We start from the raw sequence: 280608 nt of genomic DNA on the forward strand, positions 1-280608 counted from the left end.
CAGCAGCAGCAGCCACCAAACAACAGCAACAAAATAACAAACAATAACAAAATATCTAACTGAATTTGTGCCATGCCAGCACAGTTCATAAATGTATGCTGCTCTTGCACACATACACACATACGTACTAGTATGTGTGTGAGGGTGTGGTTGCATCCTTTTTGTGACTCATATCTATATAAACAAGAGAATGAAAGATGTGGCTATCTACGAAGATTTAATACCCTCATCTCGACAGCTACGATAAGCCCATAAGATAACAAGCATTCTAAGCTAACTACAAATGATGAACTTTTAAATACCCTAGCTTAATTTGAAGCAGAAATTCAAGTAAAATCAGTAATTTTATATATTATATGTATAAATGATGAAAACTATTACTATTACGTAAAATGTATATCAATTTCGTTTTTTAATATAATAGATTTAATGATTTATATATTTTTCATTATGATTTAAAAATACTCAAATATTTTTTAAGAAGATTATTCAATAAAAATATTTTGTTTTTAAGTTATATTAATGACATGCATTTTATTATTTTCCTTTTAAAATGAGACAATTGTTTAAAGTCAATTTAATAATGAATTAATTAAAAATATCAATTCTTAATTACATTTTATTTGATTAATGGTTTGGATGTTGATAATATCTATTCTCATTTAAATTGTAAAATTCTTTTAAAGAAATTAATGAAAAAGTCAGACAAATTAAGGCCTTTCAAAATTTTCTATGATATTCTAACCAATTGATCTAATAATTTATTAGAAATTATTCCCTTTTATTCTATTACTGTATTTAAAATATCGGAACTCACCAAGTTTCCTCGCCATTCTTAATAGGTATCTTCTCGTCGTTCATGCTTTAATCTCCAGCTCTGGAGTAGATTCATTTTGCGGATTTATGATGAAGATGCTTTTAAAATGTTTTGGCTGTGCTGTGCGTTCGGTTGCGTTGCGTTGCGCTCTGGTGTACCGATGTCACCTTGGATTTGGGCCAAGGGGTTTCTATTCTTCTTTTTTTTTTTGGTTGCGTGTGTTTCTATATTTTCTGTATTTTCTTTTTCTTTGGCGAGTGTACTCCAGAGTAGCCGCAAAAACCCCCAAAAACGAAAACTGCGCTGAAATCTAATTTGTGGCTCTTGCCAGCCCATGTCGAGCTGTCTCAGGGGCGTGCCGAGAGCACGACTAAAGTCAAAATGGGTTTTAGCGAACGATTTGTGGCCAGATCGCAACCCAAAGCCAAAGCCGTAGTTCTCCATGTAGTTCTTGTTGTAGTCCGAGTCCATTGCAAATACTAGTGAACTACTAGAAAGCGGTAGTCCTTCCACACACACACACACACGCACACACACCGACACATCCTTACCTCCAGAGGGTTCAATTCGCTACCAGTTTTCCGGAACGTTGCTCCAGTCCAAGTTGATTGTCCAGCATGTTGTAGTTGTTGCTGTTGTTGTTGCTTTTTTTGTTGATACTGCTGTTATTGTTGTTGTTGGTGGTGTTGGTATTTGGAAAAGCGGATTATGACCCTGATCTGGTCAGGTGCGTGCCGCCCACGTGTGCTGCTGTCCTGTAGCTTAAGTTTCACTTTAGCAACTGCATGCCAATGCCAGCTGTGTCACCTCACCCCAATTTTGCTGCCCCCTCTGGGCTCCACAAACTGTACGTGCGTTTGCAGTTGGTTCGATGCTGTGTTTGCTAACTTTGTGGTTGCTCCTGTTATTGGTTTATGTGCCGCATGTGGCTGTCGACTCGGTATGTCATTAATATCATTTTTTTTAAAACTTTTTTTTCGTATCTGCATTGGCCAAATTTTCTTCACACGAAATATTGCTGCGTGTCTCTAACGCAAATATTTAACTAATCACTATTATCGATTATCGATTGGATAAAAGCTAACAGCATTCGCGATAACTTACTTTGGTCATTTCGAGCTAAATCACTGCTATCGATTATCGAATTGATCATAATAAACGATAATAGCACTTGCGATAACACTTAATAGTGCTGGTAATAACAAACCACTAAGCCTAATTCTTATTGTTTTCCAACACTAAGAGCAGAACAACCGGAGTACTTCATTCATCCATTTTGTCTTTATGCGCTGTTTCTAATAATTGAGCAAACCGCAAAAATCAAAACAAACGGCAGCTAAACACATCGTTGTGTAGGCGGTTCGGTGCCTCGAGGGGGCGTGGCTGCCTTTTCAGTAACTCCACTTGCCTTATCTGATTAATGCGGTTCAGGCGTAACAAAGGCGACGACAGCACAAAGTAAAAGTGGCGAGAAGGCAAAGCCAGGCAAGCAAGCAAGCGAGAGTGAGACAGCGAATGAAACGAAGACGCAGACATGCGAAAGAAAATGTCTACCTTGTCTTTGCTGGTAATTGTGTGCATGAGTTATACACATTTACGTACTTATGTATGTGTTTGTATGTGTGAGCATAATATAATATGCACAATGAAAAGAAGCGCGTACGGCTCAAGCAGCTGTAAGAACTAATTAAAATTACATTACAGTGTTGAAAACTGACTTTTATAATTCACAATAATGTCTACATCCAAGAATAAAAAGAGAAACACAAAGAAAATTTTGTACGTTGCTTCGTTTTTGTATTCTTTAGCTTCATATATGTAAATCATATTTCACAACAGTTGGAAACGATTTACAAATGGTGTACTTTCTTACAGGTTTAACGATCTTATATTAACCGATTTGAAAGCAACTCTTGACAATTAAGAGTTATTAAACAACAAAAATATATGAATTAAACAAAATATATTGATTTCCGTTAGAAGAAAACTTGATGGAAACCGTTTAATTTGAACACTTGTTTTAAGGTGTGGCCACAAGCTAAATTTCTTAAATGTTCATTTTAATACTGAGGAAATATACCAAAAAGACAAAATCCACGTTGATGGTCACCTTCTTACACGTTCTTCGGTAAACTGTATAATTCAAATCTGGTACACAAGCAGTGTTGCCAGTTTAGCAATTTTATGGCTAGTTCTAGCCATTTTGAAAGGCCGAATGCTAGAAAAATTAAGAAATTGCTACTAGCTATAAATCTAGCTACTTTAAAATAAACATCAGCTATTTTTGGCAATTTTCTCGAACCCGTGATTTTGGTCTGTGAAAATTACCAGTTACAGCGAAAATACTCTAAGTGACTTGAGTGAAAATACTTATCGAACAGTGATTTCTACTTTTGACCATCACTGCTTTGTGTGTTTCATCTCTAGTTTGTGGTGTACATTAAGTGACGCAAAAAAAGTGATGCAAAAATGCCTAAAGTGCTTTATACGCAAAAGTTTCGCGATGCTTGGATGCAGGCTAGTGAGTTCTAGGCCTGGATCCGGAAGGATGAGACGGATTTGTCAAAAGCTTACTGTAGCTACTGCAAATGCAGTATTAAAGCGAAAATATTCGAAGTAAATTGCCTTTACTTATTGTTTTTGAAGCCGATATTAGTGGAAATGCAGCGCTTAACAAAAATTTTCAAAGCAGAAATTCAAATGCTACAAAACTTTTGAAAGATTTAATAGCAACAATCAAATCGTTGAAGGCTTTAATTATACCACCAAGCTGTGATATCGACATTTTGAAATTTGATTTCAAATGTATGGTTGAAACTAATCTAAGCTTGGGGTATGACTTTGAAAAAAAAATTAAGTCCTTACAACTTCAGGAGCAGATCGAAGTTGAAATTCGAACGAAGTGTGCGAATTTCGTTGTGGAGTTGGGCCAACAGCTAAGAGCCAGGTAAGTTAGGTATTTATGATATTGACGTCCGAGATATTAACGATTTTGTTTTAATTTTAGATTGCCGGAGAACTTCGAAACGCTGGAAAAAATAAATGTTTTTTCTGTTGATAGGATTTTGAGAGCTCAAAAAGAAAAAATTGAAGATTTCTTAAAGCAGCTCAATGTGGAAAATATAAGCGATATCCTAACGCAATACGGAAAGATCCATTTATTTGACTGGGAGACACTGTCAAATTTTGGGCAGAAGTGCTGAGCTTTAGGGACTCAGGTGACAACAACCCGTTCAAGTCCTTAGCGCTGTTTGCTATAAGACTACTCTGTTTGCCTTGGTCAAATGCTGAGGTAGAGCGTGTGTTCAGTCAAATGAACATAGTAAAAAGTAACCTCAGAAACAGGTTACATATAAAAACACTAAATTCAATTTTAAAAATAAGGTATTTCCATTTACTTAAGTTTTTAAAGCAGCATTATTAATATTCCTCTTTATAGATACGGCCTGCGCAGAAATGGAAAATGCTGCCACGATTATGAAGTGCCAACGAAATTTTTAAAAATGATGGCCGAAAATGAAAAATATAACAATGAAGACAGTGAAGATGTAGATTTAATAAAATCATTATTGGACATTTAAATTAAAATTCAATTTTTTGGTTATTTTGGGGTTATTTGGTTATTTTTTGGGGTAACAAAATGTTAGCCATTTTTTCAGCCATTTTTACAAACAAATTTGCTATTTTCAGCTAGTTTTTTTCGAAAATCTGGCATTATTTTTTGTTCAAGACCTGGCAACACTGTACACAAGGTGAGTTATTATAAATTAATTTAATATTAAAAAATTGTATATTATTTTCAACTAAGCTGACATCTTAATATCATAAATAATATAATATATCCTTAATGGTCGCAACTTGATTGAAACGATTTTAGTTGTACTGGCGCACTCTGGTTTTTATTTAAGTAACTCAAATTTAAATGAGATAAGCAGGTGTCGACGTTTCTTGCTTAGCGAAGACATAACTTAACGAAAGGATTTTAACATTTTTGGCTCCACACGTAACAGAATGGCTTTATGTGACACAATTACCTCACAGAAACTGAGGAAATGCTCAATTCCATATTAATATATATAAAGTAAATTTGCAAAAATTGTTGATAATATTGTGATAACCGAAATTAATTTATTTGTATGGAATATTTTACGATTTACACGAACGATAAGCATTTCAAATGGCCGCTTAGCAGTGCCATTTTGAGTTGAAAAGCGAGTTAGCAGCGCCGAATGTTAGCTTAACAGAGACATTTTCTGTTCCCATGTTAAGAGTTGGCCAACTGTAATATTGTTATTGTAGAATTTCTTGTTGAAGCGTGCGGTCGGTCGTGCGGTTCAAGAAGTTGATGGAATAAAAAAAAGTTGAAACACAAGAAAATATTTCGAAAAAAAATGTGTGTGCACTAAATTCGTAAATGTGCCAATAAAACATAACAAGAAACACAAGTAATTTATAAAACGCGCTCAAAGCCATTTTGGATACTTTTTTCGATCGTTAAGTTTATTTTTTGCCGCACTTCGGACTCGAAAAACCAGAAGCTGAAATATTTTTTAAATTGTTTTAATTAAGCAAACGAATAAACAGCATTTCAATTTTCAAATTGCACTAATTTCTGTGTGTGTGTGTGTGTGTGACTTGTAAGTGAAGAAGAAGCAGCAATAAAAACACCACCACCAGCAGCAAAAACAACAACATCATCAACTACAGAAATCCAACAACCAAAAGCAACAACAATAAAGTGATCGTCGTATGGCGCGTCGTGCGCGAGAGTTTCAGCCTGTTTGTGTGTGACTTGTGCGTGTAAATGTGTGTGTTGGAATGGAATGCAGTTATGAAAAAATAAATAAATAATTGAGAGCGCGCGCCCGCGCCTTGCTAGCTGCCTCTCTCTCTCTTTCGCTAACTCGCTCTCTCTCGCTGTCTGTGCATCGCCCTGGCTCGCTTCCTCTCTCGCTTATCGTCGTATATCGCGTCCGTGGAATTATGTTGTTGTTGTACTATTCGCTTGTAGTACATTGCACAAGAGAAGACAAAGCAAAATAGCATAAACAAGAGAAACCGATACGTAAAATACTGCAAAAAAAAAAACGCGCGCGCCAAGTGACTGACAACGTTTGTTTTGTGTGTTTTTTTTTGTTCCCAAAATGTCGAATCAACAACAACAACAACAGCAGCAGCAACAACAACAGCAACAGCAGCAAACGAGACATCCACCGCAAATACATCATCATCATCTGCAGCATCACTTTCATCATCAGCATGGACAGCACAGCGAATTCCCATTGCCGGATGGTTGGGATATTGCCAGGGATTTTGATGGCAAGACCTACTACATAGATCATATCAACAAAAAGACCACATGGCTGGATCCCCGAGATCGGTAAGTGTGCACTATATATATAAAACACAAACATACTATAAAATACTATACATACATCTTATGGCGAGAAGGCCTGAAAGGCAAAAAGAGAGAGAGGGAGAGAAAAAACCCATATAAATTCCAACTCAACTCCAACCGGAAAGAAAAGGTGCGTCGTGCATCTGCCTGCGTCTGTGTGTGTGTGCAATGGAATGCGGGAAGAAGAAGCAGCAGCAGCAGCGGCAACGAAGGCAGCTGCAGCCGCAAAACGGGAGACAACAATAAAAGCAAAATAAATTACATATTTTAACAGGGGCAGCAAAACAAAATACAAAACAACAGCAACAGCAACTACAACAAAAACTTTAAGTATGTAAACATTCCAATGCGATGATTAAGACTCCAAGTATAACTGAACCAAGCAAACGAACTGAAACTGAGCAACGGCAACAGCAACAGCAACAAACAAAAACTCAAATGTAAAACAACAACAACAAATGTACAGCAAAGCGAACGGCACAAGAGAGGGAGAGAGAGAGCGAGAGACCCACACAGACAACATGGCAAAGGGGGAAGGGGCAATGAAATGGTGGTGGGGGCCAAGCTGAGAGAGCAAAAGTTAAATAAAGCTCAGCAAATGATCTGCAAAAAAAAAAAAAATGAAAAAAAAAAACAAAAAAACGTACAACTCAAAAATTTAAGGCGAGCAAACTAAAAACCTCTCATACGTAATGTGTACACACACATACAATGGCAGCGCTAATAGAGAGATAGAGAGACGACAGACAGACGCACACATACAAGCAAACAGCGAGAGAGGCAGTGCAAGAGAGAGGGAGAGCAAAGCGAGCTGCAATTGGTTGGAAAGGGGATCGCAGGGCAAGTGCGGCGGCGTCCACATCAGGCCATGTATCGCATAGATACATTTTAGTTTGCCCCACGAGCGTTTTGCCGTCGTCGATGTCGATGTCGACGTCGACGTCGTCGTTGTCGTTTCGCCTCGACGTTCGCTCACATATTTCTGCCGCTGCCGCTGTTGTTGTTATTTTATTTTTTCCTCGTTTTGTTGGCTCGCCTTCTCTCTCGCTCGCTCTCTCACGCTGTCTATCTTTTTACCATAAACAATTGCAAATGTATGTAGGAATTTTGCAGTTTCGAAATAATTGATTTCTCAAATTCTTCTGTTGTATCTACACACATACATTCAGACACAGATGTTCGGGTGTGTGTGTGTGTGTGTGTGCGCTTCACGCTTTCAATTAACACAAACATTCCCTTTGTTTGTTTCAAATTGCATGGACATTGTTCAAAATGTTTCACTGAATTAAACAAACTGAAAGCGTTGAGGAATTTCGTTCGTTCGCTCGATCGTTCGTTTTTGCTTGGAAATAAAACGAAACATCTGCGCATTTGTTAGGGTTATGCATCAACTAGATTTTGTATACACACAGCTTCAGCTTCAGATACAGATACATTTGGGAAGGCCAAGATACATTATGGCTAAGTAAACAACAAGCAACGAGAGTCCTTGAACGCGTCAATCTGTAAATGCCATTTACAGATCTCCAACATCATCCGCAAGATAGATCGAGTCCTTGAAGATACATAAGTCTACAATCACTGATCTACAGCAACTAGCTCTTTACCTCTCTCCTCCCGCCCTCCCCCTCTCATACTTCTGCCACCCACTGATCTATTATAAACTTTTTGGTTATATTTATTGGCATTTTGAAAACGTACGATGGTCGAGAGTTCGTTTCGCATTAAGCACATATTTTTCGACCAGCAAGCACACAATTATTTGGTAGTACATCTCGCTCTCTCGCTTTTTGGCCATATCTCTATCACAGTATCGCTTTCTCGCTCTCGCTCTCACTCCCGCTCCCGCTCTCCGGCTGTTATTGAATTTTAAAAATTGCTGCCGGTAGCGCGCAAAAATTCCAATAAGCCATAAATAAATTTCTACCATGAGGCGAGGCGAGGCGAGTCGAGTTGAGGCGAAGCGAGCCAGGCCTCGGGCTCTTTTTGGGGGTCTCTCGACGACGCGACGCATTTGGAAGCGAACAAATATTTCAGCAGATACTACAACAACAACAACCACAGCAAGAAATCAAGGCCGAACCCTGCATACTCTTTACAGCGCCATTACAGCACTGCTCTCTAATTATCATATCAGAAATTGCCAAGTTAGCCAAACGCATCGCCAAAGTTAAGATACTTTTGTGAGAGAGTGTTTGTGTTGGATGGCATGCTGCTTATGTTTCGAGTATTTCACTTGTCTGTACAACTTTTCGACGGGCGTTATTTTGTTTTGTTTTTATTATGTGTTTTTTTTTCGTTTCTTTCTTTTATTTTGTTGAAGCTTGGCGTTGCTGTTGGCCATGCTAACAGCGATTTTGGCCAGTTTTTATTGTTGTTTTTTTTTCGCCAATTGTTTGCCATAACCCAGCGACACAGTGGAATTTTTTTTGTTGTTTAGTCTGAAGTCTGAAGTTTCAGACGCATACATAAGTCTGATATGATGAAAATAAACTGTTAAGCGTCAAGAGTTGACGATCTTTGTGTGCGTGTGTTTGTTTGTTTTTTTTTGGTGACAGTTTCTCGATTCATCCATCGATCAATGTGAAAAGCATAAATAATTATGCATATTCGATCGAATGCTGCGATCACAAGCAACTTCTAGCTCACATTTTGCGCAGCTCGAAAGATGGATGCCAAAGCCATCATCATCCACATATTGTAATCAGAGCCATTGTAACTACTACAGCTACCATAACAGCTACCGGTTGTGATATAGCTGGCAACAACTCTAACATCAGCTCACGGCTCACGGCTCACAGCAACTCGAACTCGTTTGTTTTACATAAAAATCGTTGTCGAGTCGAGTTGAGTCGAGTCGAGTTGAGTTGAGCCGCCAAAATGGGCCTAGCGAAAGCGCGGCCATTGCTGTGATAAGTCGAACACAGTGGCGCCAACGGCGGGGGCCGATCTCAAACCGATCCGATCTCTAACAGCCATTCCATCCAATCTCTGCCCGCCGACCGAGTCAATTATCTGATCGATATGCGTATCTGTAGCTCGTTATGAGGCGCTGTTCTAATTCTCTGTCTCAATGCGAGAGGCATTTCTTCAACGTATCCGTTGCCAATTGGCAATTGCATAAAACCCGCTAAATGCTAATGTTATATGCGCTATATACACGATAAATACATATAGATATATATATATATGCATGCGTGCCATTATACATTAGATGTGGCTGATTTTTTTTCTCCACTTTTTTTTTGCCAAAGCAGAAACAGTAAAATTTGCATAAAATTCAATTTGGCTGCTGCGAGAGATGCCAACGAATGTATAGACATACTTAAGATTTACACACATCTATACACACACACACACACTCGCACACACACACAAACACACAGGCAATGCAACTTGGAAAGCTGCAAAACGGCATTTTTCATTTAATAAATTGCACAAGGCAAATGCAACAACAACTACAACAACAACAGCACAACAAAATCAAGAAAAAGTAAAACTATCTTTTGCAACGTCGAATCTCAGATACACTTGAAAACTATTTGCAAATGCAATGCAGATTGATGAGGTATTCAGAAATCAGCATAAATATTGCATTCGTTGCTTGTTAAGGAATTAAACTAATGATCGTGAAGATTGCAAATAATAAATATGTGTCTGCTGCATAAACTATAATCTAAATGCCAGTTGTACTTAAGAGAGCTTCACTGTAGCACATTGCAGATATGCAGCAGCAGCCTGCATTGCATTTGTGCAACAAGTATTTCCACTTAACAACAGCAACACACAAGAAAAAGCTGCTGTTGCTGTTGCTGCTGGAGTTGCAGTTGCAGTTGCTGTGGCTGTTGCTGGTTTCGTCCAGGCCGTGATTACAATTTGATTACGCGCATGAATGCAACGCGACGACGACGACGACGTCGCCAGCAGCAACATTTTCTAGTTTGCAGCGGCCCAAAGCGTCAAAAAATATTTTCTTTGCACTTGCTGGCAACAGCAGCAGCCACAGCAGCAACAGCAGCAACGGCAGCGACACTTCACAGCGTAAGACCCGATGCCACCACATACATGGATACATTATGTATCTGGCAGATACATAAGCGCTGTTCGCTGCTCGCTGCTGCGCTGGTCGCACTGCATGTTTTGCCCATTTTAGCGGCTGTTTTTCCACATCCACATTGCCAGTTGCAAGTTGCTAGTTGCAAACTGTGAGCTGCAAGTTGCCAACAAGAAAAAAATACAAAAAAAAACTGCGATCTCAGTTTTGCGATCTGTGTGAGTTTTTCCTGTCAACTCTCTCGCACTTGTGCTGCTGCCAACTACTTTTCGACTTCTTCTTACCCTCCAACTTCAACTGCAACTTCGACTGCAATCAACACTTGTGATTTTTATCAAGCATAATGATTTCCTTTTCAACATGTGCTAATTAAGAGAGCGCAGAGCCCTTGAATAGCCAACAAACACACAACAATCTAGCCTATTGCTCGATCTCAACTGAACTGCACTGAACTGAACTGAAAATACCTTATTCCCTATATCGATTTATAATAATTCAGCTGTCATTGCCGCAGCTGGGCAATTTTTCACTCGCCCAACTGCAAAACTGCAAACGTGAGCAGAAAATTAAGTTTGGGGCCCCCTTCGTCAACAGCAACAACATATGGGGCCGACGTCGTCGTCTCCTATATCTTCTATATAGTAGCTCCAACTTGAGAGCTTGACTGTAGTAAACTTTGTTTCTCGCCCTCTCTCTCTCTCTGAATTCTGTTGTGGATTTGGATTTCGAGCTGACTTTGAATGCGCGTTCCGCAGGCGTTTTGTTTTTTGTTGTTGTTGTTCATTCTTGCTCGTTTTTTGTGCTCGTCTGCATTGCTGATCGGCGACGTTTTGGGTCGCCATCGCCATCGCCATGTGCTGAGCTGGCTCTTGAGTGATCGTGATATATGCGTTGCCGCAGCCTGCAAAGGTAGCAATTTTCCATGCATGCAATGGAAAATAATAAACCAAACAAAAATGAAATGAAACGAAACAAGCTCAGGAATGTGCATACTCAAGATAAATTGCTGTGAGATACTTTTCGCATTGTTTATACCCCGTTGCTATGCCATTTCTGAAGCGGAAGGAGACAGACAGGCCCAAAAAAATGCAACGATCGACTTCGAATTACATGCATAACTGTATTCACTGTATCTCGTGTTGATCTGCTTAAGCATTTCCTGATTTCGTAATCCAAAACGTAAGTGAACTCATTACAGCAGCGCGATCCTTTGACCCAACCCAAAAAGAAATAAATATATATACGAGTATAGTATAGTATAGTAATAATGAAAACCAAACCCATGCCACATACCATGGCATACAACGACGATACGATACGATGCCTGGCAACCCGGGTTGCTGCCATACCATGACATACCATGCCACAATTGGCATGTGTGCCATGTGTTGCAGCTGCTTGGTATGCTATTGCCTTGTTGGTCGTTGCTCGCTGTTGTTGGTTGTTGCCGTGGCTAGCGGCTATATTCGAGTTGGAGAGTCCCTGTTTGGCATCTGCATTCCAATCGCTGGCAATTAATTGCCCTAATCAGGCACACACACACACACACACACACTGCGATGTTACGTTTGGCAATCAGCTGTTCTCGAACAAAACACTTTATGAGCATCTCCCCAAAGACAGCAAAAGCAGGAAGAAGAGCAAAACTTCGGCTTAAAGTCATTCCCAGTCTGGTATCTTTTGCTGTTGTTGCTCTTCAACTCCCGCCCTTGTTTGTGTGTGTGTGTGTGTGTGTGTGTGTGTGTGTGTGTGTGTGTGTGTGTGTGTGTGTGTGTGTCTCCGTTGTCTCGTTGGCTTCTTTTGTTGCCTGCACGAAACTTGTATTATTTTTCAGTAGCACTTTCCGAATGCCATTTGAGTGCGCATAACATATTCTTAAGTCTCGCAGCAACCTCAAGATCGTGGAGCAGACAACAACAGCAACAACAACAACAGCAGCAGCAGGCTTATGGCCGCTGCGCACGCGTGTTTGTGTATTTGTATCTGTATCTTTTTGGATGCATGCACCGAATGGCTGCATAATTAACGTGACTCTGAAGAGGACACGCGGCTGTCGCTGCTGTGGTGGGATGTGGGGGGAGGAGAAAGGGGGGAGCAGAACTTTACCACGAAGTATCTGCATCGCCATCAGCAGCAGCAGCAGCATCTGCATCTGTAACTGTGCATCTGTTATGTAGGTGCTTGAGAGTTGTGCCTGCTGCCTGCTACTCAATAAAAAGCGCTGTGGAATTTTCATGTTGCTTTTTGTGCTCATGTTTTGTTGTCGAATTTATGGCCTAATGAAGTGATAAGGCAAACCAGACAGAGGTCGTCTCTCGGCTGCATTCCCCAAATGCCACAACAAGTATTCGTCTCTGTGTGTGTGTGTATCTGTGCGTAGTTGTTGTATCTTTAGCTTTGGCAATGCATTGGCTGCTGTCAAAATGTTTTGCACTGAGCGCATAATTCATTTTGTGTCCGATCTTCTTGTTCTCGTTGTTGATTCGATTCAACTTTTTTTTTTTGGTTGCATTCCACAGATACTTAAGCTGGAATTTATTGGTTTGTGGGTCAGCATTGCAACACTTTCGGCGCAAACTGCGCCATGCTCATGCTTTGCTTTTTTTTCTTTCGTTTTTTGTTTTGTCGGTGCAAAGTTGAGAAAAGTGCAATCACATTTGAACGTTGCATAGAATTCGCGACGTGCCACAACCGACAACGACAACGACGACAGCTTCACATACACTATATATGTATGTGTGTATCTGTAGATACATAGATACACTCTCGGCATTAGCTATAGCTATGGCAACAGATACAGATACAGATGCACGGCACTCAAGTGAAGCACATAGAATGCCATGCAATGGGGAGATGTTGTTGGCATGGCATAGCGTGAGTGGAATGGAGTGTGCGAGGAGGGGAGCGGAGGGGAGGGAACGTGGAGGGGAAATGCATGCATGAAATGGCCAAGAAACCGGCTTCGGTTCTCTTCTGGCAGTCATCGTCTTAGAAGACAAGCAAGCTGCTGCAGCCAACAGAATAAGGAATAAAAAATGAAAAAGAAAAAAAAAATGTTGATTAAACTGCTTAAATGCGCAAAGCTGACATTCATGTCAAAGCAACTCTGTTGCATCTCTGATGCCTGCCCCCTCTCTTGAGCAGTCTCTTTTTCTCAGTTGCAGCTTGCAGAATATAAACATACATACATACATAAATAAGAACATTTTATAGCCGTTTGGAATGTTTGCCAAATACAAAAGGCAGTAACAACGACAGCAACAAAAAGCTGGGCGTAGCGTAGTATGGCAGCAACAACAACAACAACAACAGCAGCAGCAGCAGAAATAGTTGTAAGTTGGCATTTAAGGCAATGCGCGCATTGCTTCAATAAATGCATCCACATACAAATGCACACAGATACACACACACACACACACACACACAGATAGAGGCACACAAATTGCATTCAATTGGTGCCGCGTTTGCAGCGAGTTCACTGCAACTTTGAAATATTTTCCAACAACAGCAGTTGCTGCCAATGTTGCTGCTGCCGTTGTTGTTGTTGCTGTTGTTGTTGTTGGTGGTGGGCTTGCCTCAAGCAGCTTGCTGCGCACACTCTTTGTCTCTGTCTCCTCAATCTCATGGATGCCGTTCCCGCTCCCACTGCTGTGCGATTGCTAGTTGCGATACCCTGTAAGACATAGATAGAGGCTATGCTCGAACTGAGAAATAAGTTGACAACATTTGAGGCAGCTCTAGCTAAAGATACAACACTGAAAAGTATCTTTTCTGCTGCTCTCGAGTATTTATAGGGTATCTGCGCTGTGTGAGCCACCCGATTGCTGCATTCTTGGCTGTTCTGCTTTCCGCGCTCCTTCGCACACTCGCCAGCTCTCGACGTCGTCGTTGTTGTTGTTGTTGTTGTTGCTGTTGCTGTTGTCGTTTCATAGCGTAAATAGCAAAGTTGCTCGTACAATTTTAGAAGAACTTGTCAAAACCGCATTCCTGAGTCGCTGCCGCTGCGCAGTCGACAGCTAGCGTGTGTGTGTATGTGTGTGTGTGTGTGTGCGGCAGCAAGAATCTGTGTGAGTTGCTTTGCTGGAGGCAAGAGTCGCTGCTGCTGCCGTTGACGTTGCCGTTGCCGTTGCTAGTTGCTGGTTGCTGTTGCATTTTTGTTGCTGTTGTGCTGCAACTGCAACGAGTTATAGTTATTTATGCATGTTTGTGCGTTTGTTTATTTGTTTGCTTTGGAGTAAATGATCGCGTACACACACACATACACGCACATTCAGATACATAGATACACACACGCATATAAAGCGAGTACATCTGCTGTTTTGAAATATGCATGTACTTTGTGTCATTTGTCGTGCATTTTTGCTCGATCAACAGCAACAACAGCAACAGCATGAATATCTCAATCGAAAATGTATCTGATAGATGCGTAATTAAAGTCCCTCGCAGCTGCTTTATGCAATGCAGTTCAATCGCATATTTTCGCTTATTTCTGATTTGCTTTCAGTTATATACATATATTCACATTTTAGCTACTGTGCTTAGCGCTTTGTATTCGCATAACGCAAATCAATTTGCTATACTCTGCATTCCTTAGACTGCCACGAGCGTTGACCATAAAATTGGAAATCTTTCACGTTCTCTGTGTGTGTGCGTGAGTGTGTGTGTGCGGGGGAAAAGATAAACAAAGCAACAGCGAAAAATGGAAAACAATCATTTTGGAATTTTTGGTATTTGGGGATTTTTGAATTCTGTTTGGATTTGGGTTTTGGGTTTTGTTTCGATCACATTTTTATATAGAAATTATTGAAGAGAAGAATAAAGCCAACAGCAACGAACAAAATACAAAAACAAAACGCTGCTGATATCAAAATGCATGCATAATTTATTTATTTATGACCTGGCGTTAAAAATAACAGCGCACAAATATTTTGCATACAACAACGACAACAACAAGAACAACAACAACAGCGGCAGCGAAACTTAAACAAAACATTTTTGTTATTTATAAACAAAAGACACGTAAAATAAAAGCAACAAAAGCAACAAATAACAGAAACAGAAATGTTAATTGGCCCATTTGACATGCGGCATTTAAAGCAAAAACAAAAAACAACAAGAATTTATTATTTATTTTGTTTTATTTTTATTTTTGCCTTTTGGTCAGCAGCTTTCATTCTTCGTCTTCTGCTGTGTGTTTTTGTAGTTGTCGAAAAGTATTTTCATGCCTCTTTGCTGTTGTTTGGCATGTAAAGCAAAATGTCAAGACACATGTACAAAAATATATGTGTAAAATATATATTTAATGAATAAATATTTGAAATAATTTTGGCCGTGATGCGAATAGCCAAACTGTCTACAAAGTGTGCGAAATAAAAATCACAGAAAGAAAAACAAAACGAAAACAATATTTGTGAAATGCTTTTTTGGTCGTGCTGAGAATTTCCAAACTGTCTGCAGCAGAAATCTCGCTTGTGTCTATAAATAATCTTAATATTCTATGCGAACACCCGAACCCATCGCTCGATGTTCATTTCATTTCTAAATACACTTTGCTTTCGTATTCTCGTGTATTCAGAAATGCACTTTAATCTATTATTTTCGAAATTATTGCTCAAAAATACCGAACGCTATTTCAAATATGTATTGAATTATTTTCGTTGGCCATAAATTATGAAATTGAAAAATTTCACAATAAGAAAATATTTGGAAACACACACACACACACATACAGAGCAATTCACAAACGAATAAATAAATAAAGCAAAAAAAAAAATATGTGTGTATATTTTCAGCTGCGTATAAAAATGATTCCAATGAAATTTTCACTTGCTTCCCTTTTGGAATTTCACTGCAAAAATATATTTTGCTAAGAAATTTTTGTCAGACACGGCGTTACCCATGGCCGGATTCTCAGCAAAAAGTAACGCTTGCTTCCAGCTAAATTCTCAGCGTATGCAACAAGCTGTCTTCAGTACATTGTATGTACATGTGTGTGTATGTAAAGCGTACTTTAATAGTTCCCCCAGTTATACGCTCGACCTTATGCAAGGAATGCGCCCCCAGTTGAACTTAAAGCGTTCGTCATATTTACAATGCAACTTCCCTTTTCACAGCGCACTTTCCCATTATGCCGAGCATATTCTATCAGATGCAGATGCAGATACAGATATATATGTATATCTGTGTGTGTGTATGCACATATGTAAAAATATACATCTTATAACAAATTTCTGCTGTCGACTGCTGTCTGAGGCTTTGACGTCGCGTCGTCGTCGTCGTCGTCAATTCGCGTTTCGCATTCGCATTCACGTTTTTCAGTCGGATTTTTCGCCTTATTATTATTTCAATATGCGACATACATAAGTACACACATACAGATGTGTGTGTGTAGCAGATATATATATACTCGTATATATCCGAGTATCTGAGAGTATCTACGTATGTGCACATGCGCGTTGCTCACTGCTCACTGCTCGCTACTCGCGCTCGGCGCACAGTCGCTTGGTTGCTCTGGTATGTGAAGGTCGCAACAGTTGTTTTGTTAATGACAGAGTACAACGACGACTACAACAACGACGACGTCGACGACGACGACGGCGACGTTGCGATGGCAATGACGATGGGACAACTTGGGTGCGAGGGGAGGTGGCAAGGAGGCGCACGATCGCGCCTACTAATCTCATGTTATTGCACTGGCCAGCAGCAGCATATCATTTACTGCACTCTTTGAGTACTCAAAAGTATCTATTGCCTGCTGAAGAGAGAGAACAGCCTCCGATGTTTAAGTATGGCATAGCTTGGCAGCTACTTTAAGAATTCCGGGAATCGGCTAATGTCACCAGCCAGCAGAAGAAGAAACTGCACAGGTGGACACTTTGCAATCCAAGAAGTTCAAAGCAAACTTTGCACTTGTTTGTTTTGTTTTTGTTTTGGATTTTTTTAAATTTGCTCTTGACAACGTTGTCAAGGTTTCTTTGTTTTCTTTTTTTTTTTTGTAGAGCAATCACACACACGTAGCATTTAGCAGGAATTTTTTGTGTGAAATATTTATTCGAGTAGATGTAGATCTCTGTCGTCTTTTTTTTGGCGTGTTCCATGTGGGCGTCTCTCGAACAAAACACACACGAAAATGTTTCCGAGTTGTCGTGTCGAATTTAAAGCTTTTATAATGCGCATACCACGAATTTTTGTTGACGTACCGAATACCGTTTGCATATTTCCCCCAAAAATGAACAGCAACAGCGAAAAAATACTAGATGAGAAGCGACCGAAAATGAAAGAAATGCGAAGCGAGAAAACCAATTTCGTATGCTTGTTACAGTAAAATATTGGCATACAGACGATCGATCTCTCAAACACACACATTCTTCTCCTCAGATGCTTGCCAATTAGCATATGTATGGGGGCATTCAGAGCCCAGAACCCAGAACCCCGAATATCATATGCATATATACTTGTAGATACAAATAAATGTATCTGAAAAGACGTCAAACGCTCATCGATCAATGGCAGCAACGATGAAGGCATTAAAGTTCGCCCGCATAACTTGCCAGCACCAAATACCCTGCGAAAACGTTCAACAAAATGAAGGGTAGATAGTTTTTTGTATTTGAATGTGAGCATCTACGATTCGTGCTGTTTACTAATTCTGTAGAATTTCGCCGGGCAATTCTCATAGATCTTGATTTTCTCTATTCTTTGGCAGTTTTTGGAATTTCAAACAGTGCCCGCTGAAAGTAAACAAGCGCTTTTCCAAAAATCTACACGCGCGCACCGAACGAAAAAAAAAAAAATGCCCGTCAACAAGTCATAAAATATCATAAATTTCAATTTAAGTTTATTTTGCCTTTTGCATTGAGCCACCGAACAGGGGACGACGGGGAGGAGAGGATCGTACTCCAAGTGGGCGTTTTTGTTGTCTCGTGTGTGTGTGATTGTGTGTATAAATTCTATGAATTTTTTAATAGTTCATTTGTATGCAGTTGGCATTGCGCATGGCGCAAAAATTTATTTCAATTGTTCACTTTGGAATTTATGGTAGACATTTTGTGATTTCGAAATGAGCGCTAAAAGCTGAAGAGCCAGCACAGCCACAAGCGGTAATTTGGCTCTTATGACTTCGAGTTCGACTTTGACTTCGTCTTCACTATTCGACAATAGCTTGAATTGGGTCTTCCACAGCTCCCAACTCGTTGCCGTGACTAATGTCATCGGCCCACGCCATGCAAATGGCCCCCGAGCTTCATTCAGAGTCTCGGATACTTTTTGGGCGGAGGTCGAACTCTGTTTCACATCCATACACACATATTTCAATGGCCGATCTTTAACGCTGTAATTGACACCCACTTACGAAACTAAGATATCGAGACTCGGGAAAGAAAGGCGACGTACACATATTTATTTCATAGACGGTTGACATACAAAAAAACAAAACCCTCTCTCTCTCTCTCTCCCTGTCTCCTCTCACTCGTTGGGTTTATTCTGTTGGACGAAGAAAAAAATTGTGAAATACCTTTCATAGATAATGAACAGCCAGAAAAAAATGCCTTGGGCTTATCTCGAATAGCGTCTGGAGACATGGAAACAATAAAAAATGAAAAGAGAAAAATATTTTTTATAAAACTTTGACGCTTACGCAGTTCATTGACTTTGGCTGTGAAATTATTTAAAATGCACATAGAGCCGGGCCATAAAATGCATTTAATAAGCTCCACACCAAATTGCCGGAGTGTTGTTTAGTGTTTCCGTTTTTATCAGTCAAATTTCCCCCCGTCCAAACCCTTCCGTCCGTCAGTCTCTATACATAACTCCCCTCGTGCTTGGAAAATTATGAAAACTGCGCCGGAAGGAAGTTGAAGTGTGATATAGTCATGGGAGGGGGAACGAAGACGGGAAATGCAGTTAATATCTTTTTAATTTGCCACAGCCCCAGGCCCCCAACGAATAAAGCAACACAAAGGGGAAGAGAGAAAGATCAACAGAGCTTTAACCATCGCAGAAATACGAGTACTATTTCAATGTGAACGACACTTGAAATAAGTTAAAAAATCATAAGGCAATCATATTTTTTTATTTTTACACATCAACACGAACTCCGTCGACAACGACGACGACGACGACAACAACTCATGGCGATAAGATAAAACGACGTACGACCTTTATAGCTTAATTTGATTAAGCTCTTAAATATTTGTGAACGATGTCTGATAAGAGGAAGCAAGCAAGCAAAGCAACTAACCAACCGACGACAGAAATATGTGATAATAATACAAAACAATTGTACTTTTTTCTTATATATATTTAATCAACAAATGAAAAAAAGTATTATTTCTGGTTATGCTTCAACTGAAAAAAAGCAACTCTTATTTATTCTATATTCTATTTAAAAGCGACAGCAAACTTTATGTGGGTCAGCGAGCAGAAGATAATCAACTACTTTGAAAAATTTTATATTTTTATCTTGTATCTACAAGTGTGATAAGTTGGAAAAAAGAGTTACGTATCTTACATCTTAAAAGTAATGCAGCATTTCCTTACTTCTAAGCACTTCCTATACCCTACATGACATGACACGACGATCATAACGTAAAACACACACACACACGCATATTGAAGGCGAGTAGAATCGAATCTGAGACAATTGCGTCAACTGTTTGTTTATTGACTCGAACTTATAAATACATGTAGGTATGTCAAGGTGATGTGATGATTGCCTGATAAATTGCCTCTAATGTTTATGTAGATATGAGAAAAATGTGGCTTGATTTTTTCATTTATTTTATTTTATTTTTGCTTTTTGCATAAATAACTCAGGTTGTTGCTGGGGTTCTGAGCTTAGCCAAAGGCAGAGGCCAAGTGGGCCATGCGATTGGGTTTATACGTATATTTTGAAATTGTATTTTTATATAAACCGGAAATCGTTGGCTTTGTCGCGTTCTAAGAGTGGAAGACCGTGTGTTGATTATCTCAGTTCCGTTAAAAACAAAACAAGCGTAGAAATAGAGTAAACAATTAGAGCAGAACTTGACAGCCATCGTCGCAGAGACTACGTGATTTGGATTGGATGAGCTTGGCCACTCTTGGCCAAAGCGATTTATGGAATTTTTTAAAACCGGCCTAAACAAATTCTATGGTTCTTGATTGAATTTGAATTGCTAAATGATCAGCCGGCTCCACAATGAATACAATGAATGGTGCCCGGTCGATCAAATTGAAATTCTTCAACTGAATTAATGATAGACTTTTAAAATTGGATAGATGAAAGAAAAACAGAACTTGAAGACGTTGTTTTTGTCACAAGGTTGCCGAAAAAAACAAAAGTTCGCTTGGACTTCGACTGTAAGAGAGAAGAATGTGTGCTGGGCGAGAAACTGAAGCTGGCTTCGAAAATTTACCATTTACATATTGTATCTAAAAATAAACCCAAAGTCAGCTATCAAAATATGTACGAAAAAGATTCCCCGCAAGCCAAGAAACACACGAAAGAAGAAACACATTTTATGATTGGCAATTAGCATAAAACGCGTCGTAAACAGTTAAATAATATTGTTTATACAAATGTATCTATGCTTGCCTAGATCTGTAGCTGTATCTGTATCTGTATCTATGCATCTGTATCTGTATCTGCATATATGTATCTATATAGAAATGTGTATCTGTGTGCATTTCATTTAAGTGCTGCCTAATGACAACTTCGACGTTGCGACGCGACGCGTCGCGTTGTCGTCACCATCAATGGCCACATTTAACGTTTATTTTGTTTTTTTTCGAGAGAGATATGTACAACAACATCCATGTCTATGCCGCACTCTCGACGGTGTCGCTGCTGCTGATGTTGTTGTTGTTGTCGCTATTGTGACAACGAAATTCATGCTGAAATATTTTTTCTTTTTTTTTTTTGTTTTTGGCCCAAAACAGGTTTTTGGGCCTCTTTTTTGTATTAAAGCGCGAATTTATTACAGCGTCGGCATCGGGCCATAAATATTTTGTTTACAATTTTTGTAATTTATGCAGATTTCTTGACCGCTCTTACAGTATGCATATAAAATACGAGTAAAACGCCACGTTTATTGTGGCCAATCAGTTAGTCAGTTAGCCAGTTGACCAGTTCGCCAGTCAGCCATTTAGCCATTCAGCCAGTTAGCCAGTTGACCAGTTAGTTAAGCCAACAACTGGTCGCTCGGTCGTTCATTCGCTCATTGTGCCTCCATCAGCAATAGCTATAGCCATGGCATGGCATGAAAGGAAGCCCTATCTATTACTTGATGTCACACCCACACACCCCAAAGTGTGTGTGTATTCATTGATTTTTGATTTGCCCTGAGGTCAAAGTGAGTCAAGTCGAATCTCTTCGAGACACTAATGGAAAACCATAAAAATTTGCATACGCTTTTCTTCTGGAGCTGATTAAAACAGGCAACAAGAAGGCAGCCAACGATCGTTTATTACCAGCTGCGCGATTGCCACACTTGACACCTGTTCAAACTTCCGCGTCAATAATAATAATTGTAATTATCGTGTAGGGACTTGCGACTGCTCCAGAAATAGAAGCAGCTTCGATCTGATCCTAAAAGTACGTATAAAAATAACATCCGATGTATTGTTTCATTGCAATTTCGTTAGAAACAGCAACCATAGATATCCACTTGCAAAACTCAGTACTGAGTACTGAGTATTGAGTACATAATAGTGGTATTGTATGTGATGATGTCTCAGTTGGGTTGCGCGATCATTATTTATTATTTACACAATAAGTTCGAATGCAAATAAACAAAGACGAATCGTAATTCAAGCAGATAGCAACTGTGCCATTGCCTAACGTTCTCTCTAACGCTAACGCTAACGCTGGAAAAGCCAATGAAAATAAATACAAAACTTGTTGATTTCAAATTATGAATCCCCGTTACAGTTTCCCCTCCGTCTCTCACTCTCTATCGCTCAGTTGCTGCCCCTCTATTTCAGTCAGTATTTTTTTTTTTCTTCATCACCTTCTGCACCTTTTGTTGACATCAAAGTTATGTTCTGTCTTCAGTCGCTGCCTTTTGCTCGATCGCGCTGTTCGATCGTTTTCTATGTCAAAACGTACGAACAACTCGGACTTGGAACTGTCTGAGATTGGGATTGGGACATGTCTTTAGCTACGTTTTCTGTTTATTTATTACAGCTGCAGCGCTCTTATTGTTGTTGTTGTTGCTGTTGTTGTTGTGCCATTTTCCGCTGTCTTACTCGATATTATTGCTTTTATCTAAACAACAAAAAGCCGTTGTTGTATAGAGTACTATATGGGTCTTCAAGTGCAATTCGTGTATGGTCTTTGTTTCCAGCCAAACATACGATTACTTCTGCTCTAAGCAAATCGATCCATAATAATAAAAAGAAACGAAAGAAAAGAAAAAAAAGCACATCCAATTCAAACGTTGTGCTATCGGCAAAAGCCTAAGCAATCGCTTGTGTCCCTGACCAAGTGCACGTCGTCCCCCCGAGACGCGTCATAACTGCCTTTTAATGAATTGAATCAATTATACACGCTCGATAATTATAATGTTAGCAGTCGTAGAAGTAGTTGTTAAACCCATTGTTCAAATCAGCCGATACTCTGATTGCTTAGTCAGCAATACAAATGCTCTACTCTTTGTTTACACAATGGTGATCTTCGAGCATTGACGATCGATATGTAAACGTTAATCGTTTCCAGCATATTCCAGCTAAATTAGTACAATTCAAAATTACCCCGAAGAGATACGTAAACGAGTACGATACTATATACTCTATATACTTATTTGATCATATCTCTCTTGAGCTGCAGCAGCTTCTGCGGCAAGTTTATTCTTGGAAAATTCCCATTGAATGCGCAACTGTCGGACAGTTGAGCCACCATAGATACACACACTTGTGTATATCTATATGTGAGGAAGAGTTGTGCTAGTGTATGTGTGTGTGTGTGGCGATATCTGGCGCATATGGCGAACATTTTATTATCGTAGCGGGCAGCCTTTGCGTTGCTGCTTTTTAATGGCCGCGCGAATTCCATAGCAATGATTAATTAACAAATCATATAAATATGCCAGCCTTAAGGAAAACAAAAATATTTTTTCAATTGAAGCACATTATCTGTGTGGATTGGAGGGGAAGTTTAAGTGTGTGCGTGTTGGTGTGAGTATACTTCGAATTCGAGCAATTAATTTATGAAGATTAGTAATTATCATTGGAATGCGAAAATGTTGTTGTCTACGCTGCGTTGCGCTGATATTGAAATTGAATTTCGCAAACAAATAACTGGTCAAAATATGAAGTAAAAATGCTTAGCCGCTGCGACGACAACAGCAGCAGCAACAGCAATGACAACGTCATCGTCATTAGCTCTTTTTATTTTTATTTTTGTGTGGTTTTTGTTTTTTGCCGCACCAGGCAAATGCGACCTCGATAAGATTAGACATACTATATAGTATGGCATATGGGCTATGTCGTATGCCGTGTGTCGTATGGCACATTCCATTGCTGCATGGCAAATATTTGAGAGTCTAAGAAATGTTTTTCTTATTTTCGTTGTTAGCCTTGTTGTTGTTGTTGTTGCTGTTTTTGCTCAGGTTTTACCGAAAAAATGCACACAGGAAATACCAGACAAAGCTGTTGCTAATCTTATCGAATGGGCTCAGAGAAACGCTTCCAATTAGTTGGCGTGGGAACAGTTGGCCACATACGATAAACAGGTTACGATACATCTAAGATAGGGCAAGAAACAACAACAACAGCAACGATAGAAAAGAGCCAAATCTTCTCGACGGAAATTCATTAGCGATTTGTTGTCTCTATGCAAACAAGCTGATAAGCCAACAAGATACTTTGCTAACCTGCAAACAGTGCTAACCTATGTTATGTTTCTCTCTTTCTCTTACAGATACACAAAGCCACAATCTTTTGAGGACTGTGTGGGCGATGAACTGCCCGTGGGCTGGGAGGAGGCATACGACTCGAATATTGGTCGCTACTATATCAATCACATTGCGCAGAGCACACAGCTCGAGGATCCGCGCCAGGAGTGGAAGAGTGTCCAGGAGCAGATGCTCAGCGATTATTTGTCCGCGGCACAGGATCAGCTGGAGAACAAGCGCGAGATGTTTGATGTCAAACAGCAGCGTCTGCTTCTGGCACAGGAAGAATACAATCACCTAAATAAACTGGCAGCAAGTCGCAGCAGCTGTAAGTATTTGTAGTATTATCGTAAAGTCTGTTAATTACTGCTTTCTGTGGAACAGCGGTGATAAGAGATTTATCGCAATCATTTCGAGTATGCGTCGTAAACACTTCGCTTAACAACTGTCCAATCTCCGTATCTTTGCAGTGTGCTCGTCGTCCAGCTCCATGAGCCGACACGATCCTGAACTGTTGCGCGCCGATCTGATGCTGGCCCGTGAACGCGTGCGCCAACTCAAACAGGAGCTGACCCACATTACCAATGATATCTCGTACACACAGCGAGGCATGAACACACTCTACTCCGTGGGCGAGAAGATCAATGCACGCCAGAATGGTTGCTACGATATTGCCGAGGTGCAGGCGATACGCGAGGAGATGCTCAAGGTGCACAAGTCCCTTGTCTCCGGCGAGAAGGTGCGTGAGGAACTCATGCGCAGCCTCGTGCAAATCAAGAACGAGCTGAGCCGACAGCAGATCAACGAAGAGAACGCCGATCTGCTGAATGCAGCGTCGCCCTTCGATCGTGTCTGTGTCGCCAGCCAAACGGATCTGTGCGGAGCCGGAGAACATTTGAATGGCGGTGCCCGTTTCGCCGAGATGGCCAAGACGAAGCTACAGTATGCGGAGTGGCGTAAGCATATCAAGAAACTGCAGCAACAGCTGGCGGATCATGTAGAACGCATAGAGCCCGGTCAGCTGGAGTCCGACAAGGATCGCATACTGCTCATACAGGAGAAGGAGAAGCTGCTGAACGATTTGAATAGCATTTCACTAAAGTCGCGCAGTCTGGAGGAGAAGCAGGTCATCCAGCAAACACGCCACAAGCTCGAGGAGGACCTCAAGGAGGCCTACGAGGCCACCAACACATGCATTGCGAATCGTCTGCGCTTCCACGAAGAGAAGCAACATCTGCTCGACAAACTGCAGGAAGCACTCAAGTCCACCAAACTGCTGGAGGAGCGCCTCAAGTCATTCTCCTCGGAGAGCACGTTCTCGATTAGCAGCGGCAGCAGCCTCGGATCGCTATCGACCGCCAGCAGCAAGAGCGCCCTCAGCTTTACGGACATTTACATTGATCCCTTCGCCGTGGACTCCCCCATCGATGTGATCGATCTGCAGCGACGATCGCAGCGTCTATTCCAGCAACATCAGCGGCTGCCACCCGTGCATCCCGCCCTGCCACAGCAACACCAACAGCAGCAGCAACAACAACAACAGCAGCAGCAGCTGCAGCAGCAACAGTCAGCCTCTGAGGTGTCGCTGTCGCCGCGCAGCAGCTTGTCCATGGAAACGCCGCCCGCCTCGCCGATGAAATACAATGCGAATGCCGATCAGACGGGCACAAACACACATGTCCTCAAGGAGGAACCAACCTATGCCAATGCACTACCCGCTTTACCCACGCTACCCGCACCACCCGCTTATGCAGCTCCCCCCGCGGTTCCGGGATCTGTTGTACGAGCCCATCCCTATGATCTGGACTCTACCGTGCTGGACTGCATGATGCTCGAGGCGAAACTGCAGAAGCTCAACATGAGCTCGCCCCTCAATCTGAATGCGCCGCTCTCGCCCATACACGAGAAGCCTTCGCTGCTGGATCTGCCACAAGAGATGCTCAGTCGTTCCTCGTCCACCTCGAATACGCGTTCGGTTTCGGCAGCTGTCAGCAATGAGTCTGTAGCCGGCGATTCCGGTGTCTTTGAGGCATCGCGTGCTCATCTGCCGCGCAAGGAATTGGCTCAAGTGCAAATTGGCCTGAAGTACATGAAACCCGAAGGCGTACTCGTCGTGTCCCTGGAGCGTGCCAACAACTTGTCGACCTTGTGGACCGCCACCACAGACAACTCGCAAGTGTAAGTGTTGCAACCTTAAGTAGTTGCTTATTGAAACGTTTGCTAACTTCCCTCTTTCTTCTACAGTTATCTGCGCGCCGCTTTGCTGCCCAATTCATTGACCTCCATTCGCACCAAGGCGTTGGGTGACTTCCAGAAGCCCGTGTTCAATGACACCTTCGCAGTGCCCATTTCGTTGGACAAACTGCTCACCAAGAGCCTGCAGGTCACCGTGGTCAGCATGACCGGCCAGAAGGAGGAGATAATCGTAAGTAGTTCTTCGCTCTTTTCCTCTTGTCTGGGATTAATGAAAGTTTTATTTCCTTTGCAGGGCACTGTGCAAATCAGCATGGCCGAGTTCAATCCAGAAGACTCCACTCTTAAGTGGTACAACGTGCTCAGCTCCAAGTTCATGCCCAGCTTTGAGCCGCTGGATTTGCCCTCCACAAGCGCAGCAGCTGCTGCCGCCGCTGTTGCTGTCGCGGCTGCCGCCAACAGCAACAACAACAGAGAGGAATCTTCGGATGAGTCAACCATAACATCCTCACAAACCTCAACGCTAACACGCAATCAAGCGCCACCATTGGAACTGCAGGCGCAAATTGCCGAGGAGCTGCCCGAGCATGTGCGCCTCAATGAGCAACAATGCAGTGACGATGATGATGATGACGATGAGGAGGAAGATGAACAGCAACTGGTCAGCACCATTGGCCTAACGCATTGTGAGTATCCAAGTAATTTTTAGTCAATAGAACTATCAACTAAATTGTCTTCAAATGTATCTATAGCAAGCTGCATGCTGGATGCCTACCTAGAGAACATGAAGCAAGAGTACGCCGATAAGGAAACGAACACGGATTGCGCGTTCCCACCGGAGAAATTGCGCAGCCAGTCGCAACTGTTGGACGACAGACCCGTGAAGCGGTCGCAGACGTTCACACCATCGGCGGCGATTAGCAAGAATCGCTACAACTGCCGTCTCAATCGCAGTGATTCCGACTCGGCCATGCACTTTGGTGTCACACCACACACCTTCCATCGCGGCGCTGTTGAGCGGCGTTCGCTGCGCTTCCATCCCAAGGCAACCAAGTCAGTCACAAGTAAGTGAACTCAACTCTTTCTCTCACTAATTGATTTTAATAAAATCTGACGTTTTTTATTACAGAATTGCATCATACTCACATACCGCGCACCAGCTTAGATTTGGAGCTGGATCTGCAGGCGCAGCACAGCAAGCTCTTCTTCCTCAACGATCAAATCTCCAAGCTGCAGAACCTTAAGGAAGTGTAAGTATACAAAATCAATAGTCAAACGTAAGAATGAATCTCTAATATAGTTATTTATTGTTGCTTATAGACTTCAGAAGGCCTGCGACAACAAGGATCCGCTTATTGCTGCCTGGGCTATTGAGAATGAGGAGTTCCAACGTTTGGTGGCACGCGCCGATCCCGCTAAGTGCCCCGAGGAGCGCCAGCTGCAGAAGCTGCTAATGAAGACCGCCAAAGAAATCCATAAACTACGCAAAACCAAGGTGCCTAAAGGCTGCCCAGATTTGGTGTCATTCAAGTAAGTACACCGCAAAAATTCAAGCCAAACTCTACATGCTAATTGTTATGGTTTTTTTTCTTGCAGAGAGAAAATCTCTTTCTTTACACGCAAGGGCTTTTCAGTGCCAGAATTGCCCAGCGAATTCATGCTACCCGACGCAGATGCTATCGAAGAGGAGGAGGAAGAGGATGATGATGAGGACAACGTGGCCGAAACAGCCATTGCCATTAACACGGCTTTGGTGGCCAGCAGCAACAGGAATAAGAATCTCAGTGACCACCACCATCGAGTAACATCAAGCGGCGCCGCTGCCAAACTGGCTGCCACAACAACCACGCCAGCAATCGCCGCAGCCGTAGCCCCAGCTGCCGCTGCGTCCACTGTGCCAACGCCAAAGGCTGACGCCAATACAGAACAGCAGCGCTACGACTATGTCGTCGATCGCAATTATGGCGTGGAGGTGTAGTCCCTGTTCTGCTGGCAACGCCTTCCCACCTAAGCTGTACATATTTGTAATTATTATTTTCTGGTATTTATTTTCATTAAGCGACAAGTATTTATGTGTATAAAAGATGAGAAACTAGGTAGACGAAACTGATGTAACAAAAATCTGTGCCTTATAGAGAAAGTTGAACAGTTGGAACGAAGCCAACGAATGCAACAAAAGCAAAAACAATAATACTAGTAATGATATGAATACTTTTAGAGCGTATAACTTAGAACTCACTTATATTATATATAGTATTATCATATAAATAGATCCATAGTCAATTAATACTAATTGACCCCACAACTGAGAAATGAATTGTCTAAAACTTCCGCACCAACCCCGACCCGCCCCGCTCACACTCTGAAAAAAAACCCAAGAACAACGCGCACATTGCGCGTTCTAAACTGTCAAATTCATATTGAAACCAACTGTATTCTTAAGACTTGAGCAAATTATACGAATGTAGAGGAATATTTTTTATATGCATATAGAAGATACCGTTTATCTTAGTGTAGTTCAAAGAAGTAACAAAACTATAACAAAATATATTTATTAAATGTGTACTGATGCACGAGTGCATGTTACTCCAATCTGTTTAATTAGTTTAATTAGCTTGCGTTTTTGTTAAGCTCAAAACGAATTCTATTAATTTTTTTTATAAAAAAAAACCTACAAAATACACAAAAAAAAAAAGAAATGTAAAATGAAATGAACATGAGCGTCTACCATATTAGTTAAACTCATATGCCGAATAGGTATATGTCATTGCTAAGAAAGCTCACAAACAAATACTGAGTAGCAAACACTTTGTTATGTTTTACCGAGCGAGCCTGTTGAAATTGTTAAACTATTGCCCTGGGAGCTATGAATTTGAAGAAATGAAAACAAAATGTTAACTCTTAAGATTGTAACTCTAGATTTAGTTTTAGTTTCTGCCTTCTCAGCTCTTTTTAAGCATCGCTGTTGATTTGTTAACACTAACCGCGTCCCCCCGCTCCACCCAACTCAGTAATAGTATAACAGAAAGAGAAACCCCACATATTTTTTATATATATACATATACTATATACGATAGGAATTTAGATGTAATAAATTATATGAATGAGAACATGTATATTGTAATTGTGCAATAAACAACAACAAAATTCTACTGACATAACTGAAAATTGCTATTTGTTTTTTATTTTATAAAATTTTGAACAGCGAAAAATAAAGGCCGCTGCTAATACATAGAATTGCAACTAAGCGAATTCATTTCGCAGTCAAGAGAAGAGTAACTACCTGAGTACACCCAACTACCGCTAGTCAATCATCGGCAGATTTACACTGCATCATAATGGTATTTGGCACTTGACACAGCACTATGGGGCATTTTCCATTTTAGCTGGCATTTAATATTACGAGTAAACCATAAGAGATTTTTTACTGCAGTTTTTGGTATTATGTTACTATATTCCCATAGAAAAATCATCCACAAAAATCTGAAAAAATTGAATACTACGGACACCTGTGGAGTTAGCATTATAAAATTTTTACACCAATATGTACTTACGTTTCAGAATTCGACACGCCCATTACCATTTTTCACCGCCCCTTCCGCCCGCTAAATTTCGAAGAAATTGTATATTTTGAGAAATTTTAGAGAAGAAGACCCCATTCGTGGGAGACATAATATAAATCCTAGCCCGGATTTGCTAGGATCAAAAACATGGAAGTTATTCGCAAAGCATTGCTTCAGACGGCCCTTCTCTCTATTTCCTACAGAGCACAAATCGGTGTTGGAAAACGTGAGGTTATCTGAAAAAAAAATGGGAATTGCGCCAATTGTACAGAAAAATGCAGAAAAAGACATTTATTGACGGATTAAGAATTGATAACACTACAACATACAGTTGAAGTTATTGCTCACTTATGCTAACTTCATTTTCGAAATCCTTTAGAAAGTTGAAAATTGTTCTTCATACTTTGAGGGTGCAACAAGGGGCTTTTTACGAAAACAAGTAATATCTCGGGCATATCCTTCCGAATTTTCAAAGCACACATAGGATCGCAAGGACGAACTCTATCGATCAAGATCAACAAAATGTGTGGTCATCTAAGATCTCAACATTTGTTATTTTTGTCAGTCAGTCTGGTCTGTCCGCGATGTCCGCCATATCCGCCATGTCCGCCATGTCCGCTATGTCCGCCATGTCCGCTATGTCCGCCATGTCCGCCATGTCCGCTATGTCCGCCATGTCCGCTATTTCCGCTATGTCCGCCATGTCCGCTATGTCCGCTATGTCCGCTATGTCCGCTATGTCCGCTATGTCCGCTATGTCCGCCATGTCCGCTATGCCCGCTATGTCCGCCATGTCCGCTATGTCCGCTCTGTCCGCTGTGTCCGCTCTGTCCGCTATGTCCGCTATGCTCGCTGTGTCTGTCTTGTCTGAATCTGAGTTGTGGAGTTAGTATTATCAAATTTTTACACCAATATGTACTTACGTTTCAGAACTCGACACGCCCATTACAATTTTTCCCCGCCCCTTCCGCCCTCAAAATTTTTAAAAATTTGTATATTTTGAGCAATTTTAGAGAAAAAGACCTCATTCTTGGTAGACATAATATAAATCCTAGCCCGGATGTGCTAGGATCAAAAACATGGAAGTTATTCACAAAACATTGCTTCAAACGGCCCTTCTCTCTATTTCCTACAGAGCACAAATCGGTGTTGGAAAACGTGAGGCTATCTGAAAAAAATGGAAATTGCGCCAATTGTGCAGAAAAATGCAAAAAAGACAACAACACTACAACATGCAGTGGAAGTTATTGCTCACTTATGCTGACCTCATTTTCAAAATCTTTCCAAAGTTGAAATTTGTTCTTCATACTTTGAGGGTGCAACAAGGGCGTTTTTTCGAAAACAAGCAATATCTCGGGCATATCCTTCCGAATTTTCAAGGCACACTTAGGCACGGTTGCCATTCCAAAAAAATTTGTTGTACCAAAATGTGGAGCAAAAATTTACCAAACATTTTTCACGAAAGATTTTTGGTATTTCACAAATTGTGAATCACAAATTGTGATTTACAAATTGTGATTTACAATATATAACTGTTTACGTAGTGATGGACCTTACATTGGCATACATATTTTTTTAATTGACACGATACATCGCAAATCGACTGTATGCGATATTTTCCAGTGCTAGTCGTGGTACAATTTTTAACTGAAACAAAATTTGTGTATGGTGGAACAGAGCCATTTGTTAAAATAATATGGTGTGAACATAAAATTTTATGAAAAATTTAAATACTAGACCAGGCATATTGAAAATGTACCAAAATGAAAAAAAGTGATCCAATGTACCAACGCATAAAAAATGTACCCGTTTTGGTACATTTGTACTAAAAGTGGCAACCGTGCCCATAGTGCACAGTAACATGCGTGTATACTCTTTCAATAGTGGTAGTAATAACAGCCATCCTGAAACTATGCAACATTTTATAATGAAGCAGCAGCGCCATCTAACGCAAGGTAGAAGAGTTTAGAGAAACACAAATCGACCAAAAGTTTGCTATAAATAAATTGTTTTAAAAAACCATTGTCAACTAACACATTCCTTAAGACAAAACTAAAAAATAATACCGTCAGTATACGACTAAGTTGACTCGACCTTAAGTTGATGCCATTATCTTTGTACTGATTTATTGTTCATTTCTAAGATTTCGCTATATAAATTAAAGTTAGTTTTTTGTACTTTAACATAAACTTTATTCACATAAAAAATAAATAATTATTACATTTGACATGTAGCTTTGCACAAGCTTTGCATAAAATCGCAACGGCCGCCCATATTCATATTTTGCGTAGTTTCTTCGCCTTCTTCAGCTGTCCTCTGGTGTTTGTGTATGTTTATCAATATGCTTATGCCTTAAGGTGCGTATTTACAGAGATGTTGCAGGAAGGCTTAATTAAGTGGCAGAAGTTACAATATAGAACGCCTGACATCCGGCCGGACAGGATTGGTTGAGAGAGTTGAGTGCTGGTGATGTGGTATGGTGGATGTGCATAGATATTTTTGGGAGTTGAGGATGTTGTTGGATACTGGCTCAGAAGATGGTGGAGTTTGGTGCTTAGTAGTTGGCTGTGGTTGGTGGTGCAGTTGCGGTTGTTGGTGCTCAAAAGGCGCCATTGAAGTGCAGATTTTGTGATGCAAATTGCGGTATGCCATGGTTGAGAGCTAAAACTTTACTAATTACTTTCAATTCTTCAAAATTTCTTAAACTGTTAAATTGACTTAAATGATTAGTGGGTCTAGTTAGTCTATGGTTTGCATTACCTGAGCTTACGCTGTTCGCACCCGTTGCTGCCTTTGAGGATGTTGTCTGCTGCAACAGTTGCTGCTGTTGTTGCTGTTGCTGCTGCTGCTGCTGCTGTTGATATTGCTGCGCATTTTGCTGCAATCGGCTGCTTAGCTGAGGCGTCAAATGCTGTCTATAGAAATTTTGATTATCCAGAGTGTTTTGTTGGCTGACAATGGTGGTGGCAAATGAGTTGCTTGGATGGATCTCAACATTGGCATTATTCAGGCCAAAGTTTCCAGTGCCCGATTCTTGACGAAACAGACGCGATCGATGCTGTTGCTGCTGCTGTTGTTGTTGCTGTTGCTCTTGCTGGCGCTGATAGAGCGCATTAGTAACATAGCTAGGCAAAAGCAATTGTTGCTGCTGCTGTGGTTGCTGTTGCTGTTGATGTTGCTGCTGAAATTGTTGGTAATTATTTTGGGGCAGGGCTTGCAAGAGCGACGCCTCCGCGGGCGCAAAGTTGAACTGATTGTTGTTACTGCTGCCGCTGGCAATGCTATTGGTATTTTGTGCATTGCTGACAGCGTTTTCCGCTGTTTTTTGTTGCAAATTTTGCTGCAAATTTTGGAAAATTTGTTGCACTGCATTCGTTGGTGTTGGCAATTTCTGATAGTTGTTGTTGTTGTTGTTGTTGTTATTGTTATTCGTGTTGCCATTAACGTTGTGTAGGGCAAATTTATGAGCCGAAACGGCATCCCGCTGCGGCAATTGCTGCTCAATTGGATATGTGGGATAGATAATGGTCTTTGTGTGTGTACTGGGTATAAATTCGACTGAAGGTCTGATCGAATAACCCGGCGAAGGAGGCTGCAACGTTTGTATTGCCTCCAGTGATGCATGCTGCAATTGTTGCTGTTGCTGCTGTTGCTGTTGCTGAATTTGTTGAAGCGACTGTTGCTGCTGCTGCTGCTGGAGTGGCTGCAACGTGCTCGATTGTGCAAGTGGCGAGGCTTGGTAACGACTTTGACTCTGCTCCTCCAGCAGCTGCAGTTGTCGCAAGATCAATGCCTGTTGCTGCTGTGCCTGCAACTTCAACTGGTAGATCTGCTGTTCCAATGCCCGCTGTCGCTCAATAATGTAGTTATTCACGCTAGGCGGCGCCTGCACAGTCAGACTAGGACTCTGCAGTGGCTCCTGGCAAAACGAAAGATTAATTGCTTGTCATACATTCAACAGTTGGCTTACCTTGATGTAGTTGTTCGTTGTGCTGCTGCTGCTGATGAATGCCGGTGTTGTGGAGTAGCTGGCATGGCTGATGCTCGTCTGCGTGGTGCTGGTTGTGCTGGTGGGACTCTGCGTGGTAAGTGGTGGTGCCGACAACTCTGACTCCAACACATTCAGCTTGGTGATGGTGGGTCCAACATGGGGCAAAGGCAGTGCTAGCTGTTGTTGCTGGAAACTGTGCTCGCCCTGCAAAAGTGGGCGAAACTTCTGTGCTGTGCCACGTTCATCGAGATCCACAGTGAAAGCGGTAACCAGTGGAGCCTCTTGTATGCGTATGTCCTGCTTGTCAACCAGCTCAATGTTCTCGCCATCCTCGTTGTGAGTGGGACGTGGCGTGGTTGTCGTTGTGGTTGTTGTTGTCGTCGTGGTGCGACGTCTTGTGGTGCGTGGACGCGCCGTTGTGGTCGTTGTTGTTGTGCTTGTTGTTGTTGGCGTTGCTGTTGTCGTCGCCTTCTTGACATTACGTATCTCGAACTTGATCTCGTTGCTGCCATCGTGAGCGATCTCATTGCTGCCCAACGAGCTGTCCACACTTCGTGTCAGTTGTCGCGAATCTGGTCCTGAACTTGCGTCTGCTTTTGACTCGAGATTGAGTGCGGCATCAGCTGCATTCTGCTTACGTACAGTTGTTGTCTTCTTCCACAGCTTGGAGCGATCAATAAATGAGGAGAGCAATTGCTCCTGTGCGTTGCGCTCATCGAAAGTTGCAGTATAGAATTGCACAGTGGGCACCACAGTCTCTGCGGCGTTTGTGCTCTCCTCCAAGATCTCTTCGCGCTCGCGGTGCGAGGGCTGCGTGGTGCTCTTTATCGGAGCAACAGTGCTCACTAGTTCGTCTGGCTCTTCGCCAGCATTTGCTGAATTGGCCTCTTCTCGCTCCAGCTTATCGATGGCTCGCAGCAGTGCTTGACGTACCGAAAAGTCCAGCTTCTGTATTGCCTCACGTGGTATAATCTCATTGCTTTCGGTGCTGACATTCTCTGCACCTGCTGTGGCTGCCTCATCCTCGGCGGTTGCTAATTGGAGCATGAGTGCCGCCAACAGCAGTGCCACCAACAACGCCCAGGGCAGCGTGTTGAAACATCTCTGTGAATGGGAGAGAAGAAGGTAGAGCGTAGAGTTAATATCAAAACAAACATTAGGCCTTTAATAATTAGCATTAAAACTGATGACGTTGCTTGTAATTGAGGTGCTTGCCTTGCCTGATGATGACTAAATAATCCTCAACCTCTCCTCTTATCATATGAATGTATGTGGCATGCAGTTGCCCGCAGCACGGAAGACTGCGTAGTTCAAGCCTCATTTGAGATAATGGCAAGAGATGCCCCAGGTTATTTTACAACAGCCCTGAGAGGCAGTAAATAGAGCGAGACTTGAATAATCTCTCAATCTTTGAAGCTTTGCTCTGCTTATTAAAACAGGTAGCACTAATTGTTGCTAAATGTTGTTTGCTGTGCCAAGTAGACTTTTGAGACAGCTGAAGAGGGTTCAAAAAGGCAAACACGAATTAAAAGCAAATGCATAGTAGGAAATCAAAATTGAGAGTGGATCGAGGTATTGATAAATACATAATTTGTCTTTTGATAAATGGCAAATCAAAAAGATAATTTGGCTTATATAACTGAAACAAATTCATTCTACTTATAAAGTTTGTTCAAGTATATAAAGTTTGTAGCTAAAAGCACTTTCATTTAAAATGATTTCCACATTGCCTTAAATTCAACTGATTGCTTTTGTATTTAAAAACTCTGCTTAGTTTACCATCTATGTATGACCCCAACTAATCTTAAAGGCAACACCAAAGTTGCTGGCCCACGTTCAATGAAATGCTTTACTCTGTGGCTGCAATGTATGGTATGGTAATGCTTAGGATCGGTAATCTGTGCATGTTCATCTTTCCGGCATTTGAAAAGACGGCAAATCATAACGCATTATGCCTTGTAACCTGCCAACTGGAGAGCGTGGTTTGTTGCTATTACTTTGTGGAATGTGCGATGTTGTATGCTGAATACTGAATGCTGAATATTGCGTTGCTTTTTTGCACAATTTGCGATTTTCAACAGCTTGACGATTGATTTCAGTCCCTGGCTCTGACTACAAGTCCAATTGCAACCCGAACTCTGTCTGAAAAGTCTGCGGCTTGGTATTTTTTTTATAAATTGGCTGGCAACGCTTGTTTGGCTGTTGCTGAAAGTTTAGTCTAATTGTTGGCTCAACAAGTGGTGCTGTGATCCACAGCAATCATGGCCAGGCCAAAGCAAACTTATCTGGCCACCTGTTGTACTCGACGCCGAGCCTTTGCATTAGCCTGGTTTAAACACATTTAGCATTGAGGTTGCAGCACAGGATTTTGAAGTCACGTTTCTGCCACTTGGCACTCTGCCTATTTTTTTTGGTTTTGTACAATTGTTGCCCGATTTGGTTGCGCATTCATTTCGATTTAAGAGCACTCAAATTATTTAGTCAACAATGCGGAATGAAATGCCAAAATTAGCTCGTTATACTTGCATTGAACTGGTTACGAATGCAGATTATCCTTAATAGGATCTGGCTTATGAGCTGCGACTTTTTAGACATTATGTGAAACTCTCCAATTATTTTATTATCAGCTTGTTAACAATTTAGAGTGCAGATCCTAAATAGGATCTGGCTTATGAGCAGTATGTAAAACTATTTATATATTATTTAATCAGCTTGTCAACAATTTCCATCGCAGATTATCCTTAATAGGATCTGGCCTATGAGCTGTGACTCTTTGTACGGTATGTAAAACTATCCATTCATTAAATCATCAGCTCGTCAACAATTTGCTCTGCCTGATTAGACTCAACTTTCTATCTATTGTGTTGTACATTGCTTTAAACGAGATGCCTGCCAGCATCCACTGCAATATCAATCAAATTTCAAATTTCAACATGACTTTGCCATTTACACACAATAGCTGTTTCATCTAAAGCACACAATAATAACAATAATTTTCCAGATTTTAACGAAAGTGTTTGTACCTTTCGCTCCTCCCCCAAATCAAAGCTCAAACGCAGCGCAAGGCTAAGGTTCAAGTTCTGCAAAAGGCCAAAAAGAGGAGAAAACTTGAAAGCCAAACAACTGCCCTCAAAGTTATGCCAACCACGATGGAGATACAATATTGCATGGGAAATAAATATTACTCGTTGTTTTACTACTTGCCGCTCTGCCACAAATTTATTACCATCTTTCAGCCGGTTGTTTGATTCGCCTTTTTTTCATTTGTTTTCGTTTTTCTTCTTTTTTTTGCGCGCGCGTTGTTGGTCAAATAAAAAGCCGCAAAATCAATAGTTTCACTATGGAAATCATCGCTGGCCACAAGTCTCAAGTCTATCCAGTCATTCAGTTGCCTGACTGTTGCCTCTTCTTCGCTAATCAAGTTACCTGCTTGACTTGGCTTTATGTTGCCTGACCAGCCCAGCCCATCCCATGGCAGCCCAACAACTTGCATGTCTCTAACTCAAAAATGGTAATCATCATAAATTGTAATGCTCATGTTGAGCCAGTGGGAAATCTAACGGCTATATTACGTCTTAAACTTAAACGTGTGGGCTATCCCCAAAGTAAGAGAGTATTTTCTTTGCCATATTTTCATTAGCTGTTTTTTCAACAGTGGAAATATTTGAAATGCTTGCGGAAGCATAACGTTTATAAAGGCCTATATTTCCTCTTCATTTGCCCAACTCATTGGATATGAGTTGAAAAACCAAAGTTCAGAGAAAAATAATAAACTGCTGAAGACAACAATAATCATTAAAGTTAGATCACATCAATATAAAGTTATAAAAAAAAATTTACGACATTTGCAGTGCAAATAAAAAATCATATTTATGCTTTCCCAAATCAAATCAACGAGATTATCTCATTTTTTGAATGTTTTTAATACCATTCGCGTGCTGCACTAACATTCAACTATTGAATAAAATGCTCAATAAATTTTTTTGTATAATTACTCTTCATTTATAAGAGTTCCGCAAGCGGTGCCACAAGAGCAGCGGCAACTTGTGGCAAAGTGTAATAATGAATTAACAATAGAGCGAACGTCAATAAATTAGCAATAAATCAATGATTCAATTCACAAAAGCTCAGTTGTCTATATTGTTTTATTGTTCATTATGTGGGTTGAAGTTGTTGTTGCTGTTTTTTGTGTGTTTTTTCGCATTTTACACTTTATAAACTCAAGCGGCGAAAGAAGCTAACATTAAAGCCAAAAAAAAAGCGGTGAATGAGTGAAAAGTACGTCTCTTGGCTTACATAACAGCAACTTGGCCAAATTGAAACTTCACTTTCTGTAGGTCCCATTCATGTGTACAACTGACGACTGGGTTACCCAGTTCCATTCAAAAACAAAAACAACAACAACAAAAATATGGCACATCATACAGAGACGTTCAAAAATATCTTATGTGGCAGTAATTCGAACTGACTTGCAGGGGGGAATCTTACGCTTTGGACTCTCGCTGATTAATTTCACGCCTGCTGATCGCCACTCGACGTCTATCGCCATCTCGCATTTTGCATTTGAACAGCTGCATATTGTATTCATATTGCATTTATGCACCTTTTGCATTTTGGGCACGATTGCTAAAGCCTGGACACTGTCCAGAGGCATCCACAATCCGCAATCTGCAATCTGCAATCCACGCACTATTAAGCAGCTGCCGCCATGCCAGCTGGAGCTGGGATATCTCTCTGTGAAGTAACAGAAACCAAACCGGCTGGCTCAATAGCTTGGTGTGAGCTATAAGCTGTTTATCTGGTAACGCAATCTTCGACCAATAGCGAATGCCCAATTGGCAGATGTCTCTTTTGCAAATTTGTTGCCTATGTTTATGTTTTATGTAGGCCAGCATAAATATTAATATTCGTCTTATTTTGTAAGCGTCGTTAAATCAATGTCATAAAATGCAACCAAATAGCCATAAAAATTGCCATAAACAGCAATCATGCGACTTGTACACACCCAATAATGCGATTTTAATAATTTTAATCTAATAAATTGCTAAATACATCAAACGTATGTATTATACGTTCTCTACTTTGATTTCCTGCCAGTTCGATGTTGATATCGATTGTCGGTTGCTCAATAAATTTGTTACAGTATTTTATGAGCATTTAACTGCCTTTGTTGCTACCATGTTTTGTTTGTCGAAACCAAAGCGCAGCCCAATAAAATGCCACATAATGGAGTGTGTGTGCGTGTGTGCGCACCTGTCCCCACCCATAGTAGTATCTATAACAAGCTCAGGGGGATTTGCATAATTTCACACTAAAAAACTGAAGCTGAGACGAGGTTGATGCGCCCCTTTCCACTTCCTCTGTTGTGAGCAATCTTTCGGGCCTAAGATCATAGTTGTTTTGACATGCATTCGAGCTTTTGATTGGCGTTGATGTGCGATCGATGTGTGTGTGTGTGCATGTATTGGGTAATCGGTTTATCGATATGCGATCTATTCATATTCATTGCTTGTTACAATTCATTTAGCATCCATTATGCTGCCTTCATTTGCATATTTATGTGCATTTAATTGAGTTTTGGTTTCGTTTTGCTCAGATTCGAATGGATCGATGCATGGCTATGGCTTTATGACTCTGCTCGTATTGTTTTTATGTTAAGTACCTAACAAGATGATAGACAAAGCAGCGCTTTTGTTAATTGGACAGAGGTCAGTTTTTGGGTTGTTGATAGACCGATAACGAGCTGAAGTTCAAGTTGAACCTTGTCACATTTGACATGTTTTTAACAAATTGAATATGAATAATCTGCACAACAAGTGGATTGATAATGCTTTAATCAAATTTGCTCATCGATAACGCTGGCCATAAAAACTGGAAATTTGATAGTGAAAATCTCCAAAATCATAACCTGCCTCAACGATTGGCCAACGCGAATTTTATGCTATTTATTTATCCGCACAGCATTTCATAATCATAATGAAATAAAAAGAAAAATAGAAATAATAGAAATACTAAAAAAAAAAATCATACAAAATTACCAATGGGCGCGTATTACAATAAATTTTCAAAGAGAGAAAAAACACACACAAACAAGTTGTGTTTGCTTTTTGTTGTTGCGTTTGAATATTTTTTTTCTTGGTTTTTTTTTGCGCCGGGCAAAACTCGCGTAATGGGCTGCCCATTGTTTGCACATCTTCGAGGAGGCCGTTGGATGATCAACAGTTGGAGGAGGCAAATCTTTTCTTTCATTTCTCTATCGCTATCGCTGTCGTTGTCGCTGTTGTAGTTGCTGTTGTTGTTGTTGTTGTTAAAGTTTTTTGTTTTTGCTATTTGCTGTTTGCTGTTTGCATCTAATGACGCGCTGAGGTAAAAATGCAATGTCAATGGCACTCGGCATCCAGTACTGAGTACTCGGCACATGGGCAATTTCGGTTTCACTTTTATCGACGCTAAAGCATCTGGCTGAAGCAGCAGCAGCAGCCGTCGCAGTCGCTGTCGCAGTCACAGCCGCAGCGGCGGCAGATGAAGATGATCGAGTCGACGTCATTTGCCCACCTAAAGTGGTAACTGCTTTTGCTGATGTTGCTGTTGTTTTTTTTTTTTGCCCGGCTGCTGCGTTTTTTCATCTTTGGCTGCTGTCACTGCCACTGCCACTGCTGCCGATGCTGATGCTTTGCTTTGTTTTGCTATATTGTTGCATATTATTATGTATTATGTAAAATCGCTTACATTGTGTGTGCAACGCGGCAGCGACGTCGTGTGCCACTTAAGTTTATTTTGAACGTGTACTTTTGTAGATCTTGGACTTGCTGTTGACCTTTCGGCAATAGTAATGGCCCGCTCGAAAAGCCATCAAAACGTTTAGCGTTATATGAAAGGGTCAGCCAAAACAAAAGACTTAGGCAACGAACTTGCCACCAAATCCTCCATTGTTGCGTGCTCACAATTATTATGCACTGTACTTATTCAAGATTTATTTACGCGCACTGTCAAATACATTTCAACAAGTACAATTCAAGCTACAAAGCTGCAACTTTACCGCAAACAATATGGATATGGATGACTTCAGCCTTTGTATTAGGTGTCGCACTCATATTCGAAGCTGAAGTCGAAGCTGGTGTCGATGTCGATGTCGGTGACGAAGCATGCGCTGTTGTCTCATTATGATTTATGTGCTCTCGACATGTTTGTGTGGAAAAGCGACCTTTTTAGTATGGTAAATTGTTATTTTGACAGTTGCACAATATCGTGCAAAAGCCTGTGCATGGATACAGATCTATGGACACGATACTCTCTCGTACTCAGAGCATGATTGTGCGGGCGTTTCTTAGTTGGCTTAGCTCGTCGTGAATTCAAAACCGAGTACCTTGTGAATGAATGAACTGATCGTGAGTGTGGTGCATGGGGGGCTTTTACTTTTGTTTCATTTCAATTAACATATTTTTTTTTTTTGTTTATAAATGTTTGCAAGCAAATAATCGTATGCGCTTCAATGATGATGATATCTTATTATTCAATCACGAATACGAATTCGAATACACTTGCACCACGAGTACAACCAAGTGTAAAGGGCAATTGCAATTGGTTTGTTTGATGTAGCGACAAATCTCTGGACAGTAGTTTGCTTTGGCAAATGATTTATGTTGCAGATTGCTAGTTTTGGCTGGGAGAAATCTCTCTCGCCAAGGAAGTTTGCCAAATGCAAATGGCAAACAAAAAAGCAGTAAAGAAACCAAAAGACAGGCACATAATCAATTTTAAGCATTGTCAAACTGCAATTATGCAATGGTGAAAAGTGAAATTTTTATTGCATGTCAACAACAACAGCAGCAGCAGCAACAGCAGGCAAACAACAGATGCACACACATCTTTGCGACTCTTTGCGTTTTGGGACGTCTTCACTGATGACTTGCCGCCTTGTCAGTCGTGGCCAGCCGGATGACTACTCAGTTGGTCAGAGTCGCAGTGGAAAAGCCCAGTGCCAACTCTCAACTTTGCAACAGGTCGAGAAGACAGCAAGTCTTGCATAAGACGAAATTGGATACACCAAAGTCAGTCGCATGCGGGATTGGCATGACATTGTAACGATAATGAAAGTGTCAAATCAAAGAACCAGAAACCAGATATGCAACCTTCACAACATACTAGTTACTTAATTCGGCAAAACTTGATTGGTGCGTAAACTGCTTCATTTATTTTAATGGCAAGCAAATTACCATTCACTAGCCATAACAACAACAACATCTCTTATTAATCTGATTCGGATTTATATCCATTTAGCCCTGAGATCAAATTGAATCTAGTGCGTTTTATGATCCTAATCAGCGTAGAGATCGAAATGCATCTGTGATCCAAATGAATCTCATATGTCACTAATTGAATTGTTTTATGGTCGCTACGAAACGAAATCATTAAAAAGCCATTACATAAATGACTATCCATAACATGATTTGCCAAAAAAAAAAACAGAAAACACTAAACATAACATCTAAATATGCATATGTATGATCGATCGATTGATAGACAGTTCATCAAAACTCCCACATTCTTCGGCAGCATGACTTTCAAGGTGCCAAATTTGGGCTTTGCTGAATACGAAAATTTTGCTAATTGATTAACTTTTATTTCTTTTCTTTTGTAAAAATTTAATTAGCAAACATCATGTAGACGAGCCTCAAACAACTTTCCAGCGATAATAAAACTTTCTATAGCATAAAGCTAGTCAGTAAATGGTTGAGTTTTGAGGGGAATTATTCTCCACTTAGTTGTTTCATCATAAGCACTTACCACAGACATATTTCCTGCTATAATCCAACTGGTTCCTAGAGGTGCCTTACACAATCGCTGTTGTTATCTCAATCAAAAACAAATCAAATGCAAATTAGCTGCTAATGTTGCACAGTTTCATTTATGGTCAGAAATAATCATTTATTTCGTCGTTTTTATTTTTGGTTTTTAGAGCCAAATGCGATTTAACGATTGTTCCCCGTTGCACTTTATTGGCGGTGTGTTAATTTCGATTAATTGCAAAATTTCGAATCGTTTTTTTCAAATTAGCGCACAGTTCACACCACCAAGCTATCAACCGCCGGTCGATAGGTCGATTATTAGATGTATCTCTCGCGTTTGTTTTTTATTTCTTTTTGCTTTTTGCTTTTTGTTTGTTTTGTTTTTTGAATTGTATTTGTTTTGGGTGGTTTCTGGGAGGGAGTTGAAGGCGGTCTCAATGCGATCGCTGGCGCGAACACAAGTAACTGAAAAACTGAACCAAACCGTCTGAACGCTCGCTGCAGACTGAAACTGAAGCGCAAGCGTTCAATTTTTGAGGTTTCCCTCGGCTGCCCCAACGGACCAGACCAGGCTGAAGATGCTGCCGCAATGTTGCCGCAGCGTTGGCGTCGCCGCTCGCTGCTCACGGCTTGCTGTCGACGTCGACGTTAGCATCAATGTTGCCAACTGTTGATCACGGTTGTGGCTCTAGCTTTGACTGTTGGCTGTTGGCTGCTGGCGTCGGCCTAATGAATGAAAGCTGCGTTATTTGCAGACATTTGTTGTTGTTGTTATTGTTGCCGTCTTTGTTTTTGTTATTGTTGATGTCTGTTTGTCTGCTTACAATACAAGTGGCCCTTATGGGCTTTTTGAACTTGGCTTTTGAAGTGCAACTATTGCGAATTAAATGCACAGCGACCCAAAATGATGCAATACTATATTACGATTAATTCTACCATGAACTGTTATTCAATTAAGCTTTTCATTTGCATCTTATGCGTGTCTCATTTTGACAACTTGACAGACGTCGCGTCATTTTGGGCACTTTCCAATTCCAATTCGCATTTGGTTTTGTTTTATGACGCTTTCAAGTTATTTAACAAACCAACGAGCGAGCATCTTCAGTTTCGCGTGGCAATGGCAACGGCAACTGGTTTTGGCCATGCCACAATCCTTGCCTGCAGCGGTCGCTAAAATCTTAATGAGCCACAGCCATAGCCACAACCACAACCGCACAACACAACTCAACATAGCCACAGTCGCAGTCTCTAGTCGCATAGACAGTCGAAGCTCTGCGCAGCCAAAAGGCCAGGGGGAACACGCGCCACAGATCTACCTTGATCTGCCACGCTGTCTGTGTCCAGGCTTCAACTTCCGCCTGGCTTCGTTCGTTCGGCTGTCTTCTTGCATTTTCGAACCACTTCGCGGTTAAAATTTGCTCATTTCTTTCAAATTAACGCCATTTGTGCATGCAAATTAGCTTAGCTTTCGAGTACGCACAATGTCCATAGCTGATTTCCGTTTGTTTGCTATTTCCGCTCGACTTCGACTTCGACCTCAATTTTGTTTGCTTTCTCAGATAATTGCTTACTTCAAAACTGCATTGATGAGCGATCATCATTCATTCAGCATTGATCATCGATTGATCGACGCACTAAGAAACTCAGTAAAAACGCACTGAATATCGCATGCTCTATGCGTTGTATAGTTGTAAACATTGCCAAGACAGCTATTACCAATGCATATTTGATTTAAACAGCCGCAAAGCTGTGAAGCATTTACTTGCCTGACATGTGCAGCTCTTCCGCAGTCGACCCCGCCAGGCAGAGGCAGCGACTGACTTTAGAGTCGGTGAAAAGCGTCGACAAGTTACCACATAGTGTTGCAGTTGCCGGCAGACAGCCTCAGCCACATAATATTATTTCGTATTTTCGTATTTGCAAAATGTATTGTAAAGGCGCAGCCTGCGCCCAAAAAAAGCTAAGCATCCAAGACGAGGCAAAAACACCATTATGCCCCTCGACCAGTCAACTAAACCTGCTTTCTTCGGCGTGACTTTTGATATTTAAACATTGCAGAGACGCCTCTTTCAATGCCTTGCTGTGTGCTGTGAACCCGCTTGCACCCTTTTTCCGTTTGGCAAACGTGTCGTATACGTATCGTGTATGCGTTTCTCTCCTGCTTCATGGCAAATTTTTCAATTTGACTTTTGGCCAAAAGAGGTAAGCGGATAAACGAGCTTTTGGCATTTTGTTCATTGAACAAATTTTGATTGTGCCAAATGCCTGATCAGAATCGCCAGGTGATGCACATGACTGCAAACTGTGTGCAACTCGAAATTTTTGGCTACCAGTTTGGCAGCATTTGCAATTACCTTTGATAATTTCTTAATGAAATTTTGTGGTTTGCAGTTTTGTTACATTTTGTATGAGTTTAAAGTGAACTCATTATCTGCCTGCGAAATCATGTCAATTAGCTGTGGTTTCTTTTCATAACTGGCAACTCATTTGCTACATCTAAATTTAGTTTTATCCTATTAAATTTGCCACGCCCTGTAATAACCACTTCCGTTTAGCCGAAACGAGACACGTGTATGCGCATAATCGACTCATCAAACTCAACTCTCAATCACAGTCGCAGTATTATGACATGACCCTGTCCAAACGCCTCAACCAGTCACTCACTCAGGCAGTCGGTGAGGCAGACATTTATGTTTATTAGTGGCAAATTAAACAAGAGATCAAGACAAGACTGGTTGGTAGACTTGGGTCAATAAAATGGCACACCAAAAATAAGAAAAACGAATAGCGAAAACAATTGAGAAATTTGTTAAATATATATGAAGTGTATAGATATAAATATAAATATGATATGCAGGTTCGATGTGCATAAAATATAATCGTACGTGAGACAAAGGCCTTTGTGTGCCACGAGTATAAAATAAACATGTCAATAAGAGCGCCAAGCAATAATTTAAAATGCAAATAGAGAAAGAAATAGCAATGGATTCATTGATCTACCCGTTTAAGGTGTGAAATATAGATGGATTGGCCCAGAGGAACATACACCGATCCACACAACAACAGCAACAACTCACAAACATTTGCCAACGCACTTTTTGGTGGCTCATTTGCATTTGCGTATTGGATTTTGGGTTTGCGTTCATCTTTGGAGGTCATCATAATGATCAGATAGATAGACGCATAGACATTTGATACGGATCTTCAGCTACGGTTTGGAAGCTATCGCTGCCAGAGGTTTGTTTTTTTTTTGGGCTTAGGGTTTCGCTTTCAGTTGCTTTGGCAGCGAGCATCAGCGAACGAAATGAGTTTTTAAATAAGCCAAATCAATCATTTGACTGCCGCCTAATTGTGCGTCATACTGCGGTCACACCCGCAAGGGCAGATTGGAGATTGAGATTGACTTTTGATGCCCTCCCTCCTTCCTCATTGTCTTCTTGTTAGGGCTACTGACATTAGGTAGGCATTGTCTGACCACATGCATGAACTACTGCACCATCCATTGAGCGTCCATTGTGTGCAGCTTAATGTCATGCCCAGACATTTTTCTTCATTTCGCTGTCATTTCTCAAGCCGCCTCTGCGCACACTAAAAATTTTTGAAATACCCAAAGAGGGCGCCCGTTGCATAGGGCACTTGGATTTTGATTGAATGACCAAAACACAGAGACAAAAGCTTAATTCACTTACACTCATTAAGAAATTGCAGCAATCTTTTTGACAACTTTCTAGAGAGCGAGAACTTATCGATTGTGCAAATCGAATCAATTAATTGAAATCCAATAATTTCAATTTATTTACACGCATTTATCTTACGCTGACACCTGAAATAATAATAATCAGGCATATAACAAGCAGTCCATAAACAACAAAATGCTAAGTGGTATCCATTAATTATATGGACGCTGCCCAGCCCAGACCATCCCAGTCTAGCCACGAAATTGACCTGTTTGGTTTTATATAACAAAGTGTCGATATAGCTGGGGCTAATAAAATCATAAATCTTGTCCATAATTTCGCCTCTACGCTGTCTGTTGCAATCACTTTGCGCACTTTGCTGCACATAATTAAAAACGACAAAAGAGATAGAAAACAAATTTATTTTGTTTTCTTTAACGTTTGGATGATTAACATTTTGTTGGTCCAATCTTTAGTGGGTGATGACTGCATCGAGGCATAGAACGCCCACGTGTGACTGCGTGTGAAAACTCTTAAGCCAGAAACAAAAGGTTTACGCTAACGTTTCCTTGCCTTACCTGGGTATATTTATGCTAAGCCGATCTATTGTTATGCTGGCACATCATTTGTCATATATTGTTGGCAGTTCGCAGTCAACTGGCTGATGGACAAGGCCGAGACAGGCTGAGCAATGGATGACAGATTGTTGGGGAATATCGTTTATCGTTTGCTTTTATTAGCTTTGAAAATACACATTGTGAAAACTCTCTACGCATACACACAAATATTTATAAAAATCCATACACTACCATATCAAAATATTAAAACTAAAACACACATATAGATTAACTCTGCTAATCATATTCGATCAAAAAAAGTGCTCTTTAAAGCTGGCTATTGGCGAGATGATTGTCGATGACCACCTGGATAATTCGCATGCAGTCGCGTTGCCTGGCAATTGTATTATCGATCAGCTGCTCGATAAACTGGCTTGCCTTTATGTTTGTGTTGGGCGGAATGTCCTGTGTGCAGCTGATGTATTTATTAAAAATCTCCGTGTTAAGCGATGTGGCCAAATAGCGTTCACTCTCGTCCTGCTGCAACAGTTTATTGAGCACCTGGGCAGCGGATAGCAGTTGTTCCTTGGTTTTGTGATATGCTCGCAGCTCTTGCAAGCTGCCATAATCCGCACTATTCAACTGCACTGACCTATTGCCATCAATGTCCACAGTGCCATCTCCGCCACCGCCAACGCCTCCGCTCTTAATTGCTTTTTTTGTGAGCAACTGGCGTATGTGATATTTGCGTTCCGTCACGAAATTACCCAGCAAATAGCCTGGAAAGCAAAACAAATGACTCATTAGTTCAGTCATCTATACAACGTCGTATAGTATATCCTTGGACCCAGAATCTCTCACCTGAGACGAGCATGAAAAAGCCAATTGTCAAGAGCAGCGAGGCGCAGGTGCGCTTTGATACAAATTCGTGATAGTCACGGCTGCTGTTGGCCCTCACAGCCGTCTCATAGCTGAGTACTTGATGCATATTGAGTTCTCTTTTCTTTTGGTTTTTGTGTGTGTTATTTATGATTTAAATATAACTTGAATTTGTTGAACTTGTTGATGGCATTCTTTGCTGTGGAACATTTTATTGATTCAATTGTACTTTATGTCAAGTCACATTCCAACTTTAATTCTACACTACACAACTGCAAAGAGAAACGAAATTATGGTATTTGCATACATTAAAATTAATCCTAAATATCCATCACTTATGTGCTGTGTTTTATCCCACACCCTATTGAGGAATTTTAATATAATTTCGTGCAAAATTTCTACAGGCGCATATTTGCTGTGAAATATTTGACAGACCCTCTCAATAGACATTTAGTGAATTATGGTAAAATTATAATTTCAGCTAGTTGAAGGGTCACCCACGCACTCTCGTAAATGTGAGTTAGGCGAGGGAAAGATGGCAATAAATATTGGCACGTATTTACCGGTTTGATGGCTTAACGTAATACAACTTCAATAAAAATAAATTGGAAAACAAGTGTGCAAGAAAGGCGTGCGGTGCGTATGTGTAATATGAATATTTTAGGTGAAGCAACTAAAATGAAAAGAAAATTAATAAATAATTGTTCATCATGACTTAACAGTGCGATAAATATTTTAAACGTCATTCAAAGAAGAATATTAATATAACCAAGGGCATGCGTATGTGCAATATACAATATGTAAATATTTTAAGCGCCACTCACAGAAGAATGTTAATATCCTTAAAGTAGATTTGTAAACAAACTCAAAACTTTCACTTTCGCACAAGTTAAGCTATTTCGCATTCTTAGGAATGCAAATGCCGTAAATGTTTGCTTTTTTCTCGTTTGTACTATATAGCTCGATGCTCTTCGTTATATGTATATATTACAGAAATAATGTTCTCACTTAATAAATCACATCACATATAAATTAAGCTTAAGAATTAAATTAAAATGGCTTGCGAAACTTTTACTGTTCGTTTATTGCCGTGCGCTTATTATCCTTCGGTTCGGTTTGGTGTGTTCGCCTGGCCACCAAGTTGTGCACTGAGCGTCGCATCGAGCCTGGCATCGGCTTTAATAGTCGACAACGACCCCGAGTGAAATGGTGGTGAGTTTCTCGTTGGAGTGCTCCTGTATAGAGTTGCATTTGTGGGTGGGCCAATGGGCATACTTTTCCCTATTGCCTACGTTTGGGTCAAGTTGAAAAGCGACTTGTGTCGATGTGTCGTTTAAAAATAGAATAGCCGCAATAATTTCATGATTAACGGACATTTTAACTTTAACACACTTCTGTTTGAAGTCGTGTTGATTTACATGCAGTTGGCAAATAGCAAAGGCGCGCTTTAGTTTTCCGGTGTTAATCCTCAGCCGGACTTACTTCAAGAATATCATATGAAACCCGGACATAGCAATCTGATTAGTTAATTCTCTCTACATGTATATTTGTGTATATTGCTTTGATGTTGTCGCTTGTTCGTTTGGTACTTAAGACACCTCAGTTAATTAAGAAAGTCACGCAACTGAGGAAATAATTACAGCCATGTAAATTGTATGAATTGCATTGACTCACATAACATCGAAAAATGATAAAATTATTAAACATAGTTGATAGCGTGATAAGTTGCATTGTTGTATCTTAAGTCAAAGTCAATAATAGTAAAAAATCTTCGCATTTAACATCTTATTAAACATCGCTCATACGCAGCATTGGCTCATATAAAAACGAAAAAAGCCAAGACTATTAGGAAAGACTGTGCGATAAGTCGCATTGTTGTATTATAAGCCAAAGTCAATAATAACATATTTACTTCCGTAGCAAAAACCTCTTTGCTTTTAGCAACTGTTTAAACACACATTGCTCATACGCAGCATGGGCGCATACAAAAACGAAAAAGTCGAAAGTAGCTTCATGCTAGCAATTGTAATGGTTGCTGTATTCGTTTGCCAGCAGTGGAGTCAGTGAAAGTGCAACTTGCGCTGAGAAGCAGCAAAACGTCCTCTTCTTGTCAAGGGCTGACAGATACATTTCGCTCGCTTACAAGTGCCTGCTGAAGCGAAAGCCGTGGCAACTTGAGCTACGACCGGGAGCTGGAGCTGTAGCTGGAGCTGTAGCTGGGATGGTATCCTTGTGGAGGCCAATGTTTCATTAAGTGTAACAGCTTTTACCACGCTCTATGCGCACTGCACACGCAAATGGCCACCTAAGGGGGAGCAACATAGCTGGATACGAGTGCGGACTACTCTTGTACTCTTGCATGCGACTCTTGCGAGTTGTTTGCCGTGCAACAACTGTGCACACGTTGAATACGATAAGCAAGGCATCCAACTACCTGTGCCAGCAACTAGTTTGGCCACACATAGTTTAGAACTTTAGTAGTGCGCTCTTAAGCATTGACATGAATTCCTCGTGTGTGTAAATACAAAACTGAACATTTTTCTGGTAGATATATTAATGGCACAAACTTTGCACTCAAGTGTGCGATTGCACTTATTATACTCCAACTTACTTCAACAAATATGCACACTAATTAATTCGCATTTAATTAATTCGCATTCGCCCACATTGCACTCACACTCGCTCTCGTACTTCGCATTCGTAACTTTAATTTCAAAATTCCTTTTCGAACTGAGCGCAGAAATGTCATGCGAAGTGCATTGCACTCTGCACTCCACAACTTGAACACGTACGACGCCATTTTTGCTGCCACCCACGGAACATGTATGTGTGTGTGTGTGAAGCACACTCCGATACATATATATCCATATCAAAGGATGCCCCTTACCGTGTCCCATTCCTGGGAGCAGCGCATTAATTTCCAAGTGCATTGACATAGAAACACGCACTGCGGACGCACAAAAGTAGGCAACGTGCAACATGCACTGCACTCAACAATTGCAACGTGCAACAATTGTTGTTGCTTGTTTATTGTTTTCCATTGGACTTATATAATATAATTTCTATATAGTAAATACTACTTGCATAGTTTGAAAACTTTGAGAGTTTGACCCCACTCTCTATTATTCTGCCAATTATTGCGTGCGACTTGTTGCTGGCATTAATTAAATTCATTTACACAACTTAATTATTACTCTTGCTCTCACAACACTTCCCAGTATCTCCATAAGAAATGAGGGCTTTAAGCTTTAGAGCTGCACGATAGCTTTCAACAAAAGCTTTTCTCTTGTCGCAACTGTCATACGCACAAGCTTGGTAGTCAACTCTAACAACTGTTATACAAGCATAATACGATACAATACGATAGCTTAGCAATACCTCAACATCTTTTCAACTTTTTGAATATTACTGTTCCCATGGTAAACTATTCAATATACAATATATGAATGTGTGATCATATCTATAAAGTGTAAATAAAAGGTTTTACATTTTTTAATGCATCAATTATAACATTTTACAAAAATTTCAATTTATAATTATAATATATCTAAAAAATCAAATTTCCATTTAAAAAGCACGCCTCTTAATTTTGAGTCCAAAATAGGCAATGTTTTTTTGCAAGTATTTAAATACAAAACGATGTGTGTTTAGGCTTAGTCTTATAATGAAATAACAAATTTACAAGTAAGAAATCTACAATTGCTCGACTGCAAAATACCCGTAGCCCATTTTATGAGGTAGAAAAAATAGTTTTGAAATACTCAATAAATTGACTAAGAATATATATATATATATATATATATATATATATATATATATATATATATATATATATATATATAAATTAAGCTTTTTTATGATTTTTAATTTTGTGAAAAAAAATCTTGAAATGGTTATCATTTAAGAAACGAAATAGAATTATTAATAAAAGTTGAATACTTCCTTCTTTATTTAATGCTGCTTCGTCTTCATTTGCTCGCTAAGCTTTTTTGGCTTTGTAGTTGGCATCGATTGTTCAGATATAGTCGTATGCGCATATCACATTTTAGTGAACGAGTCGCCGTAGTTTTCTAGGGCTTCCCAAATCGAAATTCGAACATAATTTGTCTCACATTTTTGCATTGTTTCCTTGCATTCTTCACGTGTGCTGCGAGTACGAGCCACATATGGATTTGTTCTATTCGCTTTCTTTTACAATCAGAGAACTGAAGTCAATTGGCGATTAGCATAGGGCCCTGAGGCGCCCATTGACTTGTTTTGCATACGCATTGACCGACTTTTCGCCCAGACACTAATGTAATTAGCGGCATATACCATGTCGTACTGGCCATTTGCCCAGCAGTTCAACGTGGCTAATTGGAGACTAAACATCGTGCAACACCAAGGAATACAGTGAAAAACAAAAGCAAATTAAAGGATTAAGTGCATAGTCCTGTGCCAAATTTGGTGCAAGGATATTCGGTGCAGTGCAGTGATACATAAATGAAATGTGAACACATTCAAATTTACTATCGATTGCTTTGATTTAGTGCTGCCAACAAAAGCCTCACCATGACGGAAACAGATGCCGAGAAGGCGATTGGCTCTCGCCTCGATTATGATCTGATGATGGCCGAGGAGTATATGCTCAGTGATGTGGAGAAGAACTTCATCTTATCCTGCGAACGTGGTGATTTGCCGGGTGTGAAAAAGTCAGTATTGTTTTGGAACTGATGTCTTCAGGCAATGTCCTTGCAGTACAGTGTAATTCGTCTGCATTTTAGGATTCTTGAGGAATACAATGATACACCCTCCGACAAGTTCAACATCAACTGCACGGATCCCATGAATCGCTCAGCGCTCATTTCGGCCATTGAGAATGAGAACTTTGACTTGATGATCATATTGTTGGAGAACAATATCGAAGTGGGTGATGCTCTATTGCATGCCATATCTGAGGAGTATGTGGAAGCTGTAGAGGAGCTATTGCAATGGGAGGAAACACATCACAAGGAAGGCGAGCCATATGTGAGTTAAGCAAAAGTTTATAAGAACTTTCACTGACTAAATTTACGAACAGAGCTGGGAATCGGTGGATCGCTCGAAGTCCACATTCACTATTGACATAACGCCATTGATTCTGGCTGCACATCGCAACAATTATGAGATACTTAAGATCCTGTTGGACCGTGGTGCAACGCTGCCCATGCCGCACGATGTCAAGTAATTGCAAGCTGAAAGTATAACATAAAAATAGTTTAATTTCTATTTTATTCAAGGTGCGGTTGTGATGAGTGTGTGACATCGCAGACCACAGACTCACTGCGACATTCTCAGTCACGTATCAATGCCTATCGAGCTCTCTCAGCCAGTTCACTAATTGCTCTCAGTTCACGTGACCCAGTGCTGACCGCTTTTCAACTGTCTTGGGAACTGAAGCGTCTGCAGGCCATGGAGTCGGAGTTTCGTGCAGAATACACGGTTGGTCTGCGAACATAATTATTGAAGGAATTTGTTAAAGTAATCAATTTTGTTCGACTCGATTAGGAAATGCGACAAGCTGTGCAAGATTTTGTCACGTCACTTTTGGATCATGCACGCACCTCCATGGAGTTGGAGGTGATGCTTAACTTCAATCATGAGCCATCACATGAGATTTGGTGCCCCGGCCAGCGACAAACGTTGGAGCGTCTTAAACTAGCCATTCGCTACAAACAGAAGACGGTAAATTATTTTATCAATTTTATAAATAATAATATCTATATTTATAATTTTATATTCAACTTTTTAAATTCATTCTGTTTCACCTTCTTTCATACCGCAGTTTGTGGCACATCCAAATGTGCAACAACTTTTGGCTGCCATTTGGTACGAAGGCTTGCCTGGCTTTCGACGCAAACAATCCTCGCAGCAGCTCATGGATGTCATCAAACTAGGCTGCAGCTTTCCCATTTACAGTTTAAAGTACATTCTAGCTCCAGAGTCAGATGGTGCCAAGTTCATGCGCAAACCGTTCGTCAAGTTTATCACACACTCCTGTTCCTATATGTTCTTTCTAAGTGAGTCACAAATATCATAAGTAAATAAATCTTAACTAATAAGTATATTTCCTTATCAGTGTTATTGGGTGCTGCTTCGTTGCGTGTGGTGCAAATTACATTTGAATTGCTGGCTTTTCCTTGGATGTTGACCATGTTGGATGATTGGCGGAAACACGAACGCGGCTCACTACCAGGACCCATTGAGTTGGCCATAATTATGTACATATGCGCTTTAATATTTGAGGAACTCAAGTCTTTATACGCCGATGGTTTATTCGAGTACATCATGGATCTTTGGAACATTGTGGATTACATATCGAATATGTTCTATGTTACTTGGATACTCTGTCGAGCCACCGCTTGGGTTATAGTGCATGTAAATATAAGTCTTTGAGTTGTTAAGACTTTTATTTAATTTTTTTTTTTGCCTTTAGCGCGATCTGTGGTTCAGAGGAATCGATCCGTATTTTCCACGTGAGCATTGGCATCCCTTTGATCCCATGTTGCTATCGGAAGGTGCCTTTGCTGCCGGCATGGTCTTCTCCTACCTGAAGCTGGTGCACATCTTCTCAATCAATCCGCATTTGGGACCGCTGCAAGTTTCATTGGGTCGCATGATCATCGATATTATAAAGTTCTTCTTTATCTACACGTTGGTGTTATTTGCCTTTGGCTGCGGCTTGAATCAATTGCTCTGGTATTATGCAGAGTTGGAGAAGAACAAATGTTATCACTTGCATCCCGATGTGGCGGACTTTGATGACCAGGAAAAGGCCTGCACCATTTGGCGTCGTTTCTCCAAGTAAATTCGCTTTAATTCATCTCTATTATTATTAACTCTTCGTGTCTTTCAGTTTGTTTGAGACCTCGCAATCGCTATTTTGGGCCTCTTTTGGTCTGGTGGACTTAGTGTCCTTCGATTTGGCTGGCATCAAAAGCTTCACCCGCTTCTGGGCGTTGCTGATGTTCGGATCGTATTCCGTAATCAATATTATTGTGTTGCTCAACATGTTGATTGCCATGATGTCGAATTCGTATCAAATCATTTCGGAACGCGCCGACACCGAATGGAAATTCGCACGCTCACAGCTTTGGATGAGTTACTTTGAGGATGGTGGCACCATTCCGCCACCCTTCAATCTCTGCCCCAATATGAAAATGTTGCGCAAAACTCTTGGCCGCAAGCGACCATCTCGCACCAAGAGTTTCATGGTAGGTGTATTGAGAATGTAGCCCAACCCCCAAGAGTTGACAATGTCAAACAATCAAGAGCAAATCCTTTTTGTAAATCAGTTTCAATAAATCTCCTGTGGCTAGCTTTGCGTCAATGCTTATTCTCACAACCCCTCACTCCCCTCTTCTATCTCTCTCCGTAGCGCAAGTCAATGGAGAAGGCACAGACGCTGCATGACAAAGTGATGAAGCTGCTAGTGAGACGCTATGTTACCGCCGAGCAACGACGCCGTGACGATTACGGCATCACCGAGGATGATATCATTGAGGTGCGCCAGGACATCAGTTCCCTGCGTTTCGAACTGCTGGAGATTTTTACCAATAACAGCTGGGATGTGCCCGACATTGAGAAGAAGACTCATGGTAAGCAATATCTCCCAAAACAAACATGTTGCTAAGCCAATCAATGAACTCTCCTCACAGCCGCTGCCCGCACCACCAAGGGCAAGGTAATGGAACGTCGTATATTGAAGGACTTCCAGATCGGCTTTGTAGAGAATCTGAAGCAGGAAATGAATGAAAGCGAAAGTGGACGCGATATATTCTCATCACTGGCCAAGGTCATTGGCAGAAAGAAGACTCAAAAGGGGTAAGAGAAATACTTGTTAAACAAATCTATCTATAACTAATTATTTTATTTTGCAGTGACAAGGACTGGAATGCAATTGCCAGGAAGAACACATTCACTGCCGATCCGATTGGTTCGAAGCGTTCTTCAATGCAGCGTCACAGCCAGCGTAGCTTGAGGCGCAAGATCATCGAACAGGCGAACGAAGGTCTACAAATGGATCAGAACCAACTGATAGGTAAAGTTTGAAGTTCGATCATAAATGCATTCGATCATTAACATCTTTCTTTCTTAAACGTAGAATTCAATCCGAACTTGGGCGATGTAACGCGAGCTACCCGAGTTGCCTACGTCAAATTCATGCGCAAGAAGATGGCAGCCGATGAAGTCTCACTGGGCGACGACGAGGACAAACCCAAGGACGAAGAGCCGAAAAAGCCGGAAACTACTGGAGTAGGCCTTTCTATAACTCAACTCTATTCATCACTAATTCATTTACTTTATGATACTTACAGTCGAAAAAAGCAGCTACTGGTGCAGGTGGTGGAGCTTCTATGTTGGCAGCAGCTGCTATTCGCGCTTCTGTTAAGAACGTTGATGAGAAATCCGGCGAAGGTGGTAAAAAAGATGAAAAGAAACCCGGTGATGATAAGGAAAAAGATAAGGACAAAGATAAGGATAAGGATAAGAAAACTACAGATGATAAAAAACCAACTGATGCTAAGAAATCAACAGATGACAAAAAACCAACGGAGGCTAATAAACCGAATGGAAAGCCTCAACAACCACAGCAGCAGCAACAACAACAGCCTGGTGGCGGTGCTAAGCCAGCTGAACAAAAACCAATGCCGCCCGCCAATAAGCCACCAACTACTTCAGCAAATGGCGCTAAATCCAACGGTGAACAGAAACCCGGCGATGCTGGTAAGCCCAATGCACCTGCACCGCCCAGCAAGCCCACAGATGCTAAGCCTGCAGCGCCCAAGCCAAGCGAAACCGCTAAGCCAGAAGCAGCTGCTAAGAAGGAGGAGGCAGCCAAAAGCGAGGCGGCAAAGCCACCAGCAGCAGCTGGAGCAGCGGCCAAGAGTGCAGCACCCTCAGCACCCACCGATGCCAAGCCGGACACCACAACGAAAGCAACAGCCACCACAACGCCCAACGGCACCAAGGCGGCCAATGAAACTAAGAGTGGAGCGAGTCAGCCAGCCAAGCCGGATGATAAGAAGAATGGACAAGAGCAGAAGGCAAGCGATGATAAGAAAGAGAAGGACGGCAAGGACAGTGGCAATGGCAAGCCGGGCGAGACCAAGCCCAAGGAAGACGGCAGCAAGCCAGCCGATGGCAAGCAGCCAAGTGATGCCAAAAAAGATGACAAAAAGGATGACAAAAAAGATGAGGACAAGAAGCCAGGCGATGATAAGAAACCAGCTGCGGCACCACTCAAACCAGCCATCAAGGTGGGTCAAAGCAGTGCTGCGGCGGGTGGTGAAAGAGGAAAATCCACAGTCACGGGCCGCATGATCTCGGGCTGGCTGTAGATCCAGATCAGGCCAAAGATAATTTATGCATAGATTTTATAGTAGATCAACTGATGTAATTAAATGAATTTTGTGTGAACAATAAAAGCGAATGTTAAACAGACAGAAAATCTATTTACTAATTAGATTACAATAATAATAAGAAAAGGACACTGAATTTCCTACATATCGAGCATGAACTTCTTATTTTAACGGTAAAAATAGTCGTATTTAAACTCTTTATTCATTTAGCTTATCCATCGCAAATGAATTGATTTATTATTTGCATTGCATTTCCCTTTTAGCCATTTGTTGTCTTTGCCTTCGCCTTTGCAACAAGAGCCTGACTCCAGCAACATATTGCCACCCACAGGTAGTTGCTCGTTGCCAGCGGCAACAAGTGTTGCTTTGTTGCCAACATTTTTGGTGTTTTGGTGCATATAAAAGGACAAGACTCCTGGCAAGTATCAAGCATTACACCAACTTTCGTTCTGCAGTAAACAACAAGCAGCAGCTGGGAATTTAAATTTTACTTCCGTTTACTTTCAAATATTGTCAGAGACATGAAGTCGTTCTCGTGTGCTATTAATATTGCCTACACAATTCTTTTGTTGGTTTTACTCACAAAATTCGGTAACGCAGGTGAGTTTAAAAATACTGTTAAAGAAAAGCGAAATGATTTGTAAAGCTCAGCGATTTTACCCCGGGGCATTTAATCCCAAGTGATAAATCTCAGTACAGCTGAAATCACTACCTGGAGAATTGTAAACCATTTTCACAATTTATTTTCATTACCATGGCTAAGCAAAAATGTAACTTCAATTTGTTTAATTTATTTACCACTTGTGGCAAATGTAGCAGCGAGTGATGAGAAGTTTTTTTTGCACAATGGGAAGCTCTTGAATAAATAATTATATTGAAAATATAATTGCTTACTTAAATTGGGATATTTTAATTTAAATTTTATATTATAAATAAAGTAAGATAGTAATTTAAATTATTTCAAAGAAAATTTAAAATCACTTTTTCTTTTTTTTTACAATTTTACAAATTTTATTAAAAAATAAAGCCTTCTTTAAACCCTCCGGAACAGAACAAGACAACAACAAGATTCGACGTGGAGCCAACATGGGACTTTACACATTTCCTCGTGTAGGACGCAGCGATCCCAGCTTGGCCAGCAATCTGCACGATGCTGGCGAAGCATTAGCTTTCGAAAGCATCTATGGTCTAAACGAAGCCTCCTCTGAGGATTTCGATGGTATGAGCACTAAACAATTTTCTTTAGTTAGTTATAATACAAAAATGATTATTTTTAATATAGCAGACTATCAGAAACGTGGCGGTTTTGTGTCATTTCCTCACATGGGTCGCAACGAGGCCGAAATCAGAAAATTGGCGCATCTTCTGGCTTTGCAGCAGGCTCTGGACAAGCGCACCGGACCGAGTGCATCTTCTGGTTTGTGGTTTGGGCCACGACTAGGCAAACGTAGCGTTGATGCCAAGGATTATGCCGCTGCTGCCAAAAGTCAAAAGGAAATCTTTTAAATGATTAACACACTCGCACTCAAGAACTCTGTTAGGAACACGATCCGAGACCAACAAAGGAAACGCACTTGTATCTAATAACTTTTGCCTTTAAAGGAATTTTAATATTTTACTCGCATTATAATGATTTTAAGAGATCAACTTACAACAAAAAGAATATTTTAAAGGGAACATAATAATACTAATACATGGGCTGGTAAGGACTTTCATTGAGGTGCAGTGAAAGACTTTTAATACAAAAATGTAAATCTAATCTCTCCGGAACGCTTCAAAAATATGTAAATACTTCAATTGTTATACTATATTTATGACGCTGCTGCAAAAAGTTAAATAAAATGAAATACAAAACACGGTTCAACTGCAAAGCATTGCTACTTGGAATTTATTTCACAATGAATCTCAGTTATATTCTTGTACAATGAGAGTTAATAGCAAAAAGTATCTAAATATTGTGAAATGCTAATTCTAATGCTAATGAAGTCGAAAAAGATTATCGTGATATGCAGTTGATTGTAGATTAATCCTCCTGCGTCTTGAACTTGCGCAGTTCACTCTGAATGGCCTCAATCAGAGGCGCTGCTGATGCTGCCGACGACGCCTTTCGTTCACGTCCCGGCGTCGTGGCCGTCGAGCTGGCTAAGGCACCTCTTGAGATCTCCAAGATGGTGTCGTGTTGCTGAAAGTTTCCCGCACTCAACGGACGCACCAGCGGGGAATGCGAGCCGTGCATGCTGCTGCCCCAGGCGCTGTATGTTGGTGACGGCGGTTGCGTGGATTGCGCTGACTTCGGTGTCTTCTCCGGCTGTGCGGTGGCCGGGCGATCAGCTGTATTGTACGCCTTGGGAGGATAGCTGTAAGTAAATACATTTTATTTAGATACATTGTGATTTACTTTTGTTTAAAGTATCTCACCTGGGCAGTCCGGCGGAGGAGCCGCGATGCTCGCGCTTTGTGGTGCGTCGCTTGTTGGTAAAGTCACGCGAGGGCAATGGCATGGGTAGATCGTCCTGGCTGGCATACATCTGGATGGCGCCCTCGAGCAGACCCTCGTAATGGTTGCGTATGGCTGAGGCATCGTGCATGGGACTGGGGCTAAACTCAGCATAGCTCCGGGCCTCTGCGGAAGATTGTTGGAGGAAGTGAAGAGTTGACTTTTGGTAAATGTTTGTTTAGCTGGCAGCAAGTTGATTTTTGGTTCTATCTGGTTCTATCTAATTACAGTTTACATTTTACATTTTACAGTTTACAGTTGCAACTTTACAATGCTAGTTTATAGTTTACAGTTTACGGTTTTTGAGTTAGTTGTGTGCATGCAATCTCAAGGACTACCAGTTGCCAGTTAGTAACGTGATCGTTCCCCAATTTGAACATCATTATCATCATCATTATCATCACCCGCCTCACCCTGGTTGTCAGCGCTGCCCAAACGTTTCTTATGCCGCTCCCAGACAATGGGTCCCACAATGCCCGGATCGGGATTATCGCTGTGCGAAGCGGAACGCACATTCCGTATGGGAGGCGGCGCCTTGGGACTGGGAAAACTGGCTATCGTTGCTATGGTGCTCTCTCGACTGCCCAGCGATTTGTGCGACTTTAGCGAACGCGTCGAGCTCTGCGGCGCTGACGCCTGCGGTGCCACAGCATTTACGTTATCGTAGTAGGTGACGAAGACCGGGTCGAGTACACGATTCAACGGTTCCGGCAATGTGCTCTTGGGAAAGGCCCGCACCGATGCCATGGACAGAAATGAGCCCACGCTGGCGGTATCCGAACTCTTCTCCGATGGCTGTACACCGCGCGAACGCACAACTTCCTTGTTGATGGCCTGAGGTGATGCCACAATATCGTCCTCAGGGAACTCTTTGTCAGTGAATACTGTCTGCTGCTGCAGAAGCTTGTTGCGATGATAGTTATTGTGCGGATTGTAGGCCTCGTTGCGCTGGAAGTTTTCGTAGCTGCGACGACTGGTTGCCGGCGAATTGCCTTCCTCCGTTGAGGAGTTGCTCTGTGCTAGAGAGCCCTGAACTGGGCTAGTCTCTAGTGAACCGACGCGATTCTCATTTAGATAGCGACGCTTAGACTTGTGCCGCGACTTGTCGTTCTTCTTCTTAGACACCACAGAAGCATAGATAGTATCGTCGTGACCGCCCTCAGCACGATCGTACTGATGACGCCGTCGCTTATGACCATCAAAGAGCCTGGCTGCCTTGTCGTCGAGTATGCGCTGCACATCGGCACTGGGCGGATTGATGGGACAGTAAACCGAGGAATCCGATGTGTTGTCTGTGGATGAAATAGAATCACGACGAACTCGCACATTATGTGTGTGTGTCTCAGCCGGTGGAGCTGGGAAACTGATGCGTGGCTGCCGCTCATACGAGAAGTTCTGCACGCCCACGTCCCGAGACCGATTGGTGCTCTGATCAGCGCCATTGCCAGCGGAGCCACCAACAGCGCTGTCCAGTAAGGTGCCTCGTGAGCTGGGACGCATTGATTGACCCTCAGACAGCAACTCATTGCGTGAAGATGTTCTACAATATGAATATTGATTAATTTCTATTTTTTTACCCTCAACCTAAAAAGTACTATTTAAAATTCAATTAGTAACGAGCTTTAAAATTGTAAAAAACATAAAAAATAAATCTAAAAATTACAAATTCCCAATACTACAATGAAAAATCAACAAATGGAAACATTAAGTTCATAGGATCTTCAATGCCTCACCTATTGACCTCACTCAGCTCTTGTTGACGAGCACGCGTGCGTCCCAGCAGCAGAATTGCAACCAAGAGCAGCATAAGCAATAAGATGGCCAAGGAACTGATTACCACTAGAGCCACATTATTTTTCACAGAATTGAAGAAGCCAGCTTGACTGCTGCGTGGCACAGGCGCCAAGGCCGTTGCTGTCGGTTCCCTTATATATGCTGGTTATAGAAAAGTTTGTTAATTTATCTCTCTTAATCAAGACTTTAACTCACGTTCTGATTTCATATAGATGGCCTTCCCCAAAGTACCAACGGCCTCGGCTTCAGTAACCAGCTCCATATCCTTGGCAGCCGTGGTGGCCAAAACAGGACGTCCATTCACGAGCACCGTGTAGATGATTTCAGTCTGATTGGCCACGGGGCGTTCGTTGCTGTTGGCAGGTTTGACAGTTGATAAGTATTGAAAATATAACTTTCTATTTCTATAGTTTGTTAGTCTTACAATTTGAGGTTAACATAAGAGTATGCGTCGCTTGCATCGACTTCGTTATTAGCGGAGTTGTTCCACTTTTGCACATCAGACTCGCTGATTTGCGTGATGTTGTGTATGACAACTCGAACTCGTTCCTCCCTATAGATTGTTTGCTGTAGTTGTTCCCGTTCCCGTTTCTGTTCCCGTTCCTGTTGCTGTTGTTGACTTAACAACGCTTCACGCATTTCCTGCAACTTCTCCGACTTGCCATTCTGTTGTATAAGTTCCCAGGGGATAAGCGTAACATATGCGCTATAGTCTATGGACTCGCTGCTCGTGCCTGTTGTTGTCGTCGATGTTGTTGTCGTCGGCGGTGTGTTGGAGCTACTTAGCAACTCGCCCGACTCGTCCCAGTGACTCTCCCATTCAGGTCTGTCCCCTGCCTTCCAAACTGTTTTGATTTGGTGCTCACTATCCACATCCATATCCAGTATTTCGACATCGTCGCTTGGCCAAGAGGTCGTTGTTGCTGGGCGGGATGTGGAAGTAGTTGGCGTGGCTGGTTGGCGACGTTCTCGTGGCGTGTATACCGATACGCCCGCAATTTGCTGTGCCCCATTTATGCCCAGGTGGCGTGTTTGTTGTCTGCAATATTCAATTGGTTTAGCAGAGGAAACTTCACTTGGAAAAATATCTCACCTGGTGAATGCTAAACGATAGAGTCGTGCCAACTTCTCTTCGAGCATGGGATTATCCTTGGCGGTATAGAAACCAGACATGACTGTGAGAAGCCAATATCGCCGATCGGTTGAGGAGTAATTGAGAGGCGGCATTCCTGGCGCACCTAAATCCCAATTACCGCCACCATCGTCAGGCTGGCAGTCTAGACAAATTGGTATCTCGATTTCCTAAAAGATTTCAATCTTAGCAAACATTATTGTATATATTCCTAGCAACACTTACATTATTGCCATCTACATAAACGGTGGCAACGACAGTTTCGGTCTTAACTATCACATCCTTGCCCTTGCTAATGCCCGTATGCACCTTCTTCAAATAATCGGGAGGGCCATCACCCGAACCTGTCCAAAAGAAATCCTCCAAATGCACCTCATCTTTAACTTCCGGGTAATTATCATCCAAGTCATCATCTGCGAATTGCGTGTTAAGTCAAGTTATCGGTTATTTCTTCATTCTCAATTGTTTATTTGCAATTTTGTGGCTTGTTATTTTGGAGTTTCTTGAACCTTTATGATGTTACTATAGCAATTTCATTCGCAATGGGTGCAAGAAACTTTTTAGACAGTTCCGGACATTGTATGTTCAGGAATACACAATATTATTTGGGTTAACACAACAGTTAATAATGTTAACTAGCATTTATTACCCATTCGTTAACTTTTTGACTGTACAGATATATATTTTTAATAAGAATCCTACAGTATATATTACATTAGTAAAATAAATTGTAGAGTATCTGTAAATCAACTACTTCTAATGTATTATTTGCTAGTGTTCAATTTATCGACAAATCGTGAACACTGGTTACCTACCCAACGTAGTCAGCACTTGTAGCGATGGCTTGAAACCTATTCGTTTGCATTATGTTTATATTCCTTATTTTAATGTCGTATTTGGAGTTTGTTTGATCAATTGCAAGTGACTGCAACAGCTGCCAACAAATTATGCTAAGTGTTCCTTGCCGAACCCTTTCTCTCTTTCTCTTCTATTATATACATTTAACAACAGTGAATGCTTTAAAGTAGCCTCATCATAATGATGGTTTGGCCTCAATGATGATGACCGGGAACCAACAATTCTAACATTACTCAGCTAGACAACAATAATTTTATCGATTAGCACCCAAAAAAAAAAAAAAGAACTACATACACAAAATAAAAGTAACACCCGTGTCAAAGTTGACCAATTTGTGTGCGTGTTGGCGGGGCAATTAACTTGAACGCATAACATATTTGTGCACCTGTTTGGATTTGCCAGAACAGCAATTGTTTTCTTGCAATTACTCGTAAATGATGTATATTGATTGTCCCAAATTTTGATTTTGTTGGCCAAATTATCTGCTATTCGAGTAATGGCCAAGGCACTGACGCATAAATCCAAAGGTCAAATCACTTGTACTAACCAGAACACAAAAGACTGAGGGTCAGTTTACACAGTGACCACAACTAAAAATATTTTTGAACAATTCGAATGCAGCATGACTATTAGTATTCATCACTGAGTGTTTTCATTTCGAAACAGAATTTCACTGGCTTGTTGCTCAACTTACCGTGACTTAATTGTATCAATGGTTGTTCAACCAGTTCCCCTGCTCTTCCCAAACACTTGTGTAGAATGTCCAAAAACAGTAAAATTGACACAGCACTTAATAGTTTTGCTTTCATTTTTATTTTCAATTATTAACTTTGAATTTTCATTGATTGTAAACATTTAAAACGTTTTCACTGTTATCAAACGTAGCACATATATTGTTAAGCAATATTTTTTGTTGTATAATATTATTTTATATTATAATTCATTTTAGAATAATCAGCCCGAGTGACAATGTCGCTGCAGCGCGTTCTCGCATCGTTGAAAGTTGCCCGGGAACTGAGCGCTACATTCTAATCCAAACTTAGGGGCGTACTCAGGTTGTGGCCTGGTCTGCTCTAGTCTGGTGGTTGTTGTTACATGTACAGAATATATGTACATATGCCCTATTGATGTTGACGTTTGTTTGCTTACTCACGGCTCTCTGTTTGGGTCGCTTTGTGTCTGGTCAGTTACCTGTGGCAACAATCAAACAATCAAATTGCGCGCCAAGCAAGCTTGCATCTAATAAACAATACAATGTTTCCACTTCCAACGCTTTTTGTTGGCTTTTCACACACAAGCGCATACAAACTGCCGCTAGCTTGGGCTTTTGTTTTTCCCTCATTGTGTCGGGATTAGCTTTTTAGACCAACCATAAAAGTATGACGAGTTTTGAGCCCGTGTTTCCCCCAAGCTCGGTGCGCTAACATTTGAACTTTGCGGGCATTCATCAAAAAGCTCTTTGTGCTTGCAGGCAAACTCTGTTTGCTATGCCACTCAATGTTTAAATTATGATTTATACTTTGAAAATTAAGATCTAAAATTTTGAATATTTTAAAGTTCAAATTTGTATAAATTATATTTTCTTATTTATTTGTTTTACTGTTTTACTGTTTAAAACTGTGTCAAATTTTAAACTTTGTGTGTGGACTAAAAAGCTATTCGTTTCACATTCAAAGTCTGGTTGATGCCACACTCGAAGGTCAGTTACGAAGAGGTGCACAGCAACAAAGTTGCTAACTTGAAATCCGGATTTCAGCTTATTAAAAATCCCCGAATTATAGCAAGCCGTAACCTTGAAATAACTTCGGTTTAGCATAAGTCTAATAATATTTTTAATGCTGGACATTAATCAATCCGCATATAACTTAACAAATGAAATACATATTTTGCTTTGGGCTGTTCTCACTTAATTAAGGTTCCTTTATCTACATTCATAAATTTATATTATATTTTGACTTGAAGTTCATTTTAAATGAAGTATTTATAAAAAGTTGATAATTGTTACAGCGAATGTCGTAAAGTACATTCTTGCACAATTACAAACAACAATAAAATCTTTATTTAAATTAAAAAAAACTTGTAGTTCTGGTTGTCTCATTCATAAAAGTACCTGATGTTCTTTCCTACTATGTGTAGTCATTGCTAATAGTTGGTTTTTTTCATTAATCAGTAGCTGCATTTCATTTCGTGCAGATAGCTAATCTGTCATCTCCAATGCATTTAAATATTCATGCATCATAATTTACGTGACTAAAAATTAATTTAATATGTCAAGATTCCTAATTATGATAATTAACATGCAGAAAATTCGTTGGTTAGCATTTGAACAAACAAATTCGATAATGTCGTAAACATTTTTGGCATTCGATGATTGGCTAAAACAATTCTGCAAATAGAATTGGTGTTAAGCAAACATCAAGTTTTGTAATTCTTAAGAATTTTAAAGGTCAAACAAAATTACGCAACATTCAGAAACTTGTCTTTCCAGATGACCACATGATAATGAAACGCACCAACTTGATCTTGAGAAAACACCAAACAAAACTAATCTTATGGCCAAGGTTCATTTCATTTCATCAAACCAGTTTAAAACGTACTATGTTATTACTAATAATAAATGTATTCTACAAATGGATATTGTCATTAATTCTTTTAATTTTACGTATATACATGTTTCTATCTGTCTTTCTTAACCAGCCAAAGATTTCAGATTTCCACCCGAAAGCTTGCGGTTCTTAATCATATAACGTGGCTTGTAACCATCCTTGTCAGCCGTGTACATGGTAATGGTCTCGGTATCAGTTTTCTCATCGTAGGTAGTGTACGAACCCATCACGACCAAGTGTTCTTCGGGTGTATCGGGATTCATGATAACACCGATTTCCTCCCGACTACTGCCATTGGGATCCTCCGATCTGATAGATGAAAAATGTAAATATAAGAAAATTGCTAAAAACGAATAAGATTTATTTTTACATACTTAAAACGATAACCTTCTTTGGTGGGCTCCTGGCTATAAAATTCGTTCATAAGTTTTGGAAAGAACCAGTCCAATGGGCTACCTGAGCAGCTGGAGGCCAGGAAAACCACAAGGGCGGTGAAAAGAATCTGTGAATGTGATGAGAAATAACGTATAAAGTAACTTGTATAAAGACAAGGCGTTTGATATATAAATAACACCCGTTGCTTAATTGGCATTCAATTGTCAGTTTGAAATTGCTAAGATCGCAGCTGCAACAGCTGAAGTGCTTAACATTTTAATCACTGTTATTCCATAAGAATGTTTACATTTCCAATACGATTCGATTTCACTTGCAAAATCTTCTCGCTCTTCGTCCTTGTGATTGTTGAGTACTCACCAACTTTGCAGCAGACATGTTGTTTCGAGCTGAACTTGCCAATCGACACTGACTTGGAAGCATCTCTCGATTCACCAGCAGAGATCTGCATAGAATTTTAAAACTAGGCGGCGACTGCGACTGTGACGACCAACCATAGCAACGCCGTATACTTCATAATTTTTAAATTTATTTTAGCTACTATTAAGTCAAACCGGTCCCACATCAGAGGCAGCCACAATGTTGTGACTAGTGTAGCCAAGTTGAGCTTAAGGTGCTTCGCATTGTTTTCTTCTTGTTTGAGAGTCACTCGATGAGCGCCAAATTAATTAATGACGAATGGGCTACCACCTTCGGCTAATAATCGTTACGAGGGTGGAATTGTAAATTATAATATGCCGAAATGCATGAGCTGCTCTGGGGCTACAAGAGGAGTGGACTAATTACAATAAATGTCGGCCATCAAGATCTGTATGCTGGAAAATGACATCTACAGTGCTTTGATGCAATATTCGGCATTAAAGTTTGTGACTTTCAAAACTCAAATGCTTACATTTGCAATTAAGATTGAAGTTAACTTGAAAAAGATTCAGATGACGGTTCGCATGCAGTTTGATATTCAACACATTTGTTGTTGTAATCGGGCCTTTTATATACTATTATTGTATATTCATTATGCATATTATATTGTATAATACCCTCGTAATTTTCTGCTTTAGTTAGAGATTATCGCAAACCTGTGTTCAATTTAGCATATTGAATCCGTGTTAAATAAATCATAAGCTGTTTTTTGTTCTATTTTTGATTGATTTTGGAACTGGACCTATTTTTTTTGTGAATTCGTCGAATGGTTTGACAACTTGTTTTTTATTGCATTATGCTATCATTATATAATTGTTACTTGACCTTGTCGCATGGTTATATCATCGACAAATGGAAATTTCGTTTTTTTTCTGAGAAGATAAAACAACTTTTTCCTCGAAAGCCCGTTATGCTATGACTGATTTTATTAATAAAAAAATTTAATTCAAATACATGTGCTAAACACATTCTCAATAGCTTAAATAATCATTAATGTACGCAAGAGTTCCTATCAGGTTCAGCAACTTGTACAAATGAAAAGTGAAGTCAGCTTTATTGTGCGCCATAAAAGTGTAGAATCTAATTATTTTATAATTTACCTATGATTTTGGATATTTTACCCATATATTAAGTTTCGATGTGTACATAACAATTAAGATAACAACATGGCACTGGAAGTATACTTTGAATTTGTGCAGTACTTGCCACTAAATATTGCATACTGTGCTGCATAAGCCAAAATTTATCTTTATACGAAATATTTGAAATGAGCAGCACAATACAAATACTCAAACAATTTTGAGCTGTCAAAAAAAAAAATATTCACAAGTTAGATAACGATACCTGAAACTCTTCTTTAAGCAAAGTAAAACAAATTAACATCAAAATCTAATACAAATGATAACTTGAAATTTAATTGGAATTAAAGATTTAATTCTTACCATTTTACATATAAATGTTTGTAATAATTTTTTCATGACTACAATTATTTTTTTGTAATAAATTAAAAATTTAACTTGTATATCCTCATTAATTACCAAACACAACTTTTTATGACAGGCACTGAAATCAATAAGTCAATAATAGAAGTTGCTACCTTTGCATACTTTTAGGGATGTTCACATAAATTTGATATTTATTTGTATTGCATACTTTTAGGCAACAGTTCTATGTTTTGCCAATTTAAAAACTTACTCATTGACCCTTGAACCTTGAAAGCGCTAAATTAAATGATGCATTCAATACATTAATTTTATTAAAAGAACAATAAAAATTCTAATTATATGAATTGTGATAAAATACAATGATATTCATGTCCAAAACAAAACCACGCTCTTAAGTTGATAATCCGTTAGTCGAGAGGCACGTTTCATTGCGAACGTTTAATTATAAAAGAGCTAAGATTGAGCTATGGAACAACATACTAATATAAACCAGGACAGACAAAGGCATTTAATTGGTGTACTATTGGCAATAGTAGTATGTCTTGACAGCTCCTCTATTGTCCAAGCAGCTGCAACTGATGACACTCAGGATATGGTTTCGATGCAAGCGAAATGCAATTGCTCGATTACCATGGCTTGCAGTTGCTGTGAAAGTGCTGTGGTAAACGCCATGGATATAACAAAGTCAGGTAAAACGTAAACACAATCCAGAAGTTGGCAAATAATTTGCTGCTTTTGTTTTCCTCCATTTTAGTTTGTGTGACATTCAAAATCGATCTTATTGGACTCTCTGTGGATGTCACCATCAGTTTGGACGGCGATGCAGTGAGTCAATTTACACTCGACACCAAATCGCCACCCAGCTTATGCCTGCCAGTGATATCGGACTTAACATCACTGACTGTGTGCCTCAAGATGACCATGAATTTGGCCAGTGCAACGAGCCTTAGCATTTGCCCAAATTTCTATAGCAACTACGATGCCAATCAAATCCTTGCTTATAATTTTCCCTGCATAAATGTTGGTATGGATGGTATCAGTTTTTCGTAGATTGAAAGCTGAAATTCCAAAGTTTAAATAAACACAAATGCAAATGCTTCGTTTGGATTGTTTATTTTCGCTTCTCGTTAGACATATTGTTTTGTATGCAGTTGCAGCAAAGCCAAGGAGAGTTATAGCGCAGGTTGTTTAGTGACAGCTCTATGTACAAGTAGTGCAGTTCTTATCTTAAGTCTACATCAACTTTATAGTCAATAATAATTATTGTTAGCATTAGAGTTAAGAGTTAGGATTAAAGTTATATATGTATGTCTCTAGGCTGTGGTCGGAGATACGATATAAGAGAATAGAGAAAAAGATGATGAAACAGAAAAGAGATAAAGAGAGAGAGACTTTCACTGTAATTTTGTTGATATCGTAAAGCAGAATATATTTAAAGCATAAAGTGTACATTTCATAGATAATATGCAGTGTTAAATGTAGCTGAACCCATCGTGCCTAATAATGAAAAGAAATCAAAACCCCAAAGTAGCCCCCAAAAATAGTAGCAGCGGGGCCAACAGAAAAACAAAATTTACAATAAACTTACAACTGAAGATCACACAAAGGACTGCTAAACTTAAAGGCTACACGGCTTACGACTAAGTAAGTAGCATATGCATATATGCATAGTTTAAATAGATATAGATTATCCCTAATCGATTGTCGACTGTCGATCATCGAGGATCGATCAAATATCGATTATTGTATATCAATTATCGTATATCGTTTACGTAAACTATCTAGGGATGGTGCATGCCACACTTCGTTTCTTCCTTTGCCCACAAAAACAACGTTCGTGATCCGACTAACTTCCAACGCCCTTGCCAAGTGCTGTACTCCAATTCCAATTCCAGTTCCAAATCCAACATTAGCTCCATCGCTTAATGCTCAAATGCTGCCCAACGATGTCGTCGTCGACTCTGGCGACATCGTTGATGGCGGCGGTGGCGGCGGCGGCACATCGCTCACAATCGCCTTGCACATGACCATCCTGACTCCGGCGAGGAAGTCGGTTAGGTAACATCATGTGGGTCGTGGTGGTGCCGCCGCCTTTCGCGCTGTGCACATCAATGCGGCAGGTGGTGGTGGCGGCGGTGCACTCCGCATCCTTGGCACCGGCTTCATATCCAGTTTCAATTGTTGCTGCTGCTGCTGTTGCTGTAGCGGCAACTTTGGCTGCGTCGTGATGACCTTTGGTATTGTGCCGAGACGCTTTGCCTTGGCCTGCATTACAAGATCCGCTTCGGCGCCACCTTCGGAGCTGACCGAATCATATGACGAAGGCGTGGGTGAATGTCGTCTATTGCCCTGCTCATCCAATTCACCCTCTTCATCGTCCTCCTCATCGTCCTGCTCCTCGATCATCGTGCGAAACTCCTGTATGGAGTCATTTAGCGCCCACAATTGTGACAGCAATGAGAGATCCAATTGACGCAAACCGTACTGTAAAGTAAATAAAGTATATACATATTTATTAGTACAGAGCAAAGCAAAAACGTCAGACATAATTAATATGCAACATGTACAATATTCTTGACGTGGCCACCAACGCGCGCGCTCTAATGCTCTCTGCTCCATGCAACTTTCAAAACCCAAGGCAAGCCAAAGCGACCCAACCAAATAACTGGCTCTAACTGACTCACTGACTTACTGCAGCTATACCTATAGCTACAGCTATTGCTTTAGCCATAGCTTTTGTTGTCGTTGTTGTAGTGTTTTACATTGCATTGATTGACAGCGCCACACAAGCAACTAAGGCTGACTCGAGTCGAAGACTGAAAGACTGCCTATATCGAGGCACACCCACAGAGAGCCATAGAAAGGTTTGACGTTAAACTGCTATAGACGTAGAATCCGTAGTAGGCACAGAGACCTGCGCTTTCCTCATCAAGTTTGACGCCAATAGAAATGATACTATGAAAATACTTTCTAATAATGCTATTTGTAATGCCCAAAGTTTCCTTAATTATGGAATTTCTAGCTTTTATTCATGTAAATTTAATGTGTTTATAGGAAAACTAATTGTACTCATTTAGATTAACTGCTATAAATGTAATTATTATTATTACAAAAAAGTTGAAAGTAGCTTTTCTTAACGACATGCCTTGATGGTTTTCTAGTCCTACAACTTCTTACTATGATTTGTATACTCTTTTTTATAATATTATTTTGTAATGTAATTATTTTTATCAATAATATTAAATCTTTATTATTGCTAAACCTTTTTAAAAAGAGTATTGCCGCATTTTATAGCCAATCACTTTTGCTGCTTTGAATTTTCTATTCTTTTTGCATTTCGCCGTTGCATATTTATGCCTTGACAGCGTTCATCAATCTGCCGGCTGCTATCATGGCTTGACATTTAACAGTTCAGCGGCCCGTCAAGATGACGTGACGCACAGTGTGTGTGTGTTGGTTGAGGGGGATACATGGGGGTTTTAACCTAGCTTGTCTCCTGGCCGCATAAAGCGGCCGTCGTACATTCGCAAACCGCATTTATGGCATTAAGTAACTTGACAAGAGTTCGCGGCGCGTTTGATAGCGCCAGACAGTTGGCGTTAACCCAAAACAGCAGCCACGTCTCTGAGATACCAGTTCAGCTCCAGCTCCAGCTGCAGCTTGAACGATCCATCTAAGCATATAGCCAGCCACAGATACCGAGAGAGTCCGTATGCATATTGCCTTGGCCTGCATTTCGTGGGCTTGAGCTTGAGCTCGGCAGTCGTAGTCGTAGTCGGAGTCGCAGTTGAGCTGAGTTGAGCTGACAACAAGATGCTTGTGGTCAAAATGAAAGTTCCCCCGGTTCGCTGTCGAGTCGGAAGGAAAAATCTCATTTGTCAATTAATATCGCCGCATAATATCTTGTGTGCGCAAAAAGAAAAGCAGCACAACTTTCTGCATCGCTGCCATATAGCGCCCGCCATTAAGTAAATCCGCTCAACGGCGGCAAAAAATAAAAAACAGACATACAAAACTAAACCCGCTCAAACGTTCACCCCCAACCACCGATTTGTAGATGGCGAGGATTGTGGATTGTGGATTACAGATCGCCGCCCCGCCCACTCACACACTCTTTAGCAAGGGGATCGATGCCAGCAGCATCAACGTCTCGACGTCTCTGGCTGGCAATCTGATAGCCATGAACTGTTTTTTGCCATTGCCACAGCTGCCAACTGGCCAACTGCTTAGCCTGTCACAGAGCATTTAATCCTGACATATCCACCCCACGCATTAGCCTTTGCCGTGCTTTTCTCATCATTATTATTTCCCCATAATACATATTAACAGCAGTAACAATGCTGCATGCAAATGCAATTTGATTAGCCTTATTTTTGCATATTTCAGCAGGTCAGCCAGTTTGCATTTGCACAGTTTCAATTGGCACAAAACACACACACACTCTCCCACACTCACAACGTATTTAGCTGCAGCTCATGTATGTTAATTAACGCTTAATTGGCATTAGACACAGAGGCGACAAGTGGAGCAGGTTTGGCGATTGCATTGCCACCCACGAATGCCACGTGTAGTAGCATCCTCCAATGGCACAGTTTACACACCCACAAGAAAATCGAATACGTATACGTAATTCTCTTTAGTATTGTATGGAAAATGGTTGATAGATATTTCCGCATTACTTTTTGCCCACACACATTGCCAAATCGAAGGCAAATCCATGGGCAAATATAGAGCTCTTACTATGCAATCAAATGCAGCGAGAACAAAGTTGAGAAGCAATATTGGAAAAGTCGCCGAGACCACGCCCCAATCGAGCGTGGTAAATCTGTTTGCGGAAGACAAACAGTCGCCGGGGCTTAAGTTGTAGCGCGGTCGAAACGAAGTTCTGTGGCTTCGCGGCGCGATATGAAATATGTATTGTGAAATCGCAAAACAAAACCACAATAAGAACATCGAAAAGCACGCTCAAGGTACGGTTATGGCACGGTATTACAACAAGCTGATATTGTTTGTGCCGATTTAGTTGTAGATTGAACTTTGTGCCCACCTGGCGTATGCGTAACACTCAATCTTGCATCATTTTGCTCAATGTCAGTGGAAGCAGCGTAATGCATCTTTTTCTCTTTCTCTCTCTCTGTCTATTTTGTAATTAACAAAACACTCAACTGGTTTGCTTATAAGTTTGCCTAATTAGCGTCATCTTTTTGTCCGACATTGAAGCAAAAAAAAAACGGTGACGGGGGCATGCAACTCGCCTCGCATGGCCTTGCTGTCAACGACTTGCAATCTGTTTAGTTGAATAACAGAGATTGCGAATACAATTATTTCGCCCACATACTGAGTACTTACTTGATTGTCGATCTTTAAATATAGAAATTATTGATACTAAAAGCGTCGATTCTATTACTTTCCCCTCTCCTCTCATGAACTTGGCAACTACTCGTATTACAATCACAGTTTTCAAATGCTATAAGTTATGTGAAATCTTAGCATTGATTTACAGTTTTACAGTTCGAGCAGCGCTCGTTGAAACCTTTAGAGGATGTGTCACAGTTATTTATATACAACAAGCATACAATACTCGTCGTCGTAGTGCTTAAGTCAGCACCATGAACTTCACGGATGGAAAGGCATAAGTATTAGATCGTAAATTGCAAGTCATTTGCCTGGAGAGACTGAGAGAATGAGACAACAACAACCACAACAACAATCATAGTGCCCCGCCTGTGCCACAAAAATCGCATTAATGAGTTTTTAAAGCGACTGTTCTTGAAGTTTTTTTCTATTTATTTCTTTTTTTCTAGTTTTTTTACTTTATATGCACGCCAAAAGGCAGGTGGCTTATGGCATGTGGCATAAGGCACGAGGCAGCAAAAGCTGCAGGGCTTTGCTGCGTTGATTACTCGCGGCAATCAGTGGCAGCAGCAACAGCAGCAGCAGACAACAAATTGCCAAGAGAGTAATTAAGCCCAGCATATGGCGACATTAGCCTCTAAAGAACTGAAGAACTTTCGCTGGAGTGTCATAAAAGTGCAATCGATAATGTTGAAAATTTAATTAGCCCCAAGCCAACAAATGCGTAGAACAACAGAACGGAATAGTATTATAGTTGTATATTGTATTGTTATGAACATTAGTTGTGACAATGCGACGATGCGACGAGAGAAGCCCTTAAAGTACCATACGTGTGTCTCATGTATGCAAAGACAACGGCAATAAACCAGTGGCACACACATGCGGGCCATAGTTGTTGTTGCATGCATGCATTATGCATGCGTCTATCTTTAGCAACAGTGCAACAGCAGCAGAAGCAGCAACAGTGGCAGCAGCAGTTGTTGTACGTTGTAGTGTAGTGGAGAATGCTGGGAGGGATGCCTTGGGGCGTCGGCTGCACTTCAAACATTTGTGCGTTGTGTGTTGCAACGTGAACTTTGGTGACCGCTGAGAATGCGCGCTGCAAATGCGGAAGCGCCTCCCCAGAGATAAGCTGGCCAAAAAGTTCTACTCACAACATTCACTTTAACAGCTGTTGTTGGTTGTCGCTATTGTATGCGTCTTTGCTTTAACTTAATTTTGCCAACTTTGTTGTCGATTTTTGAGGCAGCCAACACGACGACAACTTTTTGGCATTTGCATTGCAGGCTGACGACAAGACAACACAACACAACAACGACAAGGCAGTCACGCCTTTCAACTTTAGCGCCAAAGTTATAAAGATACACTACGAGAGATGCAGCTACAGATACACGAGTCAGTTCGTTGGCGACATTTTGACGTGCCCAGAACATTGTCAACAGTGGAATTTTTGTTTGCACACTTGGCGCCCTCCCTGTATGGGAAAACAAAGTGTAACGAGTTGTGTTACTACGAGTATATTTAGACACGTTGCATATTTATTGCTATTCACTCTCCAGCTTTTTGCATTTCACGCCATTCATTGGCCATTCATTTCCCAGCCCAAAACCAAAACCAAACTCCACTCCACTGCGACTCAACTCGGCACGTACGTTCCGATAAAATGTCAACGATACTTGCATTCACATCCCTATAGACCGTTCATCTAACGGGCTCATAAAGTGGCTAAGGTATATACATATGTACATACATAGTAGACAGCTCTCTCATGCTACTTAGCTGCCAATAGACGATGCATTGGTATGTCTAAAGCCACTCACAAATCGGATTGAATCCGTTTGAAGCGCATATACAATTCATTTTATATGCAAAGCGTCCCTTTTGTGAGGCGCCATTTAGACGCATTCGAACTAACTTGTATCTTGTGTCTATAATATCGATAGTTTTATTATATCGTTGTCGTCTTAGCTTGCCTTTCATCTCTAATGTGCAGCTTTCAAATCTCGTTGCCTAGTGGCATTAAAACACACATATTCCCCAAAAAATGCAAGCAGCATCTCCCAACGAGTTTCAAATCCACACGCAGCTGCCACTGGAACTACAACATAAAAGTCGCTTGGCCAAAACGGTAGCCAAAAACTGCTACACAGCCATAAATAAAACGGTCTATACAACTTTTTCTCGAGTTGTTTAGTTTTTTTTTTTTTCTTTTTTTAGTTTTGTGTCTGCTTTTTTTTTTGCCTGCAATGCAAAATTACGCAACATTTCTGTGTCTGATTCCGCACTGATTGATAAGCCAAACAAACAAACAAAACAAAACAAAAACAAGGCAGACAGCGAGAGTCAAACAAAATATACGAAAAGAGAAAAAAAAATGCCGAAACTAAACAATTTCAATAGTCAACACGCTGCAGTTTTTAGGAACTGCAGCAGCGGGCTCAACTCAACGCACAGCTAATTAAAATATCTAGCTGCTTGGGGTGTTGATAGTTTTCCAGCAGTAAACAGATTTTAAAAGAGTGCGAACATTTCAAGAGTTTGCTATATGGCTATATAAAGACCATTAAATGTTGTACTACAGTAATTAAATAATACCAAATGACACAAACAGAAGTGAGAAATATTTTTGGGTTGCATTCCATAGAGGCAGCAAAATAAAAGTAATTTTTTGTAGCTGGAAATAATCAATAAAATACATACTTGTAAGCAACAATCAAAGTTAGTAAAACGCTAGAATATACTAAATATATACTAACACCTTTCGCTGCAATCAAAGTTAGTGGAAAGCTAAAATATACTAAATATATACTAAATGCATAAAGCAAATAATAATACGAATATACCAAATAAATATACCACATCCTTTCGCTGATATCAAAGTTTTGGAAAAGCTTAAATATACTGATTACATATTAAATACATAAACCAAATATATATACCAAATTTATTCGCCTAAAGTCTTTTATTAAAACTCCTTTAGAAAAGAAGTAAGATCACGTAATTTGTGTGCTGTCTCATATATAAAGCTATTTGTCCAGTGCGTGTATGTGATTTATCTAATGGATTGTTTAGTGTTGTACTCGCAGTTGCAAACGGTAAATTTCAGTTGCAAAATATTTGCAAACTGTTTTAGCTTTGGGTTGTACCCCACTCACTAAAGCTGAAGTCGCAGTCGGAGTCGAAGCCGAGGGCAAATTAAGTGCTGTGCTGTGGGTATGTTAATCTATAGACTTGACTCGTGTACGTTGTATGTAAGGCCCCCATCATGTGAGCAGCAATTGATGTTGTTGTTACTGTGACTGTTGCTGTTGCTGTTGTTGCATGCCCCCATTTGGCATTTGCCATTTTCTAATTGCACAAATGCGCCCCAGAAGCGCTAGCGCGACCCAAACTAACAAACAACTGCAGCTAAAAGACAATCGCATCTTACGTTTTTGGGAGCTCGAAATGGGGGTGAAGGTGGAGGTGGAAGTGGAAGTGGAAGTTTTGCTGTTGCAGATCGTGAAGATTAAGGAGGCATCCACGGCTGCGTCGCATGTGAGCGCTAATTTTTGTAATTTGTGTGCAACTGTCAACGCAAGCCAAGCCACGGGCTGGAACTGCAGCTGAAGCTGAAGTCGAAGCTGAGACTGAAGCTGAGGCTGAGGCTGAAGCCGAAGCCTGTGCACTCGTAGTCAAAGTCGAACTTTCACTTGGAGGTAATGGCAGGCTGAATGGATGGATGCAGCAGCAAGCAGCTCCTTTTGCAAGTCCAATGAGAGTCTGTTTTGACTCTGTTTTGATTGCAAGCTCAGCGAATGTTTATTTGTTTGTTTATTGGCCCGAGCAACATTTAATTTCAGTCGATTGAAAACGTAATCGCCTTCCTCTCCCCCGTCTGCTTGCTTGTCCACCAAATCTGTAGAGTACTCGTATTGTGTCCACTTTGCATGTCACGGAGCTGTTTGGCTTGTGCATTGCATTTGTCAGCTTCCCATGTGCTATAAATTTGTATTAATTTTTTATGGCAGTTTTACGTGCCAAGACACGCTTTCATCTCGATCCGCAACAGACACTCTCATACACACACACACACACAAACATTTAGATTATCATTTATGCACTTATATATAATATATTTATATACATTTCATTTTATTTTATTTATTTGTATTTGATGTGCTTGGACTGTGTGACACACCTCATAAACGTGGCTCGTTGTTGCAGCCAATTGTCGGCAGCACCCGCACAGCACACAATTTGCATATTATAACCATAATATATATTACTATATAAGCTCATTGCGCCATGACGTTTATTTCGATATGTTTTTTAGCCCCCCAAAACGGAACTTGGCTTCAGTGAATCGCACATAATTAGCCACGGCGCGTTGTCCGTGGCAAGTGGAGCCCCCAAAAAGAAGGGGGACCTATTGTTGATATCCCTCGAGTCTGTATGCTTTTCTATTAGCCAACTGAACCTTCGCTTAACACCATTCTATTGTTGTTGTTGTAGTTGTTGCCACAACAGCATAAAATGTGTATCGCAAGGTTTTAAACTTTAAGCACAACTGTTGCAAAAAGCTAAAAGGCCAATATTAAAACTGTGTAGAATCGACGGCTGGCATTGCTGGCATTTAGCCAGATCAAATAATGGGCAGAAAGCATTGATAAATCTGGCAATACAATAAAGTAACATTTAAAGAAATAACTGCTCGAACATAACCGTTGCCAATCGCAGCAGGTTGCCGGCTTTTTGTTTACACTGTACTACAAAAAAAATGTATGTGTATTACAGATACAAAAGAGCAAGGCAAACAAACAATCAGGGGCGTAGTCAACAAACATAAACGGATAAGAAAAAATATTACTTTCAATATTAAAGTGTGTTTCGGTTTTAATTGCGAATATATTCCATATTGCAATTACATCATAATTAGATGTTCTTGAAGATTATATGGTAAGACACGCTTCTGGGCAATCTGTCTGCGCTGCTCTCGAAAGTTATTGTAGCGTTTCGAATGGCGGCAAATAAAATGAAAATGATGTTTTAAGTGTTTATTTGTTTTTATGTTAAGCAGCAAATAAAAAGAGATACCAAAGAAAAAGAAGAGCGAAACGAATTTAAAAGTGAATTTCACACTCAGCTGCACAAGAAGTTGGCTAAGTTGCCTAAGTTGCGATGCATTAGCCAGACATTACGAGCTTGAATATAACCAAAAACTAAAAATACAAAACAAGCAACAAGCAACCAAATGACTGCTGGCTGAATGCTGAATGTAAGCCAAGATAGCAGCAATCAGTCGTCGTCAGTTGCAACCTGTTTCCTGGCAGCAACAACATTTTGTTTTTATTTCTTATTTTTTTTTTTTTTGCTGTTGCCTCAATTAGCGTCGCCTCCAACACTTGTCGCGCAATTATTAAAAAACTTATTGAGCGTAAAATGATATAACCACAATGCAGTGACAATTTACTACAACGACAAGAAGTACAACTGAGATCGAGGCAGACTGACTACTTGCACATTTCTCAAGCAATTTACACAAGACTTTCGCTTTCATTTGCTGTTGCCTCTTTTGTTGTTGCTGTCAAGAGCTTCCTGTGTGAAAGGGCAGGAATGCCACATTCTACGCACACACTCACACACATGCAACAATCTCAATCTCAAATGTGTGTGTGTCTTATGTGGCTAATTCTGTACAGAGCTGAAAGAACTTCCCCATTTGGCTGGCAAGCTGGCTGGCTGGCAATTCCTCATTCTGCAAAGGGCATTTACATTAATCCGTTTTATTTATAGACAAGAACTTCTATAGTTTATTTTTGCAGGTGCCTCGCACAGCCAGACAGTCAGCGACTGGGCGCCCGCATTGATCATTAGCGCGGCTTCCATGACAACCAACAACAGCCAACACCATCCACATGCAACACAGACAGCAAATACAAACAACTGCAATCGCAGTTGTTAAAGCTGATTCAATCCCATTGAATCCACCCGCTGCTGCTGCTGTGGCCAGACTTTTGATTCAGACTCGCGGCCAATGTCGCAATGTCAGTGTCCAATTCATATTGTTATTAATTATGCATGCCACCAACAACAACACCAGCAACAACAAACAACGGCTGTGGCAACAACTGAAACTCGCCTGCTCCCCAAAAAGTTTGCGACCATGTGATATAATCGCAGCCGGACTTGAACCGAGACTGACATTGGTTCCATTCGCTGATTTTTGCATGATGCATGCCACACAATGTTGCGCGTTAAAGGTGGCGTTGACCCCAGACGCAAAGAGAAGAATCGTGAATGAGTAACGCCACCGGAAGGTGAATTTTTGAAAGAAAGGTGTACAGCAAGTACACATAAATGACGGCATCACTTCGAAAAAATACTTGAACCGTGGCAGAGAAGAGCGAAGAAAGAAAAAAAAGAAGCAAAGAACCATAGAACCTCACAGCGGAAGCCAGAGAAACAGCAACGGAAGCGGCGAAAGAACAAAAATATTTAATAAAAATGTAAACTTATAGCAACATATAAACACTTTAACAACTTATCGAGAAATGTTCTTTAATGACCAACAAATAGCATAGCAGCAAAAGAAACAAGAAAAATACATAACATAATTCTTAGAAATAATAGTCTGTGACAATAGAGCATTAATTTCATGTTATTAAATCAATAAGCAAGTAATGTCTCTTATGCAATCCATTAAATTTCACATTTAATATGCAGTTAACAACGGTTTCAGCCGGACAACGAAGAAAATCTCATTCGGAAAATCAAATGCAATTTACATGGTCTAAAGGGAAAGCTGAACCTCAAAACTTGTTAATTTTGAACATCCACAATTTGAGCAATAAACACAAATTAGCGATGCATTCAAATTAATATTCTACATGATTGTCATGTGGCAACTGCGGTTCACCAAAGTTTCTCTTCTCAGTAGTTGTTGTGCGAAATGTTGTAGAAAAAGAAACAATAGATAGAGAGACGCTCGTTGTTTGGAATATATGGCCTAGGGAGAAAATTAAAGAAAACTGCAAGAAATGAAATGAAAGAACGTCCGCGAGAGGCAGCAAAAAGCAGCAACAAAAAGCCAACGCGTTCAAGGCCGTTTTATGAAAGCCATAAAAAATCATTTCATGCCTTGATGCATTTCTTCTACTGGCCCTGGGTTTGGTTTGGGGTCTGTTCGTTAGTTGTTGCTTGGCTAATGCGATGCCAGCTGCTGCTGCTGTTTTTTGTTGTTCATAAATTTAATTTGCAGCCGCAAGACAGTGAAGGTAGTAGCAACACAACAACAAAAAATAACAGAGAGCACCAAAGACGCACCGCGCTCTGCACTGCCATAAAGCCAACTTATAAATTAGTTGGCTCAATTCGCCGACAACTCTAGCTTAATGGCTGCGCATGCGCTGATTAGTTTTTACTCCTGATTTTCTCCTATTGTTGCCAGCTGGATGGCAGTTAACTCTGTTTTTTTTTTCTTTAATGCATTACACCAATGTTTATTGCTTAATCTACATCGGTGCACACATTAAGCGACAACAAAAGGCAGCGAAGGCAATAATTGGGTGCAATCCGGATTGGTAATTGTGGAGTCAAGAAGCTCTTGACAGGCCCCTTATTATGATGGAATGCATGTGGTTCTCCCCTTAAAGGCCCAAGCCAATCCCATTAAAACTGGCCAGATTAAAGCGAAAGCTCATCGCTTAGGCCTAGAAATCAATTAGAGCTACAAAATAATAAAATTGTTGATGAGCATTAAAAAATCTCCAACAATATTTGCATGCCAAGTTTTCAGGTTTCTCAGCACTTATTATCTTTGGTACAGAACTTCCGGCTGATCTTTTAATCAATATGTTTACTCAAAATGTATTCATTTATCATTTTGACATAACCTGAAGCTTGCATAATAATTTGTCTCAGGTATTTTTGTGTTTTGAAAGCTGATCTAATAATTTTAACAGCCTCACTGACCTTCAACAAATGTTTACTTTCAGTTTCACATAATTGAACTAGGTGAATGAAAACGACATAAGTAATAAAATAGCAAATGACAGATTGCAAAAAAAAAAAAAAAAAATATTGTAGTAAAAATAATAATGAGAAAAAACTATAAATAAATACGAGAGTATGCGAAGGGTATCAATTTCTTTGCGCTTTAACGTTACCGCTTGCTGGAATTGAATTGAACAATTGAAAGCCAAAGCGGCCAACTAACATAATTGCAGCACACACACACACACACACACACAGATGAATTGATTGGTATGTGTATGTGTGTGTGTGATACACACCCACCAACAGTTCACAGCTTGAATCGTTAATCATTCAACCGCAACATTTTGCAAAAACAAAGGAAAACTAACCCAAGCCAGGCGGCTGAGGCGGCGGCGCGTAATTGTAAGCCGAGTAAATTTAAATGTTTATCCATGAGCCACACCAACAGACTAACCCGCTGCTAATCGACACTCTTAACACTCTAACTCAATTCATAATTTTATAGTTGAGTCAATTAAATATTATTTACAGTTTTGTGCGAGCACAAAAAGAAAGCAAACTATGAACATTCCTCATTACAAATGCATAGCACCTCAAGTGTAGGGTATTCAACAAAGTGCTTGGGCAAAAACAATGACCAATTACTGTGTCATTGGGTGTGCAAGCGTTGGCGTTGGCGTTAGCGTTGTCCGGCCGCGGCGTTTGCCTTTAACTTCGAATTGACTTTGAGCGCGTGAAATTAGTTGGAACAGCAACAACAATAACAACAACAACTGGAGCGTAATTGGTAACAAGACACAGACACACACACACGAGCAGCGATTGTAATTTAATTGTATCGACCAACAGGTAACAGGCAACAGGTAAAAACGTTTAACTCGTTGTAATCGAGGGGTAACTTGGGATCTGCAAAATGGCAGCCCAGCCCACAGATGAGGAGGCCTGACCCAAAAAGCCCCCAAAAATCGAAATCGAAAACGAAAACAGAGCGACAAATGTACCACACAAAATAAAAAAATAAATGCTTATTGCACAACCGGCATGCAAATTGCCAAAATGGCTTAAATGCTTAATGTGCTAGTCGTTGTACTTGCCACAAACAAAATTGGCGCCCCAAAACGGAGCACAAAAAAGGCCAAAATCTATCGAGTATTGCTCGCTCTTTGTGTCAGAAGTCTAGATGTGTATTTGGAGCTTTACAAATGGAGCCAAATCGTGGCCGCTCCTTGCCTACACAAACACACATATATACACAAACAAACACACCACTGAACCACTAAAGTCGCGCCACAATTGTAGTTTTGTTTTAGTTTTACACCTACGCCTAAGCGAAAAAAAAGCATTAAACAGGTTCTTTTTTCGTTCGCAAAAGGTCGCCAAGGCATAGCACAAAATGTGAAAGGTTTGGCCAGCCAGTTTAGATTTGCCAAGCCTAACAGTTAGCAATTGGCTGCCGGGTGCTAGCTAGCAATGTGGATATACTAGCTAACGAATGTGTTACCAAGATTAAAAACAAGTTACAAGTTGCATTACAAATGTGAAATTATTACGCAAGCCGTAGACAAAATTTTAATTTATTTAATTGCTGCAGACGGCCAAATTGCAAATCAACTGTCAAGCGACAAAACAAACACAAACAAAAACACATACAACAATTATTATGATGAAGCTGAGGCTTGGTCAAGAGCAAGACATCAACCGAAACCAAAACTAAACGTTTGGCAACACACAAACAGGTGGCAGCCTCAAAAAAATTGAAAAAAAAAAAACGTGTCACAATTCCATGTGCGAATCGTGAGCATGATCGTGATCAGAGTATCAGCCACAAAATGCTGTGCATAAACTGGAAACCCAACAGAGTCTAACATGTGAACAATTTTAACTATTCGAACATAGAGAAGAAGAAAAAAAAACGGATGTCTTCAAGTAGTCGCTACAGATACAAATTGCCTTGACTGTCATACGCCATGAATCTTAAATCAGTTAAGATACTACCGCAAAAGATCTTATCTCGGCTAATTTCAGAATGTTTTCATGAATTTCTGAAATGGGTTCACAACTTATGCTTAATATTCATGGGATTATCTTAATGATCAGACAGATTCTGAATTGATTATGCCAGCTGCCGAGTGAAGTATCTCTCTCTCTCTCTCTCTCTCTCTCTTTTCACTGAATGTATCTTTGGTGTTGGATTTTCTCTCGTTGTCGGTTAAATTTCTATTTCGTTGTTGATGCATTGCAATTATAAAACTGACTTAAAACGACATTTGCTCATCAGAGTGATCCCCATGCTCGGGCTTCCCCTCTTCTATTTTCCCCCCTCTAACAACACCAAGTCAAATGAATACATTTGAATGAAGAGCCTATCGCCGAAATGAGCGTTGTGCTTGCGCTTTCAACTTTGACAAAGTGTTTGGCACCGTGGCTAAATGTCAGCGTCTCTTGCACTCTTCCTCTCTGGCCCTCATCATCCGCTTCTCCATTTCATCGGCCAGCGAAAAAAAAGCATTAAAGCCAAAGGCCGACACATTGCTTGGGGGCAATCTGACGGTGCTGAGGGGGGGCAAGCTGTTGTTGGCTTTTGAAATGCTAAGATAATTGCTTTGCCAATTTGACTTAATGAATTAAAGCTGCATTTACATTTCGCTTTGTTGACCCAACGCGCTGACCATTTGAATGCTTTATGGCCATTTATATCAGCTTAGATGGGCGACAATGTCAAAGTTTAGAGTTGGGGTGAGCTTATTTAATGCCCTGAAATATTCATGAACTTCGCGACCAAACCGAAAGTTGTTTTCACATTGTCGAGGGATTTACAATACTTTCTTTTCTACTCATTTACAATACGTAGAAGTGCACTCTTGTTCGCATTTACAATCACAAGTAAAAATGTGTGTGATAGACACACATTTTGCTGCAGCTGGTCAGAAAGACGATCACGTGCAAAAAACAGAATCGTATCTGGGTGGGGTCTCTCTTCAGTCTCTAACTGTCTATGCGCTGCCTGCCATCATCATCAGTCAAGTCGAAGTCGAAGTCAAACTCGAACTCAACCAAAAAAATTCGTAGAAAGCTGCGCCCAAAATGCAATATTGTTGTTAAGCATAATGTGAAAAATGAACTAACAAAAGATTCCAAGTACTCACACACACACACATACACAAAGGCGAGTATCTATGAAAAATGTGCAACCGAATTGTGAAGAATTTTCAACAGTCAATTTAATTTTATTTTGTGAAATTGCTATTGGAATTCAAGTGCCGACAGCCGGCACATATAAATACGAGTATTCATGCATATACACATACATACATAGTATATCTGAAATATATTTATTGAATTTATCATCAAATGTTGAACCCCTCAAATCATTTCCGTTGGGTTGTCGTCGTAGTATTTTCTCTTTGATTGTATGATAGAGCTGGCTGCCAGCAACGGGTAACAGAATTTCTTGGCTTCATTTCATATGCAAATGACGCGCCCCGAAAGTGTGGAGTAGCACAATACCAATACACAACGATGATCAAAAGAAGACTGTGGAAAAAACGCTGACGATGTAAGTCAAAATTTAAATACTCTGCTAATATCTAAAATAGTGAATTGTCCCAATTTGAGTCTGAGTTCAGTTACACCCAATATCAATTATAGTATTAAAAACTACACTGCTAATGGAAGTCTCTTTAACGAATATTAAAGTAATTGTAGTACCAAATATTATTCCCTATTTAAATATAATTCCGTATAGCAAAGAGATGAGCCAGAGTAACTAAGGCCTTCAGGCTATAGTACTAAATATAACCCAATTCACTTAGAGGGACTAAAGTTTGATTAAAGTTTTACCTATAATTCTACTTTGATTAACTTTAAATCTATTAATTTTAAAAATGAAAAATATCTCTGATTAAATTTAAATAGTTAAAAGTTTCCAATTTGTGGTCTTAGTCATATGAAAAAATTCATTTTCTACTGCGGCAGTTTCTATAATAATATAATCCTATAACTATAATCCTATCAACATCCACTAAAACTGGCTTTCTTAGAATTAAGTTTTCTGCATTTTTTTCTTACTTTCTTCAACAACTTGTGAAGCTTATAGAAAGATCTTGCTTTGGCTGCCTGAGTAATGCATGTTGTTTGGTTTTATCATAGAGTATACATTGATATTATATCCCCAATTGCAGGTGGGCAATCAACTTACCATTTCCTTTCGCAGCGTCGCTATCTGCGCGTCCAAAGTGCTGCCCGTTACATTGATTTTTGCAGGTGAGCTTGTCACAGTTGTTGTTGTTGTTGTTATTGCTGTTGCTTTCGTGTTGTTTTCCTTTTCATTTGCATTGGAAGTCACCGTTGTTGCTGTCGTTGTGTTTGCTGTTGTTGCTGTCGATGTTGCTGCTGCTGTCGATGTTGCTGTTGTGGCTTTTGTTGTTGCTGCTGTTGCTGCTGCTGCTGGTGTCGTTGTTGTTGTTGACTCTGCTAAAGCTGGCGCTGATTTATCGTTTGCATTCTCTTTAGATGTCTGCTTATCGATGTTGTTGTTGTTGTTATTACCGCTGATGCTGTTGGTGTTGTTGTTGTTTTTGTTATCACTAACTTTTTGGCTTGCTAATTTGTTGCCGCTCTCATTCTCCTTATTATTGTCATCGTTGTTGTTGTTGTTCTTGTTGCTGTTATTGTTGATGCTCTCCAGCTCCTGCTGTACTTCCACATCACTCAAGAGCCCCGAATCCGAGCCAAGCAACTTATTGAAGCCGCTCAAAGATTTAGGCAAAGGCGGCAGACCGCTTATCGACATTCCGCTGTTGAAAAAGATAAAACGCAAAAAAAGGAAATTAATAAAAAGTCAATCTCAAGGTAAACACACTTAACGATTAGAGCAGATCCTTGCATACCTACGCTTGCCACCCAAATAGCCATAGCCGTGCCAATAACTAATGACGGGCAAATCACCAAGATCACCATCATCATCAACATCATCATTATAATGAACTTCATCGCTATAACTAGCCTGATGCCCCACATCTTGCAAGACAAGTGGCAATGTGTCACTCAGGGTGTCATCATCATCATCATTGTCATTGCCATTGTCATTGTCATTATCATTGTAATCACTGCATGTGGTGGGCGTTTGGCCACGCCCCGTGGCCGCACACCATTCCTCATCGTGCTCGTCGAACAGAAAGAAGCCATCTTGATATTTTTGATACCATTTGGCCACATACTGCGCACTCGGGGCAAATGGCCCAAACGCACTGCGGCACTCCTCGAGTATCTGGCTGGGATAGAGGCGCCGTCGGAAGCCAAACAAGATGCACTGCTGCAGCTCGACGGGCGTTGGACCCGGTATCGGCGATAGGAACAGTTCGTCCAGATCTTCGGACATTCGAATTGCTGCTGTTGTTATTCGGCGTTTGCGTTTGAAACGACTTAAGACATTAGCTGTGAATTGCAGTAGCAGTTGGACACGTTTGTTGTAAAAGTCTATTTCAAAACATTAATTTTTTTTACACAAATCATACAAAATGAGTGAAAGCCAGTTTGCGAGAGCGTGAGACAAAGAAAGAGAATACTTTGAGATCATAATCAAAAAAACACAATAACGAGTAACACAAACAAAAAGAAAAGTAAAGTAAAGGAGCGTAGAACAATTTTTAGGTGTTAGCGCAAAGTGTGAAAATTGTTGTGGCCAAGAAGCGAATATTGCGGACCGGGCATTAATTCAAAACGATAAGCTGACAACAATGACATTTCAATCTCTGCTATTAGGCACAGTCAGATACACACATACACACAGAAAAAAAAAAAAACAACGAGACACTTAACTCGGCTTAGAAACCAGTAACCAAGGCCAGCAGCTATTTCTGAAGTAGATCTGCTGCCACTGGCAGGCGAAGCTGGTAAGCCACTTGCATATGGCCAGTTTTTGGGCTGGTTTTCAATTTGGAGAGGAAGCAGAGGGAAAAACTATATATTTCAAAATTCAATCACATGTGATACGCTATAGATACATATCTTGGTTGATATTAAATATATAGCATGGTAGTAGAATAACAACAACTTTATGTTGCATTGTCGCCGGTTGCATTCCACTTGAGAATGCCAACAAACAAGTCCGCAACAAGTTGCATCAAAGGCCATAAAGTCAGTCCGAGGCAAGAAATAACACACATATATACATTGTCAATGCACGAAACGTTTAGCTTGAGATACACTTTGATTGTTGCCACGCAGCCAGCTTTGAAACTGACCCAATTGCTGGGCCAAATGAAAATTGGCTGTTAGAACAGCGTTTAAGCACTTAAAGACAATCTCGTTTAACGGTAATCGCTGCCTTTATCGTTTTGTTCGTTTTGTTTTTTCATTGCATAGATCAGCTGCAAATTGGCGCTGCCAAAATAGACGCAGTTCGAGTTCAGTCAATATTTCATTGGCATCCAACAGCAGCAGCAGCAGCCACAATCCAATGTAATCATTTTTCGCCATCGCTTCAAGATTTATCGGTCACGGTGCGGCTTTAAATATTTGCTGCGGTTTTGCCGCTGACTAACCGAAACGCTTGGCTGCTTCTCGAGCCTCATTTGTGGCCAAGTTAAGACGTACTCGCAAACAGTGACAGCCGGACCATCCAGCCAACAGACCAACCAGCAATCCAGTGGCAGTCGATGGATACCATAGAGTCTATAAAAGTGCGAGGCGTGAGGCTTGAGGCCCAGACAAATGCATTATGTATTTAACTTGGCTAATTGCTTGCTACGCTGCGCTGTGTAATCAGTAAGCAGGTACGCTTTACCAATTGCTAATTTGTGTGAACAGCAGAGTATCTGAGTATTTGCGAAAGATACTTTGTATCTTTGTATACACACACAGTATAGGCCAGCATTTTTTTTCTTCTTCTTGGCTGGTTGAATGCCCGATTTCACCAGAAATACGCCGCGGCCACACAACAACAGCAGCGGCGATCTAAAGCTCTCTCACAATGCGATATTTATGTTAAAAATTCTGCAATACAGGAAGCAATAATCACAAAAGAGTTAAGAGCTGCCTGCGTTTATCTGCGTCTATTTATTTTTGTTCGATATTCTTGAACAGAAAACATTTATAATGACACTCTTGGCCATATAGAAACACACTTAAATATAAATAAAAAATATCTATATTTTCATATGTATTTATGTATTTTACGAACAGCTGCCAACAGCGGACATTCCTATCGAACAACGACGACGACAAGCTCAAACAGCGGGCCGGGTCCGCTTGACTTGAAGATCTGAAGACCTTTTTTGCAACTCGCCATCGCCATTAACTCATATAATAATCACCAACAAAAAAAAACATACAAAAAGCAACAAAAAAATTAAGTGCAAATACATATTTAGCACGTTCGAAGCGTTGAAAATAAAAAACAATAAACAAAATCAAAAACACAGCAAAATCAACGTTTTTTTGTAGTAAGTAAATGAAAAGGGCAAAAACAAGAAACGCAAAAAAACAGCCAACAAAATGGTAGTCAAATGAATAGTGTCTAATTTTTATTTTTTTTGTGAGTGCTGCACTAAACAGTGATCGATCACAGTGATTGACGATGTAAATACAATGTGATTTGTTTAATGAATTATACAACACACAGTTTGGCAATGATGAGATTGTGAAGGTAAAAGAGATGTGGCAACGATTTGAAGGTGTAATTACTTTGAAAGCAGCCTGCAATTGCCTCCATGACTATTTTAGTCTAAGATGTTAGTGTTACTGAAATTTGTCTCAACTGGTTTAGGCAATATATAGAGTAGTTTAAGAAAGATAACGTATCTAAATAAATATTTGAATTTATTTATATTTATTTAATGTAAGATATGGATTATTTCTGTATCTAACATTACAAATGACTAATTTATATATATATATGACTATTTATATATATTTAATGTAAGATAGAGATAATTTCTGTAACTAACATTATAAATGACTAACCAATATTAAAATTTAATTTCCCCTTTACGACTTAAAGTGCAGCCTTAACTTGTCAGGAGCTTCACAAGTGTACATAAGGTCATATATATAAAATATTGCGCATGTTCGCCGCCCTAGTCGCCTTGATTAGCAAAACCTGCTGTGCTCTGCATGAGATGCAAAACAATCTGCAGTTAATTTGGTAGCTGCTGCTCTCCGAGTAACTGAAATTTCACCGGCTCTTGGGACCATCGTCATCACCATCATCGTCATCATCAAGCATAGGTAAAGTGCACATAATTATGGTAAAAGCATTTTTCAGCTACATTTGCATTTGGCTTTGCTCTTGTTTAGCCCCAAAAACTGAAAAATGAAATATGTTTGGTACTACATGCAAGACTCCGCACTGCACTCTGTTATTAATTAAGCCAAAAATGAGAAAACATACCTTAAAAAAATACTCCTATATATGTAAGAGCAATTCGTATGTTGTTGTTGTTGTGGTTGGTTGGTTGGCAGGTTGTTGTTGTAATTATTTATGGTTTGTTCGACTGTCGGATTGCTTCATATACGATATATGCATATGGCAAGTTCATTAGCCCGACAATCGCATTGTAACTGAGCAAACACTACAACAAGCCACAAAAGTTTACTAAATACTATAGACTATATGCATATACAAGTTGAGTATTTATCTTGATTTATCTTATATATGTAATCAGTTTATAAACGCTCTATATGGCATTTCTTGGTTTCTAAATGAAGATTTTCTGCTTTGATATCACCTGTTGGCGAACGCTTTTATGGCAACGGTGACGCCTTTTCGCAGTTTGCAACCTACGCCATTATATTTTTAAATATTTTAATTAATTAGTTAAAGCATTCAGAAATGGCTTAACCAAAAGTGGGCTGAGCTGGACGGGACTCAACTCGACTTAACTTGGCTTCTCTTGTCTTGACTCGACTCGACTTGACTTGACTGTCTGATGAGTGCTTGTTGAGGCTAATTAAGCGTGGGTGTGGCTAAAAGGCAAACAAACACGAGCTTTGGCAAAATATGCATTTCAAAGAAGAAAGCAAATAAATATATGCATATAGAATATAGTTTCAACTTTCAGCTGGCATTTCCAACACATATGATGTCACTAAAAGTTTGGTTGAATATACATATATAGAGAGTGGAGCTGAATGTAAATATGCTTTGTGAAACTATTGCTTCTGCTAACCTAGACTACACAAGCAGTGCTTATTTCACTTTATCAATGTAATGTTGGGAAAGACGAGTTCCACTTTAAGTGCAATAGAATTATCCAAGCATCAACACTGATTTCACTCTTAGAATATTGCAAGGGCTGAAGCAAAAAATGTAAAGATTGAAACACAAAATGCTTTAGGCAATGTAAGATTTCCACGTGCAAGCGTAAGGTCAACACAAATAACTTTGGCTATGAGTATGTATGTATCACACAGATATATATATGTATATGTATATATAGCTCTCTATAGGTAGTATAAGCACATTCAAAAATAAACATTTGTATGTATGCGAGTGTGTGAGTTTGTGTACGTGAGTAGGCACAGCTTTCAATTGGTATTGTTGAATAAAAATGGTTTTGTTATTAATTAAGAAAAACACACACTGAAACTAAACGGCGGCGATAATTTTACAGATCTCTTCAATTCACAAATTGCACAGAACAACATTGTTTGCTATGTTCTTTGCCGCATTTTGAATCATAGCAACATTTTTATTGTTTTTGCTTTTCGCTTTTTTTTATATACAACATAATTATTTTTAATTGTTATGCAGCCTCGTTTTGTTTTTAGAACAGACACACACACACACGCACATACACGGCGAATTTAAAGTAAAAACATAAGGCAAGCTGCGTAAATTTGTTGTTTTCTTCTTTTTTATTTTGTATTTTGTTGAGGCTGCTCCTCTGACGCGTACTCACTAATTATTATTTTTACAAACAATATGGGAATTATAAACATATAATTTAGTTTTGTAATTCCGCTCGCCACACTGTGTTCACACACACTGTGTATAGTATTTTTTGTTTTGGCCTGTGGTATTGTGTGCCTCGGTCTGTGATAGCGCTGAGAAATTCGCGTGCTACTAAAAGTCAAACGTTGGCGACTTTTTGCCACGTTCAATATCTCATCCCCTGAGCGCGTCAGCGTCTCTCCAAGAGCGGAAGAAGAGATACAAAAGCCAAAAGCTACAAAAGGCGCACACAGACAGCTCTACAGATATCTACATACATTTCTATCTATCTATTTGTCTATCTATCACATGCAATACAGATGCAGAGCAAAGCACACTGCAAATGGAATGATGAGGCATCGGCATCGGCATCGGCGGCAGCAGAGTGAAAGAGATGGGAAAATTAGAAAACAAGACAAAGATAAAAATATATAAGAAATGCGTGTATTGATTTAATAAAAATAAAATAACAAACCGGGTGTATCATGTCATGCAGAAAACCATATCGAGTGGATGCAAAAAATTCCATTTCAAAATTCCATAACTAAGAGCGGAACATAAAATGCATTTAAGAAATATTTGCGGCCACTTTGCGTCACAATTTCTCTCAGAAAAGCACCCTGTATGGCATTTCCACAGCCGCCTTAGTTGCTATTAATAGAGATAATAACAAAATAACACGTTGTTTCTCCTATGTAGTACATCATATTTGCCTCCGCCCCAGAGAAGAAGCAAAAGGGTGAAACCTCTGCCCGAGAATTTCGGGCACAACGCGTTGCTCATTCAGAAAAATTTCAGAACATGATGACGGGCCGAGGCGACTGGGAGATGCCATCAAATTTGTTTTTTGGCCCCAAACAGCGTAAGAATAAAAACAAAAAATAACAACATATTCGACCATTACCCTTGCCCCGTGCGAGATCGAGAACTAAACTAAACTAAACGACGAATTGGGAGCGTCGATTGTCGGTTGTCGTCGTGTCGCATTTTAAAAATAAACTCGGAAAAACGCTCCACGCACCGTCAGAGACAAGTAAGTATGCACCACCACAGCAACAGCAACAGCAGCGCACCACCGAAAATAGTGCAGCAGGCAGCAGGCAACAGGCAATCGCGCAGGTGGCAAATGGGAGCATGAACGGGATGCGACTCAAAAGAATGCAACGATGACGACGTCGACAGCGGCGCCATTTTGCTGGCAGCGTCAACGTTGTCATAAATCTTGAAATGCCTTTTCAGAAGACACCAACTTGGGGCGATTTCTCGCAAAAAAAATAAAAAGACAAACTACGTGATCATAATATCAATAGTTGACCCACAAAACGAGAAGTTTACTTAATAAAGGTTTCAGTTTTTCTTCTTCTCACACATCATTTTTTTTTTTTTTGGCAAATAAATTTAATGGGGTCGGGTCGTTTTTGGGTTTATTGTGTGATCGACTTAAAGAACGCTGCCCGCATTGTTTTCGATTTGAATAAGAACGAGAGATTTTTTGCAAAAGAGACGATTTCTATTTGTACTAAACGAGGGCAGCAACCGACTACCGATAATCTTGTATACATTCTAAAAACGTTGTTAACCAAAAATCTTTACTGGGTTGGGTACGTACCTACAGGGTATGCGGGTACTATGTCATTGAAAATTCAAGTCTTTCAATGCCAACAGTGCTTGTGGCACTCTATAATGGGTCATAATTTTCCCATTGTCTTCGCAAAGTTATCAGCTATGTAGCGCTAATTAACTGAGAAGTCGCCTAATAATTGTTGGCCACAACGAACATATTTTTTTTGGTTTGTAGGTACATAATTTTCCGAAACCTTGCCCATAACAAAAGCCAAATGATGAGTGCGTTAAATGACGAAAACACAAAGTAAAAAAAAAAAACGCAACGAGAAAGACAATAACAATAACAAAAGCAAAGACGATAAACGACTGACAGAAAGAGGGTCAAGCTCAGTCGGTGTCTGGAATTGTATGCGCTTTCATAGCCATAAATAAAATGATATCAGTAGCTTTATATGCAGGGCCTCTCACGTTCAACGTTCAGCGTACAACGCCCCCACCTTTCTTTCTACACAATTCGAATCATTTTCGCTTTCATTTCAAACCGGGCAATGGGACTCAAACAGCGAACCACTTTTCGATCAACACACACACACAGGTTTCTTTGGGGTCTCTAAGTTTTGATCTGGTCATTTGTGAAATTTCTAAATAAATAAACTAAGTAATCATATGCAAATAAGACAAATAGAAACACAAGAAGAAGCAGTGGAAGCAGAAGAAACCAACCGATGAAGAAGTGTTGAATGGCCGAAAGCTAAGGCGATCCACGATCATCATTTCACGTAGTAGTACGTTGGCTCGGTTTGGTTACCCAAATAAATTTCGTTTAGTCTTGTGACCTGCGTTCCATACGATTAGTCTCGGGTTTCTCTTTCGAGTCTCAGTCGGAGTCGCAACGAAAAGCGAAATTTGATTTCGGTTTTCTGATTAGTAGAACCAACAAACAAGAGACTAACTTACTTTTTTTTCTTCTCGCTCTCGCTCTCGCTTTGCAAATAGCATTTCTGGGGTTTCTTAATTTATGCAGCTTGTCATCGCTGGGTTTTTAACGATGGGTCGATGCTTTTGGCTTAGAAACTACCTGGCATTGGTTACGACAGTTACTTTGCTTGTTGTTTCTTCTTTATTTGTTGTTGTATTTTGTATTTTGCCTTAGCTCTGACCATACAAAAGCGAAAGTCGTCTGGTAATATATCAAATATGTAAGGTGAATTATTTACGTTTATTTATGCATAGTTATTTTTAAAAATACAACACAAAAAATATAGAAAAAACACACAAACTCTCAGTTTAAAGTGAAGCAACAAAGAGAAATAGATTGATTCCAAAGTATTTGCGGATTTCCTTATAGACTTTGTTCTTTTAAGACTTTCAGTGCATATTGCCAAATGTGAAGTGCTTCAATCATGTTGGTTAATAATAACAACAGACGCGGCAGACGCAAGCAAGTGAAATTCCTCATTTGCATTGAGCAAACACACAAGACACAGCGAACACATGAGATAAAAGTCAATCCACTTGGCGGACCAGTGGCGAATGGTTGTGGAGCAGGAAACTTGAGCAATCCGCGCACTTGACTGCATAGTTTCGTTTTTCGTATCCATAAGATACAAATCAGCAGCAACTGCTATTTTTGGGCAATACACATACAACAAACTCAAAACTCATAAAGTTCAATTGCGCCAAAAACACTTGAGATACATACTACACTAAAAGCAATATAAAAGACCCCCCTTTCAACAAAAAAAAAAGAAGAAACAAACAAAAAAAAGAGGTAAAGCAAAAAGGTGAAACAAGTGCGCAAGATACAAACTTATAGACCCAATTGCTACTGGTCGTAAATTTGGTAAATTTGATTAGATTCCATGGATTGCGGGTTCAGTGAATGGTCAGTGTGTGAGATGCCAGGAATCTGTTGGCCACATGAGCAACCAAACCGGCTGTGAACGAGTGGAACAGCTGGAGCAAAGCCGGAATCTAAGTTGGCCAAAAAAAAACCAAAACAAAATTCAAAAATTTGAAATTTAAATTTGTATTTTTGGTGCAAAACTTAGCTCAAGTGCATTAAGTGGCGAATTGCTTCCGGTAGCTGGTCGCGTCTCGTGAATTGGTTCAGGTCCAGCCACAGCTTCGATTGGAGTCGAGTCGAGTTGAATCGCATCGAATCGAGTTGACTCGTGATTGTTGCAATGGTTCCAATGGCCCACACTTGAAGTGGTGGCCAAGTGGTTTTGTGGCTCGTCACAAGTCGCACAAGTCTGCGCATGTCGTAAGCGGCTTCAGTTTTCTTACAATTTTCTTTTCGCTTCATTTTGTTGTTTTTTTTTTTTTTTTTTGCTTTTTATTTGGGCAGCCTAACACACACGGCTAATGTTATAAATTAACGCAACACACACACAGCGCACAACAAGCAAAAATCGCACCAAAAACAACACAAATTGTATCGTCATGTGGGTTTATGTAAGCCACCCGGCCAACAAACCAACCATCCAACCATCTAGCCAGTTGGCCAGGTTAATAGACAGACACATTGGCAACCTACGCGCATGTGCGTCCAGATCCACATCCACTTCCAGGTCGCCTCAGTTGGCTCAGTCGAACACTGGACGCGATGTTGGCCAATTTTTCCGCATCTGTGGTTGTTTTGCTTTTGTTTGGCTTTCGGTTTTTTTTTCTGTTTGTTGTTTGTTTTTTCGTCACAAATTTACAGTTTCTATTATTTTTTCGCTTAGTTTTTCTCACGTCGATGAGTTTGCATAAAATTAGCACACATTTTGACTGAAAAGTCGATTAATTAGCCGCTAAGTTTAATACAGAAAGAAATAGGGAAGTTGTGGGCCAAATAAATTAATTATTCGCCTGTCCATAGCAATTTAAAGTGCGTTTAGTTTTCACCTTGTCTGAGTATGACAATCGATCGTATCATTGACCGTTACTCAGTCTCAGTCTCAGTCTCAAGATTTAGATTCTCTTTCAACAACAACAACTAAAAAATACCAATTCATTAAGACAAAATAGAAACTATAATAACTCTTGAGAAGGCAACAATAACATTTTAACGGGCTGTAGAACAATTTAAAATAACAATTCCGAGTTAAGCAGCCGCTGAATGACATTGAGACGAACTTTATTAACTTTAAGCACTCTCTAGGTCAAAATTTGTTCTTAAGAATGAAAATTGTAAGTTGGTACTGCATTTCACTAGGTTTTCAGAAAGATGTCGAAACTCTTCTTTTATTACAATAATTATTTTTGTTTGTAGAGTTCTTCACTCTTACCATCCTATATAAAGAAAGTTATATGGGCTCACACTTGACCCACAGCTAATACAAAGCCAAATATTTGTACAGCTGGAAAAGTTCAAGAGAACAGAGCAAAGTACCGTTGTGCACTGACATCTTGAAGAATCAAAAGTCTTTCGTTGCTGTTGTTGTTGTTGTTGTTGTTGTTGTTAACTCACACAATTCCCAAGCACAAAACATGGCCATAGGCCCAACCTCTCAGTCAGAGAAGAACAAAGCTTGGGCCCCATAAAACAGATCAACGAATCCGGCAGTTGGCTGTCACAGACCATCTAAGAGTTACAATCAGTTACAGTAAAGTGTCAAGATGCTCAGCAATTACGAGTATGATGATTATTAGAGGGACTTACAATACGGCGAGTACAACAATTCTTTCTCAGGCCTAGGTTTATGTTTTTTTTTTTTGGCCAAGAAGTAAGTGTTGACTTCTGTTTAAAGCACTTTGCTCACGCAGTCTGTAGATTGACGGAATGACTGACTAACTAACTAAATAACCAAGTGACAGACTGACTGACTGAGTGAATGACTAACTTTATAGTATAGACGACATAACCCATAACCGTAACCAGACATCGAGTTGAACACTCTGCGCACTTTGTGCTACTTAATGTGAAGTTGGGCTTTCGGCGCGTTCAACCTGCATTTGTGTCGCATCATCTAAAACTATTTGGTAGTAGCTCGAGCCCAGCACTTGTCAGCCAGACATTCAGTCAGTCAGTCAGTCACTCGCTCAGTTGTTCAGTTAAAGTCGCTTTGCCATACTTTAACGGTTCTCACACTCTCGGCAACCGAATCTGGCGTGTGTATCTTTGGCAGCGAGTGGCACTCATCATAATTACAACGCTACAACCTCACTCACTGGCTGGATGACTGACTGACTGACTGACTGACTGACTGACTGAGTGAATGAATGACAGCCACATGAGGCAAGCACAACAACGTCAACGTCTTTGCAGGTTTGGTTTTCAGTTCCACAGTTCCACCGAGCTTTTTGTGACTTACTCTAGTGTTTATAATTTATGATTGCTTTGCGTGATTTTTACATTTCTGTGTTATTAGTCTAAACTTGGCTTCAGCATCAGAAAAATACACAGACAATCTACGATCTACAATCGTGCCTATGCGACTATGTGTGCCTATGGAACACCTACGATTTGGGGCTCTGAACTCCGAACCAACCCACAGATTTGTCTGAGAATTGCACGTTGCTGCCAAATTGTGTTTGGTGTTTTGAATGCTCATTGAGTGCTCTCTGCGCTGGTCATTAAATCAATTCAATTCTGATTCATTAGTTCAATGTGTGTTGTGTGTGCTGTAATAAGCGCCACTCAAATGATCCCGCAGACTGTGGCAGACTGTGGGATTGTGGGATTCCAGCAAATCAATAAATTATATGCAATACTTTTGGCTGCTGCTGCTGCTGTTGTTCACATTGATATCTGATAAAGAGAGACGAACACACGAACCGCTAATCGTTGCTTTGCTTTTTGCTTTTGGCTTAACATAATTTAACTGTTTCAAATTAAGGCAACAAAATCTTAAAGGTCGATCTCGAATTTGTCAAAATGCGACGTTGCCTTGAAATGAGCTATGCGAGTAATTTAATGATTTCAAAATAAACTATGCTCAACTAGTTGTTGTTGTTGGTGCGTAAATAAATCGTGGCAATTATTTCCAGCTCTTCATCAATCATACGGACCAAATCAAATAAACAAACATACAAGCAAATCAAACAAACAAACAAATAGCAGAACAACCAACTGCTGACCAGCTGTCAACAAAATGTTTGACCTATTGCATTATGTTGTGCTTCGGTTGCTTCGGTTGCTTCGATTGTCACAGTTTGTTTAGGTTTGAAATATTGTTAGTTTAGTTTTAGATGCCTACTACCTACATACGTCTGCCCGCATGACGAGGGGAAACTCACTTCCGGTAATGTATTTGTGATGGATGGTTATGAGCCAAGAATTTCCATGAAAATCCATGAACAAATATGCAAATGATATCAGCGCATAAACATAGAGAAGCAAAATAAACCAACTGCAATTGGTTAAAGGCATTTTCGATTGCAGTTGGAGTTGCAGTTGCAGTTTCTTTGGCTGTTGCTGTTGCTGTTGCAATTCCCAGAAAATTATGCTCGGAAATTGAGAGTCTCTAGAGGCAGTTTTGCCTTTTGCAGCGTCGTCGTCGTTGTCGTCGCTATTACGACACAGTTTTCGTTTCGTTTTTAATAATCATTTGCAAATGTCTATTAGGCCGCCCCCTCCAGTGAAACTTCTCTCCATCTCTGTTGCGCATGCGCAGCGCATTTCAAAGGAAACAAATCGCATAAGCCAAACGAAACTGAAAATGCAGAGAAAAACAAACTGAAGGCATGCCAAGGCAATGGCCATGGAAATGGAAATGTTTTGCATCATGTAAATTAAGACTTTTAGCTCAAATTATAGCAAGCAAAAAGCGGGCATGGCTCCAGGGCGGGACGTGCCCAGTTTTTGTGTTTGTGGATTTCTTGTAAATCTCGAAACATATTTATTTTGATGAAGTTTTGAAAAGTAAAAGTACAGCTATAGAAATTGCCAAGATTGTTGGTGACAAAGTTAGTAGCTAGAATTTTATAAAGTTTTCTAAGAAAGCTGTAAGCTTATAAACAAAGAAACAATACTTTGTTCTATTCAAAGATGACAAATGTTAATGAGAGATACTCGTATTATTGTAATACTCTGCGATGCTGCTGCTGTGAGCATTACGGAAATGCTTTACAATTCTTGACAACGGACAACTGTTACTCAGTTATGCAATTAAATTAAAATAAAGTTGCAGTAACTGCAACAACTACAACTACAACTACAACTACAACTACGACACCGACAACACACAACAGCAGCAACAGCAGCAGCGGCAACAACAATGACAATAGCAATAACAGCAGGCAGCAGTCGACAGCAGAGTCGGGTGACCGCATTGCAGTTGCAGTTGTTGCAGTTGCGAGTGTTGCAATTGCTTTCGCTTTGATTGAATTTATTTTATAATCCACGATGCCAACTGCTTAGTCAACCTCACTGTGTGTGTAACTACACATTTATGCTTATAAGAAAACTGCATCTACAAGATGCAATTTCCAATTTGCATTTTTACCCACTGAGCAAGCGAACACACTAAGGAAACGACGCGTCCGACAAGCAACCGGCAACTCGGTATGTGTGAGTGAGAGAGAGAGAGAGATATATGATAAATTATATTATTGGCATAATAATATATTTACGAGGTATAACAGCAGCAGCAGCAGCAGCAGCGAGTTACATTTAAAAATCATTCGATTTCATATTTCAAAATGCGCATTAGCTGCTTCCTTCCATTTGAGCGATTTGCCGATAACAACAAATGCAAATACAACAACAACAAAGCACAACAACAACAAAACGAATGCAATAAAAAATTGCAAAAACAGACAAAAGAAAGAAATAAAGAAAAAGCAACAAACTGGCAAATTGCAATAAATAAATAGAAAACTGTGACTGCTCTGTACATAAAGTCCGTATGTAAGTCGTGTATTTTGTGCCTTTATCTCGTCTATGGATTTGCTTTGCAAATTGGATTATGTCTTATTGTGTTATTGTTATTATTGTTACTGTTGTTGTTGCTGTTGCTGTTGCTGCTGTGCCACATCCTCTCCAGTCACAGCAATAAAAATGTCGGGCGCATGCGTTGCTGCCATTCGTTTATAATTGCAGCTCGCAGCTCCACTGTGCACAGTGGTCGAACTCTAACGAAATGGCAGCAGGCAGCCCCTTTAATTATTTGCACGAATTTGGTTTGTTAATCGCCCCATTGACGTACGCCGCATCGATCGGCCTACAACCCAAGCAACACACACACACACACTTTCATAGATACATAAGTATCTTTCCATCCATCCATCTATCTAACTATCTGTAGCTGTAGCTGTGGTAAAAGTGCAATGAAAGCCAACAAAAGGCACTTCAATTAAGGGGGACGCAACGTAGCGATTGTCGACATCAACATCGACCGACTGTTAGATAAACAAAACTGCTCGCCAAATTACAGCATTGTTATCGGGGGCATACATAAATTTATGATTGAATTCACCATTTTCACGTTTGTTTTTGCCTTAATGGGCAAATGAAAAGCCGACTACAAACAAACATCGACGCAGAGAGAGAGAGAAAAAAGAAAGACAACCCATCAATTGCCAAATGAAATGAATTCAAGAAGAAAATGCATTGAACGAGTGTGTGAGAGTGCGAGTTTAAATGCCAATGACCGACATGAGTTGCACTTAGTCTAAAATGAAGAGCCCCCCAAATGAAAAGAGAAAACTAATGATAGAATTGCTCTGATCATCACATAGGGAAACTCTCTCTGTCTCTACTGAACTGATGCCAAAATAGAGAAACGATAACAATACTCATGTTCACTTTAACTACCAACTGATTTACTGTTCTAGCTTTAGTCAAAGTAACTAATTCATTGTTGTAAGCAGCTCAGCATCTGTGTCTGTTGCAATTATCTGAAACTGGTTTACTCATCATGCATACTCCGTATTGTACTTTCGGGCATATATAGACTGAAAATTACTTTATATAGTAGACTCATTACATTAAATCATGCCCCAAAAACCAAAAAGAAATACAAAAAGAAAAAAAAACTTGAGGCAGCATATCATTTAATCAAAAGCTCGTTAGTCTGCACACACAGTTTGCGCTTGAATTTTTAATGGCTTAATCAGTTTCTTTTATATACATATATAGATGTATGTATGTATGTATCTTTTTGGGGGTTGGGGAAGCAGCCACAAGGAAATTGCATCGGAAAGCCATACAAAAGAAGCACATAAAGAGTTTTTCCTCAAAACTTGTGGCCACACACTCACAAATTGATTTGGTATGTGAAGACGGATAATTGGTTTTCGAGCGGACTGCAGGGCTCTAGGAAAGTTTTCACGGCTTTTGCTGAGCGCATCAACCACATCGACGTAAGTTTCATTAACAAGTCAATTAGAGCGCCCCGTCGATAGCCAATTGGCATTTTTAATTAAGTACGACAAACCAAAAAAGAAAAAAAAAGAAACTTTACAATCTGTTTAAGCTCTAATCAAATTTCTGGCTTATAAAATTAAGAACTTTAACAATTCAGCAATTTCTCGAATTTCTCAATTCTCTAATCAGTCAGTTATTTAAATTGAGCACAAGTGTGTGAAATAGAAGTATAATATTACTCATCCAAATTACCAAAGCGTAAGTTGCAATTTTCTACAAGCTAGCTAGCTAGCTAGCGTGTAAATTGATCATCTGAGTTCTAAAAAAGATTTTCACAGCTTTCTCTCTACATGTCAATTTATATGAGCATGCTAAAAGCTTGATGCAACATAATTGCCAACACACCATTCATTGCTGTTTCTGTTTCTGTTTCTGCTTGGGAATACTCTATCGACTATGTAGTATTTGGCTCATTGGGGAGCACGTAAAACGTATGACTAATCAATGGCTCTGACAGAAAGACTCTCTGGGAGACGCTCTACGCTTGGGCGAGTTTCACAAGCTTCAAGAGACGCAGCGGAGTATATTCAGTATAGTATACAACGATGAGTATGAGAGCTTTTCGTATGACTCTTAACGAGTATACCGATTGTATTTGCATTTATATTGAATACTATAGTGGCACATGTATGCGAGTTTATATATATACATATATATCGTAGTTATGTGTGCGATCGCGCCAAATGCCAAACAATGTGAGTCACGATAATCAACGTTGAGCACACCGCAAACACGTCCACATATATATAGAGGGCTCAAAACACGAGGGTGGTGCTGTAAATACATATTAGGAAACTCCCCCGAAAGGCAAGTTCTCATAAAAAATAGACTCTCAAAAGGGATTAGCTTAAATGTGTTTTATTGGGACAATTTAGCTTAAAGATTTGTATAAGAAGTTCGATGCGATACAAAATTCTTAATTCCAACTGTGTGATAATTGATTTGAATTCTAAGAAAATCTATGTGATACAAAATTGTTAAGGCAAACTTTGTGATAATTGATACAATTTGGACAAAGGTGATAAAAATATTAGCAAACGATTACGGATTTAATAAACGTTCTACAAAGAGAACAGAATTTATTTTTATTTGAAGAGGATAATTTTGCTATTATATTTGTATTTAAAAATTCTGTGTAAATTCGAAGTGTTAAAGAATTGTTAATTTTGTTTGGGTGATTATAAAATTCATTTGGCATATGTGCTAAAAATATTAGCCGACAATTGAATATTTAATATTCATCTTTGAAAATTTCTATTTTAAGAAAGTAATTCTTATATTAAACAAATAAACACAAATTAGAATATGTGCTAAAAATATTAGCCAGCAATTTCGAATTAAAATGTTCATTGATAAAAATTTCAACAAACACAATAGACATACAATTTATTTTATTGAAATACTCAAATACTTCTTCAAACAAATTCGATGTGATACAAAAATTATGAATGCGAATTGTGTGCTAATTAAATCTGATTTTAAATATGTGCTAAAAATACAGAGAATTGAAAATTCATTATAAAGTCGTACAATTTCTACAAACAAAACAGTATTGAATTCTCAACATTTGAAAAATACTAAAAATACAATGTTGAAATAAAGAATGCATTTTAATAATCTTCATAATTGGAACAATCTGAATTCCTTGATCGTAATCATCACATAACTTTGATATTTAATTACACATTGAGCTGCCCTCGTGCATTAAAATACTCACATATTTATATGCGCAGTTATAATAACAACGCTTCGAATATCGTACAACGACTGTGGAAAACGAGTTTTGATTTGTTGAAATAAGCATTTACTTTATGAAAAATGCATACAACAAAATTATTTAAACACACAACAATATGCTCGGTACATGCTTATGAGACATAAGTAGACGTTGTTGTAAATATTGCAAGATGTTGCTGTTGCTATTTGTTGTTGCAGTTGCAGTTGTTGCAACTGCTGCAATCGAGCGTAATGCGCATACATGCAACGTGCCACAGCAACAACAAACACCTTCGAAATGGTGTCAGCAATAATTTATCAAAAAACAGAAACAGCAACAGCAACAAAAATGTACAAAAGCATAAATAAACCAGGCAAGCTGTTCAAACCGCATCTAACACTGAAGAGAACCCGAGTTAGCAGCAATTTGCATGAACAGCCAAAGACAAAACAATGGGCCAAGAGTACAGCATGTGGTGTATGTGTGTGAGAGTGTGTTTGTGTATCTGTGAGATACGAGATACAAGTGCTGTGCCCTGGGCATGTAAAGCGTGTCAGCAAAGCTCAGTGAAACTCGGCGAAATAATTGCGGTAAGCGCATAAATAAAATTACACATGTTGGGAATTTGCAAGCAGTTTTCGCCAGGCGACACACACTCACACCACAGTGGGAGTCAGCGACGCCACGCCCCGCCACATCCGGAGCATGCCCCTTACCCCTTAACAGGTAGCCGATAACCAGGCAGAGAGCTACCTGCGAATCTGCAGCGTATCTGTTGGTAGCATCTTCATATCTGTCAGATAACTGTCCTATCTTATCGCCGGCTCGTTCCCTTTGCAATGATGTTTATGGTTTTGGGCTGTGTGGTATTTTATTGATTTTTCCTACATCCGCTGATAATGCAAGTGGCAAAAACAATTTTACGACTCGTCGAGGGAGGCAGCAACGCGTTGCGGCTGTGGCTGCGTCTGTGGTACATAGAAAGGGTCTGTCAATGTCCCGCAACTAATTAAGGAAAATGATGTTGACAATGGGAATTACTCTCAGCGCGTCAGGACACGTGTGCCATTTAGCCCAAGATAGAGAGGGACACGAAAAAAAGGGAAGGTCCAGAGGGCAAAACCATTTTGCTGTCAACAAATGCAATGCCATTTGACATGAGTTCCAGGAACTAAGAACAATATAAATTGAGCAGGGTAACATCAAAATGCTGCCCGCCAGCAACGAATTTGTTTTCTGCATTTCAGGAATCGGATTTTTTCTAGCGAGTGTTTTTCAAAAGTCACGAATATTTCAATTGAATTCTTTTTGTACAAAAAGTTCCATAAAGTCAAGATTCACAGCAAATAATTTTAATACCTTAATATTTATATCGTAATACTTGGCACTTGGGATCAACTTGTTTCGAAACCTTTTCACGCGCTACTGCTTAGGGAAAATATACATTTTTCAATCCTGACTACAAAAGAAATGCCAACTGTTAAATCGCATGAATCACATTTGGAGTTCTGCAAATAGGTTTATCGTGTTCTTGACTAATGGAAAAATATTAATAGATCCACCATATGGTTACATTTATGTAATAAACCCAACCTCATCGAGAATTATGGCTTTATTTGCAAACATTATTTTTACAACTTTTAATGGCATTTAAAATGTGAAATATTTCAACTCCTCCTCATCATATAAGATTGCCTTTTTTGCCAGGTTCTAACCAATGATAATACTTAAGCGTATTAATATATCGTAATGCAAATCTATGTTTGCATTAGTTTCATCTTTAATTCAATTGTTGTTGAAAGTTAAAATACTTCATATGAAAATGCTCACATTAAGAGAGAAATCCAATAAAATAAATGTCATCATGTCATAAATGATCATTCATAATCACATTAATAGAACTTAATGTAGATCTGTCACATAGATTAATAAATATGATTCATTAAGTTAAGGAATTTAAAATGTATTCAATAATCTCTCCCATAATTCAACTTCTCATCTTTAGCACATTTCTGTGATTAACTTTATTGAGTTTACAGTTCTGACTAATGGAAATACTTAAGAATATTAATAGACCCATGTCAACAAGAATTATAGTTTCACTTTCAAATATTGTTAAAAGTTGTAGGGTGTGTAATTCCGTATTCTTTGCTAAAAATAAAACCCTTTATGTGGCACCTTATCTCATATGGTAAATAATACAATCGTCCCATAAAAACCCCACTTATTTGCATAGCTGACTCACCGCTTGACGTTGCGACAACGCTTCTCGTTCTCTGCCTCCTTGACACTATCCCAGCTATCGCCCACTCCCGACGATGACATATCATCGAGTCGCTCCTCATCCTCCATGCCCGAATCCTCGAGGCTAATGTGACAACTGGTCAACGTGACCTGTTTGCCATTATCGCCCACCTCGATCCAATCCGAAGTGCGAATGCGCTGCGATCTCTCCGTGCCATATGGCGATGAATCCGACGAGCAGCCCGAGGGACAACGTTTGCGTGGCGTCGAGTTGCCATTCAAATTGCTGGCATTCTCCTTGAGCGACTTGTTCACCGCATAGGTCAACGTATCCTCCTCATCGCCATCGGCATCCTCCACATTGTCGGCATCCACATCCTCCGTGTCGGCATCATCAATGGAGTTGTAACGTTGACGCGACAACGATTTACTAGGCGTCACCTTGGCCACGGACAACGAACGTGTGGTGGGCAACTGTTCCAGGGAACAGGAGCGATTGCGCATCGCCGCCAGCTCCGAGATGAGCAGCTCATGGAAGGTATGCTTCTTCTCTGGCGTATTGCCAGCACTCACAGAGCACTTGATGGGATTGGGATTGGGATTTGGATTGATATTGATACGCGTGCAATTTCCTGCTGCCTCGATGGTCACCTGTTCACGCTCTCGCTCCCTCACCCGCTCCCGTTCCCGCTCCATCTGCAAGCGTGTGTGCCGCTCCTGGGCCAATTCCTGCTCCAACAGTGCCTGATGCTGTATGGCACGCTCATGCTTCGTGATAATCGTGGTATCCGCTGCCGTTTGCTTCTGCGACTGACTGATGATGATCTCGGAGAACAAACGCTCCGCGGCATTCTTCAAATTGTTCTTAATCTCCACCGTTTTGCCGCTGAGAAAACTGCCATTGCCATTGCCAAACGACGAGCCCGATAGCGGACTGTCCAAGGTGGTCTTGGAGCGACGAAAGATGCTGGTTGCCGGCGTCGCTGGCGGTGCCACAAATGCGGCAGCCACATCGTCATCCATATCGAGTGTGGCCACCGGCATTTGAACGATTTTACGGGGCTTGGGCAACGGTTGTTTGGCCAAATGGAGACCGGCACGCTCGAAATCCACCTTGCCGAGACTGAGACGTGTCTCCTTCAAAGGTGTCGCGGTGTTGCTGCTGCTGCTGCTGCTGTGTGCAACAGCTGAATTGGCGCGATTAACGCTGACAACAGCATTCCCAGTGGATTCCCTGGGCTTGGCTGTGGGCACATCCGGCGCTTTGCGTAGCTTTAACGGTGGCTTCGGCGCCGTTGCTGGTGCGGCACTTGCGGCAGCTGTGGCAGTGGCACTGCCAACTAGCGCCATGGTGGGCGTTTGTGTTTGCGCCTGTTTCTTTTGCAGATTGAGTGAGGGCGACTTGTAGACCAAAGTGCGTCCCACAGCGCTTAGTTGGCTGACAAATGTGGGCTTCTTTTGTATGATTGGCGGTGAAGTTGACACGTTTGTTGTTGCTGGTGCTGTTGTTGCCGATACTGTTGTTGCAGCAGCAACTGTTGCTGTTGCTGTTTTGGGTCTGGGCGGCACTGGCGGACCCGGCCGCTTAACCGCAACCGTTGACTGCATTTCGATTGTGGCCATTATTGCTGCACGTTCTCACGCGGAGTTGAAAACCAGTATTTGTAGGTCACTTTGTTTTTTTTTCGCTTTGCTTTGCTGTTGCTGCCTGGGCAACTTGGCGACTCGTCGACTGCAACTTCGACTTCGACTGCAACTTCAACTGCTCCGCGTGTCTTTTTGGTATTGCGACGCGTTTATTTATTATTATTATTTAGCATAAAGGCGCAAATGGAAACTTGTTTTTCTCTTTGTTGTTGTTGCTAGTCGTTGCTCTTCGTGTTCTCAAGCAGCGGCTGCTGTTGCCGATGTTGCTGCTGTTGCTGGTTGCATTTTGACAGCACTGTTGCTGATCTATTTTGAATATAGGCCACGGCGGCGCACACTAACGGGCCTAGTTTGCTGATATTTGTTGCTGTTGTTGTTGTTGTTTTGCTTATTGGTTTATTGGCTTATTGAAAACTCGTTTTGCGTCGTTGTCGCTGCACTTTGGATTCTCTGAGTGAGTTTTTTTTTTTGTTTTTTGTAAGTGAAAGGGTTGCGGGTTTTTAGTAGATTCCCTATACTAAATTGCACACCTTGATTAGTTGATTTTCATTTCATTTCGTTTGGGGTTTTTTTATATTTGTTGATATTGTTTCGTTGCTTTCTGTAAATATGACGTTAATTAGCTGTTGTTGTTGCTGTCGCTGCTTTTTTGAAAGTGTTACAATAATTGTTGTGCTCAGTTGTTGTTGTTGTTGTTGCTTGCCTTTATCTTTGGCTTTGCACGATTTTTGTGCTTTGTTGCGGGCGTGTAAAAACACAGACATCATAATGAAGTTTCATGTTAGAAAGCTCAATTAAGCCAAAAGCCACATCAACAACATTAACAACAAAAAAAAAAACTAATAAAAATTCGACAACAATGCGCTCAGAATAAATTGAAGTTTAATGAAGCGTTTAGGCCGCAACAAATTTGTTGGAGAAAACTATTGAAAGATCATTTAAAAGCGATTTCAGAATGATTTTGATGTTCAAATCAATTCAAATTGGCTTCAGCGACTTTTTCCCACCGCGTTACGCCACTAAACCGTTATTTCTAACAAGAAAACATCAATTAATTATGTAAATGTAAATGTGCGCAGTTAAATTAAAGAAAATAACGTAAACAAATGATTTAGAATGGAAACTAGTTTTAATGATTTTTAAATGCATTTACAGACAACTAAAAACTGATCTGATCAAGGAAAATTTCTTTAAGTGTAGCAATGCAATTAGAACTGACTCGAATGAGGTCAGAGTTGTAGCAAAACACACAAAATGATAATTGATCGACGAGAATCGATAATCGATAAATAACGGTGAGCTTCAACACTTTTGCTCATTGCAGCTCAGCAACAACAACTTATATTGCATCTCTCTCTCTCACACATGCACATATACACAGTTATTCAAGCTCCTTGTTGTTGAGCACTTTAGGCTTGTGAATTTTTTCAATTGAATTTTGTTTAATTTAATTAAGTGCTGCACAGAGGCCAAAGAATTAACACCCACACACACATCCACAGAATAACGTTCAATGTGCAACACGCAGCACATTCAGCAGCTAGGCATGCAACACATTCAAAACCACACACAAAAGTGTTGTCTGCTTATTTTTGACCAACAAAATATTCTTGCTTCGAATTTTGTTATAAATATAAAAATACATAATTATGTAAAATGCATTTGGGTTACACTGGTATTTGTATTTCGTATTCATATGTGTGTGTTGCATTTGCAGTTGTCAACCAAAAAACACGAAAAACACCGAAACCGACACCGACGACACACAACACAACATCAACATGGGGCGAAGCGAACCGAGCGACCGTATGGAGCCGTCCGTTACGACGTTGCGCTTTGCACGAGAGCCAGAAATAAACTGAGAGCATGAAAGAGCTAAGCGCACCTTGCCTCAATCTCGGCGCAGTCTGTTTACATTTGAGTGTGTGTGTGTGCGAGTGACTGTTCGTGTGGGTGTGACTGTGTGCACGCCAACGATGTGCGCGTGACAAAAACAAATCAAACGTTTCGTGAGCGAGACACGTACTCTAACTCACTGAGAGCGGAGAAATTAATGAGTACATATATAGTGAACGGCTCTATTGCTAAATGCTTTCTGTTTATTTTAGTTGGTTACCCAAGTCTTAACTTAACTGACTTTGCCAGCACAAACTCAGATCGTGTCATGCACGAGTCGCCACGTTGCTCACGCCGCCAACGAGAGCTCATCACTCATGGCAGTCGCTCTCTTGCCCAGCATAACTGGTTCGCCTCTCTTAACACTTTAAGCTCGCTGTTACGAGATTCTGTTAGTTAACAGTTGCGTTATTTATGGCTTTGTTTTAACGTTAGAAGCTTTAACTTAAGCCTGTTTATCAGCGCAGTCTAATGGCAACATGTTTCTTTAATAGACATGTTAATATAAGACTAACCACTATGCTCTTTCGATGCGGCTTAAGAGAAGAACATGTTTAACATGCTGTCGCTCTCTTTTTTTGGTGGAGCATAAAGAGCAACTTGGCACATGGCCAAAAGTGCATTGATTGGCATTTGGAACGAGTCGCTGGGCAGGTGATGATGATGTTTGAGGGTCGTCGGCGTCGGCGTCTGGCTGCTGTGGTCTGGCTGGCATTGCAACAGCTGTTGTTGCCGCATAGTGGCACGCAACGGGAGACGCCCGCTCCACCCACAAACAGCTACAACAAAGTACGTAAATCTTTATTGATTGCATGTTGCAATTGTAGTTAGAATAGAATCACTAATCGTCTTTGGAGTGACTTTGCTGTCTGACTAAACAATTATTTAGCCGGCATTCATTCAACAAAAACATACCACCCCCTACTCTTCCTTTCTCCTCCTGCCATTGCTAATGGCCTGGTTAGTGGCATTGCAGACAGAATTGCAGTGAAGCACAAACGAAAGTCAAAACACTCACACACAGAGATAAAATACATAGACTAGCATACATATTTATGTGTATTACCAGCATACATATAAATCTTGCTCCCTTTTTTGGGGTTGCTACTTCAAATTACCGTATTTGTGTAGCTCGACTTTCGTAGGCAACCAGCGCCCAGAACCGCCCCCAAAGAAGAGGCGACATGCCTCTTTGTCCCAGGGAATCCCCCTTCTTCACACTTGCTATTCGCCACTCGAAATGATTTCCATGGCACTAAGGAAGTTGCCTCTTCCGGCCCCAAAAAAAAAAAAGAGAAATCGAGTGGGGTTCCCTACTGCGTTTTTCATTTCCTTGTTCTTCGACACTTTTTGTTGATTTTTTCTTTTGTTTTGTTGCATTTGGCGCAGCGAATTGTACATAATATATATCTGGAGTATATATGTATATTGCTGGATTTCTTGTCTGGCATTTTTGTCGCAGCCGGGAATTGGCAGACCACCAACTGCAATTACAACATGCACCATTTTGGAGAGAGAAAGCGCCCAATTGACAAAACACCCATTTCATTTTTTAAATCACACACAAAAGGATTATGGCTCAAACAAACACACACACACACAGACACACACGCTCCATACACGCGGCAGCTTCTTCTGCTTGAATGAGTTTTTTTTTTGTGCTGTACGCACCCCCAGGAAGCCCCAACAATGAAGGTTAAACTTACGCTAAATAGCTGTCGTCGCCAGGAGCACTTCTGCCTGACAGCCAGCCAGCCAGCCAGCGAGCCACTTCTAATCCTTAGCGCAGCTTGAAGTGCTTCCGCTTCTAACAGTTACAACATTCCGGGCGAGCATAAAATCAATAGAAACATTTAATGAAAATGGGGGAACCAAAGGGAAAAGGCTGCAGTCGAGTGTGCTCGACTCTAAGATATCCGCTAGCTTTAAAATTCCGCACGCAATGCGAAATTTTATGATGTGGAAAAGTGAAAGGGGAATATAGAGAGTTGTCATCAAATTTGCAGACAAGAACTATGTGTTTAGACAGACGAGCGATAGATGACCCTCTTCAGATTTTTTTACATTACGAAGGGAAGAAAAATTGTTTGGAATACTTAGAAATTTGTTAGAACAATCTTTAAATTAAAAAAAGTTTTACGAGTTCTTTAACTAACTGCAATAAATCTTTTCAAAATTGCATTTTCTAACAATTTTTTAAAGAGCTTGAGGAATTTGGAAAAAAAAGAAAACAAATTAATGAATTTCAAAGATTACATATGATAAAATGAATTAACGGATTTCTAAATGGTATTCCTCTAAAAATTTTTAAAAGAACTTCAGTAATAATTTAATGAGCCATGTCTATTGAAGTTTTTCGAAATTGTGGAAAACGTTTCACTCTCCATCTGTTATTCCGATTTCAAACTATTATTTTGTAGTTTGCTACCAAATTGTAATACCCTGCCACACTGTAAATAAATGGGTATAAAAAGAAAAGAGAAATGCTTAAAGTGCATTTGGCAGCCCTCAAGGGTTGCACATTTCTTTACTTTTACACAAAATATCATAATTATATTAAATAATTACCACAAGCTAATTATCATTAAGTATTTGTCACATACATGAGTGTGTGTGTGTGTTAGTCTGTTTAGTGTAGGTATGTGTGTGTGTGTATTTTATTTGTGAAGCTTTAAGTAATTGTAATTGGCATAATAATATTGAAAATATACATACAATACAATTGCTTGTTATAAAATTTAAATAAATTATTAACTAGAGCGATCACACACACACATACAAGAGCCCGTCACACACGCACACACATACACATACATCTGTCATTAGAAAATAATCAACATTAGAAAAACACTCGCGCTGGCCATATTAACAACAATTTGACATGATCATAGGACATACAATACAATACAATACAATAAAATACAAGATACAATACACAGAAGTTTGATACACATTACGACCTTAAGAGTTAAGCGAAATGTAGTTGGTTTAAAAACACAGACACATACATATGTATATAAATAAGCGTTAATGCTATCAATTAGTCAGTAATCCGTTATCCGTATAAAATACATACACATTTCTCATAAATACAGTACAAAAGAAACAATAAAAAAATAATAGTAGAAGAAACAAATCAAAAGTAGAGAAGCTGAAATTTTCCCACAATTATTTTTCTTATTTTTGCCACTACACACACACAATCATTGATCGCTATTTAATCCGCAATGGCCGTGTACGGCAGACTGCTGTGCTTCGGTTTCGTTTTGTTGATGAACACCTTGATGGCGCCATTGAAATCGGCACTAACCAGCACATAGCCACAACCCTTCTTATGCTGTTCGACCAACGGATCCGGCTGATTGTTTGGCAACTGCAAAAAGAATTCATCCATTAAATAATATATGATGAAGGAAAAAACTAGGCTAAGCTCACCTTATCGTTCGACACTTCATCTGGTTCCGGCTTGATAATGGCCTCCGGATGTGGCGCAAATATGGCACAGGTGACAGTTGCATTGTGTGCTTTAATGCCCTCCCAGAAATCACTGCGATCGCGACGCACCTGCAAAATAAAACCACAATTTGTTAAGTTCAATCATAATACAAATTAGAAATAGCTTTGCGTCACTCACCGAGCTCAGCTTGGAGTAGTCATGATTGGTTTTCCAGATGTAGATGCATTGATTCTCAGAGCCGGCAATAATATACTTGCCATCGTGACTAAACGAGCCCTTAATCTGCGACGACACATTCAAGTAGCCTTTGTATTTGCACGACAAATTCAAATCACGCAGATCATAAAGACGCACACGACTGTCATTCGAGGTAACCAGGATCTTGTCCTCGCCGGGCATCGGTTCAATGCCGCTTATTTTGCGACCAATGCGATTCTTGCCACGTGTGGAACGCACATGGATTTGTGTGTGATACTTCAGCTGGTCCGTGTTGTAGAAGATGCAGCGTCCATCGTAGCTGCCCACAACAGCAAATTGACCATTCTGACAGAAATTCGCAGCCGTTATAAGCTTCGTCTGGCCATCGACCTCATTCCACAGCGCCACCTTCTTGTCGGGAATATTCCACAGCCGTAGTTTGCCATCCAGACTGCCGCTTAGGAAGTAGCGATCATCGCGCGGATGGAAGGCAATCGCAGTGACGAAATCAATGTGCTGAAAGCAGCAGAGGCATTCCTTTCGGGAGATGTGCCACAGTCGCACGGTTTTGTCCATACTGCTGGACAGTATGAAATAGTTCTTCGACCAGCTCACGTCAAGCAGATCCGACGTGTGACCCACATACGTGCAGAAGGGTTTGGGCATAAAGGGGCCCGTGCACTTCTCGGCGGCGGTGGCCATGGCAATGGCCTCTTCGGCGGAATGCTGCGACACCAGCGACTCTTGTGATGGCGTGGGCGAAGACTTTTGATCGGCATTGTACTTGTTGCGCATGTCCTGCAAGAATTTAATTCAATTCAGGAAATGCAATACAAAGTTAAATCATATTTCAACTCACCTGGAAGTAAGGATAGGCATCCTTAAGTACCCAAATGCGCAACACTTTGTCCTGTCCAGCAGTCGCCAACAGTCGGCCACACGAACTGAATTTCATGCACCACACTGCGCTGGTGTCTTCGCCACTCAGATCCTGGACATGTTGCAGCTTCGTGAACTCATACGGACCCTTGTTGGAGGACGATGCTTTGATTTTGATATTCTGCTCAGGATTCATGGCATCCACAATGTCAGCAACATCTTCTTTGTGCCGTGCATGCGACACCTCCGATGCAATGGACTTGGCTTTGTCCACCGTTTTGCGCATTGTGCTGCCAAAGAAACGTTTAAGTCTCGCCGTCTTCTTCTTCAGGCGACTGCCATCCTCCGTTTCCAGTTCATCCTCATCAGGTGGCTGACCCTCAATGCTGGGCGGTATACCAATGACACTCTCCTCATCCGATTCCTTTTGTATGACCTCCAGGTGCGAGGTGAGCTTCAGTATATGCAACGAGAGCGGATTCCAGCCCTCAGGCACTGGCGGTGAACGCACTTCGGATAGCGGCATATTCTCGCCCGTATCCAGATTCTTGACCGGCACCTGCTCGAGTATCTCAAAGTCAGTCAACTGCTTGCCCGAATTGGTGCGTGTGCGCACATAAATGTTCATTTGTCGCAACACATCCTCATCCCCAGCGGACTTACGACGCTCCTTATCGTTCATGCCGCGATACAACGCCGTATAACTGAGAACAACAAATATAAATTGATTAATTTGTAATGCTTACAAAGCGCTTTTAGCTACATGAACTTTAGCGATATGCAACTAGCCAATACTCTAAGTATAAGTACAATAGTTTAACTAACTTGACGCACATCCGCCACGTTCTGTACATAATGAATAGATCGTAAGGACTGCTGGGAACAACTCTCATTTAAGGCTAAAGTTCATGTTTAGTGCAGCATATTTTGCTTACCGCGTGGCACTTCCCAAACTGTTGGAACCGCTGCCCGCAAGCTTGGGTCGACTAGCACTCTCCATGAGCATCTTTTCGATGCGCTCGATCTCGTCCTGCGACGGTCCTTGCGCCTTGTTGCTGGCCTCGTCGCGTGGCTTGACCACATAGCCACCCTGTATGGCCTTGAACAGATTGAGTCCCTGATTGGGATCAATGGAACTGTAAGTACATGCATTTATTAGTCATATTTCAATTATAGCAATAGTAAATTCATTGCCTACCTCACGCGACCTGGTGCCGAGTTGCTCTTGGCCGAGTTGGATGGACTTGGCTTCGAGTACACAGACGTCACACTGTTGCCCAGCGAATGCGATGGCTTCACTGACCGCACCTGCATCACCGTCGAGGAGGCATGACTGACGGCGGCAATTTGCGCCAACGACGATGGAGTCGTTGTGGTCGACGCCGAAGCCGACACGATTGTGCTGGTTGAGGAACATGTTAGCGTTATATTCGACGCCTTCGCGCTGACATCATTCAGTGAACTTTCAAACTGCTTGACAATATCGTCACGCAACTTTTGCTGCACATCACGCACACTTTTCACAGACCGCGTGTCGCTATCGGTGTCCTCGGCGTCGCCTGGCGGCAATCGCATGCCATCGTTCGTATTGAATTGCTCCGAGGAGCTGCTGCTCAGTTTGCGTGACTTCTTTTTGGTGCGAGGCGGCGCAACGGGGCCACTTGAGGTGATGGAATCTGTGGTCTTTGATTGCGTCAGCTTTGTGCTTGCTATCACATCCGGTTCCTGCAGCATTATGGTTGCACTATCGGCAGCCGTTATGCGTGCTGCAGTTACTCCAGCTGCAGCAGCACTCGCTGCACTCGAGGAGCTGGCGGCGTTCACAGCTTGTGTTTGTTGCTTGGCAGTTCCTGCTGCTATGGCGTTTGTTGTAGGCGCTGTCGTCGATGACGTCGAGGTTGTTGTTGTCGGTGGTGGCGTCTGACGTTGCAGTTGATGCTGCTGCTGTTGCGATTGCAGCTGCTGCTGTTGGGCATTCATTGAGGCCAGCGATTCACGATCAACGCTGATTGCTATGTGGATTGTAAAGTGAGAACAACATTCAAATGGTTTGCTCAGTTTTTCAAATACAAACACACACACACACACTCACCCGATGGATCGATGCTGCCCGCCAAGATGCGTCCCACGCGACCCAATGATGTCATGCTCTGAATGCTCATCGTATCGCTTTCAATCACCTTAAACGGATGTGTGGGTCGATTGGTAAAGACGCCATCCATCGAGCTGTTCTGTATGATGCAAGAGATGAGAGAACAAGACCAAGAACAAGAATTAGTAAATAAGAATTCATAAGCCAATTGCATGCTTGGCAGTCAGAGAGAAAAAAAGAGAGAGAGAAAGAAATGAAAAACAGACTATAGACAGACAAATAATTGCAAGTACAAAAAGTGAAACTAAAGCTTGTGTGTTACAGTTACAAAGTTAAGGGTGTGAGAGTGCGTGTGTCTGTGTGAGTATGCGAACGTGTGTGTAAGTAGATAAGTGTGTAAGCTAAATACATTGCTACATTGGATTGAGAAAAGAGAGATTTAGTACCTGAGAATCAGGTGTGAGTGTATTTCCTGGATTATCATCTTCATCATTTTGCATGCATTGACGCAGTTCTTGAAAGCGTTGTCTACCAGACTATTACGATTTTTTGTTTTTGGTTTTGTTTTATATACATACATATATATAATTATAAGTACAAACATTTGGGTTGAAGTTTTTTTTTTGTTTTAGACCGTATTCCATGTAAGTTTTACAATTCAATTATATTTATATAGTTTTTATCGTTGAATGTTACGAAATGAGCAGAAGAAGAGCACAAAATATGAAAATAAAGAGCAAACATGTTTACAAATAAATTAAAAATTGATTTCTGTTGTTGTAGCGCCTCTATCATAATCATCAACATCATCATCACAATCATAATCACAATCACATCAACAAATAATAAAAAGTAAACATCAACGAAGCGATCGAGAAGCGCTCTTATCATCAAAGTACTTGGAGAGGGATTCCCTATACGATAAGTGAAGTGTCATGAATGGAAAACGCAGTCGGAATGATCCCACAGTCAATTTCAGCTATTTATAGGTCAGCACTAGACCTTGACCAACAACGTTTACCACTCGTCTAGGTACAACCTATTTATTTTTATTTCATTTTTTACCGTAGTTCACTGATAATAAAGTCGCAAAGTAAATGCTGTTAACATTAATTGGAGCGGCGACTATCAAGAGAGATAGCTAAAGCGACATTTCGTTTTTCGTTTTTTTTCCGCGTAATCAGCGCAAGGCAACATAACATATAATAAATGAAATTCTATGAAAATACCAAAAAAATGTTATACAACAACAACGACAATGCTTAATTATCTTAATTCAACAATTGCAGGGGTTGAAATGAAATTTAATTGATTCGGTTGCCAGGGCACAGCAAACAGAATTTGAATCAGAATCTGTGTGAATCAGTAGATAGAATTTGAGGAATCTGAAGGCTGAATTGTTATTAGTTTTAATATGAATTGTACCCAAGTGCTTTCTTGTTAATATGGTGAAATAAATAAAAAGAATCTGAAATTTAGTGTCCCAAAATAGTATAGCAACAAGTGATAAAACAAAGTTGAATCAGCAGATACAATCTGACGAATCTGAAAGTTGAATATCTTTTGTCTAAAGCGCTATCATATTGTCACTGAATATAATAATATAATATAGATTATATTACAGTTAACATACTAAAATAAACAAAAATAAACTTAATTTTTGTGGTCCCAAAAATCAGAAGATAAAATCAACAAATATGTTATCTATAGAGCACTTTCCTAAAGTTACTACTTATTATATTAATTGTGTAATTGTTATTACAGTTAATATTGTAAAACAGGTGTCGCAACAAGTTTAAATTCGAATGGGAAACTAAATATTACATAAAAAGTCTTAATAGTTTTAGTTTCTTTGTTATGAGGGGCGCCACAGAAATCAGCAAACTATATAGATATAGCCACTCTTTAAACATAGATCAACCCTCGTCAAGCATAACACTGTATGTATATTATTATATAGTCTGACTGACCATTTGATGACTATCTACGAAACCTTTCACAATGTCGACAGAGGAGGGAGACAAAAAAAAACACAACACAGACATAAATTATAAAAACAAATAAAGCAAATGCTGTTGTGCTTTAGCTAATAGAGAAAACCATATGACTAAAACGTTAAATGACAAGGGGAAAGGGAAGGGGAAGTGGGAGGAATTAATTTGCTTTGTGTGTTTTTCGTTTTTATGTTTTTGGGACTCGCAGTGAAATCGGCACAAAGAAATTTGCATTGATTTTTTGCACAACAACAACAAAGCACTCGAGCAGAAAAGGGAAAACGGAAAACGTGCATTGAATGCTGGGGAACTATAATACAATATAATATAATAGATCTTAATAATTGTTAACAATCTCTCTGATGGGAGCGTGACGCTATATTATCGCTATAAACTCGAGAACTGAAATAAGAAAAAACACACAACAAAGTAAAGAGTGCATGCAAGCAATAATTCCAAATCAATCAAAAATCTATAAAAAGAACAATTTTCGTATTGAACGCAAAACGCAACCAGCAAAAAATTTAGTTTTTGTTGTCACTCCCCATTTGTCCGCCCCATAAACTTACCACGCCCTTCACTGGCTTCGGCTCCACAAAGACATGAGCGGGGGCGGTGCAGGAGGCATTGGAGGAGTCAACTACATCCTGTTGCTTGAGACGAGCGCCCAAACTGTTGGTGGGACTACGGGTGGCGGGGGTGTTGGCGCCAATGGGCGTCGCATCGCTGTCCGACGAGGCAGCCGCATTCACACGCACCGCTGGCTCCGGAAAAATGAATTCCTGTGCTGGCAATTTGTTGCGACTGCATTGAAAACAAATACAACATATAATAATCTAGTATACATTGGGGTGAGTCACAAGCTAGTTGAGGTAACTCTCCTCAACTCTCCACCTACCCAAGAGTTGAATGACGATTGTTGTTGGGTGTTGTGTCTTCGGCATCAAAAAATTCCTCTGAGCTATCCGAATCGGTTTCCAGTTTGCTCATTTTGTTATTGTTGTTGTTGTTGTGAATGTGTTGTGCGTGTGTGAATTACCTAATCTACTTTCCCACTCTCACTAACGACTATGCAAATTGACCAAATTATGTTTTCGTTTCGTTTTTTTTCTTTTTGCTTGCTTGCTTTGTATGCGTCTGTGTGTGTGTTTTGTTGTTGTCGAGCTGCAGGGCTGTGTCCCTGTTTTGTTGTTGCTGCTGTGTCTCCGCTGCTTGCTTGCGTTGTTAAACCAAACAGTAGTTGTGTTTCATCATATCCTGATGCTGCTGGAGCGCAACAAACTGGTCATTCAGCATTTTGCACACATTCGCGTGTGTGGGTGTGTGGTTTTTGTTTTAAATATATTAACTACACAATTTTAATAATTAATTTTGTTTTACGCCCCGACGACACAACGACAGAAGGCTACGTTTAGTTGCATTGACTACGCAACATTGCTCAACACTGCACACCTGGCAAAGCGATTCAGTGCTGCCAGCTGGTTGTTTTTTCGATAAATATCGAATATTTGGCACTCACAGTGCAGCGCAATATTTGGGCACTTATCGAGCTCCCGCCAAAAATCGGCAAGTGACCACAGTTGATTCAGTTTATTTATAACGCCAAATGGAAGCGGAGCTAAAACAACAATTTGATGAAATGGGCGTGGAGCCCACGGCTCCAGTGCTCGACAAATGCATGGAGCTGGCAATATCCTATAATGTGAACGATGCCACCGAATTCGTGGAGCAGTGGATGGCTTTCAGTTTGTCGCATCTGCAAGGCGATGAACCCACAGTTGCCAATCTTGGTGAATTTGAGCGCAAAGTGCTGCAAACGAGGCGTGAAAAAGGTGGCTCAAAGAAGCCAACTAAGTCTACAACAACGAGTTCCTTGGATACGAGCTCGTTGGCTAACTATGGCTTAATGGAGGAAGATGATCCGATGCTGAATGACTATGTGGATGAAAGTACAGCGTCCACACTGCCACACACACCCAAGGCAACCAAGAATCCGAGTCGCGCTTCGGCGCTCAAGGCTGGAGTACTCTTTAGCCCCGCTAGCTACTCGCCAAAAGCCACAAGGGAATCGCCAGCTGCTACATCCGCTGTAGAAGGAAAACCTGGAGACATCGTTGACTCCTTTGGTCATCCCAAGCTGATGGCCGCCTCCAGTTGGCAATCTCAAGTGCAGCACACTGTGCCGGTTCTACAGCTGCTGCGGCACAATGATGCACCACTGACCATGTCCAATCTGCGCTACATGAACGATCTGCTGCACGAGCGTTGTGACGATTTGCACGATCGCCTCGTCGACATTGGCCAGGCACTTGTCGAGAAGAAACTGGGCACCAAGGGCGCTGCCGAATGTAGCTGGTATCCACAAGATCGTCATACGCTGGACGCTCTGCACATGCTGCATGCAGTGGGCATGATTCACTCCGATGACGACGGACCATTGGATGCACATTCGGCGCTACTCGCCGTGCTGGACACGGAGGAAAAGTTGCTAGCTCTCAATTTCTCGCAGCTCAAGTCGGGCAGCATTTTCCCTGGGCAAGTGGTGCTCGCCAAGGGTTTCATACCACGCGGCGATACCTTTGTGGTCGAGGAGCTGCACACGGATCGCAAACTGACACCGCCACCACCTCTCAAAGTGGAACGCGAACTACAGTTCGTGGTGGCCGCCGGTCCCTACACAAACAGCACGGATATGTGCTACGAACGGTTACACGAACTACTCAACTATCTACGGGAACATCGTCCCGATGTGCTGCTCTTAACAGGTCCATTTGTGGAAGCAGAACATAAAGCTATCAATGAATTGGCTGAAACCTTTGACGCCTTCTTTGAGAAGATGATCGCAGGCATCATGGATGTAGTGGGCAGCAGCACAAGCGTGCTGTTAATCAGTAGTCAAAAGGATGCCATGGCTGCAGCAGTATATCCCACTCCTGCTTACACACTCCGCAAAACGTATCCCAATCTGCAACTGCTGGCAGATCCTTCACTCATCGATCTAGATGGCATTACGCTGGGCGTCAGTTCCACCGATGTGCTTGATCATCTGCTGAGCCACGAGTTTGCTGCCAATGCGGGAGAACGCATGCACCGGGCCATCAATCATCTGTTCCATCAGGGTTCGTTTTATCCGCTGTGCCCGCCAGGCGACGAGAACATGTCCTATGACTCCCAGTTGGCGGCAAAGTTTGCCCAACTCAAACAGTTGCCCAATGTCCTGATTCTTCCCAGCGATCAGCGGCATTTTATACGCATGGTCAGCGATTGCTTGGTCATCAATCCGGGTCGTTTAGTGGATAGCAAAGGTGGCACTTTTGCTCGCTTCCTGGTGACACCAACGGCGCCAACAGCGACAAAGGCACCCAATATGTTTAGCAGTGTCGCCTGTCAGATTCAGCGTATTTAAGTATTTTAATAAAAATATAAATTCCAAATCGATTTTTAAAGCGTTTATTCATTTTGTAGTTTTACAGCTAAACAGTAGGAAATGATTTCTAAACGTACTCGTATTATCTCTCTATATATATAGTCTAGGATGTAGGTGTATCTATGTGTGTGTGTGTGTGTGTGTGTTGTGGCTGTGTGTTGGTGTTTGTTTGTTGTCCAGCAGTTCGAACTCAATTCGAGATGCTCGCATAAAACTAAAAACTTTATTGTATATTTTCAACTATACAAAAAATACTGCATGAAACGTTTACAATAATATTATAATTAATAATAATAATAATCTAACCTTGCGCAAACTTTTCACAATTTGCGTTAAATAATTCCTGTTTGTTTTTCATTTATAATTATTTTAAATCATTTTCTTAATTTTTGTTTAAGTATCTGCGCGCCACGTTCCCGTTTAAGTTATTTACGCCCGCCCGCCCCATTTTTTGTGTGCTTCTATTTTGTGGGAGCTGTTCAACTGCGACGCTTAGTTGTTGGGCTCCTGCTTGTATTGTTATTGCCTATTGTTGACGCCCTCGGGATTGTGGAGGCCACCACCGCCAGGGCCACCGCCGCCCATGCTATGCTCCATATTCTTGACAATCACATAGTTGGTCATGTGATTGATGGCCTCGTCCTGCAGCCGTTCCGGCCAACGTTTCATATACGATTTGATAAAGTCACTAAACGTATCCACTTTGTCTGGCGTGCTCTTGTGTGTGTCCACAATGTTTTTCACAATATCCACGAATTTATCGTAGTCTTCGTGGGATTTTTTGATTTTATTATAGTTCGGCACACCGCCGTTTGTATTGCCCCCAGGGCCACCGCCAGCTCCACTGGCTCCCGCTGCATTCTGCATCTGCTGCTCCATATTGCTGTCGGCAAGACGCGCCGAGGCAGCGGCAGCCACGGCTGCCACCGCCGCTGAGGAGGCCATGAAATTATCGACATTGCCCGCATTAGGCGGCGGTTGGGAGTGGTCCATAAAGTGGCGATGCATGCCATACTCCGTTCTGTAAAAGAATCCGAGAATTGCAAAAAGGATCGTGGAAGAAAACGCACTTGCAACTCACTTGTAGAACCCCTCCGCGTTGTTGCTGTTAAACTCTTGTTGAGACATTGGATTTTTCCAAACTGGTGACTCGGATGTGGAAGGTAAACTGCTCGCATTCGAGGAGCTCGTCATGCGTTTATCTCTGAAAGGATATCAATTTGTTATTTACATTTTTATTTGATATATTCATTTGCTACTACTCACTTGTAACCTGTGTGTGCGGCCAAGCTCTTAAACACATCATCCACTTGACTGTAGAATTTCCACGTGCTGATTATGCCCGTTGTCTCGAATGTCTTTTGCTCCTGGCGATAACGCTGTGTCAGATTATTCACCTTAAAGTGTACTTCCAGAGCGGTAACGGGAACGCCAAGGCCCGTCAACTGCAATAAACACAATTAATCATTAATCAATTAGTATATAAACCATTTATATTCACTAAAATCATTTACTCATTAATATCAAATATTCATTTATTCTTTTTCATTATTCACTAATCTATCATTCAGCAAAGAATTATTATTTAATAAATTTGTTCACATATTTGAAAAATTAAAAAAAAAAATTGTATTCATTCAAAATCAAACTCTTTTTTCACACAAACATAAACATATTTTGTATAAAGAAATTCTTAATTATAATTATTATACCATTTATTTCTTTAGAATAATATAATGAAAGCATTAATTATTTCTAGCTCCAATTTATATTTCGATCTATGTATCATTACTTATTCCATAACTTTGATTCTTGATGTTCAATTTTTACAAAACTAATTTGAGATACAATTTAAGATAGTTTCAGTTCTGAATAGATACTCACTTGCTTTGCCATAGCCACATAAAGGTGTCCATTTCGTTTAATTGTGCGCAATTCATAGGCGCAGACTTTCCATAGTTTAATTAGCTCTAATACTCCACTATCCTCCCATTGTCGGCGCTTTTTGTTGAATTTTTCATACTAACAACAAATTGGGAGATTCACAGTTAATTTGGGGAATTCAAGAAAGAACCCATTATCTTTTTTGCATACTTACAGGCATTTCACATGGGTCTCATTCGCGACAAACGGTTGCCCAACAAAATTCGGCTGCCAATTGGAGTTGGACATGGAGCAAGCTAATCAGTATGGGAACATTATTGCACCTGGGCACCCGCACCTGTAATTTATTTATGTTTAATTAATTTAATCAGATTTTTTAAGTTATTGTCTAAATATTTGTATTCTTTTATCGATCTAGTTAACTTTTGTCAACTTCCATTTGCAATTATACCGATTTTTATTTACAGCTTGAATTAAATTTAGTCAAAAATAACTTCATTCTCAAATTATTATTAAATTCTCACAAAATTAGTTATATTAACTGATTGCAGGGTATTTGCCCGTCGAGCAAGCTTGCGTTCTGCGCTAACATATGTTTACTTTGGCAGAGGCCAAACAACAGTAGAATTCGCAAGGTTTACAGATTGTATGCAGAAAAAACTATTTAATCGATAAAAGCACTTAAAGGGAATTGCAAACAGCACCTGTTTGATTAATAATGAAATTAATATGCGCTTTAATTATCTAGTAACACACATACACAGCAACTGCGCTTGTGTATAATTTTTGCCGGGCGACAAATACAAATGCAATAAAGCGGCTTAGATTTACGCACACGTAAACAACATAATAGAGAGTGCGATATGCATGTGTATGTATTTATATTATCATTAAGCTGCAAATACACCGGCAAGCATAAACACTCACACACACGTACACTGAGGAGAGAGAACGACATACGCTAGTAAACAAAAAGGTGAATGCAAGGTGTAGGAAAAACAATGGAACGGCGATATGAAGCTAACACGACGGCGGCTAAAGTTGTACTGAAGCGGTATTTCAAGTATACAAAAGCTGCGACCAGAGCACAAATGAAGATGCTACAACAACAAGAGCGACGACAGCAACAGCAGCGACTGCGACGTCGACAGTCAAACCGCCGACGCGGTCGCTGCGCTACTTTGGCACTTGCTGCCCCTCAATTGATGATGGGGCCAACAGCAGCAACAACAACAACAACAATGTGCTGCGAGAGATGGTTACTTTTCTTGAATACACACACACGCGCATACAATATTTTTTCCCTTTGCGAGAAATGAAGATACACACTCACACACACACGCAAGTATGTACATACTTTTCCTTTTGCTATGCGATTACAGCAAATGCAATTTCGATACTCATATGGACACAAGCAGCAACATCAGCAGCTGGGCGCGCACAATTACAATCACAGAGTGACGAGCACTCACAACACCACAACAACCAAACACTCAACTTAATAATAAGTTAAATAATTTAATTTTAATTATCTTCTTGAAGAACACACACACTCGAAAAACGTAGTTAGCAGCTCAACTCGAGATATTTACCAACACTATAATGATGGCAAAACGTACACGACCATAATGACGTTGTTCGAGGGAGACAGCAGCAGCGCGCGCAACATGGTGTGAGCGGCACAGCTAGTATACTATTCATCCACCCAAGCGTTGCCAGCTAGTCGAAAAATGTGCAAGTACAATTCAAAAAGTGCGGAAAATGCAAATAAATAAAAGTCAAGTGCAAATTGTTCCTCGTATGTATGAAAAGGGGTGAGTGCAGAGTTTATTTATTATTAGTAAGTAACATAGGTATTTGTATATATTTGTAAAAAGTGCCTGCTTTGTAATGTTATCAAAAATATGGCGCAGCCACGCCCCCAACGAGCTTAAATGAGTAATGATTTTAGCTGAGGCAGCAGCGCTCTAGCTTGATTTCCAGGCTTGAACATGACCATGTAATTTATCTTAAGCGCGCCCGCCACTCGGCAACAACAACAAGACCCAACGGCAGCAACAGCAGCAGCGGCAGCAGCTCGTTAAGGCGAGCAAAGCAAACGCATTATCATCATCATCAACTGTGTGCGATTGTAGCAATTGTGTGCGTGTGTGTGCGAGTGTCAGCACTCTCTCCCCTCTCGCTCTAATGCGCAAGTGCTTTTGTTGGCGCGCGCACTCACACATACACAGAGACGCACATGCTGTACGGTCATCATCATTAGGTTGGCACACACAGTAAGAGCAGCGGCAACCCCCCAATACCTAAACACACACACACACACACTTGCACACTAAATGCGAACGTCATTAGCGTCGGCTAAATAACAAAAAATGATAATGTTGCTCTTTCACTGTCGTTCGTTGTCGTAGCCGTTGCCGGCGTCGTCATCAGCGTTGGTAATCATCATTATATTTTACATAGAATGAACTTTGTTGAGAACGCCCAACGCCCCCCCGCCTCCCGTCCGCCTTCGCTGCAACTTGAAAAGGTCAAACGCTGCGGCTTATTGAGTTTGTTCTGTTTTTATTGCACCATATTCGTTAGTCAGAGATAAGGCTAAACGGCGATCCCGGAATGTGCTGCTCGCCCCACTTGGCCACCAGATGATAATTGCCAGGATCTCGCACCTGGTACATGACACGAAAGATATTGCGGCCCAAATGCTTCACCACGATCTCCTCACTCGGCCCTTGAGGTCCCAGTATGGCCACAAACAACATATTGTTGCCCGCTGCACTGGCATCCACGGTGAACTCATTGCGCTCTAGAAGATTAATGTGGGTCAAGCCGAGGCCACGACTGTGCACTTGGCTGGCATCAGACTGAAAGACGGGCACTGCAATGGAAGGGATTACGTTAGGAATGTAAAAATAGACAATGTAATTTAATGTTAAAAGACGATTATTGCACTTAATTGCACATCCAACATAATTGCATACGCTAAAATAAATGCAAACCCAAAAAAAGTTTTTATTTTTATGTTATTTTGATATTAAAGTTAACTACATTTTTGTGTGTGTAAAACTTCGATGAGCATTACTGCCATTGTACTTCAAATGCTCATCTATCTTTTACATTAAAAATGTTGCAATTATCTGCAATGTGTAATTAAAATATAAATATTTTTGCACTATTATTTGAGAGTCGCAACGCTTGTACACAATTTTACTAGGCTGATAAGTACTGTAACTTAAAAGCTGTTTCAATAATAAATCTGATGATTCAAAAATAATGCAATTATCCGAAATGTGCAGTTATATGCAATGGAGTTTAATAAGAGCCTTTAGAATTCACACAAATTAATGCAATTTGTAAGATGTGCAATTATAGACATTAGTTACTTACTTGCTGAACTAGACGCAGCTGCTTCAGCGGCATCTTCAACTGGAGCTGCTCCCGCAATTGTCACTATAATGTAGGGAGACTTGGGCAGCGGCACCGAGTTGCATTTGATGTGCACTTTGTAGAGTCCCGCCTGGTTCAGTTGGCACTGCACCTGAAAGCGTTCCGGATCCAACTGTTCGAGATGCAGCGCAGCTCCATGCTGACCACTGGGATTCTCAAGACGCACATCAAAGTTGCCCTTGACGCCATTGCGTTTAATGATGAAGCTCACCATGGAGTTAATGCGCACAGCGCCGCTGGGCAAATGCAACAGCTGCACCTTGCCGGCATCGGTCAACTCGGGTGCAATGTAGACGTGTGGCGGCTCTGTGGGATATGCATCTGCAAAAGCAATGTTTACGGTGCTATAAATAGACGGGCAATAAATTGAATGCTCAGCTACTCTGACCCCAAATATTGAGTACAATATCAATTTTGGCGTTTGCATCGATATTTGGAATGAAAATTTGTTTTATTTATGTACATATTTTGACTTCCGACTCACCCGCGTCTGGTGTGCGTTGATATCGGCCAAAAATACAAACACTCTCCGGACTGTGGCCATCAGTAGCAACACCATCAGCTATGGAACGGTCCAGCAAATTTGTCGCGTTTGTATTTAAACGCATCTCCTGCGACACTTTAAACATGCCGCTTTCAACACAACAAACAACAAATCACTTAAAGACACTTAAAATGTTTTTCAAAGTATTTCCGTAAAAAAATCTATATTTCTTTTTCCTAAATTGCTGTAGCTGTCTGTGGACCGTGCTGTTTCTATTCCTTGGCCAGACTGAGTCTATGCTCTCCAAACATGGGGGCTTCTGTTCTCTTTTTTCAATAGAGCACAAAAAAACACTCTTTAAATTCTGAATTATGTACATAACATATGTAGATAAGGCAGCAATGGGCACATGCTCCACGATGAAAATGTTTATGATCTGCAGCTTCGATGGGCATCATGCCAAAACAACTACATAGCATTGAATAGAGAGCATTTTGTGAATACTCATGCAGGCATGTACATCACTTATTTGCAGGCACTGTAGATCGCATTGGATGCATACTGTCAATTATATTAATTAATTTAATTCGCTTGTGAAGGGGGTGGATGCCAGTCCTAAAAGAATTATTATTTTTATATGATTCTTTATTTGTTTCTATTTAAACTATTAGTATCTGTGACCCTTTTTAAATTAGTTTAATAGCGTTCTTATTATTGCAATAATTAACAAGTTAATTTATGTTCATTTAGAAAATAATAATTAATATTTTAATACCAATTTAACGATTATTTTTAAATAGATTTTATAAAATTTCAGAAACATAAAAAACAGTAAATCTATGTATTATCTTTTTTATATTATTGTATTTGATTTATTATAATAGTTAATTCAGTATATGTGAAGAATTATTAATATGAATTTGCAACTTTCATATATTTTTTATTTTTATATATAATATAAATATATAATATTTATATATATATTTTATAAATTATCATTTAAGTTTGTCTAACCTTCCAACTTACTTATGGACTTACAGTTTTATAATTCAAACCCATTCTGTATAATATTTGGAAATTTATTTTAATCTTCATAAAAAACAAGAACATTATTAAATCGCGATCGTAGATGCAATTAGCTTTTCAGAATTTGTTAATTTTTTTTATTTAGCCCTCACACTTAGAGGTCAGTCAGGATTTTTTGGAACCTCGGAAACTTCTAATACTAATTCTCTAATCTTACTGTCAATTTTCTAAAGAGATTAACGATCTACCGCATCTGTTGCATGCTGCATATTGCGGAAGTAAAATTTAAAATAATTATGATTAATTTAAAAGTACACACAAAATGTATGCCATACACTATATACGTGTATATAGAGCATCTAATTAAATGAGACTCAATTACTCGTCAATCAATTAATAATCCGTGTTCATGTGGCGCCTTTGATATCGTAGCCAATTTGTAAACAATGATACAAGCTTGGAAAGACCGTGATATCCGTGTTGCTCAGATGACCCAATTCATAGAGCAGGGCATAGATCTAAAAAGGAAATAAAAGAAGAAAATAAAACGTCGATTATGAGAGGTAAAAAAGGGATCTAAAATTTAGGAAAATATGGATGAGATAGGAAAATTATTTGTAAAATTATATTTCGAGAAAAATGCAACATATAATATAATATATAATAGTATTAACCCTACAGAAAACGAAAAAGTTTATGCAAAAACTTTTGTGGTTCTAGTTTTTCTAATCTCAGATATTGCGTTTTTGATCTAGTCTTAAACAGGAATATAACTTCCAAAATAATTATTCGATTGTACGAAACACTAAGAAATATTACCATCACATTGGTTTTTCGAATCTCTAGCTTTAAGATGACTATTCGATTGTAATTAAATTTCTAGAAATTAAAGAAAAAGAAAAAAAGAGAACTAAGGCGTATTAGTTAAATTTTCTTATCTACGAGTTGTACTTCTAAATAAAGACGGATAGAAAAAATCATCAACTTACGTTCTCGGTAATTTTCAAATTCTTGATGGCCTCGGAGCGCATCTGTTGCCAGGTGTGACGCAAACGTTCCTCCGCCTCCGAGACGAAGCCAGGAATCCAATTCTCCTTCAGTCGATACATATACTGACGATGCTTCTCGCGCACGGATCGCGGCTGGATGGGACGCTTTCGCTTGGTGCTCGCTAGAAGCATTTGCTCGGCCTTGGCACGCTTCTCCTCGATCTGCAGACGCATCTTGCGTGCGAGATCCTCACGTTTCTTGCTGGCTGCGGTCTCCTGGAAGATGGACACCTGATTGGATTGGGCATAGAACTTGCTGTAGTAGCTAATGCGACTGGCATCTTGTGGCGGCATGATCCTTCTGAAATTTCCCAGATGACTCTCCTCCCAAGCCACTTGCTGAGCCAATGAACCGGCTTCCGGCTTTGGAGCCGTTGCAACATTAGTTTCATTGGTCGGTGGTTTCGCTCCACCGGCAACTTGTCGCGGACGCAGCACGCTGTAATAAATGATGATGTGGTGATCATGGCAAAATGCATTAATTGCAGTTACTTGCCTATCGCCCTTCGACTTGAGCAGTCGCTGCTTAACACGCTTGCGATCCTCTCGGAGAATTTGCTTCTTGTCCGCCAGCACAGTGCTCACCAGCGTCAACGTGTCCCGAATGAGTGGACGCTTGACCTCTCGATCCACCTGCTCATTGGTATGAAAACTGGGCGAATGATTCACCTCGAGTATGTAAGGCTTTAGTTTCCAGTCCACCAAAATGTCAAAGCCCAAGATCTCGAAGCAAGCCTGAATTGTGTCATGACCCGGAAAACAGGCGTGATAATTATGCTTGAGCACTGGCCAAGCACTCAGCACTGTCTTAATGATGACATCGTCGACATTCGACCAGAACTCAGCCACATCATAGTTGTGTCTGGTCATCCAGTTGTTGATCGCACTCAACTTTCGCTTGCTGCCGCAATCATCGTTGTCACAGAGATCGTATTGCGAGTTGCGTTTGTTCACCGAATAGTTGGTCAGATGCATGTACAGATCGTTGGCATTGCCCGGCGTGGGCTCCACATACTTGTTGGTGGCAAAGCGTGCCAATCCCTCGTTGTACACATAGATTCGCAACGGATCCACCGAGGTGATCAATGTATAAACGCGCAAATCGAACTTGTAGCCATCGATGAGCAGCGGCTGTAAGCAAGGGGAAAAGGGAATTGACTAGTTAACAGGCTAAAGTCTAGTTTGATGGATTGTGAGCAACCCACTAAACGTTTTAGGAAATCTTATAGATTATGAGCTACATTTTCGATCTATAAATTTCATCCTAGATTTACTTTTTACTGATCATAATGAAATTTTCAGAATATGACTTAGGTATGTACCATATAATTGATGTATGTAGCAAAACTTTATTTAGTAGTTTTGAAACTGTTCTTACTAATGACATTTTCTATTAAGAATCAATGGTTAAAAAAATAACTATGAAATGTTGTCATAAAATGTAGAGTCTTCATCTCTTTTAGTCATTATTATTAGTGTTCATACTAATGATAAATAAAGAAGTTGATTGTTAAAGACATATGGTTACATCGCTGTTGAAACTAATCAACATATCTCGCTTAATGGGCTCTAAGTGGCCGCTAAGTGCAAAAACGTAAAGTACAGCCACTTAACTTTAATTTTTTGCTTTATTTTATTGTGTGGTCAAACAATGTGGATCATTAAATGAGCTTTAGAACTTTAGACAGTATGGCCGATAAGTGAAATATATGCTTACTCTGCATTATTTCCACTTAGTATTCAACTCTAATACTAAAATTAATTAAAAATAAATCGATGACTTACACGATAGACATACGTCTGGCAGATCAGACGTTCATTGGCTCCAATGGTCTTCAAATCGTTGGTCAACCAAATTCCGCGTCCCTGGGCACCCGAATCCGGCTTCAGGATGAAAGTGTGCTTGTGATTGAGAGCATAATGCATGGCATCGCCATAACTAAAATCAAGTTGAAAGTTATTCAAATCATTACAAGACATGGTACTTACTCTGCTGGCAGCATCCAAGTCTTGGGAAAGATCTTGTAATCATGTGGATATAGTTTGAGCATACGATTCAGATTACGTGAGAGCAAATCCTTACGACATATCTCAATCATGCCCGGAAAATGATTAATCTGCTGAAAGCGTTTCATGTTCTTGAAGAGCTCGACGCCGGGAAATGAATCGGACCACAGAATGTTCCACAATTTCGATTCCTTTACAAGCTTATAGCCAAGCAGTCTGGAGATGCGGCCAATCATGGCATAGCGTGAGTTGGATACACAAATGGTGCTCTTCGATTCACTATGGAATGACAATGGATTAATGAAAAAATTAATGATTAAAGATCAAATATCTTTTACACAAACAAAGGTTCAGCTGCGCGAGATGTGGTTGCATCCACGCGTCCTGAACATGCCACACGATAGCGACACTTATTCAACTCAATGTAACCATTAACCTCGGCACCATCGTTATCCTCATCGCTAGCTGGCTGCACGGGCTTAAATCCCTTCTCTCGGGTGCGTGGCGAAGTGTCCGTTTTCTTTTTGATCATCTTGGATTTGGCGGCGCCGCCTGCTGGAGATTTGCGACGTGATGTCGACGATAATGGTGGAGACCAAGCAGAGGCGGCGGCGACGGAGGCGGCATCCACATCATGATTACATTGCGACTCCGAGAGAGCCATCTCAACGCCACGCAGAGCCATAGTTCGTATGGTTCGTTCTTTTAGGATTTTCTCTTTTGAGAAATGGCGCAGTGTTTGTATTCGTTTGTAGAACTTGGAATTTTTTAGATTCATTGTACTTTTTTTTGCTTTTTCTTATCAGTTGGGGGAGACGAACAAAAAGTGAAATTGAACGGATCCTGTGTTCAATATAAAATGAATTTAATAACAAAATATATAGATTTATGCACGTTCGCTTTTAAAATTATTTTTATTTTAGGCTAGCACAAGTGACAGCAATGACGCTAGACTCAAAATCGTTTGCCAAATGACGAGCAATAACATTAAAAGTTATTCCTTATGCTTTAAAAATATGTATTGTATATTTTGTTCAACAATTGCTTAGACACTTATTTAACATAAACTTGTATAAAAATATAAATGGTACTATAATTTTTTGTTATTTTCTTGGAATGTTCAATCGAATGCTTTAAAGTGCGTGACAACTTCAGCCATTGAAGGTCGCTGCTGCACATTGAAAGCAGTGCACTTAAGCCCAAAATCGATGGCACACAGACATTTATCCAGTTCCTCGCCCATCGGCGTCACCAGATTCTTGTCAAATATATCGCTGCGAGTTGGATTCTCTGATGGATGACAGGTTTTCTTAATCGATTTCAGCAACAGTTGCTGATCCGCTTGATGTGTGCACTCGGCCATCAGGCGACCTGTGAACATTTCCAACAGCACAACGCCAAAACTATAAATGTCGACGCCGGTGCTGAGTTCCTTGGAACTCAGAAACTCTGGTGGCAAATAGATGCGAGTGCCAAACACTTTGTTCACTTTGGTCACATCGTTGATGAACTTGGGACCTTCACGTGCCAAGCCAAAGTCACCGATCTTGGGCTTCTCCTTGTCATCCAGTAGTATGTTGGCGGGCTTAATGTCGCCATGTATCAAAGGAATTACGCGTGCCTTGTGCAGAAAGTAGATTCCCCTATCAGGTAAGAAAAGAGTGAATTTACAAAGTTTTTTTTTTTATAAACCAGAAGACTTACTTGGCTGTGCCGAGAGCAATTAACAAACGCTGTTGCCACGTCAGCGGCGCTCGACGAGGCTTTGTGTGCTGCGCTCTTAGTCTGGAGTCCAGGGAACCGCCCGCCATCAGTTCATACACCAAACAGGGTTTCTCGCCATTGATGCTATAAGCGTAGATGGCCAGAATGTTGTCGTGTCGCAGAGTATTCAGGTACTTTAGCTCATTGTAGCTCTGCTGCAGATGGACTTTTGTTTTGTTGCTGTGCTTGTGCACGTAATTCATCACTTTAATGGCCATGAAGGAGTTCATTATTTCGCCCTTGTAGACTTCACCGAATCCACCGTTGCCCAGCTTATTCTCTGGATTCCAGTTGTCCGTTGCTGCCACCAATTCTGCGTAGTCAATTTGCAGCAGCGACTCAGCGGCACGTTGCACGCTACTCACGCGAATATCATCTGAAGATTCTAAATTGTTGTTCCGATTATGAGGAGCATCGATTGCTCCTGATTCGCTGGCATTGTTATTGGAGCGTGTATTAGGCACCTCTTGAGTATTCGGCACCCGATCCACAGTCTTCGCAATATACTTGTGTAGCTTCACGTCTACATAGTCTTTAATGATCAACATCGCACTGCGCAGTTTATTACTGGAAGGCATAAAATAAAACATTAAAAAGAAAGAATTTTACAACTTATGAAAATAGGCAAAAAATAAGAATTTGCTCTTCAATTAAATCGGAAGCTAACTATTTTTTGTACTAAACATAATAATCTTTCCAGTCTCTACTTAAAAAATTATTGCCACCACAACAAGTTGGTAGCAAGTTTGTGACTCACTTGTGGAAGAGCGCAAACAGACTGTGCATGTTTTGATTGTATTGTCCACCCCAGATGTTGAGGAATTCGTTGGCGGGTGACTGTCCTCGTTGTAGCTGTTTTTGTATGTAGTTCACATCTTGAGGATATAGTTTGACGAATGTCGCCAGCTGTTTCCACACGTCTAATGCATCCAGATGCTCACAAAGCTCTAGGCGCACACAAACTGGCAGCAGGGCAATGGGCAGAGGGTTTTCCGCCTCTCGTTTTGAACTAGTTGCTCCCGCTGCGCTCATCTTTTTGTCAATTTACTGCCAATTGCGATAAGTTTGCAAGTGAGCTTGCAGCAGCGAAATGTTTGGAATGTTGTGATCATCAAAACAGCACTTGTTTGCACGGGCAAAACCCAATTGGAACAACTGGAGATAATGGTGTCAGCGTTGCCAGATCGTTGATCGGTTAAAAAACTACGACGCCAGGGCTGAATAGCCTAACTGTTGCTAACAAATGCATCTAACAGTTTTAAGCGCACTGTAAAAAGATAGCTTACAGTTTGATGTGGCTTTTCCAAGAGCAATTGAAAAGCTTAATTATTAATATTACCCATTGTCCTGAAAGATTGCATCTCGGGTAATATGAGCAGCTCTATAATAAACTTTACAAACTTTTACTGAATAAAACTGAAATCCACGGCCAACAAAAATAATATGAATTGCAAGAATTTTTAGCTGCAACTACATATATATTTTCAGTTTCTTTTTAATTTTAGACATATTTCAATAGTTTTCAATGGATTTTTTTCTGAGTGATAACATTTAATAAATGCTGAATCCTTCATCTGTTTCCTCTGTCGGCTTATGATCGAAATTAGCGCATTTTGCTGCCTCGCCACCGCGAACTTTGACATTATAACAAACATTCTCGGTCTTTAACATGGACTGCCGCATGGTGGTAATCTTACGCCATAATTCACGAGCCCGTTGACAGTTCAAACTGATGTAGCTGCAAGTGAAAAGAATGATATAGATGAATCATTTAAATAACTAATGTACTTACCCGGTATAGAATTGTTGCAATGCCTTGCAGGTTTCCATGCAGGTCTCGGTGTCACCGCTACCCAAGGAGTTGATGCAGCGACGCATCAATTCGCCAGTTAAATCAGAAACTCCCAAAATATACTCGGTTGGATCAACGAAAAATTGAAATTTTTGAACGACTTTATCGCTGGATTCTTCAGTTGCTGCTTCTCCTTCCTGAGGTGGCGGTGTCTCATCTTGATACTGCATCACCGATTGCAAGTCAGTCCAGCTTGATATAGACTTTGACTGCTCACTGTCCTTGTCCTCGTTATTCAAATATTCCATGTAAGTATAGGCTTCAATAAACTCTTGCAATCCTGGCGAATATGCAGCCCGGAATTGATAGACATCCTGATCGCGTAGCTCTTGGGCAATGGCACGAAAGTTGACGTCGATGAGCTTGTTTAGGCGCTGCTTTGCCTCCTCCAGTACTTTGGGTTTGTTCTGCTTGCGAGAATCGATGGAATGCAAAAAGAATATAATGCGCTTCGATTCAATGGTAATGTCGCGACTGAGTTTCAAAATGCGTTCGTGTCGATCATGTTTGCCGTCCAATTCGGTGGCATAGTTGCGAAATGCTTGCACCACTGGATTTTGCTCGTCCAGCTGCACTTGACGCTTGCGGGGCGCATTATTATTGCGATATCCTTGCGCTTTCGGCATTGTTTATTTCTTTATTGTTGTGTATGCTATCAAAGAGCAAGATAAAATGCCGGCAATTTGCGTTGCCACACTATTCGATTGTGCCTCGAACAACAGTTAAACAGCTTATCGATAGACCTTGCAATTCATCGTTTTCCTGCATTAGTTTACTCGCCGCAATTTGGCAATGACACTTTTCTTTTGCTTATGTTTTATAATTTATTTACCTAATGCTGTGGTAATTTTTTAACCGAATGCTTAAAAACCGTTTATTTGTGTGCTTGTCGTTGCCACCCTATGTCGATAGTGCTTAGAACAACACCTCAGCAGGTTATCGATTAACGTTGCAGTACATCGATTATTATGGTTGATGAGTTTACCTAGTGCAATTTGGTCGTGGCAATTTCTACAAGTTTTCAAATTTATTTATTATTGATGTTTATTAGGTGCCATGCATGAGCCAGCAAGGAAGCCATCGGTGGCTACGGCCACCACAAGCACAGCGGAGAAACTTTGTTTTGACAAAAACGAGTTTATGAAGGTAAGTTGTCCAATTAGAAGCCAAGATTTTTTTTTATTGTTCCTTTCCTTTTATAGGAAAACTTCTCGGTGGATGAGTTTCTACACAAGAATCGCAATGCACCCAGTCTAGAGCTGTTGCGTGATAACCTAGGTCTCTATCTGAAGGGTCTACGCTCGGCCATGATTGATCTAATTAACGAGGATTACGCAGATTTTGTCAATTTGAGCGCTAATCTTGTTGGTCTCGATCAGTCCATTGAAACCATTCAACGACCGTTGGAACAATTTCGCAGCGAGATTGAGAGCATACACAGTCTGATTGAGGACAATGTGTTGGAGCTGCGTGCGGAACTAGAGCAAAAACGTCAATTACGCGAATGCCAACGCAGCCTACAAAGCCTCAAAAAAGTCTATGAGATCAGTGCCAAGCTGGAAAAGCTCATCGCTCTAAAGCTTGCAGGAGAACAGAGCCCACAGGCTGTTGACTTGGAACGTGCTGCTCTCGACTTGATACAGCTGAAATTTCATGAGAAACATTGTACCGCACATCTCAGTGAAGAGCATAAGGCGAAAATTCAGCAACTGGAGAACGATGTGCATCAGCATTTGCGACGCTTCTTTAACGAATCATTGCAACAGGCTCGCAACTCCACCGCAGAGCACTTGGAACGTTGTCTACGCATCTACATAACGCTGGATGCCTGCGGTCATGCTGAACGAGCGTTTCGCGAGGATGTTGTGGCACCATATATGAGCGGCATCATTGGAGAACAACAGTTGCAGAATTCGCCACAAGGATTGGCAGGAATTTACAGCAAAATACTGAACTTTATATCGCTGCATATGACGGATTTGTTGCGCCTTACGTTGTACTCGGATAAGCTGAATGGCTTCAATTTTGTTGTCAACAGCTACTGGGCTGATGTTGAGATGCGTTTGGAGTTACATATGAATTCCATATTTGCACCAGGAAACTCTGAAGTGTTCTACGTAAAGTACAAGTGTACAAGGGATTTCCTTGGCAAGATTGAAGAGTTGCTCACGAATAGCAACGAGGAAGCGGTGACTTTCTATCGCCAGCATAAGCAAACCAAGAGTTTTGAGGCTCGCTGGAATTTGCCCGTCTACTTTCAGATATGTTTTCAGGTAAATTCAATTTATTTATATCTATTTGCATTACAAATTTAGAAACTATTGTTTGAAATTGCAGGAAATTTCGGGCAAATTTGAGGCACAATTGGAGCCACTGCTTAAAGATGACACACTAAACGTCAGTCCAGCGTCTGGCGACTTTCAATTGAAGCCATTTAATTCTGCCAAAGAGGCATTGACTCGCTGCTGGGCCGATGGCATCTATTTGCCCGAAGTATTTCCCAAATTCTATAAGCTAAATCTGCAGATTGTCTTACGACTTTCGCGTTGGATAAGCGATGTCATTGCCGCCTCCAAATCTAGCCAGAGTTTCACTAAAGTCTACACAAGAAATCAACTGCTGATCTCTCTGCATGCTGATACCCGTAAATTGGAAGCCTATTTGCCAGAGCTGCAAAAGATCATTGTCCAGGCCGCACCGAAGACAAAGAACATCACGTTATTCAACAATGTGCTAAGCAAATCCATGGCTGATTTGGACGATACCCTTGCCCTGCACTTGAGCACCATACAGACGACTTTAAAAGACCTCTTGATCACAGAATGTGGCACAGAGAATGTGCGACAGGTCAATGACTTGCCACGTTTGTATCGTAAGACGAATCGTGAGGTGCCCACACGTAGTTCCGGGTACGTTGAGCAAATGCTACGACCTCTGAAATCGTTTGTGGCGCAGCACGAATCACAACTGGGAGCGTTGGTTGTAGAGCAGATACTCATCGAAGTTTGCAGTAACATTACCAAAGCGTAAGTTTGGGAAATCCTTAAAGATAACTTTGGTTAATGTATCTCTTATTGCAGCTACTTTAGTGTGGTCAGTGATGTGCTGACTTCGGTGCAGAAAACTGAAGAATCTTTGAGACGTTTGCGCAATCTGAAGAGTGGCTCCGCATCCAATGCACCGTCAAGCAACAGTTCAACTGCTGCTGTCTCGGATGATGACAAAATACGTCTGCAGTTGCGAGTAGATGTGACCGCCTGGACACAGGAGCTGTCCAAGCTTAACTTTCAGCCGACACAGATTGAAAAGCTGCCAGAGCTGTCGAAGATGGTTGAAGAGAGCATTAAGTCAAAGGATTAAATGCTTAATACCAATTTTATTATTGTTAATCGATTTCTACAAATTTCTCGTTAGGCACAATTAGTTTCATATAATGTAAAATATATATATATATATATATATCGTATATAAATGCATCAAATTTCACGTTCGGATTTTGTATTTTATCCCCGATGAGTGGTTTAATCGCTGTTCAGAAAAAGAGATAGAAGAGATTACACAGATCTGTTTAGTATATGACTGTCAATATTTGAAAGTGAAGGGAGCGCAAACTCTTAACGTATAATTTTGGTAAAACTCAAGCAAAATGCATGCTCAACAAATCGAATCAGATCATGTCACAGTTGCAAAGGTGTTTTCAATGTTCAGTGTTCGGTGTGGTTGCGTTAACGGTAGCAGGATAACAGAACTTGGAGCGGGGTAAGAAGTGCGGCTAATAAACTAAGCAAGCTTTTTGCTTTTGCAGCAGCTACATTACAATTTCAGCTCCTCAGTGTCGGGCAATTTGTTGAAGAACCATTGCAGATGCTCCTCGGTAACCTCAGCCAAAGTGGCTGGCTTCCACTTGGGGTCCTGATCCTTGTCAATGAGCAGAGCGCGCACTCCCTCCTTGAAGTCAGCACGTGGCTCCAGATGACGCACAGCCAAACGATACTCCATGATCAGACATTGGGCCAAGGACAACTGTGAGCCCAGCTCCAGTTGGCGATAGGTGACCTTCAGGGATGTGGGCGACATCTTACAAAGCATCTGTACACAGAGAAAATATAATAATCAAAACAATGATTAATTTATTAAATGAGGAAATTGTTCAATTTTTAAGACTTGAAAAATTCTTGTATGAATAATGGGAAATATTAGGTTATTTTTGTGATTCATTTCTTTCTAAACCCATTTCAAGGGTGAACAATTATCATTATAAACTCTTATCTGTTTAAATAGATACTGAGTTGATAAATGTATGATATTCGTTTGGTCTGAAAATTTTGAATTGTTCTCATTATGTCATATACAAATTTTATGTTTTTCAACAACGATAAATATGAATTCTAAGTAATTAAATAAATTTAGAAACTATATATATTAATTATAATCTAAAAATTATAATTTTCTTTTTTTATTTATCTTTAACTTTCGTGCTTTTAAAAAAGAATGAGTTTATTTTAATTTATATTGGTGTTAGGTCTTTTTCAAATACCTGATTTTTTTTTATGTAAAACAAGACCCAAAAGTAATCATTATTTTCGCTGTTATGTTTAAACAGATAAATGCCAAATCGTGTTTTGCATAGCACAATAAGGTGTTAATTGAAAGAAATCTCTCATGCCGTTGCGATTCAAATATTTATGCGTTTTTATCGCGTGTCCCGCGATTGACGCAGTCAATTAACAACCTAACAACATATGGATTTATTTATTTACTAACCTCAAGCGTTTTCTTTGCCCACTCGCTGCCGTCGTTCTTCAGATTCTCCAGAATGCCCTCCACCGAACTGGCCGCAAAATTCTTGTTGATCTGCTCCAGCACAGGCTGCAAGGAGAACGCCTTCTCTGGCTGCGTGTGGAATTTTTGCAGCAACTCAGGTACATCATCGGCATCGGGGCAATTAAGAAGCGCTGTTTCGAGCTCTGGAATCTTGGAGCTATCACAATAATGCGTGGCAATGCCCGAATGGAAGACATCAGCGCCACGCAGACGATAACCGGTCAAGCCCAGATAAAGTCCCAATTTTCCTTGGAGGCGTGGCAAGAAATACGAACCGCCCACATCGGGAAAGAGTCCAATAGCCGTCTCTGGCATGGCAAACAGGGTGCGATCCGTGGCCACACGATATTTACCATGGACGCTCAGTCCAACACCGCCGCCCATTGTGATTCCATCAATGATGGCAATGTAGGGTATCTTGTAGTTGCCAATCAGGGCATTTGTGGTGTACTCCTCGCGAAAGAAACTCTTCGATTCATCGGTGGGTCCAGCATCGACCAAGGCACGGACATCGCCGCCGGCACAGAATGCCTTGTCGCCGGTACCCTTGATGATCATCAGGGATTTGGACTTTTCGCATTTTTTCAAATGCTTATAAATTTTACGGACCATTTCCAGGTTAATGGCATTCAATGCCTTGGGGCGATTGATAATTATCATGCCCTTGTTGGAGGACTCGGTGGCCAGCACCGAGGATGAGGAAAGGCGCGTGGAATTGAAATTTGCCATTGTTTTTGTTTTTGTTGCTGCGCAACAAAGAAGAGGCAAGTGGCTGTAGGTTTGATGGCTGACCGTGTAGACGAACCTTTGAATTGGATTTTGCTATCATGGTTGTATAGTTTGGTTAATTGACGTTTTAATTATGTGTGTTCATTTGAATTATTTACCATTTTGATTCTTCGTTTTTTGGACTTCACTGTGGGGAGTTGCGCAATAACAAAAACAGTCGACACAGCGTTGCCACTTCATACACAGAGCCGACAGGGAATTTAAAATTTTTTATTACGTATTTCAAACCAGTTTGATAACTGTCCTGCTGCAACCGCAAACTAATTGTTATTGCACATTATTAATGGCAGTTGCGGCGGTTAAATAGTGTGCATCATCAGTTGGGTTGGTAATTCCAACATAGAGTTGCATTCCAAAGCGCAGCAAGCTGGCAACGCTGCGCCTAGCAACAGAACAATGCAATGGTACGAAATACGTTTACACGGTCCTGCTGATTGCGAACAGTTGATGAATTTTGTCTTTGGTGATTGAATTGTCAAGTATTTGGTGTTTCTTATTTTGTTTTGAAAGTATTAAAACACAATAGAATTTAATTCGTATTATTTAGTATATAAAAAATACAAAAATACGTTTAATTTCTAATTATCATGTAACTTGCACTTGTGTACACACCAATTTCGCATAAGAGCGACGCATGAACGTATGAATACGAATACAAACACGCAGAAAACTAAAGCTTAACTTTATCATTCTCATATTTTTAAACAAATAAACGGTGAGTAAATATCGATAATCAGCAAAAACGGCACAGACACAACAGCAACGAGCACCAAAATGCCCATGATCATGATTCAGTGGTGTCAGAGCCAGCAAAGCCAGCAAGTGGCCAACAGCACTCTGGGAATATTGCAATTGTTTGTTTGTTTTTGTTTTTCTTTTGTTGTGACTGTGCCATGCCCTTGTTTTTGAAATTCACGAAATTACGACGAACCAAGCGTCGTTGTCGACGCAATTTCTCCTCTTCCTCCTGCAAACAGATGAACTATGATGGACTGCTCTCCCAGCTGACCGAAGACAAGCTCGCCATATTCGAGACAAGCGGCGCTGCTGGCCACCACTTGGTAGATGGCGCTGTGCAGGATGGCGCCATCGAGGAGGAGCAGGCGGCACCAATACAAACCATACCACACCACACAGCAATCGCTGCTGCTGCTGCAGTTGCTGCGTCAGCAGGAAGTCAAAACGCCAAATTGGAGACGACACCTCAGCGTAAAATATCGACGTCATCACGTTTCATGAATGCGTTTAGTCAGCTTTATGGCGGCAGCAACAACAATAGTCACAGCAATTGCGGTCACGTGGAACAGCATAATGAGGATGCCGAGCTGGCAGCTAATCGCACGCCTACCAAGGGCATGGAATCGAAGCTGGTGGCCATGTGGCACAATGTCAAGTACGGCTGGAGCGGCAAAATGCGTCAGACGAGCTTCTCGAAAGAGCAGCCCGTTTGGCTGCTGGGTCGTTGTTATCATCGTCGTTTCACGCCACCCGTCAGCATGGAGAACTCCGTCACGGAGCTGCCAAGTGGCGCCGATGCAACGCCCGACAATGCAACATCAGCGTACGACAGTGAACAGGCAACGTCAACAACAACAACAACAGTACCATCGTCATCCTCTGCCTTGTATCCCACATTGAATCCGCAGCAAATCGATGAGATTGTGGTGCCCCAAGAACTCGGCATGGATGCTGCAGAGAATCAGCTGGCCGAGAGTCCATGGGAAGAGGGCATTGAGGGCTTTCGACGCGACTTTTACAGTCGCATTTGGATGACCTATCGTCGCGAGTTTCCCACAATGAATGGCTCCAATTATACATCGGATTGTGGCTGGGGTTGCATGCTGCGCAGCGGCCAAATGCTGTTGGCCCAAGGACTCATCTGTCACTTCCTTGGACGCAGTAAGTAGCTGACTATGTTTACAACACAATCTTTACTAAACTGTTACCGTAACTTTAACCAGGCTGGCGTTATGATTCGGATTCGCAGCTGCATTCGACGTATGAGGATAACATGCATAAGAAGATAATCAAATGGTTTGGCGACAGCTCCTCCAAAAGCAGCCCCTTCTCCATACACGCACTGGTGCGGCTGGGCGAGCAGCTGGGCAAGAAACCAGGCGACTGGTATGGTCCAGCCTCAGTTTCGTATCTGCTAAAGTGAGTACTGAAAACAGAGGAGATTGTGATAGATTTCTGAGATACTTTCTTTCGATTTACAGACACGCCTTAGAGCTGGCCGCTCAAGAGAATGCCGACTTTGACAATATATGCGTTTATGTGGCCAAGGATTGCACCAGTAAGCTAGCACCCTCAACTTATCTACAACAACTTCATATCCTCCCTTTCCTCAGTTTACATGCAAGACGTGGAGGAGCTATGCAGCATCCCAGAGCCAGTGCCCAAACCTAATGTGCCTTGGCAGCAATCGAAGCGTTGCAATAGCGCCAACAATAAACCGGATCAACAACAGCACTGGAAATCCTTGATTGTGTTAATACCATTGCGTCTTGGTACCGACAAATTGAATCCTGTTTATGCGCATTGTCTGAAACTTCTGCTGAGCACGGAGCATTGTCTGGGCATCATTGGTGGCAAGCCGAAGCATTCGTTGTATTTTGTGGGTTTCCAGGAGGATAAACTGATACATTTGGATCCGCATTACTGCCAGGAGATGGTGGATGTGAATCAGGAGACGTTCTCCATGCACTCGTTTCATTGCAAGTCGCCGCGCAAATTGAAATCGAGTAAAATGGATCCCAGTTGCTGCATTGGATTCTATTGTGCCACTAAAACTGATTTCGACAGTTTTGTGGAAAGCGTGCAATTGGTGAGTGCAGAAAATAATTGATTAAAGTCAATTTTTTTTATTAAAAATACTTTTTTTAGTACTTGCATCCTATGCGTTGTGCTTCGGGTGCTACAATGGACAAAACCAACTTGCCACAATGGCAGCAGCAGCAACAACAACAACAACAGATGCAGCAGCAACAGCAACCGCAGCAAGCTGATTGCATTGAAATGAATTATCCGCTATTTACTTTCTCTCGTGGTCGTTGCATGGATCATGCACGCGATGAAATGAGTGATTCACTCTACAAGCCACTTATAAAGCAAGTGGCAACATTGACTCAGGAACTAGAGGGTTCCACTTTGCCGCCACTGAACAGCTATGAGCATGATCCTGACGACAGCGAGAGTGAGGAATTTGTGCTGCTCTAATAGCCGCCACACATATACAAATATATAAGCCATGATTGCCCCGCCCATATTATAAATTGTCCTTCCCTTCCTTCAATTGACAGTCGCCGTTGCTGTGCAAACACTGTGTTATATATACTTTTATTTGTTCACTATATATTATTATTTGTAATTGTCATAGTTTAAGTTGTAACGCCGTTGCTCGCTCGCTAGCTCGCCCAAATCTAAACAGACGTGCATCTCAACATCAAAGACTTTTGTTATACATTTACGTACACATGCATATTGCGTATTTCATCATATTGTATTTGCATATTATTGCTTATCATTATTGTTATTAACATTGTGATTACCTTCCTTACAACAAAACGCAACCCTTTGTTCAATTTGTATTCAATTTATTTCGTTTTTGTCTTGTTTCGTGTTCCCCCTTTTGTGGATCGTCTGATTATGTATGTGTGTTTGTATATTCCTATATATATAGTTTATAAATAGTTTATGTAATTCTCGGTATTATTATTTTGTAGTAATGCGAATACTGTAATGGAATTGATTCGATTTCGATTCGGTGCCAGCATTGGTTCGCTGCTCTCGAAAGTATTTGTATTTTGTGAGTAGTTTTTATGTCTTAGATTAATTAACTTATGTTCTTCTCGCCTAGTTGGATCGATCATTATTTAGTTCTAATCTTAATTGTACATACCCTTGAATAAATAAATAAATATAAAATATATATTGCTTTGACTTAACTGCTAAAATGTGTGATGCATATGTAATTGTTTAAAAGTTATTCACAACTATGAATTTCGTCGATCAAAACAGATCGGTGTTAATTAGGAATGGTGTTACAGGTTTGTATTGGAAGTTGTAGGTGGGAAATTATAGTCAATTAGAAGTCAATAATAAGTTAAACTAACCTACGATATATTATAGTAAAAACTGGTTTACTAGACCGAACGATTATTGTTAATTAGGAATTGTTTTAGAGGTTTTTTTAATGGAAATTGTTGGCGGAAATCTTTATATTGCTTCAGTTTGGAGACTCATTTAAAAGATATTAATAAGTTAGACTAACCTATGATATATTCTTCGTTCAATGTTGCTTAGTTATAGCAAAAGTTTTGTGTTAATTAGGATTGGATTCGCAGGTTATTTATAGGACATTGTAGGTGGGAAATAATAGTAAATTCTTTTGTAGAGATAGTGTGAAAGATTTATGTGCTAATTGGGACATTGGACAGCAGTTTGAGGGGAGTTAAATTTCTATAATAAGTTGAACTAACCTATGATGTATTTTTAGCTAAAAGTTGCTTACGCTAATGACCAGATACTATAAATGATTTATATATTTATAGTAGATGCAGTATCTCTAAATTTGCTTTACTGTTCATTGATAGCTTCGCGCTCCATACGCTTCAACAGCTTACCCAGATTGTCCCTCGCAGTCGTCGATCGTACGGCATTAATACTGATAGCAGTTCTATATGAATCGATCGCCTCTTGAACTTTGTCCCAGCGATGGTAGAGCACACCTAGATTCGTGTGATATAGCATATTGTGTGGATCGAGCTCAATAACCTGTTTATACAGTGACTCCGCTTCGACGTAATGCTTCAGTTTGCCCAACACATTGGCTCGTATGAACATGATGCTGGGCTCATGCGGCAACTGCATCAGTCCCTGCTCAGAAAGACGCAGTGCATCCTCGTACATTGAGCGATTGTCTAACATCGTTAGAATATTGGCCCATGCCTTGGGTTGACGGGGATTCACGGCTACAGCATGCTGCCAATGATGCAGTGCCTCCGCATAACGCTGCTGCTCCAAATACAAATTGCCCATATTATAATAGCAGACTGCATAATCCGTGCGATACTTCAGCGCCTGTTTATAGCTGTCCAACGCTTCGGTGTACTTCTTCTGGGCCGACTGCACAATGCCCAGATTCATCCAGGCGACGGGAAACGCAGGATACGCTGCGAGTGCAGCACGTATAAACTTCTCGGCAGTCTGCAGTTGTCCATGCTCACGATACAGGTTTCCCAGATTCATAAGCGCCGATTCGTACTCCGGATAGAGCTCGATGGCTCGGTGATAGTGCTGAAAAGCTCTCGAACTGTTGCCCATATCGGTCGCCAGCCGAGCGATGTTGTAGTGCACTTTGGCATTGTTGGGACACACTTGTAGAGCTGAACTGAAGAGTTGTTCCTCGTTAAGCCAGTCGGCAGCACGCTGCCGGGTGCGCAGCATCAGTACAGCAAAGAGCAGCATGAGGAGTGCTTGGAGCAGATGCCGCCAATGTGCTTGATCTGCCATGTAGTTGTAGCAGTACAAGAAGCCATAGACGAACAGCAAGCAGAAGCCCATGGAGGGCACGTAGAGTGTGCGCTCCGCAATCACGAATCCCACACGAATGATGCCCGAGGCGGGAAGAAAGGGTATGACCATCAAGGCCAAGCCAATCATCAAGCCCGCAAGCCGGCGAAAGTTCATCAGTGAGACGAATATGAAGCTGTAGAATGCAATCACAGCCTGCAGTCGCATATCCCAAATGCTCGTGACTAGTTGGATACAGCCGAGTGCCCAATCGAAACACAACCATTGCGGGCATAGCATTAGCCAGAAATTCATCACATACAGATACTGCTGCGATAAGCCGCGCGTCAACAGCTGCTCACTATGCGCAATGGGATTGTCCACGGCTTTAAATTCGGGTGCCTCAAAGTTCTGCCACCAGAGACGCAGCACGATTAGTAGCCCAGTTCCAAATAAATAGACGAGGTAACGTAGGCGTGTGGTGATGATGCGTTGCTGCAGTTTCAGAGGCAGCATATAGGTCCCATTTTGAAAGTAATCCAGTGCGGCACAGGACAAAGGAATTGTTACTGCGGACTCCTTAAACAGCATTCCAATGGCAGTGAGGAGCAGTATGGAGATGATGGTGCTGCCGCCACGTTTATCTACGCTGGCCACCGTCAGCAGTAGACAAAGCAAATGGATGAGGCCGAACATGAGCTCCGCACGTCCGACGACGCCGGAAACGGCTTCAACATGAATTGGATGGGCGGCAAAGAGTGCTGCGGAAATGGTGGCCCAGCGTTCAATGTCAATGTCCTCGACGTACAGCGAGCGCACCAAACGCCACATCAGCAATGTGTTGACGCAGTGTAGCAACAGATTGAGGAACTTCATGTGAGAGGCGCCTAATCCCAGCAGAGCGTATTCATAGTGAAACATTAGCGTTGTCAGTGGACGAAAGGACTTATGGGAATCGGCACTTAGAAGCGGAGCACCCCAGAAGTCGTGACTAAATATTGCTGTCCAGTTGGTGGGCAGCGTATAAACATTTTTGTTCTTCACAATGGCCACCGTGTCATCGAAGACAAACTTGGCGCCGCTTAAACCGCCGTAGCCAAAGCAGATCAAACAAATTAATACTAATATGGACTGACAGACCAGACTGTGCAGCGCCGAGGTCTGGCGCAGATCTAGGTTCACCATATTATTGCACTTTCCACGGAATTTCAATTTATTTGCGGACGCTCTATCACTTTGTATACATTTTTCTGCCGATTTGAAGTCGAGGCGTTGACATTCACGTGTTTACGATATAGTCAGCTGTTGAAGTTAACAGTAACAATAACAACTGTGGTTGTATATAAAATAATATAATCAACACTCAGCTGTTGAAACTAACGATAACCAGCATCATGTAAATAGTTAATTATTGTTTCTCTTCCTACAAAGTAAGTTATCATTTACGGAGCGTCACAAAAATTTAAATTAAATTAGCTCCGATAACTTCAAACGACAATAAAAAATCAGATGTTGAAGTTAACGATAAGCGGAAATCTCTTGGTAAAAGCCAACTCTTATTGAAGATACCGATAGAGATGCATAAAACATACATTTTTGTGGAATTTCCTACTTTATTTTATTTAAAACTTTCAACCGATGACAAAGCCGATAACTTGAAACGTCTCTTAATCATTTATAAAGGCCATTCCCATGTTAGCGCTAAAATCAGCTGTTGAAGTAAGCTGCGAATGCAAATCGTAACAATAAACAGAGGGAGTGTTTTATAAAATGTCTGAGGAAATTGTTTTCGATTGCTTGCATGCAGAGATAGTGAACTATTGTCTAGACGCCAGCAAGGTAAGTGAACAGCAAAGTGGGTACAACTATTTAATGCGTCTTCCACACGCAGGATCAACATGATCTGGCCACGCTGGAGTACATTGGCTTCACTACAGGATATCGGCTGATTGAACGTCTCACAAGAGATGGCACACGCTTTAAGGACGAACTGGAGACCATGAAGTTCATCTGCACTGATTTCTGGACACTCATCTACAAAAAGCAGGTCGATAATTTGCGGACAAACAATCATGGCATGTATGTGGTGCAAGACAAAGCATTCCGGTTCCTAACACGCATCTCACCGGGCGCCAAGCAATTAGAACAGGCACCCAAATTTGTGGCCTTCACCTGTGGCCTGGTGCGTGGTGCTCTTAGCAATCTGGGCATCAATAGCACCGTCACCGCGGAGGTGCAAACAATTCCCGCTTGCAGATTTCACATCGAGGTCAATAGGAATTAATATTATTATTATGATTAATTATTACAATTAAATTACACGTATAGCTATAGTTTATGGTAATTTTTTGTACAATGCAACTACATTGTGTTCAGTCCAATTGATTAAGCTATGCAACGCCCAGCGATTGCAATCGGGCAACTCCGGCTGCAGCGGATTTGGATCCGTGTGTATTCCAAGTGACGGTTGTGGACCAATTATAATAAGCCAACTGCCGGCAAATGCCGACAGATATTCAAGAAATGCCACACGATTATTAAAGTAACAGAAGAGCAACGCTTGTGGCGGTAATCCACAACAGCATTGCCTCAAAAAGTCACCAGATAATTGACAATTGTACTCAGATGATTCGATGTAGTTGAGTGGAATAAAGCTGCGTATAGCATATTTGCTGCGCCACCAGTTGGCATCTCGTTCCAGACCATAAACACGTAAAGAATCCTCAGCTCCCACCGCTGTCAACAGCCACTCGAGGAGTCCGTTGCCACAGCCAATGCTCAGCACATTCTGGATGCGCAGTTCGTTGAGTTTAAGTTGGAATTGCATCAAGTTCTTGGCAGTTGGCCAAATCCAGAGTAGTTTACGTTTAAGCTGCACATCGAAAGTGTCGCCCAAAATCAGCAACTTACGCCAATTACGTTGTGCAGTAGCTCCTTGGGTCAGTTCATAGACTGCCTCTAAAGCATCTCGATCCGATTGTGCGTTGGGCATATTGAAGACTACTTAAAATAACAATGTTACGGCATCTTGGCATTGACGTCGACAGCAATATGGCAAGCAGCCAGACTTCGGCTATCTATATATATATATAGATTTCTTTAAATTATGACGTCTGTCTGCTTATGTCAAAAAAGGCGTGACCAATTTGCTGTCACGCAAACCCTTTTTGCATTCTTAATCTGTGTGTTCGTTTTCGTAAAAATTCTTGTAATTCTTGCGCCAATGCAGACGTTGATGCAACGGCGGCTGTTGCATCGATACTTGATGCACATGCTCGGGTGCTATTTCATGCTCCAGATCCATCACAGTGCTCAGCTCATTGGAGTACTCTTCGTTGTCCAAATCCAAAATGATTTTGCGATAGAGTTTCACATTCTCTTTTTGCACTTCATCTTGCACAGTTGGTGGCTGTTGAATGAATTGTTGTTGCTGTTGAACGAATTGTTGTTGCTGCATTTCGGGCTCAGGCTCCGGCTCTGGCTCTGGTGGCAGCCAGGCAGCCACATCCACTGGCTGCACATTGCCCACGCTCATGATAACGCTATTGTAGCGTTGAATGTTCGGTGTGTGTGTTGCTTCCTCTGCAGCTGCAACTGGAGGTTCACCTTCCTGGTTAAGCGACTCGTTTCCAATGATTTCGACACCTGCATCGAACGGCACGCCGGGATGCATGGCCCGCATGTGGCGTATCATGTTGTCCCTTCTATTAACGGTCACATCGCAGTCAATGCACCGATAACGATGCGTTATGGCATGCTGCTTCTTGTGACGCGCCAACGCATCCAGATCGTTGAATGTTTTATAGCATTGTGGACACGAATGTCGTGGGCGTTGACTGTGCCGCGCCTGATGCAGCCTGAGGGTGGTTTGGCGCAGAAAGGATTTAGAGCAGATGGAGCAAGCGTAACGAGTGCTGTTTTGATCGTGCTTCAATCGGTGTTGCTTTAAATTCGCCTTAGTCAAATAGTGTTTGCCACAAACCTCACATTTGTAAGGCAAACTCTGACCGCTGTGCACTTGACTGTGCGTGTCGAGAGCGTTCTGGCTGCGGAACTGCTTTTGGCATTGCGGACAAGTGAATGTTTCAGTCTTATGGACACGCATGTGACGCTGCAGGACAAGCTGTTGCTTAAAGTTCTTATGGCAAACAGAACAGCTGTGCTGTTCGTTGTTCTCGTGACTATTCTGATGATACTTAAGATGCGAGCGTGTAGCAAAGCGCTGCAAAAGAAAAATAAGTGATTATATAAAAGGATATTCGAGAGGGTGCTGAGAAAACTTACTCGATCACATAGCGTACAAGCAAATTGCTTAAGCGCCTCATTGCCGCAGGCTCGGTGATAATATTGCTGTGTGCGACTGCGAAAGGATTTGTTGCACACGCTGCAGTGATAGCCTTGTTCTGTGACTGTTATATGACTAGCAGGTGACTCATCGTGGGATAGCTGGGACTCTACTGCAGGTATTTCAGTGTCTTGAGGCACTTCGATGGTGTTATTTGTTGCCTCATTGCACTCTAAGCAGTCGGCAACATCGTTTAACAAACACTGGCGGCATTTACTATGTCCGCAGCTGTCGGTGACCAAACGATTCTGTCCAGTTGCCTCGCAGTTGCAGCGAGGACACCTGCCACTCATCTTTAACTCAAACAAAAGAAAAAAACAAAACAAAGTAAATCGACGTTAGCAACTCGTTATTGTCCTGCTAAGCGCCATTCACAGCATTACGCACATGCATTTGCCATTCGCCTTGCAGCGTAAGCGTGCAATGCAATGCGAGGGCAGTTTGAAAATGTAGAGTTGCACTTAATTAAGATTTATTTACATCAATCAATCATAACTTATATATATACGCAGAAAACAATAAAATAAAACAATTTGTTGAATATGCACTAGACTCTACTCCGTTAAGTTCTCCAAATCTAAGGCTGCCACATGACCAGGAAACAAGTGCGCTTTTTGCATCGGAACTTGAACAAAATAACGATCGCAAAACTTGGGATTTCGTCGATTAAGCACTTCAGTAAGTATGATTTCATAGGCGATTTTCTTGGTGATTAGCAGGCGCCGTGATTCTCCCACGCCATAGCTATTGGAACGCAGACCGAATTTGCTAGCAACCCTAAAAAAATAAAGAGATATCAATATTTTACTAAAATATTATAATAATGCAAACTTACTGATGGAGAGCGGCGCGTTCTTCCTTGGAGAAGGTGGGCTCAAACTGCATGTCTCGCATGTCATCCGAGTTTACATAGTTCTCAATTAGTTTGCGATAATCGGCCAAATTGGCATGCGGATCATTCGAACCTAAGCCCATGCGGTTGTTCTTAAGCAGATAACTAAAAATGAAATTCATTAGAGAATTTTTTGATTTTTTTCCTTGGAAGCACCTACCCCACTGGCTCTTCACGTCCCTGCTTGGAACGCCCCAAGCCGCCTCCTGTCCATCCCATTAGACGCATCATGTGATAGCCTTTGTTGTTTTTGTCCAATTTGGGTTCTCCCAAGTTGTCAGCCGACTCTTTGGTCACATTAATATTGACACCATTCTTTCCCTTTTCCACTTTGATAGTCTCACGCGAGGCATTTAACTGCAAAATTATGAAATGTAAGTTATATTGTAGAAATAACATATTTCTTTAAGTATTTACCTTGATGCTGTAGCAATGAGTTTGGAGCAGGAGGATGGCTTGTTTATAGGCTGCCAGCTTGGCAATCTTCAAGTTCTCGCCGATGCCAGTTGCGATAACCTCATCGTTAAGCAGAATCTCTGCTGTTTTGGAGACATCGTCAGCTATTGCTTGTTGAGCTTCAGTGGAACGTTCCTCGTATTTCATTTTGACGGTGTTGCAAGAGTTGCGCAGACAAGAGCGTCCACCAGCGAGATAGATGACAAGATTACCGTACCGTAATCCGGCAAAGAGATTGACTGGCTCGCCGCCGCCGAAGCAAAGCCGGTCTCGGCTGCTAGCTGATTGCAGGGATTGCACCTCTGACCTGGCAGCAGCTGCTCCAACTTTTCGCCCTAGTTTTGTTTTGGGAATAAGGAGGAGGATTGGGGGATTTTTGTGTTCTCAACGTCATATTTACTAGTGTTTTCATTTTAATCATTTTCTGCCGTTCTTAATACATATGATATTTGTTTAAAGTTTATTTATTATTATTGTTTCCTTCTACCTTTGGCGCGCTGTTCCGCAGCATCCGAGGCGGAGACAAACGTACGCTTCAGACGCAAGGCACGATTCTTCCGGAACTCTTCGGCAATATCTTTGGACAGCTCGGCGACTAATAACATCGTTTCATTGGGATATTTGCAGCCCATGAATTCCATGTTAATGAATGTTTGTGCCAAACACACTAAGCGTTCCTCGTCGAAGCGATCCTTGTGTGCTAGCATGAAATCCCGTCGTAATTCCCAGTGCTCTTCGCTTTCATATTCTGTTTTATAGTCGTCCACATCCCAATCGCCGGAGTTTTCAGCGGCATTTTCCCCTGGCGAAGATTTCTTGGATTTTTTGTGTTTTTTGCCCTGCTTCTGTGATGTGGGCGATGTCTCAAGTTGTTCAACATCTTCCACCTTCTGTCGCTTAGCTATTGTGGCCATTATGATCAAGTGGTTTATTTATTTATTAATTATTTACTTTTTTCTTAAATCAATCTAGCACGCTTTTCATTCACGACAATTGAACGCCATTAATCGACGTTCTCCGGGAAGCGTAGTCACAAATGTACGATTTATCGATAACAGTGTGAACAGAGTTGTGCTCTTTGCCAGACGATAAGCGAGCCTATCGTCCGTGTTGTGTAGCGCTTCGATATCGTCGTCTGCCGCCCGTGTTGTGTGTGTGTTTTAATTTCCTGGTTTATTCATGATTTTTTGTTAATTTTCATTTACTGCAAGCACAAAGGTGACGACAAAACGCGTTGTAGGCGTCTTTTCTTTGCTAACGGTCGGTGTCGAACGGTCTGAACACAGTAGCAGCAGCAACAGCAGCAGCAGAAACTGCCAACATCATGAGCATACCCAACGAATACATTGCAAAAACCGAAGATGTGGCTGAACAGGTAAAATTGGTCTTTGGGATCGCAAGCAAATAACCGTGAAAGTAGCATGACGACGACCTCGCCACATAATGCTGATTAGACGTAGCAAATCAGTAGTCAAATTGCCAACTGGCTGTGCACCATTTATAGCCATTAAAACGGCCTCAACTTGGAGTACAACTGAGGCAAAAGCGATAGAAAACTGCCAACGTCATCCAAACGCGGCAAAAGTTCGAAGCTCAAGTGCAGCAACAGCAGCGAAAGCAATGTGTAGAGTCTACACTGACCCCCAAAAATAAATGCACTTGTGCAAGATCGGCTAGCTTATTAGTTTTTGGGCTGCCACCTTGCCAAAGAAATGCAGCTGTCAAGTTAGAAATTCATATCTAATTGGCAATTGTTGGAACAACGCCATATGCGGTTACTCTGTATGTGTGTGAGTGAGTGTGCGTTATTATGTGTGCGTGTTTGAATGTCTATGCGTGTGTGTGTGAGGCCTACACAAGTGAAAGTGGTGAGAGTGAGCGGCATCTAACATCAAGTTCGAGTTCCGTAATAACTTTTTTTGGGGGAATGGAAAACATTTCAAATTGCTAACTCGCTTTTCACGCACACACATGAGTGTGGCTCGCATAGGTATTTGTGCATTTACATATATTCAAATTATGCCATGAACGATTCGATCGAACTAGACAACATCATACACCAAACCCGTTACAAATCTATAATAAAGTAAAAGCGAGCTCACAGATAACGTGAAGACGCTGAGAGAGCTGTTGTGAGAGACACGTCATTCCCCATTCCCCATTCTCCATTCATTCTCCTCCGTTTCACTCGTCTTACGTCTTTTGTCTTGCCAAATCAACACTGTCTTGTTGAAGAAAAAAAGCCACGCTCTACGCGTATTGTAAATTTGAAGCTCTTATCATAATCAAATTGAGTGGATGTCATCTTATCATCGATACTCGAGCCTCGCTGCTCTCTTATCACTAAACTAACTACACACCGGCGCACGCATATTTCCATTGTATTTTATTTTTATTGGTTTTTCTAGCTATCTCTCAATTTCATTGAAAACACAAATAGTTTCAGCAGACTATACATTAAGTCTAGCAACAGGGGGAGATCAATTAACATGCTTAGCCGTGTTTTAGAAAACTGGCTTTAAATAAATTGTAATTATTATTTGTCAGTCTCAGTCTCTTAGATAACAATGACGAGAATTGATTTCTAAATTGTGGAAGTGGCTTTTAAATACTTTCTTTCATTATACTATTATTATTTATTAAATAATTTCAAAATATTTAAAGTTACATCTAGCGAAAATATTTTCAAATTAGTTTTTTCAATACCCGCTGTACATATTTTATGTTTATGTTTAATCAGTCTCTCCGCCCATATAAACATCGAAAGCGATAAGAGCCTAGAACTTTTAACATTAGGAACATATGTTTAAATTATATTTACTATTCTTAAAGTTATTTATAGTTTTCAGTAGTCCAATAGGGAAAGCATACTATTATATTGAGGGAAAAAATATATATAGAGATCGTAGCTGAAACACAACTTTTGCATTGGTATAGCTACTTATTTTTTAATTATAACTTATCAAAGTTTAAAAAAAAAACAAGTAAAACCCCTCAAATGAAGTTCGTATGCTAAAGCTGTTATCAATTTGTCTTCTTTCCCTCTATTAAGGTGATCAAGCGTGGCAAAAATGTGCTGCCAACGGTGGCGCGGCTGTGTCTCATTGCCACCTTCTTCGAGGATGGTCTGCGTATGTATTTCCAGTGGAACGAGCAGCGCGAATACATGGACATGAGCTGGGGCTGTGGCAAGTTTCTGGCCACCGTCTTTGTGCTAACCAATCTGATTGGACAACTGGGCGGATGTGGCATGGTGATGGCTCGGTTCAAGGTTGACATTGCTGTTGGTCTGCTCTTCTTCATCGTTGTGCTGCAGGTGAGTCTAGAAATACTATCCAACTTACTTTTGAGCTAAGTTTTTGCTCTATTGACTTTTGTAGACAATTGCGTACTCGATCCTGTGGGATTTCCAGTTCTTGCTGCGTAACTTTGCATTGATCGGTGCCCTGCTCCTGGTGCTTGCTGAGGCGAGAATTGAGGGACGCAGTTTATTTGCTGGTGTGCCATCTCTGGGTGACAATAAGCCCAAGAACTTCATGCAGTTGGCTGGCCGCATTTTGTTGGCTTTCATGTTCATTACTCTGATTCGCTTCGAGTTGAGCGTGTGGAATGTGATTCAGGACATTATTGGATCCACATTGATGGTACTTGTTGTGCTTGGCTATAAGACAAAGTTGTCGGCGCTAATTCTGGTCGCGTTGCTCACCATACTCAACTTGTACCACAATGCTTGGTGGACTATTCCGTCATACAAACCGCTCAGAGATTTCTTGAAATACGACTTTTTCCAGGTAAGCTTTGAAGGAAGCATTGTGTTATTCGGTATTGCTTATTAAAACAATGTTTATTTCAGACACTATCCGTCATTGGTGGACTGCTCATGATTGTTTCCTTGGGACCCGGTGGTGTTTCAATGGATGAACATAAGAAGAAGTGGTAGAAGTGGCACCTATAGAAATCGCTATCAATACAAAAGCATCGACTTTATTTTTGATCGCGATTAATTTTTACTGAAAAGAAAATATTTAGTTAGAATTACCATAAAATGGAACAACAGGATGCAACAAACAGCACAGAACAGCTCAGCACAACACGACACACATCAAATACTTGACTTATTGATAAATGAAATGAAAGGGACTTCCGCAATATCCAGGCTTATCCATTATGATTATGGCCCCACCAAACAACACACAAAACATTCGCGCACGTTCAATGACATACTTCGTATATACTAAACATACATATAAGAGACAACATTTCGTTTTGTACATAAAACACATGGCGATTTATGCCCCTAATGAGAGACATTAACTGATTTTTGATATGCATTATCTGTCCTTCCGCACATACATAATTTTTACAATTTTATTTTTTTTTAATTTAATTTGTTTGTTTTCGCTCTCCTCTCTATGAGTTTATTACAAATTGTGTTTGCGATTGTTGTTTGATAGAAGTTCGGTGTATAAAATATGATGAATTGTACCAATTGACGATAATTTGTTTCTTTCGTTTATAAGCAAAAGTGTAATAGCATTAAATTGTAACGTTTTAATAAAAAAAAAAACAAGTAAAAAGCGATAAAAAAATCTTAATTATTATTTTCATGTTTTTAAAAGAACCGCCCAGTGACCAATAACAACCGACCTGTGCCTATCGAAATCGGTTTGCTTTCACCGATAAAATGCAACTCTGAAATTAACCATTCAGAGACGTCAATCATTTTAAACAGCTGTAAACACACCGGCAAAATGCTTCCTAAAAAGATTCCCGCAAAAGTAAATTAAATTTAAAATAAATTGTTGTATAAATTAATTTGTTTTTCCCGCAGATAACACCTATAAAGGTGCCCATATTCGAACTGCCGGAAATAGTGTTGGTGGACACCGTCATTATAAGCGAGAAGTTTGCTCGCGACAACAACATTTCAGTGTCGGCAACAATTAGCAAAAGCCTAGCGAATAAAATGCAAATCTCCAAAACTGATGATGCCCATAATATACAACCTGCTCGGGCGACCAGTTCCAATGCCAATCACCCAGTTGTCACCACAAAACAAATGAAAGATCGAGCTGTAATGACATTACCTCCAGAGAATTCGCTTCCTACGCGTTGTCGAGAGATGCAAACGGATTTGAAGACAACAGTTGATGTGGCCATTCAATGTGAACGCGATTTGACAGATGAATGGGAACTGGTATTCGAGAAGCCAGCAACAACAGCATCTGAAGCTGAAGAGGAACGCAAATTTCTTAAGTTGGTCAGCGAAAATACAAACATATTTCCCAATGGAATGCTAGAATGTCGCATCTGTGGTGAAATCGCCAGCTTACTGCAGGAGCATCAGAGCCATTTGGCCGTGCACTGGGCACCGCGTGCTCTGTGCACTGCGTGTGGCAAGATGGTGCGCAACGAGTTCTATATGTCGCAGCACAACTTGATTTGTCCAGCACGTCCTGCCAAATCGAAAAAAACAAAAAGGTCCTTCAAATGTCCGCATCTACAGTGTGGTGTCATGTGGAGTAGCCGAAGTGAGCTGGCCAAGCACATCGAGCAGCATTCCAATGAGAATCTCTATGGGTGCCAGCAGTGCCGTAAAAGATTCTCTACAATGGCAAATTTCGTGTTGCATCGACTGCTAAATGCTGCCTGCTGCAATGCCAAACTCTTTAATCTGTCTAAGCAATGGTCACGTTATAGCAGGAAAGCGGCGGCCAAGCGTTGCACTATTTGCAGTCGACAATTTGGGAGTTCAGCAAGTGCGGCGTGGCACAAGAGAAGATGCATGATGGCCTATCAGCAGCGCATATTGAAGTTTTTCAAGAAATAGCAGGAAATGCATTTATGTTTGTTATTAGTTAAGAGAAGGAAAAGTTAAAAATATGGTCTGAATATAAAGCCTGATTTTTCGAATCATTGCATATACATATAATTAAGTTATGTTAATCGTTAAGCAAAGGCTGTCATATTAAGATTTAGAAGTCCTGCAACATGAATTTGAAGTTTTTGGTTTAATTTGTATTTAAGTGAAACAATAAAGAATGTTTAGATTATGAAGCCTGTCTGCTTTAAATTTGTATACATAATTTAATTTCTATTAAATGAGTGACTGTGGGCTATCTTTTAAAAATACATTCAGCAAAAGGATAAAGATGAAGTTAGTATTTAGTTAGGGGAATAACACGAATGTTCTGTTTATAAAGACTGCTATAGTCATAATTTTTAATTAATTCATTAGTATATGAATAAATAGCAAATTAAGATAAAACACTTTAATGTTGGGCTTAGTTTGTATTTATTTTTCGGGGGAAATAACAATAAGTAATAGTGATCCAACTTTATGAGGCTTGCTGCTGTACACCGTGTGCCTTCTTCAGACCCTCATACAGCTGCTGTTTCTCCAGGTTGAGCTCCTTGAGCGTTTGCACCGCCAACTCTAGCTGTACCTTCTTCAGTGCATGCTCGCTGCCTATGTATTGCTCAATGAAACGTAAACTGATCTCGTCGGCCTGGAAATCGGTTTCTGTTTTGCCAATTGCCGTCTGTATCTCATTCTCAATGCCTTTCGCTTGATGCTGCCGTAAACCGCTGCGCAGTTCGGCTAACGCTTTGACAGCCGGCGACGGCTGCAGTTCCTCCAATTGACGGAGAGTCGCTTGATAATCGAGCGGCACTTTATGTATCTTGTAGCTTAGCGCAATCAGTTGGACGGCATTGAGCAGATAATCGCGACGTATCATATCGTAAAGCAGATCGTCGATGCAACGATGCCAGGCGTAGAAGAAAGCCATGGGTCCAAAGTGACGCGTTGAACGCAATTGATCAAATTGTTTGGATTCATTCAAATGCTCAAACACTTTGGCTGAAATGTTGTGGAACTCGGCCTCGTAAGGTTCGTATTGAACAGTCAAACGATCCAAAATGAATTCATATTTATGCTCGTCCAGGCAACGCTGGAACAGTTGCTCGTCGGAGAACATGCGAGGCGTGTAGAATTTGCGTCCGTCGAGCGGAAAATACAATTGATTCATGCGTTTCGTGATGTCCAGTGTGGCATAGGACAATGTACCATCCACGTCACGTACGACGACTTTGCGTTCCGACTGCGGCAACCCGAAGGTGATGTCTGTGAACACATATTTGGTGGTGGCAAAATCTTTCAGCGCTGGATCTTTGGAAATAATGCGTTCGGTGTCCTCTTTGATCTTGACAACCGGTGGCATTTGAAGCAATTGTTGCGCCTTCTCAATCGTCTGCAAAAACTCCTTTTCCAGCTGCGCCGTAGTCATGAATTGCGTGTGTACACTGTTATCCGGCACGGTGCGTTTGCGGAACACTTTGTCCAGCTGCAGTTGCGTCATGGATTGGAGCAGTTGTTGAGTCTCGGCATCTGTGAATTGCGGCTGCGGATCTGTGGCGTATTGTAGGGTGCTGCTTTTGAGTCCGGCACTCGAGAGTTGGCGTACATTTTGCAAGGCGTTAAGCTTGCGAATGTGCCGAAATAAAGACATTTTAATTCAATAACTGCCGAAAAATAGCAACACAAACACGCGAGAGCCAACGAACACCAGTGTTGTGTATTACCGAGGTGTATTTTTTAAATGTACTAAAATATACCCAATTCTACTGTTATAATATACCGCATGTTCTAATAGGTAATTCAGTACAATAACCAATTGGATTAATGTAATATAACGTTGTTGGTACTTAGAAATGCAATAAGCTCTTGCTTAAACTAGTTTCGCATACAAATTAATTTTGTTAATAAAAGGCGAGTCCACAACGCAGAATTAAAATACCTAAAGTATTTAGTTGACCGTTATGACAGTGCTGTAAAGTGTTAACGAAAACCGCGAATTGTACTATCGATAGGTCAACAGGTTTTTGTCCATGGACGGCCCAACCAACAGCTGTTTGCGCGTCCCTGGGAATAGCAAATGAAGAAGAATTTCGGACTGGTTTGACGTGCTGTTTTCGTTTTTTTCGGCAAAAAAGAAATAGAGGTTTTAAAAACTCCACCGTTGCCGTTACACAAAATAATATGAATAATGTACATAGCGCTTTTGTTGGCGGGCAAAAGCGGCGCTTGTCGGAAAGCGAATGCGGCAGCAGCAAGCAAGCGGACGCGCCCCACCAACAAACAATTGGTCAAGAGGGGCAAGTGCAGCAGCAACAGCAGCAGGAGCAACCGGAACGGAAACAACGCAAAAAAGAACAACAGACACAAGATGATGATCACGAAGAGCGTCACGAACACAATCTGCTGGATTTATGCGACGAGTTGTTATACGAGATATTTCAGTACCTCGACTCATCATCGATCATGGCGATGATGCTGTAAGAAATACCGCAAATTGAGTTGTATTCCATTTATATTTCTTAAGTATTGTTAATTTTGTAGTTGCTCACCTCGTTTTGAGAGTCTGCTCTTGGATCATCGATTCTGGCACAATATTGATCTCAGCAGTGCACCGTTACCTTTGGGTATTCTGGAGGAGATTCTTGGCCGCGCCACGGAAAAGACGCGCATCATCAAGATATGTGGTCCACCTTCGTCGCAGCATGTGGCTGGGGAATTTAAGCAATTCACTTGTACACTGACCTCGGTCTTTCCCAAAGTGGCCACACATTTGGAGGTTCTGGAGCTGGTTGGAGTTAGCTTGGATTTTGAATACGTAAGCTAGATCTTATTAGCAATTCGTGTCTTATTAATAAAATATTACCATACAGATACATATATCGGAGTTTCCGGCATCGTTGAAGCGCTTAACCTTAAAGGATTGTAGTGTTAAAGTTGGCGATCATGTCAAAAGCATATTTCATACGATAGAAAAGCATTTGGTTGTCTTAGAGGTAATGTATCAATATATCCAATTAGAATCGCATAATTGATCTAACCAGCATGCTTATAGGATTTGAGTATTGAGGACAACAACTGGTTTGAACCCTACTATATAATGGCGCTCTCGAAACTGCCCGCTTTGCGTCGACTGAGTCTCAAAGGGTGTCAGATGATGTGCAAATTTGTACCTTATGGCAGCATGGCTGCACGCTTCGGTTTTTCTAAGCTGGAGGTACGATCTCTGCTTGAATTTAGTTTGGTATTGTTTAGCTATCTTTTAAATCATTCAGGTGCTCGATTTGCGTTTAACTCCCATCAATAATGGCGATCTGCAATGCTTTAGTGCTGTGGAAACGTTGAGGGAACTGCTGTTGGAATCGCCTCCCAATATGCCACAAGGACCTCCGCTGCTTATGAAGTCCGATGTGCCAAGTAGCTCACAGCCCGACTCTCACAAGGCGCTAAGCGATGATGAACCCTCCACTTCGCGAGCGGCTATGGAACATTTACGCAAATATGCGCAGTGTAATGCACAGCCAACAGCAGCAACAACAACAGATGCGACGAAACCGCCAAGTGATACATTTCAATCAGACAATTGCAACGAGAGAAAGGAGAACAATAGTGAAGCAAGAGCAACGTCACGCACAACGATGCGTTTGCGCTGCTTGATACCGGAGTCCGATGATGAGGATACCTCATCAACGTCCGCGTCTTCCTCCGACAAGTCCGATAATACAACGACGCAAAGCAACGGGCATAGCTCGGACGCCAGTCTGTCAGTGCAGCCGCCAAATCTGGTGGTTATAGCGCTTCCCAGCTTGGATCCGGCTCGCACTGCAGCAGCTGTCGCAGCCAACATTAACGCCAGCGCCAACGCGAACGACAACGCTCCAGCTGAGAACCCAGAGAATGCAGAAGCGGCAGCTGGTCCTGGTGAAGCAGCGCCTGCAATGCCGCGTGCATTCATACACGTTGAGAATAATCCGCCAGCAGATTATCCACGTGATCCGGTGATAGCATCGTTGCTGGAGCATGTAGTGGAGCGCATACAAATACAAATACATGATAATAATCCGGCGCATAGTCGTTTTTTGCCTCGACGCGATCAAGTCATCTTTATGAATCCACATCTCATGAGCGACACGGGTGGACGGGGCGCCGGTGGCAATGGAGCTGGAACAGCACCTGGAGCTGGAGGTGAAGCAGGAGCTGGAGCTGGAGCAGGAGCTGGCGGAGGTGGCATGGCGAATGTCTTCCTACCGCGTCGTCACCGCTTCCAGCCACGCGGCAATTTCGAGCAGGTTGTGGGACATCCCATGTTCTGGAATGTCCTGGATCCGCTCGATCGCGACTATGCGCGACGCATGCGCAGCCGTCCGCAAGGGCCGACAATGGCGCTGTCCAACTACATTTCCGATCGTGCTGTCTACAGTTTTGGACGCGCTGAAAATCCTGTGCAACCCGATGTCGTTTGGATACGCAATTCAAATCGATCGCCCAACACACGACTGGAGCGCATCTCGTTGCGCAATTATACGCACATTACCAACTATACGCTGGAGCATTTGGTGCAGTGTTCACCGAATCTGGTCTACATTGATGTGAGCGGCACTGGCGTTACGTTGTTGGGTGTGCGCATGTTTAAGCGACAGAAGCCCAACTGTGAGGTGATTGCAACGCATTTAACGGTAACATCTACAGAGCAACCGTCGACTGTAAACGATACGGCGCCAGAAACAGAAACCGAACCCGGAACGGAAACGGAAAAACAGCCAGCACCAGACCAGACCGAAGAGAAGAATGTAGAGAATGCTAAACCCGAGGAGCAAGCACAAGCGCCAAGTGAGGCGAACAATGACAACAGCATTGACAATGATGAGCAGCAGCCGCTGCAGCAGCAATCGCCTGCTCAGCAACAGTAAAAAATATCGCATTCTATACAAAAAATATATTTTATATGTGAACGGTACCCGATCCTTTCTGTGAAATCATGGAATAATCAACCCACGCTTAAATGAATGATTCTCTACAATGGAGTGGAACGAAGAAGAATATGTAATAAGTTAAAAAGATTCTCTGCATGAAGTGGTACGAAAAATAATATGTTAAAAAGATTCTCTGCAATGAAGTGGAACGAAGCATAAGTAATAAGTTCAAAAGATTCTCTACAAATGAAGTGGTACGAAAAATAATTAATAAGTTAAAAAGTCACCATATTTTGGCCGCCCTTTAAAGCCTGCTGTCTACATGTGAAGGTTGTAGCGCAGAGTTAGTATTATGTTTGCAAACAAAAACAAAACAAAAATAAAACACTATAAAACACAATGTACTATAAACTTACCTATACGTGTGTGCGTGTCTGCTTAAATGAAATGTATAAAACTCCCCCGAAAAAATTTACTTGTTAAGATGCATTAAAACGAGAAACCATTTTTTGGAATTGAAAATTGATGAAATGTTTATTTGGTAGCTAAGATGAGTGTAGACAGAGTTCGAATAAACAATTGTTCAATTTCGATTAGAAAATGTGATTAGATGTTAAGAGTATGTATATATTCATTAGATGTTAAGAATATGTATATATTCTTTATATGCCATTTCGTATTTAGAGAGTTATTTGTTTCCATTCGAAGATTCTTCCTCGCCATCCACATCTGATTCTTCATCGCTTTCAGACTCGGTTTCTGAGCCATCTGAGCTCTGACAATCTGCAATTTCGCCAGTAAAAAAGATGACGGCCTTGGGAATAACGCGTTCCTTCAGATAGAAGCCCAACTCAAAGTCGTTCTGTAGAATAGCCTGTGAAAAATAAAAAAAAATATTACAAACCTAAAAGCTAGTATACAAAAATAAAGTATTAACATTAATATCACAAAAGTTGGGATCCTCCGGGTCATCAGGCAAATTCGGTGGCGAGAAGAAATCAAAGAAAGTGGGTTGATCTAGTTTGAAGATACAAATTAATTAATTAACACAGAATTACAACTCAAGAACGAACCCTTCTTATCGCGATTGTGCGGTTGCTTCCAATCGATGTTGCAGCCTTCGCAACGCACAATCTCGGCGCCATCGTAGGACAAAGGATCATCGGCATCGGGTACACAGTTCAAGATGTAAGTTTTGGTGAGCACGCGATTCTTGAAATAATCGTTCTTATCAAAATGAAACTCGATCACAAACTTGACAGTGTCATCGTTATAGTGCTTGGTGCGTATATCAGAAAGATACTGCAAGTATTCCTATTTAAGTATCATTATATTTTTAATAATTTTATACTTACTGAAAGTATTCGCTCATCCTCCTTGCCAATGAATTCGGTGTAGGAGGCTTTCAGCACCTTCAACCAAAAGGTGGAGACATTCTCGTTGCGTGTGGAGTCACCGTGATTTTGTTTCTTGAAATCACTATAAAATAAAGGCGATAAATCAAGATTATATTTGAAAGTTGTTGGAGAACTTACTCGAGTATCTTTTTGCGTTTCTCAAAAATTTCATTGTGCTTGATCTCGTATTGTTTTTCCATATTGTAAATTTCCCGCTGCATCTTTACGTCCAGATTAATGGTCTCCAGATATAGTTGCTTTAGTTCCCCAATAATTTTTTTCTCATCTTCCGTAAAGTTCTGCAAAGCCAAAGATATATTTAGTGTATATGCAAATATTTAGCGGTACTTACATTCTTTTCATTCTGAAGGATTTGGTGGGGGAGGCCAACCTTAAGCTTATTAGCGTTGGGATTGCGACAAGATTCCATCTCCTGTCCTATTTTGTTAAATTGCTAAAGATTAAAATGTTATTGTTGAAAATTTCTCCGAAATTTAATAATATTTTAGATTTGACGGATATGTTCTGTGAACTGATGAAGCTCAAATGAAATGATGATTATGCTCTAAAGCTAAACTCTACTCAAAAATCATCGCTCACTTTGGCATCTGAATAGTTTTTTGTTAAACAAATAATTCTTTTTTTTTATATTTTCACAATAGATTCAAACATTTGTAGTACTAAGTTGTTGAAATTGAATCTATTGATTAAAATGATTTGTGTGAAGTTTTTTTTTGCAATGCATTTTGCTTTAAGCTAATTCTGAATTGTCGCTTAAATAATTGCTCGTTTTTTCGTATTGTAAATAATTTGATATAAGTGCCTTTATTGAGTTTCTAGTTACAAAAGCGCAGCTGGACAAAAAACATCTATTTGTGTAGACTTTGTGCTGTAACTAATTGCGAGTGTGCTTATAAAAAGCATTATCGATGATTGGCATCATTAAGTGTGTTGACCCCTTTCTGTTTTTTTATTAGTATGCTTTGCAATATTCCTGTTTATTCCTATTTATACAAAAATTGCATTCTAAGGACAATTTTAGCGGCCATTAAAATGCTGGCCATGTCTATTCACAATTTAACGCACATTTAATTTTTGGTTTCGCTACTCTTTATTTTTTATGTATTTGTTGTTTTTTCAACTTTTCATTTGGCATGCAATTAAGTTCGGCGCTCTTAACCTTCCTTCCTCCCAAACACCACCATCACCATTTAAAAGGCAATGTCTTTGGCCTACAAGTTGCTGCGGTTTTCTTGTATGCAAATCACGTGCTGTTGCTCAAGGGTTCCTCTCATTTTGTGAACTTGTTAAATGAGCCGCGCAGTACAAGTTGCCGGGTTCCCTTCGGTTTTTTTTTCGATGGTAGCCAGTTGCCTCATGAAGCAAGTTTAATAATGTGACAGGCTTAGCGCCATATGTCAGGGACAGAAAAGTTTTCGACGTCGTCGCGTATACGACAAACATTTCAAAATGAAATTATGAGTGGGCAGCACAGTGGACACAAAAAGTGTAAACAAATTTGGCCAAGCGGAAACCTAGACAAGCACACATACACACACACATGCATGTGTTTGCTAACAAATACATATGGAATTACATGTACGCATGTCGTGAGCCTGGGCGCGGTCTGGTTCCCCACGAGTGTCCAGGCGCGCACTCGTCCTGCACTGCTTGTGTTGTGGGTTGTGAGCTGTGGCCTCACATTTGATATTATTAAATTTTTTCCTAAATACCTTGGGGAAATTAAAAAAGAAATCATAAAGCAAATGCGACGAATGCGGCTAGTAGTATTATTATTATTTGTGTTAGTGCTGACAGCCAGCTAAAGATGATGAATGATGATGCTGAAGCTGGCTTAAAGCTCGACTTTAAAGATGGGGACACCAATTTTCAATTAACAATTTTCGGCTACTCAATTAGCAGGTGCATCAAAATTGTAAGTGTAAGATTTGACGTCGTCGTCATCGTCGTCGTCAAACGCCAGCAGCGCGTCAACATAGTTTGAATTTAATTAAAATGAAAATTAGTAAAACTGAACTGAACCCAGACTCAACAGCAGCAACAGTTACTTGGCAGGGATTAGAGCTATGCTCCGGTAAAAGTGCATGTCTGCAGAAAATCGAATCAGCAGCTCAACCTGCCCAGAGAGATAGAAAGGGGACACATGGTAGACAGCAGCAGCAGCAATGGAAGCATTTCTATGCCAAAAATCTACAACAAAAGCATAAGACGAAGTGCATCATTTGATGATGAAACGACGTGTTAATTAAGGTCATAATAATTCAACCTAAATTGAAAACTTGCCCGGCCATGCCTGTCAGAGAGAGAGGAAGAGTGAGAGAGAGAGAGAGAGCCAACAGCTAGGCAGCATCCTTCCAGTAGCTAACAGTTTTGCCGCACAGAGTTCTGCCCCAGCAGCTTTCTGCTAAGCTGATTGCAACAAATTATTTTGCACCTTGACTGAACTTTCCTTACGCTGCAGACATCGCTTGGCGTTGATAAACGAATTTTGTTAGTTTACTTTTGCTTATTTTAATGCTAAGGATGCAATGTGCATTGCTTGCTCCTTCACACTGTTGCCTGTGGTATGGGGCATGCCCCATGCTCCATGCTGCATGCCTTTGCCTGATGCCGTCCAGAATCCGTCTTGGTCATTGTTGCTTTTGGTTTTGCATACTTCTATCTAATAGGTTGCAGCTGTTGTTACCCATACCCAGTGAGATTTAAATATAATAATATACATAATCTTCCTCCCTTACTCCATTTACTCTTTTTCTCACTCTCCATTTACATGCTGTGCAATATATTCGTAAAAATGCATATTAGAAAAAAATACATATATATTTCAGGCATTTTTAAGTATTTAAGCTTCTCAAAAATCTCGATTTATTTGCATCTCAATTTTTGAACGTTTTATTGACAATAAAGCTTATAAGATATGAAAAATAAAATTGCAATTCCAACTTAAAATAGAAATTGCGTTGCACTTTTTGTTGGATTTTTAAAATTGCAAATTTATTGACAATTATTTGTTGTTTATGTCTAAGTTGACATATTTTATTAATCTGTTGTTATTTTATTATTTATTAATTATTTTTTATTGTTTTTATTGTTGATTTAGTTCATCGTTGATGTTGTACAAATTTAAAATATTTGAACACAGTTATTATACAAATTTTTTGAATTCATTTTTTAAATAATATTTTTCTCTTAAAATTTATAAATAGTATTTTAAATGTAATATGCTAGAATGTATTTTAGGTATTGTAAATTGTAAAATTCTTTTTCTTATTTATACACAGAAAGAAAACACGTGCGGAAATCAAGAATAAAATCTTTAATCAAGAATATATAATGTCAAAATTGAACAAAAAAGGTTTATTCTTAAATCAAGATCAAAATTCTACATAAAATCTAGATTGACCAATCTTGAAATTCAAGATTTGAAAATGAAAAAATCTCAACATTGAATCAAGATTAAACGTTCTGAAATGTAGATTGTTTAAAATATTCACACTTTTTTATTATTTCAACATTTACATTTAGTTAACTATTGTATTTGATTGTATTTCATTGAAATAGGCATCAAATATAGCTTTAAACGTATTTTACATTAATTTTACGTGAACTTAGACTATGAAATTCTTAATGATATACAAATATGGCCATTGAATTGGGTTTAAAATTCAATTTGCATAGGGTATTTGCTGGCAAGGTAATTGAAATCGCAAATGTAAGCAATTTTTCTTGATTATTTGCTTCTCAGTTGGTTGTCAGTTGTCGTTGTTGTTGTTGTTGCTGTGGCTGGCAATTTTAAATAGCGATAAAAGTTGCATAAAGTGGGAAATTGTGTTGGCCATTAGAAATTATTAGTTATAGTAAAGAGCAATTGGGTGTAGTGCTTAAAAGTTGCATAATGCCATGGCTGATTTGCATATTATTGCTACTGCTAATTGGCTTAGTCGGTCATTGCTCAAAGAGAATTGTGTCGGCAGTTGCCAATTGCTGGCTTCGCTTGGCTCTGGAGATTGCTCATAATTATCACGCACACACACACACACATGTATACACAGGCATACACATGCGTCTATACACGGATTATACACCTGCTATGTATTCTAATTCGAACGCTATTCATATCCTTTCAAAAACACACACACACACACACACGCACATGTGAGCTTATAGTATATAGTGGCAGAGAAAGCGAGATCCTTGGTTGCCGCAGGTTAGCTCTGATGCGCTTCCTTTCTCGATGCGAACGCGGGCTCTGCTACATGGAAAACTTTTTACTAATTTACATTCATTACACACATTTGCAATAAAACTAGCAGCCCAACTCGACTCAATACACAAACACACACACACACACACATACATGGATTGCTATATATACTAGTGAGAAGTACTACATACAACTACATTGACATTTTACATGCTTCATTAGCGTGTAAGCGCGGTAATAATGAAATTTCCTTATGGCTGCATATCCCAACTTCATATGTGAGGCGGTGCTGAATGCGGTGGCTGGGTGGGTGGGTGGTTGGGTGGCTTAGTGGGTCGACTGCATATTGATGCAAAGTTTGTGAGCCAGTTGCAAAACTTGAGGCGTTATTCATTGTACCTAACCACAATTTATGTAGCTTGTGGCAAGCAAATACAAAACCCAAGTACTACAACAATAAAGTGCTCTTCTCTTCTGCTTTTTTTCTTTCATTCGGTGTGTGTGTGGTGGATTTAAAGCAGGTGCATCTACTTGGAATTTCCGTTGAAAGCTGATTGGGAATGATCGAACTTCAAAGCGGCTGACAATCGACAATCACAAATGGGCAAACAAAGCTTCACATAAACATAAAGCAGAACCTAAACACACACACACACAGGCACACACAGTCAGTCAAAAAATGAGCAGCGGAAATGATGGCGCAGCAGGCGGAAACGAAGCGCGCAACGATGATGGCGACGACAACTACAACGACAACGACGACGACGTCGACGACGACGTTGGCTACATTGGAAGGATGCTGCTTAGCTGTCGCCTGCTGTGCTGAAGAAATTAAAATTGCATTACGAAACGAGGCGGCAACCTAGACTGCAGACTGTCTCCCCTTTCTCACACTTTCTCACTTTATCTGTATGAGAATGTGTGTCTGTGTGTGTGTGAGTGTTTGTCAATGTGTGTGTGTGTGCCATAAATATTTCAATATTTGTGCACATTTGAAGCTGCTTAGCTACGCCCTTGCCATGATGGCATGTCGTCCAGTCAGGAAATAGTTTAATTAAAATGCCTTGGCATAGTCATTAAGGAAAGGTATTTGAACAGAGTGCCGAGCCGAGCAGAGAGAGGGAGATGTTGCAAGGACAACAACAGGAGCAGCAGCAGCTCAGCGATTCAATGGCTTTCTGCTTAAGTAGGTTGCCCTCAGCCTGACCATTTTCATTGTTTTCGCATGCAAATTTGCTTAAGGAAAAAGCAAAACAATAGACGCACATAAAAGGCGAAAGTTAAAGAGCATCGGCCAGTGTGGAGCCTTTAAAATGGCCACAACACAAATAATAATAATAATAACAACAAAGAAAAAAGCAACAACAACGAACAAAAAAAATACGAAATGGCAGCATATAAAACATGCAAATTTCTGAACACGCCCCATGGATGATGTTGTTAAGCGTCGAGTCCTTTCCTGATAAAAAAAAAAACCAAAAAAAAAGAACAAACAAACAAAAAAATCAAATTATAAAAAACCAAAAATCCCAAAAAAAAGAGAAGACACAAAACAAAAAAAAAACAAAGAGAGCATAAAAAGTAAATGCAAATACCCGCTTGGTATTCGAAATAAGAAAAATACACAATGGTCGAGGGCAAACAGCAAACAAAAACAAGAACAACAAAAAAAAAGAAAGCGAAAATTTATAGGAAAAATGTAAAACAATAAGATTAACATGAAAACAATCATGACAATCAGTAACCGCAAATGTCAAATTAAATTATCAATAAATTGACGCGAAGACGACAAAGTGGAAGTGGAAATGTAAATGGAAGAGGACGTAGAAGTGGAAGTGGAGCAGGACAAACTCTAGCTGGTAGTACTAGCTACTACGGATACAAATTTGTCGCTTGCTATATCAAGTATACGACCCGCATGATGATGGCTCGCCATGACCACGAGGCGACAACATAATGAAATCATTTACAAAATGAAAACAAAAACAACACAGCGCACAGAGCACATGCATACAGACTCGTACATACATACATATATTTAAATTGTTTTCCCTTGGCTAAGCAGAAAGTTCAGCGATGTCGTCGTCGTCGTCCACTTGAGGATATTGTCCATCAGGAGCAACTTCGCACGCCATTGAATTGTAGGTGCCCGGCAAAGGAACGAAACAGAATGAGAATCATAATAATGGGGAAGGGAATGGAGTTTGGGTGAGCGGCACACTTGCAAATCATAAAACAACAGAGGCGAAGAAAATGTTTTTTAAATCTTCATAAATATTCATTATGAGAGCTGAGCAGAGCGGGGCGCCTGGCAAATAGTTTGAGGCAGCTGCGAATCTTTCATTCCTTCTAAGTATGTACGCTGTTTGCCACCACATTCTTTTGGTATGGACGAGTAGCTATGTACATGTGTATGTGTGCGTATGTGTGTGTGGTATGATGGCCATTGGACTGTGGCCAGCAACAGCAGCAGCAGCAGAAGCAGCTTGTCTGTGTGGTTGTGAAGTTTCCTCATGATGTGAACAGTCGCTAAATTTAATTTTACAGATGGCTCTAAACGAACGTTGCCAGCAAAACAAAATAACAATAAAGTGGCCAACAGCAACAACAAGAACAACAATGGTCCAGTGTCCAATGAAATATAAAAACAAAATACTTAATAGAAAACGCTCTTCAAAACGGAAGTGTCCAGCGGCCTTGAAGCTTCAAGCTGACAGTTGTGTTGTCCTCGTGGCTGACCGATCTGCTTCGAGTTTTCGTATTTCGCAAGAAGAGAGAATTTCCCAAATTAAAGAGGGGAAGTTGCACGCAACAAAAAAAGGACTAAGAAAATGTGTGTGTTAAATTGAATGGCAAAGGAAATGTAAAGCTGTAAAGCTTTGAAAGCTTTTGTGCCTTAATGCGGTTAATGCAAGTGCTTCTGTATAAAAAGGACATTGGCAAACTAGAACGTTTCATTCCATCGTTGGGTATAATGATTATAATGTGTTGCTTTTTTCGCTATCAAATCAAAAAAAGGAATAAGAAATTGTTGGAAAATAAAAATCTATTCAGAATGAACTTAAATATTCTTAGTAATGCGTATATTTTGTTTAAATTCATAATAACATATTATTTTACATAAACGTTCATTATTATGACAACAGTACCTTTTACTTTTAATGGTATATATGCGTTGACAAGGTATAATTATTGTCTTAATGCATACTTATCTCGATGTTAACGATTACCTTGATGTGCGTGACTGGATATTATACAAGCAAGCAGTCATATAAATATTATTCGCTTTATTTTGTCAGTAGAATACATTTATGTATTAGAATAACAACACGGATGAAATTATATGATTTTGATTTAATAGCATTTTGCAATAACATAAAGGGTGTAAACTAAGTATTGTATATTTTTTGAATAATTTTTAATTTGTAAAGATTGTAAATTAAGTATTATTTATTATTAATTTTTATTATGAAATGCAAACATTTTTTCTATATAATTTAATATATTTTAAACTTTACCATAAAAGCGAAAGCCAAAAAATTATAACTAATTGTGAAAAACTACTAATTGAATGTTATTTTCAGTAGTAAATTTTTACGCATTAGCAAATTTAATGAATAGCAGAATGATTTTTAAAATACTTATTGCTTAAGTCCCAATTTTTATTGCAATATCATATAAATTGGTAGCGGATATGTAAAAGTAAACTCCTTTTTACATTTTCTGAGAATGGCTTAATTACATTTATTTCATTTTTTTCTTTTTATTCTTTTTGTTAAAATTTTAATATTAAAATAATTTATTTCAGACGTGGCATAATAATGTTTACAATGAGACGATACCGTTAGCTTGCCACGTGTGCAACTGTTTGCTGTCTGCTTGCGATTCTCTTTAGCTCAACAAGTTCCACAGGAAAATGTCCCACGTGCGAGGGAAATTCTCTCTTCGTGGAACGCATTCGCTTGGCGTTGAATTGCAAATAAAAAGAGCAAACATGCGGCAACGACAGCGGCAACGGCAGCATCGTAATGACAATTACATTGGGTTAGTCTCACAGTTCGCGGTTCGTGTTACACACCCCATACCAAACGAAGCTCGGCAAACGCAAACGGTTGTGAGTCCCACACTCGACAACATCCCTCCCCGAGTGTGCTTCGGGTGTTGTGTGTGTGTCGCTCGGGCTAACTGTTGAATCAACGAGTGGTTGCCGAAGATTGTGGCGCACTCGTTCACAACGAGGACGCAACGCAGTCTTCATCCAAACGCGTATCGAGACGGTTCTGTGCATCTCCGTATTCTCAGTTCACGTACAAAAAGCAGCTGAAATTTATTGAAAATACAAAAAGAAAAGAAAATTAAAAATAATACAACAGCAATAACAACAACAGCGAAATAGATAAAGAGGATTGTGTGAATAATTGAATCTTGGCGCTGATAAATCCAAGTGCAATTTTTGGAACCCACGAAAGTGAAAGAGATTAGCACGTTAAGTACGCGAGTGTGTGTGACTGTGTGTACGAGTGTGTGTTCTGTGGATGCTTGCTTCTTATCCGTGTTTGGAGGTGCCAATGCGTTTCGTTGATTTCGGCAACGTTACCGCTACCGCTGCTCCTCCTGCTCCTGCTCCAGCTCCAGCTGCTGCTGCTGATTCGATTTTGCCTCTCGCGGTGCCGACTCCACTCGACTCGGCTCGGTGCTCTCAATTTTGCGGCCAGTTTTGTGACATAGAAAATTTGGGCAAAATCGTGAATACATATATCGTCGTCGTATATTGTATGTTGTATCTGTGCTTCACTGCGTCAACCTAGAGACTGCGGCACGGTTCTTAACTTTTGCCTCCTGTCGCATATATTTTTAAGACGCAGCCTCGAGTGAACGTCAACAACAACAACAACACCAACAACAACGAGAGCGACAGCAACTCTGAAGTGAGAAAGTCAATAAACATACGAAAACAACAACAGAAATTTGAATTCAATTTGAAAATTGTGCCACACACACACACATTTTGAAAGTGGTTTATTTTGCTTTTTATGTGCGTGTGTCTGCGCGTGTTCGTTCGTGTTGCACCAACGAAAGGCAAAGTGTGTTGTAAGCAAGTGTTTGTGTCTGGTTGTGAGTGCCGTAACTACGTACTTCTAAAGGACTTTGCTAAACTTCACCCAGTGAGCGTAGGATTTTCATAAGGCAACATTTTCTGCATACAGCTGATAACTCCGCTGTTGGCCAAGAAAACAACAATAGCAAAACACGTGAGATACACAATAGGTAAGTGTGCCACACATTCAGAGTCACCTGTTGAAGAAAACAAAAATATTCATGCCCACGCGATTCCATTGTTTTCTATGAGCAGTCGAGGCAGTTACTTGAAATACACTCTTGAAATTCAATAATTAAAGGAAGCAAGAGTCTCTTTTAAAAGCTGCTGTTGCAGAGTTTAAATTACTGCAATATTAATATTATATCAGTAAATGAAAATGAAATGAAATGAATATGTAAAAGCAAAGTTAATATTATTAACTAGGGCAGCTAGAGTGTACAAATTTCGTTATAGGTTGCATGATGCGTTAATCAGTCAATTGTTTTCCCTCATTTTATAATATATTTCAGGTTTTATTGTTTTATTTTTTTTGTGTGTTGTGTCCAGCACATTAAACGCATGAATTGCAATCATTCAACTGAATAATTAATATGAAATAAATCTGTGAGATTTTCACAATCACTTCAACTTATTTTATGCATCCATTTTTTTTGTTGCGCCATCAATTAATTATAAATATTATACACATATGAGTTTTCCTCATCAGTTTAACCATTTTTTGTTGCTGCTGCTTCTGCCATGTTGCCAACAAATTGCCATTTACTGAGCTGCTTTTCAATTCACCAGAAAAGCAGCTATTGACGGTGCAATATAAAATCATTTAAAATATTGGACTTTAAATAGATAGATGTAACAGCTCTTTATGCTCTTTTCATGATAGCGCTGACATTTATGCAAAAAGCTGTTAAAGAGATGTTCGGTAAAAAAAAAATGCTCTACTTTATGCTGTGATTAAATTTATATAGCTTTCAGTTTGCTCAATTCAAGTGGGGTTAATAGTTAAAGGGATTTAACCAAAACTTGCATTTTAATATTTACATTTTTTTGTAAATTACTTTTAACTCCTTCAACAATTCCCAAAAGCTTTTACCCTCGACTCAAGCATTATTATCAGCCACGTTTTTTTTTATATACTATCTGAATAATTTGTGCAGCAAATTAATTGCATATTGAAATAAGGAATTATTGATATAAAAATATGAAAGTGTGCGTACGTTTGTGCTATTAATGCGAGTAAATATTATAAATCAAGTCGAAATGCACAGTCCAATCAGCGATACACTAAATGATCATGCATATGTGTTGCCGGATGGAGAATTATGCAGCTGCCACAGCTTCTGCCAGTGCCACTGCCACTTCCACAGCCACACATATACTTTTAACTGCATAATGCTGAATACGTTGTTGCACATTGGCAGTTGCATTATATATGCTTATGTGCAGCCTTTAATTTCCGCTTAAACGCTGCGGTTGCACGTTTTAAAATGAAAGTCACATCAATAAATAAACATTGAACGTGGGTGGGGTGAAAAGAGATGCATGCAACATGCTGTGGCATATTCTTATATGCATATACTTTAACTTTACTTACATATATACGACACTTGCTTTAATTCAAGTTTATTGCGGCAAATTGCTTGCGGCTTGGGATACTCAATTAGTTGCAACATAAATGCTGATTCGCCTGCGACATTTCGCTTTATTAAGCTGCAAGTCTGAATTCAATTGCCATGTTGCATATATACATTCATTTGTGTTGCTCGCGGGTGTGGTAATTGTTTTAAAGCATTCATACATGAATTTTGCTAATTAAACATGCCCGCAAATGATTTTCTACAAAATGTACCATAATAATAATGACAGAATGTAAATAATTGCAACGAGCAACGAACAACGAACAACGAGCATCGAGAGCATCTAGTCACCAATTGGCCACCAAATAGCCAACACCCAAAATGCCAACACAGCCCGCACTCAAACACTCATAAACACTCGCACACACACATATGCATTCGGTCAGGCAAATACATTTGCAAAAACACACACGCAAACATGCCACATGAATATGTTGAACAATGTGCATCGAAATCGAAATCAATGTTGATTATATTGCACTATGAGATGCCCATTAGTTTATTATCTTAGCTGAATAATACTCGATTATACAATTTAATTTGATAGTTGATCTGTATTTTTAATGCTGTTAATAGTTATAGTTTATTTGATTTAATAACTACACATTCATTTCGTGGCAGGCAAAAATAATTATTGAGAATGTACTAAATTAACCTTATAAATTATAAATTGATTAAAGTATTTGACCAATAATTATTACATTAATTATATGATCAAAATAACTAAATGGTTAAATATAGACCCGAAATTGATTAAATGGTATAATTTTGACACTACCTAAAATAGACCAAAAACCGCATCTATAAAATAAGCAAGCAAAATTAACTTTATAACAAAAATATTCGTTTGATTTCATAAATGTTTAATCACTATGTTTTCATTATGTACTTTTATATAGTTTATTTGAATTTATAAATAAGTCACACAAAGCTAAGATTTGTTTCATTAAGAAAAAGGAAAATCAATTTGTAATTTTGTATAATTTTGTCACATTTTTGTAATTTATACATTTAAAAATTAAATATAAATTGTATTTTTATCTAATTTGATATAGTTTTGTTACATTTTTGTAATTTACACAGTAAAAATTGAATGTAAATTGTATTTTATCTAATTTGTTATAATTTTTTTTTCTAAAAGCATATTTTTGAAAGTCAAATACAAATTCAATTTTAAGTATGCTACGTTTATGCTCTTATATTAATCATAGCGGGGTATTAATTCGTTTAGCATATGGCAAATGAAAAACGCCATTAGCTCAATTCAGTGAATTTGAACTACGAATAGCGCCGTTGGCTATTGGCTAAAATTGGTGCAATTTGCGCGTTGCCAGGCAATTAATAAACCATTGGCATAACAAAGCCGGAGCCAATGTTAATTGCAATTTAACATTGGCGTTAATAATAAATAATTCATCAAAATGTGCGCAACCGAACATTGTGTGTGTGTGTGTGTCCAAAATGGCAGCTGCTGCTTGGCCTCCATTTGAACCATTTGGCCATTTTGCCATTTCGCGCTGTTCAGATATTTCAACTGGCGGCCATCATCATCATCATTATTATTATTATTCGCTGCCATTATTATTATTATTATTCTTATGATTCGCATTATAAGTGAGTGTACAATACTTTCGTCCTATTCATCGTAAGTAAGTAACTCTCTGTATACATTGCCATGGCAATTCATTTCTCGACGCGTGCACTTTTCACTTCACAGCTCATTTTCATTTCAGTCATTCTCCTTCACCCAACACCCAACTCACACACAAACACATTTATAATTGCGAGGATTTTTCCAACTACTCGGCCGTTCCTTATCGAGCATTCCATTTCGACTATTGACTAATTAAAAATCAGCAGAACTTGGGGGCTAGATGACATAATAAGCAACTGCTGTTGCTGTTACTGTTGCTTTTGCTGCTCCTGATTCTGTGTTTCTTCTACTACTGTTTACTTCTTACCAAAAAAAAAGAAAGAAGAAAATGTATGAGGGAGACGAGAAAGGAAAAGCAAACGTAAAGCGAAGCTGAAATAAAAATAACAAACGCTAAAGTAGATTTTCACTCGTACTTATTTTCCAAATGACCTAATAAATTTGCTCTCATTATGACGCCGTGCCACGAACCTCGTCGTTTTGTTTGTGGCCAGCAGAAAAACAAAAAGAGAAAAAACCAAAAAGCACCTCATGCTAGAAAGAAGAATAAATGTTCCTGGAATCGTCCACAGTACAAATAAAAACCCATACTACTTACTAACCATTCCTTGCTGTATTATAGGAGCAGCTCCTTCTAACTGCCAGGTAATTGCGCTAAGCGGCATTGAGAGCAGACCAGCGCATAATGAGCGTGAAAATACTTACGTTGTGCGAATATGAAAACCTCTTTAGCAATGGGCTGTGCGGAAAAATGGGCAAATCTTGATTTGACTTTCATCGCAGCGGGTGGCAACACAATTCTCGATTTAATTGAAACTGAATTGAAATTAGTTCATTTGCTTCAGACTCATTTGTGATATGCTTTTCGTTTCAACTTTGATTTGATAAGCAAACATAATTATGATGGATTTGAAGAACATATATTTTAGGTAATAATACAATTGCCCTTTATATATTGTATATGAATCAATCTTCATTACAGCCAACTCAATATATGAGAAAAGGAAGGTAAAACGAGTTAAAAATTGGAATATAAATTGCAAGTAAATGAATAAATTGTTTTCCAATGTATTTTATTGTGATTTCTGTTGTTATCCACAGATTATTTTCTTTAGAGTTTCGTTTTAAAACTGTATAACTTTGTACCTGCAGAAAATACAATCGAATACGAATTGTCGAAGTTATTTAAGGAATATTTATACCCGCTACCCATAGGGTAGAAGGGTATTATAACTTTGTGCCGGCAGGAAATGTATGTAACAGGTAGAAGGAGTCATCTCCGACCCTATAAAGTATATATATTCTTGATCAGCGTCAACAGCCGAGACGATATAGCCATGTCCGTCTGTCCGTCTGTCCGTCCGTCCGTCCGTCCGTATGAACACCTAGATCTCAGAGACTACGAGAGATAGAGCTATAATTTTTTTCGACAGCATTTGTTATGTTTGCACGCAGATCAAGTTTGTTTCAAATTTTTGCCACGCCCACTTCCGCCCCCGCAAATCAAAAAAATTGAATAACAAGTGTAATTTTAAAGCTAGAGCTACAAATTTTGGTATATACAATAATTACTGTAGTAGTTATGATTCCTGAAAATTTGGTTGCGATCAGATAAAAATTGTGGACAATCTGGCACATTGTGCCGTCTATGGTATATTTTGAATGGTGTACTATATCGATATACCAAACATACCATTTGGTATATTTTTAGTTTTTTTAGTATTTTCGGTATATTTTGAAAATGATACCGCAATATTTTGCCTTTATTAAAAATGGGTAGCGGGTATCTCACAGTCGAGCACACTCGACTGTAACTTTCTTACTTGTTTTGTATGGCAAAGAGCATCTACTGCAATCAGAACCTAGTTGCTTTGGCTGACAATCTGGTATATTTTGTACTTTCTGGTATATTTTGAAGGTTTTAAGGTAGCGAGAACTCCCTTCTTTTAGTTATTATATTATTTTATATAACAATTAATATGTATATAATAAAATAATAATAACTACATGTATTGATATGCTAAATATAGACTTCGTTGGATTTTTAGTATTTTTCGGTGTATGATGTTGGTATAATCTAAGGATATGGTTTTTTTTGTATATGTTACTGAAACAGGCTAGTGGGTATCTCGTCGTCTAGCACACTCGACTGCAGCTTTCTTAATTGTTTCATTTAAATAAATAACTAAACTCTTCTATAAATTTTTTTTTGGAGTAAATTTATTTTACAGGATATTCTTCTCTTTGGAGTTGTCCTTAAATACATAGAAGATATAAAAAAAATTCTAACATATTTGGGCTGTTGTTTATTAAAGTGTGCAGATTTTAATTAAATTCTTTGCTTCAATTTACTTTTAATTTAGTTTTATTGAATGAAATTAGTTCCGCTCGTGTTGTATATTAATGCTAATCCTTGAGCAGGAAAGTGAATACAGATCGATAAAATTCATATGGCGCCTGCTGCTTGAATCTATGCCCAGCCGCTTAATTATGCTTAATTACTCGTGCTGCTGGCTCTCGTTGCAGTTGCATTCAAACTAAGGCCAACATATGCACATTCAGGCACTCAATCCCTCCCACCCACACACTCGCATGCTTGCATACCATTCCCTCCTCTTCTTCCTCATCCGCATTTGCATTGCGCATTGCAAGAACCCTTTCTCTTGGTCAGAACGTGCTGCTCTTCTGTTTAGTGATTCAAATGCCGCACATTTTGAATAATTAATTAGTGTCCTGCTAATTTACACGCTGGTTGACTGGCTTTTTGGTTAGTATTTCGGCCGTGAGGCTTTCGTTTGCAAATGACCCAAGCAAGGAGAGAGGGGAGAGAGGCGAGAGAGGAGTTAGGATGGAGAGCAACTTGCCTCCATGTGCTGCATGTTATTTGATTATTTTGTCGTTGCATTTCTCTCACTCTCTCTTTCATTACCATGCTCTCCCTCTCTGTCACTGTTTGTCTATCTCTTTCTATACACGTGTGTGTGTGTGATGTGGTCTGGCATATTTATGACACTGGTAATTAAATTTAATTGTTGCACTTTTGGAGCACGAGCACACAGCGCCTCGTTAAGCTGCGGCCGGGGCGTCATAACCTTCACCCAACCCTCCCACCTCAGATGTCCCACACCTCCCACACAAGTCTGGCCACAAAAAGCTGGCCAAGCACGCAAGTACCTTTGTACATTTGCTGCTTAACCTTTTGTTGCTTTTAATACTCTGTAGTTGAGCAAATGGTATAAAGAGGTATACACAAATGTAGCCTCAGTTGTCTGGTATTTCACTTTTGTGCATTGAACTTCATTCTATGCTATAAACAAGAGCAAGTAAGAAATATAGTAGTCGAGTATGCTTGACTGTGAGATACCCGCTTCCCATTTAAAAAAAAAGCAAAATAGTGTGATATTATTCTTATAATATATACCAAATAAATATACCGTATATCATATTTGGTATATAAATGTAGTACTCCATTCGAAATATACCATAGAGGACAAAATATACCTGATTGCCATCCCAAACCCCGATAGGAGTTGGCGTAATTTGCTCTACAAAAGTATTTCGTAAATAATTTGTACAATTCTCATCCGATTGCAACCAAATTCACAATATTTTTATTCTATAGATACTTATTGTTGTTTGTACTAAACATTGTTTCTCTATGATTATGATTGTGAATCGATTTTGAAATAAACTTGATCTGCGTGCAAACATCGAAAAAGATGATTACTCTATCTTTTGTAGTCTCTGAGACGTGTTCATACAGACCGAAAGTCGAAGTTCACAAAAAGAAATCTTAAAAAACTCACTTTCAGCTGTGACCATAACTTGCCATATAAGTTCTCTAGGGTATCTGCTAGTGCTGCATGCTTGCGTGATAATTTCTTTATTTACATTCAGCTTTTAGTTGAGTTGTCGCATTTCGTCGCCATTCTAATTTGGCATACTTCAGTTCTGTTGCGTGCAGCCTTTGATATGATAAGCCTTTCCTCTTCTTCTTTCACTAATTCTCATCCTCCCATTCCCTACTTCATCCCCTCGTTATGTCGCACGCAGAGCTCCTTTAATTGCAATGCTAAACGCTAAATCATAGCCTCACGTGTACCACGTAATTAGCTTAAGTTGTTAGGCACTGTTATAGAATTTCACTCGTCTCATTACAATGGTGTCCACATCTAATGACCACACACACATACACACGCAAATATGTATTACATATATGTGCAATTAATGTATGTAAGTATATATGAATAAATATTTGCACAAAGTATTGCTTAACGTGTTGATTTATTTGCAATGCAGCCACAACTTTGTTGCATTTGTTATTAACTTTCAAAAATTCAAAATAAAACTGTTCTTGTGTTTGCTTTGTTAGTTTATCAATTTGATATCATAATGTTAATTTGTTTAAACAAGAGAAAATATGCAAATGATTAATTAAAGCACATTCAACTCAAAGCACAGAAGGCGAATTATGATTTTTATTGTATTTAAACAACTAAACAATTAATTTCGCTTTAACGGTCGGAATATAAAATGTAATCCATAATATTAATTAGATGTCAAAGTGGAACAAAGCACAACTAGTTAAAAATCTATTTCGATTATCTGACAATTTAATTACTTGACTTCTAATGGCAATTTTGATTTGTATTGAATAAATCATAATCTGAAAAGCAAACAAAATTTTCCTAGCGTAGAGAATTTAATTTGCACAGCTCATGTTTTTATGCATTTTACGTTAATAACCACAAATTTGATTATAAACTTTATGGGAATATGTTTTAGAATTTCTACGAATTCCGCTTCGGTCAATAGTTCAATTTATTCGAAACGAGTTTATTAATTTCAATAAAGTTGATGGCCATCCATTGATAGTTGAACATATTCACAATAAATGACAATTATTTGCACTCACACACACAGATATTTAGACGCAAAACAAAATAATAATAAATATTTAATGACATACTCGTAAAATGGCAGCGAGTTGAATAAACTGAAAATGCAAATGGTAAATCTAAATAAAAATGAAAATGAAAACACTTTCACTGCGTGAAAAAACACCGAAAATTATTTGCCACTAGCCGGCGGAAAAAGAAACGTATACAAAAAAAAAAAAACGAAAGAAAAGAAGACACATAAAAGTAAACTCCTCAACAACCGCAACAGGAGAGAAAAGCAAAAGTGAATGAAACTGGCACCCGTCGTTTTTTTTTTGTATTTTTTTTGACGATATCCTTGACTTTTGTTACTTTTACTTGGCGCTTAAAGACTCTGACTCTGACATCGATATTGTTACCGCTACCGTCTCCGACTCTGACTCTGACTTGAAGTTCGTCGGGCTCGTCGTCCAGGATGGTAATGAAAAACGCGCCCTTTGTTCGTTCCCTTAATGGGGCGTGTGGGCGTTTTGCCAGAAATTTTTGTCATGCCACGGTATACCGGTATTCCAGCGCTTGTAACAATACCCTGTTATTCATAGGGCATATGCAAATGTAATTAGAAAAGTTGTGGAGGGGAGAAACTTGCTTTTAAGAAAAGTACAAATTGAGTTTGGAATGGGAGATAGAGTTAAGTTATGTTAGTTGTTTAAGGTTTATCAACATTTTATTTTTTCCTTATAGAGCATATCTAATTCGACTCAACACTCAACTGATAATTGCTACTCGTTCCCTTGTTGTTGCTCTTGTTGTTGGCAGTGTTGCCTTCTATTTTGTGCTGGCAAACTTTTTGAGTAAATGTCTTTGTCAGCAGGTGTAGTCGAGCAGGTGGTGGCCTTTCACCCCTCCTCCCCCTCTCAGTGCTGCCTCTCTTGGTGCCTGAGGTTGCCATCCTGTTTGCCTGCTTGGCGGCCGCCTGTCGCCCTTGTTGTCCTTGGGTTGCCTTTTGCAGTTTCATTACCATGAAAAGAGATTTTTATTTAAAGTTGTTTGTGAAAAAATGCCATGTAGCATTTATGCGGTCTTTTGCTTAGTTGTTGTTGTAGTTGTTCTCGCTGCTGCTGCTGCTGCTGCTGCTGTTGTTGACTGCTGCGGCTGCTTTTAATGCCAAAAGTTTTACGCCCCTTTTGCCAGTTGACCTGTTTGCTGTTGCTTTGGCACAGCAAAAAAAAAGACGAACACACACTTGAATTATTTAGGTACGAGTAGAAATCTACAAGTACAAGTATATTTGGAATTATTCCATGCATTCATAAAATACGCTGTTTAGACACATTTTTGTCCAGGACATTGATGGCCTTTTGTTTTGTCTCGATGCTCTTGATGCTCCGGCATTGTGCAGACACAGCGTAAAATTTAGCACTCAATTACGAAGCAGCGATAAGTCGTTCGAGTTGGCGATGCTAGAAGCCCAAACATTAATGAAATGAGCCTCATTAAAATGCAACGAAATGTCACTTATCTCAAATTGAAATTGAAGTACAATCTCAGCCAATTATAGCAGCAGCAGCAGCAACAACAACAACAGAAACTGGAGGCAACCTACAACACAGTTGATTCGACACAGCGTAAATTTACCGATAACCATCAAAGTGGCTGCAACACGAAGAACGTGCTAAATTAGAGTGCAAGCTTGTTAACGGCAAAAGATTGCTCATAGAGCCAAGATAGAGAGAGTAAGAGAGAGAGAGAGAGAGAGAGAGTGGAAGTGGAAGTGGAAGTGGAGGTAGTATATGTGAGTTCTCTGACAGAGTCAGTCAGGCAGTTTATGTGGGTCAGTTTCAGTCTCAGACGCCTTGCATAATGTAAGAAATCTACATTGGGCTGTAGTATAGACCAAAGGCAAAGTCATATTAAATGGCCAACAAGCACAACGAGAGCCATGCGATACAAGTAATGGCAATGAGAATACTCGTACTCCATGTCCCGAAAATGTATAGAATGTTGTTTTGTATGGAACTGGAGCTGGAGCAGGCACTTCAGCAGGCTGGTCCTTTTGCCTTGGCTCCATCTTTGGTTAACTGCAAAACATAAGCCGGTCGCAGTAGCATTCATGAAAAGCGATAAAAATGGCCTGCCATTGTGTGTATGTGTGTTTTGTTGTCGTTGCTGTTGTTGTTGTTGCTGTGCCATATTGTCCAGAGTCACTTGCTTCGTCCCCCCCGGTCTGGCAGTCAGCTAGCTCCTTTTGTCTGGCTGTGGGTCTGTGGCTGTGTGTGTGTGTGCGTACGCAAAGTGAGGAAAAATTGTGGGAAATTACATTTCGAGCTGTATGCCTAGGCCAGAAAAGATTGAGAGAGAGAGTGTGGGAGTGGACGTGGAAGCTGAGCAGAAATCCAGACTTAGCCTATTAGCATTCATATTAAAACGAAAGTGAAACCATATTGCGTATACGTAGTATAGCATGCTACTCGTACTCGTACAATGTACAATGTACAGTGCCGTATGCGCAATGTCTTTGTGTATGCCATGCTGAGCATTGCTGTGCGTACGAGTAGATGGGCAATGCTTTGAGGCTGGGCCCTGGCTAAGGCAAACAATCTGTTTTTTTGTTGTTGTCGTTGCTGTTGTTGTTGCCAGCTCTGTAGCACTTGGGCAGATTTAAGGATTAACGTGCACGGCCCAATAACGAGCGACAACAACAACAACAATGGCAACAAATGCCATAAGTCCTAGCTACTTTTTGATTTGGCTTCCAGTTTTTGTGGGCTCCGCGCGCGCTCGCTTTCACAGTTAATTCCTTTTTGAGTAATACGCGTGTCCCTTCAATAGACAAGAAAGACAAAATTGCATTCGTGGCCCGTCGTTTGCTTTTATTTTTATGTGCCCAGCTTAGATACTTTTTGTGTTTTGCGTTTGCGTTTATTAAAACCTATAACTTTGACTTGGGACTCAACCAAATTAATTAGATGACTGAATATACGACTCTGCATACAGAGAAAAACACTGTCTGGACGTACATTTGTCGTTAATTGAGCGAAACAACGAACAGCAAATGCTCGGTAAGCAAGTTTAGCTCAGCCATTGTTCAAAACATTAACAAACACGACTCGCTTCCCCAAAAATAGCCTACACAAAAAGCAGCACGACATGTTGACCCTAAAGGCAAACTGTAGGAGGTGGGGCAACAGCAGGTGGCGATAAGCTGAGCAGCGCTTGTCTTTTAATCGATTGAATGAAAGCGCACGCTAATGTCCAGCCAGCCATCTAGTAGGTAACACCATGAGCAATGAGAACAACGACAGGAGAACACTGAGCAGCAACAGCAACAAGAACAATCGAGTGCGCTTGTTGTTTGCGTGTTTTCTAGGTGTTGGCGTTTATGTGGCTTTGTCAATGCCACTGCCGCCGCAGCATGTAATGCCACACAGATCCCCAGGCACTTAAGGGCACTTTAGACGTGTGCTAAACACACACACCAACACACACACATATACAACCATGCGCAGACAGCATTGGTCAGCAGCTGGCAGCCCATTACTGTGTTCAACGTGCTTATCTTCGCAGTTGTTGTTACTGTTGTTGGCCAGGCGAAACTAAATAATGCGCTTAATTGTGCAGCCCACCTACAACAAGAGTAGGCGCGTTTTTGCCATTTGCTGTGCTTTGTCTTGGCCATTAAGCAAAAAAGCTGCCCAAACAACGGCACAGAGAGCGAGAGATAGAGAGACTCGGAGGCAGGTCACGTGTTGGACGTTGACGTGGATATTGCAAGGGGCAACACGTTGCCATTGTTCGATTAGCATATCAATACACACGTACACGTAAACGTACACTCATACACACGCACAGACACACTCGTTCACATAAAAGACACTTCATTATGGCGGCTGATAAACATGGTCGTCTAGGCGCCCATGCGTTGCGCATACGCCACCGTTGCATGCCATGGCACAAGGGTTTTGTGCGTAACTTAATGAAATCAAGTGGATTGAATAGTTTGCCGTGCCACTCGTTTCGAGAGAGAGAGAGAAAGAGAGTGCTAGAGAGAGAGATACGGATACTGGGGATACATGTCAGGCATTGCTTTCGTTTTATTATATTAGATCTTCGTTTGCATTTTGTTGCGCCATTGTTATGTGTGCGCCATCAGGCACAACACATGCCGCCATTTCACTGGCAAAATATCAAATTACATGGCGTTGTCTACCCGCAGCTGCCGAGTGTGTGTGTGTTTTGCCCGTATGTGGCACAGTTTTATTGCTCCACTTGCTGCCACACCTTGTCTCTATAACATTCCCTTCCTTGAGCTTCCTTTGCTCCCTCACTCTCTGTCTCTCTATGTGTGTGTAAACTACTTAATGGTGTGTAAATTTGCCATGCGCTGCGTCGCAGCTCGGTTTCAATTTTGCGGCTGGAGAAAAATTAATTTTGCTCTTGCTTGCTGGCTGAATGGCTGACTGGATGGCTGGCTGGCCTTATTTTGCTGGCTTTTTTGCGTTGCGTTTGGCACTTTACAATTTCATTTCTGGTCGACAATGCAACGCTCCACAGAGCGTATACGTAATGGCTGTGCGCAATTAAACAGAAAACAAGAAGTGCACACAAATTTAATAAACCTAAAATGCATGAAGCCAGTGGCTAACCAACTCACAAACACAAAAACAACAGCAAGTAAACAAACAAAACCAAATGTCTGTTGCCAACAGAAAGACGTCGAGACTGTGAGACAAGCTGATAGACAGAGAGACACAGAGAGAGAGAGTACGACAGTCAGTTAGATATGCATTCCTTGTTAGATAGTTAGTCAATAACAAAGCCAAAGGGTTGCAAGCAACAGCAACAGCAACAGAAACCGAGCAGAGCTCTATTATTAGCCAAAGCTCGCTTGGCTTATCGGCTGCGTGGTAAATGGGTAACTGGGTAAATGCAATTTTGTGCTCTTCGCAAAAACTTTTCCACTGTCAGCCAAAGTACGAACTCTCTGTTTCTGAGTGATGTTTCGTTTGCCTCCCTTTTGTATTGAACAGATTTTGCATGAATTGAAACCCGTAAATCGTAACCAAAATAGAAACAGAATCTGAATCTGAAACTGAAACTGATGCTGATGTTGATTCGTTTGCCGAAATATAGCTGGGAGGTAAAAATATGTTTGCATCGCAAATAAATTTAGCATTAGAGGCAAGATGGAGAAATTTACACGCCTTTCGTGCGGCAGCACATAAACAATGCAGTTGCCAAGCTTGGCCAACTAACTGAGTGACATTCAAAAGACAACAGAGAGAGAGAGAGATAGAGATAGAGAGGGAGAGAGCGTAACGTAACGAGAATTTACGATGGGTACACAATTAAATTGCCACATCGACAGGACCTGCACCTGGATAGCTAGCTAGTCAAGGCAACCAAATAGTTTGCCTGCCAGCCTTGCCTGTTTTAGGGGGAGATCTCATCGAGTGGCAAGATGCTGCCACTGGGTGCTGTGGAAAAATTGAAAATGCTGTCTGCCTGTTGTATTGACTATAAATTTTCACTTACAGTTGCAACGCTTGCGAATCTTGGCATTGTCAATGCACTGCCGTTCCACACAACGTATACGTAATGCACACACATACATACATACGCAGAGCAGCTACAAATACATGTACAAATAAAATGGCAAAGGCTAAAGGGTTAAGAGCCAAGGCAAGGCAAGGCAAGCCACATTGCATAGTTGCGTTGCCTAGCGGGCAACATTTTAAATGCCAACATAAATTTCACCCTCTCTGTGTGTATTATGTGCGAGTTTGTATGTGTTTGTGTGTGTGTATGCCAGAATACTGCAGGCAATCGTTTATAATCAGAAAACCAGAAAATTTCATGTTGTTGGCCCCAAAAGTGGCCACGGCTTTTCGTGTCTCCCCCTTTTCTACGACTGATGCTGCTGCTGCTGCTTTTCCTTCTTTTGCTGCCAATCTGGGAATCTCTTTTTTCTTCTCCTATCCCTCTCCCTCTCCTTCGCACTGTGTATGTTTTGTGTTCTAGCTGAAAATCTTTGAACTATGAAAAATTGATATTAGCTAAAAATACTTTTAGTCCTTGCGCTTATAAGTATGTGTATATGGCATATGTGCGGGGGCAAAACTGAACTGTGTGTGTGTGTGTTGTCCTTTAGCTCTGCCCTTTTGTGTTTGTGCGCCCATCCTGGGCAGCAGCAGAGGCAGCTTCATTCGGCTCTAATGTTTGCCTGGGCCCCAGTTGGAGTGTGTGCACAATGATTAGGACTGAATGCCTGACCACAGTGACATCGCACACATTGTACAATTTACTCGGACTGTGATTATATATATATATTGTATATATGTTGTTTTTTGTTGCTTTTTGTTTTTTGTTTGCTGCCTAGGGACTGCCCATTGGAGTGTGCGTCCTTTTTGGCCAGTTTATATGCTTACTTTGGCTGCGTTTTATTTAATAAAGCAATTTACGCTTGACTAACATAAGTTATTGTCCAAACGCACTTACTCGTATTCTCGCACAACTGCTCGACATAGATAATTTGTGGCATTCCTAGCCGCACCCCTCTATTTCCCCTCTCTTGGAGCATCCCCTGGTAATTTCTTTATGGGGTAAGCGTGGGAGCTTTTGGTTCTTTGTTTGGCCTGCCACTTGTTACAAGTTGCCCAAATTAATTTACATAATAAAAAATAAATTAGTTGCAAGGCAAGTAGTAGTTTCCTTTTGCCACACTCTCTCACACACACACACACTAATTGCGAGTCTTGTAATAAAGTCATCAGATGCTAATGTCGGTCATCTCTCAAGCTGCTCGGCTTATAAACTGCTGCGTGATGTGCCCATGATTGATGAAGATTAATTTCGATTTAGTTGACATTATGCGCTATATGGCATAAGTCCATATTAGTCAACAAGCTAATGATTATACGCCAACAACAAAAATGATTGAGAAGACGACAAACATTCTTCACCAGCCTAACGAAGTCTTGTTGTTAAACAAATATTTTGTGGGCAGCATTGCCAAATGGAATGTAAACTTTTGTGCCTATTTTTTCACTTTTTTTACCAGCTACCCATAGGGTAATACGATATTATAAATTTGTGTCTTCAGGAAATAAATGTGGCAAGCATTTTCTACCCCTTAACGATATAGCCATATCCGTCCTAGATCTAAGAGACTAGAGATATGTTATAATTATACCCGCTACCCATAGGATAGAAGGGTATTATAACTTTGTGCCGGCAGGAAATGTATGTAATAGGTAGAAGGAGGCATCTACGACCCAATAAAGTATATATATTCTTGATCAGCGTCAACAGCCGAGACGATATAGCCATGTCCGTCTGTCCGTCCGTCCGTCTGTCCGTATGAAACACTGGATCTCAAAGACTATAAGAGATAGAGCTATAATTTTTTTTCGACGGCATTTGTTATGTTTGCACGCAGATCAAGTTTGTTTCAAATTTTTTCCACGCCTACTTCCGCCCCCGCAAATTAAAAAAATCGAATAACAAGCCTAATTTTAAAGCTAGAATTTTCGTATATACAATAATTACTATAGTAGTTATGATTCCTGAAAATTTGAATGCGATCAGATACAAATTGTAGAAGTTATTTAAGAAAAACTTTTGCATGGGAAGAAACACCTGCTTACAACGGGTCTTTGTTGCTTTGGCTGAAAATCAATATACCAAGCATAGCCTTTGGTATATTTTAGTATTTTTCGGTATTTTACTTTGGTATATTTGCTTTATTTCGAAATCGGTAGCATGTATCTCACAAGTAGAGCACACTCGACTCTAGCTTTCCTGCTTGTTTAAGCCTAGTTCAACATGGTTGTTTGTTTTTCCATCGATTTTTCTCTCTTTTCATATAACAATCTTGATATTTTGCGCTCTAATTGTCTCTGACAACATCACAGAAAAGTCAAGATAGACCATGCAGCCAATTGCAGTCGCTTTCAGCATTCGCTGAAGGTGTCTGGAAATCACATAGTGCCAATCAAGCCAATTAGTTTTGCGTAGAAAAGTCTGCGGGATGCTTTGAGGCAACGATATCTGACTGCTCAGGCTTCGCGGATATGCCTGTCTCTCTGCCTGTCAATCTGCCCCCCGCCATGCTTGCCACAGCGTCAGTGGTGGTATCAACCGCTGCTGATGCTGCTGCCGCCGTCATCACCGCAGGCAACGCTTGCACCTTTCTGCATTACAAATGAACGCTGACAAGAATTTTTTTTTGTTGCTGCCGCGCTGCGCTTAGGCGGCAACACATTTTTGTAGCTGTTTTTTTTTTTTTTTTTGGAGGAATATTCTTTTCACATTTCTTTTTGTGTGTGTGTGTGTGTGTGTGTGTGTGTTTGTTGCAACATCCGCAACTGTAACGCCTGCAGCTCGACACGGATGAGCTGTTCGCTGTGCACTGTACGCCGTTGATGTTCCTGTTCCTGCTACGTCCTGCTGCTGCTATTTTATGCGTTTTGCCAAACTGTCAATCAATAGAATTCTCTCTCTTTGTGTTGGTGTGTGGTTGCTCTCTTTTTGTGTGGCGCGTAGACTGTGCGAAGCATTGTTGGCAATGCATGCAACGTGGTTCGTGTTGTGCTACGTCAAAGTTAACGGGCATCACGTGGCGTGTGCCTAAAGTGCTGCAATGTTATTTTTCGCTTTGTGGCTGCGTTTTCCGTGGCGACATTTGCATGGCAGCCATCGCCAGTCGTCGTAAAAACAGCGTGTGTGTTGGCGCAAAAAAAAAAACACGAAAAAAAAGAAAACGTGAACCCAACAAGTGTCGTTGATGCATGGCACGTCAGTTGGTCAACGTTGAAGTCGACGCCAAATATTTTGGCAATAATTTAAAAAGGTTTGCTGGTGCTGCTGCTGCTGTCGCTTCGGCTGCCTTCAATAGGACCAATTGTGGTCAACGAGCAAAAAACATGAAGGCTAAAGTGCATTTTCTGCCTTTACTTCGTGTCTCTGTCTATGTGGTTTTTTTACGCCTTGTTAGCGTTGGGCTAAAGGGAAAAACCTCAAGTGAATGCGTTTTGCATGTGGCTGGGATTTTGTTGGTCTCTTCTTTTGCCTCGCTTCATTGTCGTCCTTGACGTTGTCAGCTTGGCATCTCCCCTATAGCCGAAATCAATATGTATATATCTTCTGCTGCTGCGCTGCTGCTTCTGCTGCTGCTGTACTGTGAGTTGAGCTTTATTCTGGCATGCCTCGAGTTCGAGGACAGGCGACTGACGGCAGTTGGTTGACTGTCTGCTTGCTTAGGCATGCAATCGAGACGCAGACATACACGTATACGGTGTGTGTGTGTGTGTGAAAGTCATGATTACGTCTAATAGATGTCCAAGTCAATCGATGTTCAAACACTTGACACTTGAACTCTTGCCTTTGGACGTGCCACAGTTGACTCCCACTCGGCACTTAAAGTGGAAATTGCCAAAAAGAATACAAAGAAAAAGGAAAAAAACCTTTTGTTAAATTTTGTAGCAACGTATTTTGGGGTATAATAAATGAGTGTGGACTTAATTATATGTTTTTACTAAAATGTATAACTAATGAGCTGAAACTGTTTGGCGTTGGATGCGACCGCTGAGCAGAACAGAAACTGAACAGAACCCGAGAAGAGAATAGCAACAACAAGAACAGAGCACTAAAAATACGCCATTTGCGACAATCAAAATGATTAAGTGCGTTGGACGCGAAGAAGCGAAAACCGAAATTGTATAAAAAAAAATAAGAGAAGAGGCGAACACATTGAGTATACGCAGCGTTGGTCGTAGCTTGTAGCTCGTTGCGCTATAAACACACAAAACGCTGGGCCCAGCTAAGAAATATGACCGTTGCGTCGCTTAAAACAATTTAAAGCATTGCAAGTGTGTGTGTGAGAGTTTGTGTGTGAGGCTGATTTCTGGCAATGGGCGCATCTTAAAAATACGCTTTAACTGCCTGCCAGCCTGCCAGTCTGGCAGCAACAATAACAATAACACCCCGGGGAGTGATTAAAATATAATAAATTTAAGTTGAAAAACGAAGAAAAGCTGCGGCACAAAACCGTAAGAGATTAAGTGATACCCACAGCATAAAACCGCACATGCAAACGCCCTCATTCCACATTCGTCCTCGTTCTCACAGCTCCACACAGTTCTGTTCTCTCTCACATACTTTTTGTACCTCGCACCACATTTTGTGCTGAGCTGTGTTGGCCACATGAAGCTCTTTGGTCCGGCTGCGGCCCAAAGTGTGAACATAATTTAACATGCAGCAACGCGGCAGTTGCCAGTTGCCAGTTTTGCCAGCCAGTCTCGTAGTTAGACGATATTCAAGTCTTGGCCATGCGTTGTGAGTGTTTTAAAGCCTTATGCGAATTTGATTTGCGGCATTTTAATTTATGAACTGAATTGTGAAAGAGGCGCCGCCGTCAAGTTGCCAAACATTTTGCCAAACATTTCCTCTAACACAGAATTCAGCACATGCCCCTCGAGGGTTGGGGTATATTTTTGGCCATTTTCGGTGGCTCATTCGACATCCTTTGCATGAGCCGCAGCTGTCGGCGGCGTCGCTTTTATGCTGAATGCCAAATCAAGCAGCTGCCTCCTTTTTTTTGTTTCATTTCGTTTTTTTTTCTTGTGGCTTTGCTGTATTTTAATTTTTTTTTGTGCTGTTGCCGTTGCCGTTGCTGTGGTGAGACGTCAGGCAGAGAATGGCAGGAGACTTGGCCCCAAAAACTCCGTATTCGGTATTCCTCCCCACAGAATTTTGTTTTGTTGCTCAGTTTATCTGTCTATCTGCCTCGCCTTCGCCATATGTGTGAGAGTATTTGTGTGTGTGTGTGTGGGCGTTTGTCGGGTTATCAGCGGTGGCATAAATCTTTTATCTACCAGCCACAGCTGGTGCCGTGTGGCATGGAGTTTGGGGTATTCCTTTTCCTAATGAATACGCACAAAGTTGCTAATGAAGCAACCAGTCGAAAGTCGTGGGACAGGGCACAGAGCAGGGAGCACACATAACGACACACATACATATTTATGGCTTGCGTGTACATACATGAATATGTATGTATAACTGTGTGTGTGTGTGTACTTAAGAGTGCATAGCTTTTTGCATAAGATTGACAGATTGAATAATTACACCCATGAGAGTCGCATAATAACTTTTTACTTTACTCCAATGAAAAATTACATAATGATATTAAAAACTTTTCAAGAAATTTGCCAACATTTTATGTAACTATTTATAAATTAACTCAATTGATAAGGTCAGACATCTGTTGGTCTTATGCTTAGAGAAAAAATCAATAAAGTCTGTAGTATCCAAAAATATATTTAAATGTCACTAGTTAAAAACTTTTCGCCGTCTGGCGATGTCATTTGCCATTTATGTAAAAGTTGTGGGCGTTCATACTAAATATAATGCCTGAAACTAAGTTTCAACTAAAACTATTGTCAACGTTTACTTAATTAGTCAAAGAAAGTGCTTTTAATCTATGCAATTTAAACTTAAGCCATTAATGCAAGGAGTTAGAATGAGAATTTTGTTGCCTACTTTTAGGCTTTATTAATGCGAGTTGAAGACGTATTGTGATTATCCCAAAAATGGATTACAACTACTTTATATTTCAATTGAGCAATGTTCGATCGAGTAAGCTTCAAAGTTGAGAGTCCTCTTGCTGAACTTAATTAAGAAGTATGTGGCTCGCAAAGTTGCAAGCTTTTTGCAGCCACTGAATTGCAATTGTTTGGGCAAGGTAAATTGATTTCAAGCTTCCTTTTTTTTTGCTCTCCATTGGATTAGGGCCTTTCTGCTTATCGTCGTACTTGCGCTTAAGAGTTCCACTTAGCGAGCGACCAACAACAACAACAAACAAAGTAGAAGTAAATTGAAAGGCAAGGATGGCAGTTCTGGATTCAAATGCTTATTGCCGACTGCGGCGCGGTCGTTATCGGGCAAGCCAAAGCGCCAGAGCCCACAAAATGGTAAATAACGATAAATAGGAAAAAAAAGTTGTTTGAAAATTGCTTGACCAAACGCAAAGTCAATGACGCTTCGACGTTGCAGGGCCACTTCACTGCAGTAACTGCAACAACAACTATAAAATTAACAACAACAAGTTGGGGATCGTGGTGGTTGCGTGCTTAAAGCGTAAAATTGTTTGTTATAAAATTCAATTGCTGCTGTGGTTGTTGTTGTTCTTGCTTTGGGTTAATGCGCCAATGCAATGTTCAAAAAAGTAAAACAAAGCAAATGCCAAGAAAGTTTTGTTTCAAAGTAGAGTTCGTTGCCGAGATTTGATTGCAACGAGTTGCAGTATCAGTTACGACATTCAGGACACTCCAACGAAAGTCGGAAATGTCTCTATACATTTCTTTAATGTATGCATGATTTGTACAGCAATTTGCTAGTTAGTTGAAATATGATGCTCTTCCACCTGCTGATTAAGTTATATAAGCACTAAGTGTCTTAACGTACCACAAGAGGCCAGAACACAGCATAACACAGCATAACACAGCATAACACACATAACCGAGTTGTCAGCAGGCATCGTCGTATTAGCTTTTATGATGTGCCATCCGGGTGCTCGTTGTGTCCTGGTTGCCATGACAAGGAAGTGAAGCATAAAAATGCGTCGAAAGGGAATACTACGTAGGCAACAGGTTGCCAGGCAGTATTCTACACGCTTCTATAGTTATAGATCGTGCCCGACATCGTTTGACAACAAATTGCGCATATCAAATTTAACGGAATTGTCTACGCAATGCGCGTTGCGGTGCCGTGTACCGTGTGGCAGTGTGGCAGTGTGGTGTGTGCTCTGTGGTGCGGTGGCCGTGGCGGTGGAGTTCGCGCATATTTTTGTGAAGCCTTGACAAACTAATAGAATTTGTTGGCTGACTGCCTGCCAGGCATCGCATCGCAAATGTGTGGCACACAAAGTGTTTGGTAATGGCTTCAAATTGTGGGCGTTGTCAAAGGACTCGTCGTCCTCGTTGTTGCTTTTGGCTGCCAGCTGGTCTAATGTCGCAATTTCGCGCTTTATACGCGGTTTGCGTGACAAACACTCAACCTAATATGGGAGACACACACACACACACACACATATACATACATTTAGTAGAAGGTTCTGTTTTTACTTTTGGCACTTGTATGCGAGTGTCTTATGGTGCTAATAAACATTCAGCGAGTCTCACTCCCAGCCTATATTTAAATATTTGTGCCATTAGAGGAGCTATATTAATGATTTTTATGAGATAATAATACGTTATCACGCTGTAGTTTACTCATGAGCATAGACTATTTGTGTATGTGTGTGTGTGTGGATGGGCAACAAAATACATTTGTTTTTCCATTTTCTATTCTGATTCTGTTTTTCTGTTTTCATTTCGTTAACATTTGCCGGGACAGCTCTATTTGCATACCAAGGAATGTGTGTGTGTGTGTGTTTGGGTATGTTTGTGATATTTTGAATTTTGATTGAGTTGTTGCACATAATTTATGAGGATGGCTTCTCGGTATGTAGCTTGCTAGCTATCTCCACTTGTGTTGTATTTTGCTATAGATTTTCAACAGAGTATGCATTAATAAACATTTTGTGTTTTCTGATTTGTTGTCATGCATTATGCAAATTATTGCCGCGCATAAATTGCACTAATTATTATGCTGTCTGTCTGCTTGCTTAATTAAATGACAAACAAAAATTTAGGGCCACAAACAATGAGCGCAAGCGCTCTTCGTGCGTTTCATAGCAATAAAGAAAATAAATGACCGGAACGTAAATGAGTTTTGTCAGCAAAAGTATTCGAAATGCCAATAAACTTGGGGATACAAATAAAAAAGAATTGTTGCCAAATTAAATTTTAAATTTAATATGTGCACATTTTAAAGTGCTGCATCTTAGCTCTCATTTTGGCTTGTTAAATGAGGGCAATGTGATAAATGTGATTTCAGAAATGAACTAATAGAACCAGCTCTCTTTGTTTACTAGCATATCTCGGCAATCAACTGGTTCGCCAATTAATTTTCATAATCCGGTTTTTGTACTATAATCTAAAGGGGAATTTTTGGTGTGCAAATGAATGCAGCTTTTTGGATAAATACGAATAGAAAAGCAATTGTATGCAGACCAACCAACTACTTTATAAAAGTATTCTAAGCTCTCTCTCTCTGAAATAATCTTCTTCCGCTTCTTTTATGCTCGTAATTGCTGTAAACTACTGACTACTGAAATGTTTGGTGAAATGGCATTTTTGGCTATTTGAGAATTTCGCATTCAAACATGATTTAAATGCCGGCAACCACAAGTTGGCTTTTCATTTTCAGTTTTCCCCAATTTTATTTATGTGGATGCAAATGTGGATGATGATGAACGCTTTGCGTACCTTTTCGCACTCATTCTTATTTATCAATTTGCCCGAGCGTGATTAGTACATAATATTTTACGCTTTTAATCAAAATCTCGACGCCATAATGATAAATGTTGTTGTTGTGCCAGCCCGGGCACGAGCTAGGGTCGAGCAAATATTCATAATTCAATGTTTAAACCGCAATTCATATTCGTCGTTTTTCATGTCGGTTCATTTGGTTCGTTTGCTGCCAGATTTTGCTTTTTGACTGCTGCTGTTTCTCCTGCTGCTATTCATATTAAAATTGGTGGTGATGTTGTAGCAAAAGCAACAGCAACAGCAGCGTCGTGTTGCACAAGCTTACCTGGGGTAAACCGTAAAAACGCTTTTGCATTTTCATAAATTTTTGGCTTTCCCCAGGATATCTGCACACTCCCACACACTCGCACTCGCCTCGCACTCAAACTTACTCGCAGTATAACGGACTGCATAATTTAGCCTTTGCTGTAGTCCCGACCTATGCCTTGAGTTTTATTTTACATGCTGCAAGGACGACGCTTAAACCCCAATTTTTGTTTTTGTTTTTTTTTTATTATTTTGCCCCCATTTATTCTCTTTTCCCACTGCTGTTGCTGCCACAGCCGTTTACAGTTCATGTTCCATATTTGGAGCAGAGCTGCGGAACCCACAGAGCACAGTCTGGCTTTTGCTGTTGCTTTATGCAATAAAATTGAAATTAATTTTTAGTGATTGCGGATGCGGTTCAATGTTGTTGTTGCCATTTCCCCTGCCTCATCTGTTAACCAAACGCATAATTCTCGCCCCGCTTTTGGTCAGCGGCGGTTTGACACCGCATGTTGTTAAGACCGCAATTGAATTGTAAATTTTCTTGGCTTGCATATGGTTAAATATTATTATTATTATTTATTTACACACACATACCGATGATGATATACAATTGCCACAATTGTGCGAAACACAAACAATGCCGATGCCTTTCGTTTAAAAATTATAATTAATGTGTATCTTTCTTTCAAAATTTTTACGCTTTTAGGCAGCACTCGACATCAGACGCAATTAGTATAGACGTCGCATACGCTGAATACATAAACAACCAACAGGTAATTAAATTATCATTTATTTCGAATGAAACCACACACATTTATCGAATGACCTTACCGAAAATTGACATTCGTCATACAGAGTATATTTTAAATTAAGTTCTCTGTATTAATTACAATTTCGTGTCATCAAAATGTTTTATTAATGTATGCGGCAGTTGACACACACATATATACACACTGAGAACAGCAATCAATATATAATATATTCGTATTTGTGTTAGTTAAAGAGAGAGGTTTATGGATAAGCGATTATACAGGTATCGCTCATCAAATGCCTCTATTGACAGCTTACAAGAAAATATCATTTAAGGCTCTTAAGTGTCAATTGAGTGCGATTCGATAATTGAGTAATTGAGTTTATGCAAATGCCCGAGTTAAATCCATCGAATATTCGCATCAACTCATCAATGCCAAACTGAATCGATTTAAAAATAGTTTGTCAATCAACTATGCGACTTAATATCTTTGGTAATGAAAATATTCCATGACTCAAATTGAATTGGCGAAAAAGCAAACTAAATGGTAAGGCAGCTTATCCTTAATTTTCTAGCAATTAACTCAATTAGCTTGCCCACAAAATTTGGTCACAAAATCAACAGAAATTTATCTTTGAATATTTGCTATTATTTTTTGGGAGAAATTTCGCCTTAAGCTCGACTAGTGTTGAAGCAGTTGAGGTCAAACAAGGCACAGATCAAATAAATTTCTAACAAAAGTGTCGTTTATCTTTTTCTTACGGGGAAGGGGGGAAAGTGTTCTCAAATTGTGCGCTTCAATTAGCTGCAGCTGTAGCCGTAGCCTTGGTAATGCCCTGAACTTTTGGGCCAAGTTTCTCAGTTTTGAGGTTGTCAGGTTGAGTGACCAACCCCACAGAAAATTCAAATGTAAATTGCGTTTTCTTATTGTCTCTTATTGCTGTTGTTTTTGTTGTTGTTGTTGTTGTGGTGGTTGTAACCTCTTTTGTTCGTTTTTGTCATTCTTGCTAATTGAAACATTTATAATAAAACTTAATTGTGTTTGTTGTTGTCGCTTGTCTTCAACTTTTTGAACGTTTGTTGGCTGTTAACTCATGTGTTTGCCTCTCTCTCTCACTTTCTGTCGCTTTGTTTGTCTAAGCGATCTCATTGTAGTTGTTGTAATTAAACTTCTTCCATATTGTCACGTAGCAGGAGTTGGAACTGGAAACATGCTCGTAAAATGTTTGTTGACTAATGCAAAAATGCAGCAAAGCAAATATTTGACAAGTTAAATGCACTTGACATAAACTTCGTTTAATATCAACATTTGCTAACTTGAGTGCTCCACAAAACACTCATTTATCTGCACTTTGCGAATACTTTAATCCTTCAATGTACTTTTCCTTGCACGAAATGCAATGAAACCATCAATCAATTTAGCTAACTGACAACAGACAACAGACAACTGGGAATATGTTGTTCAAGTTAGTTACTCATAGTTTAACTGCGACAACATTTAGATCAACTTTGATAATACTTGTGTTTATTAAATTAAGCTTTGTGTGTGTTGAGTTATAATAAATTACATATTGTTTAATTTACCTTAAAAATTATTTCTAAATGAGTTTAACATTTCAGTTATCGATTGTCAATTAAATTGAACAAGTTTTGAGCACTACATTTTTGTCAAGTGCCAGTTTAAATTATCCAATTTTATGTAACTTTATTTGCTATTTTTCTTTGTCTTTTTATACCAGTTACACTTAGGGTAGAAGGGTATTATAACTTTGTGCCTGCAGGGCATAATAATAATGCATAATCCCTATAAAGTATACACTATATATTCTTGAATAGCGATAACATCCAGGATTGTAGAAGCTATTTAAGAACAACTTTTCTACGTGAAAAAAATAAGTCTTAGTTGCTTTGGCTGACAATCTGGTATATGTTGTACTCTTTGGTATATTTTTAATTAAGTATTATATAAAAATATCTAATATAGTTTTCGGTATATGTTATTATTTTTGGGGTATATCAATTAGTTATATTTTAAGAAACCGTACTGCTTTCCTTTTATTCAAAATGGCTAGCGGGTATTTCACAGTCGAGCAGACCCGATTGTAGCTTTCCTACTTGTTTTCTTTGCTGTGTTACTTTCCTTCCCTCTAGCATTTTACTTCAGTGTTTATTGTAGTTTACAGCTGATTTACTGCTTTGCTGTACTTTCTTTTCTTTTATTAGTTGTAAAATATTTTCAGGATTCGCTGCTTCGCGTTTCCGTTGCTCTGTTTCAATTTTGTTGCTCCGTTTCCATTTCATTGGCGATTTTATTTGCCTGTTTGGCGCGCAATTAGCTGTAATTTTTCGTCTCTCTTTTATTTACTCAACATGTTTCTTCTTTTTTTGATAGACTGCAATTAAGCACAACATTTTTCGATTAATCAAATTTCATGTTCTTCTATGTTGAACTTAGTTAAAGCGTTCTTCAACATTCACACACACACACACACAACACACAATTTGCACCATAATTTTGTCGGGGTACAAACCGAGCACTTAATTAAAAGATTAGTTGTGAAAACTTTTGGTAGCAAACTTAAGATCAACAACCAACAGAACTGAGCGCAGTGTTTGCCCCAAAAACTTTAAACAAATAAATGAAAATTGCAAAAGTAAACACATTTAGACACTCACACACACATACGTTTAAACAAGTTGAACTTTAGGGCAGCTTGAAAGAGAAATGTTGGACTTTAATGATTTGCAGTGTGGTGTGGTGATAGTTGCAACCAGGTTGCACTTTAAGGTCGTCACTTCATGCAACACTCGACGTACATTATACACTGTGCTACGGAGCTCAACATTTAATGTGGTACGTGTCAGGCATTCGCTTAAGCTGCCGTCCAAAATGACAAATAGCTGAAAAAAGTTGATGCAACTAAAAGTTGCAAGAGGAAAGATCTTTTACCACACTCCTTGTAGATATTCTGCGAGGGCAGTTCAATGTGAAAAGCCTACACAATTTCCGCAGAGCTGGAAAATTAATAAAAGTTGGATATTTAAACTGCCCTCGCATGAGACTCTTGTTGACTTTTGTTTATTCTGACAAATGCTGCCAATTTGCAACTGCTATAAACAGTCTTTGACTTCCACCTTTATATTTATTTTTACCTCGCTAAAAAAAAAGTTTTTTACACTCGTAGCGAGTATAGGGTATAGTAGGATGTTATAAATTTGTGCATTTTGAATTTTAATAAATAGAAATACTTTTAAAAGGTTACTGCAATTAAGCCTTAGTTGCATATATTGCAAATCTGGTATATTTTGCAGTCAATGATATATTTTGAGTGTAGAACTACATCGATATATCAAATAGAACCTTTGGTACATTTTAGTACTTATGGTATATTTTTGAAATATGGTTTTATTGAGAATTCGTAGCGGGTATCTCACAGTCGAGCACACTCAACTGTAGCTTTCTTACTTGTTTATTTTTTATTTTATGTCTGGCGGCGTTGGCAAACCATTTTATAAAGTTTAATATGACGTAAATAATTTGCTGTTTTTTATTTGTGTTATATTTTTATATAAAAATTAATTTCATATGACAAAGTTAGGTGCGCGGCTGTTGAACTTCCACACACACACATACACATATTTGCACATATTATTTATAATAATTATTTGCATTTTTTTGCACTTGTTTGAAGCGAACTTTGAGCTCAAAGGCTACACACATACTCTTCAGATTTCATTACCAAGTTAATGCTCAGCTATGTGCATGATGGGTATGTGTGTGTGTGTGTGTCTGTGTTTTAGGAATTTAATTGGTTTTTGAAAAAGTTCAACAAGCCATGCTAATTAGTTGCATGTGGCTTTGGCTTTGATTGTGCTGCTGCATATTTAACTTGGCAGGTGGTTCGCGCACGTAAAGCTGCAGAGTTTAATCCTTAATCCTCAAGTAACTTTTCAATCGCATAAACGTTCTCAAAAATAAATACGAGTATGAGCAAACTTCATGTGCCACTCATAATATAATTAATATGTGGTTAAAAAGCGCGAGAGAGAGAGAGCGAAAGTACTTCGAATATTTTGCAATTATCAAAGACACGACTGCCGCAACAGAGAGCTTAATTAAGATGAAAGAAAATTACTTATTGCATTTTTAATACAAATATTACCTCATACTCCAGCTATTTTCATTTGCGAGGTATTGCTCAGTTGAGCATCTTTCAGTTGTTGCAATTTAAGTTTCTTTTGCTTGCATGAAGTAATCGCAGCATGTGGCACAATAAATGCCAGCGCAAAAGTCTTGCAATGTTGCTATTTTGGCACATGTTGTTGTCAGCGTGCAGCATTTTGTGGCAATTGGAGAGTCGGGTGGGGGCCAGTAATAGTATATTGTTACATTCAAGGCAGCCAAGCATTGTGTAATGTGCAAAAAATTGGACCCGCGTGCCCCGAAAAAGTTGCATCTCAACTGCGAAAATAATTAAATTCCATCGCCAAGTTTATGCCGAGACTTTAGCTTCTGGCTTCTTCGAGTGTCTTTGGTAATTTCATGCAAAATGTTATGTAGTGCAGTGTATGATTGTGTGTTGGTATGTGTGAGTATGAATGTTGTGCTTCCCCACTGATGGCAGAAAAAGTTATGCCCTTAGCTTATTGCTGTTTCCCGCTGTGCATTTTGTTGTTGCTGTTAGTTGCGTTCATCTGTTGTTGTTTGCTTTCTTACGGCTTGTCAGTGGCTCAGTGGTGCAGCACAGGGAATTATTTCGTTTGACTCTATGTTGTTACTGTCTATGCGACTGTTATAGTTGCTGTTGTTGCTGTTGTTGTTGTTGCTAGTGCTGCCTTTGTTGCAGTTTTCTTACCCAAGCCGGAAGGAAATGAGCAAAAATGACAAAGTTAACGGATGTGCACAAAACACAGCACACTCTCTCACAACACACATACACACACACAAATACAGATAGAAAGAGCGTATGAGGATCATGAATATAACTCTGTGTCCCTCCTTATGGCATTTCTCGCTCTGTCCAATGCCCCTTTGCGCAGGATATGTGTGCGGAAAGTACAAAATTTTACATGTATTTGATTTATGTGCGCTCTCAACTCTCACGCAACACCACACTGTGCGACCTGTCAGTGTGTGTGTGTGTGTGTGTGTGTGTATGTTCAAACACACACACACACTTGTACATATTTCAGCACTTTTGCGAGCAAATGTTCTGGCAATGTCCTGGAAAGTAAGCAAATCATAGCCTACATTTCCGTTGTTGTTTTAACAAGGCAAATGCAACTTTTTATGTTTTGCAAATTTCTTTTGCTCATTTTTCTTTTTTTGCTCCATCATTTCTATTCCCTTTGGCGCTGCACTCACTTGAAAAAAGGGAGCTTACAATAGTTCCTCGTAGTATTTTGTGCAAAAGTTCGTGCTTCAAAATTCACATAAATTTTGCCAAGTATCTTTTGCCCAATTGGTTTGTGCTGTGTCTTAAGGCCAACAACTCATATGCAACTGCCAAAGCTTTAAGACTCTGTTAACTGAGTGTCAAGTGCTTTAAGCGATTTCACAGCACATAAATGGCCTTATAATACTATTATCGATCTACTTAATGTGTCAAGCGCGTAATGAACTGCCTTATTTATTAAACAAAACACAAAAATACAATGCCTATACATGTTTATAAGTAGACAAAAGAAAGCGTACACAACTCTTTTTGGTAAGGAGGGAGAAAGGGAAAAGAAGTGCGTTATGTTTTCGGCCTCTTTTGTTTTTCATTGTTTTTGCTTCGTTGCTGTTCGTTTTGAAATTTCATTTATCAGCGCCATAAAACGTTACCATTTGCCAGGACCAGCACGCTCCACCTCCCTTTCCACACCTTCCGAGTCAACTCGACCCATTTGCCGTGTCCCGTGTCAACAGGCAATTATTATAAAAGCCTGGGACTGAGTCCGAAGAGTGGGTTCAACTGTTGCCGACATGAAATGGCCTCGCGCGTAGCGAGAATTGTACCTGGTTGCTCTTGCAACGAACCAACGAACCAGCGAACAAACGAACGAATACAATTACGAGTATGCTAAATGTCTGGCGACTGAAAAATGTGGCTTTAAATTGCATGAAATCATCGCTGCATTCCGCAAGTAATGAAATTAGCAACAGGACTTTTGCGATACAGGTCAAACTCCCGACTGCCTCGACTAACTAACGAGGTCAATAATTTGTGCTCGCCGGGCCAAAGGCAATAAAATGTCAGCAACTGAACCTTTTTAGTTCTGTTCCCCCATCTTTCCCAAGGGGCAACAACTGCTGTGGATTCTCTTTTTGTCTTTTTGTTTTTTTTTTTTTTTGGGCTGTACGATAGGTCACCATAGATTTGCTTATCATGTCAACGAGCACAAATTTGTCAGTATGACTTTTCCTTTTCGTTTACTAAATTGGTTGTTTCTGTTCATTACCGCGGTAAGTTCGATCGCGTCAGCTGCACAAGTTTCAAGCCTCACTCATTAATACCCTGTAAAAGGTTTTGGAAATTGTTGCGCTCGTCTTTCTGATTATGCTGCTCTACTCGCACTGTGTACTAGGCGGCGAGTATGGCATTTCGGTGTGGTTCTATATCTATTTCCTGCCTGGCATTACGGCACACAGCGTGGTGTTGGCCCTCTTCCGTGGCTGCTGGTGCACTGTTGGCCTGGATCCAATTGTGCGTATTATCGACTACTTAATTGCGTTTCATTATGCACTCGTATCTTTAGGCTGTTGCATCGAATCTTTTTAATGGACTTTTATTGATTATCGCCACGGTTATATTGCTATTTGCGATGCGAGATCATTGTGGCAACGAGTTTACCCATATGTTTTATATATCGGCCATTTGTGGACTGATTGCTGGCGTTTTCCATATGATTAATGCCATCATGTGCCTGGTTTTTATGCCCTCGGAGGAAGCGTAAGCATTTATTTACTCTCAAGTAGTTGATTGATTAACTGTTTTTGTATTTTATAGACACTATATGAAACCTTCGAAGCGACGTATGAAGAGTCTCTATTAAAGATCAAAGTTTATAAATGCTTCAATTGCATAAATGATAACATAATCCTTGTAATATTTTTGTATCGAAATCATTTTTGGACAGCGTTCTTTCAACTCGTTTCGAAATTGAATTTACAATTCAGTTCACATTTAATTGAGACTCAATAAAGTTGATTAAATTACACAGCAAGTATTTGGATTGTATACATTTCATTTATTTATTTATTTGCATTTATTTTATTCATGAGATGCCACAAATATTTTCTGGCTGTTTCGTTTTGACTTTCCTTTTTGAACCCTTTTATTGAACGCCGCCCTCCGCCCTCCTTCCATCAGGTATTTGTTGGTTATTGCCAAGCGTCTAGCCGGAGGCAATAATCAATATTAAGTATACGTCGACCTTTGCATGCTATTTAATAGTTCGAATATCAAAAACTGGTCAAAACTATTGTCGTGGGGGCAGCTAAGCGAAATTGAAGTGAATTCAACTGTATATAAAATTGAATTGAGTTGAGTTGAGTTGCGTTGAGTTGAATTAAGCCGAGAGAGATACGCTTAGCTGGAAATCAATAGAAAAAAGCTTTGTGCCAATCATCATTGAGACCCTTAAAAGCTTAAGAACGAGTGTGCGAGCATAATTGCTTGGTATTTTAATTAAATTGTCAGTTGATATTAGAAGCTGATGCCTGAATGACAGACAGACAGACAGACAAGCCTCTTCAGTCAATGTGGTGACTGACAATCATCATCAGATTCAATGGCATCACGCGCATATTCATAAGCATAAAGGATTTCCTGCTGGCAATCAAATAGACACACTCACAGCGAGCGATAGAGCGATAGAGGGAGAGACGTCTGTCATGGTGACAGTCTCTCTAATACATGCAAACCAGCTGCAAGCGAATCAAATGAATGTGAATGAGTCAAACAACACAATAGAAACTGCAACTGGTACATGTAAATCAGATGCTGATAGAAAGCTGCTCCGCGATTGCTGCTCTCTCTCTCTTTCTCTCCATGATGATGATGATGATGATGATGTTGCTGCTGTCAGTCAATTGCCATTGCCATGGTTGATGACGAATGCAAAACAGGAAAAACCACTTTCCATTTATTGCAAGCTCGTACTTTTGCTCAACTTTCTCGATTTGATGACTTCACTGGGCCCATCAATATTAAATGGTGTCGTAACAAGTAGAAGTTGTGGTCACTTAATTAAATACTTGTACGCTTGATTAACTACCAACTAGTACTATGTATAGCTGCCTCTGATTTGGGCACTTGGTCTAATTAGTGGCCAGTGGCCATGTCATAAATTTGATAGCAGGCACTTGACAGAGAAATCTAGGCACTCACACACAAACACACACAAATAGAAGCTAGTGTCATTTGTCAAAAATGTTTGCACTGCATGCAAAATGGCAAATGTCAGCAGCAGCAGCAGCAACATCAACAGCAACAGCAACAGCAGCATCAGTTCAACAATAGTAGAAACAAACCAGTAAACAAATGTAAAAATATTTGGCACTTAAAGTGCTGCCAGACAAATACGACAAACGTTGAAGAGTCATTTACAAGAAGTGCAACAGTAACAGCAACAACAACGATGATGGCGTTGGGTCTTGCAAGTCAAGCGCGTGGGTGAAAAATGGCGGATAATGCCGGAGGAGAGTAGACAGCGTATGTCATCGGTGCAAACAAAGCGCATGATGAACACAATCATCATGATGAACAAAGCAGTGGGAAAAGGAATAACGCAAAGAGAGAGAGAAAGAGAGAGAGAGAGAGATAGGGAGATAAACGCACAGTGACTCTGACTCTGGCTGCGTTGAGTGGCAGTCAAAGAGTCAGTCAGCAGCACAGTGCAGAGTGCAGTCAGTTGGACAACGGCAAAGTCAACTCGCGTTGGCGTTGACAACAATTGTACAATTCATAATAGGCAACTTGATGCACACACACATATAGTATATACACAGAGAGATTGAACGTGTTAGCTATTTAACGTGTGAGTGTGTGTTGCAAGCGCATCTCTTGCTGCATGGCCCATGACTCTCTCTCTCTCTCAGTCTCTCAGTCTTTAGCCCTGTCAGAGTGCCAGAATGTGCCAGCCTGCCACTCACATTGCACCCTTTGTTTATTTGCACTGTTTTCCAACACACTTGCTATAATGTGCAACATCACAAAATGCGTCGCTGTTGCCGTTGCCAACGTTGCTGTTGGTGATTGCAAATTGCATGCAACAAAATGAAAGAGCAACTCTTGGTCTCTCTGTTCTCGCGCTCTCTCTCTGTCTCTCTCTCCGCCCAACGCAGTAAATTACTCGGGTAATAAGCATTATGCAGAGTCTGTGCGTCAGTTTGTGGTCGTTGTCAGTGTCAAATTAGTTTGGCGGTTACCATACAACTTACCCTTCCTCCTCTCCCTTTGCAGTCCTCCTCAGTCTGCGCACAAACTTGATGCTCTCTTGACCTTTGGGCAGCTTGAAGTTCGCTTTGATGCCAGGCATTTTCATTAAAGTCACATAAAATATGCTTTGTTTTGTCAACTTTCGCATTGGAGTTGAGTCTTTGATGTTTTGCGGCACATTATTAACTTGTGAAATTAAGAAACCCAATGAACTGTCTACGGTCCTCGAAAGTAAAAGACAAAGCAAACGCAATCGAGTGTGACTAATGCACAAATGTCTCTCAAAAGAGTTAATATAGGTTAAACAAACACAAACACACACACACTTACACTCCCCCACACTTACACACACTTGCTTTAGGTAATTTACGAGCGCGGCGCCCCAAAAATTATGCTATACAAATAATTAAAATGTTTTGTCGAGAGGCAACGCATTGCGTATACGCCACGTTCGCTTTAGTTAGTTTGTTTTTAGCTCGCTTTAATGGCTGAAAATTAGTGCAGTAAAGTTGTCATGAAATTGGTAACGCAACCAAATACCAACAGTTGGGCTCCTGGGGATTGGGGCCAAGTGACCAGCCGCTTGGCCCAGGCATTAAAAATGGCAATAAAAAGCTCGTAAAACACATACACCAACAAACAGCAACATCATTAAAAGAGCAAACAGACGAGCAACTCGAATATTAGCTTAAATGCAATACACATTAAATTACTCGTGCCAACAATAAAGCAAGCAAATAAAACAGATTTTCTGCTAGTAAAGTAATAAAAATGAATCGACAGGCAGTTGACGGCAGGACGTCTGCAGATGGTAGACTTCGTTTAACTGGATCATAGGACATGTCACCGACAGCAGCAACAACAAAAATAACAACAACAACAACAGCAGCATAAAATTGGTCAAAATGAGTTTTTAATTCGATTTAAGAGCGAAATTTCGGCATTCGAATGTCACACGTGTTGGCCCAGAAGTTGGCCAGAAAGAGCATGTGAAATATGTCAAGTCAAATTTATAACATAGAGACAACACGCGTGTGGGCGTGAGAGTGTGTCACTCTGTGCTCTCTGGTCATGCACTGAAATATGATGTTGGGGATATGTCTATAAAAAAAGTTAAGACGAAAATTATATTTGTGCTCGACAAGTGGCAAAGCTCATAGCTCGGTTTGGGGTGCCTCAGCTTATCAGTTTAGTGTCTCGCAGTCTCCTTCAAAAGCCGAAGCTTGGCCACGGCCAAATATGAAATTCAATTTAGCCCAGATCTTTCCCAAAATAGGTATAAAAGAAAGCAAAGAAAGAAAAAAAAAAACTGACACAACGCGACGACAGCCCCCGAAAATGAAGTGTGGACTATGTGAGTCACGGCCGAGGGGTTTTTTTTTGTGTGTGCCACAAGTGCCGCTTATTGCGGCTTGCCTCGCCTAACATTCCACAACATTTTGAAGTTTAGCTGTGGCACGAGTCACAGACAAGTATCTAAAAAAAAAATTGTGTATATATATATATGTATGTATAGAAAAACTTTAGTTTACACAATGGTTCCGAGTCGGATGCGAAGTCGACGAAGTCCTGTCTCAGTGTTGATGCTAATGCTGTTCGTGATGTTGCACAGAATGGCGCGTGATGATGATGACGGCGACACTGATGATGATGATGATGATGATGAGGGACGCAGTGGAGACGAAGTGTGCGTGGACATGAAATATGCGTGAAAGAGACTGAGACGCTTAATTAAATTTCAGTTCATTTCCAAAAAGCAGGTTCCCAAAAGTGGGTCCCTCCAAAATTGTATAAAGCATTTTGCGGCAGCTCTTCTCTGAATACTTTTTATGTCTTGTGTATGTGTCCCTTCTTTGACTTGTTGCGGCACACGACGCACCCGTTCACCCACACACACACACAGGCATATGGCCATTGAAAAGTGTCCTTTGTTCTGGGCCAGATGGCACATGTGGCCATTAAGTGTTTTGCTGCAGTCAACAAGGATGCGGGAGGAACAACAACAGTTTCTCTCACAGAGGCCGAGTCTGATTGCAGCCGATAAAGTTTTGTAATTGTTTCATTTCCGGGATTTAAATTGCAAATATGAGTCGCTACTAAATTATGCTGAATGGCACAACCGAAACACGACCAACACCAACACACACTCACACTCACACACACATCTATACGCACACACACTCCTTGTTGGGGCATTCGTAGCCGGATATGTATCCCTTTACGAGAACTGTGCGACACAGTAGATTTAACCTAATTAAGAATGTTCAGCAGGACACAATGATTCGAATACAAATGAAATGACAGGGTATGCCCAAGAGAGAGATGAAGGGGAGAAGACAGAGACGGAGACGAAAGCAAAGGCAAAGGCAAAGGCGAGGGCAGCCTGACAGGCAGCGTAAAATGAATGAGCTGCCAAGTAAATCTGCTGTCATGTTTTTGTTGTAAGCAAAAGGTTCACAGGACTCTCGAGCTGTGCTGTGTATGTGAGTGAGGGAGAAGGAGGGCAAGACGAATGTTAATTCTATTTAAACGCACACACACACACATACAGACACAGATACATAGATACACCTAAAGGGGGGAGCCAAGCTGCTGCCGCTTTTTGGGTTGGTTTCAAAGTCACAAAGATTGTCAACGTTTTCATTTTAATTCAAACAAATGTTACTAATGTTTTCATTGTTGCTGCTGCTGTCGCTGCCGTTGCTTGTTGAATATTTTATCGTTTGACTTGGCTCCTTGGCAACATTTGGCTGCGTAATTTTCTCGAAAATCCTTTTTAATCATTTGCCAACAGTCTTAAGGTGACGACTCTTCTCTCTTCCTTCCTTCCATTTTTTTTTATATTTTCGGTACAGTTTGTGCTCATTAAATGACCGGAAAAAACCCTGTCAAATACTCGTATTTCATTTGCAATATTTCAAAATGATTTCTCAGTCAGTTCTGTCCAAGCAGCAAAGTCATTTATGCAATTGCAAATTTTCAGTTCATTCATTAACAAACGAGCAGCAGAAGCAGCAGCAACAACAATGCCAAAGGCGATGAGGCACAGCACCAGCAACAACTGTCCCGTGTAAATATTATCTTTATTGTTTTTTGTTTTTGTTTTCATTTTATTTTATATTTTTATTATTCTTTTGTTGTTGTTATTGTTTGTGCTGTTGCTGTGCTGACACACCTGCGTTGCGTGCGGAAGTTTTCCATTGCGACACGGTGACAATTGTTGCAAAGAGTTTTCCTTTATTTTTTTGTGTTCGCATTTCTGGAGCTCAGCTCAGCTCAGTTCACTCTACTTTCTCTCTGCTGTTGCTGTTTTATCATTTTATTTCGTTATTTTATTTTCGTTACTTATTTTCTTGGCAACATTTGCTTAAACAGCGTCAACAATTTGCACACTATTGTCGTCGTCGTGGGCAGCATAGGTTCCAAGATAAAAGTATCTTTCCACTCGTATCTCTTTGCTGTATGAATTTAAATGGTTTTACGACTCCGTAGAGTGGGAGTGTGCTCGTTTTATGTGTTTGGTAGCTCGCAACGCAACACAACGCATTTTGTGTGACTATGCGAAATATTCTGTTGACTGCTTAAATGTGGAATAAAAGCAAAACTTTAAATATCTTTAGACTATCCGGCAAAAGGGATAAAAGTGTACTTTGTTAAAGTTTCTTTTGCAAAGATATTTTTGTTATTTATGTTATGTTGAGCTTGTTTTGATGAGCTTATTGAATGCACCTTTATGTTATATTTCATACAAATAAATAGAGTATTATTCCTGCTGTCGTGCATAACGTATAATCTCCATTCTAACTCGTCACACTAATTTGCATATTTGAATTCTGATAGTTTTATCATTAAAATTGCTGAATACTAAAAGCCTTTTTGATATTGCATTTACATTCCAAAATACATATCCGGCACACACTCGTTTAGCATAACTGACAGTCTCGTCTGTGTGTCACATGCTGAGCCCAAAACAATTTCTGTCTGTGTGTGGAAGTTGATTGTAGAAGTGGAAGTGGAACGGAAATGCCTCCAATGAAATCCAATTAGATCTCGTGGATTTATCAACACGTTTACAGTTGCTGCAGGCGGCGAACTCGAAACATCGAGCTGAGTTGCCGAAATACTCGCTGACATTTGATTGTCTTGCCCCGGCAGTGTTTCATTTTCTTGTGTGCCGCGTCTTGTTATTGTTGCTGTTATTTCACTGACTGGCCAACACACATGATGAACTTTGAGTGCAGAGTGGTAACAAAAAAATCGCAGAGATGAGCCTATTTCAAAAACTGGAGGCCACTCGAAATGTAAACGTGTCTGTCAGTTGGTCAAAAAAAAAAAAAGAAATAAAAAAAAATTGTGTACTATCATTCTCAGTTTACAGACGAATGTTTCTTCTACAGCATAACGAACTGTATAGTTGGTTGTGTGCGATACTGACTGCGAATCCGTGTGTGTGTGTGTGAGTTTTGTTTGTTGTTTATGCCCTGGCCTATCTGGACAACCATATCTGTAGCTGTGGCATTCAATGCGGCCAGACGAGTTGCATCCTGTTGCTGCCACTGCTGCGTAGTATCTCTTACGCTTCGTTTATTTAATTTTGCGCATATATTTTTTGCTCTTCTTTTTTATTTTCTTTTTTTTTTGTGTTTCCTCGACACACATATCCTGTCGAGCTTTGTTTGGGCAGAGTGCTTTTTATCGCCTGCGTTGTGGATTTTGCAGGCGGGAGAATGGGAAATAAGAGAGCGGACACAGTGACTGTGACAGGACTTGAAAACGCCATAGGCAAAAGCGAATAATTTGATTTAACAACAGCTGGTAAAAAGCTTGAAAATTATTTGAAGCAAATTTTAATTAATGCCGCCCACAAAAACCAAAACCATTGGCAGCTGAGCAGACAGACCGGCAGACCGAGCGACCGTGAGTGTGCCGACTGATGTTTTCAGGCCAGGCCGATGGCGTTTTCGACCGCGTAACAACAATATTTGGTCAGAGAGAGAGGAGCGAGGGAGATTGGGCGACGTCAGCGATGGCGCTCAAGACCGCAACACGGTGTAAATCCCTTTATCAAATTAATGAGCTCATTAAAATTCGTTTAGCAATTACAGTTTTAACAATTTCCGCCTCTCTGCTCCCTCCCCTCTCTCTCTCACTCCTTCCTTCTTCAGCCAACAACATGACCGAAACGACCAAAAGCAAGAGCAGCAAAAATATGCTGAGCCAGCGCAGTTGGCAATCGCACAGGTGACGACGCTTTGTGGCTGTGGAACTTCAGTTTCATTTTCAGTTTCAGTTACAGGTGCTTCAGCAACTGCCACGTGGCAACTGGCAACTGGCAACTGCCACTTGCCACATGCCACACAGAACACACTGATTGTTGGCCCGAGCCTATGTAATATTCATAAAAATCATATTAAACTGCGAGCAAGCAGAATAAAGAGAAAGAAAATGGGAATGAGAGGAAGTGTGTTTGCTATGCAGACTCGGATTGTTAATAGCGAAATCGTGTGGCCAGGAAATAAGTAAGAGCACATAAAAAATGCTTTAAAAGTAATAATAATTGCGTTTAGGCTCGTTGTGCTTTTTTGCTTTCTGCTCAATCGCGGGTGAAACAATAAAAAACCAAATAGCAATCTAATAATTTATGATGGCATCATTAAAGCCGCTCGCTCGTTCGTTCACTCGCTCTCTCTCCATACAAATGAAACAAACAGAAAGAACACAAAGAACCAAACACAAAAAAAAAAAAGAAAAAGGAAACAAAAAACTTTTGCCATTCGAAGGTATTGAAAGCTAAAGGCAAAACGTCCTGCGTCCTTTCTTCATCATCACATCGATGTGGGGCAATAAAAATGTTATTATTTCATTTTATTTATTGCGCTTTTACCTAAATTTATGATCCGCGCATATTTTGATACATTTTTAAATGTGCGAGTAACAAACGCACTTTTCTTTTTTCTTTGTGTTCTCCCTTTATTCTTGGGCGCGTTTTTGGCTTTTTAATTTTCATAAAATGCTGAAATGTGCTGTGACATTAACAACTGATTAATTTGTGTAAAAATGTGCTTTGTGTTTTCTTACGTTTAATACACACACATACAACCACGAGCACAAACACAAACATAATACACAATGTACAAAAGGAGCGATGAAGGAGGCACAAAGAAGCCATAACTGACAAATTTATATTTTATTTGACATCCGGCTTAATGTCGAAATATTTCGCACACTTTATATACGGGGTGTCCTTCATTGTGTATGTATACCGTACTTACATATTTCTTCGTTCTTCCCGTGCTTACATTGTGCTCGTCCATTTTTGGCTGGAAGCTATTGATTTCTCATGCCGTCATCCTTTGTCATTTGTCCTTTTGCTTTCCTCGCCTTGCTTTGGCTCGGTTCGCGTTCCCTTTGTATTATTTTGCCATTTATTGTACATTATGCAGGCGCCTAATATTGACATTATCCCTCCGCTCCGCTCTTGCGCAAATCCTTTTTAACGCTCTCATTGCCAAAAAAAAAAAGAAAGAATCATAACTATCGATTAGTAGAAATTGGAATTCTTTTACCTTGACACGTGTGCATTTGTTGTATGCAAAATAACTGCTGACGAGCATAGGCCAAGTTTGAGTTCAAGGGTCAAGTTCTGGCCAATTTACGTTAGGGTGAGAGATAGAGAGAGAGAGAGAACGAGTGAACACGCCCCAAGGGCGCACAACATAGACTGTTTGTCTTTTGCAATTTATGTTGTTATTTATTTTATGCGCTGACATATGGCTGGCGTTTTGTATGCTCATTTTTCTAACCATTGCCTGACTGCTGCCTACCGCCTGCTGCCTGCTGCCTGCCTGCCTGGCTCTTGACCTGCCCCATACATCAGTCGGCAGCTGGACGCAGTCAGAGGCAAGCCTTCAACACATACGCTTTGAGTGAGTGTACGTGTGTGTGAGTGTGAGTGTACGCAGATTACAGCCAGGACATGGCGCTGATGTCAAAAATACTGCGTTATTTGTTCTCTGTTCTCAGTTGCCTGCGAATGCTGCATGCTGTGTGTTGTGTTGAATATTGTGCGAGAGTTGTGTTTGAATGTGTGTTGAATGTCGGCATGAGTCTGCATTTCATTTGATATGACGGGACGCACACAATGATGTATTACAGTGGCCAAAGGTGACTTTCATATTACGTATACGTATCGTCGCATGCAGTTTTCCATGTATCAGACTTATCTATGCAGAAAATTGAATTTCATATATACGAAACGATGGGATTTGTGAGTGTGCCAGCCATCTATTGTTGTGTTGAAGAGTGTGTGTGTGTGTGTATGTGTGTACTCGCAATGGCAATAATAATGCGCTGTCACGTGTTCTGTGTACTGTGCTGCTCGTGTCCTTCTCAGTCCACAAATTGATTGTATAGATTTGATATTACGGATTAGAAATCATCACGGAGCCACAGCTGCGCATCCTTTGCAATCATTGTTCATCTCTGTCTCACTCCCACTCTTTCTCTCTCTCTCTCTCTCTTTTTTTCTTTTTCTGTCACTCCTTTCAGCTGGGTTTGTTTGAGGGTAATATGCTTTCAATGCGGTTTCCTGCTTGTCTATTCTCGCTCATACACATCTATTTCCAGTCATATTTCATGCTACAAATTGCGCCTCAAACTGCGCTCCACTCAATGCTACGAATTTTCTATTATATTTTCTGCAATTTTCCAGCTTGTATTCAATTTTAAGTCACGCTGGAGTTAAGTCACCCCAGAGAGACTGTAGTTAGGCCTCTGTTCTAACATACTATATGTATAGCAGAAGAAGAAGCATAACAAAATACTATATACATTTATTTTCTTGGGTTTATTTTGTTTGATGCTGTCGCCTGAGCTTTTGTGGAGGTCCTGCTGAATGAAGGAAGGAGCGGGACAAGTGTTGCAAAAAGGCAATTTTCGTAGTTGCATCTTTTATATTAAACAACTCGAAACATACACACACACACATACACACACACGGAGTCAACCGCTTCGATGTTCAACAAAATTGAATTTTTAAAAACTGTCCTGGCTAAGGAAGCAGCAGCAGCAGCCGGAGATATGAAAGCGCCTGTAGTGCTATCTTGCCCCACCGTCTTCCCCTGCTCTCTGCCACACGCTCCACTACACTTTGCCCAAACATAAACACACACACACACGCTCACACACATATAGAATCTAACAGTTTCTTTGGCTGTTGCACATCATCAACATCTTCTTTTCGGCACTACACAAAATCGATGCAACTTGTGAGTGCCTTTTTATTTGTACCCTGCAATTCAGTGCAGTCGCCTAAAGGTTCTTTTGCAATTCAAGAAAATTTATAAAATACATGAAATTACGCAAAACTTAAAAATCAATTAAAATATATAAAAAAAAAATAGATATAACGAATATAATTGATAGGTGAATTTCAGCGCTAACGAAATCAGAAAATTGAAGTTCAGTAAAATACTTTTTTTTTTATCAGTTTGTTGCATATTTAATTTTATACAAATTTTATTAGTCTTTTAGTCGAATATTCTCTGTTGCAACATCTTTTTTCTCAATTTATTTTGTTCCTCGTGCTGTTGGATTTGCTGCACTTCATTGGTTTTGCCGTAAGCTGAAAGAACTTCGCCTGCTCCTAGACATAACATATTGTATGTGCAGCAATATGTTTCCTATATACACATATATTTATTTGTGTGTTTCCCAGTTGGATTTTGTTTAATTCGTTGTCAAAAATGCAGGGCCATTGTTTGTCTGTCTAACTGTCTGTCTATGTGAATGTTGCCTGCAGTTTCAGTTACTGTTGCATTAGACTTCGCTTCTAATATCTGTTGCAATTTGTTAACCGGGTAAATGCGTTTTTTTCTGTTTTTTTTTATAGCTGATGTTTTTTGTTTGCTTCTGTTTTTGCGTTGGCTGTTTTTCAATTTATTTTCATGTTTTACGCTCTTTTGTTGCATATTTCATTTCGCGCCTTTTAGTTATTGCCATTTGCGATGGCATTGTTATTGTTGTTGGCGTTGCCTCGTTGCCTGCTTTGCTGCTGGTGCTGCTGTTGAGGAGGGTGGTGATGTTGCTTTTACAATTGTTGTTGGCACTCTGTAAAATATGCAACATATTTTGCATGTTGATGTTTGTTACGTTTTTTGTTGTTTTTGCGTGGAAAGCGGCAGCAAAAGTGCAAATAAAAAATAAATTGCACATACGGGTGCGCCACAGACACCAAAAACACTCACCACACACACATATACACCGAGAGAGATAACAAAAAGGGAGCAAAAAAAAAAACATTTACATAAGTTGGGTGTAGTTAAAGACACGATACACACACGATATCGTATGTCAAACTTTAAGGCCAAGTGTTAAAGCAGTTGAATTTAGCTGCCTGTTGGGCAGAGATCGCAATGGCAGATTTAACTCAATTATGCAATAGGTTCCGTTTCATTAAATCTATCCAACACACACGCACACACACTCAGACAGCTTAAATATGCCAGCCTAGAGTTACAAACATCTACACCAGCAACACACATCTACAACTTGCATTTGGCCCTGAGCAATGGCACTTAATCGCTTAAAGTTGTTCAACAAAAACGGTAGTTCAACTTGTGCCTAGCAGCCGCCTGGTAACAGCAGCAGCAACAACAACAACAAGTGCTTGTTAAGTGCTCTAAGTACACACACACCCACACAAACACACATTCGCACACACACGCACATGAAGAACGTTGTGCCATGTGCTGCAAATGCAAATGGGCGTAAAATTTTAATTGAGCCTCTGCCCTCAGAAGTATGCTATGCCTTTTTATATTGCTCTGCCCTCAGAAGTATGCTATGCCTTTTTATATTGCACAGCACAACGACACAGAGCAACAGCAACAACAAGTGAATCAACCTTGAAAATGCAATTGCGGCAAAACTCAATAGATTTTACAGCAACAGCAAAAGGGCAAATCAATCAATGTGGTTGTGGCAACAAATATACACACTCACACACACACACACACATATGCATTCGTCTATGTTGGAGTGTTGTTGTCACCCCTTTTGTTAAGACCGCATACGATTGCTGCTGCTGCATTGTACATCTATTATTTATATTCAATTTGTTATTTTCGATTAGACTACTTGCATGTGTATGGCATTCATAACAGCCGCAGCTGGAGTGAGCTCTAAATAAATGAAATGACTGAATGAATGAATGGATGACACTGAATGGTCGCCACACGCTGCTGCAATCGTATTTGATTGGCACAGTTCTTTTGGCGCTTTACAAATATTGTATTTTGCATCGCGCCAAAGTGACAAAAGAAAAGCTCTTGAGTTTCTGCATCGTGGACTCGTTTCACTTTTTGTTTTTCGTTTTGTTTTCGTGGTGTTTTTTTTGCATAAATATAATTTGGTTGGAACGCACAAAGCGTGCAGTGCAGAAAGTGGAGCGTGTGTCGCTTTTGTTGCTATGTTTCAGGGTGTCCTTGTCAGGTTCACGCGTGAGCAGTTACTCCTTGTCAGGATATGGCCGCAGCTCGCCTCGCATAATCGCTGCGAAATTGCATTTTGTGGTTATGCAACCAAAGGAGAATACACTCACATCACTTACCTGTTTTCTTTGTTGTTGTTGTTGTTGTTGTTTACTCTTGGCGATAAAATAAACAATAATATTATTGCTGTTCTTTATTATAATTTTGCTGTCAACTAAAATATTTACTTTTATCGTGTTTTTTTTTTTGTTGTGTTTTATAATTGAAATTAAAAAACGAAAAGTCTGTGTTTTGGCTTTACCATAAATTTAATTAAACTAAAGTCTTGCTGCATATGAAAAATTGAATCACAAAAAAAGCTAATTTCCTATTGTAGCAAAGGCTTAATGTTATTAAAAATTGACTTTGAGGTCGGAGATTAATTTAATTTGATTTTAAAAAGAATATCACTCTTTTGTCTCTTCATACAGAATTCATTTGTTAAATATTGCATCTATAAAAAACTATAATTTTATAAAAGTTGCATAACTTTGAACTCTCTTAATTTAAAGTGGAAACTACTGTTGATTATGGACTTGAGATAAGTACTTGCCTGGGGTTGTTTTATTGATTTCATGGCTTGGCTGCTACTCTGATAAGCTCTAAGAGCTGTACACCTTGGCGAGAAACGTGTCCTGATTAAAGTTAGCCCGTTGCCTTCGCTCGCTTCGCATTTTGCGCATTGCTTATTTTCTATGGCCCAACTGAAAATGTTGTTATCTTCTTGGCTTCGTCCTGGGTTGGGCTGGCCTGTCCTGGTATTGCATTCAATTTTGTGCTGGTATTAAGTTTTCAAGCTGCAGCTTGAAACTTGATAAATAAATTACTTGCCAGCCTGGCTAACTGAATGAGTAGGAGGAGGAGGAGGAGGAGGCAGGTGGAAGGATAGTAGATGGGGCGTCAGGTTAGACGGACAGCAGCAGCTTTCGCACTTGCACTTTACACTATTCTTAGAATTATTGCAGTCAATTGAAGCTGGACGCGTTGCAAAAGAGACGAGCCCGAGGGGCATTCGATTGGACAGACAGACAGACAGAGCAAAAAAAGGTGGGAAAAATGCGATTTGTGTTTCTTTCTTGCTTCTCTGATGCTGCTGCATTTCGCAATTGCAGTCAGCTATATAGATATACATATATTTGTAATTCTCAACAACGGCGTAAATATCAAAATCGAACTGTCGCTTTGTGTCCTGCCTTGGGCCCAAGGCAGTCAAGACTTCCTTTTTAGCCTCTATCTCTCTCTTGAGCCGCGTCGCGTGATTTAAGCTCAGGTTGCCACATTGCACATTGACTGACTTTGACGGAGGACAAAAGCTAATACTCCATCTGCTTTTGCCATCGTTCCCAGGCCGGAGCTGGCGCAACAGTTACACTTTTTTCTTTCGTTTTATTATTGATTTTATGGCGGGGATTGATTTTATACCATGATTCAGTGCGACGCGTTGTGCCGGGGCTAAAATGTGCGAACTGACTTTCAATCAATTTAACGCATAATTCCTGATGGATTTAATCGTAATTGATGATTGATTACTGCTTGAAACTTTGCGCGCGCGTTTCTCCCCTTGGCACAAGTGTGTTATGCATAGCATGTACGTGTGCAAAAGTTCTGTGTGTATGTGTGTGTGTGTCGGTGTAGGTATATCCTTTGGGCTCTTCAAAACAAATTGCTGGATGCTTGCAGGCCAACTGCGTCGCACACTTTTATCGGCCATTTAGCCGTAATATTGTGTAATTTATTTTCGCTTAGCTTAATCGAACTTAACTCGCAAAATCTACAGCTACCTGGGGGCGTGGCCTGGCCGCGTCACCCCGCCCCTTTTCGGGGCTGACACCAGCTGGCCAGCTGGTTGGTTGGTTTGCCCCGAATGTTGTTGGGCTTTTCATTATGTCCTCCGCATAAATCAATGTCGAACTCCCAGCGTATACCCAGAGTGGCAAGCTGCGAGTTACGAGTTACGAGGCTGCAGAGCTGCTGCTGCTGTGGACCTGCGGTATCTGTGTCCGCCAGATGCCAGACGCCAGATGAAATGCCTGATGTGCATGCATTGTGGGCTCCTGGACAGTTACAACGGTCTGTCGACATCAAAGCTGCACTCGATTTTAATTAAATGTATGACATGGCCCCGCCTCTTGCCGCGTCGCTTATTTGATAGCGACATTTTCAATTGCTGTGCAATTTCTTAATGCTTTCGTTTTTTTTCTTTCTTTCTTTATTTTTTGTCTGTGTGTCGCTTAGATGTTGTCCCCTGGATGTAAATAAAATGCACAGCTCTGACATTTCCTATGAATGCGAAAGCATTTTATGTAACTTACGAGATTTTCCATTTTTTTTGTTTTTGGGACAACACACTAGCAGAGATTCCGTTTACTCTTTAATGCGAGTACTTTACTTTAAAGAAGAATTGAAGATTTCATAAATTTACATTTTAAATAAATAGTTGAAATATTTAATATAACTAGAATGATTGATATAACTATAATATTTACATATTTTTAGTAGTGTATTAAAGTGTCGTTTTCATGTTAGCTACAATTTCCATTCGGTCTTCTTTTCCTGTTTTTTTTTTCCGTATTTTATAATTTTAAGCTTTTTGCCGGCAACAGCTTTTGTGTGCATTTTTCTACAGAGTCTGTTGAAATCAATGTGAGCTGCGTGGACTCTGTCGCCTTATCCCCCCTTTGCATGCCTTGTCCCCTCCCTCTTCACTCCATGTCTCTTTTGCTGACCCTCTTTGCACACGCCTTTTGCCAAGCCGGCAGTCTGTGATTTTGCAAAGTGCGGCAATGTCCTGTTTGACGCAAAAACGTTTTATTTAAACACATGTACGTAAGTATAAATATGTAGAAATGTGTGAGTGTGTGAGTGTGTGTTGTACATCTGGCTGGTGTCAGGTAAACCGTAACGGTTTAAATCTGCTTGTCCAAGTGCCCGTCGATGCTTCCTTTCGTCCTTCATCGTTTGCCTCGCTTGCCTTTCTATTTGACTGTGCCAGGATGCGCAGATCGCTTACATTTGGCATAAAAAGGATTCGCCTCGGCATAAAAAACAAGCAGCTGGCAACGCCAACAACCGAAACAAGAACACAGCAACAACAACAACCAGAGCAACAAACAGCATGTTAAAATTGTTTTATACACTGCCAGAACGAGCTGAAATAAAATAAATGCTCTGGCTGACAGTCAGTCTGCCTGGTTTGGTTTCGTTTGGTTTGGTGCTTGGTTGGCTGTCTGGTTGGCTGGTTGGTCTGGTCTGGTCTGGTTTGGTTGTTCGCTTTTCACTGCTCTCTGTTTGGCTGAATGGAAAACGCAAAAGTGCGCACGCTTCAATGCGTGATATCTCGTCAACTGTCGTCGGACCAGAAACAGCTTTAAAAACTGATTTTAACACGCGCACCTAAAAATAAAACAAACAATTCACAATCCCTACACCTCCTCACCCCACCTCATATATTCCTCCACTGCCCTGAAAGCGTTAAGTAAATATAAAGAAAGCAAAACAATTTTAGTGTCGGAATAGAAAGCCGTTGGCAGTCATTTTTTTCGTGATTCTACAAACTCTTGCATGCACCGTAATTCATTCATACTGCTTTACACTGCACTACACAGCACAAAAAAAGGTCCTAAATGTTTAATATTCTGCTTTTATTTAATTGAAATTTCTACTTACCGAATGCTAGCCTAATTATAAGCTGCGTTTATTTTAATTTCAATTAGAGAATTTGCATTTTTTGTGGCAGTGTAGCTGAGCTCGTTTTGCAGATTTGCAATTTGCAACACTCGGTCAAAACGTTTGAGTTAATGAATTGAGGCTGTTTGTCCTGGCTGCCTTTTAGTTCATTTTTTGATTTTCGGCTTTACATGCTTTCTTCCTCTTTTTTTATCGTGTGTTGTTTGCTGAATGCCGGCAATTGATGTTGATTGAGTTTTCTTTATTGATTAATTGATTGATTGAGTTCAAGTGCGCTTGTGTACACTAAGTGTTCGTGTATGAACGGGTGTGTGTGTGTGTAGGTCTGACGTTACTGTAGGCAAAATGTTAAAAACTAATCAAAATGCAGCGAAGCTTAATTGAAAGAGCTAACTGGTAAATATTGCTGCGGTTAGGCCTCAAAACGCGAGCGCTGCTAACGGTGCTACCTTTATTTGGCCTACCTGTGGGAATTCTTGCAATTACGCTAAAAGCAATTTACAAAAAAAAGTACCATGAAGAAGAACAGAAAAGGGAAAATAAAAAAAAAAGAAACGAGCAAGCACAACGACTAAGTCATTTTTACACAAAGAGTTGCCGAGCTACAATACGCTCCCCATACACACGCACACACACACACACAGAGAGGGAAGCTGTCATACACACACACACAAATACTTAACCACTAGAAGGGTATATTTACCCTCAAATGCCGTTCAAAATATGCATGTCTAGCATACCACAGCAGCTTTGTGGTAAGTCATGAAATGCTCTCTCTGCAAACCACATAAGCCAACCAATTCTATCTCGGTTTCATCCTTAAGGCAAAATTCAATTGATATGCATATTGCTTATGACAGTAGAGGGCATCTCTCAGTCGTTCATTTGCAGAGTTTTTTTTTTGTTTTTTTTCGCGTTTCGTTTTTTTTTTTTGTCTGGCTGAGTGTTCTACAATCAACTTAAACTAAGATTACATGAGCGGCTCCGCTAAGCTCTGTTAAAAATGTGTGCCAGACGCATGGAACGCAGCAAACCACAGCGCGAATGGGGCATGCCCCCTGGCAGAGAGAGTGAGAGGGCATGGGGCAGAGGCACTTTTGCTATTTGTATTTAAAATAGGATTTACCTGGGGTTTTGTCACTTTGCGCACTTCGCATTTAGCGCGCTTTTAATTTGATTTAATGTGTCTACGCGTGACACATCAGCGACTATTTCCTGCTCACTCTCGCGCTCTCATTCTCTCTCTCTCTCACTCTCTGAGTGTGTCTGGGACTCGTTGTAACTCTATACACTTGCCGTCTAGGGTGTTATGTGCCTAGGGTAAATGTGAGATGCGTGTTATGTTCTTTGGGCCATTTGTGTGAATTAAATTTAGCGCCCGAAAGTAGGCAACAGTTTTTGTCTTTCTCCCTAGTGAATTGGCCGAGTGAAAACTTGTGTACAGACCACAAGCCAAAAACAAAACACGACTAGCGGCAATAACTACAAGTTCTATTCTACAATCCAGTTGTGGCAAGTTTCTTCGAACACACACCCACACACACACAACTCACGCCGATTTTTACAGACTGTTTGTTTGTGTGGTTTGAGAACATTAAATTTTGGAATTTGTAAATTGTAACGAACCAACGTCGACGTCTTCTTCGAATTTTATGCTAAATATTGCTTTTGGGGGTCGTCGTCGTCGTAGTCGTCGTCGCTGTGGCTTGCGTCATGCAAATGCCACACTCTATGTAAGTCTGCGCAGACTTGCTGCGGCTGGCTGCCAATGGTGCACATCAAAGCCAGAAACATTGACGCCAGCGGCAACACTTTGAACTTGCGTCTTGTTTGGGCTGTCTTTGCTTTTGGCCCAGCCGCAATTAAAACAGATTTCTTGTTGATGTTGATGTTGTCTTTGGCAAATTTGTGTAAATCAATTGTATGGGTAGTTTAAGCAATTAATTTTGTCGAATTTAAATTAAATTATGCCCCCCTACACACACAGACAATTTGCTTTTTATGGGGTGAACGCCCTTGCTTAAAAGTTAAAGTTTATGAACTCACAAAAATGTATTAGTAAATTGCACAAACTTTTGCTTAAAGCATAAGCTTTTTGAAGACTTTAATAATAGTTTTTGTTGCCTTGAAATTAATGAGACAATAAATATCGTTTGATATAATCAGTCTGATAAATTTTTCTACAATACAACAATCATTAGTTTTAATGGGAATTTGAAAAGGTCAATTTAATGTATGTTGCTTAAGCTAAAGTTAAATTAGTATTAAAGCGCATACATATATGAATCAATAATTGATGAACGAAATCTTGTTTTAAGAGTTTTTCAATATGGAATTCTTGTTTGAAGAATTTTTCTTAAGATGGAAAAGTTTGAAACCTAATATTTGCTTTTAAATTTAGATTTTCTTCTCTGTGTATCGTTAACGTTTTTCTGGCTTAAGATGTTGAATCGATATTCAAACGAAATTTGTGTTTAAATGGGCGGGGCAGCTGCCACCACCAAAGCTGGACAGCTCATTAGTGGCAGCAAACTTATTGTCAGTGTTTTAAGAGAGTCGACTGGGCCAAATAAGTAGACAATTGTTCTGCACATTTCGGAATATGCGCTCGCTTTGCTGCATGATTAATATGCTTTCAGCCTGCGTGTGTGTGTGTCTGTGTTACTGTTAGCATCTACTACACGCCTCTGCAGAGACTTAGTCGAGCATGTTTAGCGCTGTCTGCCGTCGTATGCGAGAGTTAATTTATAGACTTATCAACACTTAATCACCGGAAAAATGGAAACGGAACGCATGTGTGTAAAATGCACACACACTGCGAGTATATCCAGACGTTACTGCCACGCATGTTGATTACTTGCCAGAGAGACACACACAGAGGCTTAATAGTTGTTAGTTAGTTGTGCGTGTGTGCGCGTGTTTGGGTGTGTGTGTGTGTGTGTGTTGTCCTGCCTCGCATCCTTGTCTCCCTTTTGGCTTCATCGCCATCTTTCACTGGGTCTCGCATTCGCTTTTCGTTTGGCACAAGGCATTTGCCGTAATTTATACTTTATAGCCTACCAAGATATGAAAAGTCACACAACCACACACGCAAACTCACACACACAACATACGCATAATATCAGAGGCTATATTTTTTCAGCCGCTGTTCAACATGTTGACTTTTATGCCATTTGCTGCGGTCTCCAAGCTAACTGTGGTCAGACATTTGCCGTTGTTGTTGCTGCTGATATTTATGCGTGCATATAAATAACATGGTGACTGTGTATGCGGGTTTATATTATTAGATTTACTGTGATGTTGCTCTATAAACATGCTGCCACATGCCAAAATATTTAAATGTATCTACCACAAAGAGTTGACTGCATAATTTAAGCGTCCTTCAATCATACTTGGCAACTTGCAAAGTTCATAACACGAATTTCTCATAAACTGGCCAACACACACACACACACACACACACACACACACATACATATGTACATAGACATACACATTGATGTCTACCAATTGGCCTGGACAATTGCTGACGATTTGCTGGCCGCATCAATTTCCCAGTCATTTCGTATATACAGATATCTTATATATCCTCCATCCTTGTGTTTGCTCCTTCTCCTTTTTCTCTTCCTGCGGCAATTGCACGCGTGCTCAATCTGTGACATATGAGTACAGCGAGTGCGAAGTCTGTGTTTGCTGATTCCTAGCACACGCATACACATACATACACACACAGACAGCTAGACTCTTTTTCTATTTGTGTGCCGCTCTTGTCTCTGTTTGCCTAATGATTGCAACAACGTGACGCATGAGTATTTGTATACCCTGCACTTGACTATAAAGAAGAGCTCCGAAGAGTCTTTTCTGCAATATTTAACAAAAGAGTTTGCAGCTCAAGAGTTAATATAAAATGTGGACTTAAGCTGCAAGTTTTATTACCTCAACAAGTGATAAGCTAACTATAATATTCCATATTCTTTCAAGGTAATTTAAGCCAACAAATCTAAGTAAATTTTAGATTAAAGAATTGTAGTTTAAAATCTTAAAAATAGGGCTGAAGCACTAATTAATTTCTTATAGATTTAAATAAAATAAGAAAAAAAATGAAAAAAGTTGCAAATAAGTTAACAATTTGTTGAAACTTAACTTATAAATTAAAGTTTAAAATGCAATTAATTGAAAGAGCTGAGTATCAATAAGTCGTGCATGCTTTTTCTTCTAGTTTTCTTGCTCATCTTTTTCGGGACTTTTGCGCAATATTCTTTGTGTATTGCATTTGGCTTGATCCTTATTGTTGGCCGTTTCGCAAACATGTGCGTTACTCGTTTGTGTGTTGTGTGTGTGCGATGGCAGCTTGATGAAGTATTGTTTATGAATCATAAACTGATTTGCTTATTCGTAAAGGCGCGTCTCTGCCACTTGCCAATTCGTTTGACGTGTTTTGCATGCAAGTCGCACAGTTTTTGGTTATTGAATTTCTTTTTTTCTCTCTCCCATTTTTGTTTGTTTTTCGTTTGTTTGCTTGCCTATTTGCGTTGGCGTCATATTGAATTTAGGCGTCCCCCCGCCGAAAAACACGCAACATTTTGACGCCACTAATTTGTGCGCTAATTGCTTTAAGCCAAAACAACCCGCACAAGCCTGAAGAGAAGCCGAACCGCACCCCGTTCCCCGCTCTCCGATATTTGCAACCCTCAACACCAGCAACAAATAGTACACGTTGTAGTAGTGGTTAGCAGAACAGTTGTTGCCCCGGCTCTTTCAAAAAGGCCATTAAAAATTGATTTATTTTTAATTATCAGTGACGTGCCGCAAAACAATAAATATACGTGAAAATTTATTGCAACGTCAACGGGCGACAACCCGAAAGCAACCCAAACAATCGCGGTCCGTTGCGGCTTAGCGCAAAAATGCGAGTGTGTGTTGGTGTGCTTGCGTGCGTGGGATGCCCCAATATGATACTGTGGCGTATACGTTATATAGTATACTCACATGCTATAGAAAATATTTAGCATACATACCGGAAGAGACGCAGAAACGAGGGGAGAGAGAGAGGGGGAGTGGGCGGGAGTCGATGTCGGCATACTTAACGAGCGCAATGCAAATTCTAATGGGCCTCTATATAACATAATTTTGGTGACTCCCCGACTCTGTGTGTGTATGTGTGTGTTGTTGCAGCTGTCGCATGCAAACCAGAGAATGCATTGAAAATTATATTATCATAGCTGTTGTCGCGCCTGTTGCCACCAAATGCCGGTTTGGCAGTTGGCTGTTGCCTGTTGCCATTTATCGTCGACTGTTTACCAACATTTTACTAATTTATTAACTAAACCAAACAATGGTAACGCCAACACGCAAATATTTGACCAGCCGCTCACAGCAAAACACAATGTAGTTTGATGCAGCCCGGCATGCCTTTAAATATTTTCCATAATAATTGCTTAAAATTAACTCGACTATTGTGTATTCACAGCACATTAATGGCATATTTGTTTTGAGAACTCTGATTGTGTGAATTTCGTTTTTGTTTTGCTTTGTTTTGTGTATATTCCATTAGATGATATCACCAGATCTCTTAATGTAATTTAAAAACCAACGCAATTTAATTTTTGGCTATTTCTAGTTATCTTGCCATGTACGAAAATATGAACTGCAATTTGCCAAAATTCGATTTCGAAATGAAAACAAGTAAGAAAGCTACAGTCGAGTGCACTCGACTGTGAGATACCCGCTACGCATTTTGAATAAAAGAAATATATTTTGCGATAATTTTCTCAAAATATACCGAATATACTGCAAAAATACTAAAAATATACCAAATAGTATATTTGGTATATTGATATAGTACCGCATTCAAAATATACCATAGACGGCACAATATACCAGATTGTCATCTAAAGCAACTAAGACCCCTAGTAAGTAGGCGTGTTTGCCCATACAAAAGTATTTCTTTAATAACTTCGACAATTTTCATCTGATCGCAACCAAATTTTCAGGAATCATAACTACTATAGTTATTATTATATATACCAAAATTCGCAACTCTAACTTTAAAATTACGCTTGTTATTCGATTTTTTTGATTTGCGGGGGCGGAAGTGGGCGTGGCAAAAATTTGAAACAAACTTGATCTGCGTGCAAACATAACAAATGCTGTCGAAAAAAAATTATAGCTCTATCTCTTATAGTCTCTGAGATCTAGGTGTTCATACGGACGGACGGACAGACACACAGACACACAGACACACATACGGACAGACGGACAGACGGACATGGCTAGATCGTCTCGGCTGTTAACGCTGATCAAGAATATATATACTTTATAGGGTCGGAGATGCCTCCTTCTACCTGTTACATACATTTCCTGCCGGCACAAAGTTATAATACCCTTCTACCCTATGGGTAGCGGGTATAATGAACACTCTGAACAATGACCACACACTCACACACACATACAGATGCAATGAAATTTATTTTTGTGGCTTGACGCATTTAATGAATTTTTCATGTCATCGTCATTTGGTTCCGTTGCGTTTCGGCATGATTTTAAATAATTTAACGTTCCAACTTTGCTTACCGCATTGCCATTCAAATCAATTTTTGATTCGGCAGTTTTCAATTGCGAAACGCCGTCGCATTTGATGAGTATTCATTCAAATGCAAAAACCAAAAACAATTGATGCAAATTGTTGTATGGTGCATTTAAATTTATACTACATAATTTTTTTTTGCGCTCTCCAAACGAAATAGTAACTGCAATTGCAATTGCAACTGCAACTGCAGCTTTGCTCCCTTTCAATCCAGTTGCCAGTTTCGTCGAACGGCGCATTCAAACATGTGGAATAATAATTTATTTACAGCCAACGCGATTTTTTTTTACTGCTGTTGCTGCCAGCTTGTGGCTGAATGGCGTCGTAATTGATACGCTAAACTGCATAACGCTGATTATTACATTTACATGGAAATGCATAAATGAAAAGCATCCTGATTCCACACACACACAAATTTGTTGATTTATCAAAGCCTATTGAATTGACAAAAAAAAGAGCGAAAAGTGAGAATTGCATTCATTTCAGAGCCTATGAACTATGTTATGTGCCACACCTGATGTGCGATTTATGAATAGTTATGCACAGCTTTGCTACCAAATTAATTATTAACAATGCGAGCTAATTTTTGATTTGGTTTTATTTTATGACAGTTTATTATTTACCTTTATTTATGTTATGGATAAATTTAAGCGCAACTTAACATGTTTGGAAATCTTTTGGAAATGTAATTTAAAATTTTGTGTAATTTATGAATTGTGTGCACATAAAATGCAAAAATGCCAAATGCCAAGTGCCGCCTGTAAAACGCACAGAAAAAAAAGGTAATTAGAATTCATGACACGTGCTATGAAATATCACACATACGCAGTGTGTGGCGAGAGCAAGAGAGAGAGAAAGTAAGTGCGAGGCAAAGGCAAAGTCACAGCTAGCTAAATGTGTGCCAACTTGATTTACGATTTTCAGATACACACACATACATACACACACTCATACTCAAATACATAAAGAAAAGAAGCCAAGGAGCAAAGGAGCAGTGGCAAGTAATTTATGACAATGCGCTAGCCGCAAAAACTCCAAGCTGCAATCAAAGCCAAATGGCTAAGGCCAAGCCAGAAATCCCATATAAATGTCAAGAATCTAACGATGGATGCTTCAAGCAGCAGCAGCAGCAGCAGCAGCGGCTGTGTTGCATTAGTTGTTGCTGCTCTCAAGACGGCTGCAGTTGCATTAGTAATCCTGCTGCTTTTGCTGCTGCTGCTACTAAGGTCTAAACAAGCCACAACTCCAATGAGGCAGCCAGGCAAAAAGCAAAAAGCGAAAAGTGTCACATTGTTGTTGCTGCTGCTGTTGTGGTGAAAATTTATGCAGCTTTTGCATGTAAAATGTGTGCGTTGGGTGTGCTCTCTCTGTGTGTGTGTGTGTATAGGTTGTGCCGTGGCTTTTAATGGCGTGAAGTCAGCGGCGCGTAAAACAGTCATGAAGCATCTTAATAAATTACTTTGGGGATTTTGGTGCACAATTTTTAATATTGCTGCAAACTGAACACGGGCAAAGGCAACATCAACGACATCAGAGGCAATGTTGTTGCCGCCAGACGACGTCATTGCTGATGTGAAGTCACACCAACACACGCACACAGAGACATAGTGTATGCATATAGTATGTAAAATGAGAGAGTCAACGAGAGAGACAGAGAGAGCAGACAGGTCGAGGGTGCACGACAGTTGCTTGACATTTCGAATTTAATGAAATTTATGCAATTTTTCTTATTTGCCAAATGCACTTCGGCCGCGTCGACGTCAACGTTGGCGTCGTCGTTGGCGTCGGCGTCGGCGACAATGCGGCAATGTGCAAAGCAATGCATCAAATGGGTGGCATGTTGTCGTTGTTATTGCTCATGTTGTTCTTGTTGTTGTTGTTGCATGCTTCCCTGTTGCACTGTTGGGTGGCCTCTATGACTCCAATATAGACAGCCCTGACAGTTATATATGACAAATGCAACGCATTCAATGCATACAACTCCTCTCTAGCAGCTTTCAGCTAATCAGTTACTTGCTTTTCCAAGTATCACCGCTTTGGGGTTACAGCTCAGAATAATCGACTCATATAGATAGATGATTTAAGCTGCCAACAGGTTTGGCAACACAAATATCTAGTATATTGCAATGTGCATTTTAAATGTTACCAAAATATTTAACAAATAAATTTCAAATGCAAGAATTTAAGAGTCTAATTTAAGGTTGAATGCTTTGAATTTATTGTGGATTATTTTATGTGTAGACCACAAAAAATTTCGCAAAAGTTGTGCAAGTTTTAACTACATAAAATAACGAATATAAAGAGAAAGAAGTTGAAGATGTTTTAGTTAAGAAAAATTCATATATAATTCTTGGAAATATTTAAGAGATTTTTAAAGCAATTTGTTTACAATATATTTTGTTTTGCCAGTATCATTAAGTCGAGCAATGATTGCTTTTTCTGTACTAAATTTGATTTTGCTGGCATGTTACACAATTTAGAAAAACAGAGAAAAATATTTGAGGATTTCGACTTGAAATATTACGTATACGCTAACGAATGCATTCACTTCTGTGTTTGTATGTGTTCGTTTGCTGCAGAAGTGCGAATGGGGTTTATTAAATAAGTTTGTATGCGCGTTGAGAGAGTTTTGTTTGATGTTGGCAAAACTTTTGCGACTGTCTGCCAGGCGGGAAAAACAAAAAAAGTTTTGCAGTTGTGGCAAATTTAAAGTGAGCTACAAATTAACTGTAGTATATAATTGGAGGCTGGCAAGGTGAGCAAGGATCTGAGAACAGAGAACTGAGAACTTGTTGCTGAACCCCGAGGACTGAGGACGGAGCTCGACCAAAAGGTGGTTGGGTCGTGCCTAATGATGATTATTTCTAGTCCATTCCCATTTAGCGGGAGCTTAGAAAGAGAGAGAGAGAGAGAGAGAGTGAGTGACAGAGAGGAAGTTGAACATTACATTTTCATTGTTGGGCAGCCAAGCGAAATGGCTTTGGCTTTGGCTTTGGCTTTGGTTCTGGCCGATGGTCGTTTTTGGTTGTTGTGTTTCTCGTTTTTCTTTGGCTTATGCTTTCAACGGATTTTGGTCAGGCTGTCGCACAGGCAAAATGGTACGAAATGTCGTCCTGGTGTCATTTGGAATCGACACAAAAACGAAAAAAAGATTGCAGCTTACTTCAGAGCAAGGACAATGACAACGACGACGACGACAACAGGCAGTGGCTAATGTGCTCGTTGCTGCTAAAGACTCGCCAGCCAAGTTAATGAAACCAATAAATTAATTTTAATGATTGCACACAGATACTCGGACACTCACACAGCTGCTGCTGCTGAATCACTGGACATTGGTTTAGTTGGAGGCGACGGCGTGCAGTTTGCGCTGCGTCAGCGCTAACCCCTACTCCAATATGTTGGCATTGGGGGCGTGGCATTTGCCATAAGTAATTGACAAAATCTTAATTAGTGCTTGGCATGTCCATTGAATAGTTGTAGCTACCGTCCGTCTCCGTTGTTGAGTTTAATTAGCAGCTGCTGTTTGAGTTTAATCAAATTAAAAATGCCAAAAGCCTCAGTTTCAGTTTCAATGCTGGGCAAAAATGCACAGTGCATATTTAAGGGCAATCGCCTAAATTGAATTAAATTTTGATTAACTAATATGCATGCCAATTAAGTTTTCTCAAATTCAAATTGAGTATTCAGTGGGGCGTGTGTGTGTGTGTGTGTGTATGTGAATGTAAATGGATTGAGTATCAGTGTCAACTTAATCAATTCAACTCAAACCCAATTTCTTGCTTGCCCAATGCGAATATCCTGTGTGTGCGTGTGCAAGCGTGCAAGTGTGTGTGAGTACGTGTGCTTGCATAGAAAACAAACTGCAAGCAGTTGACGCTCTGGAATTTTCCACTTGCACTTGCCAACTGCCACTTGAAGCTATAAACTGTGAAGAGCTCTTCCGGCTGCCGCTGCTGCTGCTGCTGCTGCAGCATCGGATGAGGCAGCTGCCCCATTGAGTGCCCTTGAAATTGACTACAGCTGGCAGTGCAACCAGAGAGTTGTCTATACTCGTATCCCATCGACTTGTGTGTCTGTCTCTAACGTTTATCCACTCAGCCGGTCAGCTGGCCCTGCCTCGCTTCCTTTTCGTCCTAGAAAAAATGTGTATAATTCAGAGCAAACCAATTTGTAGACATTTATCGCAGTGCACGAGGTCGATTCAATTCGATTCGTATCTTAAATTTAATTAGTGGCCCTTGCCGAGCAGCAGCAGCAGTTTGAAAATTTGCACATTTAATAATTAAATAAATGGTTTGGGACAAAGTTTTTGCTTGCTCTTGTCTTGTCTTGTTTGTGCATGTTGTTTTGTGGGGGATCTGTGCGTCCTTCCGGCTTAAGTCTCCACTATTGTCAAAGTGTCAAAGTAATCCTGCTTTGTGCAAAAGGGTTTAAATTAAATTAATTGACGAACACTTGTAAAGTAAATTAAAATTGCTCGACTGACTGACTGACTGACTGGCTGACTGTGCGTTGTCCTTGGTTGCTATTGACATCGTTAAAGAGATTACAAAGGGTCAAAGGCATAGCAGCGATTTCTCATAATTGCCTCCCGTTGCCTGCGGCCAGCCGAAAATTCTTTCCATTGATGTTTTGTCTGCCCTCTGTCATTTTCATAGTACCCACAGATATACACACACGCACACACACACACTCGTAGAGGGCAGTTCCGCTGACATTTGGTTGTCAAACTAATTAAATTTTGCTGGCCACGCTGGGGCCAACAGCCAACAGCCAAATTGGCGCCTCAAATTGGTAATTACTCGGAATGAAGTGCAACTCAAACACGTAAAAGAAAACGAGCCAGTGTCGCGTGGATCTCTTCTCCGCCTCTCCTTCCCTCCGCCCATCTTCTCTTGCCACATCAACTGGTGCAGCACATTGTGCAATTAGCCAGCAGTCGTAGTGACAATCAAGCAAACGGCAAGTGGCAAGTGGCAGAGAGCATAGCGAATGGCGCCAACGCGTCCGACGACGCGTATGTCCTTTGTGTATCTGTGTGTGTGTGCATCCTCTAGTTGCAACGAGAAGCGGGAGGGGAGGAGGAGTGCAGTTGAGTTGCCTAATTACTTGTAAGTTGGCGAATTTGTGGCAAGGCGTTTTGTACTGCTTCAGCCAAATTCAATTTTATCCCACATTGCGGTCAATTCGCAGCCAGCTAGCTAGCAAGTGACGCCCACGTTACGCCGGATGCTGACATCGCGTACTATGCATGCACATCCGTATCCGGTTTCCTGTAGTGACACAACGATAACGACGCCTTCTTGATTGCCAACGCGCGCGTAATTATTTTTTAAGCACTCTGTCTGTGCCTGCGAAATTAGACTTAACTAAGCCAATTTTTTTTCGCTTTTTTATTTTTTGTCGACTCTGACGAAATTTGAATAGCTCGGCAATGCCAATGTGCTCGAGGGTCGTACACCCAAAATATACACACACACAAACACAGAGAGAGATACAGTTGTGTATATTCGGGGTATCCTCTTGTTGGTTCTCTTGGTTTCCACAACTTTTTTTTTTGCGTCTTTGCTGCTGTTGTTGTTTGGCTGCTTTGTCCAATTAGTAACAGTTTGGGTTACGATTTCATTTCTTTTATTGTGCTCGTTATCCTTTTTATTTTGGTCTCTGCCGTCGCCGTTGCCTTCGCTGCTGCCTCAGCTTCTGCTGGCAGTGCGCAAATTTGATATCCTTGTTATGGCAAATTGCCGCATGTACTCGGCTACAATTATTTTGCTGGCATTGCGTGAGGCATAACCCTCTCCATTTTCCATATTGAATCGCATCTATATGTATAAATATATATCTTTATGTATTTATGTTGCTTTCGAAGACGTCAGTGCACTCAGTGCTGTGGTCCTTGGCGTCCTTACGTTCATTGTCCTAGCGTTCAATATTGTCGCCCCTTCGATTATTTATGATGCTCGCTTGCAGCTCAAAGCTCGAAGCTCGAACATCGCCGTGCCATGCCGCATTCCCGACGGGCCTGTGGCCAAGTTTTAGTAGTCATCGTTTGCCCAGTAATAAATTTATGCTTTTTTATTTCCTCCTGTCATAATTTTATCCTCAAACACACACACACACACACACACGCATACAGCTTATAAAGTGCTTGGGCATTTTTCTTCGCATCGTGTACTTTTCCCCATTTCCCGAGTCCCATGTCCCGTGTCCCTTTTTCCCTTTGGCTGCTTTCCGAAGCTGTCTAAAAATTTTTTCCAATTGATAAATTATTTTATGGCAAATACACAAATTTTCTCATACGCATGTCTTGCATGGGTGTGTGGTTTTTCTTTCTTGTTCTTATTCTCGTTGTTGTTGCTGTTGTTGTTGTGGTTTGCTCTTCGATTTTCCCTTTGGGTTGCCTGTCATTCGGCCAGGAATTGGCTCCCCATTTGAGTTGCTCGCTCTTGCTCTGTGCTCTGTGCTTATTTCCTTTTCGAGCATAAAAAAGCAAGCGATGTACGACTTATGCGGAGTATGTGTACATAAGTAATATCCCTGTGTATTCTTGCATATTTCCGGCTATATCCTTTAGGCCTTGCCAACAGCCGTCGATGCTTGTCATTGGCACGGACTTTATCTAACCATCAGACTCCTCCACTCGACTCCCACTCACTCAGACAACAGCTCAAACACATAAAATCAATCATATTTGCTTCGTTTTTTTTCTGCTGCTTTTATTTTTTCCGTTCTCTCTCTCTCTCTCTTTACGTATCTCGTTATGCGCCTCTTTAGCTTTCCTTAATCTTTTTTGTTTACTTGCGCTTCAATTTGTTGCTTCGTCTCTTTCTCTTCCGCAGTTCAATTTGTCCTTCGGCAAATATATGCTGTCTTATGATAAATTGCAGGGTATTTAGTAGTTGGTCTTGTTGGTCATTTTGTGCTCCATTACGCAAGCTTATAACAAATTTGAATCAATTTGTACAACATTTAAGTTTTTCTCTTCTCAAAAATATGCAACATTAATTTTAATAGAATTGTTTATGGACCGCATATGGGCGAAAGTTTTGGGAGGGGCAGCTGGATGTGGAGGCGGAGTTTGGCGCAAATGATGCGCAGTTTATATCATTTTTTTTTCTCTTTTGTTTGCTGCTTGCTGCTCTTCTGCTAGTGTTTGCTCTATTTTGTGTGTGTCATGCATGCACAACTGCCATGTCATATTAAGTTGAGAGGTTGCTAAACAAAAAAAAAATAAATAAACGAAGAAAAAAATGCAGAATATGAAAAAACCAAACTGTAGAAAAAGATGGGGCAAAAAAAGTTATAATAAAAGCAAAGCGAAAGGCAGCGCCAAATCAAAGCCAACAATATTTTTCAGGATTATTTCAGTTGGCTTGCCGTTGAGTGCACATAAAAAGCATACAGAAACCAAGAGAGGAAGAGATATGCTAGAAAAAGTGAGAGAGTAAGAGGGAGAGGCAGAATCAGGTCTGCGCTCTGGTGACGCAAAAAAAAAGGAAAAGGAAAATGTTGCGCTCCAAAATTTCTGTTAATTTGGCAGCGTGTCCTGTGTTTTTGCCAGACTTGTGCCTCGCAACGTTTAGATTTTTTTACGCTTTACTTGAGTTTTATTTTTGTGTGACAGTTTTGCCAAAAAAAAACCAAAAAAAAAAAAAAAAAATTACAAAAATATAGAATGTACTTCCCCGCAGTTTATGGGTTCCCTCTGCGACGTCTCTCTCTCTTCATCACTTCAGCCATTGGCTGTGTGCAGATATGCAAAACGCAGCGTGCACATAAATTTTAGTGTTTGGTCTACGCTTATTTGCATAGGAATTATGTATTTGGGCACGATGGCTTAGCAGCATTACACAACAAACACACAAACACACACACACACACTCAACAAATATACACTGCATTCGGGGGAGGAAGAGGGAATTGGAATGAGGAAAGGCGACTCTCTGTGGTTATGCAGAAAACTAACGCATATCGTTTTTACTTCTATTTTGCAGCTATAAATTTGCAACGCCCCAGGAAAATGCATTGCAGCAGAACAAGCAATTAAAACAGAGACCGAGGTCCTGCACGAGTCCTGCCACACACAAAAATACCGACTACAGAGTACCGTGTACTGTGTACCGCCTAGTGCCTGTCGGTTGTTGTCGTCTGTTGTTGGTTTTTTGGGCTCACTGTGCTCAAAACCTATTTTGAATAATTAAAATTCCGTAAGTGCTGCTGCAGTTGACGACAACAAAACTTTTGCAACAATCTGCGGCGAAGGCAACAACCACAACCACGATAACAACAACAACAAGGTGTGCAACAATGAAATAATTAATTCAATGCACCTGAATACGCCAGCTTACACATAGAAGCTCCTTCAAATCCAATTGAGAACAATAGCCACAAGCAAAGCAAAGAAAAGCTGAAGCAAAACAACAAAAGCAACAAACAAACAACGCGACGAACAATTAAAGCAAATACCGAAAACTAACTAACCAATCAAGTGGAACAGCAAAAAGAGAGGCAACAACTGCAAAATGGCGGAACACAGGCCAATGTCAACAATTAGCCAATGCAAGGATAACCAAAGACATATCCGCAAGAGGACACAGCTACCTGTCCTGCCGCGCTCTCTGTCCATTGTCATCGCATTGATGCTGCTATCACAGCAGCTCTGGGAGAGCGGTAAGTTGATCCATTGTTGTTTTTATTCCAGTTGAATTGAAATACAATCGCAATCGCAATGGCAGTCCGCATGGCTGCAAAGTTAAGTTAATCAGCAATTCCAAGTAACCGCTAAGACAACCCCATTCAATTGACAAGTCCGCAAATTGTGCATGGCAGCGCAATATCCTTGCTATTGCCATTGTGGCTACAGTGTACGTCCGTTGGTGCCGTTGAATTAATCTCATTCTTGTAGATAAATATTTCAAAAGCGAAACTTAAGCAATTAATTTCGCTAATTGCTTTTCTTCGCTTCGTTTTTGTTTCGAGAATCTCCGCCGTTTCGTCCCCATCGCATTCCTTGGCAGAATGGTCTCGAGTTTTGCATTTAAATGCATTTGCCGGGTTGTCCTGCTGCAGTTCAAGGACTCAACTTTGCCGCCGCACAAAACTCAATCTGACATTTATGCGAATGTCCACGGAATCAAATAAGAGTAATGACATTGCCAGCGAATAAACGAAAAGGAACCCAGACCAAACGAAATGAAACTGTGCTGAGCTGAGCCAAACATCCTGGGAACCACACGCAAACACACACACACACACACACACACAGATAGTGCAATGTCCTTTGGCTACTCAAACATTCCAGTGGCTATTAGTATTCATATCTTGACTGAACTAAACTGAAAGCTTAAACTTCTTCTGCCTTTCGCCTTTTGCCTTCTGCATGATGTCTGCTGCCTGCAACTCGCATTCGCATTCGCATTCGAGTTTTTAAGACCCGTTCTCTTTCTTTCTCTCCCTCTCTCCCTCTCTCTTTTACGTACATTAGCATGCATTTTCATTTCGTGCTACAATTGCTGAAAAAGATGCAATTAAATTTTAGAACAAGAACTGCAAGAGTCCTTGCTCGTCAGTTCCCCCAGTTGCTGCTGCCTTTGATACTCTTGCCGGGAACATTTTGCAATTTAATAGTGTGTATTAAATTCGACATTATGCGAAAAGTTTCCAATTATCATTATTCAAATTGTGCTAGAAATAGAAAACAAATTCAATTACTATTGCCCATAAAAATGACTGACATTCAATTACTTTCAGCTATTCGATTAGATTCCACTTGTCATGTGATAATTGTGTTTGGCTTGTGCTAACCCACAAAACTGTTATTAAATTAATACAATGTGAAAGGGTATTCTGTCTTCGGCAACTGGGGCAAACTATCGATCTAACACTATTTTCGTTTTTTCTTATATTATGCTTCTCAGTTTTTACTGTTTTTTGTTGGTTTTTCCGAGTCAGTCTCTCTATTACTTAGTTTTTCCTTTGGCCAAGTCGCTTTAGTATGCGGTTGCAGCTGCTGTCAGTGGCAAAAACGCATTATTAATTTATTTTTCAACTTGCAAGATGAATAAGCAAAGAGCAAAAATTTCCTCCTCCTCTGACGACGACGACGACTGACAGTGTGCCAAGCAAAATTTTCTATTTAAATGTCGCTATGCAACTACGAAACTCCCCAAACTGTTCCCATTCAGTTTCCCATTCAAATTCCCGTTCCCCAATCGCAGCAGTCGCTCATCCCACAGTTTTATTCGTATTCGCGTTTAGCATTGCCAAGTCATGTTGCATGCCGTTGAGCATTCGAGAGAGAGATGAGAGAAGTTAACAAACGGTGGCAGCAGCCAGCATCGACGTGCTGCTCTGGACGGGCTTCAATCTGCTGTCCATCAGTTGTTTCGATCGTGCAGCAGCAGCAGCAGCAGCAGCAGTTGCAGTCGCAGTCATTGCTGTCTGAGTGCACCGCAAGGAAATAAAATCCAAAAGTGAATAATGAACCGCAAATAACTTTACTTTGTGTTGGCAAGTTTACACAGCACAAACCACTGCACCACACTCTCTCTCACTCTCTTGCTCTCTCGCTCTGTCTTTGCCACCCACCAAAAACATTGACTGGCAGTGCATCTCTCTAACCAAATCTCCAACTATCCAAACCCGCCTTTTGCTGTTGTTTCAATTGCTGCGGGACGTTTGTCTGCCCTATCAGCAACAACAGCAGCAACATCAGCAAAAGCAGCAGCAGCAGCAGCAGCAGAAGTTGTGTCAGTGTCAGTAACAATTATTTCGGTTTTGTAGTTAGTTGAGTTGAGTTTGGTTTCGTTTGGTTTTTTTCGTATCCGCCGCCAGCTTTTTGCTGATGCTTCAAATATTTGCATTTGCGGTTGTCTCCTTCCCCTCCCCCTATTTCCATCACCCCTTTGCCCCTTCCCCTTTGGGGCTTATCATACTGTCTGTGATGAAGTGCAAATGGTTTTATGAAACCAAAGCTAATCTAACTGTATTCTTTTTCGTTAATATTTGTGTCAGAAATCACACGAGTATTATTACTATCTTATAGTCCCTCAGGCGCTTAGGGTTAAAGCTAAAAACGAAACAAAATTATTTGGGTCTTATCGAAAGCTGTCTTCTAGTTTGGGGGCTAATCAACTTGACACAGGTATTTTGCGATTTGCCAGGCGCAAAACTTTCGCAAGAGGAAAACTTTCGATTTTCTAGAAAACTTTCCATACCTGTCTGAGATAACAACAGTTCAATGTAACTGAAATTTATTAACTGCTTGCCAAGCAGATGCAAATAAATCAGGTAAAAGGCTGCCGCCACAAGAGCAGCAAAGTAAAGCAGAAAAATGAAAAAAAAAAACGAATATGATAAACTCGAAACTTTGCGTGGGCGTGGCTGAGCAAGGGCTGCGGCGATAAGCTAAGTCAACCGTTAAAGTTACGCCCACAAAAGATAAAAAAAAACCTCAAAAGAGATATTGACATATGACTAAAATGCCAACAAATGGAAATTTAAAGGCTTCGTCTGAAAGCTGCACCTCTTACAATAACTCTAACTGAGGATTTGAAGGAATGAGCATAACTCTGCATTTTACAGGGTATCTATAAATTGAAGCTTGCTAGCCACATCAACGAGTTTGTACAGTTTTCTATACAATTGAAAGCATTTAATGTGCTTAGCTGTCTCTTTTGTTATGCTTTGAAGTAGTTGAGCACTTATAGGGCATCTGGTCGTCTGGCATTCATGTGGCACATGATATCCACTTGTTGTAGGTGCGGCTGTGTCAAGTATTTGCACTTGCGCTAAGCAAAATTTACGCGCATTTGTTTGTACGACTCCAGAGAATTGCTTCGCAGCGTTTCTCGCTCAAGTGAAAATCGATGAGCTGTGTTCTGGGTGTGTGACGAGGTGGGTGTGTGTATGTGTGTGTTAGTGTCTGGGTGTGTGTGTGTGTGTGAAGTGTGCGTGGCGCTGTTGGCATTGTTGTTTGGCCACAATGTTTTCTTTTTCCGCTTCGCATGGCTTTTTATTGCTTTTCTTCTTTTTTCATTCATTTTTTTTCCTATTGCTGCCGTTGCTGTTGCTGGTGGCTGGTGTCATGAGCAAACGAGCGGCATTTGAGCAAATAAACTAGACCTGCCAACACACACACGCACACACACGCGCATATACAACTACAACAACTCGAAGAGCACTACAACAAGAACAAGACGAGTTGGCAAAGCCTTAAGCCCTTGGCATCCTGTGGTTGCCCAGCTTCCAACGAAACTCTCAGCCTTTGCCTCCGTTTCCGACTCTGGCTCTGCCTCCTTTTGGTCGGTGCCATCTCAGCGTCAACATCTCAACGTCATCATCTTTGGCCACGTCCGTACTCCCTTGGCTGTTCCACTGGCAACAACGACGACTACGACGATGGCTTGAATCATTATGGGCTCGTTCTGCCACTTCACAAAATGCACACAAAAATCTTCAACTTTATCTCGTCAATAACTTGAAGAGCAGCCCTCAAGCTGCGCCCCCTTCTGCCAGCTCAACTCTTACGAGGCTGCCTGTGGCTTTTACTCTCTCAAACTTCAGTGTCTACCCTCCTCCTCCTCCTCCTCCTCCGCAGACGGATTTCAGACCACACAGTGCTCAATCATTTATTGATAAAAATTTGCGTTTTACATATTTTGAGCTTGTATTTTCGGCACGTGCTGCGGTTGCAGTGGCAAAATGTTTGCAAATGATTATTTTATTGACAATTAAAGCACGAGCATAAAATGAAAGCCACACAAATCTACTAAAGACATCACTCCAAGCAGCAGACAACAGGGAGGTAGAGAGAGAGAGAGCGAGGTGGTATGCAATTTGACACGCTGTAAGGAGTAAAATTTTATTACCATGAATGTGAAGACTTGACATTAGTCGCACTGAGTAAGACTCTACTGTCTTTCACTGTAACTCTTCTCTCTCTCTCTCTCTCCAATTTTTCGTAGTCTTACTGAATGGAAATCCTGTGCTGTATGTGGATGTGGTGTAAACGATTCAAGTTTATTGCTGCACTCAACAGCAGACAATGCTGTGGCCCATGGCTCTGCTCTACTCATTGGCCATACACTGCATGTGGCGACGCATGGCAAAAACTCAACAGCAAGGAACAGAAAAGCAAGGGCAACTGGGTCAAAGCTGCTTTGTGGTTGCCTAGACAACGGGCAACGGGCAGACTCATCATCAGACCCTTGCTAAGTAGTCCTTCGGTTCTTAGACTTGACCACAGCTTTGATGTGCCACACACACACTCTTTTTTTGCAGCTCTGGGTTTTGCTTCATGCCTCACGCTTGTCTTTATCCAGGAGCCAGGAGCCTGAGCTCTGACAAATCTATTCTTTTCGTGTGCATCAAGTTCACAGATTATATCAATGCAGGGAAGCTGTAATTACATCCTTTGTTCATCGATTAATTGTTTGCAAACTGACTTTATTGATTACAGTTTTCTATTTAGACCTTTTTTTTTGTTGAGCAGCAACAAGTCACTGAGTCTCATAATCCAATTAAAGCCCTAGCAGCCCTAGTCTGTACAAACTTTGACAAATGTGTATTGTGGCAATAGCTGAATATATTTCTTAGTTGGTTCAATGTGCCGCTGATTGCATAATTTAGTGGCTTAAATGGTTAAATTGTGTTACCTCGACCAAGTTAAAGACGATAATTTAATTTTTACTCATCAGCTGCCCGCAAAGAAGCATATTTAGTTTCTTGTTGTTGTTGTTCTTGCTGGGCCAAAAAGTCTGGCCAACAAGTTGCTAATAAAATAAAGTAACTCTCATTGCCTGACAGATGACTCTCCAACTGAGCTAACTGAGTGAGTGACTGACGGACGGACTGTCTGACTGACTGACTGCAGCAGCAATTCATTAGAATTTTTGTGCGTCGAGCACTTTCATTTTGTTTTCTGGCCTGCTTCAAAAAAGCCATTTCATTATGGCAAAACACAGAGTTCATAGTGACAGAGATTTGGCTACAATGCGGCCCTAACTAAGTAACTGCGACGACTCTTACTCTTAATGCTGGCCAACGGCATAGTAATTTTAATTTGCAGCAAATTATCATTGGATTTGTCAGCTGTGTCCTTCACAGTACCAACGAGACCAACGAGTGGGCGAAGCACTTCGTCTAGTTGGCCAAATTGACATGGACAGCAATGGGACGAGAGCAAAAGAACGTAAGAAGCGGGACGAAAAAAAATAACAACTGCAACTATTTTGTGGCCAATTTTTTTCTACTTGCTTACTAGTTGAAAAGCTTCTCGTCCTCTCTCTGTCGCTCTTTCTGTTTTTCCGACAGCTCTCAACTCGTACATAAAATATGAAAATTTCTCACACAAAGACTTTGTTTAGTGCAGGTTGAGCGGCTGCTGCTGTTGCTGTTGGACCCACTTACTAACCAGACAGAGCAACAACAGACGCACTGCATCTGTGGTTCTGGATGTGGGTGTGGACAACCTACTGTTATCCTGTGGCCTCTGTGGGAGGAGTTGGTTGAGGAGGGGGTTTTTGTAGGGATGCGCCGGCATGTTGCCAAAGGATGTTAAAATATTTTTGCAGCTTTATCTTTAGACATTTGTCGAGGCAAAATGAGGTGCAGTGCAGTGCAGTGTGTTGAGGCGAAGTTGGGTTGAGAGGTTGTCGTAAAGCAGCGTCGGGATTTAACTGACATTGAGTGCAGCTTGGATGGCCCCAAGCCCACTGGGCAAGCAAATAGATTACCTTCATTTTTGCCAGCGAGTCTCGAGTCTCGAGTTGGGTTTGGGTTGGGTTGAGTGTGGCCCATGGGATGTGGCCATTTTGTGGCTGCCCTGAAGTTTGCAGTTGAAAGCAGCTTGGAGACAGCTGCAATGGCAACCAGGTTACCTGGTCTATCCAATCTCCCAAGTCTCTCTATTCCCTTATGCTTACTGGCTGCTGGCTGAGCTGAGCTGGCGAGCACTTGGCAAATGTTTCAAATTAATTTCGTCGCATGCGGAATTGCTTGACATTATTTGTGGACTCTCTCTCGCATTCAGCAGAAAATCGTAAATCAAAATACAAGGCGGCAGGGGGCGACAGCTGAGCTCTCAGTCTCAGCTTATCGGCGTTTAATCTCTTTATGATAAAATGTTTATTTTGGCGACAGTATCAAAACACTTGGCTCAACCACTCCATCCGTCTGTCCGTTTGTCTGCCTAGTCCTCGTCCACAGCCGCCTGTTTGTGGTTGCAATAAATTGTCCAATGCAAAGTAATTCGCGTTCACAAAGCAGTCGCCACCGAGCTTGCCACTCGCCAGCTTGCCACTCGGCGTGGCACTCAGAAGTTTTGCATTGCCATATGAAAGATAAATTCGCTGATAAGAACTTTGGCTGGCCGCTGTGTGAAAAGAGGATTGTGTGTACAGGCTAATTTAAGTTCAACGCCAGCTGTCGCACAATGGGCGTAAACGATGTGGGCGGAACAGAGAGAGAGAGAGGAAGGACTCACAGCTGCTGCCACACCACCAACGGCAATGCCACGTCCAGCGTTAAGGCGAGGCGACTTTATTATTATTATCCTCGGCGCAAAAGTGGCAATGGAGCAATGGAGCAAACAGTTTCGAGGGCCAGCCAAAAAGAAAGCGAGACAGTGAAAGGGAGAGAGAGAGACAGACAAAAGCAGGCTGCGAGATGTCGACATTTGTCCAGCTGCTTCATTTCATATTCAGGAGATATTTTCTTTCTCATCATTACAATTCAGTGGAACTCTATGAAATGGCGGGAAATCATTAATGTATTCCTTTCATATATTTATGACAAGCAATACAAAAGGATTGTGCAATTTGAAGGGGCTTTAATCGGACTAAAGATTTTGTGATTTTGTTTGCAATTTTTACGGCTATATTTATAGAGTATTTGTTGGTCGTTTAGTGTTTGGTAGCAGCTGTATTTTTGATTTTTTATTTCTTTATTTTCTGTCAGCGAGAAAGACAAAAGACAAGTGCAAAGTTTGGCCATTGCTGATGTACTGCGTCTTCGGCTTGAGCATCTCCATTCTGGACAGTCAGCGGAGTGGTTGCCTCATCAGTAGCTCATCAACGAAGGCATCTAAATTTTTTCTTATCCAGCTTTTTTTGTAACAAGTTCTTTTTTGTGAATTTTTTTTGTCGTCTGCGCGTTCACCATAAATGACTTTAAAAATGCCTAACAAAGTTTTGAAATTACTTCTTGAGTGGGACAGGCGGCGAAAATGAAATTACGTATAAAAGGGATTTTGTCAACGTCCTCCACAGTTGCCACTTCATCCCTCTTCCCCCTGTCACTGCTGGGCACTGAGAACTGCAGCTGTCGCCTTCTCGGTGTTCGTCTTTCGTTTTTGTGCGACGAAGTTTCCTCTCGGCTTATTAACATTGAAAGCTCATTATTAGTTTTTCGCAGCCAAAAACCTTGTTGGCGGCCAAAACTCTTTTTTAACTCATTCATAAAAGTTTCCCATTTTTTGTTTTTTTTTTTTTTTTGGTAAATTTTCATTGCATTAATTTGGCACGCAGGTGTCGAATTTCGTGCTGCTGCCTCAAGCCTTTAATGAGGCATGACCTGGCATACGAAATTGCGACAGCAGCGCTTCAGCGCTCACACACAATGAATGGTCAATTGCAGCAGATTTGTCAAATAGTCGGCATGGTTTTATTTATTCATGCTTGTGTTGTACCAAAACCCGGCGAACCCGCCGAACCCATGTTTAGCTTAGCAATTTGCTGCAGCAAATATTTGCCAAGTGTCAAGCGCTGACAGTTTAGGCTGAGGATGCGATTGGCGATGACGAGGATGCGGATGCGAATGCGGAACACATTGCAATTGGGTGACAATTGCAGTGAGTTGAAGTGGTGGTGGGTTCGCTTGATATCCCATCTTAGCATATGGGTGCACACTTAATGATATTGACATTAAGTGTTGGAAATGTGCAACTACCCCTAATCCCCTTGACACTCTCCGCTGCTGTTCCAGCTGCTACCCTCACGATGACTGAGCGTAAGTGTAGTGTGTAGGCGAATGTCACAGGATTCGCGGCACATGATATATACACACATTGACTGTAAACTCAGAGCTCAATGCTTTGTTGTTGTCATTGTGATTCCTTGTTGCTGTGTTGTTGCTGTGTTGTCTATAACCGGCTCCGCCTCGCACTCGATGGGCCTAATGAACCATAACGCTTTATCGCCGTTTGTCGCTTTACCCAAGTTCCCCGTCTATGTCTATCTAAGTGTGCGATTGGGATTTAATTTGATTGCTTCAATGCCTTGCCAAGCCTCTGTGTGTGTGTGTGCGAGTGTGTGTGAGGCATTAGCTTGTGATTTACTGTATTATTTAGTCTTACTTTGTTTTACCGCTTATTACTTTACGCGCCACGTTCGTATGTGAGTTTGATTGTGCTTTGTCATAGTCGAGAGGAGAGAAAGTAACGGGAGAGAGTTGAGAGAGTGGTGAGTGAGACATTCCCTCGACGAGGCGTTGACATAAAAGAAACTTGGACTAAATCCTTTCTGCATTGATTGATAAAGTGCCTTATGTGCGGATTATTGCGACATTGATTTACTACGCTCCAAAGGATTTACGTGTTTATTTTTTATACTCAAAGAATGGATAGAGGGAAACGGGGTCGGGGTGCAACATTGAACCTGTACAAAGTCTCATTAAGTGCTGAGTTGAAAGCTGAAATTGAAACTGATGCAACTGGCGAGCTTATTAAAAGTATTTAAAAAGTGTAAAAACAACCTTGGCGAAGGTGTTGAATTTCATTCGAAAACTTTTCATTGAGGTCTCGGTTTGAAATGCAAAATTGTTGCTTTTACTCTGCTTGCATTTTGAGGCAGCCAATTGTGTTAGCAAGTTTCGCTCTTGGCCCGCCTTTTGTTTGGTTTTGTGTGTTTTTTGTTGCACTTTTGTTTTGGAGCCCTGCGTTGTCCTGTTGTCCTTGGGGTTTCCTTGTGCGGCAACTGCGGCTGTGGTTGTGTCAATTAACGCCTAAGTTGTAAACAAATTTCAGTTCAGTTTGCCACAGTGCACAACTCGCACTTTTGCACTCACAGTGGCACTCATAAATCGCACTTAGAAGCGTTTGCAGTCAAAGTTTCCCTCGGCCCACTCACTGGAACAAGTTGGCCAAGTTGGCAAAGCCAACTACAAGCTGGCTAGCTGGCTGGCCGACTCGTCGGTTGGCAAGCGTAAGTACGAAATGCTATTAGCAGCAGTTGCACTAAACAGCCAGCTGCTGTTTACTTAACTTGGCGTGATTAATTAGCCAAAGGAGCCAAGTTTACACTACAACACAGCGAGGCAAATGGAGCGAGACTGCTGCAGGCAATCTCTTCGACCCTTTTGCTCTGCGACCAGTTTCATAACAAGTTTTTGTATGCTTATGAGTTATGAAGATTTCATCAGAAGCTGCTAAGCCACTTTCTGACTTTGGACTCAAGCGAAAGATCAATGCTTATTTGAATAGAGAGAGAGAGAGCGAGAGTAAAAGTAAGAGCTGCAGCTCAGCTGCAAATCTAACCAATTAACTTTGAATGTCCAGCGATATCCTTTGCCAATCCTCTAAACAACTTTATGCTGTGCTTAGGAAACTCTGAAAAACTTTGACACGATTTCAAGTTTGCTGCAAATTTTGAAATCAAATCGACTGCACGATAGATACTGAAGTGGGGCAGCAAAAGCAGCGGACGAGATTATGTAGCAAATAATACTTATGAACTTATTATCTTGTTTGTGCTTTATGCTACACCCAACTCTGACCCAGCTTGTGACCTCGAGCCTCTGCTCTACCATCGTACTGTCGACTGCCGACTGCTGACTGCTGTTTAGCATACAAAGCACGTGGCATGTGGCAGGGGGCATGAGACAACTTTCATGCACTGGGGATAGAAATTTAGAAGCACAACTTGGCGCAGTGTTTTGGCTCGATATTGGTCTTTGGTCTCAATGCTCTGGCTGCTGTTGATTTTGTTTTTACTTTTCGTTTTTCGTTTTTTTTTTTTTGTGGTGAATGCTGTGCTTGTTGCCATTGTGCCAACTTCAATGTTGATTCTGTGTGGCATAAACTCTGTAAATAAATTTCAACAAAATTGTGTAACAATACGCCAAACAGGCCTCAGGGGTGAATGCGACGTTTGGTCTAAAGCGCTACCAAAAACTGGCAAAAACGACCAATGGTTATAGACAGCGAGAGGCAGAGGAAGAGAAAGAGCAAGTGAGCTTCGAGGGGCAGCTGCAAAACAAATACTACTCGCAACTTGACGTGGTCCAAACAATAAAAACCACCAATGGGATACAAAAAAAAAGAAAAAAAAAAATAGAAAAAAAAACGAAAGAAACAAACTGAGCGTGGCTGGGAAAATATTTCGGCTCAAAACTCAACAGGGAAAAAAACAATTGGCTCAAACTCTAGGAACTTAAAAATATGCGCTCGTCCGCTTTAAGGATACTACACAGAGAAAGAGATGTCCGCATTTGATGGCTGGCCTGCAGCCCGGATGCTCTCGGATGCTGTAGAAATTATAAAAGAGCCGCTGGTAATTGTGCGTTGAAAGATCTGAAACGCTTTTCGGTCGCCTCTTTTTTTTTTGCTTTACCCGGCCACCTAATCCAATAAGCCAACAACAGTTTTCTTAAGTAATTTGTTACCCCTTTTGCACGTCTGTGCACCTACCCCCCACCTCACCCATCCGACTGAAATACTACCCCTACTCCTTGCTCAACCACCGTTGATGTTTTGCTTTGTTATGCCGTTTAGTCTGGTAAATGGCGAACAATGTTGCTGCGTTAAAATGGCCAAAGGGGCTGGAAGCTGAGAACAGCGCAACAAAAAAAAAAAATAAATGGAAAGGGTAAAGGGGCTAGGGCATACAGGGTGCTCATAGCAACATCCTCGGCATAGTTGCGTCAAGTATTTTGTAGCTTTTGTTTGCCTTTCAAGCTGCCTGACTGCTGTCGGCTTTTGCCCAGCTTTTGCTGCCTTCAGCTGCCGCGCTGCCATTGTTGCGTTGCCTCTCAGAGAGGCTGGCTAAGCCACGCCCGGCATCCACTTAACCGCAACTCTCGGCCAACAACAAGACCAACAACAGCAGCGGAAGAAGAGGCTTCAAGAACTTTGCCAGCGTATTGTGAGCTGGCAAAACTTGAAGAGAATCAATCAAACGTCTGCTTCAATATCAAAATTTTAATTAGGAAATTTTCAGCACAAGCTTGCCACATTATCAATTTGCTGGCCATTAACAAATTATTTGATTTTTTTCGTCTACTTACGCTTTCAGCGCTTTCTTTTTGAATTCAATTTTAAATAGAAAGAACAACAGCCATTGTTGTTGGCAATGGCATTACTCACATAAAAGTTAAGAGTGCGACGAGCTGAGCTGAACTGAGCTGAGCGACTACAAATTGTTTTCAGTTATTTCGTTTCGTTTCGTATTTTGGTGGTTGCCCCTTGAGTCGAGTCGACTTGGCTTTTATTATTGCTTTTTTATTGCGTATTAATTTTGCGCCGCAGCTCATTTTAATGGCAAGAAATTGAATTTTAATTAGTAACGAGGAATCTGTTACGCATCAGTTTGTATTTAATTTAATTTCTTAATTAAAATGCGTGGGCATGTCTGCATAAAATCCAACGACTGGCCAAGCCCAACGAACTTCAGACTCCTACTAGCTATGGCCGTGGCTCTGGCTCTGTTCTTTATCATCAAAGGCGGAAATAACCAAAATAAAAATAAATAAAAACACGGAAATGAAATTATAGACGAATGTATATATTTTTTTTTTTCATTTTAATACGAAAGTGGAAGGCATTAAACACATTGTTAGTTTACTGGGCACGACTCGACATGACTTTCGTCTGACGATCAATTTCCATACAAATAAACAGATTCTTATATGTGTATACGTTCTGTTGGTTGGCTGCCAATTTAAGCAATCAGAAAGCTGCTTAAATCTCATGCCTGGCACTTGCACTTTTGCGCAATTTACTTTAAACTTTTTTGTTGCCTACTTTTTGGGGCACAAAGAGCGCTGTGATTTTTTGTGAGTGTGTGTGTGTGTGTGTGCCAGATTTATGCAAGGGCAAGAGTGCAGCACAGTTTTCTTTGCCAGTTCGTTGGCTTTGAGGCAGCCCAAAACTGAAGTGCCACAAAGCGCTAAGCTGCTTCGTCTTCTTTTGGAGGTTGAGCAAAAAAAGAGAAAGAAAGAACTGCATACATATAAAGAGACATGCATATTACAAGTGCCTTAGTGTCTGGCACAGCACATTTCTTTATGCGGTTCACATAAATTGCATTATTTATGTAGCGTTTATGTGCAACTTCCGTGCTCTCCCCCCTCTCCCGTTCTCTTTCCTCACCCGCTTTCGACTGTCGGTGACAGTTTGAAATTTTCTGACAATTCAGCAGTCGTCTTGCAATTTAAACTCAGTTTGAAAGTAAAGCATACAAATTAAGTTTAATTAAGTCGGTTATTTAAGGCTGGCTCGTGCTTCTGCTCGAGTTCGAGTTGGAGTTGAAAATCAGGTTGGCTTTCCGACGAAAAACGTGCGGATTTTGTGTGTGTGTGTGGCACGCTAAGATACGAGGCCACTAATTTTTGCGATTCTCACCCCGCAGTGTGTTGCCGTTCCGGTGCAGTTGCAGTTGCAGTTACAGTTTTGTGACGCCAACTTTGTTTGCCAAACTTTTTATTGGCACATATCCTGCAGTCCTGTCGACGTCACTGCTGCTGTTGCTTGTTTGAGTTGTTGTTGCTTGCTGTGCCTTGTTTTGTGGCTACAAACTAGGCTAAAATTAAAATGTGCATTGTTTTCGCTCAGTGCGCGCTCACGTCGAGTTTTTCGGGGAAAACAACATTTGCATATTTGGTGCGCATGCATCGTCGTCATATATAGTTAGTCAGTGTGCGGTTTTTAAAGCCCATCAGCTTGAGTACTTTGCTTTATGCGCCAGCAACTGCTGTCAACGAGCCAGCTAGTCAGTCAGCCAGTTAGTCAGTTAGACAGTCGGGCATTCTATCAGGCATTGTTGGCAGCTAGAGCTGTCGGCCTGATGCAAACATCCTTGCACGCATCAAAGGTCATAGACTGGTCGATATCCGGCTCGTCGTCGTCGTCGTTGTCGTTGTTGGGCAATTTGTGCGCACATTAGTCGCGTTGCGTTCGTTTCTCTGCTGGCTGGCTGGATGGCGAATTATACTCTTGAGCATCATTTAACAGAGAAAACAATAAATTAAATTATCCGGGCCTCCGACAGCCAACAAATTTGGCCTTTCCTTTTTACTTCACTTTACTTTACTGCTGCTTGCCTTGCCTTGCCTTGGCTTTTCCTTTTGCTTTTTCCTTAGCAGTCTCTCGCTCGGTCTCTGGCTCTGGGCTTTGTGGCCTGGCTTGGCCGTAAAACTCATAAGTAAGATCTACACACTTGATAAGCGTTTGAACTTAACATCCGAGCCCGAATTTCTAAAACACTAACTCACACAAATAGACACGTACTTGCCGCCTGCACACACACACACGGATACTGACATACGAACACACTCGCACATTGATTCACATACTTGTTTCCGGCAGCATATCCGCTTTATTTTGGTGGTGAGCTGCCAACGTTCGAGTATTCCAATTCATTTGTTTTCGATGTGCCTTTTAACTGTGCTCCCACTCACTCACACACACACACAAACACAGACGCGTTCACACATGCATGAACCTCACTTGGCATGTGCAGAGAGGTAGGAAGGGAGGGCCAGAGCGTAGCTGCTTGGCCTGGCATCAAAAATTTATAACATCGATTATTTCCTTTTACACTAAATACTAATAAATTAAATTGTTTTTTATTTCTCAATAAATTTTTATTATTCTGCTACTTTTATACTTCATTTCGCTCGGCTATCCGTACTAGGTGTCGATTTAATGGCCCAGACTCGTCTAACTGCTTTTGCCGTTTGCCCCGTTGGCCTCTCCCTTCCCCGCCTCCGACACCGCACTCGCCTTCTGCTCCATCCTTTTGGCCCATTGAGCGTGTTGTGGGGGGGCTTAAGGTCAATTTTTGATTTCCGTTTTCAAATTGCTCAACGCACACGCATCCGTTTCCGACAGCGATTACACCTCGCACTGCCTGCGTGTGTGTGAGTGTGTGTGTGAATGTGTATATGTGGGATGCTGTATCTACGTGTGTGTGTGTGTGTGTGTGTGTGGCACGATTCTGAGCTGCGACTTTGATTTGTTTTGCGTGCTTCATTTGATGCCAGTTGGGTCTGTGTAGTTTCAGACAGCAGTTTAATGAGTTGACGCTTTGAATATGAAAAGTTTTCGTTTTTGGCCGCCTTTCGCTCAGCCAATTTATTGCCAACATCTCTCTCTCTCTCTCTGTCTCTGTATCCCCCGCTGACCTCCTGCAGTTTTAGTGTGATTGCTAATTTGTAATTTACGTAGTCTACCCACGGGCGCTCTTTCCTGTTTTACTACTCAAACCGATGCCAGACATTTCCGAATGCTCTCTGCAAAAAGTTGTTCAGTTTGTTTCTGCAGTTGTAGTTGTTGCTACTCCCCCGCCCTTGCCCACGACTTGTTGTTGTATATAGCTGCCAAATGACCGTAAGTGATTCATTTTGTGCTCGGGCACTATTTAGGCTCTTTGCTGTTGAGTTTTTTGGCACCGCCCTTTTGCACGTAGGTCATCAGCAAATAATAAACATAAACAGTTTATTGTCGGCGCTGCTAATAAAAGCGAAAAGCGCCTCATAAAATTACGCACTCAAGTGCAGGGCATAAAATACACATCCAGTCAGTTGGCGCCCTCTCTCTCTCTCTTCGCCCTCCTCTCGTTTCGTGCTGTCTATCATACGGCACCTTTAGCTGTCGATGGTTCATGAGATTCAGTTTCAGGTTGCCAGCCGCGTCTGTTGTTATAGTTGACCGGTGCTTAACTTTGAATTGCTGACCAATTGACGCGCTGCTGCCAACACTCCTCGGATAGTCAATTACTTCGACACTAGCTGGCTGAATACAGAATGCTGTGCTTGCCAAAAAAAAAAAATAATAAAGAAAAGAAAAGTATTTCGTCAAGTTCAAATTGCGAGATTAGCATAAATCGAAAGCAGTTGCTGTTCCGCACACTTTTATATACATTTTGCAACGCTTTGCAACAACATTTTACGCTATTTACACAACGAAGTATGCATAAAATTGACGCTTATGCACACGACGTCAAGGGAATGGTCGCAACACTCCCCTTTCTTTTTGACTGTCCTGGGCTCCGCTTAGACCAGGCTTAAAAACTCGTAAACATGCACAACTAACAGATTTATTTATATGCGGCATAAAAATGCACAACATAACAACAACAGCAACAGCAACAACATCACAAAAGGGAACGAAATGCGCGCATATAATAAAATTGGCTGTGAAAGTGTTTTCAGGGAGACGCAAGGATAAAAACGTAATCCGCGTCGAGCTACCAAAATGACTAAGAGAAACGAGAGAGAGAAACGCCATGCGATGCGACGCGATGTGGAATGAGGAGATGGCAGGACATGTGCCCCCAATACACAGATCCCGTTTGTACGTTGTCAGTGGCTGTCACTTGGCTGCAAAAATCTTAAACTGACTTAAAAAGCATCACAACGAACGATGTCAAACCGCTTGCCAGAGTTTAAAGCCCCCCCTCCTGAATGTTGGGATGAGAATGGGAGTTTGTTACTGGAAATTGTCACCCCAAAAAAGACTCCAACTCCCTCTCGTTCGCTGTGCGCTGTGTGCTGTGCTCTTCCCCTATATTCGCTTGTTGGCGCTGCTTAGCTTAATGGTGACAAGTGTCAAAACAGCGTCCGTCTCCTCGCTCCCTTCTAAAGGACGGAGGAATGGAACAGAACAACCCTTGTTGGCAAGCTCCTGAGAGTAAATCGTCTCAAATCGCACATTTCAATCTTTTTAACGAACTTTATCGATATTCCCAAATAGGCGTCCGCCACGCAATATGCTAATGAGACAATGTCGAGGCGGTCCACAGCCAAGTTTTCGTACATAAACCATGCCATGCTATTGTTAATGGCTTTTTGCATGTGCTGAAATACGAGAGCCACAAACACACACACACTCACACACACTTGTGTATTGTGTATGTGTACGAATAACATAGATCATCTGGGGCTGTGCATAAACTATGAAATATCATGAAATTTGTATGTCGCCTATGTTGATTTTTCATGTTGTTCCTGTAAACACGCACACATGCCGCGCACGTTCAATGGCCTTGTGCAACTAAATTTTTTACTAGCGTAAATTTACGGCTGCAAGCAAACAATTCGCTAAATGAAATTTTTGCAAAAAGCTGAAGTGAAAACTACTCTTACTATACACAAGCATTCGCACTCCGATTACCCTGCAACAAAAGAAAGTTAAAATTCGGATTCAATTCAAAAAAAAAAAGTAAACGTGAAATGTCGAATTCACTTTCGGTAAAATTGAAATTGATTGCAGCTAAAATCTTTTTTGGCATAATATGCCACTTGTTCGCTTTGAGTTGTTACAGGGTATGCACAATTGTGCCATCTGTTATTGTAATATATGCATATTTTTTATAAATGATTTTTTTCGATTGAAGCGAAATGATTTGCCCACGCATAAAACGGGCAGCTCTATAAAAATATTACGTATACGCCGCGTGTGCGTATATGATCTGATATTTTCATATATTTACTTTGCATATCGCAGCGTTTTAATGAAAATACGTGAAGTGCACTCAAAAATACAGCAAAAGCCTCAAATTGATTGAGCACATCACAAGAAAACAAAGCGAGACCGAGAGCGTGAGTGAAAGCGAGGGTCGCTCCATTAGCTGCAGCTGAAACTTACCTGATGTCCATTAAAGCAGCAACAGCAGAGCTGAGTAAACTGCTTGGCCATCATCTTTGCCATAATACTAAGCGTCATTACCATTGCCAGCCATCCATATCCATATATATGCGTAGGAGTTGAGTCCACGCATGTGAAGACTGTGCGGAGTTTTACTTTGGGTCGGTTCTGGTCTCGGTGACGGTCTCGGCTTCTGTGGCTTTTGTAAGTGGCGCGTCCGTCGTCCTTCGTCATTCGTTTTGCGGCCAACTAATGAGACTTTGCTGTTCCGACGCGTGCTCTGCGTGGAGTGGGGAGCGCGGAGCGAGGAGGGGGCCAAGGGCCAAGGGCTTTTCTTGTAATTGCCACATGTGGTAATGGCCGTAATTGGTTTTCCTTTTTGAGATTTAGTGACTTTTGTATTGGCCGCTGTTGCACATACTTAGCTACACTTCTATGTGGCGAGTGATAGAGCGCAAAGCGAACAAGACAAACGAGTAAGAGGGAGGAGGGGGAGTTGTATGAGGAGGAGTTGGGGGAGTAGAAGGTGCCACATGGACGGTGTTATGAAATGTTTTCTGCTGGCAAGACTTAAATGTCACTTTGCAGCATACACCGAATACGTTTTAGGCATTACTTAACAGCGGCAACCGTTAACAAGCGCCAAAGTCGCAAATTCTAACACGTGACTTCGTGTCATTTACAGCATTAAAGCAAGCTGCTGTGTGAAAATTGTGTGAGAAAAGCACTGGCCGCCGGCATTTTCAACCTCTGCCTCTCTCTCTCTTTCTATTTTTCTCTGGTTTGTGCTGCCATAGAAAATATTCGACAAAAGCTTTAACAATATTTATCAGCTTTAATTAAATGAATTTTCAACAAATTGGCTAATGATTTTTCATTATCGAAATGCTAAACAACAACAGCAACTAATTTCATCGTTATGCGTTGAAGCGGAAACGGAAGTGAAAATAATCGACTTGGCGAACAATTTATTATCGCTGGCGTTTAAATTAAGTTTTGCTACAGTTTTATGCAACTAAACTAGTATTTAGTTTATTAAGCATACGTTTTCACTTAGACTATATTAATTGGCATCCATATGCAAGGCAACTTTTGCACAACTTTCAGCCAGCAAATTGAATTATAAAGGACCCCACACACACACATACTGAAGGGAAATTTGCAACTTTACTTGCAGCACTTTTCATCCGAGTTTTGAGTTTTGAGGCCAAGCCAAATGCTTAAAGTATGTCTGTGTTTGTGTGTGTGTATGTGAATGTGTCCTTGTAGCCAGGGCCATTGTCGTCGCTTAGGCGAAACCTAATAAAATTGAATAGAATTAATTTAATTTTACATTTTTGCCGTCCAAAGTCAAGTGCATGACTCCAACGCAGGCTACGTGCCTTCAGACAAACATTTCTGTCTTGACTTTCCACACACAACCAATTCAAAGCAGCCAAGCGAAAGCGATACAAAACATGAGCAACGCACCGAAGGCGAAAATATCCTGCTAAGCATTATTTCAATTGACCGAAATGTTATGCTAACATAACAATTAAAATATGCCTAATTGGATTTGCCAAATTAATTAATAATTTGTTCGAAAATCAAACAAATGCGTATAATTCAATTTTATTGAGCGTGCTTTAGAGAATCTGAAGTAGTTGCGACTAAGTAAATAGGTAAATTATATTTGTTAATACATTTGTATTGCTGTTGAATTTTGAGGCATTAAATATATCGAGTATACGCCACTTTGTACTTAGAAAAAGTTATATAAAATTCTACGAATTTGGTTTTTTAGACATTTCCTTCTATTGGATTCACTCAACTCTTGTCTAGAGTATATTTCTAGCAGCAACTTGCGAGTAATTTGCTGTGGCACACTTAATGCTCTAGGCATTTGGTAAAACACATGCACTCACACAGAATCATTTCTCTATATATGTTATATGAATATATATCAAATATGTACACACACATGTGAATAGATAAAAGCGCTGTTGTCGTCTGGTTTTATACGGTTTGGTATAACTCGGTTTGGGGTTTTGTCTGAGCCGGAATACGGGTGAAGAGCGTAAAAGCAAATTGAAAATTTAACCTGAGGTTAAAAGCGTTAGCGACAGTTGAGTTAAACAGCATTAAGGCTGTGTTAAGCTGTCTGTGGCACACACATACATACGTATACCTCTCGCACCTGCCTCACAGAGATTTCAAGAGAGACGCGCCACGCCTTTGCCGAAAGGCAACGCCCACATGCGATTTGGTTTGGTTTTGTCGCCAACCGGCGGCTGTGAATTTGCTTAGCAATTGTTCCTTCATCTCTTCGCTAGGCACACAGTCAGCTTTAATGTCAAAATCGTGTAGTTCATTACAGAGACAGAAAGGAAAAGAAAGAGACAGAGACAGAGACAGAGACAGATAGAGTGAGGTGAGTGCGTGGGCGCATTCGCTGGTGGGAGACAAAATACGCTATAAATTTTAACAGCCATCAAGATGATTACTTCCTGCCATGTAGCGCAAACATAAAAATAAGTTGCAGCTCCAAAAGACGCACGCAAAATAAACAACAACGGCAGCGGCAGCGGCAACAACTACGATGTATGGCTGTAAAAGTGGCTCATATCCTGCACGCATCCGGAATCCAGAACGCATATGAGTCGAAGTCGAGTCGAGCTGAAATTATCACATAAATCAGGCAACAATAACAGCAACTGGCAACAGGCAGCTGGCAACTGGCAGCAACAGCAACAGCAAATGGCAACTGGCAACAGCAGAAACACAAAAAAAAAAAAAAACAATGAGCTGACAAGGCAAGAGGATGTCTGGATCAGGATGGCGGGGCAAGCGCTGAAACGAGAGGCCAACTTACAAAAGAACAGCATTAAAACTTTTACAATCGCGTAATGAGAATCTGCTTTAAAACTTGCGACAACGACAGACGGCAACAACAACAACAACCACTGCAACTACAACTATAGGTACAACGACAACAACAACAACACGCACGATAACAGAGATTCAAGCAACAGCAAGTTGTGCAGAGAGAGTATCTGAGAGCTGAAACTTAATTGACGCTAAAAATATACAAACTTACGCACGTATTACGTTGCAATTAAGTTTGGCGGCATGGAGGCGGCAACCGTGCCCATCTGACACTGCCAACGTCGACGCCAACGCCATTGCCACTGGCAACGAGCACTTGCAACGCTCACCTGCAACCCTTACACACACACACGCGTGTATGTAGGTGAAACTTTTATTTGCTGTGAAATTCATTCAATTGTTGTTGCTATTGTTCTTTTGTTGTCCACTTCTCAGTAACGTCGCTGTTGTTGTCGCTGGGTCGTGGAAAGTTAGAAAACGTTTCGCTCTGCCTCTCTGCGTCTCTGCATAAACATGATAATTAAATGCAAAATATTTGATATTATTTTCAAAGCTTATGCAAATAAAGTTTTAAGCCGAGGCCCGGACTGAGTTGGGTTCGAGATAATGAAAACTGCAGACGCAGCCAGCTCCGCCATTGCCTTCCACTTCCATTTCCATCTACAGCGACAGCTGCTCCAGCTGCTCTCTCATAATATTTGCATACATTTTCGAAACGGAGCTACAAAGTTAACAGTTAACACAGTTGATAAAAAGTATTAGTAAGTAGCTAAAGCCTAAGAGTCAAACAAAACTCTGTGGCAGTTTCTGATGTTGCTGCTGATGCTGATGCTTTTGCTGTTGCTGGCGGTCTTAAAAACAAACTTGAGCATCAATAAAAATCACACTTTGCAACTTGAGCGATAAATTGAAAGTGCCAATTCGATGCTTTAATCCCATGGACATACTCGTAATGTCAGCCTGATGACGACGTGATTTCATGCAAAGCATGTAGCCAATTCCTATCAAGCCCAAAAGCTGTAAACAATTGCTGCTCGGGTCGTCTAAATAACAACGCCCAACACAGGGCAAAAATAAAAAACAACAGAAAACAGAAAACAGAACTGAACCCTGCCGAAGGATGAAACAAAAAAATGTGGCTCAATAAAATCAAACAACAAACGTGATGCCAAGTTGCTGAGTGTTGTCCCAGTTTTTTTTTTGCCTTTTCCTATGCCTAGTCCAGTCCAGTCGAAAGAGGTTCAGGTCCAAAAGTGCGAGAATCAATTGTGTGTTGACATTTTTATCAGTTTCTTTTCAGCCCTTAAGTGTGGGCCACATCACGCATAGGCATGTCGTCGTAAGCTAAAATTTTAATAGAAAGAAATCAGTGCCAAGGCGGCCATCACAATGTTGACCCTTTTTTTTTTACTGCTCTTTCTGTTGTGCCGCGGGCAAGGTGTGTCGTGTCGTGCCAAATTAAATATGTAAACAACGGCTGTTGCAGCTTGTTGTTTATTGTGTTTCCGCATTCACTGCCTCTGCCACTGCCTCTGTTTGCCATTGGCGAAATGTTAATGCGTGGCACACGTGGCGTATGCGTATTCGGATAATATAAATACAAATATCGCTTTAAAGCGCAGTCAGCGAGCCTGAAGACATCCATTTAATTATGCAACAAAAGCCGCGCATTTAATTACGCCAAGTGACTATCAAGCCAGCACTTTAATTGCTCTCTCCATCTCTCTTTCTCTCTCTCCCTTTCTCTGTCACTTTCGCTGTCAAATACAGCAAGTAAATGAAATCAATTAAATTGCCAATAAACTCTAGCATCTTAGGAATCTTAGTGGGCGCCTACAATAATGAGATACTTCTTCGACTGCGAGTTTGTTGTCGTTAAATGTATTCTGTGTGTGTGTGTGTGTGAGGATAAGGGTATTAGTGTCAAAGGTAACCATAGCAAGGACTCTGCGAGAATTTAAACCGACCTCAGCAACATTAGCAGCTGCGTCAGCCGACGCTGTCGCCGACGATTGTTGCCGCTGTTGCGGTTGCCGTTAACTTAATAGTAAACAATTACAATGTGCACACACACACAGGCAGCCACACACTCACACTAATACAGCGACAAAACGCAGACTCTGATAGTGGCAATGCCACATAGAAGCATCAAGAGAAACAGCAACAGCAACAGAAACAGAGCGAAGCGAAGCGACAGCCGCAGGGTTTTGCGGCTTCCGTCTCTATGTCGCTGTCGCTGTCTCAGTCGCAGACATTGACTGAATGCGAATGTGTTAGTGGAATAGATGGGTGTGCGTGTGGGTGTGCGTGTGTGTGTGTTGTGCTATGTGCTTGTTGTCCTTGTAACACTTAAAATTTAACACCAAGGCTGTTTGTTTGCTTATCTCACTTTGCATCTCATTTCATCACTTTACGCAGCAGCATCGCATGTGTAGTTTCTCTCTCACTCTTTCGGTTTCTATCCTTCTCTTTTATACCTTTTTTTTCTGCATTTGTATGCGGTATTGTGTTGACTACTCGTCGTCGTAGTTATGTTGCCTCTTCGACTTCCGCCCATTTGCCTCGCACTCAACTCTTAAGTGAGGAAAATTTGATGAGTTTTCATACGTTTGCCCTGTCGCATTACAAGGTTAATTTCAACTCAAAGTCAGCAAGCGACATTCAAGCTGGTTGCTTATGTGCTTTGTGGTTAGTTGCATGCCACACACACACACACATTGTAGCAGCTTTTGAAATGTTCGCTTGCTTTGGCATATCGATCGGTTCAGTGAACAGTGAATAGCAAATCGAACAAAGACATTTCTGATAGTGATTCTAATTGTTAGTGACTTGCATACACAGAGGTATTACTATTAATATATTTGTATCGCTTATGCCGCGGTGTCCTTTGCGTGTTTCGCATTTGTTCGAATTTGTTTTCCATTCCTGTGTGTGTATGCAAAACTCACACAGACACTTTTTGTCCACAATTCCGTTTCCGTAATCGGATTTGTTTCTCTTTGTGCTGCTTTTTCGCAGCTTTTCCACACTTTACGCGCCACACACACTCAAACACACACACACACTTACACCACATTCACTCGACAAGCCCAACTAATGCAATGAAACACGCCTCGAAGTTGCAAGTAAATACGAGTAGTTGCGGCGTTCTGTGTGTGAAAAGGTATTCATCTGCATACAAGCTGCCTAATTAACATGCCACAGAACGCAATCCTGCTGGCCGAAACCTCTGTCTCTCCCCCGTCATCCTCTTCCCCGTTTCTGTGTACATGTCATTCGTTAGACTTTGCCTTTGCCCTCAGCCAAACATGTTTTGAACACTGCTTGAAAACTGTGCCAACTAAAGCGTTGCCAGCCGCGCGTCACACACACACACACACACACACACATGACTTGCCCTTATCCTGTTCGCTGGTTCCTTTTCCTTTTTTTCGCAGTTCCTTTTTTTTGGTTGTGATTGCATGTAAAAAGTGCAAGCAATGTTTTTTACCTCGCAAGTGCATGGATATTTGCATACACGCATTTGTGAGCTCACAACAACAGCTAGAAAACATGTAAGAAAGCTGCAGTCGAGTGTGCTCGACTGTGAGATACTTGCAACCCATTTTGAATAAGAGCAAAACAGATCGGTTTTATACTTAATACATACCTAAAAAATATATTGCAAAATATTAAAACTAACCTTATGTAATATTTGTACTACACTCACAGTAAACCATAGTGTAAAATATGCCAGATTGTTAATCAAAGTCACTAAGAATCGTTATACAAAAGTATTTCTTAAAAACTTCTAAAAATTTGTTTCTGATTGCAACCAAATTTTCAGAAATCATAAAAGCTGATAAAGAATATACACTTTGTAGGGAGGAGATGCCTCGTTCTGCCTTTTACATATATTTCCTGCAGACACAAAGTTATAATACCCTTTTACTCTATGGGTAACGGGTATAACCAGAGTCAGAGCCAGAAAATTGTGGGCCACAAGTCCGGCATTTATGCAGCGGCTTCCAACAATTTTTGTCGATTTTTTTTTATTTTTGCTCCTACAACATTTATTTTGCAATTCCCTCTAGTCCAACACAGCCTGTGAAAGAGATATACAGAGAGACGGAGAGAGAGAGAGAGAGACGGAGAGGGAGAGAGACAAAGAGAAGAGTTGCAGAGTATTTGCAAATAAAGTTTGCAAAATTCTCTTGCCTTGGCAAATTAGTTTGCAGCTTTATTTTTAACCTTATTTCGCATGCACTCCATCCCAGCTCCAGAGGCGCAAATTGTGTAGATTACATTTGACGCTGCCTCAAAAATGTCATTTGATACGCACAAATATTTAATCTCAACACAGAGAGAGAGAAAGACTGAAAATAAAATTATTGCTGGAAATATCTTGGCATATTCAAATGGTAAGCAAATAGTAGCACAGAGTTGGAGAATTTATTTAAGCTCGGTTTGCTACTGCTGCATAAGTTATCAGTGAGATTTTCATCATTTTGTTAGCCGAATTCAATTTCACTTTTTATCGCTGGCAATTTACATGCTGCTGTCCATTCTGACATCATGATTGATGTCTCATGCTGGCGACACTCAATTATCGTCAATCACTGGCCAAAAGAGAGCAAGAGAACTCATCGTTTTGTTGCTTTCTGTTTCTCTGTTTCTGGTTTGCGGATTCTGCAGCTGACTTGCAGGAAACGAAGTTCCACAGCATCAGCGAAACAAATGTAAAACGTGTGCACATTACTCATACGCACCGTCGCACGTAGCAAAAATGAACTCTTAATAATGCAGCACTCAGCCAAACAACAGACAAAGTAAAGACAGAGTTCGCACTCGTTCTATTCCTTCATTCTTTTTTATGACTCAATTCCGGGTAGAATAAAACTCGCAAAAAATTATAGACTTAAAGCTTTTGTTTCGTTTGGATATCGTAAGGACAAGGACAAGGACAAGGCTCACTCCCTTTGGCTGGTTGGGGGCTTTTTTCTTTTATCGCGAAATTGAAATCATTGCCGTCATTTGGTAACCATTATGTATGATATATGCGCTAATCTGATATGCAGGCACACACACACTGACACACACACATGCGCTCCTTCACTTTCGTATGGAGTGAATAAAAATGTCACCGAAAGCGGCAACAACAATCAAAACAAAAAGCAACAAAAAAATAAAGAAAAATACAATTTCAACATAAGTCGCTGCACAAAAGGCGCACGAAAAAGGCATCGCAACTGGCGAAAAAGGAAACTAAAATCGCTGCCTAAAAGCACTTCAGGCTCAGCCAATGTCCTTGACACACACATTCAAGCAAACGTGTGTGAGTGAGTGTGCTTGCTTTGAGGCAGTGCCACACACAGAAAAAAGGGGTGGAGGGGGGGACGAACAACGTGCGACGGTGGCAGGCACTCGAGTGCTGTTGCTGCGCGTCGTGTTGTATGCAACACATACGCTAAGTAGCTAACTGACTGGATGGCTGGTTGGCTGGTTGACTCGCTGGCTGGCAGGCTAACAGGCTGGCAGGATAACTGGTCTGTGTTGGTGGGTGGAAATGCGATTGGCGGTGGGTGGCGGTACGCTGTGACGCGTGATCCTGTGAAAAGGTTGCCAGGCAATTGAGTGTGAAAAATGTTGAAGGCGTGAGCCGTCGCCAAAGTCCGCATCCGCATTCGCATCCGCGACGACGTCACCGTCGGCTTCGGCGTCGGCGTCTATATCGCGCCTAAAGTCAGCCAGCATAACCTTTGACTAATGCACGAGCAGGCAGTCAAATGCCGTAGCCAGGCTGAGTGTAACACTTGTATGATGAGGCAAAAGATGCCCTGACAGCTTATGAGTCGGGTCAAAGGGCAGGGCAAAAGCAAAGGCGTCGACAAGTCAATAAATATGCTTTGAGATATTCATGCGTTGGGCTCTGGGAAATGGAAATGGGATAACGATTGGGACTGGGACTCCACTGACTTCTCTGACTGGCGACTGGCGAATGGTGACTGGGGTTGTGCCCCCGGTGCGTTGAACTGCCCAAGTCAATCACTTGGCGACAGTTAAACACCGTTCTCCTCGACATTGTTATACATGCACGCCATATGCGGAGGTCGTTCCGGCATTGACATTGATTTGTTTTGCACGTAGAAAGCCCCATCCCTACACACAGAAGAAGAAGAACACAACACAAACGAACGTACAAAATGAAAATGGAAATGAAAAAGAAGAAACTTTGCGCCATTGCGTCTCACTTATTTTGGGCTTGTGTAATACGCTTTTGATTTGGACGAAATTCCATTTTTCACAATTTAATGCGCATCTCGCTACGTGTTGTCGTCACTGGCGTCTACGGCGTGGCACGTGCTTGTTCCTGAGGCTCCTACAACAAACGGACAAACGCACACACACACAATCACATAGAGTACAACACACACACATCTATCATTACATTTGTCACGTGAGGGACAACGTGATTTCATTTTCCTGTCGCCATAAAGGTGACACATTGCATTTGTGTGTTGTCTGGCCATTTGTTCGCTTCAGTTTTGTGTTAGCTACAGTTGAAGTTTGGGAGTTAGGAGAGCTAGGAGTGAGCGCTTGTTCTGCCTGCTCATCAGTGCGTATGCGTAACATGTTAAACGCTAGTCACGGTGTACAAAGAGAAAAAGAAAAAGATAAAAATAAAATGATGAGAGCAAGAAATATGTGCAATTTATTCAAAAAGCCATGCAAAAACTTTTATTGATTTTCAGCACCGAACACTGCGAACACAGCGAATATAACGAAGAGTGAACTGCGAACAGCGAGCACGCTGGTTAAACCGCAGCTACACTGCCAAACAAATTTCCGACAGCTGCTGGCCAACAACTATTTTCAACACACATAACTTCAGATTTTATGACCCACATGTGAGCTCGACTTTCGGCCATATACTAGTAACTAGTTGTAGGGCAACTCAGTTTACTATCAATTTAGCGTTCGCTCGTTTTTTTTTTCCTTTTTCTTTTTTCTTTTTGCTATTGCTTTACTCGTGCACTGAAATTAGCGATTCTCAGCGCAGCTTTCCTCCTCCACGCGCCACCACCACCCACAAAAACCGAAGGGTAAGCACACAAACACCTTTGGTTTTTGCCATTTGTTGTTGTTGTTGTTATTTCAGCTTTCGCTGTGTTACTGTTGCAGTTGCATTGGCGTTGTCTACGGCTCGCCAAGTTGCAAGTCTGAAGTACACCTCATGAATATTTCACTTGCAATCACATTGTTTTCCCGCTAACTTTTAAGATTGTTTTAGCATGTGGCGGAAATGGGCGTGGGCGTGGCATTGTCGGTTTGGTGGGCGTTTGCGGTGGCAAGGCGCTGAGGTGGCAAGAACTGGTGAAGTGGTCGTTTCACTCCTCTCCTGTCCGCTGCTGCACGTAAAGTTGCAACAACAAACTTTGGCTTTCACTCAATTTCGCTTGCTGCTGGCATGCCGGAAAAGCAGTTTGAAAGCATGCACAAGTGCATGTGTGTGTGTGTGTATGGGAAGTTTGAGAGTGTTTGCGTATGTGTGTGGCAGGAGGAGAAGGAAGAGGAGGAGGTAATCCTTGATTCCGCTGCATTTGGTGGCTCATTTTCCTGTCGTTCGCCAGCCAATGCCTTCCACTGACTGCCCGCTTTAATAGTTGATGCAGTTTTCTTCTTTTTCGTCGAGTTTCGACTGCCCGAATTATGGGAGATTTATGCAGCCGTCTGGGGCATTGCCCATTTGCGCAAGCCAACTAGTCAAGAACGGGTTGCCAACGAGCAAGATGCCAGATATCGAGAGAGTCCGAGAGAAAGCGAAATAGAGTGACAGAGAGGTTGAAGTGGAGAGTAAAGCGAGGTAAGTGGCCACTCAAAAGAAATTACGTGTTGGTTTTCCAAGTGGCATGAGATAAACTTGCGCTGCACATTTTTTCGTAGCATACTTTTGAGCATCTCCTTTTTTATTCTACTACCAAGAGAACGAGGGAGAGAGTGGGAGGGGCGTCTTTTGCAAATGTGCGTGGATTAAAGTTTTCCATGCTTTTAGTTAGTTTCTCAACTCGCTGCGGCGTTTAATGAAATTTTTCTGTTGCTGCTGCCTTGCAGCATACTCCTTGAAAAACCCAAAAGCAGAATCGCAACCCGAATCCAACACACACAAACACACAAACACACACACACGCACACTTTCAATCCTCTTCATGCTATGCCCCATTTTGCCATTGCGAAAGTATGCCGAAAGGCAAATGCTCAGCCAGCTGCTTCACTCGACGACTCTGACTCAGTCTCTTGATGATGATACTAGCCTTGGTCTTGTTTTCCATGTTACACTGAGGAGGAACTCACACAGGTACACGGAGCACACAGCAGGTGCTCCGAGTGGAAGTAGAAGTGAAGTCGTGCTTGCAGCTGCTACGAGGCAACTGCAACTGCAACTACAATTGCAAGCATTTTCATATTTTATGTACTTTGCGTGCTTAAAAATGTTTCAATTTCCCCGTGCCCGCACTTTTCACTTTGCAAACGCGACGCGGTGGTAGAGGCGGAGGCGGGGCATTGCAACCACGTGCTATTTCAATTTCATGAAGGTCAGCGCGCAAAGCAAACCAAATAACTGCTGAGGTGCACATAAAAATACAAAAAAAAAACTTGTTTGATAATTTCCTACTCAAATTGAATATTTGCAATTGTATGAGTATATTGTATCTGTGTGTTAGTGTGTGTCTGTGTGTGCGAGTGTGCCAAAAGTTTTCTTATTCTCTGTGAATAACTTTAATGGAAAAACTTTGAATATCAAACCGCAAAAAACGAAAAACTCGACTAGGTCCGGTCACAGTCACAGTCCAAGCTCCAACTCCTGGCCAATGCACTCAACTTGAAAATTAAAATTGAATAGTCAATTCATATACTCACACACAAACACACACACGCACACGCACATTTGGAAAGAGCATAAAATCGAGTTCAATTCCAAAAATGTAAAATAAACTACGAATTCGTACACGTGGCATGAAAAACTGAGAAACTGTTCGCCCAACTTTGAATATCGAGTTTTGTGTTTTAGATTTATCCAGTCGATGGATAGATGGGCAGAGATGTGTATTAAAATGAATTTCAAAGAAGAAACAAGTGTAAATGTCCAAAGTCAAATGATGACTTCAGCAGACCTGTTCAAATTACCATTTCAATTTCAATTTAATCTGCAATTTAATTCAGTTATATTTTTCAATAACAATTTAAGTCATTATAAAAGCACTCTAGTATTAATTTACTCACATACAAAATCTTCATTATGATTTATTAAGATTTAAAACACAAAGTTTCTGCTTCGACTTTTGGGGGAGTCAAATATGAAATTGAAAAATGAAAACTTTTAACACATGAAGTAATTAATCAGCCTAGAAGAAGTTTGCATGCTTCATTATAGTTGGCAAAATAATTAAAGAAGCAAACGCCCTAAAAAGTTCTTCGACAAGTCGAACAGCGATTTGGTTAACAACAGAATATGCTGAGATGATCAGAATCTAACAGGATAATAAATATAACCATCTGCTGGAGACATATGCACGGAAGTCCAATTAGTGAGTCTCTGATGTGGCAGGCGGCTGTCGTCTGGCGGCTTGGCGTCTGTCTCCCACTTGTGCTTCATTTTTGTCGTCGGCATGTATCCAGGACCCAAGTGACAGAAAGTCATTTGGGTTATTAGCAGTCGAGTGTTGCAGAGAGGGCGAAACAGAAACAGAAGCATAAGCAGAGTAGAGTGGAGTGGAGAGAGGAAGACGCTTTGGCCGGAAACCCTTCTAAGGCCAACATCAAAAGCAAAAGACGCCATCAGAAATAAGTTTCTTTAGCTGACATTATTTCGTTATTATCCGCATCAAGGATTCGATTGACAGACGAAGAAGCGCAGCGCTAGAGTCAGGGGCACAACAGTTCAGCAGGCAGAATCAGAATCAGACTCAGGAGCCAGTCACAGGCACAGGCACAGGCACGTGCTGCCAACGCCTTTATCCTTGCGAAAATATTGTCACAAGCAACGAGCAAGGACAACAACAGACAGCCGCACTGAGGCGCAGCAGATACAAAAGAAATTATATTTACTGCCGTGCTGTATACAAAGTCGATGGCAAAATGGGGGCAGAAAAAACAGGGGAAAACAAAACACAAATAGGCGACTTTTGGGGGAGGAAGGAGCGCACGGGAAAAGAATCAGAATCCGAATCAGAAGCACAGGCTTGCGAAATCAAATAAAATGCCGGAAACATGGCATTGAGGGTCGAGAGCCAAGTCATGTCATGGGCCTCAAGTGAGCCCTGGCGACTTTTGCTTACCTACTTGTGCTCCTACTCGTACTTTCCTTTTCGTTCTCTTTCCCTCCGTCTGCGACTCTTCCTCCTCGTTCTTTGCCTTTTTTCACTATTCACTCTTCACGAATGTTTTCGCAGCAGATAAATACAACATTTGACACTTCATTATTGTGCCCGCAGCGTAATCGAATCAATTCCAGCTCCTGCCATCAGCCTCACTCTCGACCAGCAGCAGCTTGAAGTCCACGTCTTGTGCTAGTGTCAAAAGTGCTTGGACATTCGTCGTTTGCCAAGCCATCGAATCGTTTGCTTCACTCTGTCTCTGGCTCTGGCTCTCTCACTCTGCTCTTTGCTCTTGGCCCAGGGCTCAAGCCAGCTTGGCCTGTTGACACATTCGCTTAAACGTATTAAATTGTTTGCCATCACTGCTCGGCCATTGTTGTTGCCATTGTTGCTGCTGTTGCTCCTGGCCAGCAGGCAAAGCTTGGCATTTTATTTATACGCACTTTGTTGTTGCTGCTTTTGCTGATGTTCGAGGACCTCCCTGATGGCTTTTTTTTCTTGTGTCGATGTTCTGTTGCTGTTGTTGTTTGCGTGCGGAAGTGCGCCCAGTCTCGTCCGCTCATTTTGCAGTGTCATACGAAAAGCAATCGATTACTTTGGGCCTGGCCCCAAACCTCAGCTGCTGTCGCAATGCCTGTAACCGGATATGTTCGTTTCCGCTATTGTATTTGCTGGACTTGAGCAGAAAGTGCTACAAATGATGATGCAAGTCAGGCATTTCAAAGCTGATTTGCTAATAATAATACGCTTAATTGCAAAAGTCCAAAAATCAAAATGAAACACAAACTGTGAATTACGATAAAATCATATCAAGCGGAATATAATTTAAGTGCTTAAATAAACCTGCACAATTGAATTAAGGCGAATGAAATCCCCAAACAGAGACTCAAACATCGATCCAAAAAGTATTAATATTTAAGTGCATTTTAACACTTTTACTCACTGTTTTTGGAGCTGAGGCATTTTAAATGAAAATACACACACACACACAAACACATATGCTCACATGGACACACTTCCACTCATGCATTATGCAAATTGACATTTAAAATTGATTGGCAAATCAACAGCCAATGCACTAAATTATTTCTGAGTAATCGCTCCGCTCCGGCTACTTGGTTTGCCTAAGGACAAGGATATACGTAGAACATTGAGAGGACATCACAATGTTAGGGCAACAGCATATCACACACATTGGATTCTGTTATCTTGTCTGAGCTGTCTGTCCAAAACGCAAATTTGACAACTTTCATTAGCTGGGCATAATAAAATGCACTTTATGAACTTTGCAACATTTGACAAATTTTCTCAAATGCCCTAAACCAATTAGCCATACACACACTTTCATCGTGATGATGACGATGATGATGATGGTTTATGCTGATGGCCATAAAACTAAAGTGCGTGACATGTGGATGTGTGCGTGTTTGTAGTAATAATATTTTGAGTAATTTAGTTGATATTTTAAACCGAGAAGGAATTTCATATTTAATATTTGCATTTCTTTAACCTTTACTTACAGCATCCGCCCAGGGTCTTATGACCAAGCACGAGCCGATGTTCATATCACGTTCGGAGACATTCAAATTCATTGCCGGAGACATAATAGTGCTGCCCTGTGAAGTGGCCAATACGGGTGAGTGGAATACGAGAATATATAAGTTGCACATGATATTTATATATGTTTGTGGGTTGTTATGCCTTATAACTCAGTTGGCATTCACATTTTGCGGTCAGGGCATACTCATGCATATGTATAATTAACCCTACACCATGTGATGCCGGCCAACTGACCGCAACTATACATTAATCCAGGATCTAGCCGAACCACACACACTCACACACACACACACACCCACATACTCACGTCCAAATCCATCTCCATGTCCGTGTCCACCACAAATGCCAATGCCCATGGGTTGAGCAGTTGACAGGCATATTACACTCATGTGTCCAAGATATGGTCAGACGAAATGGAGTTTTTGTTTCTTTCGTCCCGTATTCGTTGTTTTTTTTTCTTGCCCTCTCACTCACTCTCACTCAAATGTTGGTGGCATGTGGCATGTACGTTTTTCAATTTAAATGCGGTCGTGTGTGCGAGATTATTTGTACATAACAAGGATTTAGCGTAAGCAACAGCGCTCCGCGTACAATATAAGGACAACGGAATTGGTCGTCTCGGACATCTTGGTCAAGTTGCTTTTTATGCCATACAAAATGCTACATAAAACCTCTGACCCAAACACTGCATGTAAAAGTATCTGCAAGTTTTACATATGTATATCTGCAAGATACATATATATATGTATATGTATATGCGACATCAGTGTGTGTGTGTATAAATATAAACTTGTAAGTGGTTGTGGTCACATCATCCGTTTATTAGAAGCAGCATGCAGAACAAAGAACATGGAATTTCCTTGGCATATCTCATGCACTTCATTGCCCCAAAGAATAAGAAACAGGACGAAGACGATACATACTCGTAGAACATTTTTGCAACGAAATTATAGCCCCAGGCATTTGGGTAATAATAAAAACGAAGCTCAAGCTGAAGCTGAAACTGAAGAAAGTACAAAAAAATGAAAGAAGACCGCAAAATCTCTGGAAATGGCAATGAAAAAGAAACAGCAAAGACAAGTGAAACAAAAAGAACAAAAAAAAAATACTTATATACGATATGAAGTAAGCAAAATTATAGATACTTCGCTCTGATTCTGAAGTCTGTGCAGGTTAATGCTATTTTATGCTAATAAAAACCGTCGCATACGACAGTTTAATTAGAGTCATTCTTCCTTTCTTTTTTTCTTTACTTTGTTTTGTTTTGTTTTCCCTGCTCGAGTCTTAAATGCAATAATTAAAATTAAGCCTCATCGTTGCTGTCTTTGCTGTGTTCATAAGGCGTGCTTTATGGGACTTCGGAAAAAGATGTTTAGACAGCAGCAGCTGCAGGCCGTTTTTATGTGCCAGCTATAAAGTTAAAAATGTAATTGATAGAATTTTTAAAACCACACTAAACAAAGGCAGCGAATGACTTCACAGCACTCTTCACACACACTCGACGAGCACTGTTTGAGTGATGATGAGCCAGCCGAACGTTGCAACACACAAAATTTATGCCCATTTTCATTTCATTTTATGACGAAAACCCATAAAATTCGAAAGAAAATCACATGAAAATGAGTCAAAAGGATGAGTTTCCCATCTTCTCACTCTCCCTCTCTGCTGCTCTTCAAGTGGCGTGTGTGATTGTATGTGTGAGCGTGTGCGCAAGTGCTTATTTGCATATTATATGAAAATTCCTTTAAATACTTATTGCGGTGCTTCGCACTTTTCAAAAGTAATCTTATGTCTTTGAAGAGAAAAAAAAAATGATAAGAGCAACCCTCACACACACAAGAAATAGAGAGACATACTGCGACTGAATAAATGAAAGAGAAACAGTGAAAACGAGAACGACAGCGAAACAGCGAAAGAGGAGGATGAGTGCAAGTTTTTTAAATAAACATTGAAGCATTTCGTCATTATCATTTTATCATGTTATTTGAATTTTTTTCCACATGTGCATAGCGATGCGATGCCTCGGCGACCTCCTCTCGGCTTGTCCCTTTGCCTTGTCCTCGTCTGGCGCCCTCTGTTGGCGAATAGCTCTTCTGCCTTGTCGCCTTTGTTTGTATGCTAGTCGGCACTTGCGCCTGGAGCTATGCAACGCAAAAGTAATTCCGCTTAGACAAACACACACAAGGACGTCGTCACTTTCTAGCATCAGAGAAGCTCGCACAACTCATACCCTATACTCAAACTGTAAATAGAGATATGTAAAAAATAAATTCAAAATGTAATTGGCATAAATTCAAAGGAACTTGTTTCACAGAATCAAAAAATTTAAATAACTTCAGGCATTTGTTGTAGAGAATTGATTAAGTCAAAAAATTATTTATTATCTTGAAAATAGAAAGGGCATCATTGGAGTCGCTCCATCCTACAAGTGTTTGTGCTTGTATAATTTTTTCCATGAATTATATATTTAAAATTATATACACTCAAAGGCTTATAATCAACTTGTACTCGTATGTACTTCGTTTTATTAAAACTCCATTCCGTAGGCATATTTGAATATTTGCGAACTCATCAAATGTATCAAACGAATGAAAAGTGCTTGGTCTGTGTGTATGTGTGTGTGGCTCTGACATCTCAAGGATGTGTTGCCTTATGTGTTGTGCCCTTTGACAATTTATATTCAATTTGAAATGCGGAATGTTGCAAAAGGAAGTAATCTCTAATTTCATTACCAAAAGTTAAGTAAGTAATAAGAGAATTTAATAATGAATGAATGCTTTTATCAGCTTGTCTGCAGCAAAACTACGTTATCCCTTCAGAAATGTTTGTGGTTTGTTCAATCAAATAATTAATTGTTGTTGCAGTTCTATGTTTTGTTTTATTTACTGTTTTTTGTTGTTTCTGTTTGTATCCAAGGCCGGTGCTTAACTTGTCAGCAGGCATAAGACCTATAGCTGTTAATGCCTGAGTGCGGCATGCATTGTTTCCTTACTTTTGTGCTCCTGCTGTGGGTTCGGTCTGCACAAAAAAAAAAAGAAAACAAACAAAGTACAACTGGCAAACTCGAATGCAATAAAATGCAAAAAGGCACAAAAACCTCGGTCACTGCGGCTACAGAAAACGCTCATTACGCTTTGATGGAGCGCCAGCGCTTGAAACTATTACCGAGAAGCGGAAATGGAATCGTGCCGCAAAAGTTGAAGTTGTGCAAACAGCCAGGCAAGCAAACGAGGCAAGGGAGGCAACATAGGACAGCACCAGGAGTCGAGAATGTGGCAGGGCAACAAAGTTTCAATATTAATGCCATTTACAGTTCTAATTTCGCTTTTTACGTACGCGCACAACACTTAACACAAACATACACACGCAAAAAGTTGTGCAAGAAGTTGCAGAATAATGCCATATTGAGGGTCCTTGGGCTAAGCTCTCCTTACACTGTGTGTGTGTGTGCTAGTGTGTGTAGTAGTGTGTGTACATGCGGCAGCTTAGCCGCAACATCGTTTATCTTCGGGGGTCATCATCTTATAATATTGGCCTTTCCGACATGCAATAAATTGCGCTCAGACAAACAACATGTCGGTTGGCTGCTCTTGTTGCAAGAATAGCTGCTTTACTTGCTTGCCATGCTTGCTTCACTACTACTACTACTACGTCTGGCTCAACGGCCAAATTGCGCATACGCACCGTGTGGCCAGGGCAAACAAACAGAGCTCGACAACAAAGCGAATGTTGGCCATATTTGAATAGTCTCTCTCTGTCTCTCTCTCAGTGTCGTCCATGTTTCTCTCTCTTTGTGTGTGTGTGTGTTGTTCGTGTTAGTGTGCAAAGTGTAGAAAACTAAAATTTAGTTCTGCCTCTAAACAAACGTTCAGGCCAACATGCGGCTAGGCATGGCCAGCAATTTGTCCAGATCTGCAGAGCGTTCTCTCTGGAAGGCCGAGTTTATGTGAATGTTGTGAGCCTGACATACAAAAACCGAAATGCTTTTACTGTGTTTCCGCCTTAACGGATAGCCTCATCCTGTCCTGAGTTGCTTCACAGCTGAATCTATGCATGTAATATGTGTGAATGCATGTGTCTGTCTGTCTGCCTGCATTTGTATGTGTGTGTGTGTGTGTGTATGTCCGTGTGTATTTCTATTTAGTTTAGAACACTTAAACCGGAAATTGAGGCGTTTTGTGTTTTGCTTGTTTTCGTTAGATTGTTGTTATTTTAGTTAACAATTTATTTAGTTACTGCCACCACACACACACACACACACATACACTCTCATACACACACACTCACTGACAATTTATATGAGCTTGTGCATTATTTGTGCGTTGCGTGTTTTGTGCAACTGACTGACCACACTTTAAAGCTCATTGCAAACCCAACAAGAACAGACACGCTATCAATATTTTTTGTTGGTCTCCGGACCAGAAGCAGCAGGAGAGAAGAACAGCAGAGAAGAGCTCTAATCTAATACTCAGACATTCTCAGCTCCATAGTAATTTCCTGGTTAGCTTTCCATTCATAACCAAGCATCACCTTGTGGTTTTGTCTAAGCATATTATCTTCATATCTAAGCTGTGTGTGAATGCTGTAACTGACTTTTAACAGATAACTTCAACGCTTTTTGTTTCCCCCAAGCGAAAAGCTTATTGAGTCCATTGTGATGTGGCTATTATTATTTAGCAGCAGTCAAAAGATTAAAATATTATTTATTTAAGCAGTAAATGAAATCTTAAACTGTAGCTGCAAATAATTTGATTAAATTCCGTAATTACCTACCAAATATTTGTACTTAAATTTTGCAACTTAAAATTAAATATTCATAATTCAGTAATCGAATATTTCTTTGAAATCTCAAATGCTTTTCTACATTTACTGTAAATAATAACGAAATTTGTTATCGCATTGAGCTTAACTACTTGTGACACATAATATTGCAAAGAAATCGCAATATAATAGAGCTAGAAAGTATTATGACATTATTATTTTTTTTTAGTGTGTTGCTTTAGCGTCACACATGCCATATTAAGTATACGCCTTACTCGAATGACTTAACAATGAGTCGCAAATGTTCGGCTGCCTTAAAGCAACTGACAGACCAAAAGAAGCCAAACTACACAAACCTCTAGCGCACACGACGACGTCGACGATCCTTTGCTTCTCCTGCTCTTGGTCTTGCTCTTGCTCCTTTCACAAGCATCTACCACGAATTATGTTTTCCGCTCTAAAGGCAGTTTTGCTTTGTAAACGGGGACAGGGACGGCGATGGAGACGAGGCTTCAGTTTCAGTACCAAGTTCCAAGTTCCATGTTCATAGTGCACGCTAACGACAGCAGGTGGCGCTAGTTTATTTATTTGCTCGCGTGAATGTGACTGCAAAAGTGTGTGAGTGTTGAATGTGAATGCGAATGTTTGAGTCTGAGTGTTGCACAACACACTTGCCTTGCCTCCTGTGTCGGTCTGTTCGTCTCTCCATCCCGGAAGGCGTCCTGGCTGCCTTCCTTTCGTCCTGTCTGCCTGCCTGCCTGCCTGCATGGTTGCTTGGTTTGTAACTTGCTCGGCTTGTTGATGTTGTTGAACTCATTGCAAATAAATACGCTTTTTGAATGCGCATGTAAATGACTTCATAAGCATTTTATTACCACCAAGCCACACAGACACACACACACACACACACACTGTGTGTTTCTCTGACTGTTTGTCTGTCTGTCTGTTTGTCTGCAAAAGTTCTAAGCTGCGTGAACACTAACACATATGAAAGCAGCTGTTGAGTCTGTGTATTTCTTTTGAAATCAATTGATTTCCCTCGTCGTTCTCTTCTCTGCTCTTCTTTTTCTCTATGTGCCTCATTTACGACGCAGAGCAGAGCGTCAGTAATGAGCTATCATACGAGTATATAGCAGAAGCTGCACTGAGGGGCTTTTCTGCCGAAATACTCATACGAGTTGCCAATCCGTGGAGCGTCGAAAATGTTGTTTTAATTTTTAATGAGCGTCGCTCGCGGAAGTCATACATCATTAGTAGCAAATCCGGCAACTTCAATTTCAATTTTAATATGCGTACAAGGGCCTCGACACACAGAACACGAGAGCCAAGCATGGCTTGGCATATTGCAATAGCACGTGCTTGCTGCCACAGCTATTTACAGGCAACCGAACAGCGAACAACGAACAACACCAACAACACACACACACACAGCGCACACACAGACAACACGAACATAAATTGAAAAGGAATCACAATTAATGAGTTCGATGAATGCGCCATCGAGTGTGTGTGTTGCTGGCTGCCTGTTGAAAGCGTCTCTCTACGCTCCCCTCCCCCCGCTTTTCGCTCCCCTTTTGGCTTGCCCTTCCTGTTCCTTACCCATTACCATTTCCATGCGCTTTCCTGTTCCCATATCGAGTGCCTAGCATATGATTGCAAATGCCGCACATTAGCGGATATCAAGTGGGTGTTACTGAGTATCTGTCGCCCATTTCGCCACCCTCCCCCTTCCTTCCCTCTCGCCCCCTTTCTGTGTGTGGTTGTGTGGAGTTGATGTTGTATGCGCGAGTCCATGGCAAATTGAATTTCTAGCCTTTTAGATCTTTTGAAATGCCTTGTAATTGAGTCATTTGAATTCTGACTTTTCAATTTGCGTACACATGTATTCCGCGATGTGTGTATGTATGTGTGTGTGTGTGCGTTTGATTCAATCTTTTCATCGTAATTTAAGTGATTGCCTTGTCGCGTTTACCAATTAAGTTGCATCAGTCCCGATGATAAGATTATAACTCATGAGTTTGTATTCTTCAACTCATTTTTTTGTATTTTGTATTTTGTATTTCACAGAACCTTATGTAGTTGCCTGGAAACGTGGCATCGCCATCCTTACCGCCGGCTCCGTCAAGGTGACACCCGATCCGCGTGTGCGTCTGGTGAGCGGCTTCAATCTGCAGATACGTGACGCTGTGCCACAGGATGCCGGCGATTATATTTGCCAAATTGCCACTATGGAACCTCGCGAAATTACACATACCGTCGAGATACTGGGTAAGTACTGGGTTTTGACATCGTCTCAATAGGCAGCCTATTTTTTATATGCCCTCTTTTTGTTATGCAAAGTTTGAGGCATCGTCACACATCAGTCAGGGATTGGAAGGAGAGGAGGAAGGACTGTGGCAAGAATGGGATTGGGAATGGATTTTTATTATGTGTAAATTTATGCGGCTTTCACAAATCACTTGGGTCCATTGCCGGAGTGGGCGCACATCATTTGGACACCTCCACATCGAGTGTGTGTGTGTGTGTGTGTGGCTCAAATTAACATATCCTTAGATCCTTGGCGTATTATGCGCTCGGGCCACTCAAATATGCAAAGTAGATGCGCTGCAATTTGGCGGCTTTATGACCACAGATTCAATAGGGTGAATTTTCCAACGACCAACGGAAAAATCAAAACTAATCTGCCATTTTAGCTCCTTTCCCCTTCCCCACAAGTTTCCTTCGTGCCACGCTGCATTTGCGGCAGATACTCCAGTTTCCAGGCGGTCGCTCGGTCTGTCTGTCGGTCGGTCGGATGCAAATTGCCCCTTCCTCTCGATTGCCTCTCGGGTCCTTAACTACTTCCTGTCGACAACGCATTGTGCCTAACAAGCGTGCGTTTCTCTCGGTTCCCAGTTGCCAGCTCTCTCTCTCTTTCTCGCTCTCCCTCACCCGCTCTCTCTTTCTTTAGTCAGCTTTTGCTTTTGGCTCTCTCCTGGCTGGCTTCCTCTTGGCGTCTTCCCTTTTTGGCTTCCCCAGCTTGTCATCGCTTTTGGTGGTGCGTCTTCTAATCAGCAATGATGAATAATTTGCATATATTTCCCCCCAATTACAATGTTGCCTTTTTATTTGCATACACTTGGCTAGCGGGCCTCTGTGCATGCGCTTCTCCCCCCTCTCTCTGGCTCACGTTCTCCTCTGCATTTGCTAACACTTTTCCTGACTTTTCCAGCAGCATAGTGTCTGTCTCGGTGTGTGTGTGGGCCGAATGCAAATTGCGATACAATTCCCAAAATCTCCAAAGTAAAGTCGACTCATCTCTCATCGCTGGGCTCGTTGCCCTCGGTGTGTGTGTGTGTGTGTGCTCGGAATGGAGTGAGCAATGATTGAAAAATAGTTTAGGTCATGTCCTTTAAGATGTCCTTACGCACGCGTACATTTTTTAAAGCATTACGCGCGTTTGTTAGCCTATAAAAATTGCGTATTTATTTGCAGCAGTCATGGCAGCAACACAATCCAAAAAAAAACAAAAAAAGAATAAAATCGTCGAATACAACTTTTTTCATTTGTCATTGAAACTTGGTCCTGCACCAGGACAGTGGCAGGAGTCTGGTTCTGATCCTGATGCGGCGTCGCCACAAACAAACATTAAACAAAGACTGGTCTGGCAAAGCCAAGAGAAGAGAGAGAACAGAGCAGAACAGAACAGAGCAGAGCAGGCACAACAAAAAAACTGAAATGGGAGAAAAAAGTCGATTATTGAAAAGTTTTGTTTATTTTATGTGTTTATTATGCGCTCCGTTTGCCAAATAATGATCATGGCCAGAAATATTTCGTTTATTGAACTTTAGCAGCGCACGTAAATTGTTGCCCCGCCGCCCCAAAAAAAAAAATAAGAATGGCAGCAACGCAAAAAAAAAAAATACATCCAAACTCAACACCAACTCCAAGCGGGTCTCGGGGTCCGATTCCGCATTGTTGTCAAAGGAGAAACAAGCAAAATAATGCGCTGTCGAAGTTTTTATAGGCTCAACAGCAGACACCCAGCATCAGCAACCTTCTGATGCCTTCTATATGGCACCCCCAATCCAAGCTATCACCACACACACACACACACACACAGAAAGAGGGAGAGAGTCTGGTAAAAGGAGCAGAACTGTGCTGAGAAGTCAACTCCTGCCCCTTCGGCAGCGTTCGTCCATTTGGTTCGACATGCTCGAATATAAATTTCATAAAGTTTGTTGTGCTCTGGCATTTTGGCTCGCCAGCTTTTACGAGCGTAAATTACTTTCAGTTTGGGCCACACTAAAGATGAAAAAATAATGTGCGCTTGCCAAACTTTTGCACTTGCCTCGGCAGCGGCGCACTTACAAAGACATTAGCCCAACGTTCCGGCCAAGTGGAGCAGCATTCGGCATCCCAGCTTCCCATTCTGTGCTCCTACTCCGTTCCCATCTCCTGCTCCAGTTGGGAAACAACGCCTCCAGCGAGCAACCAAAACTTTGTCCAGTTGACAAATCTTTTAATGCTCATCTCCCAATCTTCACTCTGCTCTGGCTGGCACATATTTATTTACCCGGTCAACATCATTTGATGCAGGCATGTTGCATGCCACATGCCACTCTCGTTCTCTCTGTTTAAACAATGAACTTGCGCCCTTGGCTAATCCGTTGACTGTCCGCCTATCCGGGAGTCGGAGCTATTGTTCCATTTTATTGACCAATTTGTGGATAATGGTCAAAACTCTTTGCTGCATATCCTGACTGCAGGACTTGCTGCAGGATGTGTGCTCATGGCTTTAAAACTGGCAACATTTTTGCTGCTGCTGCTGTTGTTGTTTGTTTTCTGTTTGTTTGCGTATTTAAAGCGCATTCACTTGTGGATGTTATTGCGTTTAATAAACCAATTTGGCATTGACATCTGCCAACCAAAAACATCCATTAGCCAACGCTTCCCTTCTACGCCCTCGCAACACGCTGTGGTTAACCGCAATCAGACCGCAAAACATTAAGTTACGTAGCCGCCGTGTGGGCAGCCATTGTGGTCATTTCGTCATTTTTATTGTCAGTGACTAGCGCATGACGATGATAACAACAACAGCAACAGTAATGATTAAAGCACTCAACACGGGCATTAACCTGTCGCACAATGGAGCTTAATAAGCTGGGAATCATCAATTCATAGCCATTCTCATTCTACTCGAGTTGCAGAAATATTAGTGCGAAACCTTAACATATGTATTCAATTGGAAACCATAATTATTATGCTAGCTGCCTGGCTGAATAGAAAGCCACACAAAATTGTAAATTATATGGCCAATATGCCAGAAACAATTGCAGGCAACTGCAGCTGCAGCGATGTATGAATGGGGAGAGAGGGAGAGAAAGAGAGAAAGGATAGGATCTGGTAGGCAGTCGAGTAGCATTTAATTATGTGCAGCAGCATAACAATAGTTGGCACACAAACAATAACAACAATGAAGTGAGCAAGATAGAGAGAGAGAGAGTTGAAGATTGTGTGGCACAATCTCGTGTATGCCACAATACTCGTATGCAATAAACAAATGTGGAGCCAAAACAAGCTGGCAGGCTGGCTGGCTGGCAGACTTGAAAGTGGGCCAGACATGTAACCGGGTGTTAGGTGAGGCCACTTTCTTCGGATATTTGAGACAAATTACCAACACACAAGGCAAGGCAAATTGCAAGGATACGCTTGGATATGTGCGTCTGAGCTCGGACCAGGATACTTGGCCAAGTGAACCGACAATTAAACGCAAGAAAATTCCAAGCACTTGCAAAGCCGTTTAAGTTTTCGCACTAAAACTTTACCCAACTAACTATGTATTTAAATTACTTACCAGACACAGTCCCCTCATCTCGCCTCTCTCTGACTGCCCCTCGCTAAGTAAAGTTATGTGTTCGCCTCGGTCCAAGTCCAGTTTGAAGTACGTAACTTTAAAAGCCGCAAACCAAACTCTGAAGTTTCATCCATAGCCACATTGCGAAATAAGGCATAAAATCAATATGTACAATATGTCAGTGTGTTTGTACGTATATATGTGTGTATGTACATATATATATCGGAGAGTATATACATGACATAAGCAGTCAACAGAGTTGGGGTGCATGTAAATGCCCGCAAGTTGCATCAAAAGTTGCTGCTGCTTCTGCGGATATTGTGGCAACTGCGGCATCGTTTGCCTTGAAAGAGCTCGCTTATTAAAATTGCTGAGTGCTGGCCGCAGCCATCCCTTCCCCGCTCCCCTCCTTATCTGGCCCATTCATCATTCATTTGCCAGCATCGGCCATCCAGCCGAGATCAGATCAAGCATCTATTGGCGTCGCATTAGTCGTCATCTGCATGACATTACATGCCGCAATCCACGTATTACATGCCACCCAAGCAGCAAAGTCAAAATCAACTGCTCTCAATATACTCATACTCGTAAGTCGTCGTCAACTGCCGCACACACACACACACATACTGTTATGACCAAGGATTCGAGCATTTATTGAATTCAATATGCGACTCAATCCCCATCATTCCTCTGCTTCACTTTTCTCTTTTCTCTGTCTGCTGTGGGGCATAAAGTCCCACCAAAGCGTGAAATTATTGAAAATATTTCGGCAGAGAGTCCCCTAACTGCTGAAGCACATTCGCACACGTTGAGAGTGAGTCCTTTGGCAGGTCCTGGGCATGCGAGCAAATAGACAACTTCATTGTATGAGTTCTCACAGACTGCGATGTCTTTTTGGTTTAGTTTTGGCTGCGAGCCACACAGTCCCATGATTTATTATAGTCGAATGCAGATTTTGCAACCATATCATTCCATTCCTAGTTCAATACATATATATGTATGTGTATGTAAATGCTCACACATTGATATAGATAAGGATGCATATTTATTTATGTGTATATGTATATTTGTTATTCGCTTGTGTTGTGTTGTTTGTGCTCCCTCAATGATCAATTGTAATTTTCTTTCAAATGCAAATACGCTTCATCGCTACATCGTTTCGCTCCTGTCTCTTTCTCTCCGATTTCCTTTGAATTCCTATTTGTTTTGGACAGACTAGTGGCATTCATTCTCGTACCCATAAACTAATATATATATTCGAATATTATATTGTAAATCGAATGTGTATCAATAAAGCGCCCTTTGACATGCAGGTAAATGATTTTTATTTGGATTGCTCTTTGTTGAATTTGTCATAGATTTGTTCACACTAATTCATTCACAGATTGTTCAAATTTAAAAAAGATACTCTGCAGTTACATACTTTCTCTCGAATTGAACACTCCCGCTTTTTGAGCACAGCCTTAATAGATGAGGGTAAACAAATCTATAAAGCTCAAAAATAAATAACATAAAATGCAAAAGCCGCATAACCTTGTCCCTTTGGGTGAGATCAGAGACGCTTAGCTTGGTGAGTTGTGGGCGTGACCATTGCAATTGTCCTTGATGCCCGACGACGCAGAGCAGACATAGTCGTAATTTCTTCTTTTTTTTTCGTCGTTGGTTGGTAAACAGCTGTAAAATAATTCAGCCGCAAATATAAATAAATTGGAGGGGCGAATTAAATAAAATTGCCCAATGCTGGTGGACAAGGCAAATTGGCAGATGCGTCGCTCCCAGCAGCGACAGTCTCCAGCTGAAGCTTCATCCTCGGCTCTCACTCTCACATCCTTCGCTCATCGTCATCGCTGTGGGAGTGAGCCTACTTCCTGCTTTTCTCTTCCACACGCGTAAATGCCATTTTGCACTCATTCAATTTGCATTTGTGCGCATATTTATTCAAATTGTTTGCCGTCCATGGTCCTTGATCCTTGGCCAGAAACTCGGCTGGACTTTGCATACATTTTGTACTCTATTTTGTATACGTTTTGGTGGACGCGACGCTGGGCAGTCATTGTTTTTGGAATAGCGAGACTAGTGGCCATTTCTAATGTGTTTTTCGTTTTTTGTTCTGTCTTTTTGTTTTGTGTTTATTTGCTTGCGTCCTTTTTGCAGTGCCACCAAGGATTCATCACATTAGCACCGGCGGACATTTGCAAGTCAAAAAAGGTTCATCAGTGCGCATTGAGTGCTCGGCCTCTGGTAATCCAACGCCAAATGTGACTTGGAGCCGCAAAAATAATATTTTGCCCAATGGTAAGATTTTGCATAAATAGGCAGAGAAGCCAGTAAACGAAACATAACAAAACAAAAGGATCCAACCAGTCAACTGACCAACTGCTGTACAACTGTTCAGCTCTTCAACTGTGTGGTTGTTCAGCTGTTTAACTGTCCAGTTGAAGCAGTCAACTGGCCAACAGGCGACGCAAATTAAAAGCATAAAGAATAACAAAAAGATGCCAACGACGGACGACCAGCAGCAGCAAAAGAAAATAAATGAATATACAAAAAAAATATATATACATGAGAAAAAACTTCAACAATTTCCATAAAAATGAAAAGTCAAAGAAATTATTTTGAGCGCCATGCCCAACGCCCAGGCGCCTCTCCTTTATTATTAAATACAAT

At 40.7% G+C, this 280608-nt stretch overlaps 32 protein-coding genes and 2 long non-coding RNA genes across 50 annotated transcripts in view; 15 read left to right on the forward strand and 19 right to left on the reverse strand.

Annotated features, from left to right (window-relative positions):
• The first annotated feature begins 5126 nt into the window (after window positions 1-5126).
• On the forward strand, window positions 5127-29032 carry LOC117573925 (protein kibra). Its single transcript, XM_034257442.2, has 9 exons — window positions 5127-6197; window positions 24167-24468; window positions 24611-26318; window positions 26385-26565; window positions 26629-27019; window positions 27086-27397; window positions 27463-27583; window positions 27654-27863; window positions 27930-29032. The coding sequence occupies exons 1-9, from the start codon at window positions 5962-5964 to the stop codon at window positions 28309-28311; spliced, it is 3843 nt and encodes a 1280-aa protein (XP_034113333.1). The 5' UTR covers window positions 5127-5961; the 3' UTR covers window positions 28312-29032.
• Window positions 17383-18250, forward strand: LOC127565817 (uncharacterized). The gene is made up of 3 exons (XR_007955209.1): window positions 17383-17589; window positions 17647-17884; window positions 17975-18250. It is a non-coding gene; the product is annotated as an uncharacterized LOC127565817 (long non-coding RNA).
• Window positions 29033-29756: 724 nt separating the features above from the next.
• LOC117575642 (Golgi-associated RAB2 interactor protein 2-like) lies at window positions 29757-30853 on the reverse strand. Its single transcript, XM_052006428.1, has 4 exons — window positions 30820-30853; window positions 30226-30769; window positions 29888-30132; window positions 29757-29816 (listed from the first exon to the last, which is right to left on the reverse strand). The coding sequence occupies exon 2, from the start codon at window positions 30687-30689 to the stop codon at window positions 30462-30464; it is 228 nt and encodes a 75-aa protein (XP_051862388.1). The 5' UTR covers window positions 30690-30769; window positions 30820-30853; the 3' UTR covers window positions 29757-29816; window positions 29888-30132; window positions 30226-30461.
• Window positions 30854-32075: 1222 nt separating this feature from the next.
• LOC117574926 (GATA zinc finger domain-containing protein 10) lies at window positions 32076-43188 on the reverse strand. Its single transcript, XM_034258977.2, has 4 exons — window positions 42675-43188; window positions 33867-34991; window positions 32657-33815; window positions 32076-32557 (listed from the first exon to the last, which is right to left on the reverse strand). The coding sequence occupies exons 1-4, from the start codon at window positions 42681-42683 to the stop codon at window positions 32496-32498; spliced, it is 2355 nt and encodes a 784-aa protein (XP_034114868.1). The 5' UTR covers window positions 42684-43188; the 3' UTR covers window positions 32076-32495.
• A 3846-nt stretch (window positions 43189-47034) lies between these two features.
• LOC117574813 (uncharacterized) lies at window positions 47035-48927 on the reverse strand. Of its 2 annotated transcripts, none has more exons than XM_034258780.2 (3): window positions 48614-48927; window positions 47772-48061; window positions 47035-47689 (listed from the first exon to the last, which is right to left on the reverse strand). In XM_034258780.2, exons 2-3 carry the CDS (start codon window positions 47896-47898, stop codon window positions 47238-47240), a joined length of 579 nt encoding a protein of 192 aa, XP_034114671.1. In that variant the 5' UTR covers window positions 47899-48061; window positions 48614-48927; the 3' UTR covers window positions 47035-47237. The 2 variants fall into 2 exon arrangements, with proteins under 2 accessions (XP_034114671.1, XP_034114672.1); XM_034258781.2 differs by having other exon boundaries at window positions 48865-48910.
• A 3197-nt stretch (window positions 48928-52124) lies between these two features.
• On the forward strand, window positions 52125-57267 carry LOC117574812 (transient receptor potential protein). The gene is made up of 14 exons (XM_034258779.2): window positions 52125-52480; window positions 52553-52796; window positions 52849-52991; window positions 53048-53249; window positions 53316-53492; window positions 53593-53827; window positions 53887-54185; window positions 54244-54611; window positions 54664-55021; window positions 55186-55405; window positions 55466-55631; window positions 55688-55848; window positions 55912-56063; window positions 56126-57267. Exons 1-14 carry the CDS (start codon window positions 52341-52343, stop codon window positions 57146-57148), a joined length of 3888 nt encoding a protein of 1295 aa, XP_034114670.1. The 5' UTR covers window positions 52125-52340; the 3' UTR covers window positions 57149-57267.
• A 343-nt stretch (window positions 57268-57610) lies between these two features.
• LOC117574677 (cardio acceleratory peptide 2b) lies at window positions 57611-59035 on the forward strand. Of its 3 annotated transcripts, none has more exons than XM_034258585.2 (3): window positions 57611-57769; window positions 58221-58388; window positions 58452-59035. In XM_034258585.2, the coding sequence occupies exons 1-3, from the start codon at window positions 57691-57693 to the stop codon at window positions 58673-58675; spliced, it is 471 nt and encodes a 156-aa protein (XP_034114476.1). In that variant the 5' UTR covers window positions 57611-57690; the 3' UTR covers window positions 58676-59035. The 3 variants fall into 3 exon arrangements, with proteins under 3 accessions (XP_034114476.1, XP_034114475.1, XP_034114474.1); XM_034258584.2 differs by having other exon boundaries at window positions 58197-58388; window positions 58455-59030; XM_034258583.2 differs by having other exon boundaries at window positions 58197-58388; window positions 58452-59028.
• Window positions 59031-64302, reverse strand: LOC117573585 (uncharacterized). Of its 2 annotated transcripts, XM_034256876.2 has the most exons (9): window positions 64145-64302; window positions 62818-63005; window positions 62554-62762; window positions 61885-62499; window positions 61656-61813; window positions 61400-61601; window positions 60080-61206; window positions 59588-59792; window positions 59031-59526 (listed from the first exon to the last, which is right to left on the reverse strand). In XM_034256876.2, the coding sequence occupies exons 1-9, from the start codon at window positions 64257-64259 to the stop codon at window positions 59193-59195; spliced, it is 3153 nt and encodes a 1050-aa protein (XP_034112767.1). In that variant the 5' UTR covers window positions 64260-64302; the 3' UTR covers window positions 59031-59192. The 2 variants fall into 2 exon arrangements, with proteins under 2 accessions (XP_034112767.1, XP_051863283.1); XM_052007323.1 differs by lacking the exons at window positions 61400-61601; window positions 61885-62499; window positions 62554-62762; window positions 62818-63005; window positions 64145-64302 and having other exon boundaries at window positions 61656-61729.
• Window positions 64303-66116: 1814 nt separating this feature from the next.
• LOC117575087 (endocuticle structural glycoprotein SgAbd-9) lies at window positions 66117-66919 on the reverse strand. Its single transcript, XM_034259184.2, has 3 exons — window positions 66810-66919; window positions 66431-66558; window positions 66117-66365 (listed from the first exon to the last, which is right to left on the reverse strand). Exons 1-3 carry the CDS (start codon window positions 66870-66872, stop codon window positions 66140-66142), a joined length of 417 nt encoding a protein of 138 aa, XP_034115075.2. The 5' UTR covers window positions 66873-66919; the 3' UTR covers window positions 66117-66139.
• Window positions 66920-68945: 2026 nt separating this feature from the next.
• LOC117573590 (uncharacterized) lies at window positions 68946-70376 on the forward strand. Its single transcript, XM_034256885.1, has 3 exons — window positions 68946-69003; window positions 69069-69353; window positions 70210-70376. Exons 1-3 carry the CDS (start codon window positions 68946-68948, stop codon window positions 70374-70376), a joined length of 510 nt encoding a protein of 169 aa, XP_034112776.1.
• Window positions 69409-108975, reverse strand: LOC117573595 (probable serine/threonine-protein kinase DDB_G0267686). Of its 4 annotated transcripts, none has more exons than XM_052006444.1 (4): window positions 108782-108974; window positions 105465-107711; window positions 85845-86442; window positions 69409-70798 (listed from the first exon to the last, which is right to left on the reverse strand). In XM_052006444.1, the coding sequence occupies exons 2-4, from the start codon at window positions 107084-107086 to the stop codon at window positions 70379-70381; spliced, it is 2640 nt and encodes an 879-aa protein (XP_051862404.1). In that variant the 5' UTR covers window positions 107087-107711; window positions 108782-108974; the 3' UTR covers window positions 69409-70378. The 4 variants fall into 4 exon arrangements, with proteins under 4 accessions (XP_051862404.1, XP_051862406.1, XP_051862407.1 ...); XM_052006446.1 differs by lacking the exons at window positions 105465-107711; window positions 108782-108974 and adding exons at window positions 86536-87082; window positions 91549-91632; XM_052006445.1 differs by lacking the exon at window positions 69409-70798 and adding an exon at window positions 85012-85180 and having other exon boundaries at window positions 108782-108975.
• Window positions 101097-102364, forward strand: LOC127565828 (uncharacterized). Its single transcript, XR_007955223.1, has 3 exons — window positions 101097-101143; window positions 101193-101700; window positions 101781-102364. It is a non-coding gene; the product is annotated as an uncharacterized LOC127565828 (long non-coding RNA).
• A 2518-nt stretch (window positions 108976-111493) lies between the features above and the next one.
• On the reverse strand, window positions 111494-119020 carry LOC117575415 (WD repeat-containing protein 44). 2 transcript variants are annotated; one of them, XM_034259596.2, is made up of 10 exons: window positions 118525-119020; window positions 118196-118430; window positions 116079-116168; window positions 115633-115771; window positions 114739-115552; window positions 114476-114676; window positions 113521-114244; window positions 112641-113459; window positions 112442-112570; window positions 111494-112379 (listed from the first exon to the last, which is right to left on the reverse strand). In XM_034259596.2, exons 1-10 carry the CDS (start codon window positions 118614-118616, stop codon window positions 112224-112226), a joined length of 3399 nt encoding a protein of 1132 aa, XP_034115487.1. In that variant the 5' UTR covers window positions 118617-119020; the 3' UTR covers window positions 111494-112223. The 2 variants fall into 2 exon arrangements, with proteins under 2 accessions (XP_034115487.1, XP_034115489.1); XM_034259598.2 differs by lacking the exon at window positions 116079-116168.
• Window positions 119021-119059: 39 nt separating this feature from the next.
• LOC117575416 (DNA polymerase alpha subunit B) lies at window positions 119060-121059 on the forward strand. The gene has a single exon (XM_034259599.2). It carries the CDS (start codon window positions 119233-119235, stop codon window positions 121030-121032), a length of 1800 nt encoding a protein of 599 aa, XP_034115490.1. The 5' UTR covers window positions 119060-119232; the 3' UTR covers window positions 121033-121059.
• Window position 121060: 1 nt separating this feature from the next.
• Window positions 121061-124521, reverse strand: LOC117575417 (uncharacterized). Of its 4 annotated transcripts, none has more exons than XM_034259600.2 (6): window positions 124295-124521; window positions 123152-123274; window positions 122938-123075; window positions 122320-122498; window positions 122135-122257; window positions 121061-122074 (listed from the first exon to the last, which is right to left on the reverse strand). In XM_034259600.2, the coding sequence occupies exons 2-6, from the start codon at window positions 123155-123157 to the stop codon at window positions 121573-121575; spliced, it is 948 nt and encodes a 315-aa protein (XP_034115491.1). In that variant the 5' UTR covers window positions 123158-123274; window positions 124295-124521; the 3' UTR covers window positions 121061-121572. The 4 variants fall into 4 exon arrangements, with proteins under 4 accessions (XP_034115491.1, XP_051864172.1, XP_051864171.1 ...); XM_052008212.1 differs by having other exon boundaries at window positions 124489-124507; XM_052008211.1 differs by lacking the exon at window positions 124295-124521 and adding an exon at window positions 123875-123893.
• A 946-nt stretch (window positions 124522-125467) lies between these two features.
• LOC117574962 (filamin-A) lies at window positions 125468-127378 on the reverse strand. The gene is made up of 3 exons (XM_034259026.2): window positions 126869-127378; window positions 126325-126705; window positions 125468-125815 (listed from the first exon to the last, which is right to left on the reverse strand). Exons 1-3 carry the CDS (start codon window positions 127011-127013, stop codon window positions 125520-125522), a joined length of 822 nt encoding a protein of 273 aa, XP_034114917.1. The 5' UTR covers window positions 127014-127378; the 3' UTR covers window positions 125468-125519.
• A 565-nt stretch (window positions 127379-127943) lies between these two features.
• Window positions 127944-131857, reverse strand: LOC117576263 (tubulin polyglutamylase TTLL13). Of its 2 annotated transcripts, XM_034260905.2 has the most exons (6): window positions 131289-131857; window positions 130933-131229; window positions 130729-130882; window positions 129440-130074; window positions 128884-129382; window positions 127947-128412 (listed from the first exon to the last, which is right to left on the reverse strand). In XM_034260905.2, the coding sequence occupies exons 1-6, from the start codon at window positions 131726-131728 to the stop codon at window positions 128302-128304; spliced, it is 2136 nt and encodes a 711-aa protein (XP_034116796.1). In that variant the 5' UTR covers window positions 131729-131857; the 3' UTR covers window positions 127947-128301. The 2 variants fall into 2 exon arrangements, with proteins under 2 accessions (XP_034116795.1, XP_034116796.1); XM_034260904.2 differs by having other exon boundaries at window positions 127944-128412; window positions 128884-130074.
• Window positions 131858-132070: 213 nt separating this feature from the next.
• LOC117576267 (serine/threonine-protein kinase pelle) lies at window positions 132071-133852 on the reverse strand. Its single transcript, XM_034260910.2, has 3 exons — window positions 133472-133852; window positions 132655-133281; window positions 132071-132593 (listed from the first exon to the last, which is right to left on the reverse strand). Exons 1-3 carry the CDS (start codon window positions 133744-133746, stop codon window positions 132071-132073), a joined length of 1425 nt encoding a protein of 474 aa, XP_034116801.1. The 5' UTR covers window positions 133747-133852.
• LOC117576264 (conserved oligomeric Golgi complex subunit 2) lies at window positions 132451-138052 on the forward strand. Of its 2 annotated transcripts, none has more exons than XM_034260907.2 (5): window positions 132451-132600; window positions 135618-135712; window positions 135769-136839; window positions 136904-137592; window positions 137647-138052. In XM_034260907.2, the coding sequence occupies exons 2-5, from the start codon at window positions 135623-135625 to the stop codon at window positions 137924-137926; spliced, it is 2130 nt and encodes a 709-aa protein (XP_034116798.1). In that variant the 5' UTR covers window positions 132451-132600; window positions 135618-135622; the 3' UTR covers window positions 137927-138052. The 2 variants fall into 2 exon arrangements, with proteins under 2 accessions (XP_034116798.1, XP_051863618.1); XM_052007658.1 differs by lacking the exon at window positions 132451-132600 and adding an exon at window positions 135514-135537.
• Window positions 134193-135379, reverse strand: LOC117576269 (translin-associated protein X). The gene is made up of 2 exons (XM_034260914.2): window positions 134507-135379; window positions 134193-134452 (listed from the first exon to the last, which is right to left on the reverse strand). Exons 1-2 carry the CDS (start codon window positions 135190-135192, stop codon window positions 134266-134268), a joined length of 873 nt encoding a protein of 290 aa, XP_034116805.1. The 5' UTR covers window positions 135193-135379; the 3' UTR covers window positions 134193-134265.
• LOC117576268 (3-hydroxyisobutyryl-CoA hydrolase, mitochondrial) lies at window positions 137928-140652 on the reverse strand. Of its 2 annotated transcripts, XM_034260911.2 has the most exons (4): window positions 140278-140652; window positions 139331-140212; window positions 138384-138655; window positions 137928-138094 (listed from the first exon to the last, which is right to left on the reverse strand). In XM_034260911.2, exons 1-4 carry the CDS (start codon window positions 140278-140280, stop codon window positions 138088-138090), a joined length of 1164 nt encoding a protein of 387 aa, XP_034116802.1. In that variant the 5' UTR covers window positions 140281-140652; the 3' UTR covers window positions 137928-138087. The 2 variants fall into 2 exon arrangements, with proteins under 2 accessions (XP_034116802.1, XP_034116804.1); XM_034260913.2 differs by having other exon boundaries at window positions 137928-138655.
• A 126-nt stretch (window positions 140653-140778) lies between these two features.
• On the forward strand, window positions 140779-143763 carry LOC117576266 (cysteine protease ATG4D). Of its 2 annotated transcripts, XM_034260909.2 has the most exons (6): window positions 140779-140894; window positions 141157-142078; window positions 142141-142336; window positions 142399-142475; window positions 142531-143006; window positions 143066-143763. In XM_034260909.2, the coding sequence occupies exons 2-6, from the start codon at window positions 141157-141159 to the stop codon at window positions 143396-143398; spliced, it is 2004 nt and encodes a 667-aa protein (XP_034116800.1). In that variant the 5' UTR covers window positions 140779-140894; the 3' UTR covers window positions 143399-143763. The 2 variants fall into 2 exon arrangements, with proteins under 2 accessions (XP_034116800.1, XP_051863619.1); XM_052007659.1 differs by lacking the exon at window positions 140779-140894 and having other exon boundaries at window positions 140976-142078.
• A 100-nt stretch (window positions 143764-143863) lies between these two features.
• On the reverse strand, window positions 143864-146992 carry LOC117576265 (protein O-mannosyl-transferase TMTC4). The gene has a single exon (XM_034260908.2). It carries the CDS (start codon window positions 146876-146878, stop codon window positions 144758-144760), a length of 2121 nt encoding a protein of 706 aa, XP_034116799.1. The 5' UTR covers window positions 146879-146992; the 3' UTR covers window positions 143864-144757.
• Window positions 146993-147050: 58 nt separating this feature from the next.
• On the forward strand, window positions 147051-148026 carry LOC117575478 (trafficking protein particle complex subunit 6b). The gene is made up of 3 exons (XM_034259711.2): window positions 147051-147123; window positions 147377-147532; window positions 147585-148026. Exons 2-3 carry the CDS (start codon window positions 147464-147466, stop codon window positions 147975-147977), a joined length of 462 nt encoding a protein of 153 aa, XP_034115602.1. The 5' UTR covers window positions 147051-147123; window positions 147377-147463; the 3' UTR covers window positions 147978-148026.
• Window positions 148027-148028: 2 nt separating this feature from the next.
• Window positions 148029-148685, reverse strand: LOC117575477 (uncharacterized). The gene has a single exon (XM_034259710.2). It carries the CDS (start codon window positions 148683-148685, stop codon window positions 148029-148031), a length of 657 nt encoding a protein of 218 aa, XP_034115601.1.
• A 183-nt stretch (window positions 148686-148868) lies between these two features.
• Window positions 148869-150416, reverse strand: LOC117575476 (zinc finger protein 454). The gene is made up of 2 exons (XM_034259709.2): window positions 149978-150416; window positions 148869-149915 (listed from the first exon to the last, which is right to left on the reverse strand). Exons 1-2 carry the CDS (start codon window positions 150329-150331, stop codon window positions 148869-148871), a joined length of 1401 nt encoding a protein of 466 aa, XP_034115600.1. The 5' UTR covers window positions 150332-150416.
• A 73-nt stretch (window positions 150417-150489) lies between these two features.
• LOC117574627 (NF-kappa-B-repressing factor) lies at window positions 150490-152455 on the reverse strand. Its single transcript, XM_034258517.2, has 5 exons — window positions 151874-152455; window positions 151348-151721; window positions 151091-151287; window positions 150874-151035; window positions 150490-150815 (listed from the first exon to the last, which is right to left on the reverse strand). The coding sequence occupies exons 1-5, from the start codon at window positions 152298-152300 to the stop codon at window positions 150593-150595; spliced, it is 1383 nt and encodes a 460-aa protein (XP_034114408.1). The 5' UTR covers window positions 152301-152455; the 3' UTR covers window positions 150490-150592.
• A 49-nt stretch (window positions 152456-152504) lies between these two features.
• LOC117574629 (surfeit locus protein 4 homolog) lies at window positions 152505-155975 on the forward strand. The gene is made up of 4 exons (XM_034258518.2): window positions 152505-152761; window positions 154439-154702; window positions 154767-155177; window positions 155240-155975. The coding sequence occupies exons 1-4, from the start codon at window positions 152711-152713 to the stop codon at window positions 155324-155326; spliced, it is 813 nt and encodes a 270-aa protein (XP_034114409.1). The 5' UTR covers window positions 152505-152710; the 3' UTR covers window positions 155327-155975.
• Window positions 155976-156110: 135 nt separating this feature from the next.
• LOC117575359 (zinc finger protein 267) lies at window positions 156111-157439 on the forward strand. The gene is made up of 2 exons (XM_034259524.2): window positions 156111-156164; window positions 156218-157439. The coding sequence occupies exons 1-2, from the start codon at window positions 156138-156140 to the stop codon at window positions 157214-157216; spliced, it is 1026 nt and encodes a 341-aa protein (XP_034115415.1). The 5' UTR covers window positions 156111-156137; the 3' UTR covers window positions 157217-157439.
• Window positions 157440-157657: 218 nt separating this feature from the next.
• LOC117575358 (28S ribosomal protein S22, mitochondrial) lies at window positions 157658-158972 on the reverse strand. The gene has a single exon (XM_034259523.2). The coding sequence runs from the start codon at window positions 158895-158897 to the stop codon at window positions 157725-157727; it is 1173 nt and encodes a 390-aa protein (XP_034115414.1). The 5' UTR covers window positions 158898-158972; the 3' UTR covers window positions 157658-157724.
• Window positions 158973-159310: 338 nt separating this feature from the next.
• On the forward strand, window positions 159311-162946 carry LOC117575041 (uncharacterized). Its single transcript, XM_034259122.2, has 5 exons — window positions 159311-159723; window positions 159788-160061; window positions 160117-160239; window positions 160299-160460; window positions 160519-162946. The coding sequence occupies exons 1-5, from the start codon at window positions 159428-159430 to the stop codon at window positions 162151-162153; spliced, it is 2490 nt and encodes an 829-aa protein (XP_034115013.2). The 5' UTR covers window positions 159311-159427; the 3' UTR covers window positions 162154-162946.
• LOC117573597 (nucleosome assembly protein 1-like 1) lies at window positions 162662-164102 on the reverse strand. Its single transcript, XM_034256891.2, has 6 exons — window positions 163906-164102; window positions 163692-163852; window positions 163512-163635; window positions 163230-163458; window positions 163094-163173; window positions 162662-163030 (listed from the first exon to the last, which is right to left on the reverse strand). The coding sequence occupies exons 1-6, from the start codon at window positions 163981-163983 to the stop codon at window positions 162845-162847; spliced, it is 858 nt and encodes a 285-aa protein (XP_034112782.1). The 5' UTR covers window positions 163984-164102; the 3' UTR covers window positions 162662-162844.
• A 32326-nt stretch (window positions 164103-196428) lies between these two features.
• The window catches only part of LOC117573330 (lachesin), a 111265-nt gene continuing 27085 nt past the window's right edge, over window positions 196429-280608 (forward strand). For both annotated transcript variants that reach the window (XM_034256437.2, XM_034256438.2), the window contains exons 1-5: window positions 196429-196498; window positions 234698-235373; window positions 267307-267420; window positions 274173-274373; window positions 280096-280236. In XM_034256437.2, the coding sequence (XP_034112328.1) occupies window positions 235226-235373; window positions 267307-267420; window positions 274173-274373; window positions 280096-280236 (604 nt within the window). In that variant the 5' untranslated portion in view covers window positions 196429-196498; window positions 234698-235225. The remainder of the gene's footprint in view (window positions 196499-234697; window positions 235374-267306; window positions 267421-274172; window positions 274374-280095; window positions 280237-280608) is intronic.
• Window positions 202827-203682, forward strand: LOC117573328 (uncharacterized). Its single transcript, XM_034256436.2, has 4 exons — window positions 202827-202924; window positions 202986-203165; window positions 203218-203411; window positions 203469-203682. Exons 1-4 carry the CDS (start codon window positions 202874-202876, stop codon window positions 203512-203514), a joined length of 471 nt encoding a protein of 156 aa, XP_034112327.1. The 5' UTR covers window positions 202827-202873; the 3' UTR covers window positions 203515-203682.

The sequence above is a fragment of the Drosophila albomicans genome, chromosome 2R (genome assembly GCF_009650485.2).
Source record: "Drosophila albomicans strain 15112-1751.03 chromosome 2R, ASM965048v2, whole genome shotgun sequence".
Lineage (NCBI taxonomy): Eukaryota > Metazoa > Arthropoda > Insecta > Diptera > Drosophilidae > Drosophila > Drosophila albomicans.

Coding starts and splice junctions, on each gene's coding strand:
- LOC117575642 (XM_052006428.1), bottom strand. CDS start 30,689: ATGGCGGACATAGCGGGCATAGCGGACATGGCGGACATAGCGGACATA.
- LOC117574926 (XM_034258977.2), bottom strand. Junction 33,816..33,866: donor CAACGAACAACTACATCAAG/GTAAGCCAACTG, acceptor TCGTTTTGCCAG/GAGCCACTGCAGAGTCCTAG. Junction 32,558..32,656: donor TGCGAACAGCGTAAGCTCAG/GTAATGCAAACC, acceptor GTAAAGTTTTAG/CTCTCAACCATGGCATACCG.
- LOC117575358 (XM_034259523.2), bottom strand. CDS start 158,897: ATGTCTTTATTTCGGCACATTCGCAAGCTTAACGCCTTGCAAAATGTA.
- LOC117574629 (XM_034258518.2), top strand. CDS start 152,711: ATGAGCATACCCAACGAATACATTGCAAAAACCGAAGATGTGGCTGAA. Junction 152,762..154,438: donor CCGAAGATGTGGCTGAACAG/GTAAAATTGGTC, acceptor CCCTCTATTAAG/GTGATCAAGCGTGGCAAAAA. Junction 154,703..154,766: donor TCTTCATCGTTGTGCTGCAG/GTGAGTCTAGAA, acceptor TGACTTTTGTAG/ACAATTGCGTACTCGATCCT.
- LOC117573597 (XM_034256891.2), bottom strand. CDS start 163,983: ATGGAATCTTGTCGCAATCCCAACGCTAATAAGCTTAAGGTTGGCCTC. Junction 163,636..163,691: donor AAACGCAAAAAGATACTCGA/GTAAGTTCTCCA, acceptor TTTATTTTATAG/TGATTTCAAGAAACAAAATC. Junction 163,031..163,093: donor CCAACTTTTGTGATATTAAT/GTTAATACTTTA, acceptor TATTTTTCACAG/GCTATTCTACAGAACGACTT.
- LOC117575041 (XM_034259122.2), top strand. CDS start 159,428: ATGAATAATGTACATAGCGCTTTTGTTGGCGGGCAAAAGCGGCGCTTG. Junction 159,724..159,787: donor TCGATCATGGCGATGATGCT/GTAAGAAATACC, acceptor TTAATTTTGTAG/TTGCTCACCTCGTTTTGAGA. Junction 160,461..160,518: donor TCGGTTTTTCTAAGCTGGAG/GTACGATCTCTG, acceptor TAAATCATTCAG/GTGCTCGATTTGCGTTTAAC.
- LOC117576263 (XM_034260904.2), bottom strand. CDS start 131,728: ATGAATCTAAAAAATTCCAAGTTCTACAAACGAATACAAACACTGCGC. Junction 131,230..131,288: donor GCAGCTGAACCTTTGTTTGT/GTAAAAGATATT, acceptor GTCATTCCATAG/TGAATCGAAGAGCACCATTT. Junction 130,883..130,932: donor ACTTGGATGCTGCCAGCAGA/GTAAGTACCATG, acceptor ACTTGATTTTAG/TTATGGCGATGCCATGCATT.
- LOC117574812 (XM_034258779.2), top strand. CDS start 52,341: ATGACGGAAACAGATGCCGAGAAGGCGATTGGCTCTCGCCTCGATTAT. Junction 52,992..53,047: donor CCCATGCCGCACGATGTCAA/GTAATTGCAAGC, acceptor ATTTTATTCAAG/GTGCGGTTGTGATGAGTGTG. Junction 55,406..55,465: donor CATTGAGAAGAAGACTCATG/GTAAGCAATATC, acceptor CTCTCCTCACAG/CCGCTGCCCGCACCACCAAG.
- LOC117575478 (XM_034259711.2), top strand. CDS start 147,464: ATGTCTGAGGAAATTGTTTTCGATTGCTTGCATGCAGAGATAGTGAAC. Junction 147,533..147,584: donor ATTGTCTAGACGCCAGCAAG/GTAAGTGAACAG, acceptor TTCCACACGCAG/GATCAACATGATCTGGCCAC.
- LOC117575477 (XM_034259710.2), bottom strand. CDS start 148,685: ATGCCCAACGCACAATCGGATCGAGATGCTTTAGAGGCAGTCTATGAA.
- LOC117576266 (XM_052007659.1), top strand. CDS start 141,073: ATGCCCTTGTTTTTGAAATTCACGAAATTACGACGAACCAAGCGTCGT. Junction 142,079..142,140: donor CTGTCACTTCCTTGGACGCA/GTAAGTAGCTGA, acceptor AACTTTAACCAG/GCTGGCGTTATGATTCGGAT. Junction 142,476..142,530: donor TGTGGCCAAGGATTGCACCA/GTAAGCTAGCAC, acceptor CCCTTTCCTCAG/TTTACATGCAAGACGTGGAG.
- LOC117573585 (XM_034256876.2), bottom strand. CDS start 64,259: ATGAAAGCAAAACTATTAAGTGCTGTGTCAATTTTACTGTTTTTGGAC. Junction 61,814..61,884: donor TCTTATGTTAACCTCAAATT/GTAAGACTAACA, acceptor ACCTGCCAACAG/CAACGAACGCCCCGTGGCCA. Junction 59,793..60,079: donor GGGCAGCGCTGACAACCAGG/GTGAGGCGGGTG, acceptor AATCTTCCGCAG/AGGCCCGGAGCTATGCTGAG.
- LOC117575087 (XM_034259184.2), bottom strand. CDS start 66,872: ATGCTTCCAAGTCAGTGTCGATTGGCAAGTTCAGCTCGAAACAACATG. Junction 66,559..66,809: donor ACATGTCTGCTGCAAAGTTG/GTGAGTACTCAA, acceptor TCACATTCACAG/ATTCTTTTCACCGCCCTTGT. Junction 66,366..66,430: donor AAAGAAGGTTATCGTTTTAA/GTATGTAAAAAT, acceptor TTCATCTATCAG/ATCGGAGGATCCCAATGGCA.
- LOC117575417 (XM_034259600.2), bottom strand. Junction 122,258..122,319: donor GCCGCACACACAGGTTACAA/GTGAGTAGTAGC, acceptor ATATCCTTTCAG/AGATAAACGCATGACGAGCT. Junction 122,075..122,134: donor AACGCGGAGGGGTTCTACAA/GTGAGTTGCAAG, acceptor ATTCTTTTACAG/AACGGAGTATGGCATGCATC.
- LOC117576264 (XM_034260907.2), top strand. CDS start 135,623: ATGCATGAGCCAGCAAGGAAGCCATCGGTGGCTACGGCCACCACAAGC. Junction 136,840..136,903: donor ACTTTCAGATATGTTTTCAG/GTAAATTCAATT, acceptor TTGAAATTGCAG/GAAATTTCGGGCAAATTTGA. Junction 137,593..137,646: donor TGCAGTAACATTACCAAAGC/GTAAGTTTGGGA, acceptor CTCTTATTGCAG/CTACTTTAGTGTGGTCAGTG.
- LOC117576267 (XM_034260910.2), bottom strand. CDS start 133,746: ATGAGCGCAGCGGGAGCAACTAGTTCAAAACGAGAGGCGGAAAACCCT. Junction 133,282..133,471: donor CTGTTTGCGCTCTTCCACAA/GTGAGTCACAAA, acceptor TATGCCTTCCAG/TAATAAACTGCGCAGTGCGA. Junction 132,594..132,654: donor ATTGCTCTCGGCACAGCCAA/GTAAGTCTTCTG, acceptor CTTACCTGATAG/GGGAATCTACTTTCTGCACA.
- LOC117574962 (XM_034259026.2), bottom strand. CDS start 127,013: ATGTTTAAAGTGTCGCAGGAGATGCGTTTAAATACAAACGCGACAAAT. Junction 126,706..126,868: donor TCAACGCACACCAGACGCGG/GTGAGTCGGAAG, acceptor TTGCTTTTGCAG/ATGCATATCCCACAGAGCCG. Junction 125,816..126,324: donor AGCTGCGTCTAGTTCAGCAA/GTAAGTAACTAA, acceptor CTTCCATTGCAG/TGCCCGTCTTTCAGTCTGAT.
- LOC117573595 (XM_052006444.1), bottom strand. CDS start 107,086: ATGGCCACAATCGAAATGCAGTCAACGGTTGCGGTTAAGCGGCCGGGT. Junction 86,443..105,464: donor CGTTGTCGCAACGTCAAGCG/GTGAGTCAGCTA, acceptor CTTTTTCAACAG/CGGAATGTCGATAAGCGGTC. Junction 70,799..85,844: donor CGACGCTGCGAAAGGAAATG/GTAAGTTGATTG, acceptor TTTACTTTACAG/TACGGTTTGCGTCAATTGGA.
- LOC117576265 (XM_034260908.2), bottom strand. CDS start 146,878: ATGGTGAACCTAGATCTGCGCCAGACCTCGGCGCTGCACAGTCTGGTC.
- LOC117573590 (XM_034256885.1), top strand. CDS start 68,946: ATGGCTTGCAGTTGCTGTGAAAGTGCTGTGGTAAACGCCATGGATATA. Junction 69,004..69,068: donor CATGGATATAACAAAGTCAG/GTAAAACGTAAA, acceptor CCTCCATTTTAG/TTTGTGTGACATTCAAAATC. Junction 69,354..70,209: donor TGTTGGTATGGATGGTATCA/GTTTTTCGTAGA, acceptor TTCCAATTCCAG/TTCCAAATCCAACATTAGCT.
- LOC117573328 (XM_034256436.2), top strand. CDS start 202,874: ATGACTTTTCCTTTTCGTTTACTAAATTGGTTGTTTCTGTTCATTACC. Junction 203,166..203,217: donor CTGTTGGCCTGGATCCAATT/GTGCGTATTATC, acceptor TCGTATCTTTAG/GCTGTTGCATCGAATCTTTT. Junction 203,412..203,468: donor TTTATGCCCTCGGAGGAAGC/GTAAGCATTTAT, acceptor TGTATTTTATAG/ACACTATATGAAACCTTCGA.
- LOC117575415 (XM_034259596.2), bottom strand. CDS start 118,616: ATGAGCAAACTGGAAACCGATTCGGATAGCTCAGAGGAATTTTTTGAT. Junction 114,677..114,738: donor TCGGCACCAGGTCGCGTGAG/GTAGGCAATGAA, acceptor ATGTACTTACAG/TTCCATTGATCCCAATCAGG. Junction 113,460..113,520: donor ATGCCTATCCTTACTTCCAG/GTGAGTTGAAAT, acceptor AAATTCTTGCAG/GACATGCGCAACAAGTACAA.
- LOC117573925 (XM_034257442.2), top strand. CDS start 5,962: ATGTCGAATCAACAACAACAACAACAGCAGCAGCAACAACAACAGCAA. Junction 26,319..26,384: donor ACCACAGACAACTCGCAAGT/GTAAGTGTTGCA, acceptor TTTCTTCTACAG/TTATCTGCGCGCCGCTTTGC. Junction 27,398..27,462: donor GGCAACCAAGTCAGTCACAA/GTAAGTGAACTC, acceptor TTTTTATTACAG/AATTGCATCATACTCACATA.
- LOC117574813 (XM_034258780.2), bottom strand. CDS start 47,898: ATGCATCAAGTACTCAGCTATGAGACGGCTGTGAGGGCCAACAGCAGC. Junction 47,690..47,771: donor CTTTTTCATGCTCGTCTCAG/GTGAGAGATTCT, acceptor TTTGCTTTCCAG/GCTATTTGCTGGGTAATTTC.
- LOC117576268 (XM_034260911.2), bottom strand. Junction 138,656..139,330: donor GGGCAAAGAAAACGCTTGAG/GTTAGTAAATAA, acceptor CTCTGTGTACAG/ATGCTTTGTAAGATGTCGCC.
- LOC117576269 (XM_034260914.2), bottom strand. CDS start 135,192: ATGCCGAAAGCGCAAGGATATCGCAATAATAATGCGCCCCGCAAGCGT. Junction 134,453..134,506: donor TTGCAACAATTCTATACCGG/GTAAGTACATTA, acceptor TTTCACTTGCAG/CTACATCAGTTTGAACTGTC.
- LOC117574627 (XM_034258517.2), bottom strand. CDS start 152,300: ATGGCCACAATAGCTAAGCGACAGAAGGTGGAAGATGTTGAACAACTT. Junction 151,722..151,873: donor TGCGGAACAGCGCGCCAAAG/GTAGAAGGAAAC, acceptor AAACAAAACTAG/GGCGAAAAGTTGGAGCAGCT. Junction 150,816..150,873: donor GAACGCGCCGCTCTCCATCA/GTAAGTTTGCAT, acceptor TTATTTTTTTAG/GGTTGCTAGCAAATTCGGTC.
- LOC117575416 (XM_034259599.2), top strand. CDS start 119,233: ATGGAAGCGGAGCTAAAACAACAATTTGATGAAATGGGCGTGGAGCCC.
- LOC117575476 (XM_034259709.2), bottom strand. CDS start 150,331: ATGAGTGGCAGGTGTCCTCGCTGCAACTGCGAGGCAACTGGACAGAAT. Junction 149,916..149,977: donor CTTGTACGCTATGTGATCGA/GTAAGTTTTCTC, acceptor TTTCTTTTGCAG/CGCTTTGCTACACGCTCGCA.
- LOC117575359 (XM_034259524.2), top strand. CDS start 156,138: ATGCTTCCTAAAAAGATTCCCGCAAAA. Junction 156,165..156,217: donor CTAAAAAGATTCCCGCAAAA/GTAAATTAAATT, acceptor TTTTTCCCGCAG/ATAACACCTATAAAGGTGCC.
- LOC117574677 (XM_034258583.2), top strand. CDS start 57,691: ATGAAGTCGTTCTCGTGTGCTATTAATATTGCCTACACAATTCTTTTG. Junction 57,770..58,196: donor CACAAAATTCGGTAACGCAG/GTGAGTTTAAAA, acceptor TAAAAAATAAAG/CCTTCTTTAAACCCTCCGGA. Junction 58,389..58,451: donor CTCCTCTGAGGATTTCGATG/GTATGAGCACTA, acceptor TTTTTAATATAG/CAGACTATCAGAAACGTGGC.